The sequence below is a fragment of the Myxocyprinus asiaticus genome, chromosome 42 (genome assembly GCF_019703515.2).
Source record: "Myxocyprinus asiaticus isolate MX2 ecotype Aquarium Trade chromosome 42, UBuf_Myxa_2, whole genome shotgun sequence".
Taxonomy (NCBI): Eukaryota; Metazoa; Chordata; class Actinopteri; order Cypriniformes; family Catostomidae; genus Myxocyprinus; species Myxocyprinus asiaticus.
Window position 1 is genome coordinate 12,131,993 of NC_059385.1, and position 253,008 is coordinate 12,385,000.

General features: G+C 39.0%; 2 protein-coding genes across 6 annotated transcripts; one reads left to right on the forward strand and one right to left on the reverse strand.

Annotated features, from left to right (window-relative positions):
- Window positions 1–109,970: 109,970 nt before the first annotated feature.
- On the forward strand, window positions 109,971–204,243 carry LOC127432921 (roundabout homolog 2-like). Its single transcript, XM_051684445.1, has 27 exons — window positions 109,971–110,535; window positions 131,680–132,006; window positions 161,840–161,997; window positions 163,307–163,427; window positions 163,515–163,653; window positions 163,902–164,029; window positions 171,508–171,632; window positions 176,623–176,794; window positions 179,281–179,486; window positions 184,093–184,174; window positions 184,802–184,970; window positions 189,053–189,219; window positions 191,324–191,445; window positions 191,560–191,776; window positions 192,012–192,136; window positions 192,626–192,803; window positions 193,043–193,270; window positions 193,516–193,555; window positions 193,681–193,820; window positions 193,937–194,212; window positions 194,739–194,883; window positions 197,321–197,542; window positions 198,359–198,543; window positions 198,871–198,981; window positions 199,562–199,735; window positions 200,304–200,443; window positions 203,443–204,243. Exons 1-27 carry the CDS (start codon window positions 110,472–110,474, stop codon window positions 203,452–203,454), a joined length of 4,173 nt encoding a protein of 1,390 aa, XP_051540405.1. The 5' UTR covers window positions 109,971–110,471; the 3' UTR covers window positions 203,455–204,243.
- Window positions 204,244–210,570: 6,327 nt separating this feature from the next.
- On the reverse strand, window positions 210,571–233,173 carry LOC127432856 (roundabout homolog 1-like). 5 transcript variants are annotated; one of them, XR_007895804.1, is made up of 20 exons: window positions 232,910–233,173; window positions 231,299–231,625; window positions 229,844–230,001; window positions 229,415–229,535; window positions 229,121–229,259; window positions 228,861–228,988; window positions 228,566–228,681; window positions 225,811–226,042; window positions 225,516–225,637; window positions 225,135–225,306; window positions 224,715–224,900; window positions 224,535–224,577; window positions 224,117–224,232; window positions 222,547–222,867; window positions 222,351–222,458; window positions 222,040–222,178; window positions 218,147–218,416; window positions 215,483–215,823; window positions 212,748–212,856; window positions 211,964–212,557 (listed from the first exon to the last, which is right to left on the reverse strand). XR_007895804.1 is itself a non-coding variant. In XM_051684325.1 (19 exons), the coding sequence occupies exons 1-19, from the start codon at window positions 232,971–232,973 to the stop codon at window positions 211,864–211,866; spliced, it is 3,276 nt and encodes a 1,091-aa protein (XP_051540285.1). In that variant the 5' UTR covers window positions 232,974–233,173; the 3' UTR covers window positions 210,571–211,863. The 5 variants fall into 5 exon arrangements, 4 of the variants coding, with proteins under 4 accessions (XP_051540285.1, XP_051540282.1, XP_051540284.1 ...); XM_051684325.1 differs by lacking the exon at window positions 212,748–212,856 and having other exon boundaries at window positions 210,571–212,099; window positions 228,629–228,681; XM_051684322.1 differs by lacking the exon at window positions 212,748–212,856 and having other exon boundaries at window positions 210,572–212,099.
- Window positions 233,174–253,008: the final 19,835 nt, after the last annotated feature.

The window sequence follows — 253,008 nt, forward strand, 5'->3', positions numbered from 1 at the left end:
AACTTCTTTGTGTTTGATGTCTGCTAAAGGTTGGATGTAAAGGGTCAGGAGACAGTGTAACCTTTAAAAAACCCCAAAGAGCTTTCATAAGTCTCTTTTCTGTAGTTTCAAGGGTGTGGATTTGGCTTGAACTTGGGGGGTGTTGCAGTGTGAAGCATTTACATATTTCCATTGATCATGGTATAAATAACATGATTCCCCCCGGAATCTACACCCTGTGTAGTTTATAAAAGTAACAGAAAGACGATAAGTTAATGCAAAGATAAACCATCATATAGACATGGAAATTGAATCCTAAGCTGTAGGATACAGCCGAATTCACTGCAGCTATACACTACAAAAACTTGCCTTACCTGATAAGGGTATCAGTTCCTTTTCTATAAAGCTATACAATAAACAATTATGTTACAAAAAGATAATACAGAAAAATAGACCAGGTCATATTTGCTATTATTTTACAAATTAGGAGCAAACTCATGTGGAAGATTCAATTGTTGATGAATTTAGCCTACGGACTTCATTTCTCATCAATATGTATTATACAGAATCCCTCAACCATGAATAATAAAGAGCCACAAAAAAACATTTTGTACAAATTGTCTCAGTACTACAACACTGGACATACTATTTGTGAATGCTAATTTAAAATAGGAATCTCTTAATATATATGCATATTATACCCTACATGCATGCACTGTCTGCCATACCAGCTTAATGAGGGGATGGTTATGGTTGCTCATGATCAGTACCATGGCCTTCTGATTCGACTCACTCCAGAGGCATTTCAATACGCCTTGCCATCATGAAGAGGAACACTTCTTAGTCAGATCACATAGTAACTCACCTCTTGATGAAATCAAGCCAGAACTTTTTAGCATCATTGAAGTCACAAAAGGCCTTCAAATGGCAGAAAGTGAAACAAATTCTAATGACCATCTGAAACATTAAGGGGCTCTGAGAAAGTGAAAATAATTATGATTATTATTTCATAATTTAGTATTTTAGCAAAGATGCTGGAAGCATTTAAGTGAATTTGCGTCTGCAAGATTGCTTTTAGGATTGGCAGTCAAAATTCCTTTGCATTTCATAAAGCGCAGAGTGCTTATTTGCATAATGTCTAATGGGCAGAGATATTTCAGTGTATCCCCCATGAACAAAATTACACACATGCATTCACAGTCAATTAGAGAAAATTGTGATTTTAGCACGTTTTGGAGATGAGGATATTTTCATAAACATTTGCCACTGTTGCCAGGCAGCTATTTTTTTCTTGATGGGGTGTTAGATGTACACGGTGTCCAGACTGACTGACCCCCTACAGGATCACAGATGAGCAACTTGTCCCAATGTTCACAATGCATGCCAAAATTCTTTTTGCAACACCCCTCCATACTTTCACCTTTAACAAAAAACAACCCTAAAAGTCCATAACTTTTAGTTTATCTTTTCACTCTAAGTTGCCAAATAGAACATGATGGAAGAGAGATTCTATTCTGAATGAAATGGAGATCCAAAGTACAAACTCTGTGGTGATACTGATGGAAGCTTTACTCTTTTCTCAATTGAGTCATCAATGAGCTTTTTGCACTCTTCTTTAAATTATATTTCATCTCATCTGCCTCAACTGGCTTCAGATCAGATCATTATCACAGCAGAGTGAATGAATGATCATTAGATTCACTCAGTGGCATGGCTGATGGCAGCACCTGCAGACTCCATTTCAGAGAAAAAGCACATTTTGGTTTAAAGGCTTTCATTATGAAATAGACCACTCTCTTTTTCACCTAAAGCCTTAGTAAAACTCACAGAAATACTGAAATATGTGATTTCTGGTCACACTTTATGTGATATGCATGACATTAAAGTGGAGCTGTAACATGTTCATGCCTTAAGAAATTATTGAAGAATATATTAAAATACTATTTATATATTTACACACTATCTATATATAGAGATACACAGATTCTCTTTAGCCCCTGCATATGTCAGCTGCATCTTTATTCTTTTTTTTTTTTTTAAATACAATTATTATGAAAATACATTGTGAACATTCATAATTTTATTTGTTAGCCATACTGAAAAAACAACAACGCATTTAATTAACAGGGTTAACCCATGTTATAATCGACCCAGCTAGTCTGTGATAGACAAAAATAGAGTGGTTCAGTGAAATACATACAGTATGTGCTCATTCTGTTGCTATTATATACAGTATATATATATATATATATATATATATATATATATATATATATATATATATATATATATATATATATACATACAGTATATACGCACACACACACACACTGTTAATCATGTTTAGTTCTTGATTCTATGGTTGATTTTTTTAAAATCATTTACTCGTGTTTAGTTACCTTATCTCTAAAGAGTTTCTAATAGTTATGTATATTTAAAGTTATAGATAGTTATACAAATCAGAGCTATATACATTTATCTACAAAATATTTGGGTGTTTCAATAAACCATAGGGGCTTTTGGCCCTGTAGACTTATAGAAAACAAACTCTTTTAAAAGACAATTTCACCCTATCACTGGTTTCACCAAACATTATAACATACTTTGGGTTTTTAGCGACCCAGCACAGTAGGTATATCTGACACAAATGGATCTACAAAATGCCCAGATATTGTTAAAATTTCAAGACAATTAGAAAATAACACAATCCCTTTTTCGATTGGGCAGTTCACCAACTACAGTGCACAATATAGTTAAAAGATTCAAGGAATCTGGTCAAATCTCGGTGCGTGAAGGAAAAGGCCGAAAACACTTCTGAATCCGATACATCAGATGTCACTGTCTTAAAAAACATCATGCATTTGTAATGGATATCACGACATTGGCACAGGAATAATTTGGTAAACCTTTTCCAGTCAACACCATACACACTGCATATACAGATGCAAAATAAGGCTTTAATATGCTAAGCAGAAGCCATACATCAACACTGTTCAGAAGCACCGCTGACTTCTCTGAGCTCGATCTCATCTGAGATGAAAGAACAGTAGATCAGTCTTTTTAGCCTTTGTGCTTTAGGAAAACAACCATCCAAGATAACAACAAAAAACGATGAGGTACTGACCTGAGGCATACATTTAAGGGTTCATTTGCCCACTGGCAAAGTCATATAGTGTAAATACATGGATCGAAATATAATTTTTTTTCTTTCTGCAACAATCCAAATTATGTATTGTTTCATTTTGTAGTGGAAATTACATTTTAAATGTTTTTGGCATAAAATGACACTAACTTGTCTTGCGAAGACAACCAAGTACAATTATAAGCGGCAACATTGTTGGTTGTGGTGGAAATGACACTATAACAGAGGACAGTAATACTTTGTGAAAAAATGTGTATTAATCATTTTAGCAATAATGCTTTGAGGTTATTTGACTCTTTGTTTAAACTATCATAGTTTTAAAATGTAGCTATTTATATATTGTGATGGATGTTCATATTATAAATATTGCGAGTCTGGGTCTGGGTAAAACAAAAGGCTAAAATTAATTTGAAAAGTAGCAAAAATAAAATTATAAAAGCATGATTAAAAGTTTACAAGACAGTTTTAGTGTGGTCCCCATATACCACATAAAAACAACCTCTAGTTAGCAAAACACCCATTTATTGTTCACAAACCATTTGAATTATGTAAGTTGGTGATCATTTGCTATACCTTGAGTGGAAAACCACTCCTACATCCTCATGGTGCCAAATGAATACCAAAACAGACAAATTAAAATGACACCACATGCCAGAGAAATTCATATGGGTAGCTTCCTTTAGTTCATTATGTTAGTCCGTCATCCCAAATTCTCCTGCATGTCTTCAAACAAAAGCCTCTCATGCCCATCAGACAGATAAAGACGAGGCTTGTTAGGTGGCCACCCACCGTCCCAATGAGAATTTACCTCAGCACCACTCACAGCTGAGACCTGCCCCCATGGGAAGGCCATACCCGTGGTTAACCCCCCTCCAGCGCCGAGGCCCAGGTGTCTCCCCTCAGTCAGACGCCAAGGTAATTCATCGGCAACACCAAAACACACGTGCACCCTCATCAGCACGCCCTCACCGGAGAGCAACTTTACATTAAAGACTTGTCTCATTAGAGCACGACGGACACGGCCAAGGATAATGAGTCAGGCTATAATGACGGAGGGGGCGTTTGATATTCAAGTGCAATAACAGAGGAGGGTCAGGGCCAAAGCCATGTCACGCCTGGGTGATGGTAAAAGGAACGGTATTGTGAGGTCTGCACTGAGGGAATCCAAGTTCAAGACTGACAGCAAGATTTTGTTGGTGTTTGCCGTCGCTTGGCGCATGTCAAGGGAGTTGTTGTTTATTGTGATGAGTGAAGGTGTATGAGTTGGGCAAGGGATAAATATTTTGGATAAATATACAGATACTGTTTTTTTTTTGTTTTGTTTTTTTTTGTTTTTTTGAGGTGGGTACGGTGTCCTTTTTTGGCTTTCAAAATTTTTTATATTTATTAGGTATCTTTATGTTTTATCATTAAAGGGGCATGTTAAAGATTTTATAAGTCATACAGGTCAAATTCAGATTTAAAATTAAAATGCAATTCAAATACAGGTAAAGTTAAATGACAAATTCAGATGTTATGTGACAGGGTCAGGGTGGACATGTAGTAGGTAAAATTACTATGTAGTCTGTGAATGATATCTAGCTAACATGTTTGTAAACTTAGAGTATAATTATGGTTGTATTTAAGTTACTAAATATGTTGACATTTTAAAATTCACACAGTGAGTTTGATATGCACAACCACATGTATAAAAAAAAGAAAGTAGCCGGTGGGTTGTAAAGAAACAACACAGGATACAAAAATATATTTTGTGGTTTTATCAGATCATCTAAGATTCAACTAGCTGCTTTTCCATGTTGAATGGACTATGGGATTGTCTTTTATCGGATGATTGGATACAAGTGTGCATTTGAATGTAATGTCATTATCAAAGCTTTTTGTGATTGGTTAAAGGCCCAAACATACTCTGCGCAAGTACGTGAACACAGACGCACCTTGCAACGCAAGCTCGATTTCACGCATCGTTGCATTGTGAAATGTGTCAGCACTCAATTCATAACACAATTAAAGTATGTACTGCGTTCTCAGCGTTGCCGCAATGGGCACTAGATCGGATTTTCTTCTTTCAATCAACAACTGTCATGGCGGACTCAGGCAGCAATTGGAGTTGAATCTTTTCGAAAATATATACGACTTTTTGTCCCCAGTCCATTCAAACAAACTTGTTTTTTCTCTGTGTCTCTCCCCACTCCTCAATTATCGACACATCTACCACATCTGGGCTGCATCCGAAAACATAGGCAGCTGACTTGCTGCCTAATCAGTTAATGGCTTAACAGACAGCTGTTTTGAATGGAACTTCTAAGGAAACTGGTCTCTGAACAGTTTGAAAAGCACTTTATTTTCATCCTGCCACCGTATACAGCCTCCAAAGGCAGCATTTTCCTGTTTTCGGACGCAGCACCGGTTTCGTGGTCACACCAAAAAATCTATTGACCCCTTGTGATCTGAGGTTTGTAACCGCCAGAGCAACGCAAGAGCACACGTAATGTATGTACAACATGACCACACGTTGGCCAAGCGCTCGCGTTTGCATACTTGCGTGAAATATGTTTCGGCCTTAACTCTGTAATCATGTGTGTAGTGTCATTTTATTCTTTGTTAGAGTAAAGATTTTTTTTAGTTGAGCCTCAATGCACTTTCCCAGAAATATTGTGCAAGACAAAAGGACTATTTCCAGAAAAAATATGTTTGGTGTGCCATTACTTTGCTAAGCAATCTGACTAACAATTTTCACTTGGCAGACAATAAAACAGGCAAAAATGGGAGGATGGGTCCTTTTGACTTGGACTAGTAAGCAACTACCTAGCAACCACCAAAGGTACCTTAGCAACTACTTAGGCTACGTCCACTTCAATGTGGATACATTTGAAAACAAACCTTTTTCTCTACATTTTGGCCTTCCGTCCACACTGAGACAGAATTTTTGCCCATTGAAAACGCTCTCCTAAGTGGATAAATTTGAAAGTGCTCTATTTGCATTGTAGTGACTGGGAAAACATTGTTTATTTGAAAACAATGATGTATTTTAGTCATTAAGTTAATTGTAGTCAGGAAGTTTACTTGGAATTGCTGTCCAGCCACGGAACATGAGGACAATTGTGTTTCAGGGCCATGCTTCTTACGTTTTTTTCCGTATACGCAGTAAGGGCATTTAAGTGTTTTCAGACAAGGATCAGCAACTTTTGGAAAAGTTTTGAAAACGGCAGTGTGGACAGAAAGTGATTTGAAACGAAAACGCTGTTTTCAAATTTATCTGGACAACAAAGCAACCATATACTTTAACAGCATGATATCAACCACTCAGAATAACTTAGCAACTACATAACAATGCCCTGAAACCACCCAGAACACTCTAACATGGTGGTTGACGTTGTCAAGCAACGCTCTTCAGTAAATGTACAAATCTACTTTTTAGATGGTGCCAATCAAGATAAACACAGCCAAGTCTTTATGTCTGTGTTGAAATCACAAACATAATATATAAATGGTCAGGTGCATTTTAAACTGAAACAAAATGTACTTTCAAAATTATGTTGTTAAAGTGTTGTGTTATGGGTTATGGATGGCAGCAATATGCTCATTATCCCGTTATCCCCTCAACTCTGCAGGCCTCTTCATTTGCAAATAAAATAAGATTAGGCAAAAATATTGGAGAGAAAATCACTCCATTTCCATTGATTTTCTATGACCAGCACTTCAAATGCTAAAGTATTTATAAGGGAACTTTTCATGCACAAGTAGCCTCATTAAAGCCGATTATTTACACTATAACAACCTAAAACATCATTATTCCTATAAAATTGTTTAGAAGGTTTTACAACCCATAAATGCACTTCCATCTTCTGATTTTTGTTCAGATTCCTCTTTGATACACAATCAATGCTTATACTGCTCAGACAGACTGAATAACTGTGAAGGATGACTAAATAAAGGCATCAAGATAGCGATGAGTTTGATATATGAGTTGACTGAAGTCTTCTCTGGTTTGTATTGATGTAGTTGGTGAGTGATGAACTGGCCTGATGGTGGCGTGGGCGGGAGGTGGGCCACTGTGGCCCAGGTGTGAGGCAGCTGTATTCCTTAGATGGTTCATGGGGACCGGCCCCTGACCTCAGCACTGTCCATCGTTCAATACACCATTACCCCCAGCAGCTGCACTGACCACTCATATCTCCCATGGCTCTGTCACTGCTCATTATAGCAGGGGTTCAACAGAACACAAGGCAGCTTTGCCAAAGCATATTATGGCAAATTTGTCCGTAACTTAATTTATTTGGATAAGTAGTGATAGACCAATATATAGGCCAGGCCAATAAATTGGTGGATTTGATCAATTGAGATTATCGACACTGGGCAATAACCATCCCGGCTTGGGTGAATAACAGAAGAGTCAATTTCAAAATTTGCTGACAGCTTTGTCAATGGATAATTCATATAATATTTATTTTTTTTACAAATATTTTTGAGTGAATTTTAAGTAAATATTATATAAAATAATTTTACAAATCTTAGTTTGCACATCTCATTTGCTAACATTAAATTGTATTTTATCATATTTCTGCATCATATCGGTCATATGATCTCTAGATATCAGCATCAACATTGGTTATTGAAATATAGTTGACCACTACTTGTAAGAACTTTCGTGTTAGCGAATTTCCATTTATGAGGTCATTTTCTTACAGGACTTTTCACTTCCAAAATCTCTTATAACTTTCAAAACTCATACCACAATTCTAGGGTGCTGAGGGTGGTTGCCAGGGTGTTGCTATGATGTTTCTAAGGTGTTCTGTGTAGTTTTTAGTGTGTTGTTATGCAGCTGCTAGGGTGTTCTGGGTGGTTGCTAAGGTGTTCTGGGAGGTTTCTAGGTTTTGTCATTATTTACTAACTTTCATGTGTTCCAAACCTGTATGGCCTTCTTTCTTCCATGGAAGTTAAGATGTTTGGAAGAATGTTAGGGGACATTCACTTTCATAGTATGGATAAAAGATGCAAATGAAAATGAGTGGTGTGACTAAGGCTGACATTCTGCCAAACATCTCCTTTTATGTTCCTTGGAAGAAAGAATACGGGTTTGAAACAACACGAGGGAGAGTAAATGATAATAGAATTATTATTTTTGGGTGAATTATCCCTTTGATTTTGTATAAAGTCCAAATAGAAGAACAAAGATATATTTTTAATTTCAATGAGAATTTTGACCTCAATTATTTTTACAGAGTGGGAGAAGTGGCACACTGAGGTCATAGCGTGTGATTAAGGTGTATGAAATCCATCACAGCATGCCGTGTCAGACATCGGTTCTCTAAATCTCTGCACGGTGATTCATTCAGTCGACACCTTTCAGCTGCCACATAATGAGAATGCTCTGAATGTGGAAATTGGCTCACTTGCTGTCCTCTGACTTTGTGCATTCTTGATTGATAACCACAATAGAAGCTTGAGAGGCTATGTGGTGAATGTGTATGTCTTTGTGGTCTAATCTCTCCTGCTGTCTGCAGGAGTTAGGATTTCTTTATTACTACACCTGATAGTATGCTTGGCTACTATGGCTGAACATCAAGAGAGTAAAGCAGTTCAGTGGGGTTTCAATAAAGTCCATGGTCCAGATCCAAAGTTAACCCTCCAAAAATCACTCAAAGGTACCTCTTTTATAGGTTATGTGACTTTATTGAGCTCAACTGAGTTTAATTATGTTGTGGTTAAGTCTCTAATTTGTTACCGATATTTCTTCTAAGAAATATCTTCTTCCTTAAGAGAAATAATAATAATAAAAAAGACACAAATGAGAAAATTGCTGACATGCAGAAAAAGTATAGAGCTGTAAATGTGTGGATACCATTGGTCAGATAAAGAATTTGATGAGAAATGTTTCAGTTCATATTAAAATCTTTGAATTTTGATTGCATGCTCTATGTGTTATCTCGACAAATCTGAGCACTGTTTGTGAAAATGTTAAGATCTCTTCTGAATCTCTAGAGAAGACACGTGAGATTATGAAGGTATTTCTTTATAGGAGTAAATTCTGAGAAGCAAAAGTTTCAAATAGCTCTCTATTTAATCTCACAGCTGTATAGGAGAAACAACTGAGATTTTAAAGAAGAAATTTTCTTTCCTGTGGCATTTTAGGCTCAACTCAGGTGGACTCAGCCACTGTCCAGAATTCTCAAGCTGTAAAAAAAATTGAGATGTCAAATGTAGCCCAGTGTCTTCTTAAGAAACATAATTAATCAAACATATTGGGGATGTCAGGTCTGTTTTGTCTTCTTGGGTTCAGGGGTCGTTGACCTGGGGTGAAAACACTGTGCCATGATATTTTCCAGCAGGGTTAAAGGTCTACAGCCAAATGTCAGCGCGTTTTGACTGAGCAGATGGCCAGCAACATTTCCTATCATCTACTCCGATAATAAGCAACCCATTATACAGAAACAGACAGATATTCTTGAAGGTGAAGTGTTAAAATATTTTCTCCTATCTCAACTTAATATGCAGAGACAACTATAAATAACCATTTGTACATTGATTTCCCTAAAAATGAAACAACATAGCTTTGTGAATTAATGAATGAATGTTGCATTTATATAGCGCTTTTTCGGACACTACACTCAAAGTACTTTACACAGTGAACTGGGGACTCTCTTCAACCTCCACCAGTGTGCAGCATCCACCTGCATGATGAGACGGCAGCCATAGTGCGCCAGTACACTCACCACGCACTAGCTATTGGTGGTGAAGAGAGAGTAGAGTTATAGAGCCAATTTATGGATGGGGATTATTTGGAGGCCATAACTGAGAAGGGCCAATGGAGGGAATTTGGCCAGGGTTACACCCCTACTCTTTTTACGAGAAGTGCTCTGGGATTTTTAATGACCACAGAGAGTCAGGAGGATCTGCTCTGGTTGCCTTGGTATTCTGGCTGTCCATCTGATCTGCTCTGGTCTTCTGGATCTCCTGGCCATCCACCTGGTCTGCTCTGGTCTCCTTGGTCTCCTGGCCGTCCGCCTGATCTGCTCTGGTCTTCTGGGTCTCCTGGCCTCCCACCTGATCTGCTCTGGTCTCCTTGGTCTCCTGGCCACCCGCCTGATCTGCTCTGGTCTCCTTGGTCTCCTGGCCATCCGCCTGATCAGCTCTGGTTGCCTTGTTCTTGTACCCCCCTGAACTGCCTGTTTCCCCTTTTCCCCCCATGCCCCATGGAAAATGTATTTATTTATTTTTTGGAGCATCTGGAATCCGCTCTTAAAAGGGGGGCTCTGTCACGTATTCCCCGTGTTTGCATTGACTTATGTTGAAATTCTTGTTTAGTTCCCATGTTCCTGTTTCCTGTTAGTTTTTGTAGTCCTTTGTAGTTTTATTTTATGATTGGTTTTCCCCTGATTGTTTCCACAGGTGTTCCTTGTTCCCTTGTTTGCCCCTGTGTATTTAAGCCCTTGTTTTTCCTTGTTTCCTCTGTCAGTCTTTGCATGTATTATGCCTTACTCTACGTTTGTTCCCCGTGTTTTGTTTCTTTATGTTCTGAGTTCTCTGGTTTTCTTTTGTTTATTAAAGACACTGCATTTAGATCCTCCATTCTCTCCTGACTCGTTACACATTGGCTCAACCAATGACGTGAGATTTGTGCTGGACTTTCTGTTTGCACAACCAATGAAAGATGGAGAAGTGTTAAGAAAACATTTGTAAATCGTCATTATTTTTCCAGTTTTGTTTGGTAATGCTAGAGACACAGAAATTACAAATTGTTGTGTCTCTTATACTCACAAAATATTTAAATCCTCAATGAACTTCCTCTTTTTTAATGTTGAAGTTCATTGGTGTTCATATAGTTCATTTTGGGTTGAAATTCAGACCGTTTGTCACAGATTTTCTCATTTGATGTTCGTTAGTGACAGACCATGGCAGGGAAATGGTCTTTGGAGCACATTACTATGATTATGTCCTGGCCCTACTGGGGCCCGCAGACAGTAACTCATATACTGGGAGGAGGGGATGAGCGGATGATAGAGTGATAGAGAAAGAGCGAGACAGGGAGGCACGTGTGTGGGCACAGTGTCCCTGCTGTGAGTCTAATTAAAAGGCACTGGAAACAGAGGGGCTGCAGTGGGGCCCAACAGGGCTCTTCCTCTCCCCCTGCCTTTGATTAACAGAATGCTGTAACGCCACTGCAAACTATACACATTTACTATAAACAACAGTACATCTTAAACTAACAATTTTACTGTTATGTGGATTTTGGTCTTTTTTTGGTCGTCTTTATTAGTGGTGCATGCTAAGCCAAGTACCACTATTACTATCGCACATTCTTATGGATTTAAACAAACCCCTATCTCTTAAGTATTAAACTTTAGTGTGTAACTCTCCTGCACTGTTTGAGCTACAAACATAAATTATACATCAAGCTATATGGCTTGTAAATGTTAGGTGTGCTAATACTTCCCTAAGTGATCCGACTAATGATTAACGCCTGGTGGATGATAAAATGGGCAAAGTGAATTTACATTGAAGGAGGGACCCAAGCCCTATCTAAAATATCACAGAAGAGACTTGAGGGGTGGGCTTTTGTGACTTGTGTCAGTGAACACCCTATAGCAACTACATTAAAAAAAAAAAAAATCTCTAACAAACCAAATTTCCGACGAGAAACTTTCAGGTCCAGCGACAAATAGCAATTTCTGGGAATTAACCTCGACTCTAATAAATTCCAAGCCTCTCTCCTTAAAGAAAAAATAGACAGATTCATTGCATTCACAGCCAGCTAATACTCTAAAAAGGACCTACTCTCCTTGCACGGACATTTAAATTTTTAAATGCGCATTATTCCACAAGGCCGCCCTTTCATTTCCCATCTGTTCTGTCTCACATCCTCTGTTCCTGCTCTAAGTGACTTAGTGGCAGCACATGTTTATCTGACCACAAACATCACAGACATAGACCCCGTTTTCACCTGGTATTGAGATGCGTCTAGAGTGATCCGATCACATGTGGTCAGGTGAGACACATCACTGTTTACACCTGGTTATTTAAATGCATCTCCTGTAAGCACTTGTGATCGGATTTGGAGGGAAGGGATTCTGTTTCATGACAACATACATCAGTCACTATGTCAGTGTGTTATTGCATGACATTAAAGTGCAACAAAGACAAAGAAAGTCAGAAAAGACAAAGAAAGCGTGAAAAAATTGTTGTGCTGTTTCTCCCAGATGCAGCTGAAATTTAATTTTAGCATAAATGCAACATTTCAAGCAGAATTATCTGTTATTTTAGTGGATTACCTGTATTAACCTGAGTTTCAGATGTGCCTCTCATAAGTGTCCCTACAAGTTGATATTGAACACACTGAAGAAGATCCGCAAAGTTCTCATGCTTGTGTTTGTATTTCAAATTTTCCAATTGGTTGCTTTTTTCCCTTAAAAGCAGCTCGTAAAAGTTTAAACTTTTGTTTTAGCGCAGTGGTTAATTGACAGGCGAGGGGTGGCACTTCGCTGTTGCCGGGACACATTTAAGACGGATTAGCGTTTACACCTGAAATGCGATGTGATCACATGCGTTTTTGACCACATTTGTATGTGTTTTTTGTGATTTGATCACAAACCGTTTTAGACCCCATTTAGACCTGTATTTAGCACTAACCACATGTGACTGGATCACCAAAAATGCATCTTAATACCAGGTGTAAACAGGATAATTGTTTACCTGATTCAGCTGTGCTTCAAATAGTTTCACTGTTGCTTCATGTTCTTTTCTGTAACTCGCTAACTCTGCTCCAGACTACGTTTATTGAATACACTACATCTTGACCATACCACTGCATCGGCACTCAGCAACTCTAATGTATTAATAACATTAATACGGTGATGAAGGTATCGCGGTGAGAGAGTAAAGAGTTTGGGGCTGCCGAACAATTTCTGGTAGCCACTAAAGCACGGAATTGTCTTCTCTGTTTGAACTGAATAATTACATAAGAGGCACACATGACTCCCCAAAAGTGACTACGGGAATCCCTACAAAAAATTTCTAAAAATAATTAGATATATTGATTACATTTTGATATTTTAATGAGTTGCAAGACAAGAGTAATATGTTAGGCTCAAAAATAGACACATTTTTAGAAATGTAGTTCTAAACGTAAGTTCTGGAGGAGCTTGTTTATCGAAGATGTCCTCAGCATATCTCCACAATCTCCTCTCCTGATTCCCAAGTCCAGACAAGTCTTCACTTTCAGTGTCCTCTCCTGAATCTTCACTCGTAAAATGAGTCGGCCAAGCGCACCACCCACCCACAACTCCTCCAAGACATCTCTTGAGAAGCTCAAATTCTCGTCTGCCAGATAGATCCTCAAATCCACCAAATCGACCACCTAGCCCGGCTTCCCAGGTGCCCATCCTGCCAACGGAATCGACCAGCCATTTTATCCTTCCAATCGCTAAATGGACTGTAAGCTGACTCGCCACGCCCTGGCTGCCTCAAACATCCCTTTTTCCTGCAGATCAAATGTTCAATATTTATGTCTCTTCAAAAAACGTCTCTTCAAATATCCAGTCATCCACCTCAAACTCAGAAGCCACAAATAACCCCGCAAAATATTCTTCTCAACGCCCTTCCATTTCCAAAGCCGCTGCCATGTCTCATCACCAAGATGCAACTCTGGATTCAACTACTGTACATCACAACCCTGAGCTTCTGCTGCCACATACCACAGTAATGCCCCTCCATCTCAGGTTACCATCAATTCCCATTCAAATCGCCCTCTCTCATTTCCCGCTGCTTCCAAAATCCCTTCAACTTCGTTCCACCCGACCGAAGCCTCTCTTGCCATGCTCCAAATCACCACTGGTAGAAACTTCCTCTTCTCTGAACAGTCAGCAATTGCCTGCTCCCATTCACACACCTTTCTTACAGTAAATCAAAGAACACCTTCTACTGCTATCCCCATGGCACCCCTCTCTAACTCTCTCCTAAACACCTCCCTTCCTCATGCTTTTTCTTCCTTCTTGCCTGCACCAGGCGCGGACCCCCACGTGAGGCTGCCTCCGATAATGGCCCCCACTTTGGTTCTCCTTCCTTCCGGCCCGCTTGCCACTGGGCCTCCTTATCCCGTCATTCCCAATTTCTATTCCCACTGAATGGAGGTTGCCTCCACCGTCAGCTTCCGCTCCGTTCCACCCCATCATTAATCCCTCACTTACAGCCTCAACTCGTTTCTGTCAGTCCCGTCTCTCATGCTGTTGCCATGGATCCACCATTAGTCCCTTCAAATTTCCACGCTCAAATTATCTATCCCTCACCAAGATTCTCATCATTCGCTGAACTGCAGGCCTATTTCAGTGATTCTAAAAAATTCAAAACCTTCCTCCAATCGAGCGCTCACATTTGCCAAATTTTGTGTAGCTTTCTCCAGATACACAGAAGAAATCTGTTCAGTATTTCCACTTAGACGTAAAGAGCTCAACGATTACTTAACCATCATTGCAGAACTCTCACTGTGTTACGGAGATAATTTGTTCTACTCGTACCATAAATTATTCTCCGCAAAATGTGCTGCACGGGTTGCCCAATGGAACCAGTGCCCATATTGGGGAGTGCTCGATCTGGAATTCCACAACAGGATTCTTCTCGGATGCCAAAGATCTGTTGATCACCAAACCACAAATTGTCCAAGCCCTAATACCATCGAAAATGACAAATCCACTGCTTACGTTCCGCGGTCCAGAAATGACAAATAATAGAATCTACCTGGACGAACCATTTGGTTCAACACCAGTAGACAAGTGTGCAACGGCTTCAACAATTTTGGTTGTTCTAGACAATATTGTCATTATCTACACATTTGCGATTTAATATGATGGCGCACATGCTTGCATCATATGTCCTGTTCGTAAATCTTCTGCTAATAATAATAAAGATTTAAAAAAATACCTCTCTACTCCCATTAATATCTCTGTCTTAGCTAATGAACTTGCTAATTTCCCTGACATAAAATTAAAAAATGATCTAATATTGGGTCTGACACACAGTTTTAATCCTGGTCTAGAGAGCATTAAAGACACCAACTTCATTTGCCATAATCTGCAGTCCACATTATCAGAACCTGAAGTTGTGGATAAGCTCATTTCAAAAGAACGCGAATCTGGCTTTATGACCGGCCCATTCGACTCTCCCCCCTTTATACTATTCCACATTGGCCCCATCGGAGTAGCCACAAGGACATTTTCAGGAAAAGAGCACCTCATAATAGATCTGTCATCCCCACACAACAACCCACATCCAAATGTAAATAGCCTACTCCCCATCGACAAATTCTCTCTGCATAACCACAACGCTGAGCGAGCGATCAAATTAATCAAATCAGTTGGAAGGGGAGCTTGGTTAGACAAGGTCCACATCACTTCAGCCTTCAAAGTCATGCCAATCAACCCAAATTTCTGGTATCTTTTTGGAGTAAGATGGATAGAACATTTTTACTTTGCTTTACATCTAACTTTCGGCTGTAAAAGAAGCCCTAAAATTTTCAACATGCTTTCAGAAGCCCTTTGTTGGATACTGGCAAATAATCACGCAGTTCTCAACTTCATTCACTTGCTTAATGATTTACTCTCTATCTCCCCGAGAAACGCCCCCCCAGCAGCACATCTATCCACGATCCTAAACGTTTTCTCTGACCTAGGAGTTCCCATTTCCTACAAGAAAACTTCAGGTCCAGTGACAAATATAGAATTTCTGGGTATTAGCCTCGACTTTAATAAATTCCAAGCCCCTCTCCCTAAAGAAAAAAATAGACAGAATCATCGCATTCACAGCCAGCCTGGTCGCCGCTCCCCAATGCTCTAAAAAGGACCTCCTCTCCCTACTCGGCCATCTAAATTTTGCAATGCGAATTATTCCAGAAGGCCGACCCTTTCATTTCCCACCTGCTCTCTCTTGCGTCCTCTGTACCTGCTCTAAGTGACTTAGTGGCCCTAAACACATCCTGCCGCACAGATATAAATTATGGATTACAGTCCTCAAGCAATGGAACGGTCTCACCTTTTTCATTGACGATTTGCATCCGTCAGTTTATTTTTTTCCCAAGACTGCTTGTTTGCATCTACAGTACTTGGCAGACCTCTCTGTCCTCCCTCTGTCCTCAGTCTCTTCTGCTCTCTATGAGCTCTTCCCAATCAGAGTAGCAGCCCTGTTGTGGGGGGGAAGAATGGACATCAAAAACCATTCATTTCTTCTGCAATAATTTGCCAACAGTTCAGTGCATAAATAAAGGATGATCCAACTTCCCAAATTAATGCCGCTATTAAGACTTTTGATCTGGACAGCAGCATGCAACCAATTTATTGTTAAAGCAGGACACATTCCCAGACATAAGATTCAAATTGCTGACGCTGTCTCCTGTTTTTCCTTACAGAAATTCAGAATCCTGGTTCCGGAGGCAGACATCCCTCCTAAGCCAGTTCCTCCCATTTCAGATCTAATATTCCAATAAATCATCCTCTCAAATATCTCCACAAACTGTCTGTCAAAACCATTATGAACGCTGTCTCTCCCAGAACCCTACAGTCTTACCTTACATCCTGGAAATGCTTCAAGCTGTTTCACTCACAGCACAATATGGATTTTCCAGATTCTTCTCTAATTTCAGTTTCCTCGTTCGTCTCCTATCACCACCATCTGAAACACTTCCAAACAGGAACAATTAAGGGGTACATCAGCGGCATTCATTTCTTCTACAAATTAATCTACGGCAACCCATGCCCAGCCATAAATAACCCTCCTGATCAAAGGCATCCAAAAAGCTCAGCCCGCCCGCCCTGACATCAGACAACCACTAACTCTGGACCATTTAAGCAAACGCCTCACTACGTTACACTCTGGTTACCACTCTCAAAATACCACAATATCCCTGGACTCTATGTTTGTCCTCGCTTCCTTTGGTTTTCTCCGCTGCTCCGAATTCACCAGCCCTACTAAATTCGATCCCAATGTGAACCCCTCCATCTCCGACCTACAAATTTTGGATAAGAATACCATAATTTTCTGCATCAAACAAAGTAAAACTGATCAAATAAAGCAAGGCCACTACATTTATATCTTCAGTATTTGCTTTCATACTTTCTGTCATATAGGAAAACCCTAACCAAGTCTCCTTCCAAACCATTATTCGTCGATGATAATAATCAACCAGCTTCAAGGCATTGGTTCCAAAAGCACCTCAAATCCATCCTCCTGAAATCCCCCCCCCCCCCCATGTGTCGGCATGCATTGACTTTCACATTCTTATCCAGTGAGGCCTCATGCCCGTTGTTGTGGGATGAGGGGGGTTTCCCGTCCTGTGCTGCTTAAACCGCAGGAGATCTCTCTGCATACTTTGCCGCTGCATTTCCCGTGGGCTCGTTCTGCCGGCTTCACCACAGTAAGCTCCCTCTCTCAAGCTATGGAAGACCCCTCTGTCAAGTAATTCTGCTCAGTTGTTTACCTCGCTTTTGTCGAAGCCCTATTGCTATCTCATCTCAGCCTCTACCACAGCTGTGATCAGCCTAGGCTTCATAACTGCAACTCTCACCAGTGCAACTGCGCTGCCGCTATGTTGCATCTGCTACCCTGCTTCCAAGCTGCACTAAACCTTCACCATTGCAACTGCAGTGTTCTTTGCTCATTCTGCTATACATTAGTGCAATCAGGCTGCCCTGGTACTGCAACTGTGGTTTCCCTCTCGGGCTGTGCAACCAAGCCTCTAGCATCACCGTAACTGCGGTCAGCTCATAAAGTTAGCCATTCCACTAATCACAGCTGCACTATTCCCCCCATCTCAAACTATTAATTCTTCTGTCCTTGGGCAAACCCCTGCGCGATGTCGCCTCAGCAAGAGGTAACTGCCTAGTTTCTGTATCAGCCTCTTGCCTTTAACGGTGCTGCCAGGGCCGGTCTCCATCCAGGCTCCTTCGAAATTCGCATAGCTACATATAATAAATTGATCTTTGGGGGATAAAGTAATCATTATCGGTTTCATGAAATTTCACTATCCTATCAGACCGATTAAGGCCTGCTGTCCATAGGTCATTTACTCTTTTTTGGGGGATCACAATGTGCCTGATAGCCTATAACAATAAAGTCACAGATGAGAAGCACATGCATCTCAGAAGCTCTAATGCAGGTACTCCTCTAAAATAACTGAGGGGGTGGTGTCTCTATCACTGAGTGCCACAGTAATCCTGTCAGTATTCAAACTATCAGGCTGTTCTGCCATGAAGTGGCATGAAGACCTGCTTATTGTGTCTTTGGCGGACTTGCTCCCATTTGCTAGGAAAGGTCAGGGAGCACTTGGGTTTTCATTGTGGTCTCATTCACTGTCTAATCCTGCCCTATTTCAAAAGCATCTAATTGCATAGCAAACATGATGGTGCTCTTTGTTGATTATAAAAGTCAATGTTTATTTGGTTTGTCATATTTCACAGGCAGAGCAGCCATATCTAGGCATATTGAGCAAAAGGCCTGCAATATTAAGTGTTGATGGAGTGGTGGCCTTTTTGTTGAGTGGACGCTCGGTTTTGTGTTAGAAACTGAGACTTGAAGAGGTCTGTACGTATCTTACTGCAATAAAAAAGGTGATTGTCACATTTAATTCACAATCAGCTTATTAATATCCATGAGACTCATCGCCATTTTGTGCCAGCATTCACAACAGTATCTAAAACACTCATTGGCACTGCAGGACTCTCAATCTTCACACGCAACTCCATTGCATGGTCAACCTACTATATACTCCCCTTAGAGTTAGACATCACCTTTGCCCTGCTCTGCTCTATGTCTTGTAAAAACCCTCAACCAAGTCTTGTTCTGAGCAATGAACTTAATTCCATATTCACCTCAAAGCCTGTAATTCTCCTGTGTTGTCTTCTTGGAAGGGTCACAGAATTCCATCTCTTGGTTCTGGAACTCTTTCCCCAGTGCTGGCATGTCCCTCATTATCATGGCCCCTTCATTAGCCATGTTAAAGTCAGGGGGTCTGGGGGGAGGCTCGTCTTTGTTCTCTGATACCCCCCTAGATGATGCCAGGAATCCTCGTCCATCACTCTGTCATTGGTTGATGCTCTTGGGGACCGGACCATACCAGCCCATGCATATTCAACTCAATACCCCCACAAGCCCCCTAAAGCAGGACAAATGTGGCCCTGGAAAGGGAGCCAGTGCCATATCAACCCCCCAAATATTAAAATGCACTAATAAAGAGCACATGGATTCCCTCCAGTAATGTGTCCCATGAGAACAGCTGGGTAATTAAAGGCCTCATACCTTATATGAACACCTATCATTCATCTCCAGAGTAGACATGTTCATGCATACAAATGATGTGGCATTTTTATGAGTATTGTTGTAAGTTTTCCCTCTTTAATCCACTTCTTCTAAACTAAGTACAAGCAAAAACTGTTGAGAGTGCAGAACAAACAATTTTTGGTGAGAGACAACCTTACTTACAACCTTACTGTTTTTGAAGGACTTATTCACCCAACCCTCCATGGACAATCTAAATTTGTTTTGTCCTTTAGGAAATTTTACTGTAGAAATGGAGGGATACATTTTCACATGAATTGCAAAGGAGTGCAAATAAAGAGCAAGGCCTTAATAAAGGGTCTTATTAGAAAAAGAATTGATGTAATGAGTTGGATAAGGTAGAGCCCTCTCTACATTTGGTATTCTGACACTGCTTTTGTTATTCTTTGACAGGAGCAAATTGATACAAATAGAGGACAAAGGAAATACACTGAGCATCGTGACTAAAATGTAATATAGCTTTTGCAAGTGTGTGAAAGTAGCCAGCAAGTCCAGCTTTGCTATTCCCTAGAAAAGTCAAAAGATAACATTATAAGAGCGAGCATACAGAATACGTATTTGAGGTAAACTTTTAATTGTGTTTGGCAAACATAAGCTTGTTTGTGTATGCAGGGACACACAGATCGGCTCTGTGCACTTCAGGCCTCTTCAGAAAGTTGATTGTGCGTCAAATTGTGACAAGGATGTGATGATTATGTGAATGAAAAGATGTGAACCTAATTACAAGGCTCTCCTCATTGTGTGAGAGTGGGCTAGGGAATAAGCATTGTGTTTGGAGTGCAACGAGGTCCTCAGGGATACAACACTTACCCCGGTTGTGTTCTTATTCTGTAATCAGTTTGTCAGCTTTGGTGTTCGTGAAAGAGGTGGGACAATAGTTTCCTGTTATAAAATGATGACATTAAAGGAACGTTCCGTGTTCATTATAATTTTAAACTTTTATAGATGGCATGATATCAGTTACCACAGAAAAAAAATCGACCCTCAATTTATATTACATTTTTAAGCAAAAATCATGGTTGGAGTAAGGTATTTACAATGGAAGTACATGAGGCCAGGAAATAAAGTTAAACATTCCAATACCCACTGTTTCAAAACTAAAGCCACAAAACTAAAGACTTTAGCACTACACTCTGTCATGTTGGTCACATTTGCAATCAGTACCTGTGAAGCAACTTCTGAATTTTACCCTTGATTTTTCTTGTCCTCTTGAAGTAAAACAGCCTTAAATAAAAACAGTTCCTCAGATCTGTAAGAAATATAATTACTACCTGGTCATTTCCTCTGAACATCGTTAGCTTGCAGTCTCAACGCAGGGTCTTAATCGCTTCAGAGCGAGAGATCTGAGGCAAAAGCAATGGCAGGTCTCAGTCTTTACCTGGAGGATGTCAGCAGGAGATGGAGTCCCACTAGCCTGTCCCTTCATTTGTTTAACTAATAAAAGAGCCTCTTGCTTCCTCTATAATTGCCCCCAAACTTCACCAAGCTGGGGCCTGGAGGGGTGGGTTTAGGGAGGGGGATAAGCCTCATTCGAGAGGATAGTTAAGCTGGCTTACTGCTTGTACCCTGAGGAGGTTGAGAGTGGCAGCAAAATGGACATCAGACAGAACGAGATGAAACTTAAAAAAGCGAGGCATGACTAGATGCCACATTCATGTCCTTAAATCAGTCAAACTTTGTCATTTAAAGGACTGGTTCACCCAAAAATAAAAATTCTGTCATCATTTACTCACTCTCATGGCATTTTAAACCTGTATGACTTTCTTTTCTTCAGTGGAACACAAAAGGAGGAACTTTGAAGAATGTAATGATTGCTCTTTTCCGTGCAATTACAATGAATGAGAACTACAGTTTTAAAACCTCAAAATGTCATATGGACCTTTTTTGCAGCCTTTTCAAAGCTTGAAAGCTCCAACTCCACATTCACCATATTCCCATTTTGTGTTGCACTGAAAAAATTAATGTCATTTGAGTTTGGAATGATATGAGGGTAAGAAAATGATAATGGAATCTTAATTTGTGTGAATTCTGAACTAAGAACTAAACCCAGTAGACCTAGTTTCTTGATTTGTTGTGCGTGTGTGTATGTGTGTGATTCTCTGCAAAATCTTTAATCTTTAATTGTTCATTCAATTGTATTCATTTATTTGTCCAAATATAACTTTGTGTATACCCGGCAGTGGCATTTATTTACTCATTTCATTGTTGTGTGAAACTAAATTAAACTGAGAGCAAATAAATATGGGCAAAAACTGGTAATTTACTGGTAAATTCGAGTTTACCAAAACCACCAGAAGGCTTTTCATTGTCTGCACAGCCACTTTTAATTTTTCAGCTTCTGATCACTGTGGACATGGTTAACCAAGCAAGCCCTTTGCATTTGCATCTGGGAAGGAGGGAACGAAAAAAAATGTTAAATAAATTGAGTCGGAAAGGTTGAAGACTAGCAAACTCATTGTGCTGTCTGTTAATCATTCACTCACCCCTCTGGCTTCAATAAAGGGTTATAAAAGAGTATAAAAGAACAATTTGGGCATCCCAGCTGTGAATACCCAGCCCATCAGATACACAATAGTTGACTGACGGCCACCGTAATTTAGCTTGTGATCTCGGAAACGCCCCCCCTCTACCTCGGTCTTTGTTTAACTCGTCCGGCGATGGGACTTTGCTCACTTGGCCAGATGGGCAAATCCATAATGCAGAGAAGGGTTTAGGAAAGCCCCCACATCTCTTCATCTTTTCCTCAGTGTACCCCATTCCGGCTTCACAAACTGGCCCATTATGGGCCAATGGGGGCTCCCTCTCGGCTAATTAAGCGCAGCTTTGCTAGCACTGCACGCAATGGGTTAGCGACCCCCCTGAAGCTCCAGCACCTGGGGATGCTACCTGTTACTCTACCCCTCCCGACAGCTCTGTGGAGGCGACCCAGCTGTTGGAGACGGGCCCCTGGACAGAGCTGACTGGTGATGCATGGTGCTCATATTACAATGTGCATACACTGTTTTTCTTAACGACTAGAAGGGAGGTTTTTTGTCTCTGTGTTTGTTGAACAAAAGATAGGTGGGCTCCAACATTAGGCCTATGGATCAACTAATGATGTCATATTTTCATATACTTTTTGTATTTAAGTCTACTTATAGTAGTGGAATTTGTTGGATATGTTTTTCAACAATTAAATATACATCCCAGAGACCTTTTATATATTACATAACCACATACTGTAGTAATGCCTATTTTTGAGAATCCATTGAATGAAATTCTTAAAAGATCCTTTAATTTATTATTTTTTGTTGTTGTTTGTTTGTTTATTTGGAACTTGATGGATGCAAACCTAAAGATAGGAATTAATAATAAAAAAACAAAATAGTTTGGCATCAGTCCAAAAAAAAAAAAAAGCTTCACATTAACACTTGAGATAAAACAAAGAACTCAAAACATCAAAGCATTTTTATACAGTAAAAATATGATTGGATAAGCCACAGCCATTGTAAAATAGCCAATAAATAATGGTGTGACTGCATCATACGTAACAAACAAAAATGTTTTTTGTCGCATCTTCACTTATTACTTCATGAAACAAACAGAAAATGAAAAACGGCATACTTTTACTTTGAGAAGTTGATAAAGGTTAAAACGTGCCCCCAAAACAACATAACACGGCACATGCAGTAGGCTCGATTTAAAAATAATTCTTAAAATGCGATGTGACATGTTAACTTGGCTATAACACAATCTTTCCCGCTCAAGTACACGCACACCCTTGAGACCCTTTCCCCTGTAATCAGCCAATGATATATCGGCCACCAATATATCGTGCAAACATAGTTGAATTTTATAATAATGCACTAAGTTGCAATATTGCTTGGCAACTCTATACAACTTACAGTTGTAATGTATTTACACTAGACACTAGCGGAATATTGCAACAATGTGTCAAAACTAAATTGCTCCCAATATATTCAACAACGCTTTATGCAAAGGAAGCGACTGTGACACAGTTTGCGGAGTAAATTCTAGTTTTCTTCTTGGTGTTAGATTTTTTTAAATTATGTTCACATATGCTGTATATAAACTTTACAGCATAATCGTCACTGGTTGATACAATTATACTATTGTATGGTAAATTTGGTATTATTGCTCAACATTGCTCCTTATTAACATGATAAAAAGACATGTTTATTGCAGTTGGGGTTTCACAATGATGACATCACGCAGACCACAAAAAATGGCTTTAGGACTGAGTGTTAAGTAAAACTGCTGTATAATATACTTGTTTGTATTTCAAGTGTGCAACATATAAGATTGATGTACATGTAGTCCACATGCTTTTGAAACAGATCTCAACAGATCAATTACCTGCGTGCAATTGATCACCACTGCGGACTTACAAACAGAACAAACAAGATAGGATCCCTCACATGCATGGAAATGCGTTGTTAGGATTACCTCAATTACAACAGCTGTTCCATTGGCAAATTGCACTGCGAATAAGTCGAAGCTCTTCTGCGAAGGACTTGATCAGACTAGCATTGATTTTCTGCAAGGTTAATTCACCTGCAGAGGTCTGTTCTTCTCAGCAAGCCACTGAAAGGGATTTTTTTCCAAAGTGAAGCCAATCACTAGGCTCCTCTTTTCCCTTTATCTTTGGAGAGAAAACAAATAATTAATCTTTCCTCAGCAGTCAATCCGGAGCCCTCTTCTGTTGCACCAGTCTTGATTGAGATGAACTCTCCTCTGCTCAAAACCAGATACACTGACTGTAGCAGAGCGAGGGGCTTTTGTAAGTACCTGTAAGGTCTCTTAAAATTGCGAATGTGGAGCCATTTATTTGCAGATTTAAGCTCAAAGCTTTAGACTTTCTGTGAGACTCAGACATGAGCCAGACATGGTCTGTAGGTTTTTTAAATTAGCACCTCATTTTAGAAGGGGGTGCTTTATGCATATTTAAATGAGTGTTTAGCATTTTGCACAAATTAGCTTTTACGAAAAAACGCTGAATTAAAGTAAAATGAGGGATTGAGGCACAAAAAATTGATGAGAATGCAAATGTCTGAAAGGCATGAATCATGGGGCGTGTTTTCCAAGTTAATATCCATGGGGTTACGGGTAATTGTTCCTTTGTTGCGTGATTACGCAGAGTTTGCTCAGGCTTTATAGAGAGTTATCCCTGTTGACTGAAGCAAAGGGTCTGTTTGAGTTCTCGCCACCTTTAACCCTTGTGTTCCCCAAGTCGCCTAGTAGTAAATAGTCCCTTGGTACCCAAGCATATTGCTGTTGTCACCCCGTCCTGCCTCCCTGTCTCAATGTCCACAAAAGATGGAATTAGTATATGTGCTTGTCAACATAAGAGCATAATTGCGAAATTGAGGAGTGATGTTTACTCTAGCGTCATCTGGTGAAGACAGAAACTGGCAAAGGACCTTGCTGTGGTGTGGCGTTCCCTCTCGAGAGACAACGAATATTTTGCTCAGGTCTGTATCTGGCTGGATTGAGAAGGAAAGGACCAATTATATCTCTTGGCATATGGGCAGAGACGCCTAATGATGAAGAAGACCAAATGCTTCACAATCAAAGGTCAGAACCCCTTTGTGCCTGAGCCAAGAGATGCCCAATTACAAAAGGGGTTTTACCCTGCTGGAGCTTTTACATCCAGCTGTGGGAGCTGGTGGCTGCACCTGGATTCTGGGCTCCCCAAGATCACTAATCTGTCAGATGTTCCTCCCTCTTCTCGGCTACAGCCAAACAATACCAGGTCCAACGCATCGCCCAAACCTCATGACAGGACAGGACCCTAACATAAGCATCCCAGCAGAGAGCTACCAGACCTGAGCGCAGATGCTCCAGACAGCCCTGGCACAGCTTGGCATGCTGGTGGTGATCTTTATTATCTTAGCTGAAGGTCTTTTGAGACCATTCCTCCTCTTTGTCCACACCCCAGACCGACCAGATGCAACTATACCTTTGATGAGCAAGGTGGCATGTGTCAGCTTGCTGTAGGAGTCTGAGCACTCTTATCAACATGCCCACTGGTTATTCTGCTCTTACATCATGTTTATAACCTTCTGTTTTGCTACATTAATTATTTAGTACCTTCCCATTTAGAAGAAAAAGATAATATGTGCTAAATGTTAGCCAAATGTCTTGGTGAGGTAGTTGAACCAACTAGATTTGACATTTTGTCTCTCTAAAAATTTTAAATGTCCTTACCTTTCTTGGTTTTTCACAACCATCTTATATGCCACAAAAGAGAGGGATCCTTCTTTGTGGCCCCTGACTTTTTCAAAGATGAGTAGATCTGTTGTACATTCTGTTGATACATTTTTTTTTATTGTGACTATAAAAACGAACAGCAGTAGGGGTACGGTTCAATGGTATCAGTCCGTCAGATTAATACCAAAACAAATTAAAGCCTTCATCACACAGAGAAAGTCAAATAGACTTTCAAGAAAACAAAGCCTGTATCTCCTCTCTGCTCTTCCAGCAGTGTAAAGTTTATCAATGAGGTGCAGGTCCATGTGTCTTTTAATTGAGTCAGACTGATTGCTGTAGAGTCCAAGGAGAGAGTGGAAGAATCTGTGATAATGAGTCTTCGATTGCGACGGTGTCGAGCAGGTAAAGGGAAAACATTGCAGTTGCCGTCTTAAGCAGAGTATCGATTTCTCTCACAGAGCTCTCCAGTCGTGATGTGACTGTTAGGGACCATTTTTTAAAGGACTATAAAGGATTCTAGAGAGCGAGAGATAGAGAGAAAGAGAGAGCAAAAAAACAGAACATCTTTCTGTCTTAAAAACATTGAGGTGCCACTGCTAACAGCCTGGTAAATGGCATTAAATAAAGTTCTACTATTTAAGAGCAGACAGCAATGATGTCAGGTGTTGTGTTTTGTTATTAAAAACACTGGATGGGGAAAAAAAACTATTGACTTTGTGTTTTTGATCATTTGCTTTTGCCACCTCTCCTTTTGGATTGTGATGCTTTGGACCTTGAATTCCATATTGAGGACTTTGCATTGCTTGTTTTGATGTATATGTCTTTACCAAGGGGTCAGGTGTCAACCAGGTTTGGCTGGTTAGCATTGGCAGTTAGATCCTGTTGGTACAGTAGATGCTAAAATTGCACTACTATGCTCGCAAAAGTAGCTGTGTAGCCTGATGAAACTTTTTTTTTTTTTTGCAAGCAACATACAGTATAAATATTTTCATTTTATTATAATTTAAGTTATTATTATATTATAATTTTCATTACATAAAATTTCATTCTATTTTAGTTTTTTTTACCCCGAAATCAACCTCATACTGAAGAATTACTGCCAAGAACCATAACCCATCAGACATTTTTGCATCAATTCAAGTTTGAAATTGTTTTCTTCTGGTGTTACTGAGACCCAGGTTCTGGTCCCATGGATACCAGGAATTAACTGCATTCACATAAACAATGGTGAGCGCAATTCAGAGGTTGCATTTTCCATATAAAATTCAATTTTTACAACACTGATTTAGGTTTAGGGTTGGGGTTTGGGTTAGGGTGTAGGGTTAATAAAATATACATTCCTGTTGACTCTATTACTCATCATTTACAACTAAAAATACAACTTGCTTTTGGTGCCACTCTGTGGATATTTCACCCAGAAACCGGAGCTCACACTTGCCAATATGTTTAATGTTTCCAGATTCGGCCACTGGGAGAAGTGATTCGGACTTTGCTAAACACAGACCAATTTTAGCATCATAACTTTTGACAAACTGTAGCGGAATTCAAAGTGTGATCAGTCTGAAATTGCGTACTTCCAGGAATATATGCGCCAGCCAGGCAACTGCCATTGAGATGAATTCAAATTCTAACAGTAAAGGTATTATGCTGTAGACCTTAAACACATATCAAATCATTTGTATATTCAGTCTGTAGATTAATTTGAACTCATCTACTGTATGTAGTTTAGTTAGAATGATGCAACAATTAACTGTTGATTGTTAGAAGATTAAGAGAAAGGATTTTCTCAATAAAGATTTTGAATTTCTGGCACTATAATATGGCTTATTGCCCATAAGAAAGCAATAACTCTGCATACTGGGGTTCACAGAGGAGAGGCTATGACCATAAACAGATCATTATGCTCTCCCTAACTAAAGGCACTTCAGTTCCGAGAATTTTAGTGATCATATTTTATGCTTCAAATAAATTGTTCTGCACTGTTTGGTGTTAAAAATCATCTGTTTTGCATATTGTGCATGCATATTGAGGTTTTTATGTATTATGACATAAAGCTGTATTCTTTATGTCATGTTGGGTTACTTGACTCATGACTGAGCACATTGCAGCAGCATTCAGTGAAGATCATGCTAGCTTTGTCATTTTATGCTGTCTTTTAAGATCACTCAGAGCTTTTAAGTTTGACACCAAAAAGAATGACTACTGTATCAGTTTTTGGTTTCTTACTGAGAGAATTAGGTTATGAAAGGCTAGTCTTTCTGTTTCCATAGCTACGGCATTCAGTGTATATAATATCTATTGACAAGCTTATGATTTGTTTGTCATACATTCAGAGTAAACTGCTGTTTCAATGATCAAACATTACTAATATGAAGGCATTTTTTTCTTCATGTGGCTTGCAGTCCTAAAGAGTAAACATTTACAAATGAGATCTCTTTAATATCTCAATTGTTTCTCCTAGACAGCAAATACAATAAATGGAGAGCAAATGGAGACTTGCTTAAGTATCCTGCTTCACAGATTTGTCCGTTGAGAAAAAGACCACAGAAATCTCATGTGTCTCCTCTAGAGTTTCAGATGAGATTACAACTATAACAAACTGTGCTAAGATTTGCCAAGATACCAAAGTCTGCAATCAAAAGTCAAAGATTTCAATATAAAAATTCTCATATAATTCCAAGTACAAAATATCAGAGAAATGCAATCCACATTATTATATAACCAAAAATAATGTTTTTGTCATGTTGCAAGGTAATACCCAGGTATTCTTTGAAGTACCTTGAAGTACCAAGTACATACCATGGTATATATAAGTATGATAATCATTCAGTCCCATAGAATATATCAAAGTATAACCTGATACCATCTCTGTACCATAGCACTGTAACTATGCTTTTGTTTAAGACCACCTGCAAACTCTTGGGATCCATCAAATCCCTCTAACTCTGTGAATATTGGCACCCCGTTTTGAAGCCTTTGGCACACCTACCCCATGAATACAAAACATTACCATCTGAAATGGGGGCTGGGCTGAAAACTTCCTCTCCGAAAGTGCTCGATGGGGGTCGTCACGCTAACTTTGTACCATGGGTGCATCCCTTTGTCTCGTGGCGAACAGGGGAAGGACCACACTAATGGGCAGCACACTGATCCTGTCAACCACTGCATACATAGCACATGAGTCCAGTGAGACCGCCTCAAATAAACACACACACATTCACATACATACATGCATGCACACGCAACGATCCCAGCGCCCTCCTGCTGAGTGTTGTGTGGACATGCACAATAGCTTTTCCTCACTGGAATGACACTGTTCAGTCCTGTGCATATGGTGATGTACACAAGTGATTTGTTTTCTTTGTGTTTTGGGTGTTAGTTCACCCAAAATTTTCTGGCGTCATTTATTGAAAACTTCAGTCTCCATTCACATTCATTGCATATTTTTTCATAAGAAAGCGAATGGTAAGCTGAGGCTGTTAGTTCCTAACATTCTGTCGTTACATCCCATAAGTCTCTATGATATTCTGGTCCCAAGATATGGCTTGGGTCTTTTTTGACTGTTTTAGTTTTGTTATCAAAAAATAAATCTGCACTGATCCAACTGTTACCTAGAATCACACTTCATAAAATATCAAACCATCCTTTTTTTGGATTTCAAACACAATGGAACCTTTTGAGATTTCTCCTGAAATTGGTGGAAAAAGTTTATTACTGTAGTAGGAGAACACATCACAGTGCGATTTCACAGTCGGCTCCTTGTTTTGAAAAGAAAATGTAGCAATAACTGACACATCAGCTTTCACCATCTTGCCAGACGGCTGGAGTTTGTGCTGCATCATGTTTGTTTGTTTGCGTCTGCGTGGATGTATGCACTCGTGTATACATATCCACTGGCGGGACAGTGTATTGTCCTGTTTATCTATGCCTCCAGGGATGATTATTAATCCAATAATTAAACATTTATTGCCAACAGCACCTGCTCTCCCTTCTTTTGGTGACCTCTGGGGACTCAATCACACCATCACAGGAAGCCAGAGGATGGGAAGAGGAGGGAGGTATGATGGAGAGAGCGAGAGGGAGGAGGAGATCGAGACAGCGAGGGAGAGTGGGAGGGGTGGGGAAAAAGAACAACCATTCGGTAGGGTCATCAGATAGCCAGATTCTTTCACACCAGCGAGGTGTTTTTGTGCAGAAGGACAAATGCATGTGAAGTTATGTGACTTCAGAACAAAGGACAAAAGAGGAGGATGAATTTTAACACGTTCCACAAGAGGAGGACAACAATAGAATGAAAGAGAAGAGGGGAGCCCCCTTCACTGAGACACCCCGTGAGTCCTGACAACTAATTAGAAAAGTTTCAATTTCTCTCTGAATGTCTAAATTGGACTTTTCTTGTCTTTTTCAAGCAAGATTTGAATTTTTCAACAGGGTTGAATTGGAGAAAAAGGACTTTGCTTAGACTTTTGACAGAAGGACTCAAATATCTGCTTTCAGCTTTACTCAAGAAAAGGAAAAGACCATCAAGCACATTATAAAAGAGGCAGAAGAGTAGATAACAGAACAAGAGGGGCAGAGTCCCTCAGCAGCTAGAGCAGAAATGCTGCGATACTTGATAAAGACGCTATTACAGATGAACCTTTTCACAGATACCATCCGTGATGCCACCAATGGAACCGACCTTTTCTTCAACATCTCTTCCATCCCGTCGTTCAACTCGTCTCTGCTGGACTGGGCCAACTTCACTGGACTCAGTGGTGAGGATGCAAGAACTTGATTTTAAATGCATCATCGTCGTAGACTTAAGAGTCAGTGTCACAGTTTGATTTTAAGAGAAAACTTAAACTAAAATGTATGTTTAAAACATCTCTAAACTTAATTTAATGCTATAACACTGGCTTTAATTTTAATTTTGAGATATGTGCATGATCTAACACTGTGCATCTGGGATATTAAGTTTCTCAGATCATCTAAAAAAGTTTCACTAAATTGAACAGAGTATGTGTAGCATCAATAAATATTTCATGGTTTTGATTCATGATTTTTTTATATATATTTATTTGATTTGAGAATGATTGTGTTTGCTAGCTGGTGACATTGGTGGTCATTATTAGGCTGACTGGTAATACTGCTCGTATGATTTCTCTGCTGGTTCACTTTTCCACAAATTGCACTTAAAAGAGATACATATTCTAACAGAGTTAAAGTATCGTAAAGAAGCACTCTGAACTTGGGCTTCAAATATTTATGTTTCATCGATATTGAAAAGCACGAAGAAGTGTTTCATGTTGGTTATTTTTTGTACCATTTTGAATACCAAATACACTCAGGTGTCATCCAGTATTGACTGGATGCTTAACTTCATTTTGTAATAAATTAAACATAGCTCCTGCTGAAGATCTGCAAAGAATATTAAATAATACAAATATTGAATTCTTCAAAATGTTATTTAAAATGTAATTTAAAAAGGTTACACAGTGCCTAATAGAGGCAAAAAGTATCTTCTCATTATGAAAATGTACTATAGATGTAATGAACAGTTTTTCCTGACTTTTGCCTTGAGTGAATGACTTGGTATGAATGTATTTCTTGCAATGTCATATAATGTGTCAAAGTCTATTTGGCACTAGGCACTTAAGTGTGTGTAATGAGAATCTCCTGCTGTTTTCTTATCCTCAGACAAGGTAATGACAGAGAGCTGAGTGAGCTTGTGTTTGTGTTAAGGTAATTGGGAGGAGGTTATTTTACCTTGATGCCCATTTAATGAGCTTTCATGTATGTCACACTGTTCAGATCAATAGCACGTTCTTCCTAAACACACGCCTCCATTCATACTCGTCACACTCAAGGTTATTGTCTCAATCTCACCAAATATCTTTCTGTGATAAAGGTCATCTGACAGACTGATTGACTCACTGCTTTTTAAAAGATAATGGTTTTAGAATTTCTTTTTATATTCTTTCTTTTGTGGGAACTTCTAGGTTCTTTCTTTCTTTCTTTCTTTCTTTCTTTTTTAAAATTTCTAAGTTCTTTCTTTTTTTAAACATTTATGTTTCTTTCTGTCTTTCATCTATCTATCCATCCATCCATCCATCCATTTTATTTTCTCTTCATATATTCTTTCTTTTTTGAAACATTGAAGTTTTTTTGAAGCTTTTTCTTTCTTGCTTGCTTTCTTTCTTTCTTTTTTCTTTCTTTCTTTTCTTTCTTTCTTTCTTTCTTTCTTTCTTTCTTTCATCCATCCATCCATCCATCCATCCATTTTATTTTCTTCAGATATATTCTTGATTTTTTTAACCATTTCTTTCTTTCTTTCTTTCTTTCATCCATCCATCCATCCATCCATTCATCCATCAATCCATCCAGCCATTTTATTTGTGCTTCATATATTCTTTCTTTTGTTGAAACGTTTGTTTTTATTTCTTTTTTCTTTTATTTCTTTCTCTCTTTCCTCCATCCATCCATCCATCCATTCATGTTATCTTCTCTTCTTATATTCTTTATTTTTTAAAAACATCTAAGTTTTTCTGTCTGTTTGTCTTTTTTGCAATCATTCATTTTCTTGCGTGTCCTTTTCCTCTGTTTCTTCCTATCCATTCATGTTGTCTGTATGTATTCCTCTCTGTCTCTTCTTCATCTTCTGATGGTTAACTTAATGTGCTCTGGACTCCCTGGTCAGTTGCAATGTACATTTTCATCCACAGCTGCTTTGTGGATTGAGAGAGAGAGAGAGAGAGAGAGAGGAAGAAGAGGGATATTGACAGAGAGAGGATCTTTTTTCTTAGGAGGGCTATTCATAGGTTGGTAATTTTGTTTTTGAAATGTAGCTCTGAAAAGAAGCTTATCTCAGGTTGTTTTAATTGATTTGGTGAGCATTGATAATACTGAGATTTTAGCACCATTGAGACCCTCACTCCTACTATGTCTGTGCATAAGAGAGTGGGAGTTTGAATGTTACATGATCAAAACCAATGCTCCCCCTGTCCTTTTCCCCAAACACTGCCAGCACAGCACTGATTGAAAGGGCACACACACACACACACACACGTTGATGCGGCTATCCTTATGAGGATTCTCCATAGACATAATGATTTTTTATACTGTACGAACTACAGATTCTATCCCCTAACCCTAACCCTACCCCTAAACCTAACCCTCACAAAAAACATTTTTACATTTTCAAAAAAATATCATTTAGTATGTTTTTTAAGCAATTTGAACTATGGGGACTCTAGAAATGTCCTCATAAACCACATTTATAGCATAATACCCTTGTAATTATCAGTTTGTAACCTAAAAAAAGCCACCACTTAAAAGTAAACCACTTAAACCTGCCCACTCTCTCTCTCTCTCTCTCTCTCTCTCTCTCTCTCTGTCTCTCTCTCTTCTCTCTCTGCCCAACTCTGGGCAGCATCTCTCCATCTGCTGACAAATATGAATTTGAATTTTGCCTCATGCTGTGTGTGTACTGTAGAGGACATTTTTATTTGGCCGTCTGTGTGTGTTTGAGCCTGCTGAGATCCTTATGAATATTTAGCCATTGCCTAAACTGATTAGTTTTGTACTAGTGCTATTCATTGTTTCATTTAGCATTTTTAAAAGTGTAACTGTAAGACAGAGGTGCACTTGTATTATTTATAAAGATTAGAGGGAAAGTTAACTAAAAAATTATTTAATTAATTCGATCATCTTTTACTCACCCTTCAAAACCGTATAGCTTTCTTTCCTCTGCCACACAAAAAGGGATGTTAGGCAGAATGACAGTCTCCGTCACCATTCACTTTCATTGTATTTTTTTTTTTTCCTCCATACAATGAAAGTGAATGGTGACTGAGACTATCCCTTTTGTGTTTGGAACAACATGAGGTTGAATAAATGATGACAGTATTTTAATTTTTGGGTGAACTATCCCTTTAAGTCTTTTACTATAGTAGTATATAGAAGTTGTGGCAATGGCACAAACAATTATTAGGTTCAGGAAGAGCCAGCATCAAAGCATTGTGTTTGTGTGTAAGTGTGAGTCTATGGGTATTTGAGTGCCTCTATGTGTGTGCATGTGTGCCAAGAGATGAGAGAGTATTACACCTGGTCCTGCTCTTTCATGCCTCTTCTCTCTTTGTGTATGTCATATCAGTGTTGATGACTAAGCTTGTCTACTGCAGTCACCAATACGATGTGCTGAATTCTATGAGAGGAGTACTAATCTGCCTGTCAACCCTCTGAAACTAATCGAAGATGGGGAGAAATCAATATAGTGCCTGATAACATATCTAGGAAATAATGGTGAATTCACATAGACGAAATCTATAGGACTCTCTTGTGGTATTGCATAGATGATCAATGTGTCCATCTCTGTCTTGTTTTTATTTATTTATTTATTTTTTTTTAGGGCAGCACACTTCATGGTTTGAATGGTCAGAGGCAGGGGCGGACTGGGAAAAGAAATCGGCCCTGGATTTTACATAGGAACCGGCCCAAAAGTTGTTTAGCGGGAGGGGTGTCACTGTCCTTTTCTGCATATAGTGGCCCACTTCAGCATATCATGGTGCCGTTTTGCTGCCTGTTCAGCCAGTCGTGGCCTGTTCTGCATAACGTGGTGGCCCGTTTCAGCTTTTCGCCGCCCATTCTGCCCAGTTTCGCGGCTGGCCCACAGGGAAAAGCCCCTGTTCTCCTTATGGCCAGTCTGCCCCTGGTCAGAGGGAGAAGCGTAATGCCTGTTTTGAACCAAAAGGATTTTGAATACAACTGTCAAATTACTTTTTGTATCTTTGATAATTAATTTAAACACTTATTGTAGGTTAAAAAAAGTTTGTCTAAAATGCTGGTTGGGATTTGAAATGGGGTCTACTTGCACACTAGACAAACAGACTGAATTGCGTGACAGCTGAAATTGGTCTTTGTTTACTGCAATTTAAACAGCTGCCCCCAGTGGTCGAAGCTGGAAGTGTTGAGATTAAATGTCCACAGGGTGGTGCCAAAAGCAAGTAAATTTTTTATGGTAAATGACTGAAAACAGTCAACAGCATTGCATATTTTATAAACCCTACACCCTTACCCAATAGCAAATCATAAACCTAACCATCAGCGGAGTGAAAATGTCATTTTAAAGCAAAAATGCAACCTCAGAATCACACTCACCATTATTAACGTGAACGTGATTACTTCCTGGTTTCCACGGGACCAGAACCCATGTCTCAGAGATTATTCACACAATGCGCAATCAGTAGCACCAAGGGGAAAGTTGAACAAGTTTCAATTGATCCACTAAACTAACACATCTTTAACTGCTAAGAAATACTAAGTTGTTAAAAAAAAAAAAAAAAAAAAAAAAATTCTCTCTTATCTTATCTCATCAGGAGTACCGAGTAAATCTGGACTGCCACTGTTGCCCTCTTAAAAAAACTAGGTGCATTACGCTCCTGTTAAAGGGAATGTTAATTTTCCTTGTTTTTCAGAGATAAATGATATAATTTATACAGTGGAATCTGGCAATCCTGATAAAATTATGATTATTGTGACATTTATAGGTATTTAATTCTATTATATTGGCCACTATATTGAGTTTTTAAAACTCACAAGACAGAAATTGTAAACGGCAAGAATCTTTGTGTATTTCTCTCCACTTCAGCTCTAGACAGTGTGAATGTCCAAACACCTTTGATTCGGTTTGCGTAACACTCTGTTTTTCAGAATGGTAATTGACCCAATGCAAGAAAATGAAATTTTCGGTGACAATCTAGCCTGTCATGACAGCTTATTTCAGTGACTAATCTGACAATGAATATATATTCATGAATTTACAATGAATAGTGACAGCAAATGAGTTTTGTCATGTGAGCGACCGCATTGCACCTGAGGCCATGCCTATGAGGTCCCAATGAAATCCTGTGGTTTCACATCAGTGCAGTGTTCCATTGTGCGTTCTGTGTGTGAATGTGTCTAATATACACATTTTAATAAGGCCTCTCAGTTTTAGTGTATGTCAGACAGAATGGCAGACTGTTCTCTTGGTCTATAAATCTCAATTAGTTTGTTCGCAAACATGATACTGTATGTTTGAGGCTGTATAACTTAGTAACGCAGATGGCAGGTTTGATTCGGTCCAAGCCAAGTCAGCGCTTCCATTCCGTGCTATTCTTTAGTGTGTGTATATATATCATATTTTGTTTATGTTTAGTGCTAAAAAGTATTTTTATGCTGCCATTTGGACCCCAATGTTTCCATGTCATAAGCAATGACACAGCACATAACTTCCAATAGCAGTCTACTCTGTGGTTTTTCTTTTTCCAATTTACTTTTTTGTCCATTATTAATCCACAGACCCCAGTAGGGGGCTGATCTCATGTTCCCTAATTGGCTGTGTTGTTGTCGGGGTAACGGGGCCATGTTCTAATCCCGCTGTGCTAATGTATGTGTTTGTGTGCTTAGAGAGGTCAAGTGGGCTCAGCCCTCCCTCATCTCACGGGTCTTTTGCTCCCTACGGGTTAACACAATGTATCTTAAAGCAGCAAACCCTACATTTATTACAGCTTGGTGCTTGCCATCTTAATCAATTTCCAGATGTTAACATTCTTTTATATGAATGGATAACTGTAAAAGAAGGAAAAATGTTTACATAACTTATTCAAGCTACACAGTTATCCCTTAAAAAAAAAATACCATGGTAGCCAATGATTCTGGCAAAACCTCACAATTATAACATAGTTATTACATTGTTAATGCATAGTTAAACACTGGTAAGTTGGTATTAGCCACTACTGTTATTAAAAAGAAAAATGTGTTTTTAGACTGAAGATCCCCCCTTATTAGTTTATGATGGTTTAAAGTAGTAACTATAACTGCAATACAATGGTAATTTTGGCAAAAACTGTGGGTACTATGGTTTTTGTAAGGGATAGTTCAAAGGTCTTAGTTACTGTGTGCAATCTGTCAGACCTATGTGTGAAATACATATGAGGAATGTTTAGAGTTCTGGATGCTCATTTGTTCATTAATAAAGTGAGGCTTTAGAATAGAGTTTTGCACAGAACTCATGTGCCAATCGAAATGAACTGGCAATACATCCCTTGCCCAGTCTGTCAATCATTAACTCTGTGAAATGAAGCTGTTTGTGAGCAATCATGCCTAGATAATCACGTTTATCAAATGCTATTTGAAAGATTAGTTCTGATATGGTCTAGAGAAGACACTTACACCATGTTGGATAATGCACAGCCAGGATAGTATATAACAACAACATTGGCATTTTTTGGGCAGAATTGTGTGTGCTGTCCGTTTTGGGGTCTGTTGTTCCAAACTGGGTAGATTTATCAGCCATTTTAACCCTTCTGTTGTCAGGCATGCATTTTAAATGAAACAGCATGGACACACAGCCAGCTATGTTTATTCATAACTATGACACAACCTGCAATGCCAATCGGACCCCACATCTGTGCCCATTCCAAAGGCTGCCACCATTATTAACACACTAATCATATATGCTGAGACACACACATATACAGGCACACATATTTAGAGTTTTAAACAGACAGAGGTTAATTTCTCAACCACCCATCATTAAATTTGACCTTTTCCAGTGCAGCCAGTTGGTCAGGCTTTGTATACGCAGACTAAGAGAACATCAGATAAAGAGACTACGTATTGGAGATTTTTATCCATCCTGTTATCTTTTATGTGTGAAGAACATAAATAGATGGACAGACAGACAGACGGACAGATGGATGGACGGACAGACAGACAGACAGACAGACTATCTATCGGTCTGTCACCCCTTTATTTCCTCTCTTCTTCCATCTAATCTATCTGTCTCTCTGTCTCTCACATTATTTGAAGAGATTTCTCTCCCCTATATCAGTCCTTCAATGTGTCAGGCTATGAATAACATTGTGAGGAGCGATGTATCGTGTAGCAGCAAATGACTGTCATTTTTGCTCCTGGGCGGAAAGATGAGCTCCCTCAAGCTTAATCAGACACAAACGTATTCTCCCTATATCCTCCATGACTCCTCCCTGTCGCTGACAAGCTAATCCAGGGTTTAAATAGCGCCTGCGGCTCTGGATGATATGCAGAGTTATGTACATATTAAAATGTGCATGGAAATCAGTTGCTGGTTGCATCTGCATGACTAGCGCAGGAGAGGAGGGTTCTCCAAAGACCTGGCAATACAATTGTGTCCATATGCAGGGTTGGGAAGGTTACTTTTAAAAAGATTAAAAAGAATACAGATTACAGAATACATGCTGTAAAATGTAATTTGTAATGTATTCCATTAGATTACTCAAAGTCAGTAACGTAATCTAAATACTTTGGATTACTTCTTCAGTACTGGCAAATTTTTCACTTGTTTTGACTATAAACAAGTAAATAAAGTAAGAAAATTCACTTAAAGACTTTAAGCTTTAAGGATTTTTTTTATATTTTTACAGAAAAACAATATTTAAATTCTCATTAAGAATAAGATTTTTGCAGTACATCTTTGCTCTAATATCAAAGGTCTTACTAGAGAAAAAAGTTATGCTCCAATGTGCATTTTCGTCATAGATATATTGGTTGTGGCTTTCAATACGGTGTTAAAGGCTACATTGGTTAGCATTTCTTGTAAAAATATCCTAACCTCATAAAAAACATTGACAAGGCGTGTAATCGTGTATTTATTGGATTTATGTTTCATCTGTTAAAGCGTTTCTAACTGTTTTCTTGTTAAGCTGTAGAAACGTGATGTAGCTCCTCTATTAAGCTCCCAAGGGAAAATTCCTCAATGACGTCATATCCACCTTTTCACTCACAATAGTATGAACTTGTATGAATGTAACATATCTTAAGGAAGTGTTTCACTGGTGTTCGAAGGCTCCTCAGATTGCATCTTTTATATAGATAAATGTTTTCCAACTGAATAGTCTAAACATTAAATGAAATAAATGATAATAAAATGCAATGTAATCTCTTCAGTAATCAAAATTCTTTTTGAATGTAACTGTATTCTGATTACCAATGATTTAAACTGTAACTGTAGTTGAATACAGTTACAAATATTTTGTGTTTTAAATACTATGTAATCCCGTTACATGTATTCCGTTACTCCTCAACCCTGTCCGAATACATATGCAAAAGAAATCAAACGACTTATCTTCTCAACTTCTTCGCTCACTCTGAAGACTTTAGGGTCATAGACTGGGAAGGGTATTGCATTCATGGGTGTGGATGGAGAGATTTAAATGTTGATAATCACATCACATAGTTAACCACTCCCATGCTATTTGCCTTACATTCTTTGAATTTGTTTCATATACTCCATTATTAATGATTGAAAGATAATTGTTTTTAATTGAAATGTTTGTGTGATTCTGTATTCTTTTTGTGTGTATATGAGAAAACTTTTGAACATATGCAGCTCAAGTATGATTGATGACAGCAGTCATGTTCTGTTTTTCATACAGTAAATATTAACCTGTCAATCAACCTACCAGTTTGACAAATGACTCTTTTTTCTTTCTTTCTTTCTTTCTTTCTTTCTTTCTTGCATCCTTCCATCCTTCCTTCCACAATGTATGCAGATAACTTTATATCACCATGAATAAAAGACTAGCAACATGTATTAGATCATTCAATTACAGCATAATATATTTAATTAAATTATTTGTGGCAGAGAAAAATAATGTCCTTCCAGCTGACTCGAGCGCTGTGTCATTCCTTGTTATACGGTCCTTTGGGGGAAACTCAAGCAGGCGTGAATTCAGTGAAAGTGTGGGGTTCACAGTGTCGATGACGGAGGGATCAGGGAGTGGGGTCGTGACCTCAAACCCACCCTCTATATAGCCGAGTTCATTTATTTCTCTGTGGCTGACACGAGTCAGTGACAGAAGTTTTCAATAACTGCGTCCGAGCAGTCCGGTCCACGGCACCTAAACATCTGCCCTCTGCTTTATTATTCAAATTCGGGTGAAAACTCAAGCCAAAACGTAGTGCCTCGCGTGTACACACATATTGAGTTAGCGCACACACACACTCCCGGACATTTGCATACATTTATGCAAATGAAAATCACATGCATTTATGCATATTTAAATCAGTGTTTACTGAGATGAATGGGCGGACTTATAGAATGACATGCATTTGCATGCATATTACAAATGGGGTAGTTTGCAAAAGGCAAAGTTATTTTTCCATTGTCTGCACCATTGTAGACCATTCAGAAAGAGCCATCATGAATATTCATGCAGGCACACTGATTTGCACATTAGATGTTCTTTTTGGAGAGATTAGTGGAAATAATTTTACTATGACAAGGAAATGGCACACAACATTAGATAAAACCTCTGAATGTTTACTACGTAACTTGCCTTAGAAAGAGTTTTGATATGTCTATATGCTGTTTTGAAGATAATGGAAGTCAATTTGCCAAGCATGATTAAGTATAAGCAGAAAACTAGGTAGCCTAGACATGACATTTTAAAAAGTGATAGAATCAAGCTTCCTATGCTTCATCTCCAACACTATAAAGAGGGGTCAGTGCAAACAAAAGTTTTCTAAGTCTAATACATGCAGTTTTAATGACCTCATATAATTAAGAGACTATTGTAAATAAAATTACAATCTAAAATTAAAGAAATGTATTGGCTTTTGCTATTCTTCAAAGTTTTTGCAAGTCCAATTTTGATGTTTACTTTAGCTTTAGGTTGCCTTTTAATTAGATCAAGGTCAACCAGTTAAGATTTTATATTTTTCCTTAAAGAATTCTATTGTCACTGCACAAGAATATTTAAAGGGTTAGTTTACTCAAAAATCAAAATTATGTCATAATTTACTCATTCTCATTTTGCTTCTCATCCCCATTTGAATTTCTTTCTTCTATGGAACACAAAAGGAGATGTTAGGCAGAATGACAGTCTCAGTCACCATTCACTGTCATTGCACCAGTAAAGGTAAAGGGTCCTTGTGATTTTTACAAAGGAAAGAAAATAGGTTTGGAGCTTTTTTAGGATACTTATTATTTGTCAACCACCAAATTACATATTTTAACCGAACATCATGATTCCAATTCTGTATGACATGTACTGTATAATGATAGCAAGAGCAGACATGCGTAAAGACAGTTCATCATGGTGCATTATGATTTATGACCATGGATTTTTTCCACCATTTTGCTATTTTACTCTTTGCCAAGATGTGACTGCAGAGAGTATTGATTGATTAACTTGTATTTCTAAGAGTGAGACCACTGATTAGAGAAAGAGAGGACTGGGTGGATGATTCTCTCTCTCCATGTATAGAGAGCGGAGGCCTGCAGTGAACCTTCTCCCAGCCAATCAATGTGTATTTCACACTTAAACACTAATTAAGTCGTTAGAGGGCAGCAGTGTCAGTCCTGCTTGGGTGCTTGCGCACACATATCGGCCCTCTCAAGGGAGTATGTGTGTGTGTGTATAAGGCGATGTGCCAGTAAAAAACTCTCCCTTTTCAAATATGCACACTCACACACACTCTCAAACACATACTGTGTTTTTAATAATGAGTACAAAGCTGTGCTCTGCCATGCATTGTAATATATGCAGCTTTAATAATCAAACTCATAATCACTCTCTGGACCGCAGCGGATCTGAGAAAACAGCGACTGTAAACAACAACAGTAAAATAATCTTCTCATGCTGTGCTTTTGAATAATTACACAAAGACAAGCTATATGTGACTACAGAGTAGAATGCAGACAGAGTTGAGAAATGAATTTTAAAGAATTTTGAAAATATCTTGACTAAATGAGCTGTGACACGTACTTTTCTGCATTATTAATGGTGCTTGCAAAGGCAAGTATCACTGTTATTATTGCTCATACTTGTGCTATGGACATGATGCCTCAAATTATGCTGGAGAGGTAAGTAATTACTATTATTGATAACTGTATCCAGTCCATGGGGCCAGTCCATAAACATTAAAATACACCCTGTTTTAAAAGTAAGCAAAACAAAATGTAAATATCATACAGTATGTGCTAACATGATTTTAGTGTACAACATGTATAACGTTTATGTCTAATGGATGCAAAACACAATTATGAAATATATGTTCATAAATGGTTTTCACTACATATGCAACAAATAGTTCAAAATATGGCAAAAAAAAAAAAAAAGGCAGTTTTCATGTGTTACATATTTTTATTTTTCCAAATAGTGGAATTTGAAAATGTACACATACAGTATGCTCGAACATCTGAACTATAATTTTATAAATATATGTTCACATATATTTACAAAGTGGGGCTGTAGTATGGGGCTCTAACTGAAATTTTTACTTCTTCTTTTTTTATGTAAACGAGGGATAAGTCAAATAAGTTTTTGTGGAAATCAGCATTATCCATAAATGCTGTTGATTGAGGTCAGTTTGTATTGAACCCAGAACATTCCTTAAAACATTTTGCTTTGCATCAGATGTTTCACTAGGATCTGTAGTTTGTCATTGCTGTTAGAAAAGGGTGTGTATGTTCAACAGAGGTAAAGATAGGCTACTAGTCTTGGTGGAATGCTTGATTAGTATTCAGCCTTTGTGACACTGCAGAGAACTTCTAAGATCCTCAGCATGGAGGTTTATGGGAAAGCCTTAATCTTTGGAGCATCCTCACTGAGCTGTGGATTCCAAAAGGGGAGAAGAGTGAGAACAGCACACATTAGCCAGAATACTCAAGTGCAAATCAAGTTCAGGGCAGAGGGGGCTTTGAGTATTTGATTCAGAACAGAATCTTCTGCTCAAAGCACTTAGAACCCCCTGCAGTTATAATGCCAGTCCAGGCTGGTTTATGCTGGTTTGGTGCTGGTGAAGCAAGTTGATCTATAGTTAGCCCAGTAGGTACACAAGCATCTCATTCTGGGGACCAGCATCCAAAACACAACATATGATCTTTTCAAAAGGGCTGCAACCAACAATTCAAGGGCCCACAATTCAAGAAAGAAGAAGAGTAAATTGAAAAGTCTGAGTGGGTGAGAGACAGAGAGAGTAAGCAAGAGGATGATGTCGTCAGAGCGGGCAGAGACCGGCAGAGTGCCCTCTGTGTCTCAACATCTGATCGAAATTTAATAAGTGTATTAGGATTGGCAGCTACACTCTCCAACTGCCCCGGACATTAGCATAAAGCTATTTATTAGACTGATTTCCCTGGCTGAGAGCGACCCGAGTCTGACTTGCACAGGGAGCACGCGTTGCCATAGCAGCAGCAGATCAGAACGGGCAAGTGTTAGGATGAGAGCGTGCGGGAGAATCTCGACTAGTCATTTTGCCAGAGAAGGCCAAAAGTGGGGAGGAAGGGATTGAAAAAAAGACAAACAAGAAGGCAGGGAGGATTAAATGAAAGTGAGAAGCTGGGAAAAGATCGGATCTTACTTGCTCCTGTTGCAACACCTCTGGGAGAACAACAGAGGATGGTGATCACTACTGTGCAATAGCTCACCTGTATAGGCTGGGACTACAGTGTTCTGACTATACTTTTTAAAGGAATAGTTCACACAAAAATTTAAATTCATAATTTACTCACCCTAATGCCATCTAAGATGTCTATGACTTTCTTTCTTCTGCTGAACACAAATGAAGATTTTTAGAAGAATATCTCAGCTCCGTTGGTCCATTCAATGCAAGTGAATGGTGGCCAGAACTTTGAAGCTCAAAAAAAGCACATCAAGGCTGCATAAAAGTAACCCATACAACTCCAGTGGTTAAATCCATGTCTTCAGAAGTGACATGATAGATGTGGGTGAGAAACAGATCAATATTTAAGTCCTTTTATACTATAAATTCTCCTTCCTGCCCAGTAGGTGGTGATATGCACGAAGAATGCGAACAACAAAAACAGAAGAAGAAGAACTTTTAGGAGAGAAGAGACCACTTAGCTGGGCTAGTGAAAGTGGACAGTTATAGTAATAAATGACTAAAATATTTACCTGTTTCTCATCCATGACTATCATATCACTAATGAAAACATGTATTTAACATCTGTATTTGTATGGGTTACTTTTATGCTGCCTTTATATGCTTTTTGGACCTTCAAAGTTCTGGCCACCATTCACTTGCATTAAATGGACCAACAGAAAAAAGAAAGTCATACACATCTGAGATGCATGAGGGTGAGTAAATGAAGAGAGAATTTTCATTTTTTGGGGTGAACTACCCCTTTAAAGATTCCAAACAGTGTTTCAAAGCTTGATGCCATTTAATAAGTTCTAAAAGTAACAGTTTTTTTGGGCTTCAGAGAACTAAGGTGGACTTCACTTTAATAGTTCAAAATAGTTCACCCAAAAATGACAATTCTTTCATAATTTACTCACCCTCATGTTGGTGCTCTTTTCCATAAAATTAATGTGAATGGTAACTGGGGCTGTCGGTTACTATGGAGAAGCACCAAAAAGTATCACAAACAGTGTTGGGTGTAATCAAATTAATAAGTAATTAGTAATGGTAATCTAATTACTTTTTAGTCAAAAAGTAGAGTAACAAATTACAATTTAAATTCTTGTAATTAGATTACAGTTATAGACTTTTCATTAAGTTAATTACTTTTAAGTACATTACTTGGGTGACATATTTTTATAATAATTTTATGCAGAATTTAAAACAATAATTATGTTCATTTGTACATCTGTTAATGTTTTTGTAACAGCTAAAGGGACAATAACAATAAACAAGGAGGAAATATAGACATTATTTAGTATTCGTTGAGTGGAAAAACAAAAACATTTCTGTGAAAATTTTCTTTGAAAGTGACTTAAAAGTAATTAGTAATGTGATTAGCTTTAAATAATAAGTAAAGTATTCTGATTACAGTTTTAGGTAAGCAATCTGTCATTTGTAGTGTCTTACTATTTTTGAGTGATTTATCCACAGGGTTGGGAGGGTTACTTTTGAAATGTATTCCACTACAGATTACAGAATACATGCTGTAAAATGTAATTTGTAACATATTCCGTTAGATTACTCAAGGTCAGTAATGTATTCTAAATACTTTGGATTACTTCTTCAGCACTGGTAGATTTTTTTCACTTGTTTTGACTATAAAAATTCTGCCAGTACAGTAAGACAAAATACACATTAAAACTACATTCTCTGAAAAAACTAAATATCATATGCAGTGTTGTTTCTAAAACAATACAAAAATTATCAAGAATAAGATTTTTGCCCTAATATCAAAGTTTTTACATTTGTGCTCAAAAGTTTGCATACCCTGGCAGAAATTGTGAAATTTTGGCATTGATTTTGAAAATATCACTGATCATGCAAAAAACTGTCTTTTATTTAAGGATAGTGATCATATGAAGCCATTTATTATCACATAGTTGTTTGGCTCCTTTTTAAATCATAATGATAACAGAAATCACCCAAAAGGCCCTGATGAAAAGTTTACATACCCTTGAATGTTTGGCCTTGTTACAGACACACAAGGTGACACACACAGGTTTAAATGGCAACTAAAGGTTAATTTCCCACACCTGTGGCTTTTTAAATTGCAATTAGTGTCTGTGTATAAATAGTCAGTGTGTTTGTTAGCTCTCACGTGGATGCACTGAGCAGGCTAGATACTGAGCCATGGGGAGCAGAAAAGAACTGTCAAAAGACCTGCGTAACAAGGTAATGGAACTTTATAAAGATGGAAAAGGATGTAAAAAGATATCCAAAGCCTTGAAAATGCCAGTCAGTACTGCTGAATCACTTATTAAGAAGTGGAAAATTCAGGGATCTCTTGATACCAAGCCAAGGTCAGGTAGACCAAGAAAGGTTTCAGCCACAACTGCCAGAAGAATTGTTCGGGATACAAAGAAAAACCCACAGGTAACCTCAGGAGAAATACAGGCTGCTCTGGAAAAAGACGGTGTGGTTATTTCAAGGAGCACAATACGACGATACTTGAACAAAAATGAGCTGCATGGTCGAGTTGCCAGAAAGAAGCCTTTACTGCGCCAAAAAAGCCCGGTTACAATATGCCCAACAACATCTTGACACGCCTCACAGCTTCTGGCACACTGTAATTTGGAGTGACGAGACCAAAATAGAGCTTTATGGTCACAACCATAAGTGCTATGTTTGGAGAGGGGTCAACAAGGCCTATAGTGAAAAGAATACCATCCCCACTGTGAAGCATGGTGGTGGCTCACTGATGTTTTGGGGGTGTGTGAGCTCTAAAGGCATGGGGAATCTTATGAAAATTGATGGCAAGATGAATGCAGCATGTTATCAGAAAATACTGGCAGACAATTTGCATTCTTCTGCACGAAAGCTGCTCATGGGACGCTCTTGGACTTTCCAGCATGACAATGACCCTAAGCACAAGGCCAAGTTGACCCTCCAGTGGTTACAGCAGAAAAAGGTGAAGGTTCTGGAGTGGCCATCACAGTCTCCTGACCTTAATATCATTGAGTCACTCTGGGGAGATCTCAAACGTGCAGTTCATGCAAGACGACCAAAGACTTTGCATGACCTGGAGGCATTTTGCCAAGACGAATGGGCAGCTATACCACCTGCAAGAATTTGGGGCCTCATAGACAACTATTACAAAAGACTGCACGCTGTCATTGATGCTAAAGGGGGCAATACACAGTATTAAGAACTAAGGGTATGCAGACTTTTGCACAGGGGTCATTTCATTTTTTTCTTTGTTGCCATGTTTTGTTTTATGATTGTGCCATTCTGTTATAACCTACAATTGAATATGAATCCCATAAGAAATAAAAGAAATGTGTTTTGCCTGCTCACTCATGTTTTCTTTAAAAATGGTACATATATTACCAATTATCCAAGGGTATGCAAACTTTTGCACACAACTGTACTAGAAAAAAGAAATTATGATCCAACGTGAATTTTCTTGATAAAAAAATATGATCGTGCCTGGTAACGAAATAGCATTTTAGCTTAGTGTAAAGCTGACAATTTACACAAGGTTTATTTCTATTTCTTGTGCTCCAAACTTACTTCAAACTTACTTCTCTGTCTGCTCGTATGAATGTAACACTTCATAAGAAAGTGTTTCACCACTGTTCAAATGCAGTTTGGATCGCATCATTTATATGAATAAATGTTTTCCATCTGAAAGGACTAAATATTAAATGAAACAAATGACAATAAAATGCAAAGTAATCTCTTCAGTAATCAAAATACTTTTTGAATGTAACTGTATTCTAAATACCAATGATTTAAATTATAACTGTAGTGGAATACAGTTACTTATGTTTTAAATATGTAATCCTGTTACATGTATTCCGTTACTCCCCAACCCTGCTTATCCAACACTATAGTCCATTCAACTTATGCGCTATATTCCAAATCTTCTGAAGACATTCAATTTTTCTGTATAAGGAAAAGACTAAAATTCTAATATAACAACAAAATATGTATTATAAATAATTTAAATTATAATCACAAAAGTTCCCCATCTTTCCCTCCACTAGCTTTCCGATCTCATTCGCACTTGTACAGATTCAAATATGCAGCCTCAATATGTGTCAATATTAGTTCTTGCATGTCTTATGACTGTTCACGAAATTGTCGGAATGTTTTGTATTGTACACAAGAACAAATTAGATTTTTTGTGAATGATCCCTTTAACTGATGATACCTAGACCCAGTACAATGATCTGAAGAACCTGTAGTGTAATACTAATTATTTTATTTTTTATTATTATTATTTTTTTTTTTTTTTTTTATGTCCAAAGAACCATTTAGCTCAAGAACCCTACATAGTAAAAAATATTTACTGGGAAGAAAAAGATTCTTTGTGAAACCTAAGGTGACCAAACAATGAATCTTTATTTTTAAGAGAGTGTTTACTTATAGGTGTTTAAAAAGGGGCTGTGGTATTGTGGGTTTCTTTGGATCTTGGTATTACAATGTCTGAGTTTTGGATTTAAACTAATGAAGCATTGGTCCAGGTGACTAATCTCTGACTCTCTTTCACCATTTCATTCTTTCTCCTTTAAAAGTCCACATTAGCCTCCTGCTGAGGCCAATTACAGTGCTAATACCAGACCTGAGGGTTTCAACCCCAGCAGGCCAGTGAAAGGGTCTGCGCTTTCAGGTGTGTGTGTGTGATTGCAGGGGAGTGTGTCACCACTGACGACTGTGTGAACTAAAGCTCTTCTCCTGTCCTGTCCTTCTCCTCTCCTTTTCCCATGTGTAGATAGAGGGATAAGATCTGCTCTGATTCATTCTCACACATCTGTAATGAGATTCGACGGCTCAGAGCTCATCATTATTCCACTCTTAAAGTGTATTAGGTGAGCTCATTCTCTCTCACTCTCCTTCTCTCACTCTTCCTCCCTCCCTTTCGCTTTCTTCGGGTCATTTTCAGTCACATTTAATTTAATGTGATTATCCACAAGCGCAACTCAGCAAAATCTCAATCAGTTTAATGAAATAAGTTCAGAAATTATCATCAAATTTTAATGTAATGTTTTGCAGTTTAAAGTACTACTTTTTTCCAATTTCAGGTAGTTTACGGGCGATTCAGTAAGTTCTGGTGCAAATATGCAATATTCTCTGGCAGCTTCAAAGTCAGCTTTACAATTTAAATGCTAACTTTTGAATACATTTTAAAAGAAAGGTCACAATTTCTGTATAATCTATCATATCATGTTTTGGAGACATTTAGATTCGATGATTGACTCTAAAGTGATACAGTGAGGTGCAAAATGAGATTTTCAGATATTGATGGATAGTGTGTAGTCAGGTATTTAGCATAACTAGAGGCTATGATTGAATATATTCTGCTGAGGAACTAAGCCAATAGATGGCTTTACTTGATAATTATAAGGTAACAAATTTGGCCAAATAAATGAACATCAATATGCACAACAACGTTAAATGTGTCTTCTTCAGCACTTTCTTTCAATGCCAAAAATATTGTTGAAAATTACATGACTGTGGCCACATTTTTGCAAAATGGTATGGCATGGCTCATTTGCATGGATTGTGGCAGTTCCAAGGGGAAATGTCCACTGAGTGGCACTAAAAGCAAGTTAAAGTTACTTCAAAACAGGTGATGTTTTTTAGGTTAATGCTCTGTCTAGCCTTAAATCAACCTCCCTACCCTAAACCTTAAACCTAAACCTAACCGATAGTGCCAGAAAAAGCAAATGTGAGATGAAAACATGAGATTTTTAAGGTAAATGCTCTTTCGAGTTTAAAACCAACAAACTCTATCCCCTACCCTAAACCTAACTAATTAAGTCAGAAAAAAACAAATGTGAGATGAAAAAAATGCAATAGCTAAAGCAACAATGACATTTTGTGGTGCTTCTAAGAAACTTTCGACTTGTGTCAACTGGGTGCTCTTCAGGACTCTTCACTCAGTCCTTCGCATTGCAAGTGCAACACTCTTTTAGTTGAGTTTAAGATTTTGGCACCCATTCACTTGCATTGTATGGACCTACAGAGCTGAGATATTCTTCTAAAAGTCTTCATTTGAGTTCAGCAGAAGAAAGAAAGTCATACACATCTGGGTTGGTATAAGGTTGAGTAAATGATGAGAGAATTTTCATTTTTGGGTGAACTATTCCTTTTATGAAGTCTTATTAGATGCACCTACAAGGCACTGTTTAAAAGAGAAAAATTGAGTTAAATCTGCAACTGCATTATAAAAAGCAATTGCTATTATAAAAACTTTAAGAGGCTTATGAAACCTAGATGACCTGACATTTAAAAAGTGGCAAATTAAACTATGGGACCTTTGATTTGTCTCAGGAACAGGACTGGAGTGGACTAATGTTGGTCTTTGATGATGAGACGGGGTTAGCGGCTTTGTTCAGTTCTGAAGAAGTGAGATCACAGCGGGCGCTGGAGTCTACTAGCTTCGGTGTTCCACAGTTAGAATGAACTAATCTGCTTCTCAAAAAGTTCAAAAACACATGACTTCTAGATCTAAAACTGATAGTAACTCAACCCAGTAGGACATCTACGATATTAAGCCCAACCTGACAGGCAGTTGTTGAACTCAGGTTGTGTTTGGATTCAGGCTAGCTGTAGGGTGCTGGCTTTTTTTAGACGCTTCTGTCACACTGTCTGTATTAAAGGTCAGTGGCTATTGATTTGAGTGAATAGCTCATGATGGCAAGATGAAACAGGGGTGAGGGGGCAAGGAACAGATGCCCAAGAAGTCTCTTCTTTTTTATTTGTCACACCAAACGTACAGCGGAAAACCTCAGTTACTTTTCTCAGTAACTGTCATATTGGGGTTCTTAAATGAGTTGAAGCAAAAAGGATGCTTGTGGCAAGGTGCTGTCAGGATCTAGTCCAGTTTCATTTGGGCGCACAATGGAAAACATTTTTAACTGGTTGCCTTTGATAATGCAAGTTTTTTGGATAGTATCAATGAATCTGATTTGGACCTTCGGACCCCTAAGGCATCTGTTCAGCGTTTTCAGTGAAGGGGCACCCCGAACACAGAGCAACATTTTTATGTCTTTTATTATTATTTTTCTTATTCTTCATTGATTTTAAAATGGACTTTTATGTATCTTTTGTTTTCTTTATAATTTCCATGTAAAGCACTTTGAATTACCACTGTGCATGAAATGAGCTATATAAATAATCTTGCCTTGCCTAAAATATATATTGAATAAAATAAATCTGAGAGAGCTTAACACCTACATATGCCCTGAAGTTTGTTTTATGAAAAACATGTGACCAAACTTAGCTGGTGGCACCTTATAATAAGGTTATATTTGTTAACATTAGTAAATGCATTAGGTGTTACAAAATAACAATGAATAATATTTTTTAAAGTATTTATTAAAATAGGATAAGTACTATTTGTATTATGAAAACAATTGTTTATCATTAGTTCATGTAAGTTCATGCATTACTAACATTAATATATATGACTAATATATAAAAATATATTTGTATATATTAATTAAATAAGTACTGTATGCATATTTAAGTAATTTACATTAACCAAGATTAATAAGTGCTGTAAAAGTACTGTTCATCGTTCGTTCATCATGTTAACTAATGTAATTAACTAATGTTAACAAATACAACCTTATTACAAAGTGTTACCACTTTGCTTACGAGATCTTATTTTGTTTGCACATAAAGGAATCATTTTTATTACTATTAGTACTTAAATATTTACTTCATGGCACATAAAAATTTTATGCACATCAGATAAGGTCAACTGGGCAATTAACATTTACTTTTCACCATTTTAAATATATTCTAAAAAAGCAGTGGGAATTGCTAGGAAACTGTGCTGTCTGACTAGATTTCATACATATTTCTTCTGTGTATAGAATATGAGACAATCTGATGAGAATCCCAGTGGTATAAAGCTCTAATGTGTTATGTGAATTGGGATTTGGATGTGAAATATAAGAAAATATAAGGTTAATATTAAACATTTACATACTGTAAAACTTAACGTGATTTAGTCACAGCATTTTAGGCGAACAGGAATATCAGATTCGCAAGTGTAAGCGAAACACAATATCAACTGTCTGAGTCTGACAGACAGGTAGACCACAAAAAGATGTTACATTTCATAAAGGAAGATAAGTCGGCTTCTCTAGGGTGCTCATAAAGTATCTATCAAAACGTTGTTAAAATTACCCTACGTGCTAATCTGTACGCGCTTCCTAAAGCTTTTCCCGCCACCACCCCGCGCCCTGACGCTTTGCATTTAAAAGACCTCAAACTCTTCCTGTGCACATAAAAGAAAATGTCAGGGTCGGGGTTCGCTTCCGATAGCCGCACATCAAAGTGGGTGGTGGCTGCATGACATTTCGGGAAGCTCGTTGGCCAACCCTGCTGGGGCGGGCAGACAGAGAGACAGAGCAATGGCAGGGGAGCAGATATTAACCCCCAGACAGCCTGCTGTACTTCGATCCAGTGGGAGATAACACTGGTTGATATCTTTCAGAAGAGACGTTAAACCAAGGTCCTGACTCTCTGTTGTCAATAAAAGTCTCAGGACACTTCTCGTAAAGAGTAGGGGTGTAACCCCGGTGTCCTGGCCAGATTCCCCCATTGGCCCTTATCTATCATGGCCTCCTAATAATCCCCATACATGAATTGGCTCTATCACTCCACTCCACTCCACTCCACCAATTGCTGGTGTGTGGTAAGCATACTGTTGCACTATGGCTGCCGTCACATCATCCAGGTGGATGCTGCACACTGGTGGAGGTTGAGGAGAGTCCCCTGTTCACTGTGTGAAGCACTTTGAGTGTAGTATCAGAAAAGTGCTATATAAATGTAACGTTCATTCATTCATTCATTCATTCATTCATCTATCTCTGTAAAAGCGCCCAGTCTATTTAAATTACAGCACACAAAAGCTTGATGCTGGGGTTTTGTTCCAGCATTGTTGTTGTTGTGAATATAGTTCCCTCAGAAATGTCAGTGCCAAAGTTTAACCGTAGTTTTAGCGAGATAACGTTTTGTGCGGAATTGACTATTGGAAGAACTCGCCCTCTTGGGGCCGAATGCCATATATCTTTTGAGTGGAGCATTAAAGTCGGCATGAAATGAAAATTCACCCTATCTATTTTCTAAATGCATGTTATTGATCTTTTTGTGAACGATCCATCCATGCATATTTTTTATTTATTTATTTTTTACCTCGTAATCTTTAATCAAAATGTAATAACTCGATCTTTCGGTGAAACGACAGACTTCTCTCTGGTGACGTATGCAGGACTTCTCCAATCATTTCCCTTTGCCCCTTTCTTATAAATACCACAACTTTGCGTAGAGTTGAACGAAGCATCAATCGCATGTTGGTGAAGATGGCAAGGTGTATTTTCATCCAGAGGCGGACTGGGAAGAAAATTCGGCCTGGGATTTTACATAGAAACTGGCCCAAAAGGGTTACAGTCCTTTTCTGCATATCGCTGCCCCTTCCACATATCGCGGCACCATTTTGTGGCGAGTTCTGCATAACGCGGTGGCCCATGCGGCCCCATTTCGCAGCTTGGCCCACTGGGAAAAGTCCCGGTTCTCTCAGTGGCCAGTCTGCCACTGTTTTCATCTGTTTTCCTTCAAAACTATCATTCCTTAACCCAAACTCCCTTGGTTACGGGTCAGCTGTCTTGAATTTACATTTTAAATGAGGAGGAATAACAGTGAATTTGCGGTTGTGCTTAAGACATTTCACACCTGAATTTATGAGGTGAATGAATACAACGCTTCAGATGCCTCTGGAGTTTATTTATATTTTTGAATGCAGTTATATTGGGATGTACAGCACAAGTAAGTGTTTTTTCCCCTTTGTATTTAGTGTAGTGTGATTCAAAACATTAAAATATGGTTATCTTTGACTCACTCGTTTTCCAAAGGCTACAGCCTCTTCGTAAGCAAAGACTGCGATTTGCTCATGCATTTATGTTGTCAGTTTGATCATAAATGTGTTGAGATTGCTGCTCAATTTCACAGCTCTGACTTGAGCAGCATGGTGGTAGGGGTGTGTGTCCACTGCAAACTCACATTCAGATCTTGCTCCGTTCCACTATGCAACGCCCATATTTTCACAATCCAATCAACAACCAACTCAAATCATCGCACTAATTTTTTCTTGATTGATAAGCTGTTTCTCTCGGAAATACGTCACAATATGGAAGTAAAGTCGGTCGCAACTTCCATTTCATGCCGACTTTAAAATACAGTCCATGCTTGTAGTAAGGGGTGTAAACCAGGCAGTGGCGCCATAAATCACTTTCTTATATACATACAGCAATAAAGCATGCTGCATTAGTTTTAATGGTAAAAATATATTCTCAAAATGAAAAGTTACAGTAACCTATATATAATAATAATATTATATAATAATAAAGTAATACTTACAATATATAATAATAATAATAATAATTATTATTATTATTATAGCATAAATATATCAAAATAAAAAATATACTAATATAAAGAATGTTAAAAGTCTTTTTCTCATTTTTCATCTTGAGGCATAATCATAATATGACAAACAAATAATTTACAAAATTGATAAAATAAACAAAGTACAGGCTAGTCAATTACCAATTAAAACATTTTAGTTGCATATAGCTATAATCAGTGTTCCTCTAATTGCATTGCTGGATACAGTCTGCTTAGAAGGCAATATCCGATTACAAAATGACTCTTTATGCAGACAGATGCTCAGAAGGATTCCCAAGAGATTAATTATTTTCACATTCAGCCTTCATTATGATGGATTCTTTTAACACAATGCTGCACAGAACAATCCTGCATTCAGAAAAGAATGCAATTTGCCCACATGGCCACCAGATGGCAACACATTCACATAACTACCAACTTGTCTATTGTTTCATGCTTGACAATGACATTTCTTGTGCAACACTTGACCACGCTGAATGCCATTTTAAGTGTAAGATATGCTGTGCAAACGCTTTAAAACCAGTTCATACGTTATGATCATGCCACATAATAACAACAACAACAGCAGCAAAAACAACTTAAAATTAAACCAATTAAGATACATTTAATAATAAAAATGTATAAAAATAAAAGTAACTATTAAAACAATAATAATAATAATAATAATAATAATAAAAAATTATTATTATTATTATTATTATTATAAATGGTGATATTCTGTTTGTAATAATGTGTAGAATGTTTTTATTCTTGATTTAAAATTACTTTCTTTACATGAACAGTAGAGGTCAGTACAGCTTTATAGTTATTCGTCAGTCTGGTGGTGACTGAGGAACATTAACTGTTTCCTGAATGGTTTGTTCAACATTTCATCAATATACAATAAATCGTCTTTATTGTTTAATATTGATAAACATACATATTGACACTCTATTTTCTGTTCTTTACCTGTCAATTGCAATAAAATAAATGTATTCCAATTAAACACACATACTGTACATTAAACATGCTATTTTGCACATCAATTCATTCATACATTAATTCATTCTGTAATGCAGCTAATTCATACATTATTATCCCAGGGTTTCTGTTCTTTTTTTTTACAGGCAGTTCTTCACCAAAGAGTGGCAACCAAGATGAATCATCATCATCATGTTCATCCAATTTACAGAGGAAGTCTATATTTAGAGCTCTGAGACTCATCTCAGCTTGCCGAACAACTCTGCTCTGTCTTTTTGTACACACAGCCCTGTTTATTAACAGTCTGTAAGATTATTAATCTCTTCACACGCCTATGTAGACACAGATCCTCTTAAATCTTCAACCCAAAAGCACAGCACAGATTTACCATGTACTGTATATATCAGAAAGCATTCAGTGGTTGTGACAGAATAATCCCTTTCAGAGCAGAGTTCTTAGAACTAGTCAGATTTTGTCCTTGGACTTGCCACAAAGGCAGTGAGACAAAATGTCTTATAACAAAAATGTTATTGAAATCCAGACAGGGCCTCAGACTAGCCTTGAATGTCTCAAAAATTTGATCTTGTAAAATAGTAGATTAATCATTTTGAACAGAAAGGCTGACACAATGAACCAAGGAGATGCAAGTCATTTTGCTATTATAAATTCTGATGGATGTGATTTTGGGGTTTTGTTGACCAGAGGGGCGGATCTGTAGATATGTGTGTGTGTGTTGGTAAACAGGTGAGTGGGCGGGTTCTGACTTGGTCCCTAGTGTTTTTCTTCCCCGCCTCTTTTATGGAGATGGGCCTTTGGCACCAAAAACATGCTTGAACTATTCTACATATACATAGGCACAAAAACACACATGCAGGTCCCATATGCACACATTCAGTCCTGACTATTTCTATCAAGACCCAAAAACTCAGTGTCACTGTGCTAGCCAAATAGTGATGGATCAGTGCTGGCAAGTTGGTGTGTGCATATTTAAGTGTGTAGTTTTAAGGATATTTATGTTTTTGTTGTCCTTGGGCACTCGTGTATATGATTGCTTAGTGCTCTATTAGAATATTAGACAAACTACTGCAGTCTCACCCAATACTTTCAAATTGAATCAGATTGACTGCTATTTCTTGTCTTATTCGAGGAAAAGTGTGTTGTTTTAGTGGATTTCAAATTAGAGGACCAGAACTAACTGTCATATAAAGTACTTTACGGTGTTTTTTTTTTTTTTACAATTTAATTTTGCACTCTTGGTGTATGTATTTTGTGTCCACACAGTCTGAATGTGTGTGTCTGCTTCTTATTCTTGTGTCAAGACTTCTGTCATTGACCGTTAGCCTGTCTGTCTTCAGCTGTAACAGGAGAGTGAGTCTCAGATGTTAGATTCAGAGTAGGGGCACATGTGCGAGCCGCTTGAGGGAATACCAGCCATCATCGCCATCCAAACGCAGGGCGACCTCATCCGCAGAACACAGGAAAGGCAGTCTAGACAGTGAAAAGTGATATAGCTGTTGTAGATGGATGAATGAATGAATATATTACATTTTATTTCATTCATAAAGCTTTATTTACCACATAATGGGAGACAAAAGGGTGTTGTTGGCTGTATCAATAAGTTGTATCATGCAATAATCTTTCTATGTGCCTCTAGCCTTTACATCATGAATTTATATTTAATTTATGCATTTAATATAGCATTTAATATAGCATTTAATAGATGATTTATTTGCATCACAATCTGTCTTTCTTTGATGTAGCTCTATTTTAATGAGTCTCCAATTTTCTAAATGCAGCATTATGGTGGTGTTTCTCTCTTTCTTTTCCTCATTGGATAATATTGATTTTTCTCCCACAGCTATTGATCTTGGGATCATGTTTCCCCTGCACCTCTGAGTACATAGGGATGGTGTGTTTAGTGGTTTTGTGATGTAGGGGCATTTACTTTTTTATTAAATCGTACTTGTCATTATTATCTTTACTAAAATGCAAATATTTGAGGATCCCCCCACCCCTATGGGGGGTGAACCTGTACACTGAAGGAGGGACCCAAGCCATATCTAGGCATTAGAATACCATACAGACATGGGGTAGGCGTTTTGACTTGGACCAGTACGCAACCATCAAGCAACCACCTAGAACAACCTAGCAACTGCATAGCAATGCACTAAAACAACTCAGAACACCGTAGCAACTAGAACACCCTGGCCATTCAATTGTCTTTAGAAAATGAAAATAAAATCTAAACTATTTCATTGAAATGGTTGCTAGCAATTTTATAGAGCTCTTTACCCTTTCGATAGGGTACAATCTTGTTCTGTCTGTCTATGATTCTTCTAGTACTCAGTGCCTTGTTTTGTGAGCTTTATTCAGCAAATGTCTGTAATTTGTAGTGCACACAATTTCTTTACTGGTACACAACAGTGCACACAATGAAAGCCGCACACACTCTGTCTCAGTGTGGCTCAGATGTGGTCATGCAGTCTAAAGGTATTAAACTATTCCAGCCTAGCAGCCGAACGGTGAGATGAAAGTGTTATACACACATTTAAAAAGCTGAAATGTGTTTTGGCAAAACAGCGAGAGATGGTGATGCACCCTGAATAACTGCTGATGGTTGTTAGGCATAAAATGCTCTGTGATTTCCGATGAGTGTTACCTCTATACCTTTGTTGTACAGTTAGAATAAAACTAACTACATGTCTACATTGAAACAGGGTTTCTTTCCAAGTGTGAATGGCTGGTAGCTCCCTGCTAAACTGATGTTTTTCCAGCTCAAAACTCATGTGCTTTTAACAGTTTTAGTGAGCTGCAAAGCCTTTAAAGACTTTGTGCCCCTGTAATGCACCACTGAGCAAAGAGCTCAACCCATACAGGAAGAATATCCATTCAGCAGTCCTGCACATTTCAGCCTCCACTGCCATCACACGCATGTACAAAACCGATCTATGATTGACCGATACAGTCTGATATAAATAATGGCACTTGCATGTGTGTGTTTTTACTGCCTTATGTGTGTGTGTGTGGAGAGAGAGAAAGAGAGAGTGTGGCTAATGGACCTTTTCACATTTCCAGGTTTGGAACATAAACTTCTATGCTAGTAAATGAGAGACAAATTGAAAATATTACTTTTGCATTTCCATATGCCCTAACTGCAAAAGACAAAATCCACTATTACATTTCCACAACTTTCCAAAAGAGAGAAAAAAAGAGAGCTCTGGACACAAAAAGTAGAGAGCTCTACCAGGGTAATATAACACCAAACAATAATGTTATAAATTTACATTAAATAATTTAAAAACTGAAAACATAGAAAAGTCTGCTATATGCGCTTTAATTCTCACAATTTTGACTCTGGCAGTTGTGACTTTAATACTCATAACTGCATGTTTATATCTCACAATAGCGACTTTATTTCTTGCAATTATGACTTTATTTCTCATAATTACAAGATATACTGTACAAGTTCAATAGCCACTTTATTTATTGCAAATGCGACTATATCTTGTAATTGCGACTTATTTTCTCAGTTACGAGATTAACTCGCAGTTGTAACTTTATTCCTTGAAATTACTCAAACTTGCGAGAAAGTCACGATTGTGAGATATGAAGTTATATATATATAAAAAAAGAGATATATATATTTTTTTATTCCGTGGTGGGATCCGGCTTCCATAATTTTATTTTACCTGTCTGTCTGAAATAAAATTATATTATTTACAAACACAGTGTGCCGAATATATTGCTATGAATTTTATTAGTTATATATCTAAATAACTTTTGAACATTACATCAATGCAAACTCAGGCTTACTAATTTAACTCATCTCTTGGTTCTAACCATATGAATGCGCAGTTGTAGCATATTATAAATATTTATTTAACTATTCTAAGACAGCCCATACAAAGTCCGTTTTTTGGTTGTAAATAATGTAGGGAAATTTATATATATATATATATATATATATATATACATATATATATATATTATAAGTCTAGTCTCAAGCTCACAGCTGTTTGGCCAGTTGATTCCAGTGTAGACACGGTAATATATGGGCTTTGGGTGACATGCAGAGTTCCTGCTATGTACAGCTGAAATTACATTTCAATCTCTGGGCTGTAGCATTTGCATGTGAGTTTGTGTTTGTGTGATGTGTAATTTCACTCATAGGCCAGTGAAGAGCCTCTAATGCAATTTCACACTGAATCGGACTAATGCAATTAGCAGCTCTCAGTTTTAACTAATGAATGTAATCGGCCAAATGGCCAAATGGATTAAACTCTTAAATGTAAGCATTTGCAGCTAAAAGAGCGGGATATGCCATTACGCCCTCAGCAATGGAGTTGTTACAGAGATTTATGCCAAAAGATTAGGACAAAATTCTGACAAATTAGTGCATTCCTTAACACACTGATGTGGACATTCCTCTCTGAGAGATACGATATGTAGCTTGTTATCCGTGTGGGGGATTTGTGTCTGAAAAGATACAGTGGTTTCCTGGCTCTCATTCAGGCTTAATGAGTTTGACAGGTGTTGTGCTGAACTGAGAGCAGGAAGCAGGAAGGACAGTTGTGTTCTGGGTGATTTGCCGGCCTTCAGGCTCCATTTTCAGCACCTGCAGAGCAGATCTGAGGTCAGTCTCTAGGGCATTTGCTTTCAACACAGCTCCCATCCTACAGGAAGACCAAGCCAACTCTGTAATCAACCTCAAAACAGGCCAAACGTGACAGGACGCTCTGACCAAGCTCCTTAAAAGGCCTGGCTACCATCTGGTGGGAAAAGTAGTTGGAGGAGGATATGGAAGGGACGGTTGTGACATCCTGGAGCAGTTTGTTTGTATTGGTGTGAATACTGTGGAAGACAATGACATCATATCCTGTTTACAGGTCTGGCTCTTTCTTTGTTTGGCTCTTCTGGATCTTGATGCACTATCTCTCTATTTCTCTTTTTTATTCACCCACCTCCCATTCCTCAGATCCTGTCTTAGGAATCTCCCATGTGGAGTGCCAGGCCATGATAAATCCACAAGTCTGGAGAAATGAAAGTGTTTCTTGGTCATTTCAAAAATGGAATGAGCTCCTTGAAAGGTATTAAATTCTGTAATATATTGTCTCCCACTATAGATGGGTGTATGGGAACTCCGAAATAAATCAATACCGAAAACTGCTGTGCGGGGTTGGATGGGGAGTTGAAATATTAAACAAGCACTTTTAAAACACAGTCCAAAGCCTATTTGGAAAAGAATCCATTATGGCTCAGATACTCTCCGTAGTTGTCTATGAAATTGAATTCGGCTAAGGAGAGGGGAGCCAGTGGTTTGAGGGCTCATTTGCGATGAAATTGAGAAGCAGTTTAATCAATAAGACATACAGTATTTGGAATACGAAACAGAAACGGGGCTGCTGTAAGACTGCAAGTGCGAGATTGAGGATAAGCGTGGTGATGATTGCTAACCACCCTGTTTTCTACCTCTAACTCCCTCTCACACACATACGTCCATAAATTCCTGGAGAACACCTTCATTCCTGATGCTGAAAGATAGGTTTTTGAAATGAAATGGTAAAAATTAATTGATTTAGAGAGGCAATATACAGTAAGGGCTTTCCACCAAGGCTAGCGCAATGCTAATCTTAAACTCAACTCTCCTTTGCCCTTTTCCCAAAAGCCCAGCTGTAAAAGTGGACCATTACCCTGATAACACAATACCATACCTCTTTAACACACACACACACACACACACACACACACACACACACACACACACACACACACACACATACACTCATCCCACCTAAATTCATGGATCAGTTTGCTTCAGATTGAATTCTATTCATAGTCACATTAAGTCTCTGCTGCTTGTAAAATATCAGACCCTTAGTAGATATAAAAGCCATGTATTTATGTTTCACAAAATGTAAGTTTTAACAATGACTGGAATAGATTTTTTCCACCTTCACTCAATTAAATATTTGAATGCAGGTTTAAAGGAATAGTTCACCCAAAAATTTAAATTATCTTGTTTACTCAACCTCATGTCTTTCGAAACACGTATGACTTTCTTTCTTCGAATGTCCAAGCAATTTTTTTGCCATACATTGAAATTGAATGGTGACCATGGTTATCAAACAAGATTTTTTTAAAGGGGTCATGACATGAGGAATAAAAGTGTCCTTGATCTTTTAACATATAACAGATAACATATTATAGTTAATTGTACATTTTAACTGTACTATAAAAACATAATGTAAGTTTCAAAACTTAAAACTTCCTCCTCACTGCAACAAAGAGCATTTGTTAAAACCAAGCTGCCAAAACTTAAACACTGGGTAAACATTTGCATTTGACCACCTCCACAACAACACATCAATGCCTACTTTATCTTCTTACTCCCATAGCCCCGCCCAGTAGTGGTGAGCAGTTAGATAGCAAGGAGAAAACAGGTCAGTCAAGAGCAGAGAGCCAATCATAACATCGGCATTTACTGTCAAGCCTTAAAGGAGAAGCAGCACCAAAACTGAGTGTTTCTGACAGAGGGTCAGAATGAGGGTGGAAAATGACTGTGTTTAACAAATATATTATAAGTGAACCTCAAGGAACATATTAAAATAATAAAAAAAGGCATGTCAAGATTTTCAGTGAACAATTTAAATTTCAGGCTGTTCCTCATTCAAAGCTATCATATGGCTTCAAAAGAGTTGGGCTATAGTGGAAGAGTCATTTGGTCTACTTTTATGATGCTTTTATTAGTGCCTTTTCATCCTTTTTGGAGCTTGACAGCCCCGGGTCACCATTCACTTTCATTGTATGGACAAGAGCAGCATGAAAATCTTCAAAACTTTTTGTGTGTGTGTGTGTGTGTGTTCCACAGAATAAAGAAATCATACAGGTTTGGAATTAAATGGGGGTGAGTAAATGATGACATAATTTTCAGACTTTGGGTGAACCATCCCTTTAAGCTTCCATTCCAGAATCTTCCTCTTGTAAGAATTGTAGCCTTCGGAAATGAGGTAGAGTGCTGGTGAAGCAGAATGTCTGAAACAGATGAGCGAGAGACAGAAAAGGGGAGAAAAAAACCTGCTGTTCAAGCAGTTTATAAAGAGCAAGTAATAAAGAGAGGGAGAGAGGTAGAGAGTCAGATCACACCACCAGAGATCCAGCATTTTCCAAAGTGAAGCAGACATCCATATCAAGCAGATCCACAGCACTTCCAGCTAATGCCTCAGGTAGAAATCAATCTCCTCTGAGGTTGAACTTTTGCTCTGGAATGTTCCTGTGGTTTGGATGCTGCAGACAAAGAGGGAAAGACAGATAGGGAGACAAAAAGAGAGAGATTACTAAGAACGGAGTAAGTAGATTGTTTTTCTGGCACCCAGAACCACTCTGACAAGCAAGTTGAAGACTACCTTGTTTGCCAGAACTTCATGCACTGGTTTGCAGTGATGCCTCTGGCTTGTTCTGGCCCCCTGTTGTGGGTTTCAGACTGATCTGTACATCATTTCTCCCTCTTTCTTTTCCCACTGGTTTAGCGTGTGTGCTAGTACTAGCTGTAGACTCAGTCTAGGATCAATTTTGAGCTTTCTTTAGCTCCTCTGGAAATCATTGTGTCTTGCTGTGGGGTATGCCAGTGCCCATCTCTGGCAGTTTTTTAACAAAGCTTTTTAAAAATGGTCCAGAGAATGGCTTCAAGTATTAAGGCAAGTCAATGAGGACGTTTATATGCACAGTCTCATATCGACTATGCTTAATAAGCTGACAAGATGTAAGGTCACTTTAAACCAACCTTGTATCAATGAATGAACTTTACTATAACTACATTGTTGCAAACTATTATGCCGTTCTATGTTTTGCCACAGTTTCCTGGTAAAATTAACACTAGAGGTGCTATAACAACTGTGCACAAGAAGCTTGTTTTCTGAAAGTGAACTCAGCACTGGACAAATAGTTTGGATAGTTTATAGTCTTGAAAAAATTGTAGAACATTCTGAGAATGCCATTCAGTCGACTTTGTTGTCTACAGAACAGGGTAAGGCTAATTAAGTTTGTGTAAAGGCAAGTATTTAAGCCTAATAATATAATTTTTACATTTGGTAATTTATATTTTTATTTTAATGCTTTATTCATTTGGTAATTTATTTAAAGTAATACAGGGAATTTTGCCTGCATTTTTTCAAAAGTAACCTAAACAATAATTTTATAGAATTGGGCTATATGTTAGTGTTCCAAAAAAGCACACTGATGCTGTGTATTTATTTTTAATTTAAAACATCTTTGTGCACAGAAATATGTTTTTTGTATTGTGGGCTAATTCTGTGACTGCCGTTTAATATTTTGAATGGTGTGGAAAAGCAACTTTAATAAATAAACAGATGGCTACCATGATTAAATTAATCGCAAAAAGCGGCCATTCATTTGTTCTCTGTGCATTGTCGATGACAGGTGCATGAGAGATATTTGTGTGGGAACTCCTGGACGTGTCATGATGCAGACGTGTTTGCAGCAGGTATGCCGTTAAGACCAATCCATAATAGTGCGAGTTAATGCTTCACGTACAATAAATTGACTTTCAAAGATGTATACTGTAGTCATGATTAACACAGGCTAACAATTGGGGTAAATTCTGTCATGTGACACTACATTTTTGTGTTAATGCCAATTTTCTCAACAAAAAGTGTTTCCAAACCAGTTTTTCGCAACATTTGAAGTATCGACATAGAGTTTATGTGCTAGAGTTAAACAGAAAAACTAGTATGTTGACACTTGTGAAATGTTAGCAATAATTTGCATTTCCATCAGCTATATCGATAAACTTTTTGATGCACTACACCTTTTGTCGCAAAAAAATCCTAGGATGGAAACGTAGTTAATGCTATGTTATGATATCAAAACACGTTTATAATGCATAATTTGAAAAACTACACATTTTAACGACAAACTACATTTACACACTTATTCCAAAAGCGATTATCTTCTGTGGTAGCTCACCTGATAAAGCGTTGGACTTTGAACCCAGAAGTCCATGGTTTGAGCTCAGCCAAAAACGCAAACTGACACATGACATTAAAATATCAAAGAAGTAACACGAAATGACGTGGTTGCTTCAGAAAATTTGCTTTTCATATCACATTTGCTTTTTTCACACTATTGGTTAGGTTTAGGATTGGTCTGTTAAACTTAAGCATGTCTGTTTTGTTTACCTCTCATTTACTTAAGATACTATCGGATAGGTTTAGGCATTGGTTAAGGGTAAGGGTGACTGTTTTGTTCACATCTCATTTGCTTTTAGGACACTATTAATTAGGTTTAGGCTAAAGTTTTAGGTTAAGGAGGTACGTTTTACTAATTAAAACCTTTAAAACCTTGTCTGATTTAGACTCCATTTAACTCGCTTTTGGTGCCCACGCTGGACATTTCACAGGGAAACTTCAGTGAAATGTGTAATGAAGCACATCATTTTGTTTTAAAATTATTGCCACAGTCACAACATTTTCATAAGATCAGGCTGCTTTAAATTGTGTTTTTAACCAGGGAAAGGTTTATAAATGGTTTACGGAAATCCCTACCGGCACGCCACCCATTACACCAATTTTGCTTTGCATCTAAACAGGTAGTTGACGTGTCCCACGGGGTGAAATACTATACTTTTTCTGAAACCATTTTAAAGAAGCATCTTGCTTGTTCTTTTATAATTTAGACTGATCTAAATGTGAATTCGGCGATAGTAGGTCGAATGTTCTTCAGTTAATTTGGTCTGTGCTTACTGAAATTCAAACCACCTGTTACTCTCTGAGGCCATTGCAGATGATTTCATGCCATTTCATGCCAAAATTATTTAGCTTAATTCTCTGAATGACTACTGAATAATGTCTTTGTGGGTTGTGTAATGAGTAAAGCCAAACATAGTGGTTTGTCTCAATTACTAACCCCTGCCTCTTTTACAGCAGAGCAAACGATTCATCAGCTCATTTTAATGTGGGCTAATTGCTTACGCAGTGCTTGATAATAGAGATTGATTCTGGACGTTTCCGTGTCACCTCTTCATTTTCGTAGCTGAAATCAGCTTTCTTTTCCTCTTCTACACCAAATCAATCAGCTCTCTCTCACACACTCACACTTTCACTGTCCAACTCCACCCCCATGCTGAGACCCAGTGGGCCTGTTTGGCTGAGCTCAGATCTTATGCATTAATTAAGACACACAGAATGACATCTCGGCAGTAGGCACTGCAAGGTCACCTCTGGGTTTTAGAAGAACCCTTGTTCCACTAGGCCAGCCACTGTACACACTTAGCATACAGAAACCACCTTTGATCTTCCTTTTTTTATTTTTATTCCTATTTATTTCTTTATTCTTTCTTTCTTTCTTTCTTTCTTTCTTTTTTCCTTCCCTTCATCTGTCATTCTTCTCCTTCCTTCCTTCCTTCCTTCCTTTCATATGTACTCCTTCCTTCATTCTGCACTGGCTAAATTATGGTGTGTGTGTGTGTGTGTGTGTGTGTGTGTGTGTGTGTGTGTAGCAAGGACCACAGGGTACTGTGTGGTCAAGCTGTGAGAAATCTCTCTGCATGTTTATCATCTGTTGCTTATCTCACTGCATGCTACTGAATGGCTCTGACCTACAGGTGAGCCATACAGGCACCTCACGCTGAGATCATAAATTACAGAGGCCTTAAGAGAACGTGCCAGAGAGAGAGAGAGAGAGAGAGAGAGAGAGAGAGAGAGAGAGAGAGAGAGAGAGAGTGGAGGGGGGAGCAGAGGTGTGAGTGTTAAAGCCATTGTACCTGCAAAACCTGGAGCACAGAGGGAGCAGTCATTTCTCGCTCCCTCGGCTGACAGCTAATCAGCATCCGTAAATTAGGATGTATTCTCTTCTCTCCTGCTCCATTTGTATATAATTATTAGCAGGTGTGCTGGACAAAAGACAACAACCTCGGCAGTGCAGCATAGCTTAGCCCTGAGCTGCATCCTTGATTTAGGTGAAAGGGAAGTGTACTGCTTTTGATTCCTGGAAGACACTGCAGATAAGAAAGACCCATCAAACATTGTCATGGTGCTGCGTTCACAGTGTGATTCTGTCACTACTTTGGACATAATGGTAATCTTTATGCATCAACTCTTTGTTGTCAGAAGCATCTATAATTATTCAAAACAGGCAAAATGGAAATAAGATAATTTAAGTGCATTTTGCCCATCTCAAATACCTTTTTCCAATAAATGGGCAAATACTTTTGATGTGTTTTATGGAAAATAACACCCATTTTTATTTACTCAAAGGGATAGTTCACCTGAAAGATGTCATTCTGTCATCATTTACTCACCTTCATGTTTCTTTCTTCTGTGGAACACAAAACGAGATGTTATCTCAGTCACCATTCACTTTGATTGATAAAAAATGAAAGTAAGGTGTGACTAAGACTAACATTATGCCGAACATCTCCTTTTTTGTTCCATGGTAGAAAGTAAGTCATACGTGTTTGGAAACGATGACAGAGTTTTCATTTTGGGGTAAATTATCCATATGAAAGATTTTCTTTTTTAAATGGATTACCTTTAAAAGATTAAAGGTAATCATTAGTTTGCCCTGATAAAAATCTTTTGTTAATGCACTATGGCTGAAAAGCTCAGCCCTAAGGCAAAATTATGACTGAAATTGCCCATGTAAATGATTGCTTGCTTCTCAATGTAATAAGGAACATCTATCTTCCTAGAACTTCATCTCTTTGTTGTCTCGCCATAAAAAAGAGAACCGTAAAAAGGTTAGTGCACAGAAAACAAGCAAATGCAACCAACAAGTGTGCACCTCTAGGGGAAAGATACACAGATGTTGCAGTTAAGAACCACCATTAGGCATAGGAGGAAAGCAGGGCTAGATTTACTAAAATTGCCTCTCTCTGTCTTGTGTCTGTAGTGTCTGTGTGCTGGAGCGTGTATTTAAGTATGAGTGTATGAATGACGTTTGTGTGTGCATGTGATATATTGTTTCCTAAGTATTTGCACATGTATTATTATTATTTTTCTATGTGTTAACATTGTTTTGTGTTCTCCATGTGTAATGCTGCCTTGTTGTGCTCCTTCCTAAGTTCCTACCTAAGGCTAATATGTACTCTCTGGGTGAACAGGTTTGTTTAGTTTGCCTAAAAATGATGACGAAATTCACTGACTTTTTTGTTCTGCTAAGGTGTCCGTTTGGTGATATTTCTCCTGTTTGCGCACGTGCCTGAAATTCTTGGCCAAGGAGAACAGTCAAAGGGTGTTGATGATTGGTTAAATCTAATCATGTGTTTGGGTTGGACATGTCATTATTTATTAATTTTCCTCAATTAACTAATTTAATACAACAGTGTGCATAGTATAAATGCAGGCTTTGTTTGCCTAGGGTGCTTTAGTTAATTCAGGAGAGAAACTTTTGGCTTCTTCCATTGCATAATTGTGCACACTTGTTTGAAACTCTGCAAAGACTAATTTGAAAAAAAAAAAAAAAAAATGAACACTGCAATTCTATATTTCTTCATCTCTTTTTCAGATTTATCCATGCATGAGGAGCATTTTAGCACTAGTACAACAAAATAAGAGCAAATAATGTGCAGTTGGTGTATAATTGATGCTTTTCTATGTATTTTATCATTCTTGTATTGCCTCAGAAAATGACGGGTTTTGTTGAACCCGTCGCCTGATAAACCAGCTAAATGAGTAGTGTTCTCTGGCAAGCTGTATAGCTATGAACCCTTTTCACTGCCTTTGGTGATGGGTTTTTAATCTATTTAGCAGCGTAAATCTAGCAAACTTTTTATACTTTCAATATAAATTTCAAATATGAATAAAATATTAATAATTATAATAATTATGAATATGATTATAAACTGTGAATAATAAATATTTGTATAAATAATATTTCTAAATATTATTAAAATAATAAAACAATTATAATAATTATCATAAATATCTTAAATACTTTTTTATACATATTATTTTTATTATTTAGTCTAAATTTATAACATTATTCTTTGTGTTATATTACCCTGGCATTTATTATAAAATAAAAAGGTAAATAAAATAAAATAAAAAACAATTTAAAAAAATAAAAAATGTTGCAATGGGTTTCCAATACAGCTGTTGAGGGAGTGACAGTAAATTTGACATCTTTTTCTATTCAGACTGTCATAATCCAACTCTCTACTTTTCACCTCCTTTGGAAAAGTATGGAAATATAATACTGGATTTTCACTTTTCGAGCAAATGGAAACACAAAAACAATATTTTCTTTGGTCTCCCATTCACCCACTATAGTTTACTGCAGTGACCCAAAGATGGAAATGAGAAAAGGGTCAATTCTTCCTCAACTTTTGTAATTAATTTACAATTACATCTTATCATGATCAATACCAATTAGCTTCCGCCATTATTTTAAATTGACACACCCCCACTGAGAAAGTTAAGGCACGAAGAATATCCCACTTGTTTCCCACTGATAATTATGATATTGTGGTGGCGTTCATGTACATTCATCTCATAACATATTCATTCTATCATGACTTGAAGGCTTCATAATTGTGTAGCTGCTGTAACAGGCAATGTCTCTAGGAAGCAATAATGTGAAGACATTACAAAAGTACCCTTAAGGCATGTTGTTGTGCGTGTAAGATGCTGAAATGCCTTCCAAACCCTTCCCGGCTAGGAAGAGCTCCTCTCTTCTTTACTTTTATCATATCACTCTACCTCCTCTTCTCCCTTTTTGTGGTCCAGTCAAAGGTAAATTCATTCGAAAGCCTGAACATTTTCTCTCGTTGCCTGGTCATCTTTTACAGCACCTAGTAGAGCAAAGAGAACAGCCGCACGTTTATGTGTACATGTATGTTTACACTAGTCCCGCTGTGGCCTACTGCCTCAATTCACTCAGCTAACACAGAGTACTTGCAGACATTACCATAGTAATGACACATGAGGCTATGTTTGTGTATGTGTGTGTGTATATGAGGGCCAACATCTGGAATACAGTGAGAGCACGCATGAAATACACTGCTGAGCTCTCAGAGTGAAAAGCGCAGTATTGGTGTGTGTCCATTATGTGTCCATGGTGTGTGTGTGTATGTGTGTGAGAGCTTTCGATGCCTGTGTTACTATTCTGTGTCACCTGCTGGGCCAGGTCCATCGCATTTGGCCAAAAAAATTACATTTCAGTATCCATCCATTTGTGTACTTCCTGTTTGCACATTTCACAGCGCTCCTAAACAAATTATGGCCTCCACAAAAAAGACAAATCATTTCCTGGCTTGTGCGGTGTTGAAAAATGGCTTGAAAAAACTTTTGAATTGAATAAATGTGTCTAAATATATAAGCAGATTACAGATTGGTTTAGGGATTTCTACGGAGGCCAGATCATTGGAAAACTTTTTAGATGATTAATGAGACGTTTGACAATTGTTCCAGATTTTTGAAGTCAGCAAAGTTTAGAATTAAGAATTCAACAATGCTGTGATACAGAGGATTTCTTGTTAAAATTTTCGCTAGAAATACCAAAATACCATTACTGAGTCAGTACTAAAAAAAATCTGCATTCAAATCACATTCTTGCCTTACCCAGATTCAACATGCTAAGCTGGCAGTAATGATTTTACATTCAGAACTGTTGGTTTCGATTAAGCAGGACAATTCAGGCTTTGTCATTCGTCCATGCATTTATGTCCTGTCCGTAAATAAAGAAAGGATGGTAGGGTGGCAGATATGCTGCTTGTTTGCTCAGGCATACTATTTTTCTATGTACGTCTTGTAGAAATTTCTATACCCCAAACTATTTTATTCAACAGTTCCAGATTTTTGAAGGATCCAACAATTCTGTGATTTGATTAAAGGTTCACAACGGAGGATTTCTCATTTAATTTTGTGTTAGAAAAAAAAATACTATTATTGAGCCAGCACATAAAATAATGTCTGTTCAAAACCACATTTTTGCCTACTCCGATTCAACGACTAAACCTATGATAATGATTTTACATTCAGAGCTGTCGAGTTTGATTTGGCGGAAATTTTCAGGCTCCATCATTCATCCTTGCATGTTTTCATCATGTCCGTAAACAAAGAAAAAAATATGTCTGGTGGCAGATATACAGTAATACTTCTTAGAAAACAGTTTTTTTTTATATTTGTTGTGTAGGACTTTTAATACCTCAAACCATCCACGCAGAAAAGCAGTGTCAAAATAACTGACCTAAAAAATAAAAAAAAAACAGCAGCTGTGTCCCAAACTACACATTATACACTATGCACTTATAAAATATACTATGCACTCAGCCACGTAGTGTATGAATTTTGAAAGTGTAGTATCATCCCAAATGGAACACTGGAATGTTTTTTTACTACACGGAAGCATTCGCCGGATAACAGCTGACGGAAGTGACTTTCAAGTGCACGTGATGTGTTGTCACCTAGCTTTAGCACATTAGCCAACCTCAGTTCAACACCTGTGTTGAATGCTGCATTCCAGACAAAGCCGGAGGTGCGAATATCCGAGTTGAAATTTTTTCACTTCCGACCTCAGTGCGTTCCAGTCAATCACAAGGCACAGTCACATGAACACATGCCAAATGCATAAACACGTGCACAGTCTTCCAGATGCTAGCTAGCTGGCTATCAAGTAGCTATTTCACGAGCAAAATATGTGAAAACGTAGGCATTGATTGATCCATAAACAATTCTTCTTAACATCCTCTTGTACATTTATTGTATATTGCATATATACAGACATTTCCTGCAGTGTAAAATACTTAAAAGTTTGTTTTTATGCTTCACAAATCCCAGCTCCGGTTTAAGCTCAGAGGTCAGCCATCTTGGAAATGATTTAGCTACTCGCTAAAGTCAGGGATCATCGATCTACCCCGAGTTCACAAGTCAGATGTCTGACTTCAAGCGGCGTTCCAGTCATTATTTTCAAATCAGAGGTGGGAAAATCCAGAGTTCCGAGTTGTCTGGAACGCAGCATTAGACAACGTACATATTCACACAGCTTGGGGTGATGGTAAAACATTCAACTCCCATTTGTAAGGTGTTGTATCCACTGAAGTTTTGCTAGCTGCTTCATTCTTCATTTTTTACAACTGTTTTGTCAAACCAGCAGCGAAGCCAGATAACTCCGCCCCTTCCGCTATGTACGGCAAGCCGCGTGTGCTGAATGCATGAAGTGTCCAACATTCCACACTCCGTTTTGACGGTTGAAAAAGTGCATCATCCGGGTACTTAAAGTACACTACTTATTGCTGCATTTTCAATTCTAACATACTACTCGCACTACTTACATTACAAAATGGCATAGAATAGTGCAGAAGTGTGTGGTTTGGGATGCACCTAACGTTCCTCTGCAAGTATCTTGCAATTTTGTGTTTCAACCACAGATGTCGATAGAGAGCCTAGAATTTGGTAGTGCACCTTTAAGCAGCACTAAGATACGAGAAGGAGTACTTTGTGTGTATTGTCAACGTTAAAGGGAATATTTAGGCAGGACACGCAGCATTGGCCTTAAATGCCTTATTGCTTTTATAAAACTGTTATACATGTATACATCGTCAAATGATTAAAGACACAAATATTAAAACATGCAAATTACGAACTCTACAAAAAGATTAATGTATTTCCTTGTTGTATGGTGCAGAAAAAACTGCGAAATTTTGAACTGTTAAAAAAAGTGCAAATATGTGTAAATATATGAGCCAACAAGAAAACCTTGGATTGGTTTGTAGATTGCTACAGAAGCCAGATAATTGACAAACATTTCCGATGACTAACAAGATGTTTGCCAATTGCTCCAGATTATTGCATTGCTGCGGAGTGAGTTTGCTAAATTGGTTGACGAGAGTGCTGCAGTTTGAGAGGAACATGATGTCTGTCTGATACCAATTAACCCAATGTAATCAAATTCTTACATCTCTGTATGGAAATGCAGACTGTTGCTTCTGGGTGGGCTGTCATCCTAAAGGTCATTTTTGACATAACTATAGCATGTTTGCAGTGAGCGGGTTTATTGTTCCTTCGGGCACTTATAGTAGTTAATTTCTCTTGTATGCAGTTGTAATTTGCCAGTGTGTCAAACCTAACTCTTCCAGCAGATAGTTTTATCAAAGCAGAGAGAACACTCAAAATACTGTAATATGCAAAGGAAGCAGACTGAATTTTACATAATCGCTAAAGATAACATACTACGCAGCAAGCAATAAGTGCAAATATCTTAAAGAGATTGTCTACCAAAGATCAGAAAAGAAGTGGTTGTTATTGCGTATGGTATACAGTGGTATATTCAGCATTATGTCCTACAAAGGGAATGTTTTTACCACCTTACAGTAAAAGAGAAACAACTACCAAACACATTAAATGTGTTCATGCGTTTATTTTCAAAGCATTTTAGAATTTCAGATAAGCTGATGATATACATGCACAATCCATGCTTGCTGCTGTCTCCTATCTATTATACTTCTCTCCCTGGAAATAGATTTGGTTCTGAGGACCAGTGTGAGGAGAAGAACCGTAAAGAATGAATTATTAATTTTCTTGGTGCCCGTGACCTTGTACGATCGCCAGTGCCACATTTTATTGTGGGAAATGGGAAGACAGTGAAAGCAATCGATGCTGAAGAGTTTTCCCTTTGTCCTCCAATAAATGAAATGCGTGACTCTTTGACACCTCAGTTCCAAGGCTTCGAGACATAATATTGAAGGCCTGAAGAAAGAGAAGGGAGAGCAGTCTTTCAGAAAACCAACATTAAGACACTTCCTTTCTTTTATTTAACCTGATGACTTTGGATGGAGTCCCATGTGGCTTTTGAGGCACGTGTCTTCAAGTGTTTGTGTATGCATGTGCATGTGTCACATCGCCCTGTGAAGGACAGACATGGTCAATAGAGATCATTAATGTTTCATGAGTGTTGCCACATGTATGTGTATGAGTGCGCTTGTGTGTATAGTACTAGGTTTCTGAAGCGTCATAGATGCACAGGTTCACTGAGACATTGCCATTTGTTAAACCGTCAAAGCGTATTCATCCATCATCCTTTACTCTTAAAAAAGTAGCTACACTACAGATAACACTACAGGTAAGTACTTACCTACCTTGCAAGCTGTTTAAAGAAGGAATATATATATCAGTTGTTATTTAATTCTAAAATAAAAAGTTCTAATTGCGGAATTAAATATTCTAACCTGATATTAAACAATTAGGGTGACAACATTAATTTAAACATATACATTTATTTAATATAAACAATTAAAACTAGAAAACACCGTATTTTTTTTTATTTAAATGAGTCATACAGTAATAAACAGAAACAGTTAACTAAATATTTCTCTTCACAAAAATAGGCAAAGTCCCTTTAAAGCTGAGGAATTTAATTTCTGGCCATTGGCAGCACCAAATGGAATTGCAAAAATAAACGTTGTTTTCAAAATAGCTTCCTAAATACGCCCCCCATCCATCCTTCCATCCATCCATCCATCCTCCTTCCCCCTCTATCTCCCTGACTTCTTCTATCATCTTCCCCTGTCAGAAGAGCATCTATACCCTCCTCCTCTAATCTTCCACCTCCTTTTACCTCTGGTTGTGTCCTGAAAGATGTTTTTTCCAAAACACAGCTACCAGCTTAAGCTGGATTTTCCTGCAAGGATGTAACGATGTTGAAACTGTCTGTTTTATTTTAATCTATTGTTTGTTTATCATGACTGTTCTTCTGACATTGTGCTTATTGAGCTTCATCAATTTTACAAGCTTGACAGCTGACGGCTAACTTTAGTCTCTCTTCTCTCACTTTTGTTTATTCTTTCTCTCTCAGTGGCTCTGCAGTAATTAGCAAATTTCAGGCTGGTTTCAGACCGGTAGCTGTAATAGCAGGCAGTGTGCCTGGATGGCTGAGAGCGGGCAGGGTGGCAGCGTGCCTGGAGAGGGCTGCTCGGGGGAGGAAGCGGCTCTCTGAAGTTTGCTTTTGCTGCTTGCATTATGTTTGTTTAGCGTCACACGATGGTTGAAAGTGGGGCAGCATGGTTTGATGAGCCGCTGCACATAAAATTAGCATCAGGAGCAATCAGCGATCAGGAGAGACAGCACTGATGCTTTGGTGTGTTTCTTAAGGTGGAACACAAACTCAGGGGCCAAACACACATGCACACACACATACTTGCACTAATATAAATATGTTTGACAGGACACTAGGTCTTATCCTACACATACCAGAATTTTACACTGTAAATAACCCAAACTGAGGCAACCATCAAAGCAAAAACACATATTTCACAATGCTTTCTGTTATGTAAGATTCTGGCAACTCTGGCAACTTGTTTTCTAGACATTTTGAAACCATTGTGACAGTGAGAATATCATTGGCAGTAGACGAAATGTATTTCACTTCTCATTTTTGTCACTTATATAAAGTCTTTTGTATTGCGATGTGACATTTATCCATGTTCCCATTGATCATGTTATAAATATTGGTTCAAATGTTTCTAGCTTCCTAAACTTGATTCCATGAGTCAATGCATTTCAAAATGTGTCAGAATGCAATTCTTAATACAACACAAGTATGCATTGCATTCTCAACGTTACAACAAGTGGTGCTATAACATAAACCATCTTCTTCTCTGCTAATTTTTGTCTATGCAGTGAACTACTGTCATGGCAGAGTGCAAATAATACGACATATTCAATGGAGTCTGTCCCTTACAGCCTTGTTTTCTCTCTAAACATTAAGCATGGGATCGACTAGGTTGTAACTAACTAAAACTAGTGACGCTGCAAACTAAACTACATTTTTCATTAGTGTGACAGTAGCTGTTTTCAAAATAGTATAGCTTTTCCAGTAACAAACTACATTTTCCAATGAGTAGGGGAGTAGCCGAGGGAGTAAGCTTGCCTGTAGTTATGAGTAGCTTGTAGCTTGGGAAGCAACAATTTGAAATTAGCTTCCTCAGCACGGGTGTCTACTTACTGAAGGCCCATTGTCATTCTCTAATGATGTTGTGGTTCTGAAACTTTATTTAGTTCTATTTCTTACACACAGCCTAAAAATGACAATGAAATTGACTAAACTTTAATTCAACTGTGTAACTGGAAAAGGTTCAGTTGTCTCTCAGGTAGGGTTGCTTTTGCATTCTAAACTCTCATTTGGGATGCACTGTAGCGACTGATATCCCTTTGGGTGAAAGCGGGAACAGTTTATCTAAGAGGCGGAAAGATTATGTAGGGGAAAATCTCTCCTCTTGCTCTGCCTTTTCCTGAATCACCCTATTCTGCACCTGAAGGGGAAAGGGAAGCACAAGAAACAGTGAATGAGATAATTGCATCTCCTAATTGAATCCCAGGAGCTTTTAAAACCCTGAAGATGATCGGAATCAAATAGTAAAGTTCCTGTTGATTTTGTCGGCGGTCCTGTAACACTCCCTGGATGTTGTGCGTCATGTTTTTGCTTAGCACATATGCTACTGAAATGGTTTTCACCACCTTCATCTCTATTTTATTCCATTTCCTCTTGTCTCTCTTTGTCAGAATGATTGCCTCCACCTTCCCCTTCCCCCCCTCACACACACACCTTTCTTCTCTGTACAACAAGTGAGTCTAGTCCTGCTGTTCGTATAGTTTTTTCTCTCTGCACAATTGTTTTTTTTTTTTCATATTCGCTTTCTTTTTTTGCCTCCCCTCCCCCCTGTTTCTGTCTCTCTTCCCTCTGGTCTCAGGCTTAATTAGGGAGATGCCTGCCTGATCAATGGGGGTGGGGGGGATAAGTCAGTGTGTAGAGGTCTCCCTTTGTAATCTGCACACTCAGAACTAACACACGCGCACACACACACACACTTGCTGGGCTATTTTTCCATGCATCCCGCCGGCAAAAGATCCTCTTAATCTGGAGCTCTCCTCTGAGGCCAGGTGCGGAATGCAAAGCAACCTGGAGATGCTTCCAGTGACAGTGACGAACAATTCACTAGCTTCGTTTTACAGCACTCTGCAGGTATCTCACTCTACAGCTGGCTCTACAAAGACTGGACAGGACAGGAGCTACAAAGCATGTGTTAGAGGAAGAGAGAGATAAAGAAAGAGAATGCAAATACCTAAACTGTCATTGAAGCTTAACATTGACGTATAGGTTACTTACATTCAAACCTATTGAGAAAATTACTTCAATGCTTAAATGCCAGTACCTTTGTAACCACCCATAAACCCTTAGCAACCACATAACAACACACTAAGAAACTGTCAGAACACCTCAGCAACCGCATGGCAACACCTTGGTAAACACCCAGAACAACCTAGCAACCACCTAGCAATGCCTTTGCAGCCACTCATAACATCCTGGCAACCACATAATAACACACTAACAACCTATCAGAACATTTTAGCAGCCACATAGCAACGCCTTTGAAAACACCCAGAACACTCTAACAATGGCATAGCAACCACACAGTACACCCTAGCAACCACATAACAACAGACTAACAACCTGTCAGAACATGTTGTCATGGTTCCGGCATGTGTGCTGGCTCTAACTGTTGTTTGTTTTTCTCTCCCTCGTGTCTCACAGGTGGAGGCGGCACGCGTGATCAGCGTTTCCAAGGGAATGCTGATCAATCTCGTGGAGACACTGATCACGGTGATGAGTTACATGCCCTCTGCCACCTGATTTCCTCTAATTGCACTCCCTTCTTATTCCTCGTGTTTCCCCTCTTTCTTCGCCAGTTTATTGTTCCCTTTTACTTTTGACATGTGTGCTGTTTACGGTGAAATCTAATAATTGGAACGAGCTCGAGTATCTGTAGGTTGCCTGTCTATTGAGGTGTGGTTACCTGTCTGCTTGCATTCACTCTCGCCAGTTGGTGCCCAAGACTGTGGAGGAGGATTCCTCTATTTCTGCCCGCATTTTGGGAGATTCGTCTGGGCTTCGCTTGCACCTCACCATCTTCTATGGACTCTCTTCTGAGTGCTCCAGACTTCCACAAACCACACATTCCCCATACGAACACACTCTTCACTAGCCCTTGGCGGCTCGCTGGTTCTCCGACTTCTTCAGCCGGTGCAGGGTGTGCCTTGACTTGACTTTTGAGAACTTGTGAATAAATACTGTTGAATTCTCTCTCTGCTTTTGGGTCCTTAGTCCTCCCAACTCCCCATTCGTGACACATCTAAGCAACCATGTAGCAACGCTTTGATAACCACCCAGAACACATTAGCCACCACCTAGAAATGGCATTGAAACCAGCTAGTAGCCTACATTCTAGCAACCACATAACAACACACTAACAACCTGTCAGAACATCTAAGCAACTGCTTAGCAATGCTTTAATAACTACCCAGAACACAGTAGCCACCACCTAGAAATCGCACTGAAACCACCTAGTAGCCTACATTATAGCAACCACATAACAACAAACTAACAACCTGTCAGAATAACTTAACAACTGCAGAGCAATAGCACAGCAACCGCCCTTTACTACTTAGCAACCACATAGCAACACACCTCAGAAAACATTAGCAACCATGCTGTAATGGCTTGGTATGTACCCAGAACATCTTGGCATTGAGTTTGTGAGTTTGCATGACTCACAATCTAGTTTACCTTTATAAAATTTACCTGCATAAACCTCACTAAATTTATGCTTTAAGGGATAGTTCGCTCCAAAATAAAAATGCTCTCATCATTTACTCACCCTCATGCCATAGATAATCTTTCTTTCTTCATTAGTATGATTTTTAGAAGAATATCTCAGCTCTGTAGGTCCTCACAATGCAAGTGAATGTGTGCCAAAATTTTGATGGGACGGCATTAGGGTGAGTAAATGATGAGAGAATTTTGGGTGAAATATTCCTTTAATACAAGCATAAAAAAATATGCCTTAAAGATACTTCTGTAAACATGTCATAGTATCGTAATATCCTGCAAGTTTCATTGATTTTATAGTGACCTAATGCAGAGCACAGCATACAAAGGCAAGCTTTTGCTTGTGTCATTTGTACCAAACAAAATTGGTTGGAAGTTAAAATTACATGCAGAGTCAAGGACTGAGACGAGAAGGGAACAAATGTGTAACACAGTTCAATGGAAAGGAGGAGGTGAGAACCGGCTTGATAATATAAATAATATTTAATGATTAACTAAAACAAAAGCACAAACACACACACTGTCGGACAGCTGTCCGTAACTCTCTCTCTGTCGCACTGCAGTCTCCAGTCGGAGATTATCCCTCTCGGGCTAATCAGCCTGATTAGGGGCTGGGTGTGTAAAATCACGACCCGGCCCCGCCCTCCGCCCTGCCACAAAATGAAACTACACTATTGTTTTTTTTTTTTACATCACTGAGAGTGTCCAATCTGTTTGGTAACAATGCAGGGGTCTGCAGCCCGAGCTGGCACAAATGCAGAGCGATGGAGCTGTAGGCTCAGCTCATTTGGACTGACTCTGTCTCCCGTGGCAACGCTCACTTTCTGCCCTGGCCCTTCCAATCCAACAGTCCATCCCCCCACCAGATCTGGCTCTAAAAACACAAAAATATACACACGTGTTGGTTTCATTATTTTATTGAGGACAACTCATAACCGAAATAGCTATAGACCTACCTACCCTAACCCTAGCTCCTAAACCTAACCCTCACAGAAAATGAATCTTTATTGTACACTCACGTTGGAAATTGTCTTTTTCAGACATGCCAGACCTGCTGTTTGCTTTAGACTGCAATGAAAAATAATGGACACTGATGAAACAATTTGCCACAGCTAGCAGCAAATTATGGAGTGACAGAGAGAGCAAGAGAGAGAAAGAGGGGTGTACTTTGTAATTTGCAGTCTGCCTGATTAGTGTCAGGTATGCAAATAAATATTAACTGGGCATTTTAAGACTGTTTGTTGGAAGCCAAATGGACATGAGCTTCTGCTCGCTTTAAAAGCGCCAGAGATCCAATCAGTCCCAGCTGTCTTATTAAGCATCTAAATATAACTGGAGCTCAGTTTGTGAGGTGTGCTACTGAACAGGAAGGGGGGTATTTTTGCAGTTATCTCTCTTTATAACTCCTCCACTCCCTCTCTCCCTCTCTGGCTGATAATTAAGGACTCAAAGAGGAAAACAGGTTTTACTGGGTTATAGGTTGACTCAGGTGTTTCATTTTATTTTCTATCGAGTCGTCTTCTGTGTGTGTCTCTCCCTGTGTATGTCCTGATATCTCTATGTTTGTGCGTGTACGTGTGTGCATAGTGAGTTCCTTTGTCTCCATGTGTACTAAACCCTCAGAGGACTGATTACCAAATTGCCTTGCAGTACTACAACAAGAGGATGTGTGCGTATGCGCATGTTTGTGTGTATATTTGTGTGCTGGGATATCGTTTGTGGTATTAATGTGTTATGTATAATGTGCCAGGATTATTGGCCATTGCCAGAGCTGCTCACTCTTAGCGACTGTAGCTATTTCCTCTAGAGTTCGGGGTGAAAAAAATGACGGAATAATTAAAGGATTTTATCTCAATATGTTTCTTAACCTTGCATTTTAAATGGAACTGAGATACATCCAATTGGCCCTCACAAGTTTAGTAAACCCCTTTATTGCGTTCTCAGGTAACCCTTCCCAACCCATATGAAAAAATACTGGCCTTACCATTGTACAATGATGTATTAGAGGATAATACCATGGTGCTTTGATATACTGTGGTATTGAATGCTTACCATATGCCTTTGGCTTTTAGCTGTACTCAGCCATGAACAAAAGTTGTTTCTCTAGCTCAAATGTTGCATGGTGCTTGCAACACTAAGGTCACAGTCTCGATTCCAAGGGAGCAAATTAACTGAGAATATATATACAGCACATTATCCTGAATGCACTGTAAGCCACTTTGGATAAAAGCATGGGCCAAATGCATAAATGTGAATGGTATTTACGTTGTACTCCAAGTACTGCAGAGAATACCATGGTAATACCATGGTACCAAAACAACATGGTCCTACCAAAATGCCATAATGCTATATCTAAATACTTTTTGAACTGAATTCCACCTATGAAACTGTCAAAACATGTCTGCCAAATGCAGAAATGTAAATGGTATTTACATGGTACTCCAAAGAATACCATGGTACTACCATGGTACATGCCCAAAAACATGGTCTAACTATAATTGCATATCTAAATACCTTGGTACTTTTTGGCACTTTGTTGTAAGTAATACCTATAGTCAACCTATAGTCAACCACTGAAACAATAAAATCTGTACAGATAAAATCTCACTATCCTCATTATATTTCTAAAGTTTTCAGCAAGGCCTTTTGGCAATCAAGACCTGCTATCCAATAATTGCCATCTGTCTACAGTATGAGAAGCACTGAGCCTCCATAGCTATGTTGAGATGTGGAAAAAAGTACCTGTTTGAAAAGGCTGAAAGCATTTATTTTTTTTAACCCAAGTGACCCAGGCCTGTCGAATGGATTGTGCCATTGTTTTATGACTGACATTGAGGAATTAAGGTAATGTCAGCTTTAATCCACTCATCAGTATTTAACTTTGAAGATGATTACACTTGGAGCTTTGTCATAATTTTTAAATGTCACATCTGTATTCACGTTCCGTAGCAATGCAGTGTGCAAAGCCGCAAAGCAACAGTTAGACATTCTTGTGCCAGGTCCTTTGAGTCATGAATGTCCTATGCGTGTACTATATATGCACATATAAGTAGCAGTGGTGAGTGTTTTGCAAATAAAAAAGGGTTAATTGTTTACTCTAACCATCCCTTGTGTCCAGTGAAAAAACTCTCACTCACTGATTGGCAGCTGCATTTGAATCTGATTTGACTATTAATGTTTGCAGCTAAGCTACTCCAGAGGAACACCAGTGTGGCTTTTGATGCATACTAACTCTGCGAGTTCTGAATGCTAAATTACTTTAAAAAAAATATGCACTCGAACTCTATAATACACATGAACATCAGAAGAGTTCTAGAACTTACAGCAACACTAACTATGACAATGGTGTGTGTTTGGAGCTGGACTAACTGTTTATTCAGCAAGACTGAGGGAGTATTCAGGAAAGCTATTTGCGAATGTTTATTTTTTGCAATTCCATTTGGTGATGCTAGTGGTGCAGAAATAACACACTTTAAGGCTTGTTGGATTGGGATTCTTTCTCAGTCCATCATCGTGATCCCCATCTTTTCCTTTGTCATTTACCTCTCCTCTTATCTATCTAATAATGGTAAAAAAAAAAAAAAAAAAAAAAAAAAAAGGAACTCTTAAAGGAATAGTTCACCCAAAAATGAAAATTCTCTCATCATTTACTCACCCTGATGCCATCCCAGATGTGTATGATTTTCTCTCATCTGCTGAACTCAAATTAAGATTTTTAAAAGAATATCTCAGCTCTTTTTGTCCATAAAATGCAAGTGGATGGGTGCCAGAATTTTGAAGCTCCAAAAATCACACAAGTCAGAATAAAAGTAGTTCATACAACTCTAGTTCAGAAGCGACATGATAGGTGTGGTTGAGAGACAGATCAATATTTAAGTCCTTTTTTACTATAAATTCTCCTCCCTGCCTAGTCAATCTCCAATTTAACTTTCACTTTCACATTCTTCTTCTTGTGTTTTTGGTGATTCAATTTCTAGCAAAAAAGGACTTAAATGTATCTGTTTTTCACCAACACCTATCATATCTCTTCTGAATATATGGATTAAAACACTGGAGTTGTATGGATAACTTTTATGCTGCCTTTATGTGCTTTTTGGAGCATCAACATTTTTGCACCCATTCACTTGCATTGTATGGACCTGCAAAGCTCAAATATTCTTCTAAAAATCTTCATTTGTGTTCTGCAGAAAGAAAGTCATACACATCTGGGATGGCATGAGGGTGAGTAAATGATGAGAGAATTTTTATTTTTGGATGAACTATCCCTTTAAGGCCTGTTCGGTCTGATGTGACTAGCTATCAATTAATTAAAAAGATTTTTAGACAATTACTATTGAACTATTGAAGAACTATTCACACAGGGAAACAATAGTTTGGCAGTGTTTTATTTATTTAGGCCCCAGTTTGTTGCAAAACCCCAACTCTTGCTCTTGAAACTGTTTGCCCCAATAACATGTTTAAGTGAGCTCTCTAGTGCATATTTATTTCTGTTTTTATGTGCTTTGTGCATATTGTATTTAAAGATAATAATGATGCCCTTCGTACAAAATGTCATGACTCAATGAACCAGGCTATGAAACATTCAGAGCCGTGAATGCAAACCGTAGCTGCATTATTTAAATCCTTGTATACAGAGAATAAAATGGCTATTTCTCTGAAAGGGTTTAGGAGTGTTACAGATCGATCCTGGACTTGAATTGGCAACATAAAAGAGAGAACTGCATAAGGACATTGATTCATTGAAGGAAACCTATTTATTCCCTCCACATCTTAACATCAATGAAACAAAATGCATGCATATAAAGGTTTATCACCACTGTTTTTCTGCTTCCTATGAGAATATTCTCGCACTGCGTTGAATGGAGCAAAAAGCAGTGCAATAAAAATGTTTCAAGTGGAAAAGTTTGTAGTTGGGGTCTTACGAGGTGACTCGGCACTGGCTCACCTTTTCTTTCATGATCGCTGTATAAAGAGGTGTCTGTGTAAGGCTGCTGTTCGCGGAGCCAGTGTCAAAGGTTAGAACTGCCTAGCTGAGCAAAATTGGGGGGTTAAACCGTGACAGCTGCCGGTGTGCTCCGTGTTTGAACGGAAGCTCCAATGATTGACAGGAGCAGGGACAAAAGCAGCCTGTGTGAGGCACGTGTCTTATGACAGAAGGCGTCTGTGTGTGTGTGTGTGTGTGTGTGTGAGAGAGAGAGAGAGAGAGAGAGAGTAAAAGTTCAGGGGCCATAAAGCAGGATCCCTTTAGTCTTAATGGCCACACTCCATATTTTAAAGTAATTCTATGAGGTGGACTTTGAGTTGTAATCAGTATGACCAAAATCTTATATTGCAGTATTTTATAATTGTACTACACTTTAACATTACTTCTCATTGCATTGTTATTTTAGCTGGAAATTCAAAAAAACATTTTTTTTTTTAATGCATTACCTTGTAATAAAAACATTTATGTGATAGTGAAGTAAATTAAATACTTTATAAATGAAAGCATCTTCATCTCATTTTTGTATTTTTTTTTAAATTATTATTATTTGGAACTTGATGGAAGCAAACCAATAGATATAGATTATTTATTACAAATGAATTATAAGTCTGGCATCAGTGCAAAAATGTATTTATACTCTATATATACTTTTTTAATGCAGGATGCGTGTTGTGCCTTACATGATAAGGATTCATGAGAATTCAGCAGCCTTGGGAAAAATAATCTGCAGTCTGCTCAATTTGCCTGTTGTTTAGGGAACATGCAAATGAGCTCGTTAAGCGAGGGTTTGTTTGTTGTTTTGTTCGTGTGGGTGGGACGGATACTTGTAATGTGCAACCCGTCATCACAAGCTACCCAGATGGACTAATAGGATCAGTGACCATTACACAGCATTAGATCTTGTGTGTGTGTATGTGTGTATGTGTATGTGTGTGTGTGTGTGTGTGTGTGTGCGTGTGTGGGTGGGTGGGTGGAGGGGGGGGGGGTATTTTGCTATAAATGTGGTTTATGAAGACATTTCTAATGTCCCCATAATTAAAATTGCTTAAATAACATACTAAACTATGTTTTTTTGGAAAATGTAAAAATTCAGTTTTTTGTGAGGGTTAGGTTTAGGGGTAGAGTTAGGGTTAGGGGATAGAATCTATAGTTTGTACAGTACAAAAATCATTATGTCTATGGAGAGTCCCCATAAGGATAGCCACACCAAAGTGTGTGTGTGTGTTTGAATATGTGTGTGTGTTTTGAAATGAGTGACTATGATGGGCAGTGTACAGCTGGTTTCATGTCTTTATTTAAGAGGAAAGTCAAGAGGGTGAAAAGATGGACAGACAGCTGTGGTATGCAGACGGTGCAAACATGGCGCTTCCCATGTGTGGATGGGTCGCTTTAAGTGCTGACCCATGCAACCTGACATTGCACTACATAGTTTTCTCTTTCTCTGCCCATGTGTCCATTTCCCAGCCTGCCTCTTTGACAGCAAACAAATGATGTTCTTAAACGTTTTCCAATAATTCTGATTTGGTTGTGGGAAAGTTATTTTAGGTGTCTTTATGTGTGTTGAACATTATTTAAACGTTATCGTTATGAAACATTCCTAAAAACATTCTTTCATCTTTTTTTTTTTTTTTAATAAATTGCTATTTGATTGCTAAGATGGTGTTTTTGTAAAGGCATTGTTAGGTGGTTGCTAGGGGGTGTTGTGGGTGGTTGCTAGGTGGTTACTAGAGTGTTCTGGTTGGTTGGTATGGTGTTCTGGATGGTTGCTAGGAGGTTGCTAGGTGGTTACTAGGCTGTTCAGGATGGTTGCTAGCTAGTTGCTGGGGTGTTCTTAGTGGCCCAATTCAAATGAACCCACCCACAAGTCTCATTGTCAGTAAATCGGATTACTCTGCCTCTGAAATGACTTTCCTTTTCGGCTGACATCACGAATCCCTCTTACTTTCTCAACCTGGCTCCATTCTAATATGTTATAGCCCCTTTTTTTTTTTATTCAATCCATTTCTAATGGATAAACCCTGTTTGTGTGTGTGTGTGTGTGTGTGTGTGTGTGTGTGTGTGTGTGTGTGTGTTTAAAGAGCCCAGTCACTCCAGGTCTCACAGGACCAATTTCACTGCCTCTTTCTTTCAGATGGAGAACATTCTTTGAAGTGCTGGGTTTATTCTGCTTTTTAAAAGTCCTTAAGTTCTGGGAATGGTCTGTTCTCGTCCTCCATTCGTCCTCTGCTCTGAGCCTGAGAGGTTCATCTCACTGCAACTTTAGAGCAATCCATTCCTCCTGTTCAGACACATAATGACTACAGCACTCTTGTATCTATAACCAGCTTTAACTCTTTCCGTCTGTGTATGTGATAAGGATAGGCACGAGTACTTGAGTACTCGGATGTGGAAGCAATGATCGATCATGAAAACGATCAATGGTGATCATACATGATGTGACTTTTCAATTAATTCGAAATTCAGTGACAATTACCTGACAACTAAACACAAACTTGCCAAAGATGGAGCTTATTTTTAATTTTGAGATTGATTACGTTGTGATTTTGAGGGGTAAATTGATTGTCAGAGACGTCTCATAGCAACCAAACTGCTATATGACGCTGCAATGCTATCGTTACGATGATCGAAAGAGAGTGTAATTAACCGTGTTTTGAACACTTGTCTCTGCAAAACATTTGCTAAACACATTTTATTATCATTTAATGTAAGAACTTTGACTCGTTAATGGATATTGTTTAATAAAAGTAAATGTTTGTCACTGACTGTAAACCTCCCTGCCCTGGGTGCAGAAATGTTTGCGTGACGTGACACACACCTGCATCTCAACGAAATGGGAGTTGAAGATTTCTGCACGAGTTTCCAAGTTAGAAGTCCAACAAAAAGCGTCTGTGGCAGCGGGCGGCGTGGTCAAGCGTCCGTCTGGAGAGAGAGAAAGCGCTAAGGGCGTTTGCACCAGAGCTAGATTATGTGTAACACCTGTCTCTAATTCCAGTGAGCATGGGGAGAGCGGCATATAAGCAGCCACGCCACCAGCAGAGGATAGAGAGAGTTTGGCACAAGGAAGGCCACTGTGCTCCTGAAGCTGTTACGTTCGTTCTGTTGTATTTGTGAAGCTGATGTGTTTAAGTAACTACTTGCCTGTGAAACTGACGAGTTTGTGAAGTTGTAAAGCACTGAAGTGGCCGATTAAAAGTCTTACCTGAGCCTGGAAAACCCGCATCCCTGTGTTCTCCTTCCCTTCTGCAGTGAAGTTGTTACAGTGTCATTTCATTGCACTTTCCCCAGTTTAAAGGTGTAGGGCTTTACTTGTTGTTTAGATCAGTGTTACTATCAGAAATAATTAATAATTATTTCTTTAGTTATTAATTAATATTTAAATTAATTAATTGAATCTAACTCTTTAAAACCTCATATGGGGCTCCAGTAAATGTAGTGCGCTACGTTTAGGAGCGGGTTTGGTTATCAGCAATAATTAATAATTATCATAGATAATTATTAATTATTAAAATCGATAGAACATTGATGAGAATCAATGTTAGCTTTTTCTAATCCTTTAAATCAACAATTATCAAAGATAATCGATAATTGTTAACATCGATGAAACATTAATTAAAATTAACACTAGCTTATTGATCATTCAAATTCAACAATCATCAAAGATCAGTTATCAAAAATCAATAGAATATTAATATGGATTAACATTGACAGGGCACCACCCTGGAATCAGGGACTAATAACCAGATAGTAAAACAGTCTCAATATTAGATTGTTTTCTTAGGAAAATCGACATCCGAAGAATATCGATTTTCGGGAAGAAAAAACAATGAATGAAGGCTTGAATCCGAGCACTGACATCCCGTCAGCATGACACAGGTGTATGCAAAACAAACCAAAACAATTCTCTTTGTAATATAACAAAGTTTATTTATGCAGTAATATCAATTAATAATTAATACAATGCAGTCAATAAACTTCCGACTTACAACTACAAACTAAACAGTGATATGATTAGATATGGAAATCAAAATAATCCTATAACACATGAGGGCGTGTGTGTGTGAGAGCGAGTGTGTGTGTGTGTGTGTGTGTGTGTGTGTGTGTGTGTGTGTGTGTAAGGAGGGACGCGCACAAAATGGCGGACGTGACTCTCGTGGAGAGTGTGTCACGTGAGGCTTCCGGCCAGAGAATATGGCCACAAAAGTGGGCGGAGAGAAACCAGTCAATGGCGTCTATCAGTTACCGCGTGTATCCACTTGTACGATAGCTTAGGGACAAAGCTGAGCTTTATCACGAAGCTGTCTACTAGCCAAAAATGTGTCCGAGAATGTTTGTGAGGGATTGTGTGCGCTTGTGTGTGTGTGTGTGTGGTTAGTACGAGAGAGAGAGAGAGAATAAAGTGACGGCCCCAAAGTCGATTTCGCGATCATGGGAGAGGAAGCAGCTGTTAGTTTATCACGCAGAGACACGGTGGATGGCTCGTAAAATGTCCCGCGGTCTTTGATTCTGTAATGGATAAACTCAGTTTGCCTTCTCACCCGCGATGGCGGAAATGCACAACAGTCCAATGTGGTTGGACCACAATACAGCAAATCAAATTCGTGATAATTAATACCCTGAGTATTAATAATGAGCGGACATGGCGGTCCGTAAACTGTACAAGCAATAACCTTGGTACACAAGAATAACACACTATAATATTCTATCTCTGCCCAGACGTAAACCTCTTACTTGAATCGCATGAGGATGCAGAATGTGTGTTCATCCATCCTTTAACTCAGACTCGGTTCCTCGAGGCTCGTGTGATGACGGGAGGCCGTTTCCTCACTCTGTCGGTGGGCGCTACGGCTGCTGATTCTCGCCAGGCTGGCGGAGAAATCAGCGACGTTGACTTGATTGAAGAGGGAAGAGAAATCTTTTCTCTTCACTTCTGCAGGCAAATGGATGAAGATGTGGATTGCTCGGCGGTCTCCTTCGGATCCGTTAGAGTGTTCGGTGGAACACAGAGTAATCTCAACTCGTCCAGCGAGATGGAGATTGTATGGCCACAGTTTCAAGTCGGACATTACTTCCTTGTGCTACGAGGCTGCACCTGAGAGCAGCGATGAGCAACACATGGTGAGCAAAGTTGCTGGAAGCAAATTCCGGAAACATTTCAGAGGTATTTCTACTCCTGATAATGTCATGTTTGAGGTGCGTTCTGCCGTGTGCCTCATCAAATAGGAGTTGAGAGTTTGATCCTTTAGTGAGCAAGGCTTCATGGGATTTGTAGTCTGTTTTGGACTCCCTTTGTTTGATTTTGGCGCGATTAATATCAGTAAAATTTATGACTTGGTATGTGGGGGCCTGAGTTAGGTTTTACGACTGTGTTAGGCCAGCCTTTGTCTAATATCCGAATACATGAGGCCCAACAAAGGTGAAAATTTCAACTCTCTGAGTTGAATGGAACGCTTCATGAATCATCACAGCAACAACAGTACGGAGCATTGCGGCTTTCCCCACAGGAGCGAACACTTGCACCAGGCATGTGGCAGTGGACTCAATGCGTCGAAGCAGCGAATATACAGCAGGCGAGTGTTTCAAACAGCTAGACAGAGCGCAGCTAAATGGAACAGAATGCAGCGTCTTCAAAACTGAACTTCAACTTAACACACATATTAAAAACGTGATGATTATGGCATCTCCAGTTAAGCCAACTGCGATTTGAAAGTAGACGGTTCAAACAGTCAATTAAAAAACTGGTGCATGCTTACTAAGATTACTATGGTAACCTGACGGAAGAACAGACAGATGCGTGTTGTGCACATTCTTTCATTGAGTTGGGCAGCGAATCTTCACATAATGACAAAATAAGATGCATTATACTTTGATTGTGCAATCTTTTGTGCATTTTGTAACAGATTATTTTATAGTAGCCTATAATAATGAATAGACGATACACTGGAACAACAAGACACAATGCAGCAGCAAAAGACATTTGTCAGACATGTTATTATATATACAGTTATGTACATATCATTGCCCCTTCAAAATATCAAAAAATCTTTAAAACAAGATCAATTTGATTTATCTTGTTTTAGAACCAACACAGCATAAGATATTTAGTTTTTTCAGAGAATGTAGTTTTAATGTGTATTTTGTCTTACTGTACTGGCAGAGTTTTTATAGTCAAAACAAGTGAAAAAAATGTATCAGTGCTGAAGAAGTAATCCAAAGGATTTAGAATACGTTACTGACCTTGAGTAATCTAACGGAATACGTTACAAATTACATTTTACAGCATGTATTCTGTAATCTGTAGTGGAATACATTTCAAAAGTAACCCTCCCAACCCTGTTTGTCAGACATGTTATTATATATACATTTATGTACATATCTTTGCACCTCCAGTACTCGATGAGTACTCGAGTAATTGCACTGTGTGCCCAATTATTAGGCAAATTGTATTCCTTAGGATAAATTTTGTTGTTGAACAAGCACAGTGCTCTCAGTCAATCCAAAATGTTATTGAACCTCAAACCTGAATGTTTAACAAAGAAAAAGTGAGTTTTGTCTTTCTCAGGGGAATATATAGGTGTGCACAATTATTAGGCAACTATTAGTGTACACAGTTATTTGGCAACTAAATTACAAAAAATAATTTCTCCCGACTCAGTTGTTTATTCTCAATTTTTAGAGTAGGTGCAACAAATAAGTAACTTATTCATAAATAAATAACTTATTCAATTGTCATAAAATGACAATTAAATAACATTTTTGGCCTTTCAAAAATATTCAGTGACCAATATAGCCACCCTTCTTTTCAGTAACTGCCATGAGCCTTCCATCCATGGAGTCTGTCAGTGTCTTGATCTGTTCACGATCACCTTTCGCTAAAGCAGCAACCACAGCCTCCCAAATGCTGTTCAAAGAGGTATATTGTCTGCCCTCACTGTAAATCTCACGTTTGAGAAGGGCCCACAAGTTCTCAGTAGGATTTAAGTTAGGTGAGGAAGGGGAACAAGTAATTTTTTGGGCATCTTTGAGGCCCTTGCTGGCTAGCCAAGCAGTGGAGTACTTGGATGCATGTGATGGAGCATTGTCCTGCATAAAGATCATGGCCCTCTTGAATGCTGAGGACTTCCTCCTGTACCACTGCTTGAAGAAAGTACTTTCCAGAAACTGGCAGTAAGTTTGAGAGTTGAGTTTCAGTCCATCTTCAACTCAAAAATGTCCAACTACCTCATCCTTAATGATAGTAGCCCATACCAGTACCCCTCCTCCACCTTGCTTGCACCTGACTCGAAGTGGTGCCCTGTGTCCATTAGTGATCCAGCCACGGGCCCATCCATCTGGTCCATCAACAGTCACTCTCATTTCATCTGTCCATAAAACCTTTGAAAAATCTGTCTTCATGTATTTCTTTGCCCAATCTTGAAGCTTCAACTTGTGAATATATTCAGTGGTGGTCGTGTTTCAGTCTTCTTGACCTTGGCCATGTCTCTGAGCACTTGACACCTTGTACTTCTGGACACTCTAGGTAGGTTGAAGTTCTGGAATACGGTAGCATTGGAGGATAATGGGTTCCTGGTTCCTTCACATTTAATTCTTCTCAAGTCTTTTGCAGTTAATTTGCGCCTTTATTTCTCCATGCGTTTTTTTGCACCCCAGTTGACTATTCGCAACAAAACGTTTGATTGTCCGGTGGTCACGCCTCAATAGTTTATCTATTTCAAGAGTGTTGCATCTGTCTGAAAGGCATTTTACAATATTTGACTTTTCAGTTTCAGTTAAATCTCTTTTTTGGCCCATTTTACCTGAGGTAATGAAGCTGCCTAATAATTATGCACACCTTAATAAGGTGTTAGTCACTTTCGCTGCACCCTCCCTCATTATACAAATACATACCACCTGAAAATGATTGAATCCAATAAGCATTCAAGTTTATATGGTTTGGAGTTGGAAAATGTGCATGGAAATAATGATAAGATCAGAATACTCACTTGCCTAATAATTGGACATGCAGTGTAGTCCGAGTACTAGAGTAGACAAAATGACCAAAATGCACATCCCTAGTATGAGAGTAAACTGCTCACCCACGCATTAGTAGGGGCTGTATATGGTATACTTAAAAGCTGGCTATGCTTATTAGCATATAGGAAAGAAAAATAATATGTGAGATGTCTTTTAATATCTCAGTTGTTTCTCTTAGACAGCAATGAGATTATGGAGAGCACATATCATTCATTCGAAACGACGGATGTATGATAGACTTCCTGAAAAAGTTTTGGATGGCTCGCACAATGTCGACGATACACTGGAACAACAAGACACAATGCAGCAGTCACAGACGTTTGTCAGACATGTTATTATATATACAGTTATGTACATATCATTGTACCTCCAGTACTTGACGAGTACACGAGTAATTAGTCCGAGTACTCAAGTAGACAAAATGACCAAAATGCTCATCCCTAGTATGTGAGAGTAAATTGCTCACCCACGCATTAGAGGGGGTTGTATATGGTATACTTAAAGGCTGGCTATGCTTATTAGCATATATCTCAGTTGTTTCTCTTAGACAGCAATGAGATTATGGAGAGCACATATCATTCATTCGAAACAACTGATGTATGATAGACTCCCTGAAAAATGTTTTGGATGGCTAGCACAATGTCAAACTCTCTGCCGTTACATGCAGTGCTGGTGCAAGTTGTCGATCTTTGCGAGATTATATTTTTATATATTATATTAGAATTTTAATGAAAATGTATTTGGGGTGACTCAAACTGTTTTATTCTCCCTGATTAGGCGAGTGTCAGTCTAATTATAAACTCCTTGCCAGTGCTTGGGCTGTGACAGCAGAACTATAAGCTGCCAGATACAGTTTATTATCTTTTTATTAGTCTCCCCCTTAAGCTGTCTCTGACACTTGGTTACCTTCTTACTCTAATATGACTCATTAGAACACTTAAAACCACTGGTGGTGGTGTAGAAGGTAGGAAAAAGATAAATGCACAAACTAAAATGTATCAGATAAATGTACACTTTTTTTTGTTTTTATTTTTTGTGTCTAGACCTTTTTGTTATGTAAGGCCTAGCATCCACAAAGGCCTTGAAGTACACTAAAATACTACATACAGTGTGGTACAATACAGAAATAATAATAATTTAAAAAAAACATAATTAACTGTGGACAGGACCCAAACAAGGCCCTTAAGTAGACTAATAACATTTGTTTGGTGTAGCCTATATACTCTATGTGTTTGCAGAGTTGCATAAGTTTGCAGACAAATAAAAAATTTTAACCTTTCTGACACAGTATTGAACCTGTTGCTATTTTAGAATACTAGGGCTTAACTCGATTTCTAAGTCAAATAAGCCTACCTCTAAGTTTCTATGATATTCTGGTCTCTAGATATGGTTCAGGTCCATCCTTATATGCAAGTCTATGGGATTATTATTATTTTTTCTTTTTATTAATTTTTTGGCCTGTTTTTGTCTGACGGTTAAAAATCGCAAGTTAAATCACTTGGAAGAATAATAGTACACTTCTCCTCAACAATCCGATTGATTTGATGTATCAGTCATGTCCGTAGCATAAATGGTGTGGGATGGGTTATATGCCAAAGTTTAATACTAAGTATGAGCAATAGTAATACTGATGCTTTCCTTAGCAAGTACCACTAAAGTGATATCAGTCTTTTTGATCTTTTAATAATAATATGAGAAATACTGTGTGCTATTGCACAGTTTCATACAAACATACTGTACAGAGGTAATTTTATCTGTTTTTTTAAGTAGTAACATTTTGATTAGATTGCTAGTAAATGTGTAAAAGTGTGTAAGCTCATCTGAATGAGTAATTAAGCACTTCTGAAAGTGTAAAAAACCTGTTTTTCTGTATTAACACCAGCAGATGCATCATACTGATTGAGGTGTCAAGAGGCGTTGATTAACTATTAATAAACTTCAATAATGAAATTTATTTTTCTGTTCCTAATTCCTATTAGGCCTACCGGCCTACCTGCTGTTACCACGTAACACTCGGATCAAAACCGGCTCTATGCGTAGATTGTAAAACCTCGCAAAGGTATTGGGTGTAGCCCAACCCGCAGCTCTGCATATGTCTGCTAGAGAGGCACCCCTTGCCAGTGCCCAAGAGGACACAACACCTCTAGTGGAGTGCGCCCGGACTCCCAAGGGGCACGGCAATTCCTGTGATTGGTATGCAAGGAAAACGGCATCCACAATCCAATGGACCAGCCTCTGAGACAGCTTTCCCCTTATGCTGCTCTCCAAAACAGACAAAGAGCTGCTCCGAGCGTCTAAAGCTCTGCGTGCGGTCCAGGTAGATGCGCAGGGCGTGAACTGGACACAGCAATGACAAGGCCGGGTCTTCCTCCTCTGAAGGGAGTGTTTGGAGGTTCACCACCTGGTCCCGAAAGGGAGCGGTGGGAACTTTGGGCACGTAACCGGGCCGGGGTCTCAAGATCACGTGAGAGTGTGCCGGCCCGAACTCCAGGCATTCGCTGGTGACAGAGAGCACCTGCAGGTCCCTCACCCTCATGATGGAATTGAGCGCCACCAGGAGGGCCGTCTTCAGAGACAAAGTGCTGAGCTTGGCCTGCTCCAGGGGCTCAAAGGGGGCTCTCTGTAGGGCAGGTAGGACCTCAGAGATATCCTAAGAGGGAATCAGGCGCGGTCTAGGAGGATTCAACCTCCTCCTGCCCTTAAGGAACCTGTTGATCACGTCATGCTGTCAGGAGGGTCCCCCGTCCAGTGTATTGTGGTATGCTGCTATGGCATAGAATAGACCCGCTAGGTCTTTCACATCCCGTCCATGAGCCAGACATGGAGATTACAGAGGTCTGGCCGCGGGGGCTAGAGCGTGCCCTGCCCCTGAGTGAGAAGATCCCGCCTCAGGGGAATACGCCAGGGAGGTGCTACTGCCAGGAACATCAGATCCGAGAACCAAGTCCGGTTGGGCCAGTACGGTGCAACGAACAGGACTTGCTGCTCATCCTCCCTGACTTTGCACAGAGTCTGTGCAATGAGGCTCATAGGAGGAAACGCATACTTGCGTAGCCCCCGAGGCCAGCTTGTGCCAAAGCATCCATGCCAAGGGGGGCCTCGGACAGAGAGTACCAAAGGGGGCAGTGAGAGGACTCTTGGGAGGTGAACACATCTACCTGCGCCTCCCGAATCTCTCCCAAATCAGCTGGATTAAGTGGGTGTGGAGTCTCCACTCCCCGCGGAGCATTACCTGCCGTGACAGTGCGTCCGCTGCACGGTTGAGGACACCTGGAAGGTGAGTGGCTCACAGAGACGTCAACGTCCTCTGATTCCAAAGGAGGAGGCGGCGGGCGAGTTGCGACATGCGACGTGAGCATATGCTGCCTTGTCCAGAGCCCCGATACTGCCTGCCCATTGCACATGGCGCCCCAGCCCGAGTTCAAGGCATCTGTCGTGACCATGACACGCCTTGAGACCTGCTCTAGGGAAACTCCTGCCCATAGAAATGCCAGGTCCAAACAAGGGCTGAAAGTCTGAAGGCACTGTGGCATGATGGTCACACGCCAGTTGCCGTGGCGCCATGCCCACCTCGGGACTCGAGTCTGTAGCCAGTGCTGAAGCGGTCTGATGCATCCACCCGAGGGGGAGAACCACCGCCGAGGATGCCATATGCCCCAGGAGCCTCTGATATTGTTTCACTGACACCGCTACCTTTTAGGTCTTCAGGTAGGTCAGCACTGACTGAGCACGTTTGGTCATGAGACGTGTCTTGAGAGAGACCGAGTCCAACTCCATACCAAGAAAAGAGATGCCCTCCGCGGGGGAGACCTTGCTCTTCTCCCAGTTGACCGGAAGCCCGAGTTGGTTGAGGTGCTGAAGCACAAGGTCCCTTGGTAAAGATGCAAGGGGACAGGGACAGACTGAAGGGGAGGACCTTGTACTGGTATGCTCGTCCCTCGAAGGCAAACCGAAGAAAGGGTCTGTGTCGAGGAATGATTGATACGTGAAAGTATGCGTCCTTCAGGTCGATAGCCGCGAACCAATTCTGATGTTGTACTGATGTCAGGATGCGCTTCTGTTCAAGGCACGCAGATCCAAGATTGGTCGTGAGCCTCCCCCTCTCTTGGGCACGATAAAATAAGGGCTGTAAAAGCCCTTGCGCAACTCGGCTACGGTGACGGGCTCTATTGCTCCCTTCACCAGAAGGGTGGCAATCTCCACCCGGAGGATGATGGCACCCTCGCCCCGCACTGTAGTGGAGAGGATGCCACTGAACCTGGGTGGGCGTCTGGCGAACTGGATCACGTAGCCGAGGCGAATCGTCCTGAGCAGCCACCGCGAGGGGCTGGAGAGTGCTAACTAGGCCTCCAGCCTCTGCGACAGCAGAACCAAGGGGACGACTGAACTTACCGTGCCCAGGCAGGTGGTTTGCGTCAAGGCAGAGCAGGCGCCACACCTGGAAGACAGCCCAGGGGGGACGTGCTGCTCCGCAAGCCTGCAATGGTGGCCAGTGACTGGGGCGGGCGAGCAACCCCAGAGACCAGCATACTAACCTGTTCACCAGCTGTCTCTCGACGGAGAATGAGGGAACGGGAGGTACTTGTGTTCGCCTGATTGACCAGAAAGACTTCCAGTGCCTGGCCGTCGTGAGTGCGCTGGCCCAGGGAATGAAGAAACTGCTCTTCTATTGACCATGTGGGTGCCGAGGCCCAGGGGGCACTCAGCGATGAAATACTCACCATGCGCTGGCCCAGGGGCGATGTTGGGGCTGGAGAGGTCACCCGGGCCAGACCGGTCAGGAGCGGCTGCCTCATCCCTGGGCTGCCTGTGTCAGGACTGCCTCATAGCCCATCTGGAGTTCTTGGAGGCCGGCTGACAGGCAGGTGGAGCAGACTTCCCGTGGGTGGATCTTTTTCTCAGAGGCCGGCGTACAGGCTCCAATGATGCGGGAGCCGGGGCCAGCACCACAGGGGAACGGCTCTGGCGAGAAGCAGACGGGGCGTGGGACTTCAAAGGCCTGAAGACGGCCGAGTCGCACCAAGGCAGGAGGTGCTTAATCGCCTCGGAATTGATGGGCAAAATCCTCGACGGTGTCACCAAATAGCCCCCCTTGGGAGATGGGCACATCGAGAAAGCGGACTTTTTCGGCATCACGCATCTCCGTAAGGTTGAGCCACAGATGCCGCTCTTGGACCACAAGACTCAGGGTGCGCGCTGTGACCTTCAACGCACACAAGGCGAGGTCGGTCGCAGTGCGGAATTCCTGCATCAGCCCTGGGTCGGTCCTACCCTCGTGCAGATCTTTCAGCGCCTTGGCCTGGTAGACCTGCAGGATGGCCATGGCGTGCAGGGCAGAAGCGGCCTGACCCGTGGCCTTTTAAGCCTTCATAATTAAAGAGGAAGAGAACTTACAGGCCTTGGAAAGGAGCCTTGGTCGGTCGCACAGGTGGCTGCACCCTGCGGGCATAAATAGCCACTCCGCCGTCAAGGGTAGTCGGAGATGACGAGTGAACGTTCTCATGGGCATGTTCTCACAATGAGAAAACAACTTTTCCACGAAAGCCACCTCTGCATGCTGGTGCCCCAGGCACTTGAGGCAGATCTCATGGGTATCCGGAGGGGAGAGATAACGGCCACATCCAGTAGCTTGGGACCCAGCTTACGTGAGGGGAGTCGGAGCAGGATGTCCTTGGAGGACAACCAGACCTTCTGACCACACATATAAGCTGGGGGCTTAGACCGGTGCCGGTTTGCCAACCTCTTAACATGAGCACCGGTCCATATGAGGGCTTCTCTGGCGGCTTTCCAGGTGCTCCTGCACCTTTGAACAAAAGCGTGAGCGGACAGGACCTGAATGCAGGATGTTGGGTGAGGAACAGAGGGGGCTGATAACCGAGGCTACATGGGAAGGGTGTAACCCCACAGATGACGACTGCAAAGAGATGTGGGCACACTCTACCCAGACGAAATGAGCGCTCCAAGAAGATGCATTACAGGAGGCCACACAGTGCAGGATCTTCTCAAGTTCCTGATTAGCCCATTCCGCCTAACCATTTGTCTGGGGGTGGAACCCAGAGGACAAATTCACAGTAGCCCCCAGCTGTCGGCAGAGTTCTGCCCAAAAACGTGACACAAATTGGAGGCCTCTGTCAGAAACCGCATCGACCAGGAGGCCAAGAAGGCAGAAGACGTGGTTAATGACTGCCTCCGCTTTCTCCCTTGCTGTGGGTAATTTGGGGAATGGAATGTGGTGCAACTAGAAACGTGTTGCAACAGCATTGTGGGAGATCCGGATTCGGATCCCATGTTGAAGTGATCTCAATTGCATATTCAGTGACAAGCACGATTTGTTTCTGACTTCAGTGTTATATCAGTCTGCTGCCTAACATCTCCTTTAGTGTTCCACAAATAAAAGAAAAAAGAAAATAAAGTCATTTGGTTTAGAACAACATGAGGGTGAGAAAATTATCACAGAATTTTCATTTTTCTGTGAACTCTCTTCTTTTCTTGGTTTGAATGCATTGACCTCATGTTGAAAGATCTTCTATTAGCCAGAAGCAAAGCATCCTCCCAGCGATTGTTTACATTCCATCCTATCAACCCTGTGCTTCAACTCTAAGCCCTTACAACAGGAGTTTGGTTTGACATGGTACATGTTCCCAGTAATAAGGTAATACACAGGCTTTTAAGGTTTGTCTGGTGATGAAAACTTCAGTTAAATGTGTCTTTACTGATAAACCAGACAGCTGTAAAATACATGCACCCTGTCAGCAGTGTTTTAGCCCTGCTGGGCCCCATTTGCTTCCCAGCTTTGCGTGTTTTGACCCAGGCTACAGTTTGGCCACGCCTTTGCGCTTTCACTGTCTGTGGCTTGACCTCAGGGAAATTAAACTTTGAACCCTGAAATGTAGGATACACCTGCTCCCACAAAGCCCAAAACAGGTGTTGACCAATCAGCCTATTTTAAACACAGCCTTTTACAACTTTAAAAGCCTGTTCATGCTTGTGACAATGCAAATTATCTTTAATGGGAAAATTTACCCCAAAATGAAAATTCTGTCATTGTTTACTCACCCCACATGATTTTCTTTCCTCAGTGGAACACAAATGGAGATGTTAATGGCGAATGTTAGCCTCAGTCACCATTCACTTTCATTGTAAGAAGAAAATATGCTGACATTCTGCCTAACATCTCATGAAATATCCCTTTAACAATGTTACATCTGTTGTTCCTTGTGTGTTGGCCCATGTGGCAAAAGAGCCAGAAAATAGAAAATAGTAATGCAGTAATTTAATATAATTCCACAAAATGACAAGTAAATCCAATTACCTTTACATCTAATTGTGTTTTTTAAATTTCCCCTGTGAAATTAGATATGTTTGTTCCTTCTGTATCATTTACACTAATATTGTTCTTGTGTGAAACCATACAACATACCTTAAACTTATTATAACTCCCAGAGGGAGGGTTATGGGCAGTTCTGCTGTCTATACTGGGGCTGAGAGACAGCCTATGTGTCCAGACATTACCATATATTTCACTGAAAGAAGAATTCACAATGGCAGTCAGCTCTGGGTTGGACCTGAGGCCCAATCTGCTGTGTTTAACACATCTGACTCTCAGTCAGTCATAGGCATGTGCTATTGTCTCCCAAACAACAACAGCCTTGAAGTTGGCCTCTGGCTGCCCAGGGGACAGTCCCTGCCACTCTCAGGCTTGGGACGCTAACCAAGGTATCACACAATCTAGCTTGGGCTCGATGTTCCATAAATAAGAGAGAAATCTGTGCAATACACACACACACACAAAGATAGCCTAGCTTACTGAGGTGCTGTAAATCAAGAGAAAGCTGTGCATGTGTGGGTCAGGTCTTGCCTAGATTGTGGGGACCAGGCAATGGCTTAATAAACACTACATTAATAGTAAATATTGGTTCAATTAAAATGTAAAAATGCAGGAAGGTTCATTTGAGGGTTAGGTTTAGGGGCAGAGATAGGGAATAGTAAATATAATCTCAGTATGAAAACAATAGAAGTCAATGGAAAGTCCTTACCATAATTTAAAATGAATGTGTTTATTGTATGTAGGTGTATAAATGTAGGTATAGGAGTATATACTGTATATATAGGGGTTGTTGCTACGATGTTCCTAGGGATTGCTATGTGGTTGGTTACAAAGTAAAAATCTGATTACAAAATAATAAGTAGCTGTAATGTAACTGCTTTTTGGTGTAAGTGTAATATATTACATTTTAAATTCAGATTACAATTACTAATTGGCAACAGTGTTATTATTTTTAATGAAAATGAAATCTAAATGAAAACATTTTCGTTAACTGAAATAAAATTAAAAACTTAAATGATTGGAAAAAAATGAAACTAAACTAAAATACTTTTTCATAACTCCAAAACTAACTCAAATAAAATAAACATGACCTTTATTTTTGATACACAGTAGGGTGAATATGGGCAAAGTGGGACATTTTTGGAAATTTTACTCTTTTTTTTTTTCTTTTCTTTTCTTTTCTTTTCTTTTCTTTCTTTTTTTTTTTGTCACTTTTTTAATTATGATCCAAATGCCATGCAACCTGATATTATATCTTCATAGAAAGCTTAGGATGTCTCCTATCTTTTTAAGTGAAATACTTTTTTGAGTTTTTCAAAAATTAAGACATACTCAATACTGGGAAGAAGAACCTTTGAAGACCCTCTTTTTGATCAAATCTCAGATAATCTTCAGGTGTTGGTAAAGTAGGACAGCGCAAACATTATTCCATAGAAAATATTTTTACAAATTTATTAACGTTTATTTGTATATTTTCTTACTTTCACATCATAAATCATCATATGTAACATTTACATATAAGTCAGCTTTTACTTTTATATCACCTTACAAAGATTTTCTTTACCATTGCTTTTCCCACCGCTGGTTATGAAATGAGCTCTGCCACACATCCTGATGTAAAATCAATTTGAAACCTCTAAAAGTTAATTGTTCACTTCCTAAAGATTAGTTTAGTAATGATTTTTAACCTTTGAAGGAAATACAAATGGATACAACAGGGGTCAAACTTAACTCTCCCACCTTACCCATCTTTACCCTATTTTACAAAATCTGAAACATTTACAATCCACGTTATTTAAAAATGAAAATGCCTCTAGATAGAGGTAACACAAGACTGTCCTGAGAAATTTGATGACGTTAAACATTTTAAATGATACCAGTAAATGCTTTAGCTTTGGCAGCCATAAAATACTAAAACTAAAATAAATACTAACTAAACTTGAGAAAATAAAAACTAAACTAACACTAACAGACAATGTGCGAACACTAACAAAAACTAACAAAATTTAAATGACAACTTGAATATAAAATAGAAATAAAAACTAAATTAAAAATCGAAAACTATAAAGTTTACTATAAAGTAAATTACTTTTAAGTACATTAGGTTACACGTATTTCTAAATTATTTTTATTTTATTATAATAAAATACAATTATTTTTGTAGAATACTTTTAAAAGATTAATTATGTCACAATGTACATTTAATGAGTCATTGTAAGGGAGAAATAAACATTTTAGAAAGAAATGTGAGTAATTAGTAATGTGATTACTTTTTTCATGAAGTTATCAGTTAAGTCAGTAATTAAATTACGATGTTTTTTTTTTTTTTTTTTTTTTTTTAGTAACTTACCCAAGTCTGGGCCAAATGTAAATCCCAAGTACTCTATGATATTCTAGTCTCTAGATGGCTCGTCCTTCCATAAATCATTACAGTAATTTGTCCATTGAATCGTTCACCAGGCAAAAATAGCAAGTCTGAAAACTTTGCAAGGAAATAACCTTTAACATTTAATATCTTGAACAACTAGCATGATTTGAAGTACAATATCATTCATATCGGTAGCACAAACAATGCAAATTATGCACCAAATGTAATACTTGTCCAAACCCTTAACCATAAGTATTTATGACCAATAGTATCAGTGACCCTTGTCTTTGCAAGCATCTTTCATAACAAGAGATTTGTGACAGAATCAAGCTCCAAATTCGAGCAACTGCTACTTCTCTCATCTCCCGTCTCTGTTGGAACATTACGTAAATTTATATGCAGATGGTTTGCTGTAATCACACTATGCATCTGTAGGACCATTGTTTACAGGAGGAGTCCCTGTCCGCTCTAGAACAGGAAGAAACAGAATTCTGCACATGGGATGAAATGTGTATTGGGACAACAGAGAGACTGCTGGGGGTATTTCTCATCAGAGACTGTGCACAGCAGACCGTGAGGGCTTGTCTCTCTCGGTGGGATGGGTCTGGTATCCATGCGTCGTTGCTTTTTACATAAAGCTCATTGAGCGGTACACAACATGTGGGCCTAATGGTGGAAGCTGGCACTGGCTTAATTGGCACAACAGTAGTACACAGTCCCTCTGTGCTCAGTGCTCAACAAGCTTGTGTTGCCTATATTTAGACCAGGCTCAACAATAAGAATTTCTTCTGTTGGACTAATTGGGCCAGTAGTTCAGATTTGTACTGGTCCTACCAACATTTTAACAAGCATCATTACAATAAAATTATGTATTACATTTTTTAGCAATATATTTTTGAAAGTACCAGAACACCTTTAGTATGTGGCAACTCACAATTGGCATGTGCAGTCAGTCCATGCTAATCCTGGTTTCGCAGTACCACGATAGGAAAAATAAACTCAATTGTGCCAACGAGCCTGGATCGGTATGAAATGGCACGGTTCCAAAATTCACTAACACTGGTCCATGGTTGGGCCATCCTTATTCTTGAGTCCTGTCAGACCCTCTCTTTCTGATTCTTTGCCTTGTTTCCAGAGCCTACCATCTCTCTTTCCATCTCTCTCATTCTCTGCCCCTATTTTCATTCCTCCTCTCTCTTTGCCCACTAGTGTTAATCCATTCTGTCAGACTGGGTTTATTCTTTAGGTCCCAGCTTGGTGCGACAATGTTGTAAGTCCCCCTGGCCAATCTCTCCATGTTGTAACCAGGCTTTAGGAATGTTCCAAACCTCCCCGGTCCTGGATTAGTCTTTGCCCACCCTGCCTTCATCTTTCGTTTCACCCCTGAGCAGTTTTAGTCCAGCACGGACAACCTGAGTGAGCTAAGAGATAAAACAGTAGTGTCACTCTCATAGCAAACAGAGCGTTCCAGCACTGACACACCACTGGACCACATCACTGGGAAAGAGCTGCAGAGAGTTTACACTGACTGTTTACATACTGTAAGGGCAAAATGAGGAAAGTTCCCTTCATTTATATGTACAATTAGGCTTCATGAGGCTTCTTTGTTCGAGGGGTTGGGTAAATGAACACATTAGATAGAAATGAGGGCTGATGCCGATAACTGATCATTGTTTTTATGTTATGGCCAATACCGATACGATATTACACTGTAATCTAAATACTGTTCTGCATGCAAGTTAAATCAGGCATCAAACTTCTTATACTTCACAATAGAAAATACAGATAGCTGTTCAGTACTTTTATAACCTTGCATATAGTATACTGTTTAAAGTGGTCCTGATATAATATATTATCCAGTATAGGTAATATCAGGCTGATGGCAAAATTACTTCAATTGACCAATACTGATATATCCCAAAAGTATTTGCATTACTAATAAAAATAATATTAAATGAATCCCTTGTTTATAAATAAATATATATATAAATATATATATATATAGTTATAGTAAGGCACTTACAATGGAAGTCAATGGAGCCAGTCTATAAACATTAAAATACAAATCATTATTTATACATTGTTTTAAAAGTATAGCCACAAGATGTAAACATTATTCATGTCAACATGATTATAGTGTGATAAAATCTCTGTTCTACATGATTTATTGTGATACAAATGCTTACAGTGTTTCCCGATGTTACATCGCCATGCAACGAAGTTGTAATATTGGACATGACTTTACACTGCTAAACATATAATCTTTACGTTTCATGTCCATAATTTTTAAAGAATGAGTATTTTAATATTTATAGACTGGCCCCATTCACTGCCATTTAAATGGCATACTGTAACCACCATTTTTACTTTTATTATTTTTTACTTTTTTAATAAACGAGGAAAAGGGGCAAAGTTATTCTTGTGGTAATCAACATTCTGCCACAAATGCTGTCAGTTGAAATTAACTTATTATTTCTCTACCATTATGTTAGTGTTCTGAAATAACAGAAAAGTGTGCGCATCCAACCCAAGTTTGGTCAAGTTGCAGGACACAATGCAAAAGATGTGGAAAAATAATTTACTTAAATATTGCAAGTTTAATATTGCAAGTCTTTATAGAAGAAAAAAAAAAGTTGCAAAACAATCAGTTGTTGCCTTAATAATACAGATTATTTACTTTTAAATGAATGTGGAAAATGCATCAATTACATACATATTACGCTAAGTTTGAATCTTGCTGACATTTAATTAAGAAGCAGCATGGCATTGCATTTGAATTTCCATCCCAGATCAGCAAATAATCCCCACCTGCATAAGTGCAATAAGCTATGAATTGATAACACTGATTCCCTTCTGTCTCTTTGTTGCCTCCCACACCAAAACTGGAGCAGAAGCCATGTTATGTTTCATTAATTTTGCATTTTAGTCAATATGCAATGCAGTCAAATGTGTTACCCTTTGCATATTTAACAACACTTCTGTTGCATGTCCATGATTGAGATGCTAGGCCGAGAACACCTATTGTATGTCGTTATCCATCACAAGCAGCATGGAATTGCCTGTAAAAAGTATTCAAATATAAACAGGCATATTGTGAGTCCACTTAAACACATGCATGAGGAGATGCAAACAGCTCATTTAAACTCAAAGAGAAATGTGTTATTCACAGATGGCCAAGAGAGAGAGAAATGGCTATTTTGATGAGACAGCCAGTGTCAAACCAGGAACAGATAGCCAAAGACTGTGTGTCAGAGCATATTTCCCCAGCGCTGCCAGCCAATGAGGACAATAATTGCTGTCATCTCCCTCCTGGATCCGGCAACCGACTGTGGGAATTGGAAGAGTCATTTCATCTCCAGGGAAACTAAATGATGGGAGCTCCAATTTTACAGCGCATCTTGAAGGGAAAAGAAGCACGCAGAACATATCATTAGCAGGCCCCTAGTACAATCTCTGGACTAAATTACTAGCCAACCTGTACAGGTCTTCCTCAAGACAAAGTTCAGAAAGTGCACAAAGAGGAAGTCAACAAAGATTTCTCAGGAAGAACAATTACTAATGGGGATAAACTTAACTAAGCATCCAGCATCACCTTCGAGTGCAAACGTGAAGCAGTTTCTCAAAGCCAGCCAATTAGCAGCCATCTTTGAAAGACATGTGTATGCGAGGCGACCTTACACAGTTTCTGTGCCAAGAGTGAATGTGGCCACATTACATAATTAGCTCTTGAAACCAGTTGCCTCTTTGAAAGCTAGTCCCTCTAACATACAAGGGGTTAATGTCAGACTTACTCCCCAGTCTACAGTGTTGTGCTGTGCATATGACAGCAACAGAAGGGACTCAGTCGCCTGATACACACCAATTTCAGCCCTATCAGGATGGCAAAGAAGAACAGAGGGAACTTCTCGCTTCACAGAGCTACAACTAAGGGGGCCTCAAACAGAGGGGGACAAAGACAAAGAGAGAGAGAGAGCAAGGTAGACAGAGAGAAAGAGAGAGAGAGTGACAGACAGACAGGCAGAGGTAGGGAAAGTGGAATATTAATGCATTGGAGAGCAACAGGAAATTGGGCAGCTAAATGTGTGCTGGTGTCCCGCGGGATGATTAGTAGCAGCCAATCTCATTCAGAAGCAGATCAATGGTGAGATATATGCTAATTTTCCAGCCGTGCCCTCTTAATCAATTAATCTATAATAAGATCCATGCACCCTAAAGGGACAGCGCTAGAAATAAACAGGTTTTGTTGGGGAGCATGATGTGTTGTTTCTGAGCACCTTAAAGAAATAATCCAGTTCAAAACAAGTTAAGGTCAATCTACAGTATTTGTGGCATAATGTTGATTACCACAAAAATTAATTTTGACTGTCCCCTCCTTTTCTTTAAAAAAAAGCAAAAATAAAGGTTACAGTTGTTTACATCTTGTGGTTATACTTTTGAAACAGTGAGCATCTTAACGTTAATGGATTGGCCCCATTCACTTCCATTGTAAGTGCCTCACTGTAACCCAGAATTTTGCTTTTTTTAAAGAAAAGCGAGGGACGAGTTGAACTTTGTGGTAATCAACATTAGGCCACAAATGATGTCTGTCTTAGTTGGTCTCCTTAGCTGATCTGATTTAGAGGGTTTTTGGCCACTTTCAGCCTGGAAACCAGCCTGGCTTGGTGACCAGCTTAAACCAGCTAAGACCAGAAAACCAGTTTAGGTTGGTTTAAGTAGTTGTTATAATATATTCAAGAAAGAGTATGAATTTTACATTTTCTTCTCTGAAATGGCTTTAGTTGCCAAAACTGAACATAGAAATCACTACCTGTGTCGCCTGTGTGCTGTTGCTCAAGCCACTGTGATTGTTTTTGCGTATAATTGGTCCCCATCAAAGGGCGGCAAATAAACTGATTCCTGCCAGGTCTTTTGTTTCTTTTCAAGCCTTTGTGCGTGTGGAGCATTTGCACTTCCTTTCTGTTCCATCTGTCTTTTGGCTTTCTTTCCTCATGCTCTGCCATCATATGCAACACTCACCGCTTTGGGTGTGTGGGGGAGTCAGATCCTTTTCCATTACATAAGGACTCGCTGTATTGCTTTTTACATTAAATGTAATTTGGCCTCCGTATTCTGTCAGTCTCCATGGCGATCACAGCATGACGGGTAGTCGATATCTAGCTATGGGGATTTTAGTAGGACCAGATTCTGGACACATATACTGTATTTTGCATGCTGCCGTGTTGTGCAGGTGAGTAGGAATGTGAGATTGTGTGTCACCGTCAATGTGCCTGGATCACATGTCTTTGTGATTGTCACCAGTCTGTGACGTATCTAATCATACATTTCATCTGCTGATCAACATATTTTTAGCTGTTCCACTGTCAAAAATACATTAGGATTCCTTAGACTAAGCTTAAAGAAATAGTTCACCCAAAATTAATTTACTTAACCCAGTGTTGGGTAAGTTACTCTAAAAAAGTAAATAATTACTAACTACTAATTACATCTTCTACAGTGTAATTAGATTACTGTACTAATTACTGAAAAGTAATTGCATTAATTATTACTTTACTTAATTACTTTCTAATACCCTTATAAACCTCGACCAGATGAAAAAATACAAGGATAGACATGAAACTGTTCTTTAAATTATTTCAAATAAATCATATAAAATCAAATAAATTATTCATGAACCAGCCAAAGAATTTAAGGGGGCAGCTTTAAATACATAAGATGTTTAATTTCGATTTTAAATTCACTATTGTTTTATATAGAATTGTTCTGTAGTCTATACAGTATTTAACACAATTACATCACAAGTAATTGTAATTAAATTACTGAAAAATTAAGAGTAATCCCGTACTTTACTTTTTTCAATGAAAAAGTAATTTAATTACAGTAATTAATTACTTAGTAATGCTTTACACCCAACACTGACTTAACCTCATACCATGCCAGATATTTGACTTTCCTTCTTCTGCAGAACACAAACAAAGATGTTTAGAAGAACATTTCAGCCCTGTAGGTCCACACAACACAAGTGAATTGTGACCAAAACTTTGAAGCACCAAAAAGCACATAAAGGCAGAATAAAAGTAATCCATACGACTCCAGTGGTTTAATCCATGTCTTCTGAAGTGATCGGTTTTAGATGAGAACAGATGAAAGAGTGACTCCTTTTTCATTGTACATCTTGCCGGTGCAGTCTCTAGGATCATGATTTTATGGTCAGTTGCACTTCCTAGCAGAGTGCTAGGTGATGCTATGAAGTGTAATTGAGCTTGAAATAATGATTGCCAAGGAGATTGCTGATGTACTGTATAGGAGTGATGATTAAGAGTTATATTTTGGTCTCGGTTAGATCACTTTAGAAGACATGGATTAAACCACTGGAGTCGTATGGATTAATTTTAAGATGCATTTATATGCTTTTTGGAGCTTCAAAGTTTTGGTCATCATTCACTTGCATTGCATGGATCTTCAGAGCTGAGAAATTCTTCTAAAAAACTTCAATTGTGTTCTGCTGAAGAAAGAAAGTCATACACATCTGGGATGGCATTAGGGTGAGTAAATAATGAGAGAACTTTCATTTTTGGGTGAATTATCTCTAGGTATGGAAAAAAAGAGCAGCGTCAACGTTCCTAAGAAAACTTAAGAAAACTATTAAAACAACTAGAATTTGTCAGTTTTTTGCTGCACTCCCTGTTCTGTCCATGCATGGCTGCGTGGATGGGTGGAGAGTCTGCCCAGAACAGAACCATACCACTGACACCAACAGATTGCTTTAATTGTCTATAAGTAATAAAGTATTAATTCAAGCATTCAAGTAAAGTATTCATTTAACGGAAGTGGTCCTGACTGAAACATTTTAAGAAGTATATTTTTGGTCTTTTCCATTTTCTAATCACTATTTTGTGTTTGCGTGTCTTGATTATCTTTGAACATTTAAAAATATGCATCACGCATGTGTGTGTTTTTTTCTTTGGGTTGTGCTGGGCTTTAAATTCACAGTGTCAGATTGCTTGGCCCCTGTTCAGTGTGAGTTGTCATGTGTTCATGGTGCAGCTGATCAGTGTAATAAATCACGTTTCACTGGCACAGACTCAAGCAGCTCTATGGCAAATGGGCTAATTACTTATAGTGCTATAGCATTTTCAGAACGTTTTCTGCTGTCACCGTTGATTGCTGAACACTGATATGATGTCTGATATGTTGCCACCGAGGTGCAGTTTTTATCCCAGGCTGGCTTAATTGAGAAATTTTCAAGCTGTTTTTGCAGACACCTTATTTCAGGGGTTAAGTTAATTTCTATCGATAAAGCCTGTGAATTGGCTGTATATGATGGTGTCTTTCAATTGCCTGTGGAAATTAGTGGTTGTCTCCTGTGCAGGGAGTGCTTGAGGCACAGTGTAACATACTTTTCATTGTCATTTATCGTCTTTGAGGAAAAGAAAGGATCAATCAACAAAACAAACAAAGAAATTAACAAAAACGCGCTAATGCAGTCATTGCGAAAAACTTGCCCCAATTATTGTTAGTTCTCCAGTTGATAAAGCGAGCAGATGTTAAATAACATAGTCTGAGAACGTTTGTGCCCTCACTGTGAGAACAGTGAGCGACTCATTGTTAGCTTTTATGAATTCAATGATAAATTGTCTTCTTTACCAACGTTCTCAGAGCTCCCACTCTTGCTGTACTCCTGTGACTATTGCTTAATGGCATCATTAAGACATGATGATATGATGTCGCCATAACTCTCGCTCTAATGTGATTATTCAGCTAGATTCACAGACTGCGCACTCGTCCTGACAGGTCCAGCTGATGTTTTATGGTATTCGGCGCATACTGCATCAGTCATAAGAGAGATGAAATGTATTTAGGGGAAAACGGAATCATGTTTTATTCAATTACACGCTGAAGCTCAATTAATCAGATTCTGCAATTAAGTTACACTTGCTCATGCATCATACATGAGGACAATATGAAGCCAAGGGTAGTCGCTGCAGAAGCTCCCCACATACACCAGACTCTGACTGTCCTCCGCTTTGAACATAATAGAAGAGAATATATTACATTAGGATAATTTTGATAAATACAACCTCTAAATAATGGTAACTTCCATATAGTTCTTTCTGTCTTGAAATTAACATGAAATTAAATTTGTTGGTTGATATTTCAGCAAATACAGTCCCACTGTAGTTGAGAAAATACCATGGATGGGAAGACTGAAATGCTGTGAATACAAAACAGCCCTTCTCTCCCTGTTTAATAATTCCAAGGTGTTATTTGCCAGGGCTGAATCTACCGGTATCATCCACCATCATTACCTGCTGCAGACAGAGGGTCTAGTATCGTGCCTCATGTGTTTGAGGCTCAAACCACACTGATATACCTCTGATATTGTTTTCACTTCTGATCTAGTCATTCCCCTGAAACAATGGCATTTCTGTGATTGATGATTTGGTTAGAGGCTGGAGTCTTTGGGAGCTGATTGATACTGCTTTTAGGAGACAGATCTATTTATTCAAAATGTTAAAAGAATGCTAAAATGAACTGTAAAATCCACTTGCACCTCGGCCTATAGGATCTTAATTTTATATTGATCAAGCTCAGGCCTTTGTATAAATCTATATAGTTGTTGTTAAAGGGATAGTTCAACCAAAAAAGAAAATTCTGTCATTGTTTACTCACTGTCATGTTGTTCTAAAAGACACAAATTGTAGGACACAAATTGAGTTATTTTATTAAATTCTATTTTTTTGAATGCCTAACTGCTTTTTTCTGTACAATGAAAGTGAATATGTACAGGGGCTATGGCGCTCCAAAAATGACAAAAAGCACCATAAAAGTCATCATAAAAGTGGTCCATCCAGTCTTTTTACTTCTGAAGCCATATTATAATTTAAATCATTATTCACTGAAAATCTTCCCCTTCATCATAGGTTTCATGCAGCCTACATTCAAATATAGCATGACAAGATGTAGATTCAATGTCAGTGAAAATCAGTCACAAGAACCAAAGACATTTAATGTCAACCTGGCATGACTAGATCATGGTACATTTGTCATATGGACCACTGTTATGATACTTTTATGGTGCGTTTTTTTTTTTTCCACTTTTTTTTTTTTTAGCTCAACAGTTCCTGTGTGAACTATTGGGTGAACTATTCCTTTAAATTATATATAGAGCTCATTCAGTGAGCATTATTGTACTTAAAGGAATAGTTCTCACAAAAATGAAAATTCTCTCGTCATTTACTCACCCTCATGCCATCCCAGATGTTGATGTCTTTCTCTTTTCTGCTGAACACAAACAGAGATTTTTAGAAGAATATCTCAGCTCTGTAGGTCCATACAATACAAGTTAATGGTGACAATAATTTTGAAGCTCCAAAAAGTACATAAAGACAGCATAAAATTAATCCATAAGACTCCAGTGGTTAAATCCATGTCTTCAGAAGTGATTTTATGGGTATGGGTGAGAAACAGATCAATATTTAAGTCCTTTTGATCAACCCTGACCAGTAGGTGGCAATATGATCAAAGAATGTGAATCGCCTAAAACAAAATAAGAAGAATGTAAAAGTGAAAGTGGAGATTTATAGTAAAAATGACTTAAATATTCTGTGATCTGTTCGAAAAATGATCTGTTTCTCACCCACACCTATCATATTGCTTCTGAAGACATGGATTAAACCACTGGAGTTATATGGATTGCTTTTATGCTGCCTTTATGTGCATTTTGGATCTTTAAAGTTCTGGCCACCATTCACCTGCATTGTATGGACCTATAAAGCTTAGGTACTTTTCTAAAAAAAAAATCTTTGATTGTGTTCTGCAGAAAAAAGAAAATCATACACATCTGGGATGGCATGAGGGTGAGTAAATGATGAGAGAAATTTCACTTTTGAGTGAACTATCCCTTTAAACCATTATATAAATACTTTTATCTTACTTATTTTGCAGTGCTTTGGCAATAAAGCACACAAAATGCCGTTTTCTGTCGTGCCATTCCCAGGAAATTTGTGGTCAGTTAGAAGGGTCCCCTCACTTGCAACTGCCTCAAAATTGAATTAGTTCACTATTAACAGCGATCTGTGCAAGCATTGTGTGAAATCAAGCCACTGGCCCTTTAAGAGTGCAGTTACCCCAGTGTGGGTAACTACCGAAGGTGGGCAGGGGTGGGTTTGAGCCACGAGACGGTCACCCGTAGACGCGAGTAGTAAATCCGTCCATTCACACAGCGAAGGGAAGAGTGCGGGGCAGCGCGAGTGATGGAAATAATCCGCGTTAACTTAACGTGGCATTAAAAAGCGGATACTTTATCCATACAGAACGAAAGCGACTAAATAAATATTTTCCCCTGAAACAAACCTTGGAAGATATATGAAGAGCATCCAGGACGGACTGTGAGCATCACATCTATCTGTCTCTTTATCGGATCAGCGCTCGAGCGCAACACAGCGGGCGCACGCGGGGAGCGCGAGACGATATGGAGTATTTTTGATGTTCAGGTTAATTTACCCATTAAGGAAACGTTTTATTTTTTATTTTATTTTTTGTGCGTGTGTCTGGGCTTTAGTTATTGAAAGTTATTCAATGTGACTGTTTGCTCAAACCCGTCTCCTCTCACTTTAACCGGATTGTAGCCCATTTTGGGCTGATTTCGGGGACATAAAGGAGGTTTGTCCGGATAAAGGCGACTGAAGTGACTTTATATCAGAAGGTGATGGAGTTTCGCAGGACTTTAGATGCTCTGTTCATTGTGTTTGCGCTCGTTTGCTTGTCTCAAGGTAAGCTGGAGAAAATACAACGATACGATGTCAATATGAAGATTAGAAACGCAAAACATTGTGAAACAGTTTTCGAAAGGTGGCTAACGTAAATAATGTGTATGCTTTTCCTAATGGATTGTGGTATTCTGTGAGTTGTTGTTATTTAGGCTGTAAGAGGATGCTCGCATCCGTTAGCGAGACGTAACAGTCTTCTACCTATGCAACAGAAGAAGCAGTGAATCAGTCTTGAAAGAAGACTGATAATAAAGCCACAACTCCAAAATCTTGAGTGAATTACACAGGCTTCCCTGTGTCTATATATCACATACTGTATAGGCTATATGTGTCAACTTTTACATTTGTATTTAATCCTAAACCCATAGTTTATAAGCTATACTTGAACATATGGATGAAATTGAGCAACTGACCCACTTTACAATGAATTCCCTAAGACTAGAGAGTGCATAACATCTAAAAACGACATTTGCCTACAACACTCTTATATACAAGAATATCTGTTTGCAGAAAGTATTCATTAATTAAAACATTAAACAAACAGTCTTTCCTCAATATAGCTACAAATTTAGCATAGTTTAAATTTCATCCTGTTTACATCAGAGGTATTGCTGGCTGTGCTGCCCTGCAGAAGCTACTACCCTTTTTTATGGGGTTGTAAACATTGGCTCTGAAATCTGTCCCCCAATATAACCAGGCAACAAAATGTGCCACTGAATCAAGGGCAACACAGCCGCCAGATATGGGATAAAATGACAAGCCAAGCTTTTATTTGACTAGAGCTATGGTTGCCACCAGTCTCAGATGCATTGTCATTTCTGCACTCTGCTATTGTTTCATGAGCAGATCTGGTCAGATCAAGACCCGAGTCATACCGGCATCTAAACAGCCTTGTCGGTTCTATATAACAGGCTCAAAATCCTCAAAGCAAGATTGGGTTTGAGTCTAGATTTGTTCAGTCTAGCCCTGGCTCACAGTATAGAAGCTGAACTTAGCTTCAGCCAATCAGTGGCGAGGATTGTTTCATTCTTTTCCCACACTTCTCTGAGAGCGGACTTAATCTAGCGCAGGTATGTGCCGAGGGCTCGTCGGCTATCTCCTCTCACCTTCTCACACCTGATAAGGGATTTTGAAAGAAAAGATATTGAGTTACTCTCCAAGCCCTCAGCTTTGTCTTTTGTAGGTTGCCTGATGTTGCCTGGGATGAAGCTTGTTTGTCTGCGTTGCTTTTGTGTGTTTGTACCCCGAGGAGGACATGTGTTAGCTCAGCTCCTTTTGAAGTCACTTTAAACAGCCACAAACAGCTGTTGGCTTTTTCCGGATTGTCCCCAAACATGCATTTAATGACAGTAGGCCTTAGATCAGCACTTTGACTCATTCAGTAATGACGCCCTTTAAACCAGATGAACCTCACTGGAAAATAAGAGAATGACTCTATCTAAAATAGACATCCAAGCTTTTTTTGTGGGTGTTTTGATTAATACAGTTCTATAATGCATGCACAAAAGAGATCTAAAGCCATAATAATGCCCTATCCTGTATACACTTTTGATTGGCAGCGTTTTAAAAGCTTTGTGACTTTTCGCATAAAGCGTGTCATTTAGGGTTTTTCTCCACGTACAACAGCTTATTTTGATATGTCTTGCGTCTCTTGGACGGTATGTGCTTCTCGGATCAGAAGTGAGGAATGCTTGTGTGCGTGTGTATGAGAGGTGTGACTCAGAGAAGTCTGCCTCTCCCGTACACACAATCACACTGAGTTACTCCCTGTCTCCTCTGTGTAAACACTGTGCTGCCGAGAGGCTGTCAATAAGGGGGAGATAAACATTGCATCTCCTACTGAGCGCGCTCTGATGTCTCTGTCTGATTTCTGTCCCAGTACATTCACGCGCTTTACTGGATCCTTGCCGGGAGACAAAACATCTTGTTATTGCCGCAGAGATTTTGTTTAAGAATGAATAATGACTCCACAAAATGTTCAGAAATCCCATCTTTTTCCATACAGTGAAAGCGAATAGTGACCGAGGCTAACATTCTAACTAGCGTCTCCTTTTGTGTTCTATGGAACAACATAAGGGTGATGACAGAAATGATGATGGAATTTTCATTTTTGAATGAACATACCCTTTAATGTGCTTTTTTAAATGAGCCCTAACACCTTTAATTAGAAGCACAAAAATCAAGACCTTTTCCATATTTGACAATGCAAGAGCATAAGTCATGTCCTAAAATAGCAGGATTATATCACCTCCTCTCGTGGAGGGAGAACAGGGTCGTTTTAATTGGTCAAGTAAGGAAGCCAGAAACACATAAGGCTCTGGTTTATGAGTCTAGCACTGACAGGAAGTTTGAATTGAACCATAAAGACTTCAGCTCTGGCTGGCTTGGCTGTGCGGCGCTGAATGGGAAACAACACAATGCTTTGGCATCAATCTGCCGAGCCCTGGGTCTCTGGCCTCAGATGAAGACAGTTTAATAGCCCTACACATTAGTTCCAGTGGCTGTGGTGGTGACCTCCAAAACTGTGTTCAAAATGGGAAACATCAGACAAAGAATCAGATGGAAGGGACCAAAACAATATGAGGGAGCGTCTTGAGTGTCTTTATTGCAATACCACAAGTAGTAGGGCTTTTAAGGGAATATTCTGGACATATTTTTAGTTTCAGCATCTTAAATTTAATAGTGGTAGCTTGATAGCTAAGTTTTCGAAGGCTTAAATGTCACAAACTGTAATGTTTTGGCTTTAAAACTTGCACTTAAAATGAACTTACTTAACATGAACAGCTTAAAGGAATGTCTCAGGTTCTGTAAAGTTAAGCTCAATCAACAGCATTTGTGGCATAAATTTGATTACCACAAAAATTATTTAGACTTATCCATCGCTAATAATAATAATACTAATTTAAAAAAAGAGCAAAAAACACGGTTACAGTAAGGCACTTGAAATGGAAGTGATTGGGGCCAGTCCATAAACTTTACACTGTTTCAAAAGTATAGATACAAGACATAAATATCACACATGTTAGCATAATTTTAGTGTGATAAAATCTTTGTTAGACTTGATTTTATTGTGATAAAATTGCTTAACAGTATTACAGGATTTGTATCATGCTGAAATCATATTAACAAATAGGCTTATGTTTACTTCTTGTGGCTATACTTTTGAAACCGTATGTTTTTTAACATTTATGGACTGTCCCCATACACTTCCATTGTAAGTAAGTCACTTCCATTTTAAATAAACAATGGACAAGTCAAAATGATATTGCGGTAATCAACATTATGCCACAAAAGCTGTTGATAGAGCTTAACTTGTATTGAACCTGAAACATGCTTTAAAAAATCCTCTGGGCAGGAATTCATGATTAATAGGTTAAAAGAGCTATATTGTTGGTTCATTATTGATGGAAATAGTACATAACTCACTCTTGACACTATCTGTCCGTTCTTGAAATAACTATAGACTCTATCTCTCAATAATTAGTTACTCTTTCCATAGTGACTCAATTTAGCATCACTGTTAAGAAATGTAGCTGCTCCTTTTTTAATCAGAAAATTTCTCACCACTTCAGTATTGACATGCCCTGCTGTAGTGGTTCAGTGATTTTTTTTCCCGATCCAATAAATCAATAGTTTTAGGAGTAGTTTTGTTTTTTGTTTTTTCAGCACTAATACATCTTTCCGTCGATGTTGGAAATTAGTCTCCTGGTGAATGACACTGTGTGCACTGTAAAACTGTGCATTATGTTGGGGTTCATGGCCTTGCGCTTTTGTGCACATGCTCTGATACATTGAGCTGTGGCGCTTATGTAGGTAATCAGAATCAGAATCAGCTTTATTGCCAAGTATGCTTACACATACAAGGAATTTGTGACACTTCCTGAACCCATTTCCACCTCTTGCAGTGGCCATTATTCTTTACATATACCTGCTTAGAGTGGGCACCCTGTATTGTTGGGGCACATATCTGGTTGGCCCACTGGTAAATCTATGCATGAGTGGATGGAAGCAGGAGGGCGTTCTTTCAGCTTGAGAGAGATCTGTTTTGGTTAACAGGTTCAGCTTGGGACTGTCAGTCTGTATGCGTTATGTGTGTACTACTGCAGTATTTCCCAACATTTTTTCTGCCACGGCACACTTTTTACAAATAAAAAATACCACAGCACACCACTATCCCACATAACCATCATCAATTGTTTTCCTTTTCAAGAACTTACGTTTTCTGTCCATATTAGTAGCGTGTTTACTTGTAATGTTTGTGTGACGAGGAGGAGGGCGTGGCCGGGCTGTGATGGTGCATGGCCAGCGTTGAATCAGCTGATTAGTGGGAGAACGAGATAAAGGGGAGCTGGAGACGGCAGTTCGAGAGAGAGAGCGAGACGCATGCGGCCACGTTGCATGTGTGTCTGTGTTTGTTTTGTTGTTTTAAGTTTGAGTTTTGACATTAAACTTACATATACTGTTCAGCCAGTTCCCGCCTCCTCCTTGCCCATCCTTATACTATTACAGTGGTGCCGAAACTCGGGAGGGAGGAGGGCTGCGCTGTCGTCTGCCTGGGGATGGAGGGGTCGCTGCTGGCCGCCGAGAGCCGGAGGAACCGCTGCCATCCGCCGAAGAAGGGGAGGAGTGGTTTGTCCACCAGGGGCCGGAGGATTCGCTGCTGTCCGCCAGGGAAGGAGTGAGCTGGTGTCCGCCAGAGGGCGGAGGAGCAGTTGAGGACCGGGCGACAGCGCGTCCGGGAGCCGGCAAGCTAGTTCTTCTTTCTCTCTCCTCGCTCTCTCTCTCTGTGTGTCTCCGCTTGCCCCTCTCCCCATGCCTCCCCTCGTCTCTCCCCCAGATTCACAGGAGGTGGGGTGGACCACCAGAGATGGGGGGGAGTTAGTCAGACTGGTGGTGCCCCGGCCTAAATCGGGCAGGGGAGGAGTGTGACAAGGAGGATGGCGTGGCCGGGCCCGGTGCACGGCCAGCGCTGAATCAGCTGATTAGAGGGAGAGCGAGATAAAGGGGAGCCTGAGATGCCAGTTCAAGAGAGAGAGACGCACGCGGCCACGTTGCATGTGTGTCTGTCTTTGTGCTTGTTTTATGTTGTTTTAAGTTTGAGTTTTGACATTAAACTTACGTTTACTGTTCAGCCGGTTCCCACCTCCTCCTTGCCCGCCCTTATACTGTTGCAGTTTGAAATTCGGCTATGAAAAAAACACAAGTTACATAGGTACGCTGTATGAGGTCACAGGTGGCAAGAGCGCTAATTGGGTAATGAAAAACAACAAATTTGCTTCTTTTCTAATTTGTAGATTTGTTCTAGCAAATTAGTTCTTGCAATGCCACAGCATATTACAGAGATGCAAACTCATGAGGGACGAAAAAGGTAAGACAATCACTGGTCCACAATTTTTTTTTCTGGGGATATTTTTTTTTTTTTTAAATAAGCTAAAAGCACCAATTCCAGCGATTTTAGTGATTCAAGTTTATCAAATTAACTGCACAACTGTGCAGAATTAGCTGCAAAAATAAAGAGTATTTTGGTGTAACTTGCTTCTGTGTCACAAATTTGTTCAATTTTATTAACTGATTAGTTCAGTGACCCCTTCTGGAGATGTCACTAGGTGGTGACATATGAGTGTCTTATGTGCAATGAGTGAGTCATTGAATCATTTTGAGTCATTCACAACCAAAATCTACCAAGAGACTTTATAGTTTTTAAGCATTAAAAGAACAAAGAAGATCTATATTTTTCCTTCAGTTTGAGCATGACTTTTCATCCAAAAAGACAACAATAATAGTCTAATAATAGTGTTTCAATAACGTCCATCTCCTTCATTAAAAGATGCATGACTACAATCTACTGACTTCTTAGAATGTTTAAGAATTATAAACACAAAGCAGATCTATGGTATCATTTTCCTACAGTATTTAAACTCCTGAGCATGACTTTTATCAGAAAAGAACACAGTAATAGCCAAATAATAATAATTTTGAATTTCAATAATGTTCTGTCGTCATTGTAAAGTGCATTTCACATGAGTTGAGTCGAGGCGTCAACGCTCCGTTCAATGCCAGTGTCAAGCGCCGCATTGCCCTCCACATGACAAGCACTGCAGAAAGTGTCACGGAGGGGCGATTTTACGAGTCACGTTTTCACTGGTGTGCCACGGCACAGTGGTTGGGAAACACTGTACTACTGTACAGTATAAACCAGTATTTGAGATTAGGAAACATAGACTTAATATGTAATTTTTTGCTAAATTACATATTAAATTACTAAGCTGTTGAAACACACATTCATTAGCTGCATTTGTTTATTACTTTCCTAATCTACCAGCAAGGTATGACAGTAATCCTCTTTTTTTGGAGCAAAGACTTAGTGCTATTTATGCAAATCTCAATAAAACTCAGGTTTTGCCTTTTTTGCCCCCTGGCCCCTGGATGAGGGAAGACTCTGCAGTGGAATTAAACATTTTAGTTTAGAGTAACACTCCCTGCTGTTTAAGAAAAGGTTTAAGAAAATTGCAAATAAAAATATATATTTTTGGTTTTGGGTGGTTCTGAGCTGAGGAATATTGCATGTATGTGTCAAAAATCTAATATATTAAATATAAAATAGGGTAAGTGTACCTATTAAGCTCACCGTAATCTATTTCCAGACATTTTTATTTATATTTCCTTAGTTTATATAGACAAAACATGGATAAAATAAAAGATTAATCTCTCATTTGAAAGTGGTTATGCCAACCATTTTTTTAAAATAAAATAAAAATAATATCTAATAATAATAATAATAATAATATAATAATAATAATATAATAACTATATAATATAAAACAATGTATTTTTATATTTAAGAGTTATTTAAGAGTTATACCTAATTAAATGCAACCAAAAATGTAAAGTGACCATGATGCTTTGGCAGTAAAACACATTAGGAAGCCAATCCACTGACCAGGTGATGTGGTCTGAGTAAAAAAACTAATTGTTCCATTTCAAAATAAAGGGTAATTATTAAATGGTCAGACTGATATTTCATTACATGCCAAGATGAAACTATTAATCTCTTACATTTATTTAAATTGTGCATAATTTTCAAATAGCTACTTGGAAATAGATGAAATATGTGTTCATTTGCAGGGCCTCTTGAGACCAAAGTTTTTCTGCCACTTCTTGTGTGGTCACTTGGGAGTGCTTGCAGAAAGGCAGTCCTAACTTAATTTTGGGTCGTCTGATTGACTTGCAGTGAAAATAACACTCACGTGACATATTGACTTAAATATAAAAAACAAAACAAAAATAATTGAGTGTTTCTTTTTTATTTTATTTCACTTTGAAGTTGAAAGTTGACTTAAAGGGTACGTGGGCTTAATGTGTTCACTTACTCTATAATATAAAATATATTAAATATACTTTAGGCATCCTAGACCCTAGGTAAGTTTTCCACTGAGGTAAAAGTTATTAGTTGTAAGACGTGCAAGTTTTCATGACTTGAATCCCACAAATCATCATAGCGACTATTGTTCTTACAGTTGTGACCAACTTCTAACCTAATAAAATTACTGTCCAACTGGCAAGTACTTTTTATTTTTACTCACATTTGTTGAGTTAATTTTAGACCATGCATACACGTATACTTCCCCACTCTTTAAACATGTAAATATACCTATTTGGATAAGCTTGTTGAGGACTTCGGACAATGTTTAAGTGGCCTGCAGTTTATCTGTGTGCCAATTAGAGGACAGGAATTCCCTGAGTGGAAAGAAGCATGTAGGCAGCTGTGCGGCACTGCATGGGCAACCTGCGTGCCAAGACGGAATACCACGTTACATAGCCAGATGAAAGAATCCTACTATCTACAGGCCTGGTACAGTAGCATTCCCTGCCTGTTCAACTTCACTGCATGAATTCTCAGCCACTTGTTTGAATCAGATGTACTGAAAATAACTTTTGTTCCAAGTATTAAGAAATTCTTCTTGATCCGAGTTGTCTGTTTATTTTGCCGGAACTCAGGTGAACATCACAGTATGACTGCTCATTATCAGGGCCTGCTGAGCCTAGATTACAAGACTCTCACTCTGAGTATCATCTCTCTCAAACTCCTAAACAGCCGATTTGGGCTTTGAGTGTTTACATGGGGCAACTGTGTTGTCCTTTGAAAAACAGAGACCTCTGGTCTTAGTTTTATTTGTAGTGTCTGCTAGTTGATGCGAACCGATCTGGCGTGTGTGCAGTGCACTCTGTAAACAAAAGGGCTTAGGGCTGTGTGTGCACTCTCATCAGGAGCCCCAATTTAATGACTCAGTCTCTATCTGCATGGGGCACCGCTATTAGATTACCTTCATTAACAAACTCTTTCTCGTTCTCTCCCTCCCGGCGCCTGTTTTACACAGTTTGCATGCTGTTCAACTTCGTTCTTGGGCACTTATTTGGCTTTGGCTCCCAGTTATCCTCATCAGTCGTGATCTTTGTGTTGTTTCAGTAAATAACAGTTGCTGTCGTTGTTTGGGTGCTGAGTTCAGAGGCATTATTAGGCTTGGACATTACTTGCACGGCTGTTGTTTAATGGCCGTGTAGATCTAATTCGCAGCTTGGCCTTGCTGAAAGTGGTGCTTGAGTGCAATGCGAAGAATGCTTTGAATGTTTTCCATTGTGAGAATTCTTTGTCTTTTTTTCTTTGATTGACGTGTTAACAGGCTGTTGTTCTTGTCTTTACAGATGCATGGCAAGGCTTTGATATTATCAGCTCTATTCTATGCTAAATAGTTTCTATTACAGCAGGAATTGGCTACCTTTCCTATTGAAAAGACCAGCTTAGTCCAAGCCAAGTTGCTGGTTAGTGCTGGTTTGGTGCTGGTCTTACCATGAATGACAAAACTGTTCCAAGAGTTGTCTACAATACCAAGGATTCCCTAAAAGGGAGGGGATTTCTTTTCTGAAATAATGTTGTGTTCCCTCTCAATAGTTTTGTGTACAACAAATTTGTGTTCCCTCTTGTTTTTTAAAAACCATGGTGTTGCTATAGAAAAAGTTTATTAACCATGTTTCTTTGGTAATTGTGAGGGAACAAAAACTACTGCAAGAAAACCTAAATCTGATTGCGAGAAGACAAAAAACTGTTGTGAAGGAACGCAAAACTGATTGCGAGGGAATGCAAACTATTGTGAAGGAAAGCAAACTATTGTGAGGGACCACAAATTATTGCAAGGGAACACAAACTATTGTGAGGGAACACAAACTTTTGCGAGGGAATGCAAACTGTTGCGAGGGAATGCAAAACTGATTACAAAGGAGTGCAAACTGTTATGAAGAAACACAAACTGATTGCGAGGGAAAGCAAATTATTGTGAGGGAAAGCAAAACTGATTGCGAGGGAACGCAAACTATTGTAAGGGAACCCAAATTATTGCGAGGGAACCCAAATTATTGCGAGGGAACACAAGCTATTGTGAGGGAACATAAACTGTTGCATGGGATTGCAAAGCTGATTGCAAGGGAATGCAAACTATTGCAAAGGAACACAAACTATTGCAAGGGATTGCAAAACTGATTGCGAGGGAACACAAACCTGATTGCAAGGGAATTCAAACTATTGTGAGGGAACGCAAAACTGATTGCGAGGGAATGCAAATTATTGTGAGGGAACCCAAATTATTGCGAGGGAACGCAAACTATTGCGAGGACACACAAACTATTGTGACTGAACCCAAAACGTTTTGCAAGGGAATGCAAACTATTGCGAGGGAATTCTATACTAATTGTGAGGGGCTCTGTGCAATTCAGTTTAGAAAATGTTTCATTATTTTATATCTGTGTGCCAGAGAAATGAAAAGCTAAATCAATTACAGGTTTTGTGTTTTCAGTTTCTGTTAGTTTAGATTGTGAAAATTCAAATCTAATTAGGTTTAGATTTTGATAATTGGGAAGTTGTTGCACTCTACTGCAAGCAAATTACAGCACTCAGTGGTACTCTACATGTTTGATATTTGTCATACTACTATTATATTTGTCATACTACTATCAGTTTACTTACTACCCAGTCAGCTAATTAGTCCTTTATCTCATGTGGCTTTCTAAGTAAGAAATTTACTCCTGACATGTTTGTTTTTTAGCCCTGCAACCAAGAGCAAAAATGTCCATTACCAACCCCAGTGAGTCATTCGTATGCAAAACACCCACCATCTCTACAAGCACCACTTGACTTAAATGTTAAACCTGTTAAATGTGTGAATCACAAATTGTGAGTGATTTAGCTGTGTATTCCACCAGTTAAATGCCATATGTTCAAGATTTATGATTGCAGATCTATAGAAGCACACATACTTAGGTTGCGTCTAGTGCTAAGGGAAGCCTAGGGGTTTTCCTACCCCTTATTTTGGTCATTTCCTCTTGCAATCGCAAGCCATCAGTGCAACAAGAACACATCCTGAATGTGATATGTTATCTCCTGGACCTCAGGGGAGATATGCAGAGTTCTTGCTGTGCTGGGAGTAGATACATGTTGAATATAAGCCTAATCATTGGCATCTAATTCAATGCATGCCCACACTGAGCATGTATTTAACATGAATTCTGGCTATACAGTGCTGACTACGCCCTAGTAGTCCTTTTCATCTCCATCTGTTTGACTTTCAAAGATTCAGTTCATGAATAGTCAGGTTGGCTCTCCATTGAAGACCCTAGCTGTTGAGGATTGAAAGAATTTTAAATCGGCTGTATACGTTTTGATGAGAAGCCCATGACTTCAAAGCCAGAGTCCACTTTGTTTTACCTTTTTACTGATATTTGACCTGAAGCTGAAAAATGTCAGTCTTAAGGGATTTGGAAGGATGAAGGAAGCCCTCTGAGAGAATTTTTTTAAAGTTTGCTTGTGGTTTTTTAAACGACTACTGTGAACAGGGGAAAATAATAGTGAAGGATTTTGAATCTGTCTTTGTCAAAACATCTAGATCTGGTTTACTTTTAGATTCCTCACCATGAAACTTTACTTCCTACTAAATTTGTGGTTCTGTGTGGGCCTGACCTATGTGGTGTTGGGGTCAAGCGGAAAGTGCAAAGGGGGTTTCTGTGGAGATTAATTCAGTGGAACATGAAGGTTTGCTAAGGAGGACCAGGAAACTGATGCTATCTCAACCAATTGTGGTATGCTGGTCACCCCAATGGCCCACTTCCATTAGTGGGACACTGAAGAGGTTCAGACAACACAGAACAGCTGGGCTGGGGCTCCACTGTCACCACCATGCACAATTTATCATTTATTCCCAACTTCTTCCTCCATGGGAGAAGTTGACGCCCCTTGAGATATGCGATATGCCATTGACATGTATTCCAGATGTGATTTCCTTGGGCGCAGAGAGCTTGAATTACAGGAGGTCAGGGAAAAACAGACTGTGGTGTTATTGTACTGCCTTCAGACTTGGCCTGTAGAATCTGAACGAACCCCGTAAATCCAGGCGAAAGTGTAAGAGTACTGATCTGTCAGTACATTTACATGCACTTTGAAAGTTAGGTTTCAGTTGGAATAAAACAATATTTTTTTTTACATTTCGCAGAAATGCTTAAGGTTAGGGTTAGGGTTAATGCTTTTTGTGAAATCAGACTAACAGACCTAGATAATGTGATTGTAGCTTGTCTTCATCCAGCATTGTACACATTCAAGGCTAAAGTATACTTCAGTTTGCATGTGTTGGTTCATCTCACGCTCAGTGCGCATAACACAAATACAGTCATCAGGACAGTTGGTGCGGACTTTGCAGCCTAGTTTTTATAGATACCCGGACAGTCCACATCTTTGTGCGTCGTCAATGCATGCTGAACCACAATTGGCCATGATGTTGTGCTGACTATACAGCAAAGATTTTTTGCAGCCTACTTTGGTTGTACTGGAAATGTCCTCGTACTAAAGAAATGATCTACTTCGACAAGACCAGGGTGACTAGGTGGTTGTTTATGCTCCTTAGCCTGATCTCCTGAGGCAACTCTGAGTTCTGTGTTGTTTGAGATAGCACGATTCAGGGTCAGCACTTAAAGAGATTCTCACTAACAGGTCGAACTTCCAAAAGGAAAGTGTTTATTCCCCTCTTCTTTTCCTGCAAATCCTCTCCTGGGAATTCATAGAGGGATCAATACCTTCTGCAGGACGTTGCCACTGCCCAGCCAAAGGTTCATTTGAAGCACTGTTTATTTTGTGAAGTGAGAAGTATCTTAGAGAAATGGAGTAGCTAGATGATCCGATGCATGAAGATAAGATCAAAATAGTTGGAAAGTCCCTTTGTACCACTTTAAATATTATTGAGGATTTAGGATTGGTTTAGGCCTATACACTGATCAGCCACAACATTAAAACCACCTGCCTAATAATGTGAAGGTTCCCCTTGTGCCGCCAAAACTGCGCCAACCCACATCTCAGAATAGCATTCACCACAATTGTACAGAGCGTTTATCTGAGTTACCGTAGACTTTGTCAGTTTGAACCAGTCTGGCCATTCTCTGTTGCTCTCTCTTATCAACAAGGCGTTCTGAGTAAACTCTAAAGACTGTTGTGCATGAAAATCCCAAGAGATCAGCAGTTGCAGAAATACTCAAACCAGCCCATCTGGCACCAACAATCATGCCATGGTCCAAATCACTGAGATCACATTTTTTCCCCATTCTGATGGATATTGTGAACATTAACTGAAGCTCCTGACCCGTATCAGTTCTGCAGATGGAAATGCCTTGTTAATGAGAGAGGTCAACAGAGAATGGCTAGACTGGTTCGAACTGACACGGTAGTCTACGATAACTCAGGTAACCGCTTGGTACAACTGTGGTGAGAAGAATATCATCTCAGAATGCTACATAATATATATATATATATATATATATATATATATATATATATATATATATATATATATATATATATATATATATAAAACCCTTAACCTAAAATCCTTTTTTGCTTTTTTGATATTAATGTACAAACCTGTTCTCCTTCTTATATTCAATTTAAGCCGATTAAAGGTGGATATTTACTTGTTTTTTTAAGAATTTTAAACAAAAGTTATATATATACTGTATATATATTTATATATACAGTAATGCGTGATTGCGTCACTCAAGGCCAGCTTGAAGGCCTTAGGTACATCCCAAACCGCACACTTCTGGCCATACATAGCGGAAAGGGCGGAGTTACCGGCAGCGATGGTGATCTGGCAAAACAATTGTAAATTTTGGAGAATATGACAACTAGCTTCAGTGAAGCACCTTGCAAAGTGAGTTAATCGCTTTACTATCATACCATGCTGTATGAATATGTATATTATTGAGATATAAGTGTTGAACTGAGGGTGGATAGCACACTAAAGCTAGCGGCAACGCAACGCTTGAGTTTGAAACATCACTTTCATCAACTGTTAAACGGGAAACGCTTCCATGTAGTAAAAAAAAACGTTAAGTGTTCCATTTGGGATGATACTACACTAATATTCATACATTACATGGCTGATTACATAGTACAGTTTGTAAATGCATAGTGTATAGTGTGTCATTTGGGACACAGCTCTTGACTGGGACTTAAAACAAATAAATCAACCTGACTGGCTGATGAATCTGACAGTTTGACATTAGATGCCCATTAATTTGCACTGTTGAGGGATTCAGTGGAAATTGTGAAGGCCTAACAGGGTGGAGCTCAGACTTACACGCTCCTTCGGCTAACGAGCTTGGCTTTGGCATGCGGTGGGAAACAGGCGTCATGCTTCACTTGAAAGCATTGAGGAATAAATTCTGATTAGATAAACGTTTCGTTTTTCCCTGTTTGTTTGTAGATTAAGTAGTTGTGGTTAGTTAATAAAGCGATTAAAAATACATAAGCATAAAGGTGAATGAGAATGAAAAGATGATTTTTTTTATTTATTTATTAGACATGTTAGGCTAGTAGAGGAGGCTTTGCTGGCCCTGAGAATTTGCCACTGATATATATATATATTTACACACAGTATGTATATAAACAAGATAAACTGGATAAACCTTTACCTAAAATCTTGATGTTTAATTTTTTTCAGCTACCCTCATGTTTAATACTAACGTGTTCCCATTTGATCTTAACTTAATTTAAACAGTCAAAAGGTAGGTACAGTATGTACTTGTTTTGCTGAAATACTTTTAAACAAAAGTCATGTCAATTCACTTGTTTACAAGTATCCAGGCTGTATATAGGAGAATTTCTCCTTTTTGAACAACATCAAAGCTCATCTAATGGACACACAGCCTCTGAACCCACAATGGCACATTGACTTTATTTTGGTAAGGCTCTGTGACTCTGTGCTGTCTCTCCCTGTTGTAATGAGAAATCCTCCTCAGCCCTGCAGTAAACACACCACATATTTCTCTTTCTTAAGCAGGAAGCACATAAGCAGCTCTTGATGTAACCCCTTAAGGTGTCAAGTTTCTGTCATGGAATTTTTGTGTTTGCCACTTTGCTTAATCCACCCCTGTGCCCACCTCGCAGGACTGATTGAGGCTGAAGTTTGCTCGTCCCGAAGGAAAACAGCAGTCCTCCTGTGTAATTTCCTTTTTGCACTTTTTCCTCCCACTGTCAGGAGCCTAAAGAGTAAAGAGCATAGCTTTAGTTTGTGTTCTTGTTCAAGGGCCCCTTTGTTGTTCGTAAATGCAAAACAACTAAAAAGATTGGTGAAGAAGGAATGTTGAAAGGAATACCCCCCACTTCTTAATTGAACTGAGGGTAATGAATGCACATTTGCAAATCAATTCCCGGATTCCAGTGAAAAAGAGGAGGGGCGAGGTTGTAAAATAATCAACTATTTAAGGGGGGTGGAAAGCCACTCAAAAGAATTGCAGATGAGGGTTGGGAGAAGTTGGTCATTTTTGTCACTTTTTTCTGTTTGTTGTGTAAAACTTCTAATAGGGCTATTTTGTGAGCCAAACCTGCTACTAAAAGCATGTAATTTTTACTCAAAATTTTTGTTTTTCTTTTCACAAAAATGAAATGGCTCACCCAAAATGAAAAGTCTATCAGTACATGATTTACTCACCTTTATGTTGTTCGAAAACAGTATGACTTTCATTCTTATGTGGAGCATAAAATGAGATACATCGCTTGTTTTTTTCCACGGAAGAAAGAGAGAGAGTAAATTAATTAAAATTTTTGTTTAAAGTCTCCCTTTAAGTATTAAAACTTTGTGCTTTTATGCACTGTCACAGTTTGACATGCTGTAAAATTGTTTTGAATGTCATAGTTCTGCTCGATCTTGTCGAAGGAGAAGAATCAAACACTTATGTTCATGATTTTGTTCTCTTCTTTATTCCAGCACTAATAAGATTTTGTTCAGTACTTTGCATCTTAAAAATCTGAATCTTAAGAGTTTCTGTATTCATCTTTCTTTGTGTGACCTCCAGATTTCCACACATACTTCAAGGAAAGAAGACAGTTATTGGATTGACACCTGACCTTTCCATGTATGGTTGTCATGGAGATTCTTTAGCATTGACACGTTCTCTTAGAACGCTAAGAATATTTGCATATGTCGCCACACACACTTGCTGTTCTTAGGCAGCATTTGAAAATTTCCCCAAATCAAATGTCTTGTTACTGCAACATAAAATTTCTTTCATCATGTCTTCTTGACATATTCTTTCCTCCCCCAACAGTGGAGATAAATATTCTTAGTGCTAAAAGCCCCTTGGGATTGATCAGGATTGCCAGATGCATGCATTTTCTCCTTGAGCTGGCTCATATACCCCCTCTTCCTTCACATAACAAGGTCAAACCCCTATTACAGTAGAGGGACTTGGTACCTTTAAGAGCAGATGAGTTGTAGTTGCGACGCCTCTCTTTATGCCTGAATCAATCTAACTGCTGGAATCATTGCTTGCATGTCATGCGGTGAGATTGCCACCTGGCTTTACGGATTGGGAAACACACACTACTGGTATAGCAACAGAAGGGCGTGCTGTCAGTGTACTAATAAGGACATGCAATAATTTCAGCAGCACTTACAAATGGCTGTAATGCAGAGAAGCTGGCCAACTGTGGTAGTGATGTAGCCTAGTGTCTTATACTTGAATTTATGGGGGCAAGATGTCTAAATTTCACTTCACTTGCCTCCCAGAAATCAAGGCTGTTCCAAGCAGCCTGTCCTTATCTGTGCACTTCCCCAGAGGAAAATTTTATTGCTCAAAGTTTTGGTTTTTTATAGTTTAGGAGACTTCAACAAGTTTTCAGTTTTGCTTCATTTAAGTTTCAACTTTGTCGAAGATTTTTCTCTTGAAATTCTTTAGGAGAATGATATATATCGATGACATATCGTCATGGTGATGATATAAATTGGCAATCAATAGAGATTTTGTAAATGTAAATATCCATGTGCAGCATTGGTTTATCTATCAGTAGGGCAGGGCTTCACATGAGACTGAGAGAATTTAAGAAATATGGACAGGGTTTAAAAAAATTTCGGCAGCTGCCTAAGCAAGTTCAATTGCATTCATCTGACGTTCAGCATTTAATAAGCCCTTAATAAGCTTCACATCTGACTTGCACATCTGTGTTTCATGTGAGCGTCACATGCGGCATCTCTGGAGCACGCCAGTCTGGCAGGATTACTGATGTTTAGAGAGTGCAGAGCGGGATCACTCGTTCTACTCAATCATTTTTGACACAGGATAACCCCAGAGAAAAAAATCTTCACAGAACGGGATGACTCCTAAACAAGTCAAGAAAATGAAGAGGAGTACGTTATTAAAACAGGTGCGACATATGTGGTGTAGGTTCACAAAACTTAACAAAGAGCAGAAAAATATAATATACAAACTGTGTCACACAACGATAATCACTCGTAATACAAGAAATTTGTTTTACCTCCTCAAAATGAAGCATGCAAAAGAATATTATGAATGCCAAAAGATGAGCTCTGCATTAATTCGGCTATATATATATATATTTTTTTTTTTGCAAGAAGTATTTATATTTATTTGGTATTTATTTTCTGCAAGTGTTTACATAATTTTGGATATTTTCTGCAAGAAGTATTTATTTTCATTGTATTTCATTGTATTTTATTTATTTTTACTTATGTATCATTCTATATGTTGCATTGCTTTGGGAAGATCTCAAAGTTTATAATAATATTGGTCAACAACATTTACAAACAAAAATTTAGCATTATGGTAAGAATGATTTAAACCCAAGTTGTTGTTTTTTTATGAATGCCCAATTGTGCTTTTAAGTCCTTGTGGTCGTGTAGTGACTCACCTCAATCCAGGTGGTGGAGGACGAATCCCAGTTGCCTCTGCCTCTGAGACCGTCAAACCATCTTATCATGCGGCTTGTTGAGCACATTGCCACGGAGACATTGCGTGTGTGGAGGCTTCACGCCATCCACCGCGGCAACCACGCTCAACTCATCACGTGCCCCACCGAGAATGAACCACATTATAGCAACCATGAGGAGGTTACCCAATGTGACTCTACTCTCCCTAGCAACTGGGCCAATTTGGTTGCTTAGGAGACCTTACTGGAGTCACTCAGCATGCCCTGGGATTCAAACTAGCAAACTAGCAAACTCCAGGGGTGGTAGCCAGCGTCTTTTACCGCTGAGCTACCCAGGCCCCCTTGTTTTTGTTTTTGTTTTTGTTTTTGTTTTTTGTATTTTGACTATTGTCAAAGTTCCAAATAAAGAGAAAATTATACTGTATAAGAGGAAATATTTGAAAGTATTTAATACATTGACAAAATTACCCAAAAATTTACATTACAATATGGTTCGTTTATGTCATACATAAGCCAAGTTTTATATATTTTCCCCAAAAATTGGGAATATATATATTTTTGTCGTGATATAAAATTACTCATATTGTGATATAAGATTTTGGTCATATTTCCCACCCCTAGAGGTCATACATTTTTTAAGCAAAATATTTAACGGGAAAAAAAAGTGTTTTTGTGCATAAATGTGCACACGTTTGTTTATGTTTTGACATCAAAAGCAGAGAATAATCTGATGATTTCAAATCTCATTTAAATGCGGTTTATGTTGTTGGATTGTTTGAACAAGCTGATTTTTGGTAGTTATCATCGTATTGCTGTACATGTAAACGCACTCATTGTTGAGATCTTATATGAAACTCCAGAGGTGACACATGTGATTACTAGGATCTATTTCTCAGGTGAAAAATCTTAGTCACAAGTCTCTATTTGCTCACAATTTAATCTCATTGCTATCTATGTGAAACAATTGAGATATTTAAGAGGTCTAATTTTTTTTTTTTGCTTACTTAACAAGTCTCTCCTAACCTCAGTTTAACACCTTGTCAGGATGGACGACTTTTTGTGTTCGATTTCTAGAGTTGTTATGTCAAAGATGCTCTGGGAGATGTTATCTGCTTGAGAAGCCCTCCAAAATGCCCTGTTTCCCTGAGGGTTGATTTCTCTGACAAGGTGTGAGACTACAAGTTCCACTTTGAATCCTTAGGGTTGTCAGAATCCCCCAAACAACCATTGTGGGGCTTGTTTTATCAATGTAGTGCTTGAAAGTTCTAGCACCTCATAATGGACAGCACAGTTTGGTGTTAATCATGTGGTATCTTGAATGCTTGGAAAGCTATTGCAGAGTCAGAAAACAGACTGAGTGATTAGTCAGCTTTTCTAGATGTTGTTTTCAGCATATTAATGCACATTCGTTCTCTCAATCCGACCATGGGGATGCTCTATTAGCATCCCCATGGTCGTCTTGAGGTCATGATCAGGTGAGGTTAGTTAAATTAGCTCACTCTACACTTCATCTCTTACACTGCCTAACATCTCCATTGTGGCAGGTTAGAGTGTTTGGCCTGTTTTATTTATAAGCCTTTTCTTGGATTCTAACCCCACTGTGTTTCTCATCCACCCCCTGCTAAACGCAGTCTGTTCTGCAATCCATAAGTGTCTGCTAAAAGCTATTAGCCAAACCCTGGCGGTCTCTGCTCCCTTAACCCAGCTGGGCCGAGGGGCTTTTTGTTTTCAGAGAGTGGAAGAGCAAAAGTCCTGGGGATTCTGAGGTGAACGCAGTGCTTGCAGTTTGGCCTTTTCCGTCTCTCTCATCAATGGGGGTCCAATGTACTACCACTGTAAGGTCATTGTGCCATGTTATTCATGGCCTGGGTAAAGTGGTCGGGAAATGGGTTTGTTTTAAGTTGCATTAGCCTCTGAGCCCAGGGGAGTTTATCCACTCCACTGAATGTGAAGAAATAAAGATGAGTAAGGCCTTAAGGCCAAAGCATACTTCGGTGTGCACGTTGCGGAATGCTCCGCGCACAGTTTGTGTGACGCAAAGTGCACGTCATCTGTGCATGTGCTGGCCATTGACTGTATTAAAAGAGTGTCAAAAAGCAGTTGTTGTGCGCATGTGCCGAACGCGTTCCTATATATTCAGAAAAGTATACTCACAAAGGCAACACAGTTGACCAGGTGCGAGGCGATCTGAAACACGCAAAAACAAAGTATACCTGGGCCTTTAAAGATCTACACAGTTTTAATGCTAGGTTACTGCTATGAATGGAGGACTTTTAGATTAGCATTTATCTCTCATCTTTCTCCTGAAAAGCATTAGTCATTTTTCATACTAACATATAACTTTTGGTGGGTGTTGGAGTGACGAGAAGGGCAGGGCAATGTAGCAAAAAAATTATATCTCTATATTTTTTGGCTTTTTGATGATATTCAGTATCAAAGTTTGTGTAGTTGCTTTGAAATGGTTTAGAAAGGTGATAAGGAGTAAAATACAGTAAAAGTGTAGTAAAGTAATAATCCAGCTATGTTTTTTTCTTTCCGCTAAATAAACCAGGAATAATGATATTGAATAATTTTTGTTTACATGCACCAAGATAACAGAACATACATAGTAATTAACAATAACAATATTTGGCCTACCTATATATTTTTTTACTAAAACATTTATATATGTATCATATAATATATGAAAAATCCCATGCAGAGACTAATTTGGAAATTTTTTGAGTGATGATGCAAGTTAAAATTTAAATGAGAGTTATGAATGATTTTTTGAAATGGACAGTTTGAACTGATTGACAGAAATGGATTGAACTTACCAAATTTAACGCTGTTTTTGGTATTGAAGTTTAATTCTGAGACACAATTGAAAAATCTCTGTCTTGATCCTCGAACACTCAATGAAGGGTTGAAGCTAGTCTTAATACATTAATGGCCAAAATTAAAAGCTCTTTGTGGATAAAATGATCAAGATATTCACAATGTGTCTTAATTTTATATTGCCATCAAAATCACAGCAAATATAATGTAAATATTCAATATATCAGCCTGATCTAGTGACGGGAATTGGAACCAAATTCTCTCCCCATCAGCAATATCAAGATCTGTTTGTAAATCTGTGTTAGATCTATTGGAAAACCTTTGTAGCGCATGATTCTTTTCCAAGTGGAGGATATTTTCTCCATCTCTCTCTCTGTCTACAAGAAATCACTGCTGCTCATTTGTCACATTGCAAAATTATTTTAAACCCCAGTATAATTGTTGCAGCCGGGATCTGTAATTATTTCCAAAATCACCATGAACAATGGCTCACTTTCAACCCCAGATATTTCTGATGGATGAAATTCTCCAGTCCTGTTGAGAATCTGTATGTGTAGTTGTTATTCATCCTTAATTGTCCCACCACCTCACTGTCATTCAAATCGAGAGAGAGAAAAGCAATTTCAAAGCCTACCTGAATTACCATACCACTGGTTTCTCAACCACCCTCCGCTCTCTCTAACCCCACCCGCCGTGCTAAAACCTTTGGCTAAACAAAAAACCCAAATGTGCATTAAAACAGTAGCCAAATTATATATACATACCATCCACGTACTGTGGAAGTGAAATGCGATTCTGTTTTCTTTGATAGCTGTTGAATTTAGAGCATGTAATTTTCTTTCAGCCAATTGATATGACGTGCATATGAGCAATACAAAAATGGCTTGTTGTTTGAAGTAGTAGCAGGTTGGTTAGGACAAAAATTCAGATTAACATGGAAGAAGCTTTTATAGCTTGTGGCGTTATCACATCGCAACTGGTTGGTGTTAACAATATTGCAGTTTTCTTTGATTCCTAAGCCTTGAGTTTCAATGTAATGTTAATAGTGACCACTGATTCGTTTTCTCTTTTAGGATCTCGGCCCAGACTTGAAGATGCTGCTCCACGGATTATCGAACACCCATCAGACCTGATTGTTTCTAAGGGCGAGCCCGCCACTTTGAACTGTAAAGCCGAGGGTCGGCCGATCCCCATGGTGGAGTGGTACAAAGATGGTGAGCGAGTCGAAACTGACCGAGAGGATCCACGCTCCCATCGCATGCTTCTCCCCAGCGGCTCCCTCTTCTTCCTCCGAATCGTTCATGGAAGGCGCAGCAAGCCCGACGAAGGCGTGTATGTTTGTGTGGCGAGGAATTACTTGGGTGAGGCTGTCAGCCGTAATGCCTCTTTGGAAGTCGCAAGTAAGTCAGCTCATTTGTACCCTGATTGCTGCCTCGTTCCCTCTGCCTCCCTACCTCAATCTCTCTTGCTACAAATTTCTGCAGCTCTCATCTCTTTTTTCCCTCATTCTATAAAGTTTTCCCATTTTGTCCTCCTCTTCTCATCTCTTTCCCCTCTCTTCCATCTCCGCTCTATCTTGTTTAGTCTTCCGATCGCTGTGGCGGCCCATAACCGCCATCCCTGGATGGAGGAAAGCACTGAGGTCATTGTTAGTTTTAGAAGAGGTAATCTGATTTGTGGTATTAATGCAGATGGATGGCAGCTCGTATCAGAGATAAATTCAGCCCCAGAAACAGGCAAGAGAAGAGCGTAAATGCTGGCTGCTTCCAGGTGACAGATGTTGCATTCAAAAAATACACCACCATCTCAGTGTTTCTCAAGGAATGGCTCCAGGTTTTAATAGCAGGGTTTCCCATATCCAGTAGGCTCTTATTAAATACTGATGACAGTATTTGATTTCAGTCATTAGATTATCGGCAATTTCATTATGCTTCCACAACATGATGTTTTTGTCATGTGACCCCCAAAGCGACAGTGTGTAAAGATTATGTTATCTGTTACACACGTGGTATCAGAATATTCCTTGGTGGGCTGCAGACCTGCTAACATTAGAGGTAAAATGTGTCGTTTGTTTTTATTTAAAATACTTTTCTGTCCCAGCTTAATATGCCAGCTACCTGTTTGTTGATCAATGGCATACGGGCAGAGTGTTTGGAAAAATCTGTCCGAAAGCAGTTATTATTTTTGCAATTCTTTTTGGTGACGCTAGTGGGGCATCTTTGAACTGTCTCATCAAAGGACAGATTTTTCACCTGTTCAAGTATTTCACCATCTGCTCTGAAATATATTCTAAAAGACATAATAGACACCATGTTCAGCCTCTGCATGGAAAGATAGCAGTATTCTCACACAATTCAGAACCAGGCAATCTTCTAAATGCAGATTCTGAATCCAGCTACTCATAAATCCTGTCTATTAAATTCCTCTAACTTGCATTCTTATTACACAAAACACTTCTACAACCCAAACCATTTAAAATCCAGTCACCTGACTTGGCTATCTAATGAGGATCTATACCTCCCTGCCAAGCGGCAACAGGATTTTTCTTGCCAGCTGCAATATGTTTATTAAGGGAAACCAAAGAAACAGCTGCGCTTTTTAGGATTAATTGAAGTTGTTTATCTGTCGCCTTTTTTAGACAGTCTCTCTCACTAAACTTCAGGAACCGTTGCTCCTTTCCAATGCTGTAAACAGCAGTTATTTACTGCCAAGCAGCAAGCTAATAGTTATTGTCATTATCAACAAGCTTTTTCAGATTTAACAGCATTTCAGATTCAACAATAACACCCCTAAATTATAGGTTTGCTTGATGATATTACCGAAACCATTAACCTACTTTCCCAAAATCTAAATTTAGAGAATGTTCATATTTTAGTGATATTCAGCGCCATTTCAGACACCCTGTGATTGCTAAATTCTGAGTTCAGTACAAGTTCATGATCCACGAGCGTTACGGAACAGATGGTCTGTTGAATAAAACATTTTTTATTGTTGCTGAGAAAATTAGTTTGCCAAAAATGCATTACAGATGGCAATAGTCGTTTTGAATATGATAGTGACTCAGAGGAACAGTTTTATGCTTGAAAATGTAATCTCTTTAACTCATCTCTATAACTCTCAAAGTTTTTTGCAGCAGTATCTAAACAATTATTTTACCTCAGTGAACTAAAAGCAGGCTAAAACACTTAATCAAACGAATGGAATTCCCAAGTTTGCTTGAGTTATTCTCATATTAAGCAGAAATATTCAAATATTCCTTCAAATGAAACTGCCATTAACCATAGACTAAATGTGGACAGTGAGCATAAATAATTCTGATAAAAATAGTTTGGACATTCCAGAACCCCATGGGAGTTTCTAGGTTTTCCTGGTCTAGATTCAGAAACCACACATCCTTGCCAGCTGTCTGTCCTTTATCCGTACCCCTGTCATCCTGGTAGCCTATATCATTAGTTATTTGTTTGTCCCTCCTGTCAGATAATAATGCCACATTTCCTCTAGAGATTGCAACTCGGTATGGAATGTTTGCACCCCCCCCCCCCTCCGGCCCGACTCAAGTTGAGAAATCACCAATGGCCTAACACTAGAAAGAAGCACAAAGATTTAGATTTAATAGTTTAGTCAGTATGTTAGTATGTAAGTCTAAAATTGCAGTTAGTTAGTCATAAATTAGTCCACCCAGACCATTTATGAAAACGAAGCTCCACGAATCAGAACAAATTTGAAGAAAAAAAAAAGCTGCACAAATCACAACAAACACATGAACATGTAACTGCCCATATTAACTAGTATTCAGTATTCAGCAACTGAAGAATGACTGTGTAAACTAAGATGGTATGTAGAGGTTAGCTAATCATAACAGAGGTCTCTTTCATATAGAAGCCTTAAAGGTTCAATAGCCTAATTTTAAGGGTCATAGAAAGGGTGGAAAACAATCTACATAAATTACGTACCACAGAGAAAATTACAAAATCTTGACTAACATTATGAGTAGACATTTAAATCCTACAGAATATGGCCCCTTCAGTGAACCAATGAACCAGCACTAAAGTTTAATTTCTTATTGCAAGGTAATCACAATACATCTGAGGTTAGTTGTAGTTTGATTATATTAGGTTTTCTCCTTTGAGATTTCGGTTTGGAGATTAGATTTGGACACATAGTGCCAGCACCCTGCATGGAACCAGATCATCTCTCTCCAGCATGGCACAGCTCCATCAGCCAGGTGGTGGGCAGGAGAAAGGGGTTAGGGTTTTCAGCTGCTGCCAGCCAGAGAGCTTGTCTGGTTCACAGCTTTTAGGCGATCTGGCAAACATATATGTTTATATTTTTAGAGAGAGGCAGAAAGATAAAGAGAAGAAAGGAGGGATCTCATATGCCAAGCGTCCTTATCTGCCATCAGGCAGCATGCCATACATTATGAGTGCATAGAGCTTCGGTCAAACGCGAGATGTTCTGGTGAGCAGAAACATGCTCTTGGCCCGGAGTGCGTGGGAGGTTCTGCATTCCCAGAGCGAGTTTTTGCAGGCTGTTTATGTATGCTGCTTTTGAAGACTGTATTTATGGCCGGGGTGATGAGTTATGAAGGCGCAGTTACATTTCTCGGATGATGAAGGCAGAGCTGGGATGATTTACAGTGACAGAACCCTCGCACTTTAAATGATAGATAAAAGGGAAGCGATCTGTGGCGGCTCATCTGTGGTTTGTGGTTTATTACTTTTTAAATGATGCTTAGTTGAGACTGTGTTTGGTGTCGCCTCTTTTTATAGGATTGCAATATGGAGAATAGGATAGAAGGGAAGTGTGCAAGGCTGGAAGGGTCTTTTGAGTAAACTTCAGCCATTTGTAGCTAATGAAAGTTGTTTGGGGGGGAGGTTCAGCACTGTTTTCCACGACAAGAGGTGAAAAAGAGAGCAGCTGTCCTATGGAATGTTGAGAATGAACAGGTGAAAGGAAGATATGATACTCTTGTTGACTCGTTCTCTGCTGTGATTGGCCGTGACGGGCGGGAAACTTTCTAACTCTGTGGATTCCAACCAGAATGGGCCCAAAAACCAGTTTTACAGCAAAACACAGGTCAAAATCCAAAAGAGCACAACAGTTTGGTACCAGAAGTAAAAACCACATAAATTTTCTCCTTTGGCAAATAGATTTTTAATGATAACTTACAAACCTTTAAAGACCTACCGAGAGCTCTGAGGTTCTTAATAAATTGCATATTTACATTTAGATATTTTGCAGATGCTTTTGTCCAAAGCGACTTGCAAAATGAGGAACATAAGCAATTCGTCATACAAAAGCTAACAATATCTGCAGTATTGCACTGTATATGTTGTGTCAAGCCGTTGTTTTGTTATTTCAACTTTATTTTGTTGAAAATTGTGTTTAATAGCAAAATTCCTAGTTAAGAACTGCACTACCCATGCTGCTGAAGAGAAAAGATCCACCAATCATAAATTAAAGTAAACAAACCGCACCAAAAGAGCTATGCAGTGACCGCCCACTTCCTTGACTCACTCTAAATAATGCGATTGAGTTTGTCTCCTCACTCTCTCAAACTACTTATACATTTATATATACATATATATATATATATATATATATATATATATATATATATATATATATATATATGAATATTTTGCAATAAAATAAAAATATATTGTTCAATATTTATAATCAACAACTTGAAATCAATACTTTTATATTTTTCCCTCGTTTATAATTTGATTACATCATTTGCATTGCTCCATGGTATATAGTTCATTCGCTTATTAAAGATGTTAAGCACACAGTTTGTGCCTTTGTCTTTTTGTCTGATTTTTAAATACTTTTTTGCTGCAAACAAAGTTGGTAATGTTGATTCACCTTGGAGCTGGTTGATTTGGTTCATGGCTTAAAACTCTTTTATGAAGGATTTTCTGCAGTCCCTATGGAAAAATAGATGTGAAAAATACTTCCGTAAACCAAGTTGACTGAAAATAGGCAGGCACTGTTGCACTCCATTCAGACTGAATTTATTCAATGTAACACTAATTTTACATCTTGAACGCCTTTGGTTTATACATTTTCCTGGAGGATTTGAGGGCAGTAGAAAGTCTGAATTTCACCATTCTTCTTGTGAACGAAGTTCTTTTTTGTGGGTCACTCTGTAGGATACACCTCCAGGGTTTAAGCTAGAGACATCCTCACAGATAAGCCTATTTATGTAAAACTCCCCCAGTTCAGGACTAAAATAAAGTAATTGTGGCTTATGTTCAGCAGGGCATGCTGTCTCCTCTCTGGGCTGCCTGCCCTCAGTTATATTACCTTATTGGCTTGGATCTAGACTTAGTGTGGGTGCTAAAGGGCAGTTTGGAACAGACCACACTTTGAAACTCCTCAATATAAATTGATTATGAAACCAGCAGAAAAGAACACTGTAAAAGAGCATTGTAAAGCTTTTTAATTAAATTTGCACAAAATCTTTTAGCACAAATGGACTGGCACACCCTGATACTGCTATAAAAACTGCATGAATCAGTTTTCTGTGATCCGTCTTTCTATTTCAGCATGACTCAGAAGACCATTTTAGTCCCACAAAGCTGCTAAAACTTCAAGACTTTGATGAGATACATCTACAAAGAAGATTTGTGACTCATCCTCTGTTGTGAATATGAGCTTTTAAAGGAATACTTCACTCAAAAATGAAAGTTTTGGAATCATTTACTCACCTTCGTGTCATTCCAAACCCAGATGACTTTCTTTCTTTCATGGGACACAAAACAAAATGTAAGGCAGAATGTTAGCTTCATTCACCATTCACTTTCATTGTATGGAAAAAAAAAAATGCAATGAAAGTCAATGGTGACTGAAACTAACATTCTGCCTAACATCTCCTTTTGTGTTCCATGGGACACAGAAAGTCATACTGGTTTGGAACACCATTCATTTTTGGGTGAACTTTCCCTTTAATCTACCTAAATATTACTAGGTTTTGCATAAAGGGGTGACATGTTTCAAATATACAGTATTTTCGTCTGTCCTCACTAATTTTAGCAAATGCAGAATTAACCACCTAAGCTGACCCTGTCTGTCCAGACGTGCATTTGGCTGTCTGTGTGTCCATGCAGCAATAATGAGATCACTTAGCCAGCCAAACTCTAGGGGTCAGGGAGACTGCTGACAGGGTGGGGTCATTCAGACATGGGGTGACACAGCCCTTCTGTCCTTTGACTATTTAACTCACAGCATTATGAATTAATTAAAGCCAACCAGGAGTAATATGGATCAGGATTAGACCTGCAAACACATGGCCACCTTTGAGAAAGAGAGAGAATAAGGGCATGAGATATGCAGCAAATATAGTCATAATAAACTGTGTTATGAAACAGCGAGGAAATGCAGAAGTAAAGAGGGTGGATGGGAGAGAGTTTTGCTGAATTAGCAACAGGTGGTTATAGGAGGAGTTTATACAATCTGTCCACACTAACCGTAATGAGCAGGGGTGCATCTGTGCTTATGTATAGTCAGGGTTGTGACCAGAGCAGGCAGGACTTTGAGAACAATACAGCCCACCTCTGACATCTCCATCCACTTTCAATAGTTGCCGTCAACATGAACTTTAATTGTTTTGTCTAATTATTCATTCCTTGACTGAATTTATAACTTTTATTTGATCTATTTCTATTACTATTACTATTTCTAAGTGATCATACTAATGATTTTTGCCTGGCAGATGATAAAATGGCTGGAAAAACTCCATTGACTTAAAGGAAAAGTTCACCCAAAAATGAAAGTTTCAAAACAATACAAATTTCAATAAAATGGCAGTTGAGTGCGACTCACTGTAAAGCTTAAGAAAGGACCCAAAAGTGTCATAACAGTAGTCTGTGCTACTCGTGTGTCATACTCCAAGTCTTCTGAAGACACACGATAAGTTTTATTGAGAAAAAAGCCAAAATGTACTTTTTTTTTTAACTCTGAATCTCTTGACTTTCTCAATAGCATGTACATGAGTGAAAACCAGTCAAAAACAGTGCAAGTTTAACAGTGTGAACAGATGAACGAGCTTCGCTAATGCACTCATGAATGCTCAACATCATTGCTTTGGAATAACATTCATTTGTATTTTTGGGTGAACTAAACATTTAAATTGAAACAGCGATCCAAGTCATACCCAGACCAGAATATCATAAAGTTGTGGGAAGGGGGAGGGGGGTTGTGTTCGTCTTTTGATTTGGGCTAGTATGCAACCACCCAATACAACCACATAGCAACTTCCTTGCAACTTTTGCATGGGCAAGCACCAAAACCTAGTTTTACCGTTTGTCCTTGAATTAATTTGTAATCATTGTTGTTGACATTGAGAGAGTCTGACTGCCATGGGGAAGATTTAATTATGTCCGCCTTTTTCATTAACAGAGATAATAAATTGTAATTATCAGTTGTACTGGCTTGCTAAATTAGGAGGTGAATTTATCAACTTTCTGTAGTAAGACATATTTTTGAAAGTAGCAATTATCAGAAGTGAACTTCAGCCCTGTTTTTAAAATACTCACACATGTGAATTAGAGAATGCCTTATGTCTGTAGAGTACAAAGACAACATTTAGCCTCAAACTAAAGTCACTAAGCCTGTTTAAGTGTCATGATTGATGGTTAATCGGTTGTTGTTAAATAGTTTTCTTTCCACTGCATATGTGGCTCTGCAATTCATATACACTTCAGATCTTTTTTGTGCAGGCAACAGCTCTGCAATCGGATGATTGATTGCTTCTCTCTCATTGGCATTGCCAGCTGGCATCGAAGGCACTGGAGGGGGCAATGGGCCAGGATATTGGTTTGTGTTTAGAAGGTAGAAGAGCAAAGACACAAACACACTCACGTATGTTTGTTTTTCTATCATGGTGGGGACTTTCCACTTATTTCTGTTGTTTTATATGCAGAGATAATGATATTTTCTATCTCCCAACTCTGCCCCTAAACCTAACCCTCACACAAACTTTTCTGCAATTTTAGATATGTTTATCAAGTTGTTTTCCTAGGTGATTTCCCAAAATATAGGCCAAATTTGACCCATGCACACACCACCAGCAAAAGCAATACTGCTTAACATTTCCTTGGCTACTAATTTACATCCTCATTTAGTCTTCTTTCCTTAGTGTTTTCTTATTTGGACAAAAGCCAACTGCTATTCAATCCCAGTTTCTCATACCGCCACTAATCTGGCCCAATTTGTTGGATTCCCAGATTTAGTTTCTTATACTTTTTTAAAATTCAAGGTTAATTGTAAGGGCTGTGGCAGTGTGGTAGTAGATGTGGGCTTCCTCTTAGCTGCGCTGTCTAATAAAGTTCTAAAAACCCATGAAAAAAATTCAAGGTCAATTGAAAATCCTGCAAACATTCTGGAACAAAAGCTGACAGTTCAATTCCATCAAACAATGTCAACCAATCAATTTTCTCATCCAATCTAATCAAAATCCATCTCGGATACGGCACTCGTCTCAGTTTCAGCCTCTGTGTGTTTGTGACGTCAGTTTCAAAAGCGTACAATGCTCTTTCCAGACAGAGTTATGCTTGCAGATGGGCTCACCTTGAGTATCAGAGGATTTGGGATGAACAAAAATCCCTCCCCAAACCCCTGCGAGGAAAGGCTTCAACGTCAAACCTTATCCCGAGACCTGTCCCGCTGATGTGCTCTGACTTATGCAGAGTGTTTTCAGATTCTGACTGCTCCGTTGAGTTTAAGCCCTGTCTCCTCCTATGAAATCAGTACCACGTGTGCTATTGTAGAAGAGCGCAGTTGCCTCCTCTTAAGGCTCAGGCTCTGTTCGATTTCTGCGGCCTATTGAGAATCCATTAAATAAGTTACAACTATGCTGGTGGCACATTGATTATTTTAGACATTGTTCATGATTGCCGTGCTCCATTTACCAGCTCTTACGTGAAAGCTTTTTGCCTTTGCAGCAGCAGTTTTATGCAGCTGAACGCCTTCAAATGCACCGACAAGTCCCAAAAAAAAAATTCCGCTGTTTAGTACATTAATTAGTCTTCTGTTTTATTCACATCTCTGTTCCAAGCAGTACCTGTCCTAAAATCAATAATTTTATTGTGCAGCAGTTTTCCTACCTAGAGCATATCTGCAGGCAAGCCACTAAAATATATTGGTTGTGCTCACAGAATAAAATGATTTTTTCCAAAGCTCTCAGCAATGCCTGCAATCATTTGCCTGTTTTTTACATCATGTTTTATTATTCTTCACCAGAATTAGAAGTCTGTGGCCTTTTGCAAGATCAAAAAGACACAAATACAAACCCATTAAAGGTAAGGGTGAATAAGGGTAATTTCGGACATTATCGAAAGTACAAACAAATTCTAGATTACCCCATATTATTTTCTTTCTTTCATGGAACTAAAAGGAGATGTTTGGCAGTAGGGTGATTCTCATGAAACCTGTCTAGAAAATGTGCTGGTTCGATTTTCAAGACAGTTCTGCACATTTTCTTGACAAGTTTCGTGAGAATCACTTAGTATGTTCATCTCAGTAAACATTCATTTTCATTGCATCTTCTTTAATACAAGTAAAGTGAATGGTGACTGAGTCTGTTGTTTAGCTAAACAACTCCTTTTGTGTTCCACAGAAGAAAGAAAGTCATTCGTGTTTGGAACAACATGATGACAAATTTTTTGAAGAAGCTTTGGAGTTTTAGAAGAGGGTAATGTGTGACATTGTTCGAAAGTGCAAAGAAAATACAGATTACCCTAATTCAACAGATAGCTGGTTCTAGACAGTTAGTTATTTCAGTTTCCCCAGTAGGTATGGAGGTATGGAGATCAGTATGGAGGGACGTTTCATTAGGGTAAACAGACACAACTGTGAACAAAGATGTAGAGTTAAATTCTGTCCTCTCATTAAGTGAGAGAAGTGCAGGCCATCACTAGATTAAAGTAATCCTTTTTCTTTCCAAAGACCATGTCTCCATTAGGCTCCACCGTGGTCGGCCACACGCGCCGTATTAGACCACATCACTAATGGACTAATTGTTGTCGGTATCTGCATACAAAAAGACCAGCTCTGGGAGGGCCTTGGGGCTCTCCTACTAGATGTGCCATCAATACAGAGGCCTCCCCTCCCTCATCCCCTTATCTCCTCTACTTTTGTTCTCCACTCAGGCATTTTGTGGGCCAGCGTTCTGTCCAGCAGCGCAGGGCTGGTAACGATTTATACATGCAACGCACCCAAGCATTGAGTAATGATGAGTGTACAGTGGGGTGAATGTGTTAGACAGTCTGCCACCCACAGAGCAACCCCTTTTCCCTCCAAAACACTTGATTTAAGTTGTTTAGGAGCTATTGTTTTCACTGAAATGCTTTATAATAGAATGAAATGGGGGCATATAAGGTAAGGTTATGCAAATTGTTAGAAGTTGACCTCTTATTAGGCATCAAAGATGAGAAAATATGATGCTTGTCTAATTTAGTTTGGTTCATTGTTTGGTTTAGATAATTTATTCAGAGAAGATAGATTATTCGACCTGCCAGTTAAGCAGAAGTAATTCATGTATTGTCATAGAGCTTTAATTCTTAAGGATGAGTTCAGACAGCCTAACAAAACATAATTTTGTCTGACGGACATGCCAGTGAAAAATGTGAACGCCTTGAAATTTAGATTCCATCACAACAGTATAATGATTTACATAAGTGAAATTTCCACATTGTGGAAGCGACTGGCAAAATTAATTCTTAAACTGAAGCAAGCGGTAGCAGAAAGGTACTAAACATGGGTTTGTTGAAGTGTTGAGAAAGTTGGCTTTATCCTGAAGTGTCTAGCATCAGAGGACTGGTTCTAAACTTAACTGGAGGACAGAGCAGAAATATCAGCTTGTATATCAGCTTCCTGTAGTGGTTCTGTAGGATTTATACGCAAAAACTGGCCTATGCAGAGACTGTATATTCCTTGCATATGTAAGTTGTAAACAAGATATTGAATAGAAACAATAGATTTCTATGGATCTGTTCACACCAGGCATGAACATTTGTCAGCTGACAGAGCATATATTAAAACAAATTAAAAAATAAATAAAAAAATTGATGGAGAGCAGTCAATTTTTTTCTGAGCAACCAGTTAGATATGAGCTGTTGGTCATGTTTATGAAGTCGTTGGTGCAATAAATAGTTACAGTTCATGAAGCTTTTTATTTAGCACAACATTTATATGTTTAGATTTTGGTGTGAATTGACCATTTGTCAGCAATTCATTTCGTTTTTCATTTCACATTTGGTGCAAATAGGTCTTAACAGTCTAAAGGAGTGTTTTAGGAAGAAAGAAGTATTGTAAATACATATCAACCATTCAAATATTCTCACCAAAAATGTACTGAAACTTAATATGATATGCAAGCGCTCATTAGTTTTTAAAATTACTGTTTCACTCCCTGTTTGCCATCTCTTCATTAGTCCTCTACTCTGTAGAAAACACCAGCTCTCTATCATTTAAATTAGGCTGGCGTACCCTGATGTATTATGGGCCACCCCAGGCAGCCACTGGTGGGTCAGTGATTAACAGTGAATGGGGCGGAGGTTAGAGTCGATGCATTGGCTCTGTGCCTCTGGATCCCACTATTGGTCGAACTCCCCTCCTCTTCTCTTCTGGATAATGACACCCACCTCTAGTGCTGCACATGCGGCCTGGCCCATAAAGAACACTCATTTATAATTTCAATTTGTCACCCTGACACGGCGAGGGCTAAAAGGTTTTGGGGAAGACCAGATGGGCCTGTTTATGAGCAGTTAAGAACCTTGAAATGATGCACATCTCGTACATCTTTCTGTCTCTCATTCTTTGCATCCCATATATTGGATGCATATCATTTCATCAGGCTGGATAGGGGTGATGGGGACTGCATTGGGGTCGTTACTTCTCGATGCGTGGCCTGCTACAGCAACCAGGGGTTTAGGAGCGCTGTGAAGCTGATTCTGTTTTAGGACATGCAAGTTGTAAAAAAAAGTTTATTTGATCAAATTTACCAATTTTTATTTTATGTTATTGTGCTTTGTTTTGTTTGTTTTTTGTTTTGGGTTTTGTTTCATTTTACTTTGTTCTGGTTTGTGTTTTTCTTTTTTCTTTTTTTTAAATTTGAGAATATATATATATATATATATATATATATATATATATATATATATATATATTCCTTTATTTATAAAAAAAAAAATAGTCAGCAGGTGCCATTTTATTCTATGTAGAAAATGTTCATGCACTTTATGTTTAAAACTACTCAGTTTATTCCAGATTATTTATTCTCTATGGAAGAAAACTCTCAGAAGCTATCAGTCTATTAATCTGTTAGGGTTGGTCTGTGAAGCTGCGTAAAATTGGTTATTTAGCTTTCAGCCTTTTCACTTGGTTTGTTTGTCCGGTTTAATAGACATTTGGTTTTCTAGCTTTGACAGCACCTGAATACTAATGTCATACTGGTGGGTCTGAGCATTTCTCGCACATGGAAGAAATTATTTTTCATGCATAGTCACCACATCACTGCATCCAGATGCTTTTCATCAATCAGCTGTGAAAGGAGAGAAAGAGAGCGAGAGAGAGATCCCAGCTGTTGTGTTCTAACAGGACTCAGGTGATGGGTAAGCAGCAGCGACAGCGGCTAAATGAACGTCGTGACGAAGACAAACACGAACACGCTAATGCCACCACAAACAAAAGCCGAGAAAGAGTGAAAAAAGTGAGTTGAAGAGTAGAAGCTGTAGCCTTGATTTCCCACTGTCCCCAAGGCAATATCAGTCTGGGCCTCTGCCCTGAGCTCGCACTGGGCTCATTACGTCTAGAGAGGCCTCTTTGATCCTATCGGGGTTTGGGATGATGAAACGTCAGGCAGTAGATTGGTGTGTGTGTGCAAACTATAGTGTGCCCGCATATGTGTATTTGTATGTGGCAGTGGGGATGTTAGCTGGTGGGGGTAGGGGAGAGGGACAGATGTCCAAGCTGCACGTGCCTTAAGCGTCAGATAAACCCCCCAACTCCCCTGTTATCTCTCCACCCCTCTTCGCTCCTGTCTCACCTCCCCCCAACTCCTGCTAGGAGCTGGTCCAGCCGTTTGGGCCCATCGACTGCAACAGATGTGTTCAGCACCAGGCCATACTGATGCTAATGTGATTACGGATGTGCAAACTACATATCTGTATAACTGAATAGTCTATGAGTTGTCTTAACAAGTTGGTCATAAGGAAGCCCCTGAAAAATTAGCCAGATTAGTGTCCACCACACTCCAATCATCAGATGCATTTTGTATGTGTCATTCACATAATACAGTTAGACAGAGGACACAAAGGAACTGGATGGAGGTTTTGTTTTGCTTGTTGTGTTTTAGTTTAGTTTAGTTTTTTAGTTAAGTTTAGTTTAGTTTTTTGTTTTGTACTGAAAAAGAATCTAGACAAACTAATTCACCCCACTAATCAAATAGTTGTTTTGTGGACAACTAGTCAACTGGTCAGTCATACTCACCCATTCATAAACGTGACTGCAGAAGCCAGTTATGGTGTTATAAAGACATGAAATTCAACCTCTTCCAAGCTGCTGTGGAATCTTATAGCCAGAAGATATGAAACCTGATCAGATCCTTCTTTTCCTCAGGAGTGTCATTGATGGCTCAGAAGATTAGACTTTAAATTCCACAAAATTTCACGAGTTCTTCTAGGTCTTTTCTTTTGCTTCAGTTTTATAAATTCCTTGCAGTTGTGGGCCAACCAGGTATATTGTTTCTGACCATAACTGACTACAGGACGGTGGTGTTGCCACATCTATCAAGTGATTTGGTAGAAGACACTGAGATGTCCCTTTCATGTGGGCCAGGGACAGGTGTATTGAAAAGAAGCACTCTTTCAAAGCTGCTGTAATTGTGTTGACTCCACAAGGGAACTTTTAGTGGTGGCAACAGATCACTAACAGAGAACAGAAGGAAATCACTCACACACTCTGACAGCTCAAAAGAGACCTCTTCAATAACTTGCTGTAACATTTTTAGCCTATACCTGGCTGCCCATTAGAGCATCCTTCTCACAGAACATCTGCTTTGCAAATGGTCTGCACTTATATAGTGTTTTATTTTAACCTTAGCAGTTCCAAAGCACTTTACACTGTGATTCATTCACCCATTCACACACACTCACACACCATTGATGGCAGAGCTGCCATGCAAGGTGCTAGCCTGCCATTGGGAGCAACTTGGGGTTCAGTGTTTTGCCCAAGGATACTTCAGCATGGCCAGGAATCAAACTGCCAACCCTGTGATTAGTGGCCAACCCGCTCTACCACCTGAGCCACAGCTGCCCCAAATATTTTGTGTATGACTAAAATGTGTTTACAGAACATTTTGTAAAAAAATTGTAAATGTCTGTATGCTGATGGTAAATTTGAATTGTATAATTTCCGCGCCACTAGTAGATTGAAATCTTTTCGCCACTCGCAAAAGATGAAAAAAATGTAAGTGAAGTTTGCTGCATTTTGTCCTGCACCTGGCCCCAACTATGATTTCTCTTTTTGTACCGTGTTTTTTGTTTTTTTGTTGACCGTTTCCCTATATCTGACACCCACACCATATGGGTTGTCAGAGTTTCCCTGAGGGCTTTTTTTTGTGCTGGTGGGTGTCTTTGAGTGGAGTGTTGTTCCCTATCCCTGCCTCAGGTCTGCCTTGGTCTGAAGTGATCAGGGTAGGGTGGTCTGTTGTGAATAAGTAGATGTCTGGGTGGTTGGAGGACAAATGTGGTCATTTAAAGCAGATGAGGTGGTTGAGAGGCCAGCGGACAGGCCTAAAGCTTTCCGTATGTTCACACACACAGATAATGATTAGCATTATACATTATCAGTCAGAAAAATCAATAGCCTTCTGGTCAGCTACCACCTGTTCACCTGATTATGTTTGCTTAAGCCACATTACTCAAATCTGAATCAAACCAAGTGATATTAATGAAATAAAGTGAAATCATAAACATGTAATTGCATCAAATGTGCATATCATCAAGTGGATGTCTGTGCATCCTTAAAGGGATAGTTCACCTAAAAAAAAAAAAAAAATCTTTCATCATTTACTCACCCTCATGTTGTTCCAAACTCATATGGCTTTCTTTCATCAGTAGAACACAAAAGGAGGTGTTTGGCAGAATGACTGCCTCAGTCACCATTTTCTTTTATTGTATTCATCTACTTTTGTGTTCCACGGAAGAAAGAAACTCATACAGGTTTGGAACAACATGAGGGTAAGTAAATGATGACAGAATTGTAATTTTTGGGTGAACAAACACTTTAAATAAAATTCACGATGGAAGGAGTGGTGCAGATTTTTAATATCTTGTTGAGGCACAAGGATTAGAGCTTGTTAAACTGATATTGACGGTTCACAATTTCCTGACCCGAATTTAATAAGATTCATGCACTGAAATTACAGCCAATGTCTGCTCTGATGAAGCTATCTTCACACATGTGTGTGTTTGACTATGTGTGACAGATCGTTTCATGTGGAGAGGACAGATTGACAGATGATCAACTCAAATGCTGAAAGCGGCCCTGGGAATGTAAACCTTTCATCAGAGAGAGCGTGCCATTTGTCATGCCTGCTCATACATTTGAATATTAGATTTTATTCATGAGGGTTTGTAAAACATCCAAGCTTTCAGGCAACAAAATAATGTGCTCTTGAGTGCTTGATCACGCTAGAAAATAAACCTTTTAATTACAGTGGCGATTTTAGGGGGTGGCCTGTGGTGGCCTGGGCCACCCCTGAAATCTCATTGGCCACCCTGTGGCCACACCATAACTGATTGGTAGTTCATCATGTTCATCAACACAAGAACGAAGAACCAATAGAAACACCTGTCAATCAAAGATGACATCTCAGGTCATTTGTTGATTTAGAGCCACACTGACCCAGGGTCAGTTTTATATTTCTGACCATTATAGTAGTGGTGGGACTGAAGCTGTGTGAGCTGATCTTTGATCAGTGGGGGGAGGGGCAGGCCGCGGGTGGCCAGGCTGGTGCCGCAGGTCGCAGGCAGCGGGCACCAGGTCTGGAGTATAATGGTCGGTCAGAAGCACGAAGCTGACCCGAGCTAGCGTCTACCTCCAACTTCCAATGAGTCGACGACGTCGATTTGTGGTCAAAAAGAAAGCTGTTATTTGAGAGGTATGTTCATCTAATCTATTGTTTAATTTATTCCGAATTTCCATGTGAATGTGAAAACATTTTTTCATTGTTACAGTAGCTAGGTTAAAGAGTAAGCTAGACCCTACACCACATTCAGCATGTTATCTTTATATTGATATGAAATATGAAATGCCATGTTTTCTGATTTAATGAGGTGTGTAAAGCGTTTTACAGATGTATATGTTCAATAGCTAAATTTATATATATGGCTAACCTGTGTGTGAAATGGAAGGGTTTGTGCTGTGACTGTACTTTAAATCTTTACATGAGTTATTTATGTAATCTACATAAAATGAAACTTATAGACAACGACACATGCACACACTGCTCATCAAACACTACAGATGATTATCTACATGCCACCTGGCATTGACCACCTATTCAAACATTCTGGACAAACGTCACACATACTTTACCCACAACCATAGGACGCAGCATTCCAGCCTCTCCTTCTGTTTGTCTGCTAGGAGATCTTTCATCAGTTGAACCGCCACTGAAATATAAACAACCCATACTGGTAGCCTTAACGATAGCTAAAAGAATGATCCTCCATAACTGGAAAGACAGAATTAACCTCTCAATATTCCAGTGGCACCATCTATTAACCGAATACATTTCAATAGAAAGACAAATAGCACTAAAAAATAATCACATAGACTCTTTTAATAGATGCTGGACCCCATTTATTAAGACCACTTACCCACCTGTGTAATAAACAAAACAGAATACCCCCATCTAGATAACAACCTCCCCCTAACGCCGGTGGCATCAGTCCCCCCATTTTGACAATCAAAATGGAGTATAGACAGCTCTTGAACACTGCCAGGACCCCCCATATTACAATAATTGACACCTCTAAATATAATATATGAACCATTTATTTACTTTATATATATATATATATTTTTTTTTTTTTTTTTCTCCCCAATTTGGAATGCCCAATTCCCAATGTGCTTTTTTTCCCTTTTTTTTTTAAGTCCTCATGGTCGCATAGTGATTTGCCTCAGTACGGGTGGCGGAGGACAAACCCCAGTTGCCTCCGTGTCTGAGAACGTCAACTCATGCATCTTATCACAGGGCTTGTTCACCCCTGGTAGAATGGGCTCGTAGCCCTACCGGGGGCAGCATGTCCTGGGCGACATATGCCATAGTTATGGCGTCAAACCCTGAGGGTAACCTGTCGTGACAGCGTGTCCACTGTAGTGTTGAGGTTGCCAGGGATGTGAGTGGCTCGCAGCGACTTGAAGTGCTGCTGACTCCAGAGGAGGAGACGGCGGGTGAGTTGTATCATACAACGAGAGCGCAGACCGCCTTGGCGGTTGACATATGCTACCGTTGCTGTGTTGTCTGTCTGAACTAACACATGCTTGACCTGGATCAACGGCCAAAACCTCCACAGGGCGAGCAGAATTGCCAACATCTCAAGGCAGTTGATGTGCCAATGCAGTCGTGGGCCTGTCCACAAGCCAGCGGCTGTGTGCCCGTTGCAAACAGCGCCCCAGTCCATTTTGGAGGCATCCGTCGTGACCACGACGCGCCTGGAGACCAGTTCTAGGGGAACACCTGTCCGTAGAAACGAGAGGTCGGTCCAAGGGCTGAAAAGACGGTGACAGACCGGCGTGATGATGACACGATGTGTCCCGCGGCACCATGCCCATCTCGGGACTCGAGTCTGAAGCCAGTGCTGAAGCGGTCTCATATGCATCAACCCGAGTGGGGTGGCCATTGCTGAGGATGCCATATGCCCCAGGAGCCTCTGAAAAAGTTTCAGTGGAACCGCTGTTTTCTGTTCGAACGCCTTCAAACAGACCAACACTGACTGAGCATGCTCGTTCATGAGGTGCGCTGTCAAAGAGACCGAGTCCAACTCTGAATCAAGAAAAGAGATGCTCTGAACCGGGAGGAGCTTGCTCTTTTCCTGGTTGACCCGAAGCCCTAGTCGGCTGAGGTGTGAGAGCACCAAGTCCCTGTGTGCGCACAACATGTCCCGAGAATGAGCTAAGATTAGCCAGTCGTCGAGATAGTTGAGAATGCAAATGCCCACCACCCTTAGCGGGGCATGGGCTGCCTCTGCGACCTTCGTGAAGATGCGAGAAGACAGGGACAGGCCGAAAGGGAGGACCTTGTACTGATATGCCTGACCCTCGAATGCAAACCGCAGGAAGGGTCTTTGTCGAGGAAGAATCGAGACGTGGAAGTACGCGTCCTTCAGGATTTGTGCCACAGCTGGGCGCTCAGGGGCGGGAGACCACCGCTGGAGCGCCAAACCTGCCAAATAGAGTGGTGGACAGTGATCGTGATGACGGCCGTGCACACCAAATACGTGACCCAGGGAACAAGGAAACCGCTCTTGCTGAACTCTTAAGTACTGCAGCCACTTGGGCATGCAGTGCAATTAAATGCAAAAGGTAACAAAAAGATGGAGAGGTCTGCTTACCAGCTCCAGAGCAGCGGGTTTCGTCGTCCCTAGGTCATCCATCTCAAGGGTGCTTTGAAGCCTTTCACGGGTTCTGGGCGGCTGCGAGATGGGTGGCGTCTGCTTCCTGTGGTGGGCTCCACACCGGGGCCGGGCTGAAGGGGCGGGCTGCAGTGGAGCCGGTGCAGTCACCACAGGGGGATGCCCTTGGTGACGAGTAGACGGGGTGCAGGATCTTGAGCCGCGCCGGGGCAGGATATGCCAGACAGCCTCTGTCTACTGCTCCACCGTCGAGAACTGCTGGGCAAAGTCCTTGACGGTGTCGCCGAATAGGCCAGCCTGGGAGATGGGGGCAGCAAGGAATCGTGTCCTGTCGGCCTCACCCATCTCGACCAGGTTGAGCCCAAGATGACCACTAATGTGGACATTGTCCGCCCGAGAGACCGCATCGTGACCGCCGTCGCTCGGAGAGCGAGGTCGGTCGCCGAGCGCAGTTCCTGCATCAATCCCGGGGTGGAACTACCCTCATGCAGTTCCTTTAGCGCCTTGGCGGACTTTCAGGAGAGCCAAGGCGTGCAGGGCGGAGGCGGCTTGTCCAGCGGCACCGTAGGCCTTGGCCGTCAGAGACGACATAAACCTACAGGCCTTGGACGGGGGCTTTGGGCACCTGCGCCAGGTGGCGGCGCTCTGCGGGCATAGGTGCACTGCGAACGCCTTTATCCACCGGGGGATTGACGAATAGCCCTTGGCCGCCCCACCATCGAGGGTAGTGAGGGCGGGGAAGCTGAAAATATCGGGACCGGGCAGTAAAAAGTGCCTCCCACGACCTTGTCAGCTCTTCATGCACTTCCGGGAAGAAAGGAACGGGGGCGGGGCGTGGCTTTGAGCGGCGCCATGAGCCCAGGAACCAATCATCGAGCCGTGAGGGTTCAGGGAAGAGCAGAGGGTTCCACTATAGCCGACGTTCGCAGCTGCCCGGGAAAGCATGTCATCATCTCCGCGTCAGCCTGTGACTGGGCAATCGTCCCCAAAGGGAGGAGCCCAGCTGAGACTTCCGCGTCGGACTGGACGAGCCCACTCTCTGATGCTGCGCTCGAGAGCTCATCACTTTCCTGGGCTCCGAATAAGAGGTCGAACTCACCGTGAGATGAGCCGGCAGACTCATCCGGAAGCCCGATCGGGGCAGACGAGCGTGCTGGGGAATGGGAGGTCCGCGGGGGGATACCCGGCGGAGGCGGTCCCATTGGGGTCCGTCAGAAGGCGAGAGATAACGAGCGCAACCAGGAATAACACACAATCGGAAAGGCATCTTTAAAAAGACGTTCCGTGTGTGCCGCTCTTTTAGAGAAATATACTCTTTTTGAGAAATATACTCTTATTTCTGTTGAAGCGCCCAGGGGCATTCTCTGCATTGCACCAGTGCAGAGGGAGGAGAAGCCACTGAAATGCACCGTCAGATCCAGCAGAGGTGAATGAACAGTCGTGGGAATTCAGCTCAGTGAGCGTGACCGTTCGGCTCCGAAGAGAAAATCTGAATGAGTGGTTGCATGCCAGCATCTTTTATACCCGTGTGTCCGGGGGAGTGGCATGCAAATACCACTCGCCAATTTTCATTGGCCTTTTATCAAGGACCAGAGGTGTCTCGGGCTCCCAAGAGTGACCCCTAGTGTCACTACATCGACACAACGTCGAGTGAGTGACAGATAGGGAACATTAATACCCAGGTATTTAATGTTACCAGTGGTTATTGAGGGTGAGTTTAATATGAATTAAATAGTCTCTTCTGGTACACAGGACATCTTTGAATGATTCTTGACTCATATCTTTGCAATAGCACATTGCAGGAAGTGAGCATATTTTTCATATAGGGCGAAAAAAGTCATGTTAAAAAGGAAAGTATGCACTGAAGGGTACAATTACCCCCTCTTTGATCCTTATTCCCCTGCACACCATCTATTTTATCAGAACTTGAACCATCCTGGTGAAAGCTACGTTCATATGGTGTATCAACATCATACTGTAAGAGGAAAACATAATGTTAGAACAGTATTAAAACCATGCAACATCTGCAAAAACAACTTTCCAAGCTTTACTTAATTTGCTATGACAAAACTTACAGTATTATATCATTCTAACAAAACAAAAACATTTGTTTGACAATATTTACAACTCATATAATCTGCAGTAATGCCACAGTAAATACCTGGAAGATCTTCTGGAAGCATCTCCTCTCTTGCTTCAATGTATATTTTGACCAAAATGATTTTTCTTGGTGCAAACTCATGCACAATACTAGTGAAAAATTTATAGTAATGGAAAATTAATCATTCACATTAACTTGATATTAAAGTGGTCACACCAATCTTATAGAAATAGTTCACCCAAAAATGAAATCTTGAAATCTTCTTAGTTTTTATTGGTCATAATTTAAGTGGATGCATCCTCATCAATGACAGCAAACTCCTGTTGGAGCCAAATAAAAAGTGCAGAGGAAAATATTTGTTTAATCTCAAATGTACAAACCATTTTTCCCATCTGAACTTAAATTTTCCAACCACTCAAAGATACTCTGTTACTCTTCAGTTATAAAGAGTATTAATGCTATCAGTGATTAGAAGCTATATGTATTGTGAAAAGCACTATACAAATAAAAACGAAGACTTAAAATATATGTCCTGTAAAACATTATTGTGCACTTGGCTAGCAAATGTGTTACACTACAGCAATCCACTCACCCCTGACACAGACCTGTGACAGGCTCTTTGCAGTTTCTTCAGACTGTATGACTGTGCCCAAATGTCTCCTTACTTCTCTCCTCCTTGAGAATCAGAGGTACACGTTCCAAGAGATTGGTGCCAAGTATGCTAACAAAAACAGAGAAACATAAGCAGGCAATAAATGTCTTAATTCTTGGGTTTATTGTGACAATACTGTGGCTGGGGAAGCAAAAGTGTAATAAATCAGCAATATTTGTAATACTTCGGGCATTCGGAATTAACACTGGCATCTTTCCAACTGTAATCGTGCATATTAAGAATGATATTATTGCTTGTGGATGGAAAACAATCAAAGCCGATACACACTTGCTGTACACCAGGCCAAAGCTCCATCTCTCTGGCGTGGTGAGCGGCGTTGAGCGGATTTCTTCCGCACCAGTGGTACCATTACACGCTCAGTATGTGTTGCGAGAAAGCAGTTCAACACACTAAAGTGTTTAAATGAAAAAAACATGACAAAAAATGTCTTGAGGTGTAGTAGCTTTGGTATAAGCGGGATGATTGTCTGGAACGTTGAATTATTGAAAATGAATGCAAACCTGAGGTGTAATGGCCGCAACACGATTACCAATACGGTGTGTGCAATAGTTATCAATAGTTCGATGGTCCCTGGTCAATTATTCTGTACTAAACTGAAGAAGGAAAACAATATGTTGGATTTCACAAGCCTGTGTAATTAAATTATTTTGTACGCAACTTCTCCTTTGGTGTTCCACAACAGAAAAAATGTATATGGGTTTGGAGTGACATGAGGGGTATTTTTGCACAAACTATTCCTTAAACAAAGGATTTTTCTAGCTGGAAAACCTCGAAAACTACCTGTTGTCATGTTTAGAGGTATCGAGCTGTATAAATTCTTATAAAGCACATATTTTCCAAAAAACCTGCCTGTATTGCTAAAAACGACCTAAAACAGACCTCGGAAAGACCTGTTTCCACTGGTACATATCTCTGAATTGATTTTATGAAGCTTTTAGCTGGCTGCTTGATGACTCAAACAGACTGATTTCTGTATATATAGACAGCTGCATTAGGTCCAAGTGAAAGCCCCCAGCAGAGCCATATGGGTGTTTTTAAGGGATTTCTTACAATGTCAAATATCCAGCTTTAAAATTAATGAAGAACTGGGGATGAGGAATTGATTTTGGAGAGGGGAAAGGTTGCGAGTCGGGGGATTCATTAGCCATGCCCTACAGAATGCAGCTCTAGTGGCAGGAGAAGTAGGTAATTGAAGTGGACTGCAGCGCTCATGGGTAGGATTACATCGACTTTGTTTTCAGAGGGAGATAGAAAGATGGAGAGAAGGAGATGGAGAGGGGGTTTCCCCCGGGGCCAACCCAAAGGGGTCGAAGGTCGTAGTCTTAATCCCTCATCCCCAGGGTTTAAGGGTAATTGGCAGAGTCTAATCAGTATCAGTGGTGGCTCTCTTGTTGAAGGACCGGTCTAGAACTAGTCAGCAATTATACCCTTTCCCACCTGTTCGAGTCATTTGAACCTTGTCTTACTGGTCTGGAACATGAGTTAAACTCAGAAGTTTACTCAAACACCTAACCCTAAATTTAAGCAATAAAAATTGTGATTTTTCCTTAGTAAGCACAAATTCTAGAGCTTTTCCTTTATTATAAGTATATATTTGTAAATAACAATGAATTAACTTAGTTGCAATTGTGAATGGAAAAGTTCAGGAAGATTTCATTTTCCTAAGACTGAAGCAGAGCCGCAGGCCCCGCTCCCAGGGGAACTGGATCTGGTGTTGGCTTGACAGGGCAACATTAGATTTCCATTAGCCCAAGGGACTTTCTCTCTCAATTTACTATTTGTATGTGTGTGAGTGTGGAAATGAATTAGTTGAAAGCTTGCATACAGTGTTCAGGCTTGGTTTACGGGGTTAATTAAAGCTGCAGGTAGGGCCAGGGATTCAAGCTGGCCCAAATGGATTCGACTGGCACCAAGAACCCTGCTGGCTAAAGCGATAACCCATGAGAGACTGTGCGTTTTTGTCATTTTAATATGATTAAGCAGTGTTTTTAGGCACAGAGTGAAGCAGCATTATTAAAACCATAAATATTCAATACAAAGTTACAATTACGGATAATATTTCAAATAGCAGTAAAAATCAATTATTTTGCCAAATATTGTTGTTTATTAGCCTACCTGTAGGTTATTTACAATTGCAAGCAACATAGTCAATTCATTAATATACAGGTGCATCTCAATAAATTAGAATGTCATGGAAAAGTTCATTTATTTCAGTAATTCAACTCAAATTGTGAAACTCGTGTATTAAATAAATTCAATGCACACAGACTGAAGTAGTTTAAGTCTTTGGTTCTTTTAATTGTGATGATTTTGGCTCACATTTAACAAAAACCCACCAATTCACTATCTCAACAAATTAGAATATGGTGACATGCCAATCAGCTAATCAACTCAAAACACCTGGAAAGGTTTCCTGAGCCTTCAAAATGGTCTCTCAGTTTGGTTCACTAGGCTACACAATCATGGGGAAGACTGCTGATCAGACAGTTGTCCAGAAGACAATCATTGACACCCTTCACAAGGAGGGTAAGCCACAAACATTTATTGCCAAAGAAGCTGGCTGTTCACAGAGTGCTGTATCCAAGCATGTTAACAGAAAGTTGAGTGTAAGGAAAAAGTGTGGAAGAAAAAGATGCACAACCAACCGAGAGAACCGCAGCCTTATGAGGATTGTCAAGCAAAATCGATTCAAGAATTTGGGTGAACTATACAAGGAATGGACTGAGGCTGAGGTCAAGGCATCAAGAGCCACCACACACAGACGTGTCAAGGAATTTGGCTACAGTTGTCTTATTCCTCTTGTTAAGCCACTCCTGAACCACAGACAACGTCAGAGGCGTCTTACCTGGGCTAAGGAGAAGAAGAACTGGACTGTTGCCCAGTGGTCCAAAGTCCTCTTTTCAGATGAGAGCAAGTTTTGTATTTCATTTGGAAACCAAGGTCCTAGAGTCTGGAGGAAGGGTGGAGAAGCTCATAGCCCAAGTTGCTTGAAGTCCAGTGTTAAGTTTCCACAGTCTGTGATGATTTGGGGTGCAATGTCATCTGCTGGTGTTGGTCCATTGTGTTTTTTGAAAACCAAAGTCACTGCACCCGTTTACCAAGAAATTTTGGAGCACTTCATGCTTCCTTCTGCTGGCCAGCTTTTTAAAGAGGCTGATTTCATTTTCCAGCAGGATTTGGCACCTGCCCACACTGCCAAAAGCACCAAAAGTTGGTTAAATGACCATAGTGTTGGTGTGCTTGACTGGCCAGCAAACTCACCAGACCTGAACCCCATAAAGAATCTATGGGGTATTGTCAAGAGGAAAATGAGAAACAAGAGACCAAAAAATGCAGATGAGCTGAAGGCCACTGTCAAAGAAACCTGGGCTTCCATACCACCTCAGCAGTGCCACAAACTGATCACCGCCATGCCACGCCGAATTGAGGCAGTAATTAAAGCAAAAGGAGCCCCTACCAAGTATTGAGTACATATACAGTAAATGAACATACTTTCCAGAAGGCCAACAATTCACTGTGATGTGAGCCAAAATCATCACAATTAAAAGAACCAAAGACTTAAACTACTTCAGTCTGTGTGCATTGAATTTATTTAATACACGAGTTTCACAATTTGAGTTGAATTACTGAAATAAATGAACTTTTCCACGCCATTCTAATTTATTGAGATGCACCTGTAGAATTAACAATAACTAACCATTAATTATGGATTAAAATTGTTAATATAGAATCTAACTAGAATTACAACCAGGATACAGTGACATTTCCTAACAACTTTGGACATAGCTTATCCATTCAGATTTTAGTGTGAGAACTATTAAAATAATAAACAACCATTCTGCCAAATATCATAGTTCATTAGCCTGAAGGTTGTTTATGATTGTCGATCAATGTAGCAAATTAGAGCATTAATATAGAATTAATAAGATCTAACATTTATTAACTCTTAAAATTATATTAATATAGAACCAATCTAGAATTTTATAAATTAGTTCTAATATATAAATAAATAAAACCTAATAAATTATAACTAATATGGGTCACAGGAGTTAACTCATTGGCTATTTCACATCGACTTGTCTTATCCAATCAGACCAGAACTATCCATTTTATACAACAAAACAAAGACCACAAATTGTTAGCAAAACAACAACTAGCTTAAACATAAAATGTAACCGACAAGACTAGATTTCATTTGTTGCGAGACATCGGTAGACATTCCAATTATATTCATGTTTGTCAAGCAGGGATACCGCCATCATTCACCCTGACATCGTCATGAAGTGTAATGTATATTCAAACCTGACGCCTCACCATTGCATACATTTGAAAAGACAGAAATTAAAACAGCAGCAGCTGACAGACATCCATTAGAGGTGAAAAGAGGGGCGCCCTGAGAGCTAACACTAATATCTGCCTGTTCTCTTGTCCTGGTTTGGATTCATCAACAACACATAGCCTATTTTCACTCACTCGCACGCTCAGAGCTTCATCCATCAAACTGAACTCTCACACCCAGCCTTGATGTCATTGTACTGACATTAACTCAGTTATTTAGACGTAATGGTTGTACATTATCCATCCTAAAGGAAAAGCACACACGCTGATTCTCTTACGCCCACGTAAACACATTCTGTGCACGAATAAATTCTAACCCATAATTAATAGTCGGACACAAATTTCATTCCATCTGGTGTCAGGCTGTTTTTTGTCCATCTGCGTCTTTTCTGCCTATTTCAGCTACAATAAATCGTGGATTATATCGATCCATAGCACCTCTCAAGATTTGTGACTCTAATCTCGAGGACCCACCGCAGAAACTCTCTTTCCGCTCCCTGGTGGTTCCTCTGCTCATCAAGAGGTTTTAGGGACCTTGAGATAGCATCAAACTCTCACCGAGATGCTCGCTCGTGGTGCTGAAGGACAGGCAGTGCAAGCCGCAAACCTTGACTTCCCTGCACTCAATCTGCAATTTGCATATGTAACTAATGTCTTTGTGTTTAGGGTAATATTCATAAAACTCATACACATTTTATCATTAAATGCTAATGTGTTTTAGGTGGTGACCTGAAGGACAGAACAATTGGGTCTAAATAAGTACTTCTCATTTAATTTGTTGTTGTAAACCAGGTAACTATGCAATTTATGCTGTATAGCTTCTAGCACTTTGGATCAAAGGGTTATTTTCTGCTATTTTCGAACATGATTTATGTTGGCATCAATAGCTTAATGAAGTATTGTTACGAAGTGATTACAGAGAATTGTTTTGGGAAATACAAAGAGCTTACAAGTAAGTAGCTTGTTGCCGTTCATTTAACATAAATAATATAGCCCTAGTAAGCACACCATCATTGTCCAAAGTGGAGAGACCAATTAAGTTTGGAGAGTATCGTCAGTAATACAAATTGGACTATTTTAATATGCAGCATTTTTTTTACATCATGGTCTCTTTCTAATTAATTATCGTTAGGCCTTGATTTGAAAATTGCAGTTGTAAAACTTAAACTCAGCAACTTCAAATATCTGCCTTTATATCTAGGAACAGTTTCAGAAGTTTATGTTACTCTTCTGGTGTATCCATTTGGGTTGAAGTGGAAACGAAAAAAGTTTTCTCAACTTTTGGATTGTTCGCTTAACTCTCAAAGAACTTTGCGCAACTTTTCAGATTGCCTGATTTTGAGGTGATGTGTGAAGTTGTGAGGCTGTGAGAGAGACAGATGACTGCCTGGGGTATATTATAAGACCTTGTCAGTTATGTTGGCTTACAGAATTTAGAGAGGTTCAGGTCAATCAAGAGAAAAAGAGTGAGACAGTGAAAGGGTGAGAAATTGATGGAGGATGAGAATGAAATCGGATGGATAGAAACAAAGAAGGCAAGAGAAGCTCATGTTGATGATGCAGTCGTACTGCGGTTCAGATCCAAACAACACAATGTGAATAGAAACCCGCAAAGCAGGAATGGAACTAAGTGTGAAAATAGCTTTATGGGCCATTCACACTGAAAGCGTCATTGCACAAGCTAGACACAGGGCTACGAATCGAGCAGAATCTAGGTATCTCAAAATGCGTTTTTAACAGTCATGGGGTTCTATTTTCGTGAGTGGACAAAGCGCAGCACTACGCGCAATGTCCATGTACAACATTATGAGGGAATATATTATTCCTTTATGAGGGAATGCGGTCACTGGGACAGGAATGTTCAGGTCTCAAGTGAGCTTTTAATCACAAACTTAGGGATAACACAGTCACAACTGACACAGTAACTTCTTCAGCTTCACAAACTCTTCAGCGTCACAGGCTCCTAGTCACAGCCTCTTAATCATCACAAAGTCTTTATCACAACTCTGTAGCGTCATGAACTCAGTAGCTTCACTGTGAGACTCTCGTGCCAGACTCTCTCTCTCCCTTCTGGTGGTGGCGTGGCTGTTTATATGCCGCTCTCCCCAAGCTCACTGAAATTAGAAACAGGTGTTAGACATAATTTAGCTCAGGTGTAAGCGCCCTTACCGTTTTCTCTCTCTCCAGACGGGCGCTCGACCACGCCCCCGCTACCACAGTCTTATCCAATTTTCATGAGAGTGCTAATTCTTATCGCAATTTTCGTACCAGTGCAGTGGGAGTGTTTGCGCTATTGTGGGTGCATGCACGCAAACTGTGGGTGTATTGTACTGTACGTTAATGAAGTGACGCAATGCGCAATTTGCTATTTTCCTGAGAAATAGGTCGTTGCGCTAAGACGTTTGAAAACCACGTCTTAACTCAGCACAAAGATTAAACTCAGTTCCTGCATTTGCAGTTTGGAGATTCCACCAGCTGGTGGGAATAAAGTTAATGTCCAAACTCTGAAAATATAGTGGAACATCAAATTATGTACATGACGAACAGAGTTGTAGCCGTCTTATATGAAACAAAAATGTATGAGTTTTGTGTTATCTATAGGTCATAGTTTATTTTTCAGGCCTTAAGGTATTTTTCCACCTGTTGTCGTAGAGTGATGTTTAAGTCACTGCAAAATGGGCCAGTGGAGGTAGTTGGAGAGAGTAAAATGTTTGGAATTGGTAGGCTATAATTTTTTGACCACTTCGTTATTTTGATTAGATTTTCATTTCGTTTGAAGTGTAATTTCAGTTTAGAAGTATATTTGGTTTAAATTTTTCGTGTTTCAATAAATATATTACATTTTTCTAAATCAAAATCGACTGGTAGAAGTGAAGTGCGTGCCGATAATCACTGTTAATACTAGCCATGATTTGTGTGTCAGTAGATGAAAATGTTTAATAATATTTAGATTCTCTATAATTTAATGGAGCCTACATCAAATTCTGATGAGAATCACATTTTCATATGTATAAAAGGAGCATCACTGTCATAGAAATATGCCCTAATATGCCACATAGGATTAAATTATGCACAAAAGAACGTAATTTTCAATTCTTCTAATTCATTGTATACAGTCCATTTACACTACCAACTTCTTATGAATGTGCTGTCTTGGATTATGGGAATGAACTATATAATAGGATGCAGACGGTGGAATCATAACTGGAGAAAACCTCAGAATTAAATTGCACGTTGCGCATACGATTTCGCCAAACCTATTGCGCCTCGACTTAGTGCATGCTTGCACGAAAATAACAAAATTTTATGGCAATGCCCTCTGACTTTGCACTTATGACTTATGGTAGCACTCTTAAAATAGGGCCCATGGTGTCTAAAAAATGCAACACTCTTGCGCAAGACTCAAAAAACAAGAAAACACAGGAAAACGATTGAAAAACAGCACGGTAGGATGCAAAAACTTATTTGGTGTGCACAGCCCCTTAAAGTGTAGAAAAAAATATATTCTCAAATTGGGGCTTGAAAAGACAGATAAGGATAAAGAAAAGGCTGAAATTCCTGATTTATCAAGGGAACAAAAAACAATGGGATTTAGCAAACAGATTTTCTGCAGGCAATATTTAATGTCTACAGACATTGTCAATGTTAAAGTTCAGTCTATTCCCTCTGGCCATGCAGGGAACTTTTAAATTCTCTCTCTTGCCTAGTCAGACTAAATAGGGTCCTATTTCAGTGGATATATTTTGTGTCTTAGCTTTGTGTATATTGTGTTTTGAGTGAGAAAGCTAGATTGGTTCAGTTTTGGAGCCGATCCAGCGCAATATCAAAAACCTTCCACTTCATTAGGTCCATAAAAAAAAAAAAACTTTTCGCTCTGGGGCACAAACACCAATTGGAAACGTGCTGCTGAAGAATGATTTTGTGGAGTTGATAGTGCGCTGGTCAGATTAAAGTATTGGCGGGTGCCGGCACAGAGGTATCTGATAAATGGCAATAAAATGGAAATCTGGATTTAGAGGTGAACTGATAACATCAGCCCAAGAGGTGCAGGAAGGTTGATTGAAGGATATTTGTGCAGGTGGTTAGTGCTTGTGTTGCTGCAAGTTTTGGGCCTTCTGCATGTTCCCTGTGTGTTTTTGCACAGTAGTGCTGAGTGGCACATTACACATGACCTGCAAAGCTCAAGTATATGTTGGTAATAATTTTATGTTCGTGACATTTTGTGTCTATATCAGTAACAGCGCCCTGATTTTTATTTTTTTTTTTCAAACTGCGATTTTGCCAGTGTCTAACTGATTTAATTATTCATAGTCGTGTGTTAGAGGAAGTGTTGCATTATTTATGAGGCTGACATGGACAGTGAGCAAATGAAGACTTGGGGGAGAGGTAGAACAAGAGAACATTGCAAACAAATTATCCCCTAACCCGGTGCCTGATCTTTTTTATCTTTTGAAACACTCTCTCTGTTTCTGCAGTTCTTCGGGATGATTTTCGACAGACACCCAGTGATGTGGTGGTTGCAGCAGGGGAGCCGGCAGTGATGGAGTGCATTCCTCCAAGAGGCCACCCAGAACCCACCATCTCCTGGAAGAGGAACAACGTTAAAGTGAATGACAAGGATGAGAGGATAACGGTGAGTCTAAGCCCTTCTCTCTCACTTCCTCTTCCTATACACACAACATTCACCCAGCAGTTTTTCTTCCCCTTCCTTTCCTCCACCTTTCCCCCTATTATTTTCCCATTTCCTTTTCTGTTCCTCTTTCTTTTTCTCTTTCATTTTCTCTTCCTCTTTCTCTTCCTCTTTCTTTTTCTCTTCCTCTTTCTCTTCCTATTCCTCTTTCTCTTTACTACTTTTTCACTTCCTCTTTCTTTATCTTCCTTTTCCTCTTTCTTTTTCTCTTCCTCTTTCTCTTCCTATTCCTCTTTCTCTTTACTAATTTTTCGCTTCCTCTTTCTTTATCTTTCTCTACCTTTTCCTCTTTCCTTTTCTCTTCCTCTTTCTCTTCCTCTTTTTATTGCTCTTTTCTTTTTTCTTCCTCTTTTTCTCCTTTCTTTTTCTTTTACTCTTCCTTTCTTTTCCTTTTTCTCTTTCACTTTCTCTTCCTTTTTCTATTCCTCTTCCTCTTTCTTTTTCTGTGCCTCTTTTTCTTCCTTCCTCTTTCTCTTTCCCTTTTCTTTCTTTATCTTCCTCTTCCTTTTTCTATTGCTGTTTCTTTTCCTTTTTTCTTTCTCTTCCTTTTCCTCCTTTTCACTACCTCTTTCTCTTTTTGTGTCTTTCTCTTTCTTTTCCTCTTCCTTTTTCTCTTTTTTGTTCTCTTTCTGTTTCTCTTCCTTTCCTCTCCCTCTTTCTCTCTCTATTATTTCACCCACAACACTACAAAACTGTCTCTTTGTTTTCCTCTCTCTCACCATTTATGAGTTACCCTGTGACTCTCTTATCAGCCACTCAACTAGATGGGCTATTACAGCATGTATCAGTTTGGCCGCTCTCTCTGTGTCAAGTGTTTCATAAACAAGCTCACATTGCTTTTATATTTAAATTTTTTTAGCATCTCTAGCAGTAGAGCCCAGAAACCATGTTCATAAAACATCACAGGAATTTTGGCTTCCTACAGGGGTTAAATTCAGTTCTTTAACTTTTTGTCTTTTACTGTCTCTTTCCCTTGGATATTTGATAAATGTGTGCTTCAGACTGAGGAGTTAAAGGAATAGTTTACCCCAAAATTTAAATTATGTCATAATTTACTCATGTCGTTCCAACCCCGTATGACTTCATTTTTTTCTGTGGAACACAAAAGGGTATGTAGAATTTTAGCCTCAGTCACCATTCACTTTCATTGTATGAAACAAAGATGCAATGAAAGTGAATGGTGACTGAGGCTAAAATCAGCCTAACTTCTCCTTCTGCCTAACTATCCCTTTAACTGTGCTTTTCTTTACAGATCCGGGGTGGAAAGCTGATGATCTCTAACACACGGAAGAGCGATGCCGGAATGTACGTGTGTGTCGGCACTAATATGGTTGGAGAGAAGGACAGTGACCCTGCTGAACTTGTAGTGTTTGGTAGGTTTTCTCTATCTTTTTTTGTACTTCTCTTTTATTGTGTCTCTCTCTCTCACTCATCTGTCTGTGATGCTCTCTCGCCCACAGAGTGGCCCATGTTTGTACGAAGACCTGTGAATCAGGTGGTCCTCGCTGATGACACAGTGGATTTCCAGTGTGAAGTTCAGGGAGACCCCACTCCGACCATACGCTGGAAGAAAGAGGAAGGAGAGCTGCCTCGGGGAAGGTGAGACATGAGGTCACAAATGTGACTCTTTACTTAAACAATAAGCCATTAGAGTCTATCCATTCCAGTGATTTTTACCAAGGATAAGGGATGTTGATGCACAGCCTTCACTGGATTATTGCTTTTTAAAACACACTGAAGCATTACATGCAAAACCCACTGCAGCAAAACTTTGCTGAAACAGTTAACTTAAAACAGTTTATAAACAAAGAACTATAAAGCATCTAATTATGTGTGTTTCCTCGCAGGTTTGACATCCGTGCCGATAACAGTCTGCGCCTGACTCAGGTGAAAGCTGAAGATGAAGGCTCGTACACCTGTTTATCTGAGAACAGCGTGGGCAAAGCGGAAGCATCCGGAACACTTCAGGTCCACGGTGAGTTACAACAACTGTGCATAATAATTCTATTATATTCTTCCCTCTGACTTAAGCATCTTTCTCACATACTCAACAAAGTCTAAATTTTATTAGCCAGAGCCCAGATGCACTTGTGCTTGCCTTGCATTTCCCTGATTACAGGAACAAAGTGCCATGGCAACAGCCATTTATTTAAAGCTGACTTATACAATTTACATAATTCCATCTGGTAAGAGGCACATATTGCTCCATAAAACATGACTGTGGCCATGTATTAAGAATATTCAACACACTTAATAGATGCTTACAGTAGCACACTTGCTGTGAATGATTTCCTCTGACAGCTGTTGGACGATGATTCAACGCATGAGGAAAACTGAAATATTATTAGTACAGCTTTGCAGAAACATCGTAGCGGCACTTCTGTCAGACTGAAGGAATCGATAACTTATGTTCGGAAAAGAGTTTATTCTCGGTTCACGTCATTTCGGAATTACCGTAATTGCAAGTTTCCAATAAGTAAGTAACGTTTTTGTTGAACATGTAATAACAAAAAATAAAGGCTAAAAATCACAAAAAATTATTTTAAAAAATACATAAAAGCTCCACCTTCTCTTACTTAATTGTTGTGACATTATGTAAAAACAACCAAAATTTCACCAGCCTCAAAAGTTTAAGTTAGTCATATATTTTTTTGTCATTTTATTTTAGAAAATGTTTCCTTGTGTGCTTTCTTTGTTCTTCAGGATTTTGCTGCAGAATAAAGAGGTGAATTAATGTAGTGATTAAGTATTTTTACATCAAAAACAAAGAAACACATGAATCCATTTTGTCGCTATGAGGCTTGCCATAGAAGTGAATAATTTGTTAGTTCAAGAATGTTAAAGGGATAGTTCAAAAATGAAAATTCTCGCATTATTCACTCACCATCATGATATCTCAGGTATGTATGACTTTCTTTCTTCACCAGAACACATTTGAAGAAAAACAGAAAAATATCTTAGCTCAGTAGGTCCTTAAAATGCAAGTGAATGGAGATTTCCCTTTTGAAGCTCCAAAGATCACAGACAGTCAGCATAAATGTCATCGATTCACTTGCATTTTAAGGACCTACTGAGCTAAGATATTTTTCTATTTTTCTTCAAATGTGTTCTGGTGAAGAAAGAAAATCATTTACACCTGGGATATCTTGAGGGTGAGTAAATAATGAGAGAATTTTCATTTTTGGGTGAACAATCCCTTTAACAGAAGTTTGATTTATGATCTTGTAATTACGATAATTCTGACACCATGCAGCAGTAATTTAAAGTTAACACTGCATTCTCTCATTACTTCCTCCTCATCTCCTCTTATTCTCTTCACTGGTGCCCATTGTCACTCCATCCCACACCTATGTTTCATTTACCACTCATGTTATTTTTTCTTTCATCTTCAGTATTCTAAATGCAAAACAGCATTCAACTATTCCAGTCCACTCATCTCATTTTTATCAATTTTTTGTCTCTCTTTCTCCATCGTCACCTCCATTATAGTGGGCCCATCTCGTAAGTACCCTTCCATTTCATTTCTCTGCATGCGTGTGGGTGTGGTTCAGATATTGTGGAGGTTGTGACTGATTGTGACAGGTTAAGACCCTTGAGAGGTGGACAGTCAGGCATCTACATGATTCTGTAGTTCAACTGGTAGAACCTGATGTGATCAGCCACGCCAAAGACATGGGTTCGATTCCCAGGGAACACATTGACTAATAAAATGTAAACTTTTGCTTTGCATGAAAGCATTTGCCAAAGGAATGTAAATGTACAAAGATATCCTCAGAAGTCTTAAACCTTACCTTTCCCAACCTCAAATACAAACAAGCGATGACTCAGCTCATTAATTCAGATATACAGAGAAGTAATAGAAACTTTGAACACTGAAAATGAAGGAATTTGAAACTTCAGAGCTTGAATGGACTGGTGGGCAAACTGGATTTCCTTTAGTGAGGGAACTTACAAAAGGTCATTGTCTACTGCTGAACAGAATTGACCTCTCTCCTTTCACTCCAGAGAAATACTTGATAATTTTAGAGATACTGAAAGTGAGAGAAGCAGCGAGCTTGGTCTTCTACTCAGAAGCCAAACATCTATCACTATAAACCGATTGAAAGTCTCATTGCACTCCCATAATGTATCAATGCAGTTAAGTTCTAGAATAAGCAGGATTTGAGGGATCTGGAACTGAATTTTCCACAGTGGCTGCGCAAGGTTCTGTGTGGTGTGGGCTGTTCAGTCATCTAGAACAGCTCCATATTGTCAGATTTAGTTTTGGCTTTGAAGCCTTGCAAAGTCACCAAACCTACAATCATTTTACCCTTTAAAGTCATCCTAATTAGTATAAAATAAACACTCACAGGCTTTTGTCTTTTTTAGAGATTAACCTTTATACCACTTGCTTTGTTTTCCTTAGAGAACTTAATTTAACTTAAGGCACAATGAGGAGTGCATGTGCAGAGTTCTGACCGAGGAGTAATTTCCAGATTAGTTATTTCTGTCAAGGAAAAACACAAAAGTGGAAATTGCGATATCTGATACTGACAAAGCACTTCGCCGATAGCCAGTCAGACTGACAGACAAACAGAGTGAAATGAAAAAACATGTTTTCCGAGAGGAGCAAGGGCGTTCTGCTCCTTTTAAAGGGGAAAAAATGAAACAGTTCCTTGCAGGGTGGTAGTATTCTAATAACCCCAATGTGGGTCTCTGCACTTTTATTTTCTCTTTTGTGTCTTGGATGAGTAACATCTAATTGAAAGTGTGGGAAATACACTTTTGGAGCATTTTAGGCAGCTTGGACACAATTTTAAATAATAAAATTTGTTGTTTAAAAATAGGAAGAAAAATAGGAAGAGAGAATGTTTTCCTCCTACAAGCTGATGAATTAGTTTCATCATTCACACAGACAATAAAGATGATATAAACCCATGTAACAACAATTTACACCAGTTTAATCCTGCAGCCCTGGGATCCAAATATACTCATTATAAGCTGTCCAAAAAAGATGGGAAAATGTGGGTCCTATTCCAAACACTGTAATGACTAATATTAGCATATGCATGTTACTGTTTCCTCGAGGGAAGAGTATTTAAAACAGCACATGGTCCCTGAGAAACGGCATATAACCACAGATTACACTGATTTTGATTATGCAGTAAATATATTTAGTATGAATTTGACAGATATCACTGGACAGAAACTGCTGCTCAGCTAGGCATTGTAAACATATGCCCTGTATTGGTGTAGATAACCTGCAATCCTGTAAAGCGTTTAATCGGTTACACTCTAAAGATCAGATTAATTGCATGTAGGGGGTTTTAATTGTGGTGTTGAGCAGTGAAGCATGGCCCTTCCATGCTTTCTCTTTGCATCACTGTTTGATCGTGACAACTGCCTGTCATTTCGGCCCCTCTGGGTATAAATGCAGTGTAAGGTGTAGAAACCTTGCACATATTGCAGACGGGTTTGAAGAGTATACAAAGATCTATGAATAATTCTTTAGCTTTAACACTTTTGTTAGTCTACGAATGTGAGTGGGTGACACTTTTGACCTGTCACTAACCAGCCAGCCAGCCTGGCACCATCACGGTTCTTTCTTCTGGTATTCCATCAATTTCACCATCTGTCCTTTACAAGGAGGACATATACAGAAAAGACATATAGTGAACTTAACAGTTGGTGTTTTAACTATAACTTGGAATAGTTTGTGAATGTTTGTGAAGATTTAACGGCTTATCGGTTTTTTATTGCAAACCTAATTTAGAAACTCAGCTAATGCATATCCCATTAATTTCTTTTCAATTTATTAATTTTATGTATTAATTTATTTGGCTCATATTTCAAAGACCTGGCATCTTTATCTGTGTGATTTTTCTTTTTGTCTTTTAAAACATTTATCTATGTGTTGGTGGAAGATGTATTATGTACATTTTAAATCCTTTCTTAAAATCTCCTCCTTGTCATAACACGTTAGCATGTAAATGACGCCTACACTTCTCTGCCTCTGCAAAACCGCATACTGTTTCTGTAATGTTGTTTTTACTGGTAATTATTTATCACAGCCCAGGGCACTTTTTCTCAGTGGCTTTTAGTTCATGCTGCTACATTGTTAAGTCATATTTTTAGAGTGAAATCCCTTAAGACAGTCTGTGTGCTTTTCAGTGACAATGCATGTAATTTTTGTGTTTTTGTTTTTTGTTTTTATGTCTGGCAATTGCAAAGATTTCTCACCAAATGTTGTTTAACATGGAAAGAATAGAAGAATAGTGCTTTCCACTCTAAAACAATGAAGGTTCCAATTTAAACAAAAACATTTTACAACTTGATACTATTAGTTGGTAGATGTCAGTATAAGCTAGAGACCAGACTGGCAATGGGCAAAATAATGCTAGTATATACATAATACAATATTAGTTACAGCAAATGTGATGTGCTGTACACAAAATTGCTGTAATGCTTATTTTGTGCACCTAAAGGTGCTGAAAAGAGCCATCAGAGAACCTTTTATTTTTATAAGAGGTTTTTGGAGGTATGTCATAAGATGCAGGGTATTACATACTATCAAGTCAATATTTCAGGCCTTGCATCAGCCCATGTGGGAGAGGTGATACAGTCAGTACAGGCTTGTAGGAAGAGATGGACAGAAGAATAGGGAATGAGTATCATTATCTCTCCAGTTTGCTTTGAGGTATCTCTAGTGATCCCAAATTATAGAGATATGGGATGTTTTTCAGATTTGACCTCTAGGGTCAGGGTTAGGGCTTCTGTTTAACCTCTGGACAGCAACCACATGACCCCTGTGGTCAGGCTCCCTATTGGGCCTTGTTTTGTTTCAGAGTGCTAGTCGCCTCCAAGCTGAGATGCAGCCTACGCTGAACGCCAAAGTCTAGGAGAAAAGCCAGCAGGCAGGTGGGAAGCGAATTGAGGAATTGATTCGAAACAGCTGTATTGATGCAGATTGCATTTTTTTCCCCGATTATATTTGACTTTTGTAAAGAAGCAGTCAAAAATAAAAAAAGAGAGGTGAGACTGACAGAGGTTGAAATCGACCCATAGTTAGAATGTGAGAGAAATAGAGTGCAGTTTGTTAGCCGCATTTGTGTGGAAGGCGCAAATGCTCTCAGGCTCCGGACTTGATGAATTAGTGGTAAATTTAAGGTGAGCTAAAGGAGAAAGCCCTTCCTGAGTATAAATGCCTGTTGTCAGAGCCAGCGCATCACTCTAATTGTGTGTGAAACAGAAAAAAATTGCGAGGGAGTGGGAAGGAGGATGAGAAATCAATTAGCCAGTGAAGGTTAAAGGTGACAGCGTTGCACATTCACAGGCGTCTTATAAAGGGCAGTAGCTCGGAAATAATCGATACCCATCAGCCCCAGCCCAGCTTGAACATCTGAAGGCTGATCATCAGTTTAGTTTATATTCCACCTGTGATACTACACCTTGTTCCCTACGTCAATCACACAACAACTTCCATTAATGTGGGTTTTGTTCCTGCTAAAGATCTATTTACATCAAGAGCGACGAAACAAAACAGCGTGAATCATGATGAAAATCCAAAAAATTTGTCATAACTATTCACACCAAGCTAAACACGAATTTTTGACGGAATTGGAGCACAGTTCACATTCAAATAAAAGTAAATACACTTCGGTCAAACAATAGCAACTTTGCGCATTCACATACTTTAAGATGAAATGTGCAATTTATATGCCATTAGCGTCACCAAATGGAATTGCGAAAATAAGGACGTTTTCAAAGAGTTTTCCTGAAAACTCTCCCTGACTGCCATTGGTTAAACAAATAGATAGTCCTGCCCCCAAACTCAAGCCATTGGTTGAGCCAGTGTTGCTATGTCAGACAGGTTGGGGTGCTCAAACAAACAGAGGAATGTTTTGATAATGCTTTTAACACTTTTGATAAAGTGTTTACACTTTAAGGGGAAATCAGCCTATAAAAAATGGCTTACTTATAGTTGCCTCTGGATATTAAGCTGGGATTGGAGAAAGTATTTTAAAAATGTGCCCATAACATTACACATACAGTATCCCTGACAATACACTTTTCACTCACTTTAATGCAAAATACAAACCAAATGCAATAAACTGCGCTAAATGCAACATGGATGTTGTCATTCTTTTGGGATGGAACAATAAAAGTAAAGTCTTGACAGTGTAAGAGGAAAACATCATGGCATAATACTAATAATGGTGGTCTACTGTTACTGGTTTGGGGAAAATTCATTGTGGAAATTAGCACTTGATGTGAATAGATCTGCAAGGCAGTTAGCAGGTCAGAAGCTGTGCTAGGCCCCGTAATGATGCTGGCTAGAAAGATGGTTGCAGGGCAGATAAGACCAGAAGATTAACAACCATCAGAAAGAACCATTGATCACACTCACACCAAGGGCAAGAGCCAAGAAGCCGCAGCAGAAGAAAGCCAACAAGGTCTAATCAAAGAGATTGAGGGAAAGAAAGTGAGTGGAATGGAAGAATGGTTCCATGAGAGAGATAGACGTATTAAGACACAAAACTATTGGTCACCCAATGATGCTCTTGTGATTTCAAGAGGTCCTTGTTTTTATCCAGACCCATTAGGCCAAAGAGTCCAGATTACTTATATAAATGTATATTTGCTCTTGGTACGCCCCCACAGCCCCCACAAGATAAGTGCTCTTCAGAGCTGCATCAGATGTGCTATCATGTGCTTTTAAGTACCTCTGCGGGAACAGAGGAGAAAGGACTTCCATAATAATTAGACTCTTTAAATCTATTTCTTTCTGTTCAGAATATATCGTGTTCTACCAGAGCTAGATCCCACTGAAACTACTGCCTTCAAAAAGATATGCATTTGGATATACTTGAGTTAGTGTAATGCTCCTGTTTTGTGTCAAAACATAGCAGAAATATGGCTCATGAAACAAAATACACACATCAGGAAATATTTACTTAAAATTATTGTTTGAATGTGGATTAGTTTTGGTCATGATTTTTGCAGGAAACCCAAACTGTTTACAGGTTAGGTGTCAGTGTTGGATTTGTGTTATATACTTTCAACTGCATGCAGTCAAGGTTTGTATATGACCTATGACTTAATTTAAACAGGCTTCATAGCTCAAATGGCAGCAAATGCATGGTAAAGACACTTTCCACAAATTTTATCTTCTTTTACAGCAGTGGTGGGCCCAGAATGTGGTACTGTGTAAAGTATCAGCAATGACAGCTTTACTGCATGCCACTGGCATGCTAACTTGCACACACATAGTTCATCTCCTTAGGAGATTAAAGTTTAGACTAAACAACACAGCTTGACTGTAAATATCTAGGATACACTCAACTTGGGGTTCAGAATGTCACAACTAACTACATACTGTATATACAGATAGTAGAACAATTCTAGAACTTCATATCATCTTAGTTTGTTGTATTTGGCAGCTGTTCTTCATAAGTTTCTTTCTCCTCTGTACAGTTCCCCCTCAGATTGTTGTTCGTCCACGAGATCAGATCTCTGCCCAGGGCCGTACTGTCACCTTCCTTTGTGGCACAAAAGGAAATCCCCCTCCTGCTGTGTTCTGGCAGAAAGAAGGCAGTCAGGTAAGAGACAAAAGTACGCACACACAAATTCAGGGGAACCTTACAGACAGTGTCAAAACACATCATCGTATCTGCCGAGTACTTTTATGGTCTTCTCCCACAAATGAAAATTCTCTCACTATTTACTAACCCTCATGCCATCCCAGATGTGTATGACTTTCTCTCTTCTGCAAAACACAAATGAAGATTTTTAGAAGAATATCTCAGCCCTGTAGGTCCATTCAATGCAAGTGAATGGTGGCCAGAACTCCAAAAAGGACATAAAGGCAGCATAAAAGTTATCCATCCGACTCCAGTGGTTACATTTAATTCTGGTCAACATTCACTTGCATTGTGTGGACCTGCAGAGCTTAGATATTCTTCTAAACATCTTAATTTGTGTTCAGCAGATGAAAGAAAGTCATACACATCTGGGATGGCATGACGGTGAGTAAATGATGAGAGAATTTTAATTTTTGGGTGAACTGTCCCTTTAATGCTTGAAAGGAGACAAAACACTGTCCAAATGCGGTAAGAAAAATAACCTTTGATTCAAGATATACAGTATTCTCTGAAAACAAAACTTAATATCTTATGCATATAATGTGCTTACCTCAAGACATGTTTGAGGTTTTTGTCTCCTAAAATGCTCTTGTGTATAGAACAACTTCCTTACAACAACCAAGTAATTATCTTGGTCAATACGGGCCAAATCGCCATTGCTAGTTTAAATAGAATATAGAACTGTAATGCAGTCAACGAACCTGAAACAATTGTACTTCATAGCTGTAGTAAAAAAAATAAAATAATAATAATTAAATGGGATCTGGGAATGTCGACCAATCAGAGTGTCCTACATTTCAGTGGAATCCATTAAGAACTGTATATGTATATTGCGCATCATAAATTTTTCGATGTTACTGCACTGTAGATGTGAGATTAAATAAGAGATGAGCAACACCACTAAGATTGTGAGTGGGAAGGCAGGTCTAGTGCCTATATAGGCTGGCATTACCCAGCTGATCTCCAGCTGATTACCCAGCTGATCTCGCATGGCGGATGGGTTCCTTGGATAGCACTTTAGCTCTAAAAACAATGTGTGCGTGTGTATGTTGGGGAATCATACGGATTGTTATATGGAATCATATGTTTTATGACAAGATGATGTAGTCTGTTGTTTGATAGGAGATGGTACGTGATCACTGATCATGCATAACTGGCTCTCATTGTGATTTTGTGTTGTGTATGTGAAAATGATGAAAGGTGTATTTGAGCGAATCTCATGGAACCTGTCAAGAATATGCCAGTCAAGAAATGCAAGCCTATTTTTAGGAACATTGAGATTTTTTTCCATTACTTTCACAAGAGTTTAGCACATTTCCCACCCCCAATTTTAAATACTGCAATGTGAAAAAATTCATTCTTTTACTGTAATGTGAAAAAACAATGACATATTTAAATAGATAAGTACTTAGACATCATGGTTAATTTATGCTGATTTTATATATATATATATATATATATATATATATATATATATATATATATATAAAATAATAATAAAAAACATTACAGTAATTTACTTTTTATACAGTAAAAATATTTAATAGTTATGAGAATTCAATGGATGTAATACTGTACATGATTCATTGACATAAAAAATCTTAATGGTCCGAAAAACATGAAATACATTTCTTGTGATATATTTATATTAAAGTTTAGATAATATACAGTATATAAATATAATTAATAATTTTTCTTTTACATTCTTTTACATTTAACATGCAGTTTTTATGAGACTGAACCATTTATGTGATTGAATGTATAGTATATTAGTGTTGATTTCACAACAATATATGAAGCAGGGAGAGTTGCAAGACTTTTGTCCAGGGATCCCAGAGATAGAGAGACAAAGAGAGAGAAAGAGAGAGAGAGGTGGAAGATGGAAAGAATGCCTTGCAGTCATCCTGGATGTTGAGATACAGGCTATTCAAGTACTGAGAAGGAACTGTGGGATTTCTCCAGGAGCTTGTGTGTGTGTGTGTATCTGCATGTGTATGTGTGCGTGTACAGTATATGTCTCCTCAGCAGGCCAGAGAGGGTTAGAACTTGTCCCTGGGCCCTGTTAGATAACACCCTCACGTCTCTATTAATAAAGCACAGCAGAAGAAATGAAGATATAAGCCTCTGGTTGTTCTAAAGCACTCAGAGGAAGCTGGTTCCCATATCCCACCCTCCTTCCTTTCTTCCATCCCTTCATCCCTCTTTTCTTCATCGAGCTAAGTGTGTCACAGGCCAGAGGTGATCTAATATCCGCTGTACTATGGGTCATGAACTGTTCTGTGGTTAATCTTGGGTCTATTCTTTGTTTTTGATGTGTATGTGTGGCCTTTCTTGGGGGTCAGCAGATATAAGAACAGTGCTAAAGATGAGTGTGAGTCCGTCCAATGCCAAAGGGCTAGGGTGAGGGGGTCAGTGGATTATCCCCAAAAATGAAACAGTGAGACACACACACACTGCCCATTGGGAACAATAGGGCAGCTGTCAGTGTTGCCGCCTCACACAAGAGGAAGACTCTTTATGATTCTTCGGCCTTGTCTTTTGTATATCAGTTCTTCCTGACACCCCTCCCTAAAACAGCAGCTGAGATAACTCAGCTATTGTTCAGCTCATGTGTGAATGTGAATCACCGCAGTCAACCAGAATTTATGCCCCAGTATAATATTCACATTGAATGCACAGTGGTGTTTTCGTTAATATAAATGCAAATCAACCACTAACTGGCCTGTCTGAACCCTTAAATCTAAGTGATAATAATATTACGCAGTATTTACTGTACATGAGCAAACCTCTTGATTATGCCATATCCTTTTTTACTATGTTTATCACTTGTGCAACATATAAACTTATATGATAAAGTAACAAGCCACAAAGGAAAATTCACCCAAAAAAGGAACATTTTTGTCAACATTTACTCAGGAAGGAGATGTTAGACAGAATGACAACCTCAGTCACGATTCACTTTCATTGTTTCTTCTTTTTTTTTTCCATATAAGGAAAGTGAAGGGTGACTGAGGATAACATTCTGTCTAACATCTCCTTTTGTGTTCCATGGAAGAAAAACCCTTTAATAATAATAATAAACACAATAAACCATTCTTCCATCAGTTAACCCTTAAACGCATACTTTGGGTCTTTAGTGACCCATGACCTCATTACACCTCCTGTACCTCATCCATTTTTTGGAGTTATGCCCACGTCACGTTTTTTTTTTTTTTTTTGTCAATTTGGAATGCCCAATTCCCAATGCGCTCTAAGTCCTTGTGGTGGCGTAGGGACTCGCCTCAATCTGGGTGGTGGAGGACGAATCTCAGCTGCCTCCGCATCTGAGACCGTCAATCCACACATCTTATCACATGGCTTGTTGAGCGCATTGCCGCGGAGGCATAGCGCATGTGGAGGCTTCATGCTATTCTCTGCGGCATCCATGCACAACTCACCACGCACCACACTGAGAGCGAACCACATTATAGCGACCTCGAGGAGGTTACCCCATGTGACTCTACCCTCCCTAGCAACCGGGCCAATTTGGTTGCTTAGGAGACCTGGCTGGAGTCACTCAGCACACCCTGGATTCGAACTCGCGACTCCAGGGGTGGTAGTCAGCGTCTTTACTCGCTGAGCTACCCAGGCCCCCATGCCCTCATCTCTTTAGTATTCCTCAAACGATCTTCTGAATAGTGTAACAAAAAAATAAAAATAAAAAATAATTATATATATATATATATATATATATATATATATATATATATATATATATATATATATATATATATATATATATATATATATATATATATATATATATATATATATATATATATATAAAATAGGTCAAGCTTAAGTACCAAAAGTGTGTAGGGTCATTAGACACCCTAGTTATGTAATAGTGTATTTTTTTTCTTTTTTTCCTTTTTTTTTTTTTTTTTTTTTGCACTTCCATAATTTTTTTTTATGATTATTTCATATCTATATAAGTTCACTATAACATGACATATATTTCTTTGTTTATTACAAGACAAATGAGTACTATATTCATATAAGTAAATACTATATCATGTTGATTTTCTGTGTGACTGTTTCACATATGCATGTACACAAACAAATTAAACGTGCTATTTGTTACTCAAGGTGGTGCTGATGTTTCAGTGATTTAATTAATTTACATTTGACATTGCTATTTGATGAAGAAACAACATGGAAGTAAACTATAGCAAGTGTAACACATGAACAGTGTGCTATGACTATTATCATTTGGGTGTACTGCTGAAATGATATAAGTTGTGCGCCTATTTAGACTGTTTAGCCTGAGAAAATACATTGGTATGTGGTATGTGTGGCTCAAAATATGTTTGACAGCCAGTTGCATCTCTAATTAATAAGTAATTAATCCTGTTCTAGATTTGTCCAGATTTGTTACAAAATCTCTTTTATATATGAAAAATAAAACTTAAGAATATATTTAAGTCTATTATTTCTTTTAATTGTCTTGAAAATATTTGGAATATTTTACTGTATCTGGGCATTTTGTAGATCCATTTGTGATAGATGTACATGTATGTGCCGGGTCTCTAAAGCCTTGAATATGTAAGAGTGTTTGGTGAAATTCCCATGCAATTAAGGGTTAATGTAGTTCATTAGCCTTGACTGTTTATGTTTGGTGCATTAATATAGAAATCAATAGGTGTGCGGTCACAGGTCTGCGTATATTACCTAGATTTTGCAAACATTTTACAAATCTGATTATAGAGAAGTAATGTGTTTTATTATACTGTAAGTATTTTATGACTAAAGTGAATTAGTTGTATATATTGCTTTGTATTTGTTATCTATTTCCAAGCTATATATGCTACAGAGCTATAAAAAAATCATTTAAAAAAGCATTTTGTTGAGCAACATCAATTTTAAATATGATTTATTATGTTTCTATAACATTTGTCCTTCTTAACAGGTCCTGCTGTTCCCTAGTCAGCCTCCTTCACAATCAGGCCGATTCTCTGTATCACTTAGTGGAGAGTTGACCATTACAGATGTTCACAGTGAGGATTCGGGGTACTACATCTGCCAGGCCATTAGTGTTGCAGGCAGCATCCTGACAAAAGCCCTTCTAGAGGTGGAAAGCAGTGAGTGAATGCTTTAAACTAGCTCTGGACACACACACACACTTACACTCATACAGTTGCCCTTTTCACACCCCCACCAGCTGCATCAAATGCCTGCAGTCGGCTTGTATTGATATTTTAAAATTAATCTAACTACATTAAAGCTCCATAACTGTACATGTAATTGAATTATTTCTCTGAGGGCTTATCCCAAAGATCTGAGTAATATATTTTTTGTTTGTGTTTGAGCAAATTGTTGCTTTGCCCCGCCGTAGCTTTTTTTCTCTAAACCAAATAAATTAAAAAGTCTTCAAAGCCGCTCCAAATTACAATTTCTGCGTTCCACAAATAAGGGAACAGCAGGAAGCGGTGGAGACGTAATCAGAAAGGATAGGGTGCAATCGCGCTATGTAAATAACCGCAGGAACATATGCCGTCTCAGTCATGCTCTTCAGTAACAGGATAAACTGTTTATGCATACTCCATGTGTGTGTGCGCACTACAAACTGTGTTTCAGCTCATCATTTAGAAAACCTTCGCCTAGAGTTTAATATTAGCGCAGACTCACTAGTCGGCCCCTGAAAATGTTTCCCTTATTTTTTATTTGTTAAAGGGACAGTTCGCCCAAAAAACTAAAATGCTATTATTTTACTCACCCTCACATTGTTCCAAACCCATATGACTTCACCCATTTTAAAAAATAAATGTAAATACCTTTCTCCATAATTTTTTTTTTTCTCTTGGCTGTGTTTTCCTGCATACTTGAGGTGCACCACAAGGGAAAACCCTGGAAAAATCTAGATTTTGTAGCTTGTAGTACCAACGTACCACCAAGTCATTGTGTAATTTTCACCATGGGCTCTCTCTTTTTAACCTGCTGTAGTTTTTTTTTTTTTTTTAAATAGCAGCAGATTTATGAAATATAATCCCATTTCACAAAAACCCCTCTGTCTGCTATGGCCTCTAAGGAGGATGATCCTGGCATATACTGAAGCATGCTGGCATCATCTAACTAATGTTTGCTCTACTGTACTGACCTAATACATAATGAAATGATCTGTGGAGGGGCATATATATATATATGTACCACACAGGGTCACTGCACCACTACCCAAGGACATGCTTCTCATATGAAACTCGTGCCTCTGAATATCACATTATGTAGGCAGACAACATGGTATGTTTGAATAATACGCCCCTTTTCTTGCTTTCTGACCTATTGGTCTTTCCTTTTCTAACCACGGTAAAGAGAAAATGTCAGAGATGCAGGCTATCTTTTTCTGGTCCTTGTTATTTCAAATGAGGATGTTAAAGTAAGCAAATTGTCAATTATTTATCTATAGACTTTTCTCTGTGCTTTGGTCAATAGCTGAGTTTTTCAGCTCCAGGCAAACACATAATAAATAATTCATGCAAACTTAGGCATGTTCAGCCATCACATTTGTGTATAGAAGGAGATACAGCTGAAAGAGAAGAAAAGATTATCCCTGTATCCACGTATCCCTGTGGAATTATTCTAAAGTGCCATGTATAAATGCATTTTCATGCATTTTACATACCATAAATCCAAACACCACTACCACGGATGATGTCATCAACTGTATAACCATAGAAAAAGGAATTCTGGCAATAATAAAAAATATTGTCTCTGTATTTTAATAACATATCATTCTAGAACAGCACCATCTTAGCAATACCAGTAATTGACCTGTAAATAAGCTTGAATGCATGGAATAATTATATTAGAACATAATGCAGCTTGGTAAAGGTGTTAAAATGCAACTAGCTCATTGCAACTGTGCAATTACAATATACATCTATTTTAAAGGAGATTTAAAAGGTTTATGTTTGCACTACCATACGGCTCCATTAAATTGTTATACACAGAGGCCTGTGTCTTTGATTTAATTAAAATCTAATGAATTACTGATCTAGTCTGTTTAGCTCTGCATTCACGAAAGTGGATTTGAAATTAGCACGAATTTGAAATTATTTTAAAGGGATAGTTCACTTAAAAATGAAAATTCTGTCATTTACTCACTCTCGTGTTGTTCAAAACCCATATCACTTTCTTTGTTTCACATCTTTGTCTTGTTAGGCAGAATGTTAGCCTCAGTCACCATTCACTTTCACTGCATCTTTTTTTTCCCATACAAAGAAAGTGAATGGTGACTGGGGCTAACATTCTGCCTAATATCTTCTTTTGTGTTCCTTGGAAGAAAAAGTCATACGGGTCATATTTAGTCATTTTTGGGTGATCTGTTCCTTTAAGCCATCATATTACTACAATGATTACAGAGTTATTAAGTTTAACTTTGGTGGGATATCTTATTTTACCATCATGTTACCATCAGTTCATAATGTGCTTTCTGAATCTTAGTTTGTATAATTCACAATGTGCCTTTTTCTATGATCTCTCAAGTGTCAATTGAATGAGAGGTAGATATGGTGGTTACATGCAAATTTGGCTCTTTTGGCCCACACCTCTCTCATTCTCTTCACCCCAGCCCCTTCTGACCGGATTCCCCCCATCATCCGCCAAGGCCCGGCCAATCAGACGCTGGCTCCAGGGACATCCGCCCAATTGCAGTGCCATGTGATGGGCAACCCTCTTCCCAGCATACAATGGGAGCGAGACGGGCAGAGAATCTTGGGGAATGATGAGCGCATTAGCCTAATGGAAAATGGCACTTTACAAATCACAGCCTTGCAGGTACTTTAATGAAGGTTGTGTTTAAGAGTGCGCATGAGGGTCTGTTTTTCAGCATGGACAGCTTTTATTCTTTAAAATGCTAATACCCATGAGGTATTAGCATATGGTTATTTCAAATCAAGCACTCTTCTAGGCATGTCCTGTCACAGCAAACTCTCTTGACTGACAGACACCATATGCTATTGTACGGAATTCTGTATGAACAACTCTCCAGTTGTGTTCATCTGGAACAATCTTTCTTTGTGATTCGATTTACAGTACTGTTCCCAGACACACAGCACATACTGTGCCATGTCATAACTAGCTAAACATAGAGATGCTTCTAATTTCATATGTAGTGTTGGAAAGTCTGATTTGTTTTAGTAAATCAGTTTAGGTCTATCATTTATTCAAATGGCTTCATTTTGCGATAATGACCACCTGAGTGTATATTATCCCACTTATTACATAGCTGCTGTACATAACAAATAAATAAATAAATAGACATGAAATATTTTCAATTTCAAGTGAGCCAGTTGTTTCAGATGATTCTTTGAGAAGAACTGATTAAAAAAAGTGATTTGCACATTGTTTCCCTTTAAATTGTAAATCCTGTCGTCTAATAGATATATATTTAAGTTCTATAGTTTCAGCGTAGTGTTAGCTGCTTTTTGTTAGTAGTTTTTAGTGTAGCTTACTACTTTTAAAAAGGGTAGCTTGACTGTAGTATAACAACTTTACATTATGAGTAGAATGTAGACTGGAAAGCTACGGTTACAAAGTAGCTCCCATAACACTCATGAGACACGCAAATATGACGTTTAGACAGAGATGATCGCTGTAAAATGTCATTACCACGATCCAATCAATGACGGAGGCATAAAATGCGCAATCGAATTTACAGCTAACAGACAGGCTTAATTAGCAGATCGATCGTAATCTTTGCTCGGTGGACAGATTCGGGGTGACCCAGCCACTGATGCGAGAGTTGTGCCCAGCAATAAAACCGGTAATTATGATCGTAATGGGAACGTGTGCTGCCGTTAATGTTAGGGCTTGCTAGCCTAATGAAATCCATTGCTCAAGGCCTCAGGGGTGTGTGTGTGTGTGTGTGATTGCAGGTTTCACCTGAGGTCGTAGCATTGTGGTGAACATGAGCTGATGTGTTAATTGATTGTGCCCAGGAATGATTAAAAGGCACTCATGCCTTAATTAAATGCTCATTCTGCTATAGAGAGAGGAAGGGAGGCAAGCGATCTTAATGTGCTACTCTCAGCAACCCTGTATATAATCCATACTCTCCTCATTGTTTGTAACACATTATATGTGCCCTTGGTAGCCATGTACAGTGGCTTTGCGGGCAACTACCGCCAAAGCAGATGCTACATTATTGCGACAAATTGGAATCTTCTTTCCATTATTTGTTCAGATTTTGTTTATCAACAGGGCAGTTGACAAATGGGAACAATGTCCCGGGCCGTGTGCTCACTGAGGGGCCGTTCACACAGGACACATTAGTACATTCAAGTACAGCTAGTGGGAGGGAATATAGCACTAAAACGCTGCACTTAAGGCACCAGACGCCTGTTTACGTAGATCAGCAATTTAAAAATAGCACATCAGAACAGAAGAACCTGTGTGAACCTTCCTTAAGGTCCTCTATGGTAAAGCCTAATTCTAAATGGGCCCCAGAGAATGGGGGCACACCCATAAAAAATTTGTTCGTCCCAGGCCCCATATATTTATGTGACAGCCATGTTTGTTAGTGTGGATTTAAGCTACTGTGTTTAGTTTTTTGTTATTTGACCTGCTATTTAATCGATGCTTTGTTCAGATGGACATTTGGATGTTTCTTTGGGCCCCCTTTAGTCCACAATTACCCTGGCATGATAGGAGAGTACAAGAGGCAGGGAGACTGGGGTTTGCACAGATGGTAGCGTGTGAGTGTGAGAGCGAAAAGGAGAACACTGTGAAGAGGTGCCATTATACCGGGAGAGTCGCCAGAAACTGTCTGCTTTTGACTGTTCCAAGGGAGTGAGGAAGAGCGAAATGTGGATTATGAGTTAGTCCACAAAAAAGAAAGGGAATAGCCTTGAAGTGAACTAGAAAGGGGAAGAGATGGGGGCATTGAAAAAGGAGAAGATGAGAGAGAGACAGTTATGAGTGGAAATATTTAGCTCCCTATTTCCTTTTCTGCACATACATTTTTAAGTGTGTGTTTAGCGGCGAGTTCGGAGCTGCCATCCGTTATTAATCAGCTGATGCCCGACTGCTTACCTCTCTGAGAGAGCTCGGTTCTCCACCAATGACCAGCCAGCACAGCAGAGGTCTAACCAATCAGGTTATTTACTTTAAAGGCTGAGAGGTCACTGAGAAATGTGTTACTACACCTTCTGTTTGCTCTTCTCCTTCTCCCAGGAGAGATTCATAAGTGACCAAAATAACACATGCTACAACACACTTCTTTACTACCTGAGGATAAAAAGCTGTTTTTCTGCATAGGGATATACAAACAAAGCATTTATCATTTTGTTTGTAAATATCTGAGTAGTTGACAATAAATTTGGCAATTTAAAATGAACTAGCAAAGGGAATAACTAAGTAAAAGAAATGGTGACCAGTTACAGGACCCAAGATATACACTTTTACTTAAACATACAGTATATGCAAATTTTAACCTAAAGTCTTTATATTGATTTAAAAACAAGTTAAACACAAGTTATATATGAAATGCCCATCTACTGTTGTATATCAACTACAGAAGTTTTTAATTCATGCTTAAACATGCAATACGCCAGTGTGCGCTTATAAATGAGATTAAACACGAAACAGACACATCACAAGTGCGCAGACATTAATTTGAGGTCAGGGTGTGTGTGTGTGTGTAGTGCCAATGAGTCAAATCCTCTGACATGTCATTGGTGCCCCTGAGCTGTCAGCACTATTAGATCGCTGTCTGAGAGAAAGAAAGAGAATTCCTCTACTACATCTCTTAGTGTCGTAAGCAGTTTTAGCCTGACTTCTCCCCTCAGCCTTGTGGTAAAAATGTAATGCCCCTTCACCCTCCCCAACACTGAACACATCAGCTTTGTATTTCCCTTCACTTTATACACATCCAGTATGCCTGTCCTAAATTGATTAACACAAAAACTGCAAATTGAATTAAAAGACAGAATATAATGACCAAAAAATAACAATGGAATGAATCAAACATAAGAGAAAAAATTCTAATCTGATTAGTAGATTAGCTGGATTACTCTTTACACTGATTTTAATTAAGTGTTTCATAGACTAGGCTGTTCGCAGTTGATTTCTGTCCATATTTGTGTACCGAATAAAAGGGTGAAAACAAAGAATTGTTTGCACCTCAAAATTAAAATTTCACTGGCAATTTTGTGTGATGTTTTGATTTTAAAATGAGCATTAAAGGGATGGTTCACACAAAAATGAAAATTCTCTCATGATTTACTCACCCTCCTGGCATCCCAGATGTGTATGACTTTCTTTCTTCTACAGAACACAAATGAAGATTTGTAGAAGAATATTTCAGATCTTTAGGTCCATACAATGCAAGTGAATGGGTGCCAAAATGTTGAAGCTCCAAAATTCACATAAAGGGAGCACAAAAGTAATCCATACAACTCCAGTGATTAAATCCATGTCTTCAGACACGAGATGATAAGTGTGGGTGAGAAACAGATCAGTAGTCATTTTTAATCGTAAATTCTCCTCCCTGCCCAGTAGGGGGTGATATGCAGGAAGAATGTGAATCACCAAAAACAAAAGGAAGGAAAAATTACTTAAAATTGATCTGTTTCTCACCTACACCTATTATATTGCTTCAGAAGGTATGTATTTAACCACCAGAGTTGCCTGTAGTACTTTTATTTTGCCCTTATGTAGATTTTGGAGCTTCAACATTTTGGCACCCATTCACTTGCATTGTCTGGACCTACAGAGCTGAGATATTCTTCTAAAAATCTTAGCTTGTGTTCAGCAGATGAAAGAAAGTCTTACACATCTGGGATGGCATGAGGGTGAGTAAAGAGAGAATTGAGAGAATGAGATCATTTTTATTTTTGGGTGAACTAACACTTTCACTTAAATTGTACTTATTTTTTTATTTTTATTTTATTTTTTATTTCAGCAGTTTAGTAAGGGATATTATACAGTCAGTCGGTCATTATTGCAAAATAACCCTGATGCATTTTAATGACAACCTGGCCATACAATATCTCACTTATTGATATGAAATATTGATTTGAGTCAAAATAATAATTGTATAATCTAAGAAGAAACAGGCTGCGAAGTAATACAAGAGAAATAAAACTAGCATAGCTATGTAGGAAATCGGTTGCTTGGGACAACGGTCAATTATGGAGTTTCACAGTCATTACACAAAAATGTTTTACCACGATTGGCCAATCAGAATCAAGTGTTCCAGAGAGCCGAGTAACAATAAAGGAAAAGTGATGGACTTTGCTGTATTAGGGTGAAATAATAGGCAATTTTCAAAGGAATTTTTACTAATTTGTCAAGATTTTCTCACTGCTCCGAGAAGGGTGAGGCAGTGCTTTGTGCTTGATTTTATCCATACAAATGCTGACCCTGAGCCTGCTGTTGCTAGGAAACGGACTCCGGGGCCTACACCTGTGTTGCCTCCAGTTTGAGTGGAGAGACAAGCTGGAGTGGTGTGCTCACAGTGAAAGGTATAACAACGCACACACACACACACACACACTTACAAGTGCTTCACCATCATATGTGTCCTTATCTTTGACAAACTCCATCATATCTTATCTCAATGCTAAAATTGGCTGAGGAAGCTGTTTTTGTTGTTAGTTTGCTCAGCTGATATATAAGTGCATTTAGCAGGTGTCAGCGTATAGCGCAGCGCCAAGCTGGGAACAGATTTTTCCTCTTCAGTATTGATTTATTTTAGAATTTTCTATATATCTAGAACTATATTGAAACAGCAGTCTATTTTTTATTTTATTTTTTCAGATAGACTGTGCAGGACTATAACTCAAACTAAACACGGACAAGCACGTGATTGCATAGACCTAAACTCTAAGAAGTGTAACTATATTTGTGAACTAATGGTTTTTTTCTACCTGATCTGACCCTTAAAAATGCCTTTCATTGTTGTAGCTTAATATAGTCAGGTTGATTGAGTCATGATACATTACATTTTGACCTGATTAACAACAGACAATGTAGTTGTTACCACAAGCACATTTTTACATTTAAACAGGATTATTCTTTAGACCAATTGGAAGAAATATATGCAGATATAGATGCTAATCTAATCTACCTAACCTGTGTTTACTCTACAGAGAGTGGAGGTCTCTCCATACCCCCGGTTTCAGAGCCCTACCAGCTGCCTGGTCCACCCCAGAAGCCTGTCGTAACTGATGTGACCCGTAACAGCGTGACCCTGACCTGGCAACCAAATGCACACGAGGGTGGGGCCGCTGTCACTTCTTACATCATCGAAGCCTTCAGGTGAGCTCATAAATGATGGATTGCTGTTCAGTGTAAGCAGTTCATTACATCGTGGTCCTTCACTGTTTATTTTCCTCCAACCCGGGATAATGTTGTCTCTTGCCAGTGGCTACTCAACAGATCTATTCTTCATTTTTTATTAATTCACTGTCACTGTCTTAACGTTGCTGGTCAGGCGTGACCGATAGGGTAATACCACCCTGTGGCTGCCCTGTCCCTGACCCCATCCCTTCGGTCTGCTGCTCCTCAGAGTCGTGCAAGGGCAGCTACATCCTGCGCTTACATCTCACATCCTGCCTGCTACAAAATTCAGTCCCCCCAGGCTGCAACCTACTACCAGAGAGAACCAAATTAAAAGCAACTATCCTGGAGTTCTAGAAATGAATTTCAGTCAAAGACTCCAGAACTCTGGTTTGTTTTATGGGGATGTATTTGAATGAATTATTGGATTTATACATATTCTACACATTAGTTAAATTGTATTTCCCTGTTTTCTTCTCTAAAATCCACCTATAATGTTTGTCAAGGTTTCTTGCACCAAAAACATTCATAATTTATTTTTACGTGATCATTTTCCACCCTCTCCGATGGGCTGTTTTTACTACTGTAGCTTTAAGACCTCCATATGTAAACAATCTCTGTTATCACTGTCTAAATACCATGTACCCGCTTCGTTATTCAGGGCGGGCCAAGTTTCCAATACTAAATATGGGTTAAAATGTAAATGTGGGAGGTCATATACTAATTTGGTTATGGTTGTGACATGACCAAGACAATTGCAGAATGACCCATTTTTGCAACTTAGTTTTTACAAATGAACTTGGTGGACTGGTCAGGGAGCATTAGGATATGTCTGTATAGTAGAATTATATATTTTATTTCAAAAGAGCAAGCAAAATCCTATTTTCCATGATATGTCCCTTTTAAATCTTAAATTGCGAGTATTCTAGCTGAAGTGGTTTGGGGGTTTATTCATTCCGCCAGAGGTTTATTTATTCTAGGTGAATGTGGAAAGTGAGCTTGTGAAATCTGTATTAATATGACATGGTAATGAATTTAAATCTAGTCCACATAGATGCCTCTTTAAGCTATTGTTAGCTGGCTGAAATGGGGCTACCTTTAATTACAGAACCAAGGTCCTGCAGTCCTTAGAGGGAGGGTATATGGCAAACAGGCTATTCAGCAGTGGAGACATTTTCATTCTTTCTGTATTTTATATTTGCAGCGTGGGTAAGAGATAGCATGGCCCCACGTCCTTAAAATTGATTCTTTATAGTGTGCTGTGGGGCTGAAAAGGCCGCTTGTTATAAAAGTTCCTTCCCTGAGGTGTTGAGGAACACAGAGAGCAGGGAGGCGGGGTTGGGACGGGCAGAATGAGTAATTTTATATAATGGATACGGTATATATCACAATGCAGTTAGTTTCTTTATTGCTGGAAATTCAATGAAAACATGCATAAAACAATAAAAAATATCAAAATTTAATATTATTAGCTGTAGTTCATCACGTTTTTATTATAGTCATAACTGTGGTCTGTTTTGACAGAAGACACTTGTAAGCTTGTAAGTCCAGAAGTCAGAATTTATTAAAGTCATAAAGAAAAATTGTTATACAAGCTCAAATTTGTAGGAAAGTTATGTTTTTATGAAATAATATATTAAACTGGTCTTAAAGGGTTAGTTCACCCAAAAACAAAAATTCTCTCATCATTTACTCACCCTCATGCCATCCCAGATGTGTAAGACTTTCTTTCATCTGCTGAACTCAACTAAAGTTTTTTAGAAGAATTTCTCAGCCCTGTAGGTCCAGACAAATGCAAGTGAATGGGTCCCAAAATTTTGAAGCTCCAAAATCCACATAAGGGAAACATGAAAGTATTCCAGACTACTCTGGTGATTAAATCCATATCTTCTGGAACAATTTGATAGGTGTGGGTGAGAAACAATATTTAAGTCCTTTTTCCTTCACATTCACTTTCTCCTTCTTCTGTTTTTGGTGATTCACATTCTTCCTGCATATCACCCCCTACTGGGCAGGGAGGAGAATTTATGAAAAAAATTACTTAAATATTGATCTGTTTCTTACCCACACCTATCATATCGTGTCTGAACACATGGATTTAACCACATGAGTCATATGGATGACTTTTATGATCCCTCTGTGTGGATTTTAGAGCTTCAAAATTTTGGCAAACATTCACTTGCATTGTATGGACCTACAGAGCTGAAATATTCTTCTAAAAATCTTCATTTGTGTTCTGCAGAAGAAAGAAAGTCATACACATCTGGGATGTCCATATCCCTTTAAATGGGCTGAGAGACACAATAGAGCTAAAGTCTGATAACTTTATATTCCAAATCTGAGGATGATAAATTTAAACTCAAGGGTATTATGAAACATTATTTAAGACCATGTCATGTGTTTTTTTAGAATAAAAATAATAATTTGGTAAAGCCTATTTTTGAATAATCTAGTGAATTAGTTTAACAAATAAAATAATACTCTCATATGATTACTTCCTCCTTTTATTTGTAACACAATGGATGCAAACCAAAAGGTAAAATTATTCTTAACAAATGATTAAAGAGTCTGCCATCAGCTTAACATGCAGGATGTAACATTAAAATTAAAAACAAACAACTAAAAACGGAAAAACTAATATAATAAAAATAAATAGTTCTGACTTTAAATTCTGATTGGATGAGTCACAATTGATAGCGCTGTAAAATATCTAATGTACACCCACATGTGACTGCACATCAACTGAATTAGATATTAATGTTCCAAGTTGCAATGTTGCTCTGCAGCCATAAACAACTAAACTCAGCTTCGCACTATGTCCCTTAATAACAACAACCTCCTCATCCTGACTTGTTTGGGACACAATGGCTCTCTGTATTTTTACATTACTTCATGTTTTTCATTGCTTTTACATGTAAATAACGTAAAGAAATCTTCCCCACCAATAGCTACGCAAATATATCTAATACAGTGTAAACAATATCACAAAATCTCTACCGGTTGACAAATTTTTACAGTCACAGTATATACCGTCATACCGCCCAGCCTGAGAAGTGGGGTTGTGGGAGGGAACGGAGGGAGACTGTGAATGAGAAGAGTGGGGTTTAGACTCTTGACACCTTGATATGGAAAAACAGGGCTTTGTATCGCCGCCCACTATTGAGATTATTGATAAGTGCGTATATATACAAAACTAGGGATACTGCCACTATCTTTCACCCAATCACATTCCATATGGAGGAAGGGGATTTGTTCATGCCCAAGCTTTCTCTGTTTCTTTCCATCGCAGCTGATAGCAAAGCAACCTTGGATTTATCGCTGCTATCGGTGGGCTGCTGAAGGATTATTTACGAGGTTCCCAGCATTTACGGCTTGGCCTAATTGTGCAGGTCGGCTTTTTTGGCTTGTGTCTGCGGCAGCAGTTGCCACCAGGGAAAAATAAACCTTGAACACAGTGCACGTGACTACCACTCTAAACAAGGGTGATGGTTAACCACAGACAAATGAAGAGACATATTCTAAAGCGCTCTGGCTCAAACAGATGTCTGCACTTAAAATTCATTGTTTATTAGAGGGCAAACTATTTTATTACGGATCTTCCCCACCTGAACAGCACCAGGTCAATTCAGCAAAGTGTCCTCCGAGTAGATCTCTGGGTGCTTATTAAGCAAAGTTCCTTTTGCCGTACAAACCAGCTAGATTTTAATGTAATTGGCCATGTATCCTTAAATCAAAGCTGAAACGTACACCTACAAGGTCTAAGCAACTTAAGTTTTTGGTTACACAGAGACGTTGTCATTAGACAGACACGTGTAATGAAAATCAAAGGAGTGCAGATAACCATCCATGTCACTGACTTTGCTGATAAACCCTTCTCCCTCTGATGTCATGAAAGAACATCTTCAGAACAAACGTAGAACAAAATATTGGTTTTCATATGGGGTGAATGGATCTGCTGGCTGTTTTGCCTACAAAAAATGCTTAGGGAAATAACTGGTCTATTTTGTGATGCAATGCAAACTGATCAATGTTTTAATTTACTAATCAACCTATTTCTACAGCCAATCCGCAGGCAGTACATGGCAGACAGTTGCAGATTTTGTGAAACTGGAGAAGCACACAGTCACCGGGTTGTCTCCAAATACTATCTACCTGTTCATTGTGCGGGCAGTCAATGCTTACGGCCTGAGTGACCCCAGCCCCATATCCGAGCCTGTACGCACACAAGGTCTGTACAGTCAGTTGAATTGCCTCTTTATGTAGAGATCTTAAAACTTCTGAATGTGAAAAATTTATTAATACATGTATAAATATTCATACGTAGGCATACTCTGCCAATAACATTTGGACATTCATGATTAGAAATAAATTATGCCCGTATTGACTGATTATTTAAAAATGAATTACTTTTCAATGTGAATTGGATCTATTTTGTGAATCTCATAATTGTCATTCTTTATGATAATTTTTCTTTGTATTTTGTGAAGGTTTAAAATACACAAAATACAAATAAAATTGTGACCGTCACAAAATACAAATAAAAATCATCATAAAGAATGACAATTATGAGATTCACAATATATATATACACACACACACACACACACACACACACACAAAGCAGCATACTGTATATATATATATATATATATATATATATATATATATATATATATATATATATATATATATATATTTCAACTTAAATAATATAGCATTATTTTTTCACATTACAGTAATGAGAATTTTTTTTGCATTAAAGTATGATACAATAATATGATTCAGGGGAATTTATGTGCTTAATTGTAGTAAAATAATGTCATAATGCAAAACTTCATATTGGTACAAATTTTTATTACAAAAGGCTTAATTTTCTTTACAAAAAAATACATAATTTCTTATTGTTTTCCTTTGGTTTTTGGGGAAATACAGTATGAACAGGGCATATTCTAAACCATTATGCACTGTTCGTCATTAAATCACGTTCCAGTTCCCAGTCAAAAGTGACCAGAAACAATAAATGTGTAATTCTTTAAATTGTTATGAAAGAAATGTAACAACTCTAAATTAAATTATGTAAAAGCACTAAAGTTTTACATTTTGGGGGGTTGTATTTAGACCTTTTTTATTTTATTTACTAATTTATTTACCTATTTGACCTTGAGCTTGAGCTTGAAAATTTATTTTTTTAAATTTTCTTACGAATATTTTCTCAAATACTGAACCAATTCTCATAAATTATATACCGTTTGAAAGCTTAAAGTTTCAAGAATCAAACTGCACAAAACAAAACAAAACAAAAAACTGATGAAATTACAAGTATAAACACTAGATGGCTGCAGAGAGCTACTTATTCATCCCTGGTTAAAGAGAAGATGATTTCTAGATTTTGTTCCAAGTTCTGCATTTAGATATATATTTAAACATTATCAAAGGCTACTTTTGTCAAAGTTTAGCATTTTGTTTGATTTGTTTGAGGTTATTTTTGTCAGTTTTTGCATACCTGAAATAAGTAGAATAACAAGTAATAACCTAATTTATCCCTGGTTGTAACAAGATAAGTGTGTGTGTGTGTGTGTGTCTGTGTGTTCAGCATTGTAGATGTGTTATGGTCTCACCGATTAATTTTGGTGTGTGTGTGTTCTGCATTTATTTTTGACAAATTATTAAAAAAAAATGTTCCGTTTTATAGTCTGACCAGTTCAGTTTTATGTGTATGTTTGTGTTTTGCACTCTTGATGTTTGGTAGTCTTTCCCCTTCATGTCTGTGTTTTTTTTTTTTTTTTTTTTTTTTTTTTTGCATTGTGGCTATTTTTTTAGATTTTATATAATAAATGATAAAAACAAATCTGTGATTTTTAGTGTTTCCCATTAATTTCCTATGGCGGTCACTTTTGACCGGGAACAGTACAAGTGTAACTTTTATTTTCTACCACTTAGACTGATCGAATCAACTGCAATTTCTTTGTGTGTGTTCAGATATCAAATGGACGAAAAGTCACCAAGTCTCGTACCCATCAGATAAAGGAAACCAGTTTTATTGAAGAAACAAAATTGATTTCGGTCAAAAATGACCGAACAGTGCATGAGGGTTAACGGGTTTCATGAGATTAATTAACAGCCATATGTATAGTGTATTTATATGGTTTTTGATTATCATTATATTATATACTGTATATGGTATTGAAATATCAGTTTGTTAATATAACATGGTATTTAACTATCAAAATAGTATTTATATGGTATTTAAATATCACTTTGATTATCTAATATGGTTATGCATACCATATTTTAGCATTTGAAGATGTTAATATTTGAGGTGTCTTATGCAGATGTGAGTCCTACAGGTCAAGGTGTGGACCACCGTCAGGTGCAGAGGGAGCTGGGAGAGATGGCCGTGCAGCTTCACGAACCAGTGCTGCTGACCGCATCCAGCTTTAAGATCAGCTGGAATGTGAGTACCGCCCATATCTACCCTCCAAATTGACTTCTCACCAACCTTATGATTCACCTGCCTGCTCACCTTATCTCATTTCTCTCTCTCTGTCTCCCTCTCACCATCTCTCAGGTTGATCGTCAGTCTCAGTACATCCAGGGTTATCGTTTGCTTTATCGTCCTGTCGGCGGCTCTTGGTCTCAGCAGGAAGTGAAAGCAGCAACGGAGCGTAGCACTGTCATCACTAACTTGCTCAAAGGCACGGAGTATGAGATTAAAATACGACCCTACTTTAACGAGTTCCAGGGCCTGGACAGCCGTCCGCTGACGTTCCGCACACCAGAGGAGGGTGAGATATCTGCAGATCTTTCAGATTCCAATTGATGCACTTCAATTTAATTTTGCTCTAATCAATTCAATTGGTGTTCATTCAGCCCAGTCCAACTCAATTCTATTCTGTAGCATGTAACCAAGATGAATTGTTTTATTCAGGACAATCAAATTATGGAGGGGGATAATGATGAAGATTTGCTATTAAGGACACTAAGTGTTCAATTTTTAAATTTAATGTAATTCTATTACAGTTCCGAGCGCACCCCCTCGTGCTGTAACCGTGGCAACCGTCAAGCTCAGCAACAGTTCTAGCATCAGTGTTTCATGGCAACCACCTCCCACTGAGATGCAAAATGGAGTGATTCAAGAGTACAAGGTGAAATTTTAGACTTGACTGTGGAAAACGAGTAAAACAACTTAAGTTTTTACTTAATTCATGTCAATATCTTTAGAACTTGTATTACGTTTTTACATCAAGAAGTATAACAAAAATTAAACATTTATTACGCAAATTTCTCTTAACGGATCGTGATGTAATTTGAAAGCAAAAATGTTGTGTGTTATGACACAATCACAGCCAGTCAGAACTTATAAAAATATTCAGAGAAGCTGGATTTTTGGCCAATCAGATTTCACTGAGGGTGGGGCTAAGTGATTAGCAAAATATCCTGTTTTTCTTCACTTAATGCAATTGCATCTGGTTAAGAAAATAACTCATATTTACATGGAACATATTAAATTAAGCTTTTATCACTTGTTGCTTTATCGCATTGTGCCTGGTTAGGTTATATAGTGTTAGGTTTAAGGGTTCAGATCTTAAGGTTAGTGTTCAGGTCTAAGTTTTATCTTTCTTATCTCACATCAGGTTTGGTGTCTGGGTAATGACTCTCAGACGCGTTACCACGTCAATCAGACCGTGGATGGAAATGTGCTGACCACCCTATTAAAGGGGCTTCTGCCAGGCGTGTTGTACCAGGTGGAGGTGGCGGCAGTGACCAGCGCAGGAGTGGGCACCCACAGCCAGCCAGTATCCGTGCTTATCAGTGAGTGTTTAATGAAAAATCAGCCCTGACTAGTAGAAATACAACTAGTAAAAGTGCTTGTTAAGTCAGGCCACGTCTGCTTCATAGAAAAGTAATTTAAGAAAAATTGCGTAAATTCAATTTGATTGCTTTTTAAATCCCTACTAGAAGACTAAATTGTTTAATTCCGGACCTATTAAGACATTAAGATTGAGAAAAACACACACTCTCTCTCTCTCTCTCTCTCTCTCTTTCTTCAGAATTGCCTGCAGAGCAGCCAGCAGTCACAGGTGGAGGCAGTGAATCTGACGAGAATTTAAGTCTGGCTGAGCAGATCACAGGTGTAGTGAAGCAGCCTGCCTTCATCGCGGGCATCGGTGGGGCATGCTGGGTAATTCTTATGGGATTCAGCGTGTGGATCTACTGCAGACGCAAGAAGAGGAAAGAACTCAGTCACTACACAGCATCATTTGCATACACACCTGCAGGTATGCAGACATGCACAGCTGTACGCATATTTTTGAAACACGACCAGAAATAATTTATCGGACATAAAACAGTTCTCACGTAAATTGTTGCATTCAGTTCAGTAGGGTATGTTACTTAAGAAAGGATTCATAATTCAGCTTTTAATTCCTGCTTGTAATAATATTCCACTGTATTCCTAACCAACTTCATCTATAGCCTCTAGTTTTTGTTCTCCTAATGTCTTCTTTTATGTCTCTTTTTTTAGTTGGCTTCCCACATGGAGAAAGTTCTGGCCTCAGTGGAAGGTAACTGGCACTTATAGACACAGATTCAAAGTGTAAATAGATTGAGATTAGATAGTCTATCAACCTATACTAATTATAATTATCATTGATATTATTATTTTTTTGTGTGTGTGTGGGATATATAGGCCTGGTATGCTTGGTGCTAACATGGGAAATTTCCCTTGGCTGGCTGACTCTTGGCCAGCTACCAACCTTGTACACAATGGAAAAGACTCGGTCAACTGCTGTACGTCTAAACATGACACAGCAGAGAGATACTATAATGGTAAGACTCTTTGTACAGCATTGTACACTTTCAGGTATGAAAGCTTTTATAGAACACTAATTGGCTGTCTTGAGTGTTATTAAATAAGCCTAGTTAATTTACCTTCACTTCCTCAGAGGCTGGAATCTCTAATTACCTGAATCAAACAGAGAAGTACAGCACTGACTCCAATGAAGGTCCCATCTACAGCACCATTGACCCAACCAGTGAGGATTTGCGTAGCTTCTCCGCTCAATACTCTCAACATACTACGCCCTACGCCAGCACACCCATCATGCCTTTCACCAACCAGGCACCCTGCAGCCCTGAGCAAGATGGCAGTCACTGGATGACCCAGCCTGGAACCTCCAACGCTCAGTACGCCCAGCCTGACCGCTCCAAGACTGATAATGGTATGGATAGTTAAGAGACTATTGATATCTTATAGATTCATAGTTGCATCTAGCAATAATATGAAAACTTGTTTGGTCAACATTGCAAAAAATATTTTTCTTTTCTCTATATTTTGTCTTGTTTTCCAGTAAAAGTATCTAAACATCTAAACAAGATATCATTACTTGAGCAGAAAAAATTGCATAAGATATTAAGTCTTGTTTTCAGAGAAATATAACACAATTTGGTGTGATTTATGCTCAAAGCAAGAAAAAAAAAAAAAAACTATTTTCCAAGAGGATGAGAAAATTAAACTTAATTCAAATGGAAAATATATTTATTATAGTTTTTTGGGGGGGTTTTTTTCCATGTTTTATGACTAAACCTCACTAATCATTTTTAGATTTTTCTGAAAAAAAGACTTAATATCTTATGTCATCCTTAATTAAATATATTTTGTTTTAAGTAAGTTTAAGACAAAAAGACATTTTTAAAATTACCCTGTAGTTCTTCATGAAACCTAAACCGCAGCTTCTGCTTCTACAGCAAAACCATCAAAGCAGAAGTTGATGGGGAAGCCGGTGAAAACTCCATCTCTCAATTGGATGGATGCATTGCCCCCTCCACCCCCCTCTGGAGAGCTGGACCAATGTGAAGAGGAGGACGATAATGAGCTAATCCAAGACATGGGGTAAAGTTCACTGGAAGGCTTCAAATCCATTTCATTGCAGTGCTGTGCCAGATACTGTATAGGAGGAGTTGGTGGACTATACATAGAAAAATGAATGCAAAGCTTAATATGGCGGTTGTAGGAAAATAAGACCCGCCTTTCAGTTAAAAGAGCCAATTGCTTTATTGGTAAAGGCATTCTGGTCATTTTACTCCACACATGCACATTAGCTGTACCGGCCTGAAAAATACAAATTCTTGCACACCTTATAGCTGCCTAAGGGCATTGCCAAGATGGCCACCATGTGAAAAGAAGAGAGTGATTTTTTCCAATGATAATTGCCAGAAAAAAAAATCTCAAATCTCACCACAAGTTCTTACGCACCCTTTCTTTAATTCCTTTTTTGCTCTAAGTTTTTAACTTAATTTCCATGTCTGCTCTAAAATGTCACTTAGGTATGCATGTCGACATCTTTTACCAATTTGCAGCATGCTAGCTAGCTAAAAGCAGTCTAAGACATGCTTGCTTTTTCTTCTGATTTCACCATTAGCTTCGATGCAGGGCCAGCGCTATTTGATTGTTGTTGACAGGTCTCTAAATGGAGGCTAACAAAGTTAGTGATATGCTACTCTTTAGTCTGGCCTGTTCTCCTTTTCTGTATCATATTTGTTTCTTGTTAGCAGAGAGCACGATCAGTAGTCCCCGCAGAGTGCTCCAGCCACAGGCACACTCTTATTGCTTTCCACAGCCACTCTAGCCCAATGGCTGCCTGTGAGGGGCACTAACGAGGGCGAGTCGCATTAGCAACAGTGGTTAACCAGCCCTGTGTCACAGATTACACTGTGGAGATCAATCTGATAACCTCGACATAGCCTCTCTCACGCAGCGGTCCCACAGTAACTGCATTTGCCAGTGACAGGTACAGCCCTTCTCAGGTTCCTTCCTCTGAGCAGAATTAGACTATTATTCGAGGCACTACCATGCAATGCAACACACACAGTCAAACTGGATTTTCATGACTCGCCCTCAGTTAAGTTCCAAGACTTGCAATGACATGGATAACAAGGTTAACATTTGTGTCAGCCCTAAGGCAGTTTAAAAGAACATGGGCTCTGTTATTGCATTTTGAGTAAGCTTAAAGCTGAAGTGTGTAATTGTTTCAATGTTAAAATACTTTCTCCTGTCCCACCATACTGTAATATGCAGAGACAACTACAAATACAGTAAGCCATTTGTAGGTTGATTTTCCCCAGAAAGTGTAAACATTCTGGCTTCGTGGCTCGAAACATTGTTCTGTTAATTTATCATCCCGACCAACCAGAAACAACAATATTTGCTCAACCAGTGGTGTGAGTTTGGGGCTGGGCTATTTGTTGGTTCAACCAATGGAAGACAGTGGAGTGCTTGGGAAACTTTTTTGAAAGCAGTCATTACTTTTGCGCTTCCACACAACTACACTCTTCAGCTTTAAATAATTCATCAAATATATTTCAAGAGGCTGTGTACGGTATGTATTAAACCAAGCCCTGAACAGAGCACTAACTGTAAGTGTCATTTAGCTCAGTGGTATGCCCTCAAAATGCCCAAGGCGCAACATTGAGTTAGTGGCACTCAAAATGCCACAGTATTTAACTTGTTTTCCATTGCTCTTGCATCCCCGCTAGAGCTCAAATATCATGTATATTGTTATCTGGAGGCCAGGCTGTCTCATCTAACTGAATGACAGCAGGAATCGATATGCCGGCCACCAGTTGCATTGACCTAGTGATTACTGCAGCAGGGCAATCATAATGAGTGTGCAGTGATTGATTTAGAAACCACAGACGTATTTGAGTTACTTAACCCTCTGGTAGAAATAAGTGAATTTGCTTACAGAACAGAAATAAAGTCTACTCTAAAGTTTTCTAAAATCTACTACTCTAAGGGTCAGTAGAGTTTAGGCTACATCAGTGAATGCTGTGAAATCATATATTTTATAGAACGTAGAGAAAAAATGCAAGAGTTTGTGAAAGTTACACTCAATCATTGCGACTAAAAGTTGAGAAAATCCAACTTTTGCTGCAACACACTCTGATGTAGCAATCCGTTGATCAATGAGAATTTCCGAGAGACAGGTCTAGTTGTGCTTTCGAAAATCCAATTCGCTGATGTTCCCATCTGATTTCAAACTGACCCAGCTTTTTCCACATCCTTAAAACAAATCATACACATTGCTATTTTTCAAATGCTCCAGCAGAGCTTTGTGAGAATGCCAGGTAAATGTTACGAAAAGTGATGTAATATAGACTCTGGTGGTGCTAACATATTGAAACATAAGCAATAGGCTTTTTTACCTATTACATTGAGAACTTGCTTGTCATTGAACAGTGAAAAATGGGTAACAGGTCATTTTAGTTCAGATATGTTTGTTGATGGACATAAATACGTGTAAAAATATTCAAAGTTTCTCCCCATACAGGTCAGATGAGGAAGAATGGTGTCCACCCCTCCCGGAGAGGACATATCTCATGGATGGCACGATAGAGGACGGTCCCGCCCCACCTCCGAGAGGAGAGACCTCTTCCCCCACCATGTCCTACAGCCACCAATCCACCGCCACCCTAACACCATCTCCCAGAGACGATAACCACTGCCATGATATACCACGCTTACACCAGCTCGAACAGCCACAGATAGCACGGTGAGACACTAAATCACTGTTATTGATAGAGATATTAGCAATGGGACAGGAAATCATGTCCAGGAAATGACTCAAGCCAGACTTGAACCACATCTCCCACATGAGCACCACAGCTCAACATGGTGGAACTGCTAAGCCAAGGCTCTGTCTGACTGTAGCTTTTTATTATAAATAATTAATCATTTTTAATAATTAATTATTTTTTTTTTTTTACCAGTTGCTTGTTCTAAACTTTACATGCACACATGCAGCATAAATTCTCCTTAGAATGACTTCGCATATTCTAGAGCTGATGTTAGACAGTTAATATAAGTTGCACTTCATCTTTTTGAGAATTGCATTTTAGTTTTTTAATGGAATAGTTTATTTGTTATCCCTCTCTAAGGAGACTTTTTACATCTTATTGTTTGTTCTTGCTTGAGAAATTATGTTTTTATGAATAATTTATTCCTGTGCAAGTCTGTATTTGTAGATAACAAAGGAATGACACAGAGCAAATATTGAGGCTCTGAAACTGTCATTATGCTTCCTGCTAGAAAGTTTGGAAAGATTTTCTTTTACATTGTGCTTATCTTGGCCTTATAGGGTTTTCATTTAACATGATCAGCCTTTTTAAAGCACAGTAATGCCTCATAAGTGATTTGTTGCCTCATAAATGCTCTGTTGGTGTTGACAATGTAGAAATGTGAAATTGAAACCAAAAAAAAAAAAAACATTTTACTTAAATGTGGCATGAAAATGTTGGTGTGAGTTAGGTTGAAATATGGAAAATTAGACAATTCTACCTAACTGACCAAGCATATTTGCTATCAACAGCCGGTTGCCGTGTGGACCAGTGCCTGTGCCACACACGCCAAGCTCCCCTCTCACCCAGTCCAACCCAAACCTGTCGGCCAATCAGGAGTGCTCTGACAACACTGTGCCACTCCATTCAGCACACAAACGGGACCTGAGCCAGGGAGTTACCCAAAGCGTAGAGAACATCAGCAATACTACGCCAGGTGTGTGTTTGTAGCTCAGTATAAAAACAATAGAAGACAATAAAAAGTCAGCACAATGATAGAAAAACAAACTTTTGTGAGTGTAATGGATATTTATTCATTCAGCACGGAATGAGTTATAATGACGTTAAGATGTTTTGAATGTTTTAGTTCTCCGAAAAATGTGCCATGGGAGTTTCAGGTACTTAAGTGGAAGTACAACACCAGTTCCATATTTCCAGGACTGCAAATCAAGCAACATTTCACCGTTTTCATTCACTTTCGACCTAAAAAGATTTTCTGCTCACTTTTTCACACTTTGCATCAATGTTGTTTTACCCCTGCTAGGCCGAGCGAGACCCTCTGCAGACCAAACACACACACCTCCTGGGCAGAAATCCAGAGTAAAGAAGAAAACCTCCAAGAGCGGTCAATACCGACGAGATGTACTGCAAGGCGGTGAGTTATTGAACAAAATGAAATTGGTCATTTATTCTGCTGTTGAGATACACTACATAGCCAAAAGTATGAGGACATCCCCTTCTAATTAATAGGTTTGGCTAAGCCACTTATATGCAATGAAGACAAATCTATAACCTTCTAGAAAGCTGTGTGATTCCAACTTTGTGGCAACAGTTTGGGGAGTACCCCTGTGCACAAAGCGATGTCCATAAAGGTTTACTGTGTCTGGTGTGGAAGAACTTGACTGGCTTGCACAAAACCCAGACCTGAACCCAACTCAGCACCTTTGGAATGAATTGGGATGCCGACCGAGACCAACGCCCCATTGTGTCTGAAAGGGAGAAAATGACCGCAGCCATGTCCCAACATCCAATAGAAAGCCTACCCAGAAGAGTGGAGGCTGTTAGTGTGAACCAACTCCTTAATAATGCCAATGGTTTGGGAATTTAAGGTTTAACAAGCACATTTGTTTGTGGTGTTTGGGTGCCCACGTACATTTGGTCTATTCTGTCTGTAGTGTAGTTTAGGCTGCACTGTCTTCTTCTGTATTGTTAACATGGTGGTCAAATCTTTGCAGATCTGCCCCCTCCTCCAGAGCCGCCCCCTGAGGATGAGGCTGACTGTGCCCAAGTAGGGGGATGTGAATGTGCACAGACATCCCTGGAGAGAGTGGAAAGCTCTCATTCCTCCATGGAGAGGAGAGAACAGGGCACACCCAACCGAAAAAACTCTGCTCATAGACGGATAGATGGTTAGAGAATCATACGCTTTATCTCTGTCATATTAACAACGCATTTTATCACATACTCGATTATATCCAATACTCACTGGTATTATAATATTGGATGACCCCTGAAAAAACTGTCTGATTTTAAATGTTATTTGTTATTTTTGTCACTCAATATCATATTTTATGAATAATATACAGTGGCCCAAATAATTACTTGGATACTGAAGCCTCACTAAAATACTAAGTGGCATCTGCTATGGACTATGGACATGGAACTATGGACTTGTTTCATTAAGCTTGACATCAAGAAAGTGTCCTTACTGTATTTTGAATAGTATGTCCATTGTTTTATCATTTAAATCCTATCAAACTACTTTTTGTGAAATTGTGTTTCAAATAAATGCCACTTGGTTTAACATTTTGTTATCTAATGCAATCCAATTTATACATGTTTAAGTGTCCAAATGCTTTTTTGGGCCACTGTATATTTTCATTGATTTGAAAGTTTATAAATGTTGATTATATTGTATCAGTACACTTAAACTATTGCCCCTTAACATTATGGATGTGTTTATGTGACTATCGGCAGATGAAGACTTAATTCCTTACAACAAGCCCAATTTCCTGTCACGGGGTCAGATGCCCAGCAACTGCTCCACAACAGGAAGTTCATCATCACGGGGGTCGACAGGATCTCGAGGTCACATAACGGGCAGGAAGAGGAATGATGTAAGAGTATACAACAAGCATGATGTCTGTACAAATATGGCTCTGCATATAAATATATATAATACATTAAAACAATTTTTTTTTAAAAATCTCCCAATTTGGAATGCCCAATTACCAATGTGCTTTTAAGTCCTTGTGGATGTGTAGTGATTCGCCTCAATCCAGGTGGTGGAGGACAAATCCCAGCTACCTGTGTGTCTGAGACCATCAATCCATGCATCTTATCACGTGGCTTGTTGAGTGTGTTGCCACAGAGACATAGTGTGTGTGGAGGCTTCACGCCATCCACCGCAGCATCCACGCTCAAATCACATGTGCCCCGCTGAGAACGAACCACATTATAGCAACCACAAGGAGGTTACCCCATGTGACTCTACCCTCCCTAGCAACTGGGCCAATTTGGTTGCTTAGGAGACCTGGCTGGAGTCACTCAGCATGCCCTGGGATTTGAACTAGTGAACTCGCGAACTCCAGGGGTGGTAGCCAGCGTCTTTTACCACTGAGCTACCCAGGCCCCCTAATACATACATTTTTTAAGAAGATGTAATGTCATAAAGGTCACATTATGAATTTCTTTATATAGTTTCATCTACAGTATATAATATTTCTCAGGCTCACTTAAAGATTTAATCCCCTCCCACCAAATCCTAAACCTAATCCTAAATCTTAAACATTAGCCCAGCTTAGTCAGACATAGCCTCCCAAACGTGCATCAGTTTGTCTTTTCTTAACACTCATTAGTCGGTGAGACAGAATTGACTAAGTGTGGAGGAGTCTAGATTGCTTCCGTCTGGCTGTGCAGCACATAATGTACAGTACATTTTGTTAGAGTGAGGGGCACATGGTACTTTTAAGCCAGCAATCATTACACCTGTGACTGCATTTTTTATATTATTTTATGTTATTGTTTGTTCATTGGGTGATCTTTTGCATTGCTTAGCAACCGTAAAAACAACCTACATTTAATGGCTAATTAACTATATTACATGCTGGTGGCATTGTTTGTGATTATAATGTAATTTTATTATTTATTGAACATTATTGTTGACTTGGGATAAAAGTCGCTTTGAAACAAACAAAAATTTCCATGGAATGCATTCAGAAACATTGTATTTCCATGGAATATGTAAAAACAAACAAACATGGTATTTCCTTTAAATATGTAAAAACAAAAACAAAAAAAAAAACATGGCATTTCAATGGATAATGTAAAAAAAACATGGTGTTTCCATGGAATGCATCCAAACAAATGGTAGTACTATGGAATACGTTCAAAAACATAGTGTTACCATGGAATATGTAAAAAAAAAAAAAAAAACATGGTATTTGCATGGAATACGAAAATGTTTTTTTTTTTTTTCTTTTTTTTTTTTTAAACTTGGTGTTTTCATGGAATATGTTAAAAAACATGGTGCTTCCATGGAATACCTTCAAAAACATGGCATTTCCATAGATTACATTCAAACACTGTAGGACCATGGAATACATTAAAAAAACATGTTAATTTTTTCTTTATGTCACACATCATAACAGGGTTTAAACTAAGTGTATTGAAGTCATTCGGTCAAAGGAATAATGGGGGAACTAGTGGCATGGCCAAGGTGACCATAAACCCTTTTTTTACAGTTTTGCCAACAGATGTGAATAGTTCTGTCATGGGATGTGAATAGTTCTGTCATGGGAACCAGGTTATGCGCATCTGAGGTCACCCCCTATGATCTGAAGAGTCTCCTCAGATGTGTGCCCCCCTCTCATGTTAACCCCCCCCCCCCCCCCCCCCGGAACATAAAAAGACAGACAACATAAAAGAGGGCTATACGTTCCCCAGGGAGGGAGTTTCGGGTTACCCCATCCTGTCACGGTGTTTAGCGTTATCTTTCCAGTCGGACAGAGAGCATGAATAGGTGTCTGACGGAGAGGGGAGAAGGCCTCTGCCCCAGAGATAGGCTTTATACTGTGTTCTCAGATCTTGTCACATCACATGATGGACAATCCCTGACATTTCAACCACATTAAGTAATCTATAGACATACCAAACCAAAAGCCTTCCTTTTGTCCTGAGAGAGATGAATGCCACAATTATCCTCCTGAGTACAACGTACTAGACCAGCAATGCTGATTCAACTGGTGAATAGCTTAAAGGGATAGTTCACCCAAAAATGAAAATATCCCAGGTGTGGATGACTTTCTTTCTTCAGCAGAACACATTTGAAATAAAATAGAAAAATATCTCAGCTCAGTAGGTCCTTAAAATGCAAGTGGATGGTGATCAGACATAGATACGATCGCTTTTGGTGCAAAACATATTAATATTTAAGTACTTTTTAACTATAAACCATCACTTCCAGTAAGCTTCACTAGAGCGCCGAGTTCACGTATTCGCGTTGGAATGTTACGGAGGTAATCTCACATTCTTCTCTCGGTTGAGACATCCAGGATAAGCACACAAACAGACCATTGTGAGTAAAGAAACAGATACAAATACAGATCTAAACCAAAACCAATGAAGCTTCTGTACAACATACCTCCTACTCACTTGTAAACAGCGCTGCTCTTTCGGGTGTGTCACACGTGCCTCAGATCTCATGTGTCTCACATGCCAACGCTATTATGTCACATGTGCATACCGCTACTGACCGTAAGCAATGGATTATATTTAAAAAGTACTTAAATATTGATCTTTTTCGCATCAAAAGCGATCATGTCACTTTAGAAGACATTAATTTAACCGCTGGAGTCGTATGGATGACGTTTGTGCTGACTGTCTGCTCTTTTTGGAGCTTCAAAGGTCTGATCACCATCCACTTGCATTTTAAGGACCTACTGAGCTGAGATATTTTTCTATTTTTCTTCATATGTGTTCTGCTGAAGAAAGATGATTATGAAAGAATTTTCATTTTTGGATGAACTAACCCTGTATATGACCAGTTAAAACCATCTGATTGCATTGGTTTTGCAATTTTAACTAATCATTTTCTTATTCTTTTCTGCTCTTCCAGGATATGAGATAAGGGAAGGCTGTGGGATAAGTGAAGTTTGACTTGAACATCCCTCCATTTTCGTTCCACCTCCTTCCTTGACAAAAGTGAGGAAACAAAGCGAAGAGGACGAGTGTACAGATTCAGAGCCTGCCTCACTGAGCATGAATCTCAGACTTTTGATTATGTTATTAATTATTGTCATTATTGTTATTTATGACCTTCATGGGGGTATTTTCATCATGCTGTCACTGTAAATAATCATCCGTTGAAGCTTTGTACATGGGATCCAGATGCAAGGAAAGAAGAGTATATTGTATTTATACATGAAAGAAATGAAATCATGTTAAAAAAAAAAAGGCTGATATTATAGATAAGTTAATGTCTGAATGTGCCAAACTCTTTTGTAGAAATTTATACAGTACCATTTAAAAGCATAACAATGTTGCACTCTCGTTGTGTTGGAAAACAACAAAAAAATACAAAGCACAATATGTGTTGTTTGACCAGCCAGCTAGACAGCCAGTCACGTGACCTCACCGAGCCGAGGACGCATCTGTCTGTCTGTCCCCATCTGTGGATCCCTGTCGTTATGGTCACAAGAGAATGTGGTTCCTTCTCCTTTCTTTTCAAAGCCAAGAGAGTTTGTCATTTGACAACTGTTGTGAAAGATTGTATTTGTCTTTTTTTAAGGAGTGTTTTGGAGACAGTGAGAAAATGTATTCCATTCAAAAAACCAAAATTACTGTATGTTCCTTTGACTAACTTTTTTGGTAGTCCTTGTTGTTTTGTATAAATAAAATAAAAATACATTTGCTGAGACACCTTGTCTTGGTGTAGAGTATTTTCAAAGATTACCATGCCATCTGAAAGAATTAGAATAGAAAGTTTATTTTGATTTTGGGCTGAAATATGACAAGTTCTTGACAGGGTTTGTGAGATTCCCCAATACAGCATGTGAAAGCATTTTAAAGGCAATGTGTTTTGTTCAGAAATTGGGATGCAAATTTTCAGCAACAAAAGGCAAGCTGCAGTGCAATGTCATGCAATGCAGTGCAATTTCGAGGTGGGTCTATTCTGAGACAATCTGTTAAAAGCTATCTTTTGTCTCTAAGGTAACAGCAGGCATACAGCCACTTCCACCTGGCTGAGCCACCACTGAGGGCCATGAAATTACATCTTCCAGGGCAACGCTGTTAGCTGAGCAAGAAATGAAAGAAAGGGGTGTGTGGAAGAAGAGAGAAGAAAAGAAAAAACAAGTGTGGAACCTAACCGCTAAACCTAATCCAAACCCTAACCCTAAACTCTGACTTGTTGATAAGAATGTTGGTTCAGGACCAACAAGAATGTTCATCCAGAACCATCCAGGAGCAAGTTCTTCTAAGTCACTGTGTAGGTATGGATGAAATCACTGAGACGTCAGACCACAGGCAACTATGTGAATGGGTCTTATTAGAGCAGCCACAAGAATAATAATGGTAATCAGTAAAATATCATAATTCATGTCAAATCCTGAGTTTGTCCTGATCCACCGATCCTGACGGAAATGTATAGATGTCCAAATCTCCATTAATCTCTCAGAAACGGGGTGTTTCATTTTAATAAGTTAAGCATTTTCAGCACAATTTTAACGAAGCGGCCATTGAAAGCTGTTCATTTCTGGGGTGCCAAAAGAACTCGGAAGTGCCGCCACAGCATGTTTGTTTGTAAACCGTTACCTCATTTGTACAATCTAATTAAACTTTAAGGCAAGGGTCTTCAACATTTGTCATGCCAAGCACCCCTCGGTGGACAGAAAAACAGTGGAGTGACCTCCTAGCTTCTTAGCCAACATTTCATTGTATCACTTTCTCAATACATTTCAATTTCAGAGGTGGCTCCAGTGAAGGGCACACCAAATATCTTGCTTTCTCCTTTTTAAAGTGATACCATTTAATCAGTGATGTACGAGGTCCCGAGATCATCAGGGCTTTCACCTCTAAAGACCTCCTTAAAATTCAGACCAAGTAGTCAAGACACACTCTCACGCACTTTTCCTTAAGTGAAGACCCACCTCCCATAAATCACATGCTCATTCATTAGCTCTGTGTCAGTGGAGACACACCCAGGCGGGCCAGAAGGGACCAAAATACCATTCTTCCATTTCCATGTTAATTACAGAACCCTGGGATGGATGCCTTCAACCACATTGTTTGTTTAATGTATGCAAATTGTATGCAATTGCCACATTAAAATCAAGAGAACGATGTTCAAACAAGCTAGTAAAATACCGGCTTTGGCATTTGGATTTGAAATCAATGTCAACATGTTTTATGACGAATACCAGGTTAAATCGGTTGAATGCTCTTTAGAGAAGAGAAAATAATGATATTAGTGTTTAGAGTGGCACAGCTGCCGGGGTGTCAGTTTCTTTCTTAGTATTTTTGTCATGTTTTCCTGTTAAAAAATTCTATAATAAACATCCTTAAAAGAATGTTTTGGGTTCAAATACAAGTTAAGCTTAATCGAAATAGAAATAGAAAGAAGCAAAAATTGCCAGTCCATAAAGATTTAAGTACACCCTGTTTCAAAAGTATAGCCACAAGATGTAAACCTTATACATAATAACATAAAATTAGGGATTTACTGGTTTTACAGCGTTTATGGGATTAGTGTTTAATGGCATTACGTTATCATGACAACAATGTTGTAATATTAGATATAACTACACAGATAAGGTTAGTAAGCGATTTTGTAAGACTAAAATCCTATTAACACATAATGTTTACATCTTGTGGCTATACTTTTGAAACAGTGAAACAAGTGTACTTTAATGTTTATATTGGCACCATACACTTCCACTGAAAGTGCCTTTTGTAACTGAAATTTTTGCTGTTTTTAAAAAAACCTATGGGCAAAATGACATAAGACATTAAGTCTACTTTTCAGAAAATTTGAACAAAATTGTGTGAAGTTTATGCTTAGAACAAGAAATTAAATAAACTATTTGCCAATGGAGTAAGAAAACTAAGCATGTTTTCCTTTTGAATTAAGTTTTTTCTTAGTGCCTTGTCAAAAAGTTTTTTCTTGTTTTTAGCATGCAATCTCACCAGTGGCGTTAACATGGATCTTACGGGCCCCAGTGCACAGAATCTGTCGGGCCCCCTCTTTGGGGGGCCTTTGTTGTTTTTCATCGCCCGTTGGGACCGCTGTCATTTTTATGGTTCCTTCTGGTCAACTTTTGCATGCACCCTCTCACCCCGGGCCCTAGGGCAGCTGCCCACCCTGTAGCTATGCCCCTGAATCTCACTAAATTTTGTTAATTTCTCTGAAAACTGGATGCAATATCTTATGTCTTATGTCATGCAAATGTATCTTGTTTTAAGGATATTTACTGGAAAGCAAGACAAAATTACTATGATTTTTTTTTTTTTTTTTTTTTTTTTGCAGTGTCAGGCAAGTGAGCAATGTTCATGCCTCAAAAATAAACCAAACCATCAGCCCGTAAGTGCTTCTTCAAAATGCAGTCAACTGTTCTCAATGTAATCTCCACAATTTTTGACCAATTGCACAATTCTAAAACACTACATGTCTCTCCACAGCTTCAGTTGAGCTGGCTATGGATTTGTGCTCTGCCTGTGGAGCTCAGGCTTAGGGAACAGAAGGACCCTTGAGTTTAATCTTTCTCGGGGCAGATATGGGTCAGTGAAGGCCAACAGAAGGCTGGATCCCATGGGGTCGGTGCAAAACCCTCTGCCATTTCTCATCTCCACTCACTGCCGCCTTTGACACCTCCAACTGGGCACAAAACCTCTGGAAACCATGCTCAACTGGATGGCGCTCCACACGGAGGCTTTAATATTCATTTAGTATGTTGACAGATACAGACATGAGAGATGATGTCTCAGGTGTTGACCATTAATGTCAATTTAGCAGATAATTTAGAGCCGCAGTGCATTACGTTAGAAATCTGTCCCATGCATTAACTATTCTTGGAAAGGATTTGATTTGCCAAAACTCCGTTTTGGAGACAATGATGTTTAGTTTTAAATTTCCCTGGCAAATAAATTGTTAGTGGTGCTTGTAAGGTAAGAATCCGCAATTACTATTGCTGAAACTGAAGGCTAGGGTATACTTGTCTGTATCCAAAAGCTTAGGCAACTGACTTGATGCCTTATCAGTCAACGACTTAACCGACAGTGTTTCTGTATGACGAACTCTTTTGTATGCGGAAACTAGTCTCAGAACAGTTTGAAAGGCACATTATTTTAATCCTGCCTCCTTATGCAGCCTTACTCTGTGTCTGAATATCCATTCTTCCCTACTATATAGTATGCCAAACACAGTATGCCAATGGAGTAGTATGTCCGAATCCTCAGTATTGATAAAATGGTGTGCAAGAAATACCCAGATGACATACTATTTTCTGTGAGATTCTGAAGAGCGGATCGATGGACACTTAACTGTCTCTTGGGAACTGAGGAGATGACACAAATGTTCAGACGCTGGATAAAAAATAAAATAAACAGCAGAATACCGCAAGTTGGATGGCTTTTTTTAATGATGCATCAGGGGACAATGCCCACATTCTCGGATGAAGTATTTCCAGAATCTATTCATACTACACACATGCATGCATACCTAAAGAACTTACTGTTTTACCGGATGAGAAGTGCATCCTTCATCAAAAACAGTACATACTCTGACAGTACTAGATTTCAGACGAAGAGTCTGTGAAAGTGGAAGATAAAAAATAAATAAATAAAAACAAATTCCGATGCGTTTGACACATACGCACTAAAAATTCCTAGCAACCACTTAGTAACCATCCATAACACCCGAGCAACAGCATAGCAATGTCAATAAAAACCACTCAGAACACATTAGCAACCACATAGCAACACCCTGGCAACCATAGCACTGTGGCGATGACTTTTGCATGGGCAAGTTCACATTTGTTCTACAGAAAAATCTATTTTCACATTATCTCAAGGATGATCAACAGTGAAAAAAATTAAACTGTATCAGCAAGCTTTCCAACCACAAGCACATCCAAATACTTAATCATGTTATAATAAGGAATTATTGAGCCAAATGTATTGTTTCATGTAGAGAATAATCCTTAAGGACAAATGGGTGTGCTGCTGTAAAAAATGAGAGTAAGAAAAACTGAGCATGACTGAGAGAGAGAAAAGTTGGTAATGTATTAGTGTGCTCTTGCATGGCAAACTGGGTCAAAGGATTACCAGCACGCTATAAAAGGATGCCTTTTTGGCCATAGATGAATTCAGGGTTGTAAATCCTAATAGTGTGTTTGTGTGAACATGCATAAAAGTGTGCAATGGGGAGGTGTGTTTTGTGCCAAGCATATGGCCGTGGGGAGAGAGAGAGAGGAAAAGAGATAAAACCTCTGCAGTCATGCCATGGACACTCACACTTGTGTTTTCTGTATGTATGCGCGTGTGTGGTGTCCAGCAGGTGTCTTGAGTTGACCGATTTGGTTGTGCGGGCTTGCGGTGAGGATTAGGGCTCTAGAGGGCCATACACGTTCTCTTGATAAACCTCTAGTGCTCTTTTAACTCTGAGACATTCGGCTATAAATGCAACAAACACAAACATATTTCACACATAGTGAACCGAGAGGCAGATACTTGCAGTGTTGGGTAAGTTACTAAAATTAAGTATTTCACTGTAAATGACTAATTACTTTTCTAAAATTCTAATTAGATTACTTTTGCAATGAAATAATCAGTAATCACATTACTAATTACTTTACTTTTAAGTACCTTTCTAGAACACTTTTCCGCTCAAAGAATGAAAAATAATGACTATATTTCCTCCTTGTTCATTGTTGCACATGCACAAGTCATTTACTCAGCACAGAATGTTTCTCCTTTACAACAACTCCTTAGGGGCCCTTCAGCTGTCACAGAAACAAAAACAGACGTACATCTGAACAATTCATGTTTTAAATGTATTCTACATAAATAATATTCTATCAGGAAGACTCGCAGACTTGAGTAAAGTTTAAGATGACATTTATTTGCTGAATATGAAACAGGAATGTAATGTCTCTCTTTGGTGTAAGCCCCGTCTGGCGGTCCGAAGAAGTTGAACTCAAAAATGTCAGATCCTGCCGGAGACAGGAGGCAGGGTCGAGGAGCCTACCCCCGTGCAGGATGGGACTCAACTGGTGGTGGTGGGGTGGTGGAGGTTGCCGTGTTAGCACACTGAAACTCCAATGTGATAGATTGTGAGCAGACTTATAAAGCGATGGCTGATGCACGATTGGCGAGGAGTTACCTAGCTAATGGTGCGATGATGTACAGCTGCGAGTCTTCCCGCTAGAACTACGCAGCGCTTACATTTATTTTAGAAATATGTGCAACTCTAATAATAGGCCTATACTTAAAAGTAACTAACTGTATGTAATCTGATTACAATTAGGCCTGTCGTTATTTGATCTAACTGCGGTTATTTCAGATAACAGCGATTATTGTGCACTTTAATTCCAATCACATTTTAATGCCCAAATAAGGGAATTTTAAGTGAATATATAAATGCTATCAATGACACATTTGTGTGCCATTCAGCTGAACTTCTTGTCAATGAGCCGCACTGCGGATGGATATCAACCAGAGCAGCACCTGTCCGGAAGAGCGCGTGAATATGCGTGTGCCATCAGCAGAGGCTCGTAACCAAACTCCTGCCAAAATATATAAACAGACAAATATAAACTTTGATAGTGAATGCAAAGCACTTTAACTTTAATTTAATGATCGTATATTAGGAAATGTTCCTGGTCATAGCAGGTTAATACACGCAATGTTAATGACACACAGTGACAGAGGAGGAGACGCACGCTTACTCGATTTCTGCGGAGTGATAAAATGATGAAACGAAATCTCAAACGTTTTGCTTCATGAGAAATAAGGGCTTGTGGGTTTAATCAAAGAGCATTAAAATAACATGTGAAAGTGAAGAAATTAGGACAGAAATATTTTACTATTGCATAATATATTATATGAAATAAATATTTAAAAATAATTTCATTTTTTATAGAAAATATATAAAATATGAGTTCCAAAAACAACACTGTAAATGTAAAATTGACCAAAACTGAAGTTGGCCAAAAAGTTTTTAAAGCTTTAAAAGGAAATCATATATCCCTACTTTATTATTTTATTTATATATTTTAAGTTAAATATGTAAAAATGAGTTATTAAGATGTATTAAGCACACATGCACCTTAAGAAATATGAAAATGTGTATGTTAATTTTGAAAGCCCTAAAACAGACAATTAATCGTCATAATCACAATTATTTGTTTGCCAACTGTCAGCCAAATTTCATAATCCTGACAACCCTAATCACATTAATTTAAAATGTAATGTGTTACACTACCTTTTGACAAGTAATTAGATTGCAGTAGCAAATGACTTTGGAATCGGATTACAATCAACACTGGATGCTTGTTATAGAATGTTCACACATAGGGACAATATTACTCTGTCTTCTTTATTGACTTTTATTAGAAAATTAAACTAGTTTTTTTTTAGTAAGAATAAAGTAGCTTTTTTATTGAATGTGACTTTTTAATAGTCCAGCAAGCTTAAAGAATATTTGTGTGAAATGCTTGTTAAGAAATGACAGCTAAATACAGTATTATTACTCAAACTATACCACCATTTCCACCCCAAAAATCCCAACAATTATATATATATATATATATATATATATATATATATATATATATATATATATATATATATATACAGACCTCCAAAAGCTTATTTAGACAAGCATTTAGTATACTGGATATTCCTGTTTAAATTAAAAATAACTAACATAAAAGAAAACTATTAAAAAAGACACCTAAAACTTTAAATGTATTGGTAACAATTTAGAATAAGGTTGTATTTGTTAACATTAGCAAATGCAATAACAAAAAACATAAAAATTTAATAGTATATTGTATGTTGAATGCTGTAAAAGTTGTATTGTTCATTGTTAGTTCATCTTAAGTAATGTCATTAATGTTAATGAATACATTCATTTTGAAAAGTGTTACCAATGTATTCAATTATAAAATAATAAAAAGGAGATCTAAATACAAAACATCTTGTATAATATTTCCTGTGTATTTTAGATGACTCTGTCATATAAAAGTGTATGATATGGTTTATTAAATAAAATCGGTTTATTTACATTTCTTAGAAGGCGAATATGGATGTCCTGTACAATTCTCCTTAACATGGAGTGGTAATGTCCTTATGGAGAGTGAAAAACACTGCACAAACCTCGCAGCGAAATGTGTTCTTAGAGTTAACTGACCTTGATACAAACCCAGGCCTGTCAAAACTACAAGCTTGGGGACGCCCTGAGAAATGCAGGGAAATAAAGTCCAAAAAACAACCCTTGGTTTGAGGCTTCAAGTGTGTCTGTGAGGTAACATGGAGTTGATCATCGGTCTGATGGGTTTTTCTGGCTGCTCACCAGCTGTCCTCTCCAGTGCTCAATGCCAGAATGTCGGGTTGATGTGGAGGTTCTTCTGGCCTCTCTGGAGGCTTTGAACTGGGCCTCCAACTCCTCCACCCATGCGGTGCTCCAGTCCCACACGGGCATCGGCTCCACCTCTCCGAAACACTCTCGAGGTGGGAACAGAACGCTTAGGGGGGACTCAGGCGGGGAGAAGTCTGCTGAAAATGTACGATCACACACAAATTGCAAAGCAAATAAGCACATATGTATGTATAGACACACATTTACATAAGTAAACACAAAGAAAGGCTTTTTATCAACACATGTAAAGAAACATTCCACAGTCAATCTGACCATTATTAATACTGTATGATGTGTAAAAAGACTGCTGGAGTAATCAGTTATAATGCACTAGTCATTTGACCTGATCCATTCACAGAGATTGAAAGGCAGAAAGTGGCAGAGAGAGAGAGAGAGAAAGAGAGAGAGAGAATAAAAGGGGGAAACAATCAGCAAATGGAGAGAGGAAAGTCCCTGTAGGTTTCTCTTTTGAGAACAGTGATTGATTTGGTGAAACTTCAGAGTGGATGGTGGGGGAGCCAAGACAATTTGCAGACAGCCTCTCAAATCCCATTATTTCTCATTGTATTGAAGTAACACTGCTATTCTTCACCGCCTCATTGGGAACACAACAAAAAGTGAGTAGGGGTGTAAAAATGCAATGATATGCATCATAATTTATTAATCGATTACAATTACTATAATACCCAATGGATTACAAGTTCATTTTGTATTCACACAACAATTCTTAGCCGGTTTTATGTTGTAGAAATCCACCAAATCCATGACAGCATATGGTCTCTCACCTGACGAAGATCATTTAGATCGAAACGTTGCAGTTTTTGAATCAATAAAAGTGAATAATAGATCTTCTTCTTCAGTTATATTTTAATGCCTTTTGTCTTGATTCGGCACCTGTTGAAGAAGTATTGGATATGCATACATTTTTATTACATATTTGGGTAGTTGACTTGAAATTTCAAGCAGTTTGAAAATTCTACACTTCATTTAAAGGGTTGTTCACAAAAATAAATAAATAATTCTGTCATTATTTAATCACCATCATGTTGTTCTAAGCCTGTATGACTTTTTTTCTTTCGTGGAACACAAAAGGAGATCTTAGCCACTACTATCAGAAAGTTAGCTATAGTCACTATTCTCTTTCATTCACTTTTTTTATTCACTAACGTTCTAACTAATATCTTGAGTTCCACAGATGGGTTTGGAACATCATGAGGGTGAGCAAATGATGGCATCATTTTAATTTTTGGGTGAACTGTTCCTTTAAAACTATTTTTCTAATTCTTCTATCATTATTATGAATGCAGTTTTTATGACCTTAACTGAGGCCCGTTGCACAAAGGTGCCTCAGGTTGTTCCTGGGAGGCAGCAGATGTTCTAACCCCACTCCCACCCTAATTCTAATCAAAAGGAGCCTGTAAGTCTGAGAAGCCTGCCAGGAACAACGTATGGCACTTTTCACCCATCGCGTTAACAGACACTACAAGAAATATTCGCTCTGTTGACCAGTAACAGCACATAATATAGCCTAAACATTCTTTATAAATATATCTAAATTAGAGTAAGAAATTAAGGAGGACTTAGAAAAAAATGCTTCCGAAAGTGACAAAAATGCCCCTGAAATACAATATGTGGGGGCAAAAATACCCCTAAATAATATCTGATATATTTCTTCATATCCTGTTCAAGGCCTATACAAATTGTTGCATAAAACATACAATATAATTATTCAGATTTATGTAAATAAATTAATTAAATTGAAGTATTTGACACATATTTTAATTGATTAGATAACATATGCTGTCATACAGTGGTGGCCAAAAATATTGGCACCCTTGGTAAATATGAGAAAAGAAGGCTGTGAAAAATATATCCTTTTAGTGTTTCATTCAAAATATTCACAAAAGTCTATCCTCAAACAATTAAAACAATTCTAAACACAACACAAGTTTTATCAAAATACAAATATATGTGTGGCACAATTGTTGGCACCCTTTTATTCAATACTTTGTGCAACCTCTCTTTGCCAAGATAACAGCCCTCAGTCTTCTCCTATAATGCCTAATGAGGTTAGAGAACACATGGCAAGTGTTCTGAGACCATTCCTCCATACAGAATCTATCCAGATCCTTCAAATTTCGAGGTCCATGCTGGTGGACTCTCCTCTTCAGTTCACCACACAGTTTTTCTATGGGTTTCAGGTCAGGCGACTGGGATGGCCATGGCAGAACCTTGATTCTGTAGTCAGTGAACTATTTTTGTGTTGAATTTGATGTGTGTTTTGGATCACTGTCCTGCTGGAATATCCAACCACAGCTCATTTTAAGCTTTCTAGCAGAGGCAGTCAGGTTATGATTTTTTATCTGTTGGTATTTGATAGAGTCCATGATGCCATGTATCCGAACAAGATGTCCAGGACCTCTGGCATAAAAACAGCCCCACAACATTAAAGATCCAGCACCACATTTAACCATGGGCATGAGGTACTTTTCCATATGGTTACCTCTCTGTGTGCGCCAAAATCATCTCTGGTGTTTGCTGCCAAAAAGCTCTATTTTTGTTTTGTCTGATCATAGAACCCGGTCGCATTTGAAGTTCCAGTAGTGTCTGGCATACTGAAGACACTTGAGTTTGTTGTTGAGCAGAGGCTTTTTTATGAAACCCTCCCAAACAACTTTTTGTGAAGTAGGTGATGTCTGATTGTAATTTTGGAGAATTTCTGACACCAAGACCCAGCTAATTCCTGCAATTCTCCAGCTGTGATCCTTGGACAATTTTTGGCCACTTGAACCATCCTCCTCACCGTGCACGGAGACAATATAAACACACGTTCTCTTTCAGGCAGATTCATAACATCTCCAGTTGATTGGCACTTCTTAATTATTGCCATGATGGTGGAATAATACCCCCCCCTTCAATTAGTTTACTTCAATTAAAGGATAGATTTTTGTGAATATTTTCAAAAGGATCAAAAGGATAAACAATATGACATCTTTTTCACAGCCTTCTTTGCTCATACTTACCAAGGGTGCCAATATTTTTGGCCAAAATTGTAACTGTAAAAATGCACATGAAAATCAAATCCAGGGGCAAATATTGACCCTTAATGGAAAAGTTCATTTCTGACACTGATCTAAATATAACCAAAAATATTATGTTCTATCTTGAATAAACAAAAGGTTTATGTTAATTGTCAAGTACCCATTTGCCCCCATGGCAAATAATGTTAGAAACAGGAGCGGTGATTTGTTAGCTGTAATACTGTAAGCATTACAGTCTTGAAGATATGAGAAATCAGTAACTGATAGAGAAAAACTGTAACAAGCTGGTAAGCAACAAAGAAAGTTTGAATGACTGCAAAAGACCGATCATAGATTTAATATCTAACCAATAAGGCAACAGAACTCCAATGCATGGTCAGACTGTGCCACCTAGTGGCCATTTCTGGCAAATACATCATGAGTAATGTTTACTTTATATGACCAACCTCCACAGAGAGTGAAGAAAGTTTATGTCTTGCCTGATAAAGTACCGCTCTTGGATTCTGCTGTCATAGCCAGGACGCGGGCAAAGTTTGCATCGTTTATGAATGAGCAGTCGGAGGAGCTGATGATACTTGTTCGGGCACTCGTCATGTTGCTCTCGGACTCTGAACCCCATACATTCCACAGCGAGCCCTCCCATTCGCTACAGCACGAGGAGGGCGTGCTCCTCAGTGTGGCTTTCCTGAGCCCGATTGGCTGAGACTCCTGTTCATCATCAATGTCGCCCATTTCCCGGTCTGCAGGCCCGCAGATATAGCCAAACGTTGGTGTTGGAGAGAAGGGCTGGGACACTGAGGGTGAACTATCAGAGAGAGTGCTGGGAACAGACATCAAAATTAGCACTCATCTTGATAATGCTAGTTCACATGAATCCAATTCAAAACACAATTTCCCCCTTAGACCAGAAATAATTGGGTGCTTCTTCAACTTTAGGCACTTTTATCATTGTAGACTTCTAGAAAGAGAGTTTTCACAAAAATTATTTTTTTTTTTACATTTGTGTACTTAAAATGTCCAGTAGTATATTATGCACATGCACCACCGGGGATTTGTCATTTTTTACCTTTTTTTTTTTTCTTTCTTCTTCTGAAAGTCATGAAAATTCCCACCACAGTGTAATTTCCAGCAAAATTCAAATTCTGTTTTGAATTAATAGAATTCCATGGTGGAAATGAGGGTGATGGAAATTACATTTTTAAATGTTTTTTATTTTATTTTATTTTTTATATATATAAAATGGCTAAAGCTAATTTTATAGCTAACGTTTTGTGTATCCTAAATACAGTTAAATACATTTTTCACAATTACAGCTTGATTGGACTGACGGCCAATAAAAATATTCTGCTCAAAATTCATATTTACCTTGAATTTCTTTGTTTTCAATAAAGATCACCTGTCTCATATTTAATCTCAAGCATGCTCTTCACTTTTTTTTTCTTTCTTTTTTTTTTTGTTAATAAGTACACTAACTTTTGAAAAAACCTTATCAGAGACAAAATTGTTTGATGTGGTGGAAATGATGCCACAAAAGTGGGACAGTCGTAATTTTGAAAAATGGTTAAAAATATTTATCACGCGATAAATATTGAAATGGTTCATGTTTATTTCACTCTTTGTTTAGATTATCGTAGTTTTAACACGTAATAATTTGTATTTTTACAATGGACTTTGATTTCATATTGAAAGTCTGGGTCAGGGACAAGGTTAAATAATAAAATCTATACATAAAAGGCACTTGTGTTCCAAAAATAAAAATAAAAATTGAAGGCCTGGTAAAAAGTTTCCAAGTCAATTTTAATGTGACCTTCATCACACAAAAAGAAAGAAAAAAAACGAACTCTGTTCATTTAAAATATAATTTAAAAAAATCAACCCCTGTGACTAGAAAAGGCCCAAAGTTAACGAAAGACCCAGATATGTAGGTATACGTAGAAATACTTTTGGGGGAAAAACTAAATAAATGCTGGGTCTCCCAGCCTGGTCAAGCTTCTTACGCTGCTCTATTCTGAAGGTTTTAGAGGGGTTTAGGGCTCATTTCAGGCTGGTAGACTAACTGACTGACCCACTAAACTAAACACAGTTTTGTCAGACTCAGAGACAAGCTAGATCTCCTGAACACCAGCTTGGCCAGAGAGTTAGACCAGTTTAAATCAACTCAGACCATTAAAACACCATAAGCTGGTTTAAAGGAATAGTTCACTCATAACTGAAAAATTCTTTCATCATTTACTCACCCTCATGCCATCCCAGATGTATGACTTTCTTCTGAACACAAACAAAGATTTTCAGAAGAATATCTCAGCTCTGTAGGTCCATACAATGTAAGTCAATGGGTACCAACATTTTGAAGCTCAAAAAGCACATAAAGTCAGCATAAAAGTAATCCATACGACTCCAGTGGTTAAATCCATATCCTTCTGAAGCATTATGATAGGTGTAAGTGAGAAACAGATCAATATTTAAGTCTTTTATCACTATCAACCATCACTTTCACATTCTTCTTTTGTTTTTGGCGATTCGCATTCTTTGTGCATATCGCCATCTGTTGGGCAGGAAGAAGAATTTATAGTAAAAAAGTATTTAAATATCTATCTGTTATATCTCACCCAGACCTATCATATCATTTCTGAAGACGTGGATTTAACCACTGGAGTCATATGGATTACTTTTATGTTGACTTTATTTGTATTTTGGAGCTTCAAAATTTTGGTGCACATTCACTTGTATTGTATGGACCTACAGAGCTGAAATATTCTTCTAAATATCTTAATTTGTGTTCTTTAGAAGGGAGAAAGTCATACAAATCTGGTATGGCATTAGGGTGAGTTAAATGATGAGAGAATTTTAATTTTTGGGTGAACTATTCCTTTAACCTTAGTTTTTTTAACAGTTGATAACACAATAGAAGTGTGCATTGCATTCTCAGCGTTGCCTCAAGGGGCACTATAGCAGACATTAATTAAACACTCTTCTTCTATTGTGAAATTTCTCTTCCAGCTCAACTATTGTCTTGGTGGAGCAACAGTTTGAAGAAAATTTTGCTGAGTAAAGTTACATTGTTGACAAGACTTTCAGATATTCCATAATTTGAGCTTTACATTTCTGGACATGACAGATTTATTCTGGTGTTGTGATCTTACCTTTGCCCTTGTGATTTGGGGCTGAACTCCATGCATTGCGTGTGGCCCTGAGTGCTGAGTGTGGTGTCCTGGTAGTCATCAGTGGACAGGCAGAAGGAAGCAGCGGAGAGCTGACTATAGGAGGGGCTTGGATGGGCTTGGCAACCCATGGAAGGGCTGTGATGAGTCGGACAGACTGTAGTGGTGGAAGCAGGACCCTGGAGCCCAGAAGCAGCACACACAGACTGCTGAGAGCCAATGTCTACTGTTAGCTTTGTGGACCTGGTAGACCTGTGGGATCAGATATACAGTATACTGTATGAGTATATTAATTATGTTTCATCTCAGAAAAGCTTCTTCATGAGATCAGCATTTTGTCCATAGGAAAAAAACACATCAACTGAGATCTCTTTAATATGTCGATTGTTTTTCTTAGACAGTAATTAATTTAAATGGAAAGCAAATTAGACTTTTGCGTAAAAGGATAGTCATTCTCATAATTTTCTCACCCTCTGACTTTATTTCTTCTGCTCAACACAAACAAAGATCTTTAGAAGAATATTTCAGCTCTGTAGGTCCTCACAATGCAAGTGTATTTTACTCCTTTTTTACTGTAAATTCTCCTCTCTGCCCTGTAGGTGCCGATATAAATAATGTGAATCGCTAAAAAGACAAGAATGTGAAAGTGAAAATGGAGATTTATAGTAAAAAAAGGACTTAAATATTAATCTGTTTCTCACCCACACCTATCATATTGCTTATTGCACTTATCGATTTTTCTCACATGTCTCCTCTCGAGTTTCAGAAGATATCTCAACAACGTCTCACACTGCTCAAATTTGCCAAGTCTGCAAAAAGTCAAAGATTTCAAAATGAACTCAATAATTTCTCATCCAAAGACCAAATTACTGTAGTTACTGTATGCTTTCCATATAATTTTATAGCTCTATACTCTTACTCTCGACAACTACTCTGCCACCACCCCGTTTGTGTCTATTTTTATTTCTCTGAAGGAATTCTAGGAGAAACATCCGAGACAAAGTTGATACTGAAATTTAAGCATGATGCAGAAACATCTAGTCTCCTGACCCTGCTGAAAAGACCAGCTTAGACCAACATGAATCTCAATGCTGGTTTTCCAATTTTGAAGTTGGCTTAAGGCCAAAGTGTTAGTGATCGCTCTGCGCACAGTATGTATGATGCAATACTCGTGGACAAGTCGGCGCATGTGCCTGCTGTTGAAGGTACTAAAATTGTGTCGCAAAGCATTCATTCATGCAAAGCATGCACACTAAAATTGTGTGCGCATGCGTCAAATGCGTTCGTATTCATTCGTGTTCAGAGAAGAGTACACTTTGAAAGGCAACGGGGTCGACCAGGAGCGATCCGATCCGGAATGCACTAAAACAAAATATACCCGGGACTTATGCTGGTTAGTGCTGGTTTGGTGCTGGTCGAGCTGGTGGATCAAATATAGTCTTGCTGGTTAACCATTTGCTCTTTATCTTTTCAAGAATAAACAATTAGTAATTTCTCTTTTTTATGGGCATGTACGTTTTACTAACTGTTAAAGTTCAAGTTCATTTCCACCTCAATGATTGTGTATCTGACCATTCTAAAATGTCAGTTGAATCTGGATTGTCTCTCTATTCACAGTGACTTCTCAAGCTGTGATAAACCTTAGTGTTTCACCGTTCTGTCATACTGATGTGAGTGGAGATAAATCACTACTGCCACTAAGCTCAAGTTTTACTCTGTGTCCATTTCCCACAGACATTTAGGGGTTGTGCCCTTGCAGGCTTGTAATGATGGTGTCTGTGACAATACAGTGTCATTATACCGTGAGATGAGAGAAGTCTACCACTGTTTCTCTGCTCTCAGTCTAAAAGATTGGATGTCAATTTAGCCCCTAGCTCAACTCTAAGGACAGAGAAGTTGAGGGGAAATGGGCCCCACTATTTATTAGAGGGTCTGTCAGTGTGCTTCACATACTGTCAGGACTCAGACAGGAAGGTTCTTTTCACTGCAGACTGAGGCTACAGGCATCATGTGACACAAGCCAGAAAATAAGAGGTCAGAGAGATGTATGAGACACATCGCTGCCCACACAGAGCACAGTCTTAGAAATTAAAGTGATATTTCACCCTTAACTCACTCATTAACTCACCCTCGAGTTGTTTGAAACTTTTGACTTTCTTTCTTCCCTGGAACACAGATGTTTCTCCTAAAATTCTAAAATTCCATAGGAGAAATTTTACACAATTTCCTTCTGTTTTTTCCAAAGTTTGATGATTTTTCATTCTTCAGTGGAACACAAAAGGAGATGTTAGGCAGAATGACAGTCACAGTCACCATTACATTTCATTGTTTTGAAAGATGCAATGAACGTGAATGGTGACTGAGACTAACATACTGCCTGACATCTACTTTGTGTTCCACTGAAGAATGAAAAATCATCCATATTTGGAAAAACCCAAGGAAATTGTGTCAACGTTCACCTATGGAATTTTTACATTAAAGGAGAAACATCTGAAAGTTGATTCTTAAAGAAATAGTTCACCCAAAAATGAAAATTCTCTCATCATTTAACTCACCCTTATGCCGTCCCAGATATGTATTACTTTTTTTGTTCTGTTGAACACAAATAAAGAATTTTAGAAGAATATCTCAGCTCTGTAGGTTTTCATTGCATACAATGCAAGTGAATGGTGATCAAAAGTTTGAAGCTCAAAAAGCACATAAAGGCAGCATAAAAGTAATCCATATGACTCCAGTGGTTAAATCCATTTCTTCAGAAGCAATATGATAGGTGTGGGTGAGAAACAGATCAACATTTATGTCCCCTTTTTTTTTTTTTTTTTACTAAAATCCACTTTCAAACAGCCTCTAAGGCTATGTTCAGACTGCCACTAAAAATCTTATTTTTTGCATATCCAGATGAGTTTTAATAGTCTGGACTGCAAAAAAACACATGAAATCTGATTTTTCCGAATCTGGATTCAAACCACATCGGGAGGTGGTTTCAAATTCAAATTTAAATCTGATTTTTTCAGATGCGTCTCAGTCCGGACGCTCTGGCTGCTCAAATCGGATTTCAAATGGTCTTTTGCGTCACTCTTAACGCGACACACAACGATGACGTCAAAAATCGTTGATGGAAATGCCGGAAGTATTCATAAGCTGGCCGTGACTGCAGCACGGAACATCACAATATTTACCAGTCTCCTGCGACTGGACAGGGCACTTATTTGGAGAGTGAGATGATGCACTTCCATTTTTCCCGCATCTGTTTTGAAAGCATCGTCACGTGGGTACGCCTACGTCGTTACCAGAGCAACCCATGCAGATAGGTTGGTTATGTCTGAACACACAAATCTGATTTGATCACTTGCAATTAATAGTGCAGACAGTCTGCCTGAAAAATTCTGATTTGCCTGCAGCCTGCACATAGCCTAAAGGGGCTCTTCTCTCCTGAGAGTTCTTCATTTGTTTTTGGTGATTCACGTTCTTTGTGCATATCGCCATCTACTGGGCAGGGAGGAAAATTTATAGAGAAAAAGAACTTAAATATTGATTTGCTTCTCACTCACACCTATCATATCGCTTCTAAAGATATAGATTTAACCACTGTAGTCTTATGGGTAACATTTATGCTGACTTTATGTGCTTTTTTAGAACCTCAAAGTTTTGGACCCTGTTGACTTACATTGTATGGATCTACAGAACTGAGATATCTTTCTAAAAATCTTTGTTTGTGTTCAGCAGAAGAAAGGTAATCATACACATCTTTTTTTTTTTTTTTGGTTGAACTATACCTTTAACACAGAACTGACAGCTCCATAAAGTCTACTGAGTTATGAAAGAGCAATCTCTGAGCAATAACATTTTCCTCTGGGTGTATGTGTGATTCTCACTCTTCCTCTGAGCTGAGGCTGTGGTTGTCCTCCATTTGAAGATGCGGAGGGCTGGGCAACATGTCCACCAACTGCAGTGAGGCAGAGTAGTGCAGGATTCGTGGAGAGCTCAGTGGCTTCACAGACTCTGATACATCACCTGACAGTACATAGAACAACGAAATCTAAACATCTAGGTTATTATTTCAATATAATTCTAAACCTCTCCTAGACAGAAAGTCATAAGGGTTTGGAACAACATGAGGTTGAGTAAATTATGACAAAATTTTCATTTTTGGGTGAACTATCCCTTTAAACAGGAAGTACTGTACCTGCTGGATGTTGACTAAATTTTTGCTGATGGTTACCCGGCGTACTGCACACTGCCAGGGCTTGTTGATGCATGGGCATTAAAGGGGCACTTTTCACAGCATGCAATTCTAGAAGGGGACATACATGTGCATCAGTGTCTTGTCCCACAGCAGAATGTATAAATGACTCAAATCAGTGAATTAATGATCATCACACCTCGTTTATAATTTTTCTCCCAAGATTCTTTCAGAACTCCCATATTGGGCTGGGAAGGGAGGGCACGTTTCCATGGCAACGCCTGCACTTCTCTTACAACAGCAGTTTTGACGATGGGCTCAGTGATGCGAACCGTCTCCGAGTTATGCAGCTGAGAGTTGCCGTGGGGCATTTTGGGACATCGTCCTGGACTACTAAATGTCTTCAGCCCATTCCCAGTTAGATCCACGTAAAAGGTGCCGTAGACGCCACAATTGTCTGGTACGATGGGGACGGCTGACCGCAGGGGGTTGGAGTCCTTTATAGCTGTTATGGGCAGAGCTGTCAGAAGATAGGTAAAAATCAGACTGATTTACATAATGTGCCAGGATGTCAAGGGTAATTAGAGTTGATGAGAACTCGGAAGAGTTCTGACTCCAGGGGTGACAGGCGCTTTTGAAGGTTCTCATGAGGACATATCTGTCATCCAGAGAGATGATGAGGAGTAAAATGATAGTAGAAGAGAGACTGATATGGGATTCACTAAAAACATGACAATTCAGTCATCATTTACTCACCCTGATGTTGTTCCAAACCAAAAAATATTCTTCCTTCGTGGAACATAAAATGAGATTATAGGTGATTATATGTTGGAGTCAGTCATCATTCACTTTCATTGCATCTTTTTTTTTTTTTTTCCATACAATGAAAATGAATGGTGATTGACACTAACATTCTGCCTAACATCTCCTTTTGTGTTGCACTGAGAGAGAAAAAACTCATATGTTTTGGAACAACATGGGGGTTAGTAAAAGATAAAATAATTTTTATTTTTGGGTGAATTATTACTTTAAATGAATATATCGGGCTCAATGCAAGTTAAGCTCAATCGACAGCATTTGTGGCATAATGCTGATTGGCACAAAAAATAATTTCGACTGTCGCTCCTTTTCTTTAAAAAAGGCAAAAGGTTACAGTGAGGCACTTACAATGTAAATGAATGGGGCCAATTTTTGGAGGGTTTAAAGGCAGAAATGTGAAGCTTCTAATTTTATAAATGCTTTTACATTAATTCTTTTGTTAAAACTAGAGTATTATTTAAGCAGCAAAGTTGTTTAAATCATTGTTGTTGTTGTTGTTTTTTGTTTTAGTTTTTTCAGTTTATGGCGTTTATGGTTTTAAAAGTGATTTTATCACACTTATACTTTTGAAACAGTGAGTATTTTAACATTTATGGATTGTCCCCATTGACTTCCATTGTAAGTGCCTCACTCCAACCCAGATTTTTTGCTTCTTTTTTTTTTTTTTTATTAAAAGGAGGGACAAGTCAAAATTAAATTTTGTGGTAATCAACAATGTGCCACAAATGCTGTTGATTGAGCATAACTTACTTGAACCCGAAATAGGCATATACCTTTCAGAAAAAGCTACAGTTGGGGTTGTTTTTCAAATGTTAGACTTTTGTTGTTTCAATTTTTGGCTTCAGATTAATTTCAATTTGAAAGAACAGCCTGGCAGCCTGAATCAGAATTGCCACTGAACTCTGCGGGGAGGTTATGACTATGGATTTTGACTGCAAGCTGTGACTCACTGGTTCTCCGGAAGCCAATGTTCTCCTGGCTCGAGGTCCAAAAGCTCTGCTTGGGCTCACTGCTTGAGTTTGGCCTCCAGCCTCCAGAGATCCATGGAGAGTCTGGTGCCACCATTCTACAAAGCACAAGGATTCTGTAAAACATGACTAATTTACCAGCTGAGCTTGTGCATACAATTAGGAAACCATCAGCAGGTAGCAAAAGGACAATAAAATAGCTCTACCAAGATTTTTAGACTTTAGGCTTATTTAGGCTTTTTGGACATATACCATGGTAGTTCCATGGTGTTCTTTGAAGTAGCCTGGAGTACCATCTAAATATTATGATTTATGAATATTGTAATAATTTAGGACCATTTTATATATCAAATCATATCATCAATGTACCAAGGCACTGAAATCAAACATCATTTTGTACCTGTGTTTGATGATGAGGTCTTTACTTTCCAGTCTATACAAACCTAGAATTTAAAGAGTAAATAATTCAATTTGACAGATATTTTAAAAATTAAAACAATTTAACAATAGCAGTAATGAAGTGAATAATAGAAAACGATGTACCCGTACATGGTGACTGTAGATTTACTGTAGAGATTACCTGAGTTTTTGCCTCCCGGCTTGGCAGATTTGACATGTCTCCTGTACAGAAACACGGCTGTAATCATCAAAAAACACCACAGGAGGGTGCCAACGCTGCCGATAAACACCGGCTCTTTAATCACAGCGAGGATATGAGACACACTGCCTATGCCTGTTTGATAAGGTGTCACCTCCTGCCTGGACTCTGGGAAAGACAGAGAGAGAGAGAGAGACAGGTATCATATTAAGCAAATTCCACTTTAACAGTAATGTTTTATACCAAGTTTATTTTTGATTAGTACTACATCCTATATATTTTACTAAATTGTAGAGAAAAACAAAATAATATTATGAAATAATAAGACAAATAAAATGATCCTTTGATAAATTAATGCATTTCAGTGGCCAGGCAAATGTCTCCGTTTACGTCATGGCTTACCTATGAGCAGTTTGTGCGGGTCGCTCTGAAGCCCCACTCCTGCCCCGTTAACGGCAGCCACTGTGACCCAGTATAGCCTGCCGGGCTGCAGTGGACTGATCTCAAGACTGTGTGTTCCACTGTCCAGAGTCCAGTTCAAAGACTTTAGCTCCTCAGATTCCACACACCACACCTGCCAAAAAGTCACATCAATTTTACAATCTGAATGCTGCTTTCACACTTCATAATGATTATAAAAAGATAAAATCATCCATCTAGTAAACAATTTCCTTTGTTGTTCCTCAACATATTCCACCATATCTGTTGGAGAGAAAACTTATTCTCAAATGATGTTTTGTCTTATAAATATATCAAAGTGGATGTCTTTTTGTAAAAAAATACCTGATATCCCTGAATGATCCCATTGTGAGCCTCATGAGGTGGGGGTTCCCAGCTCAGGTGGACAGTGTCATTACGGTCAGTGGGCATTGTTATGGAGACATCCTCAGGTGGTGCACTAGGGACTGAGAACAGACCAAAAAACATTGAGGCTAAATCAAGGCACTTTATCTTGATTTGCTCCAGAGGATCTTTTAAAGTCACTTTCAGTGTAGAAAATCTGCTTCAATACAGCTACTATATTCATTGTCTGCTGGTGGTAATTTGGTTTACATGGTTATGTGTTGTGGATTCTCACCTTTCTCTGGTACTTGTAAGTGTCTGGTGTTGCTCTCCCGCCCATACAGGCTGCTGCCGTAGGGTCGAACTTTAAACTCGTACTTGTAGCCTCTCTTAAGAGGTCCCACGTGAGTGTGAACATTAGGCTGAGGAACCCGTTGAGCTGTCCAGTCAGAGCTGGCTGGCAGAAGAGACCGATACAGAACCTCAAAGCCTTCAAGATAATGAGGCTTTGAAAGAGAGGACTGCAGCTAAATGCAGAAAAACAAACACGAGAGCAAATCCATCAGGCATGCAATCAGTTTGTGCAGACAAGAACTGATGATTGACACAATGTACAGTATACAGAATACTGGAGCTCTGTTCCAAAACCTAGTGAGCTGCCTTGCTATCTATGTACCATCCAAATAGGCAGCTATATACTTAGGCAGCATCCTAGCATAAATGAAACCTCAGAAACGACTGATTTGAATCAGTCTACACAGGCAGCTCTGTTTATGATCAATAAGCACAGAAATATATATAGTACATACAAATATGGGGGGAAAAGTGCAATTGTGAACAGTGGTGGTAATTAGATGGAAATATTTTTTAAGGACACTTTTCAGTATTTAATGTAAAGATTGTAAAGTAAATATATTTACACTTCCTCCACTTTTTTTGTAATCAGTTCTTATAATGTTAAACTTAGACATAGCCCAACCTCACATGAACCCACATAGTGGAAGACAAATTGCATCCTAACACAAATATATCCTCATAAATGTATAACTTGAAATGGTCTACATAGGCAACTCCATTAATGCTGTGATACTCAAATAAGCACATAAATACATGGTACACACAATTATTGGGTGAAAGAGTGTATTTTTAATTAGATGGAATTATGTTTTAGTAACATTTTTCAGTATTTAATGTAGAGATAGACGATAATCAGTTTGACCAATTTTACTGTACATTTAAACTTTTGCCACTTTTTAAAATCAGTTCTTTTAGTGTTAAAATTAGATATAGCTTAAACCAAAGATGACCTGACATAATGGAGAACAAACTGTGCAAATTCTTAGATATTAATGGACAAAAAACAAAAAAAAAATGTATATTGCCAATAAAAAATAGTTACATTAATTCTTTGTTGACTATGCAAAATAGTCTTGTAAAGTTGGCTGTTCACCTTTAGAGCTAGTGGTGAATGATTTAGATTAACATTGTCGAAAAACATAAATGAAACAATAAAAATAAATAAATCGGCAATCCATATCGGTTAACAGACACCTAAACATAAAAATAATCAGTACTGGTATCAGTCATAAAAAAAACTCCAGCACAAATTTTCTTCTTACGATTTGTAATAGCAACAGAGCTTGTCTATGATGACTTAAAATGTTGTCTAGGTAGACAACTCACTACGCTTTGAAACATTGCTTATATAATATAAAGTGCATGTGTAAACCTGAAAAGTAACATAACAGTCATTTAAAGGTGCACTCAGTAATTTTTTCCCCATTAAAAAAGTTTTACTTCTAAAAGGAATGAATTGTGATTTTTTTAAACATATGTATGAAATCATGAGCACTCACATGAGATGAGGACTCTAGTCATATCAGTAACCTTATAAAAGCTGTTTTATTCTACATGGGGCAGGGGCTACCTCAAGGGGGCTGCCATTTTAGAACCAAATGACCAGCAGAATATTACACGCTTAATCTCAGTAACCGTCTTGTTATTGGACACTTTCACTCTTGGATTAAATTAATGGAGTGACTATTTGCACCCCGGTGTAAATAGCATCTTCCACACAGTGCAGCTATTTGAACCCCAATAGTCTTGTGAAACCACAGGAATATATGTCAAACTAGACAATAGATGTCATTGCAGTGGTGTGGGGTGTAAAGACGGTGTGAATGTGCAGTGTTGTCCTGACCTAGCACCTGGTTCGTTTCTGCCTTTTTCCCCATCCGATTTCCACTCTTAATATTCCCTTTAATACTACTTAAAATAATAGATAAAAATGGATATAAATTTTGATTTCATTGCAGTGATTTGGTCATGGTGAATGTCTGGGAGTGCAGACGAGGGTTTTATCTGGAGGTGGGGTCTGTCATTCGCACTCTTTCCCATGGCTCTACATCACTTGTGTGTAGATTGCATCACTGTATAGTAATATTGTAGTAACCATGTTTTTTGGCAGAAACCATAGTTTTAATGCAATTAACCACGGAGTTACAACAGTAATATGGTGGTAATATAATTTGTATAAAATACCATGGTGAAACTATGGTTACTACAGTAAAACCAAGGTTATTTTTTCTAAGAGAAGGTTAGGGTTAGGTTTAGGGGAAGGGGTTAATGTAGTGTGTCTGTGGGACTCTAAACAAACACAATAAACACACTGCAGTGATGCCCATATAATGTAAGTTAGTATTTAAATATGGGTCCAAATAGTATCTGACACTGTTTGCACCAGGGTGAAATTAATATCTACCATTATTTGCACCAGGGTAAGGGTGCAAATAATATCTGCCACTATTTGCACAGGGGAGTAAATAGCATATGCCTCTATTTGCACCAGGGTGTAAATAGTATCTGCCTTAAATTAATCATGGCTGATTGTGAATAGTGAATTTCTACAATGGCATCTGTAACTGAAAACTATTGATTTTGAATGATGCTGCATCCACACCACTAAGTCCAAGATGACACAAACAAAAAGTTACTAAGTGCACATTTAAAGTATGATGCATGATAGTTAGACATTAACTGAACTGCTTTACCCTCCACATGACTTGAGACATGTTGGAAGCTGTACTCAGAACTGTGACGTTTTGCAGGCTCACATGTAATTCAGACAGCTCCTTGTGTAGATCTCTCAGTCTAGTGCTTCCCACATCTGTAACATATATTAGCCAGATATCACTGAACACAACAGGGTGAGTGGAATACAAATGGCAAACTGGGAAGTGGTTGAGGTGGGACTGTTGTTTTAAAAATCATGCCTTACATAGTATATTTATTACGCACCTCAATTATTAGCTGCTATGTTAATTGACTGATTACATGCTTTCTTACCCTCTACAAGCAGTTGTGCATTGGCCACAGACACACCAAGCTTATTTTCTGCAGTGCAAGTGTACCTGCCCATGTCCTGGGCTGTCACATAGTGGATTTGCAAACTGTGGTCTGGGTTGATCAAATATCTGCAAACATCACATGATCATGAATACAATTTAAAAATTCAATTTTTTCCTCCCCTTGTAGGATCAGCAGCTAGCATGTTTATGATTAACATTTAAGACCAAGTAAGCCCTTAGGGTCTATATGCATCTGACCTGCCATTGGGTAGTGGTCCTTGTTCTCGACTCCACTCTACAGAAGGCATGGGGTCTCCATCTGCCTCACAAAAAAACTTTGCTGAATCCCCAAGCTGTACTGATACATCCTCTGGTTTACGCTGTAAAACCGGTTTGGCTGAGGGTGAAGGTCAGATGAATGAGTCTACATGCATCTTTTAATGCTATACAGTACTTAAATTAAAAGACTTCTAGAATTCACACCATGTTGGTGCTTTTTGAATGCCAAATTTTATGTAACATGAATATTTTTGAAATATTTCTATTTCTAACCTAATACAGAAAGCCGAGCAGTTCGACTCTCTCTCACTCCAATGGTGTTTGAAGCTATGCAGCTATAAATTCCAGAGTCATTCTTCTGAGCAGGAGCAATGATCAGTTTACCACTGAGTTCCTATACATCATGCAGAGAAACAGAAAACAATCAGTTAGTTACAATGTCTTTCAGGCACACTAAATGTGCTCCTATGGCATTGGTATGTATCTGTGAATCTCTTTCTGTGTTGTACTGCCCTCTATGGACATTTCCAGATAAGTGCTCCCAAGACAAAAAGTTAAGTCAACTTTTAGGACAAATCAACTCCAAACACCTGTCAAACATCATATACATCTTTTAAATCAGATCCTTCTTCTAATTTCTGTCAAAACAGTGCCCTCAAATCAAGCCCTTGATTCCTCTGAAAGACTACGTTTGGCTCTCACAGTGTAATGTTCATTGCTGCTGTTGATGAGGATTCCGTCTTTCCTCCAGGTGATGTTGGGCTCAGGATGTCCCACAGGCGGGCTGCAGTTCATCACAGCCACCTCCCCAACCGCCACCTCCACGTCCCTGGGCTGCACCCGGAACTCCTCGCGCAGAGCTGTAAACCACACACGTGATCAGATGAATCAAAGCCTACATTACACACTTGAATATTATGCACGGTTTCTGTTTTCAAATACTTTTGAGTGAATGTTTTAAAAAAAAAAAATTATATTTCGCATTACATTGCCTTAGCTCTCTTAATCAGGGGGTTTCAAACTGGGGTCTGGGGTTTCAAACTTTTTCAGAGGGCTGAAAAAAAAACGTAAAAAAAAAAAAAGAAAACTAAAAAAGTATCATCTTTATTCATATTTGTTCTCTTTCAATCTTTTTTGTCACTATAACTTCCTCAAAGCTTCAGGAAATAAGGCCCATTGCCAGCTTGTCTGATGTAGCTATTTGTTTTGTACCAAATTGTCTAGCAGTGAAACAATATTAACAAATCACAATTTCATTGTGTGCATCAATTGATTTAATGTCTCAATTAGCTCCACTGCTGTGGAATGCAGATTCTGTTTGGGCTACAAACACAGTATGCTGTCAAAGCTCAATTAGTCTACTGTTTGTTTCGGGGAGAAAGGCAAACTTTGACATCTGATCTCCAGTAATCTCACAGACCATCTTAATAGGCTTCCTCACCCTCTGGTTCACCTTAAGTATTTAAGTAGCTCTTGATGGGCAACTGATTGTTATCAGGGTCTGTCAAGCTTGACCATGTTAAAGTATATAGGAATGTACAGAAGGAAGGTATACGATCATCTACATCTACAACCTTTTACTGGCACTAATTCAGGGATAAAATATGGTCAGCTGATCATAAGCACAAAATCAGGAACCTAAACTGAAGCAGATTGGTTTTGTATGACCCTGTAGGGGTTTATTTTGTAAAAATGAGTGTTTAGATGCACACCAATACACTTCTAACTATCAAAAATTGGCTTATTTAAAAAAATCTAACAATGCAGGACAATGAGATTTGAAATCTGTTTTTAGGTTTAAGCAAAATCAGTGCAGGATCATGCATGTAAACATGCTCACTAACTGTTTGATGGTATCCCACCTCTTGCACAGCTACATTGAAAAAATAAAATAATTAATGAATAACCTAAATGTATTTGAGTTGAGTTGGTTTGAGTTTAAATTATTATCAGTATGTGAGAGGAAAGAGTCCGCAGAGTGATTCGAGAATCATGAAACAAGCTTGCCATGGACAACTGTCAATGTTACAGTTTAGTGGACATTATATACAAGTATTTGACAGCCAAGTGCCACAATTGACCAATCAAAATCAAGCATTTCAAAGAGTCATATAATAATATAACTCGCGATGTAGTGATTCAAATTAAATCCACTACCTGCTATATGAAGAGATGCATTTCTGCTAGTCGCAACTCCGGCGCTGTTCCGAGCAATGCAGGCGTATACCGCTTCATGAGTTTGACTCTTTCTCCCAGGGACAACGCTGAGGAAGAACAAGCTTCCTTCTGGTAAAACGATGGGCCGTGACTCTACATCCATCTTCTCTGTGTCCAGGGGCTGGCCATTTCTGAGCCACTGTATGGTGGGCTCAGGGTTGCCCTCTGCCCTGCAGGACAGTGTGGCTGGGCTGCCCGCTCTGACCACCACATCAGAGGGATGGTGGATGATACGGGGCAGGCTGTTATCTGCAATGAGTCTGGAACCTGTGGAACAGAATTAGGGTCAAGATAAAAAAACAACATGAGGGTGAGTAAATGATGGCAGATGACTCTAAAGTCCATTGGAAACATGCACGTCCTCACAACAGTGATTTCCAATAAAAAAAACAAAAACAATTCCAATCCTGAGAGATTCAATTCTTTTGACCAGTATGCTGGGTGACCCGTCAATGAGTAAGGGAAACACATTTCCTGCACAGAACGGAAATGGAGTAAGTGTGGGGGGCTGTTTTTCCCACTGTGAGAGGAACAAAGGGCCAGCACTCACAAACAAAGTCATGGACCAACAGGACATCTGTCACCTGTGCACCAAGTGCAGGAATGCTTCTCTGCTATTATTGGTCCACTTACAATGTGCTTACAATGTCTCTTTGTACTCTCACGCCAAAACATGCCAATCATATATGCATGAGAGCGTGTCCTTGAAACAAAGAGGCACACTTGGTTGAGTCTTACAACAAGTGAGACTTGTGTTATATCTGATTTCGTGGCTCTGTAATTTTAAAATGAGGTTGTTAAACATTTAAACTGAAGCGTGTTCTTGACGTTTTGACGCATCAAGAACCGACTTTATTTTCCATCAGAGGCCGAATCAGAAGGTAAGCTAGGGTGAAACTGCACAATGGAGAATTTGACTGCTACATTCTTGGCAAAGATGTGTTTGACTATTAAAAGTTTCTATTGTCTCTGATAGGGCAGTTTCCTGGAGAAGAGGAAAGCAAGGGTCTCACAGTCCTGCTATGTTATTTTTGCTCTAGAAGAATTTGGGGGAAACCATGGATGTATGTACAAAGCAAAGCAACTCGTTTCATTCTACATAGACTTATAGGAGACCAATTGTTTTAAGACAATAACAGACACTTTTAAAATATGTTTTGGACTCAAAATCAGATTATCCATTAGGCCCATGTCCCTTCCTTTAGGGTTCTGGACACTTCTAAACAAGCATTTGATTAAAATGATTTTACATTTTTGTTGTAACCATTAAAAGCAGATCATACTTTCAAAAGGAGTGACGAATTGAAATGTTAACTTATACTATATGTATATATATATATATATATATAATCTAACCTTTTGAAAAAAGATGAAAAATGTATGCATTAAAACAACCCAAACATTAACATATTTTCGGGAAATTAAATAGGAAGTTGATTAAATTAAATATCTTTTAGAAATTAAGGAAGTACAGTATCTTCACCTCAGACCAAACTTCTAACTCGCCACTTCAAGACAAAACAGTTACAGTTACTTTGTAGGTCTACTCACCTTGAATGTTATAAATAATTGCAAAAACCCAACAAAGCATCAGAAAGTGTCGTCTCGTTGTCATGTTTTCGAGTCGTGTTGTAAATTTACTCGAGGAAAATAATTAAGCGCATCGCAGTTCAATTCACGCGACAAAAAGTGACTACTTTTACACGTAATCATTGATCCAGACTGGTTGTGAAATTGCTTCCCCGTAAATTAAAGAGGGAGATTTAAGTTCAGATCTATCTTCTGAGGGTGGGACTCGCTCCAACTGGAGGTGCTGACAAGCCCATAGTGCAGAGTTCCCAACCTTTTTTTCTGCCACGGCACACTTTTTACGAATAACAAATACCACGGCACACTACTATCCAACATAACCATTGTCAATAGTTTTCCATTTCAAGAACTTGTCCATGTTTTCTGTTTCGGCTATGCAAAAAAAAATAAATAAAAAAAAATTAAAAAAAATAAATAAAAAATAAACGTTTTTCTTTCTTTCTTTATTTTATTATTGCTTTTAAAGTAAAACATTAACAATGCACATATATAAAAAATGTAAACGTTGTGCAGTTTGAACATTCTGTACATAGGCATAAATACACCCACTGAGATATAAGATAAAAAGAAATAGACACACACACACACACATACATACACACAAAGCAGTTAAAAGTGTAAGTCATGAGACAGAAAAGATCTCAACATAGCACATAAGAATATATATACATTTTCTATTATTAATTACCCTCAAAGACTTGATTAAATATTCAGTTTCCAGCTAAATAAATCAGCAATTATATATATATATATATATATATATATATATATATATATATATATATATATATATCATTTTTTGCTTATGAATGTAATATTTAGGCTATGCAAAAAAACACAAGTTACATAGGTACGCTGCATGAGGTCACAGGTGGCAAGAGCGCTAATTGGGTAATGAAAAAACAACAAATTTGCTTCTTTTCTAATTTGTAGATTTGTTCTTGCAAATTAGTTCTTGCAATGCCACAGCATATTACAGAGATGCAAACTCATGAGGGGCGAAAAGGGTGAGTCTATCACTGGTCCACAAATTTTTTTTCCGGGGATATATATATATATATATAAAGCTAAAAGCACCAATTCCAGCGATTTTAGTGATTCAAGTTTATCAAATTAGCTGCACAACTGTACAGAATTAGCTGCAAAATTAAAGAGTATTTTGGTGTAACTTGCTTCTGTGTCACAAATTTGTTCAATTTTATTAACTGATTAGTTCAGTGACCCCTTCTGGAGATGTCACTAGGTGGTGACAAATGAGTGTCTTATGTGCAAACAGTAAGTAATTGGCTGTGTCTCTTCTGGAAGGCTGCATCCTCCGGAGGTCGCATTTGTCGGCCGCATACGTCATCGAGGCTGTCTCGTCTCAGAAAAGCGAGTAGACACCTCGAATGCAGCCTTCGAATGCGACCTTCTTTCACGGGAAATCGGAGGATGCATGAGGTGTATCCTTCGTGGGCACTCACAAACCACAGTTCTTTGCTTCAACGGAAATGTCTAAAAAAAAAATTAAAAAAAAACGCCAGTTTGCCCGTAAATATGATGTTCAAACGCAAGTAATCAAAATCAAATCACTTTCATTGTCACACAACCATATACACAAGTGCAATAGTGGGAGAACGTCTTGGGTGCAGTTCCGAGCAACATAGCAGTCATGACAGTGATGAGACATATACCAATTTACAATAAACAGATTTACACATCACAATTTACATATTTAATATACACATAAATACACATCACAATATACAAATAATAATAAACAATGTACAGTACACAATACACACAATATAGAATATTGTATACACACAATATAGAATACACATACACACAATATAGAATACACACAATATAGAATACACATTATACAATAAAAAAAAGTATATATAGTATATATAAAATATACAGTTGGTTGTATTGTACTGTATTGACATTCAGGCTGTCAGATGATAGTCAGCTGCCAGTGTGTTGTTAAGAGAGAATATAATTTAAGACAGTCCAGAGTGAGATAATAAGATTAATAAAAGTGCAGTGCAAAGTAAAGTAAAGTGCACTGATGAGCCTTCTTCACAACGGCTTCAGTGTGGACAGACCATGTGAGTTCATCAGTGATGTGGACACCGAGGAACTTGAAGCTGCTGACTCTCTCCACCGGTGCTCCATTAATGGCGATGGGACTGTGTTCTCTGTCTTTTCTCCTGAAGTCCACCACAAGCTCTTTGTCTTGCTGACGTTGAGGGAGAGGTTGTGCTCCTGACACCAGCATGTCAGAGTGTGCACCTCCTCTGTGTAGGCCATTTCATCATTGTCAGTGATCAGACCTACCACTGTCGTATCATCAGCAAACTTAATGATGGCATTGGAGATATGTGTTGCCACACAGTCATGTGTGTACAGGGAATACAGGAGTGGGCTGAGAACACAGCACTGCGGGGCTCCAGAGTTGAGGGTCAGTGATGAGGAGATGTTGCTGCCCATTCTAACCACCTGGCATCTGCTTGACAAGAAGTCCAGGATCCAGCTGCACAGCGAGCTGTTTAAGCCCAGAGCCCAGAGTTTCACATCAAGCTTGGAGGGCACTATGGTGTTGAATGCTGAGCTGTAGTCTACAAACAGCATTCTCACATAAGTGTTCCTTTTTTCCAGGTGGGAGAGAGCAGTGTGTATTGTAGATGCAATGGCATCATCAGTTGAGCGGTTGTTGCGGTCAGCAAATTGCAATGGGTCCAGTGATGGAGGCAGCACAGAGCAGATGTAATCTCTGATTAGTCTCTCAAAGCATTTGCTGATGATGGGGGTCAGAGCAACAGGATGCCAGTCATTTAAGCAAGTGATTTTGGATTGCTTAGGTACAGGCACGATGGTGGACGTTTTAAAGCATGTGGGGACCACAGACAAGGAGAGGGAAAGGTTGAAAATGTCCATAAAAACACCAGCCAGTTGGTTCGCGCACGCTCTGATGACGCGGCCTGGAATGCCGTCTGGACCCGTGGCTTTACAGATATTCACCCATCGGAAGGATCGGGTTACATCTGCTACAGAGACGGAGAGTGAACTAACCTCTGTAGCTTCGGCCGCGAGAGCTCTCTCCACGAGGGCGGTGTTATTTCCCCCGAAACGAGCATAAAAAGTATTTTAGCTCATCCGGGAGAGAGGCAGCGGTGTTCACAGCAGAGTTTTTATTCCCTTTAAAGTCTGTGATGATATTAATTCCCTGCCACATGCTTCTAGAGTTGGTGGTGTTAAACTGTCCTTCAATCTTGTCCCTGTACTGGCGTTTGGCTGCTCTGATAGTTTTGCGGAGGGCATAATAGGGCTTGTTTATGCTCCTCCGCATTCCCGGAATTAAAAGCGGAGGACCGCGCATCAAGTGCAGCGTGAACATCGCTATTTATCCATGGCTTCTGGTTAGGGTAGATCTGAATTGTTTTGGTCGGAACAACATCCTCTACGCACTTTCTGATGAAACACATTACGCTATCAGCGTACACCTCAATGTCGTCATCAGAGGCTGACTGGAACATCTCCCAGTCCGCGTGATCAAAACTTGATAGTCTTGTAGCGTGGAATCTGATTGGTCTGACCAGCACTGGATCGTTCTGAGGGTGGGTGCTTCCTGTTTCAATTTCTGCCTGTAAGCAGGCAGAAGCAGAATGGAAGAGTGGTCTGATTTGCCAAATGGTGGGCGGGGGATTTGTAGCCATCTCGGCAGGGAGAGTAGCAATGGTCCAAAACCCAGTACCCTCATGTGTTGAAACTGATGTGTTGGTGGTATTTTGGTGCAATTGATTTAAAATTAGCTTTGTTAAAGTCCCCGGTCACAATGAACGCGGCCTCAGGGTGCACGGTTTCCTGCTTGCTTATACTCCCATACAGTTCCTTGAGTGCCCGTCGGTGTCGGCTTGTGGCGGGATGTCCACAGCAGTGATAATGACTGCTGTGAATTCCCTCGGTAACCAGAATGCATGAGAAAGCATGAGAAATTCCAGATCAGGAGAGCAGAAAGACTTGATAGAATGTACGTTCCTCTGATCACACCAGGATTTGTTGATCATAAAACATACACCACCACCTCTGCTTTTACCTGAGAGGTCTTTCGCTCTGTCCGCTTGGTGCACGGAGAACCTGCGGGTTTGATGGCTGAATCTGGAATCTCCGCAGACATCCAAGTTTCTGTAAGGCATATAATGCAGCAGTCCCTCGTCTCTCGTTGGAAAGAGATCCGTGCTCTCAGCTCGCAGAGACTGTCCAGAGACTGAACATTTGCCAGTAGAATACTGGGTAGCGGGGGTTGATTTGTGCGACGTCTTACTCTGATGAGAACGCCGGCTCTATTTCCCCTTTTCCTTCTGCGTTTCCAAGGCCGGGCTGCCCAGACAAAGGGCTCCGCTGGCGTGTTTGTAATCAGCGGGTCGGCATTGAAGTATTTAAAGTCCAGTTTTTGGTGTGCTGTTGCAGAACCAATGTCCAAAAGTGTTTGTCTGTCATAGTCAGTAATGTTAATTCCCAAGTTGAAGTACCTCAGTAGATGGGTGCAGAGTATATAATATGTATTATTATATTAATATATAATTAAAATAAAGTATTAGACTAAAAGAACACCTGTAAAATCTATTTTATTTTCTCTATTTTATTTTCTCTTTATAACTCTCCTAAAATGTACCTCATACATTCCCTTCTAAAGGGACTTTGTTCCCTTCTCACTCAAAGCGCTCACGCTTGTTAAAGAGTGGTGTGATGTCATAGCAACCATGTTACATTACGTTTCCATTTGTCCTATGAAGGCCATCTCGTTTAAATGAGATTTGTTTAAAGGAAAACACTCGGTATACTGCAGCCTTCAAAGGACCCGTCATACCTAGCATGCAGCCTTCCAAACGAGACACAGCCATTGAATCATTTTGAGTCATTCACAACCAAAATCTACCAAGAGACTTTATAGTGTTTAAGCATTAAAAGAACATAGAAGATCTATAGTTTTCCTTCAGTTTGAGCATTACTTTTTATCCAAAAAGACAATAATAGTAGTATAATAATAGTGTGTTTCAATAACGTCCGTCTCCTTCATTAAAAGATGCATGATTACAAATCTGCTGACTTCAGTAGAATGTTTAAGAATTATAAACACAAAGCAGATCTATGGTATCATTTTCCTACAGTCTTTAAACTGCTAAGCAATAATAATAGCCAAATAATAATAATTTTGTGTTTCAATAATGTTCTTTCGTCATTGTAAAGCGCATTTCACATGAGTTGAGTCGACACGTCAACGCTCCGTTCAACGCCAGCGTCAAGCACCGCATTGCCCTCCACATGACAAGCATTGCAGAAAGTGTCACGAGTTTGCCACGTAAGAAAGCGGGAGGTGTGCACAATAAACACTGAAAACATGCATTTGGAAGAGAGAGAGAGAAAAAAAAACTGACAATTGCTTTTATAGCAAAAAGTAATAAAAGGACTTGTTTATGTATAGGTCTTAGTGTTTTCTTTGTGAATTTAAATTAGTTTAGTAACTGGGGTCTCTGATATTCGGAAAAGATAAGGTAATATTGAATTAAAAGAAATTATGAGTCATTTAATGTCTTTTCACAAATGTGGACAGTTTTTAAATATTTGTTGCCTAGTACTCTCAAAGACATTCAGTGGTAGATTTAGTCATAGGCGACATGGGCAGTTGCCCAGGGCGGCATCTTGCGGGGGGCAACCATTTAAGTCATGATTTGCGTGAAAGTGAATAAAACACACAGTTGTTGTAGCACCTCTAGTGTTCATTTCACCTGTAAACTGCAGGGAATTGTACCTGGAGACATGTTTAAAAAGTTTTGCAAAAATGTATGTTCAGTAGAGTCAAGTTTTCAATATGAGACCAGGTTGTAACACAGCTTATACAAGGCCCCCTTAACAGGTCCCTGTGACTATGAGGGCCCCCAGCGCTCTTATAGGACTCTTTTGCCTTTCTGATTGTAATAAAACATTTTGAGCAACTCTTTCACCTTATAACGCCGTGCATATCATATTTGATAAATTACATTCTAAAGCCTCTACATCATCATCACGATGTGTATGAGATGTCTACTGTCTCCTGGTGAAAGTTTTCTTGCTGTAATGGAAGTAGAAGACCTTGTTATTTAATTTTTCAAAATAGCTACCATCATGTTTTCATGTTTTGACATATGCTGAGTGCGGTCTGAGGACTCGGTCCATAAGGTGCTGAAACGTAGCCAGGGTCCCAAACAAACCAAAAGGAAGGGTCACGAATTGGTGTAAGCCAAACAGTGTGGAGAAGGCCGTTTTCTCATGGGACATTGGTGTTAAGGGGATCTGCCAATAACCCTCCTTTAAATCAAGTGTCGAATAAAAGCAAGCCACGCCCAACTGATCGAGCAGTTCATCAAAATGAGGCTTTGGATATGTGTCAAATTTAGGCACCACATCGACCTTTCTATAATCCACACAGAACCGGACCAAGCCGTTGCTCTTCGGAAGCAGCACCACCGGGCTGGCCCAGTCACCGTGGGATTCTTCTATTACCCCCATATCCAGTATGGCCTTTAATTCTTCTCTAACCACTTTTTTTTGTGCTCGGGTAATCAGTAGGTACAACTGTGTACCTATACCCCTGGGGTTGTTTCGATATGGTGTTTTATGAGGTTTTACCGGGTTGCTGCAATTGGCTTTGAAGTTCACCTCCGGCCCGAGCTTCTCCCCAAAGCCACCGGAACCACCTCCCTCCATGGTTTTAAGAGGTTGAGGTGGTAAATTTGCCATGCTCCACCCCTACCCGTTCGTTTAACCTCATAATCCACTTTCCCAACTCGCCGTGTGATCTCAAAGGGCCCTTGCCACTTTGCGAGTAATTTAGAGCTTGATGTGGGTAGTAATACAAGGACTTTATCTCCCTGTGTTAATTCCTGTAGCCGAGGAATTTACTGTTATACAGCCGGGTCTGACGTCCTTGAGCCTGTAGTAAATTCTCCTGTGATAGTTGCCCCAATGTGTGGAGTTTTGCTCTCAGGTCAAAAACTTATTGAATTTAGTTTTTGCTGTTTGAAGGTCCCTCCTCCCAATTTTCCCTCATGACATCTAAGACACCGCGAGGCTTACGGCCATACAATAATTCAAATGAGGAGAACTCCATGGAGGCTTGCGGGACTTCTCGAACTGCGAATAACAGGGGTTCAAGCCACTTATCCCAATTCTGAGCATCTTCGTGCACAAACTTACGAATCATGTTTTTCAGGGTTTTATTAAACTGTTCAACCAAGCCGTTCGTTTGCGGGTGGTACACGCTTGTCCAAATCGATTTAATACCAAACAATTCGTACAGCTCGCATAGTGTATGTGACATAAAAGTAGTGCCTTGATCAGTGAGGATTTCTTTCGGAATCCCCACTCGGGAGATAATTCTGAAAAGTGCCTCTGCAACACTACGTGCTGAGATGTTGCGCAAAGGCACTAAGTGACCCGCCATTGGATTATAATGAGCTGTCTGGAATAATATTTCCAGACGGATCTTCGGTATCATTAATTGGGTTGTATCTTCCTTTGTCTGAGCATCCTACATCACTCGATACAACCAGTCATTTGTAATAGAAAAGTACGATAGGCGAGTGCAATGTCTGGCTGAAGATGGTGACCATCAATCACTTGGTCAAAGGCATGCCTAAGAGATTCTTCTCACGTCTGCTCCAGAGAGAAATCCCAGGTGAGAAATCTTCTAAGGGCTGAGGAAGTCGAGACTTCCCCCTCCCTTACATCATCTTGATTGCAGAGCTGACATTGACGGCTCCACCTCCCCAGCCAGAGCATCACAAATTCCACACCGAGACGTTCTGTTACAGGACCCATCCACACAAATTTCCCTTAATAACGTGGAAAACGCTGGCCAATTCATGCCCAAAATTAGTGGATGGGTGAGGCCCAAACTAACCGCAGCCTCGACACTATGCTTTTGCCCCCGAAATTGAATCGTCACAGTCACTACAGGATAATTGTGGATATCCCCATGCACACACCTTACCTTCACCTTGTGACTAGCCCCCAAAGGCTCATCTTGAACCAGGCATTGATGGATGGAGGTTTGCTGCAACCCGAATCCACCAAGGCCTGGTATGTAACCCCTTAATACTCATGGGTATGCGGTACATCCCAGCTCGATCGGGGGTGGCTTGTGGCGTGTCGGGGACCCAAACCAATGTCCCCACCTCCATCAACGAGCATTGGTCCCTGAAATGCCCGGGCTCCCCGCAGCTCCAACAGACCACCCCAGGCTCCACGGCTGTGCCCATGACAGCAGGTCCACTACCCTGGGAGTGAGATTGGAGAGGGGTAGGGGAAACTGGCGGGTAGTGCAATCCCCGGAGCCGAGGAGCTGGTTTGGGAGGGGCTCCATTCTCGGGGAGGAGGAACAGGACGGAAATCGGGGGAGGAGGGGAGAAAAGAGATTGAGAGACATAGAGAAGGATCTCAGGGCTCGCCGGCTGCCGAATATGCCGCCATGTGGTCCTCTGCCAGCTGGATGGCCGTTTGGAGCGACACCGGGCGGTGGCACTGGACCCACTCCTCCACCCCTCTCGGAAATCGAGCGATAACCTGCTCCAGTACCACCAGAACAATGACAGCTCCGACGTTGTGTTGCTCAGACAGCAACCACCTCTGGCAGGTGTCCCGGAGCTGTTGGGCGAAGGCAAACGGGCGGCCGTGCTCGCCAATGGTCATCGAGCGAAAGCATTGGCACTGCTGCTCGGGTGTCCGGCCGACCCATTGCAGAATGGCTTTCCTCAAGTTGGCGTACACCAGGAGGTTTTCCGCTGGTAACTGCTGCGCCGTGAGTTGGGCTTCCCCAGACAACAGTGGGATTAACCGGACCACCCACTGAGTGCTCAGCCATCTGCATGCCCCTGCCATCTACTCAAAGAGCTCCAGGAAGGCCTCCGGATTGACTTGGGGGCCCATCTTGACTAGTGGAACCAGGGGCACTATTTTTAGCCCCACACCTTTCAGCCCTTCAAAGCTCTCACAATGGAGTGTAAAGACTTTGAAGGAAATAGGAACGCACCCCATCATTCAGATGAATTTCAGGAAACCCTTGCATAGAAACTGTAGGAGCCTAGTGCATTTGTTAAATTCATCAATATTTAAAGTGTTTGATGAAGTTAAAATATTTCATAATTTATAATGGCCCCTCTAAATATATGCATTTTATTTGCATAATTTGTAGTATTTACACTGAGTTTACATTATGTATAACAAACGTTAAAATGGTACGGTCTCTTTAAGAACAGCGAACATATTTCAGTTGAGTGGTTTTTTTACCACATTCGTGCTGTGTGTTTGAATTAATCTGACTGTAAATAACTGAACAGGTATTAAAAGAGACTTAAATAAATGAAAATAGATTGTGTAGATCTCAACTTTAAAAGATAATTGTAGGCCCTGAGGCCCTAAAAGAAAATTGGTCAGGGGCCCTTGCTAGTCATAATCCGCCCTTGATTTTCAAGTAAGGTTGTCCGAGGTTATAAAAAGTAAAAAAGTAAAAAAAAAATAATAATAATTAAAAAAAAAACTTGTGTCAGGTTTGTATGTAATCTTTATGTCCATGTTGGTTTCATTTTCATACATTTTTGAAAAACAATGTTGGCATTTTCTACAAATAAATAAATATAACATTATAATATCAACTAGTGTAACCATCAAATAAAAGGTATACTTTCATTGCACCTTGAATATAGGCTAATCATTAATATATATATATATATATATATATATATATACATACACTACCAGTCAAAAGTTTTGAAACACTTGACTGAAATGTTTCTCATGATCTTAAAAATCTTTTGATCTAAAGGCGTATGCTTAAATGTTTGAAATTAGTTTTGTAGACAAAAATATAATTGTGCCACCATATTAATTTATTTCATTATAAAACTAAAATTTAGTTACAAAAAAAAAAGTTTTTTAAATTGATGACTTTGACCAAATAATAAAGAAAAGCAGCCAATAAGTGCCCAACATAGATGGGAACTCCTTCAATACTGTTTAAAAAGCATCCCAGGGTGATACCTCAAGAAGTTGGTTGAGAAAATGTCAAGAGTACATGTCTGCAAATTCTAGGCAAAGGGTGACTACTTTGAAGATGCTAAAATATAACACAGTTTTGATTTATTTTGGATTTTGTTTAGTCACAACATAATTCCCATTGTTCCATTTATGTTATTCCATAGTTTTGATGACTTTACTATTATTCTAAAATGTGAAAAAAAATTATAACAAAGAATGAGTAAGTGTTTCAAAACTTTTGACCGGTAGTGTATGTATATATATATATATATATATATATATATATATATATATATATATATATATATATATATATATATAGATCAAGGTACAAAATATTATTTTACAAATATCATGGATTTTTAAATCATGGATATAAAGAGGTTTTTTAGAGTTACTCCTTGGGGTTCTTTTTGTCACTTGACAACAACATGGCTACCTTTTTTATTTATTTATTTGTTTTATGAGAGTTACAGCAGTTTTTTTTTACTTTAAGCCCCAGAATAAATATCAAAGTGATTTTAAACTCAGAAATTGAAAACATGTTCATCATAGTAGAGGTGTATTCAAGTAACTGTTTTGTATGAGTTGCAATACAGACAAAAGATAAAATAAAATAAATAAATAAATAAATGAACGTCAACACCACTGATCCATATGTTTTTTTTTTTTTTTTTACTTAATATTAGGACTTTAATAGATAATACAAACAACCAATGGACAGCAGTCTTAAAGTAAAAAAAAAACAACTAAAAACTAAAAGATCAGAGAACAGAGAACATTACAAGCAAATCAAACAGAGGTGAAAGTTAAGCACATCTGTTACTGTAGAACCAAAACAACACTGAGGGGCAACACTTGCTAATTCTGATTACAATTAAGTCTGTGTAAATACGGTGTCTGAGGAGGTGAGAGAGAATGGGTGAAAAAGGAGGCAGTTCATTTTCTCGAAAGGCACATATAAATAAACTGTTGTTTAGAGAACTGTCCATTGTGTTGCTTAAAAGTGCAGGCCACACTGATGAACAAGTATATTGATCCAGAGAGCAGTGCCTTGATGGCCCGTGGATCACCCAGCTTTCAGCCACTAACAAAAGATACTGAGGAACTATAGGGTTGCATACCTCAACATAGAATTAAAGCTGCACCGCAACAGAACTCGAGTCTTATTTCGTTTATAAAAGTTCCAAAGAAACTTTTCAGCATGTTTCAGACTGAATTCTTAAACAACGTCTGAGAATTTGTGTCTAAAATTATTTATATTCCCATACTAGCTAAAATAAGGATTGAATATGTCTTTTAAAAAGTAGGCATAATGTTACATTTATTATGTTAAAAAATACCAAAATATATATTCCTGACACTAAAAGTCCATCTCTCCACTTCATCATTACATCAATCTTTTTTTTTTTTTTAAATCAGTGACAGACCCCCTCAAATTTAATTTGTTAACATTTCACCAAAGTAAAATATGCAGCAAACTATACGTAAGCTGAAGTTTTTGAAACTTCAAACAGTAATGTAAGTAAAAAAATACACTATATTACCATCACTTTTTTACAATTAATTCCTCACACATAAATTAAAATCAACAGTGACCACGAGCAAAAATCATGAAGCGAAAATTTCTTTATCAAGTTATCACTGTCTTTCTGATTTCATGCTTGGGACCCCGTGTTGATACTCTGAGGGACACTGTGAACTCTTAAAGTTTTGACAAAACATCACCATGACATTCTGAATAGAAATGACAAAATTGTTTTATGACATTTTTAAATTTGCGTTACATGGTTTTTCTTAACGGGAAGCCTTCAGTCCATTTATTTCACATGAAAAAAAATGGAATTTATAGGTTTATAGATTTCCATCATAGACTTTACAACGGTTCTACATTCCAAAATCGAGCTCATTGAGCATATTTTGAGAGATATCCAGTGGTTTTACCTTTCCTGCGATGGGCCCTGTGTGACGCCCGCTGGTGTGCCAAACGATGGCGAAGGTGACCTCTCCCCTCTGACTTTCCTGACCCCAGTGCCACTTGCATCCTTTGTGCCACCTGCTCATCAGGTAGGCATGTGCACTGGCACTGACACTGGCGTGACGCCTCCGTCCAGGTACACAGCCACGCCACCCACAACAGCCACACTGACACTTTCATCATCTGCTTAAAACTCCTCTACTCTACACTATGACACCATCCCAACTGTGACCAAGACTGAATGACTCTTTTCCCAAGAGCTCCCAGACCTAGTGCTAAATTTTTTGGAGATTGTTATAAAGAATTTTTGTTTCTTGATATTCCACATATGCTTTGTATTTACTTTCCCTCCCTCTTTTTTAAGTGGTCCCTCTTCACTCTCTCGCTCGCTCTCTCCTCCTCTTTCTTACCTCTATGTTCTCTTTTGGGAAAGAAGTTGGTGGAAACAATGATTGAAAAACAAGTTTCAGGCCCCATGCTGGGAGTGCGGGAGAGGAGGAGAGAGGGACGGGGACAGTCTCCTCCAACAACATCTGTGTCATTCGTTCTGCACGTCCCAAAGACAGAAAACAAGGCCGGGACCGTAGGGGAGGGGACGGAAAGGGGATCTCCCATACCGAAAGGGATCAGTTCCATTAATCAAGTGTCTGCTAGTTGACTGATCAAATCCTTTAGAATGACAAACACTCTCAGTTTTTAAACATCAAACAGTGAAAAAGCGCATTGCCTGACTGCTATTGGTCCCAGTCACAAAAGGAGAAGTAGACAGTCTACATTTCTGCATCAAACTCTCTCAAAAGCATGAGAGAGGGAGTGTTTTCAAACAAAACTGACCCATTCCAAAGGCTTTGACTGCTTTTGGGGAAGGGAAGGCTTTTCCTTGGGGGGGGTGGGTTTCTTACTTTCTCGACACAATTTTCTATTTTATAGTGAGAGGAGAGGTGAGCGGACCGAATCGTTAATGTGACTGGAACGTTTTCCTGGGGGGGTTGGGTGGGTTTCTTACTTTCTCGACACAATTTTCTATTTTATAGCGAGAGGAGAGGTGAGCGGACCGAATCGTTAATGTGACTGGAACGTTCTCAATTGACGAAGTGAAGATGTTTCACTCAAAATAGAAATCATTTTGATTTTCACACTTAATATTTAAATTATTCGACAACAGGAACGTTGTACAATTTGATTACTGAGCAGCACAGGAGAGACACTTTCTTTTTTCTTGGTTCAAATCCTCCAGAACAAATGTTCAAAGTTTTTCACCATTCAAGAAGCAAAAAGCAAGGGAGAAATTTGTACTTGCTTGTGTGCACAGTATGTGCCCCACTCATCACCCTGGTTGAATCAAATGGGACAGAGAAAGCAATTTGTCTCATGCAGTCTGGCCTTGTGTTCCACTCTCCAGTCCTGCTGCTTCAGCACAGAGGAACAGAGGAAACATGCTGAGTTAACAGACCTGACCTGATCACGGTTTTATTCCACAAACCTCCCCAACTCATTTACAATAGCAATGTTTTTACCCAAATATTGCTCTATATTAATGTTAGCTCTTTATTAATGTTATATTGCTTGCGGCAATAGCTGTATTTTGCACAAAATTTCATATTTGTATATCAGGAATGTGAACATTCCATCCCATCCCATTAACTTAAAAATTTTTATGTGAAACAAACAAGTCCTTCAAACAAGTGTCCAACATTAACATTTTCAATTCCCCAGACCACCCATTTTGCAAACACAAAGCCATGAACTTGAATTTATGCACTATAGTCACTTTTTTGTCCAACACTCTCATCTCACTGTACCCCCTGCTAGGTAGTGGGTAATGTTGGGGTGAGCATCGGCCAGTGTTGTGTGACCCTGATGAGAATCCCAAAAAGCCACGCTTCACCCCTCCGTGGGTGTCAGGGCGGACCTGCAAAGGGCTATGCCAGCTCATGCTGACCCTTAAACTGTGCCTTAATCTTTAGCGCTGGAGGATGGAGACTGCTCTATCCTTCCTAAAAAGGGAGCTAGAGGGGTAGAGAGAAGAAAATAGGTAGAGAGAAAATTAAAGACTTACAAGGAGCCATAGTAAAGAAAGAGAAGAAATGATAGAGGATGAGGGAGAGGTAGAATGCGCTAAAGATTAGCTTTCTGTGACTGGGTGCCCTAGCATCTTTTAGTTGAAGGGTAGACAGACACTGCTCTAAATAGAGCATAAGAAAAAGGCAGGATTCCTTTTTATCATATTTAAAGCTATTTTAGCTTATTTAAAATAGTGGTTCCATTTGCATCTGAGCTTGCGCATCCATAAAACACATATCCAATAAATTAGCTAAAGGTTTAGCATCACTATTTACATGATTAAGCCTCCCTGCCTATATCTATATATATCTTCTGACAACCATCACAATCTACATGAACTTACAGTATAACACCTGTACAAGTACTGTCAGGATTCCTACAATAATAAGAAAGTAATATGGTATCATCGTGTTTTATTGCACATAAAACAGTTTAAAGCTATTTTGTCGTGTACCATGGTAATTCCATGTCATTGGGTATTCATAGTAGCACCTTGGTATACCGAATACATACCATGATACAGTATATGAATATGGTAAACATTCAATGCCATAGTATATATGAAAGTACTGTGGCATTACCATGTTTTATTGCACAAGATGCAGTTTGAAGCCATGTTTTTGGACGTGTACAAAATGAATTCCACGTCATTTGTTATTCTTTGCAGCACTTTGGTGTATCATGTACAGTAAATACCATGGTATGCGAATATGGTAATCATTTTATATCGTGGTATTTATTACCATACGATACCATCACTGAACTATGTCACGTGCCTCAATTACAAAAAACTATATGCAGTTCCATGCAGTCTGATATGTAATTTACATAATTCCCCTTAATGCGTGTGTGTGTGTTTTGTCATCAGTGCATTATTTTGGACAGTGCTCTGGCTTTGTTGTGTATTTATTGTCAAGTGTCAAAATTATTGCTATATTATATATGACAAAGTTAATAAATGGCTTTTATTGACATGAAAATTTAGTTTATCTTCTAGGCTTTTTAATTAGATCAGATACAGTTGTTAGAGGGGGATTTTAAGCTGTTATATGGTCTTGTTACAATGTGCCCCTCGGGATTAAAATCACAAAGTTGCCTACGTCTGTGAAACACGAATTTCTCTGACCTCCTCAGGGAAAAATAGTCCCGTCTGAATATGGCTTTAGATGAAACAATACTCTGTATTATTAGTTTTATTCCCGGACTTTTAGTCCTTGGGAATATCTTAAGGTTTATTTACTCAACATTTATAATCAAACATTTTATTTCTGTATCATTACATTTACTCCATATTCATTTTACATTGATTTTATATTAGTTATTAATTTTTACAAATTTAAGCTGTTATTCCTTCTACAAATCATCTGATTTGTTATTTCCATCTGCTAGATCACTCTGCACCAAATACCTTTGTATTACCATGTTTTTTGGACATGTAGCCTATCATGGTAAATCCATGGTATATGGTTTTCTTGCAGTACTTTAGAAAACCTTGTAATTACCATGGTATATTAATATGGTAATCATTCAATACCATGGTGTATGTGTGAAAGTAACATGGTAATACAATCACTGTACCATGGTACGGCCACAGAACTTATTTTAAAGGACCACTGATTTGGAAGAGAATCAAGTGATTAACATTTGCAATACATCAGATTAGAAGCAAGATTAAAAATTCTCAGGGATGGAATCAGGGGGTGAATGGTATATTATGGAGCACATAGCTGGAGAATAGAAGGCCAGAGGTGTGAGGGCAAAAGTTCTGCTTGAGTGGATCACAAAGCAGGATCTAGTGTTCTCCCCCTCCCCTCCCCTCTCCTCTCCTCTCCTCTCCCATACTCTTCTCTCTCTCTTTCCGTCCCTCCCCCTCGAGCCTCGGCAGCACCCACACCCATATCCTGAGCCATGCTTACACCTCTCTGGCTCAGCATCCCCCTTTCTCTTTCTCTCTCGTTCTCTTTGTAAATCCAGCTGGCTGCCATACAATACCTCCAGCTCAGACTCCCAATGAGCCCTGCTCCCTCCAACGCTTTGTTCTGCCATTTTTCCCACTCCCTGGAGAGAGAGAGTCACTACCAGCACGGACAACAAGAAGGATAAGGAAAAGTGATGGAGAGAAAGACAGAGTGGAAAAGGAAGAAAGAGAAAGGAGCAACAATAAGTCAAGTGTATTGCGGAAGGGTTTGCAGTCAGTGATTACAGATCAGTGCATGGGCGAATTGCACCATCTGTTATGCAATGGCATTTCTTGGCTACCTGCACTAACTTCCTCTCTCTAATTTCTATTATCGCCACTTTATATGATAGCCAAAACATTAACCATGATAACTAAAACAGTATTTATGTGACTTCTGCTTTTATTTTGGAACCTTCTACATTCCAAAACACTTTGATTTTGGAGGTGCTCCTAAGAATAGTGCCTTCTTGAGTGATTTTGAATCATCTGAAACATATCTGTAAAAAAATCAAGTGTTTGAAATTATTGATGTCTTGATTGTCATTTGATGACACACATTAAACACTGTTCAATGAATCCATGATTCCTTGGTTTGATTACACACAAACCATTTCATGTACCATTCTAGATAACCATCCGTCCACCCGCTCGGTACCCTGTTTCTCAAGCTCTGGTAGATCTTTGCTGATCAGCAAGCAGAAAGGCCTCAGTGTTGCAATGTGGGCCAGAACTAATAGGATTGGATTTGATTCATTAGATTCTCTTTCATCACACTGATTGGAATTTCACTGCACGTCCCGCTGGACTCCCCACTTTTAAATAAGTATTCTGCGAAGACCTGAGGGGTGAGAGCTAGCGCAACAGAGACACGGCCTCGCCTCCCTACCAGCGCACATTCCCACAATCTAACTGCAAGAACCTCCGGATACATGAGTGTATGGGATAAATTCCAGGAAATCAAGAATTCCAAGTTTTTCTTCACTGATTAGGCATAGGTTATGGCAATTGGACATATATGCTGTTTTGGCAACATGTCAACTTTGATTAAAGAGATAGTTCACACAAAAATGTAAATTCTCTTAGCATTTACCAACCCTAATGTTGTTCCAAATCCAAATGACACTCTTTCTTCCATGGAACAGTTGGGCAGAACTGTAAAAAGACGCACAGAATGTTAAAGGTAACTGAGACAAACCTACTGCCTAACATCTCCTTTCATGTTCTTACGGCAGAAAGATAATACAGTTTTGGAACAATATGAAGGTGAGAAAAGGCAGTTTTACATGGGACGCTGTCACTGCGCATTCCCTATTCATTTTCAATTAGAGAGACGCGCCAGGCGGCAAAACGGATGCAGCAGTCGAAGCGGCACCGCTTCCCAAGCTCGTTCATGAGAATCCTGCTGCTTTGTTGAGCATGACTGCTTGCGGCACACACCGCGCAAGATTAAAATATTTAGTCGGATTTATACGGGATGTGGTGAGTGGCAGGTTTTGCTTGCGATCTTGCCGCTTCTCGTTTGTACAGGCGTTTTCCATTCACACGAGAAGCGGTGCGAAATGCGCCAGTAGAAGTGCAATAATGCCACCCACTGCTTCAGCTCAATTACTGCATCTATGAGGCGATTACTGTAAATATTGTATTAGTTTTCATGAAAGTGATTGCGTTTAAATAAAATGTGACTTATTTTTTCATAAAATGGCTTATAACTATAAATATTGTAATAAGCAATTTTTCATATTAATGTAAAATTTTAGTATCAAGGCTATATATGTAAAATATAATTGTAAATATTGTTGGCATCTTGCCACCTGTCTCCACATTTGATGAGTTCCGCATTTTTTAATGACTAAAGTAACATTACTTCATATTTTTATTGGCAAATTGGTATAGTATAAATAACATCTCATCAATAATTTAAATGGGAGAGCTACAAATGAACATTCAAAATCCACAAAACACTCTGCCAATAACCCACCTGGGAAACTGTATTTTCTGTTTATCTAAAGATGTTGTTTCATACTCCTGTTGCAGAAGAGAACATTAAAGTACACAGTCCATGGCCCATTTGTATACATTGCACAGTTGTCTATTTCCCAAACATAAGCTATACATGTTTCCGTAGCTGTTTTCCTATTCATGTCTCTATAAATGCTCAAAAAAACATTATTTGTCAGGAGGAAATTCAGCAACAGCGAGTATATTCGACTCCAACTCTCCATGTTGTGTTTGACTTAGTGATGGGTCGTTCATTTTGAAAAAATATTTTATGTGACTCAGAAGAACGAGTAGTCTCTGATAGTGATTCGTTCATTTTCTGTTGACCGCGTATGTGCATTGCGCAACCTCCGTTCGTTTGTTACATGAAAACCGCATAGGCGCTGTACAGGAAACAGAAACTATTAGTTCACCTTTCAACTCTTTTGGTCCGAGTCGTTCGTTCATTTGTCACGGGACAGCCGCATACGCTATGCACATACGGCTGTCACGTGACATAAGAACGAACGACTCAGACAAGAAGATTCAATCCAGAGGTTAGGTTCATAATTTGTCATTGGCTGCATTATAAATTTTTCCTTATTGGGACTATAATCAAAGTTTGCGTAAGTAGACGTGTTGGGGGGATTTGGCTATTGAAAATGTAACATTGTAATTTAATTCTGCTCAAATGAACAAAATGAAATAAATGACTTGAAAAAATATTTGTTCATTTTGCTGAACGAGACTCAAATATTCAAGTCAGTAAAATGATCCGATCTTCCCATCACTAGTTTGACTACATAAAAGCTCAGTTTCGTTTGATTGGTTGTGAATAAATTCAGCTCTGATTGGTCAGTGACAAGCAGCAGCCGTGGAAAGATGAAATATTTTTATCTTGCGCGGTGTGCACCCCAAGCAGTCATGCACAACAAAGCGTCAGGTTTCTCGTGAACGAGCTTGGAAAGTGGCGTTTCGACTACCGCCTCTCTCTCATCGAAAATGAATAGGGAAAGCTCGGTGACCGCCGCCTTTTTATCTCTCTGCGGCGGACCAATCAGAGCTGAATTTATTCACAACCAATCAAATGACATTTCACTTTTATGTAGTCAAACACAAAATGGAGAAGAATAAACTCGCTGTTGCTGAATTTTCTGAACTATATAACGTTTCTTTAAGCATTCATAGACATAAATAGGAAAACTGCCTCAATGACGAGTCGCTGCACCAGGTTAAAATAAACTATGGAAATATGTATATCTTACGTTTGGACCGTCTACTACAATTTTTTTCTTCTGCAACAAGTGTCTGAAACGTCAACTTTAGATAAAAGAAAATACAATTTCCCAGGCGGGTTATTGGCAGAGTGTTTTGTGGATTTTGAATGTTCATTTGTAGCCCTCCCATTTTAATTTGTGATGTTATTTATACTGTACTAATTTGCTAATAAAAACATGAAGTAACATGCAGTCTGTTTCTTTAGTCATTAAAGAAAATGCAGAACTCATCAAATCTAAGCAAACCCTGTCGCCCACCACGTCCCATGTAAAACCGCCTTAAATGTTGACAACATTTTAGTTTTTGGGGTGAACCAGGACCGTAGCTGGGTATTCTGGGGCCCCTGAATGTATATTGCTTTGGGCCCCTTTCCTATTAAAAAATACAGTTTAGAATTTGTTCACTTATCTTCAGTAGTTCGTAAATTAATGTAATCTTGTATAGAAGAGGTAAATGTATTTGGCTTGCTGTCAGTATGCTGGAGGGCTTGGAGCTCGACTCTTCCTTACTGCCTCACCAGACTTTACTTATTTAGATAAATTGTGTATCTAGAGAACAAGTGGAGATGGGGTGGAGGAGGTATGTCAGGAGAATTGTCACGGGAAGCAGAGGTTTATATACTCCTACTCACGGGCCATGATTTGTCAGATTAAAATTAACATATTCCTCCAGAACCTCTGTTAATTAAATCCATTATGTGAAGCTGATAATTTTATAAAAGCACTTATATTAACTCTTCTGCTA

Bases quoted from the DNA above. Each gene is read 5' to 3' on its own strand.
- LOC127432921 (XM_051684445.1), top strand. From the start codon at position 110,472: ATGGAGTTTCGCAGGACTTTAGATGCTCTGTTCATTGTGTTTGCGCTC. The intron at 184,971-189,052 runs GTGAGCTCATAA...CTATTTCTACAG, and splicing joins TACATCATCGAAGCCTTCAG to CCAATCCGCAGGCAGTACAT. The intron at 199,736-200,303 runs GTTAGAGAATCA...GACTATCGGCAG, and splicing joins TGCTCATAGACGGATAGATG to ATGAAGACTTAATTCCTTAC.
- LOC127432856 (XM_051684322.1), bottom strand. From the start codon at position 232,973: ATGACAACGAGACGACACTTTCTGATGCTTTGTTGGGTTTTTGCAATT. The intron at 225,638-225,810 runs GTGAGAATCCAC...GTCTGTTCTCAG, and splicing joins CTTACAAGTACCAGAGAAAG to TCCCTAGTGCACCACCTGAG. The intron at 225,307-225,515 runs GTATTTTTTTAC...ACTTTTTGGCAG, and splicing joins GGATCATTCAGGGATATCAG to GTGTGGTGTGTGGAATCTGA.